Genomic DNA, 237,308 nt, shown 5'->3' on the forward strand with positions numbered 1-237,308 from the left:
TTTTGCTTGATCATTTGGGGGTTGGCTATATCCCCCACTCATTCTAATCTTGCCACCTGCTTCCCTGTACTAGGGTCCATGCTTCAAAGCTGTGTTGCCAATGAGCAATGCCCTGGGTCACGCCATGCCATGGAGAACCCACTCATTGAGGAAGTCTAGGCTGTGCCCTCCCTGTTGTCCTGACACACAAAGAGATCTTGTAGCACTTTTGAGACTGAGGGGTGGAAGAGATGGGCACAAAAGAGCAGCCTGAGTCCCAAGGTGGACCATGGACAAAGGGGCCAACCAGCACTCCTAGGAGTTTGACTATCCCGGTTCCTTTTTGCTGTGGTCCTAGGGACTGAAGTGCAGCTGCTTTTGAGCTATGTGTCATTTAATCAGCATGCCTCCAAAGCAGGCAGAAACCACTTCATTAGACCCTGAGAGAAAGGTCCAAAACACACTGCAGAAATAATCCAGTCTGAGACTGCTTTAACTGGCCTGGCTCAATGCTAGGGAATTCTGGGAACTAATTTTTGTGAGAAGGCATTTAGCCTTCTCTGTCAGAGAGCTCTGGTGCCACAATAAACTACAATTCCCAGGATTTCGTAGCATTGAGCCAAGGCAGTTAAAGCAGTCTCAAACTGGATTATTTTTGCAGTTTGTTTTGGACTTCTATCCCAAAAGTGCTACAAGATCTCTTTGTGTGACAGAAGGACAAAGAGCTTAGACTTCCTTAATGAGTGAGTTCTTCATGGCATGGCACAATCCAGGATGTTGCAACAGCATTCTTTTGCTCCCAGCAACAGATAGGCATGCTGCCTCTTGATACTAGAGGTGAATATAGCCATCCTGATTAGTATGCATTGATGGCCCCATCTTTCATGAATGAATCAATTCCTTTGCTAAAGTTACTGAACTGTTGCAGCAGTATATTCCACAGTTTAATAAGGTAGCATGTGAAGTGCAGCAGTTGTAAGGGTGGCAAGAAGTCAGCCAGTAGTGATGGGTCTTGTTCTGCTTTTGTGATGAATCTGCCACCTGAGACAAAGAAGCATGCCTGGAGGGTGACAGTGCATTCCTATGGAGAATCCGCCATGTGATACTAGTCTCGTGTTGCATGCTTGCCAGGACTTATATATGCTCATCCTAGTTTCTAATCAGAACTAGACTGATCATATGCAGAGATATCCATTTTCTTTTTATTTTCTTTTTTCCTTTTCTGTTTTAAAACTATTGGCTGGTGATTGCATTAGCCATGCAAAGATATACCTTTCCTGCAGTGCTCTGGATTTCTTTTGTATCACCAATGCCACTCCATAATAACCTCAGTGTGCAGACAAAGAACTTTGGACAATCTATTGTTTAGACAGTAAATTCCAGAAAGCTATCTTTGAGTTTGCAAAAAAAATTGTACCCACGTTGCAGTATTATTTCCTAGATTCATTGTTTGTGCCACAGCTACTTGAAATAAACTAGACTCAGATTTTATTGATAACCACACATTTCCATCCCATGTCCAAATTCAAAACTGTACAAAAAGGGCATACGTGCATAAATCTATCAATCAATGCCCTTTATTCTTTACCTGTCAGTCTTACCACCAAGTCTGCACTCTCACTGGATGCCTGTTGCATCCAATCTCCTCTCCAACTTTGTGCCACAGTGACTGATCTAAAGGATGGAACTTTTAATTTCTACCCATGGCATGCCAAGAAGGAAAGCAAGAAGGCCCAAACTCTGCTATTGTAACTGTTTGTGGTGCTTTCCCTACATGGTTCAAGGTGAATTTCTGAACTGAGGAGCCTTGTGTATCCAGAGATTCTCTCCATGTAATGTCAATGTTCAAAAAAATCCGAGTTCTACAGCACAGAAAAACTAACATAGGCAAAAGCATCCATTCCTGTATTTTGGAGGGAGTTAGTGAAGGCAGTTTGGAACAGGAAAACATTGTAGTAAGAAACAGTTGAAATGTGGATCCCCCTGCCCATGACCTACCAAAGTACACTGGCACTTTCCTCCTGCGCCCACACATGTATCCTTAACACATTGCATTTGAGCATTTTTTTAAAAAAAAATTCCAGAAAGTCCAATAATGAATTTTCTGTATTGTGTTTGGTTTAGCATTATATGGACAACAATAATTTAATTTGCATTTTAATTATTCTCAGCATGGAAAGCAAATTGATCAAGGCCTCAAAATAGTCTCAACAAGCTTATCCAACTAAAGCCAAGGATTTTAAGTATTAGTTTTGCCTTCCTGTTTGTTCACTAAAATGCTATCAGAGGAGGATCAGCTGCCCTGAGAAGCATGCAGATCCACAATCACAGGTATTTATGCAAGTCAGATTGCTGCACAAATCTTTATTGAAGGCGGGTGTTGATTGCTTCCACTTCTGGGCTGGATAGATGTTTGCATCAGTCTTAGCTAATCAGCATTCATTATAAATTGCATTTTTCCAAAGCACACAATGTCTCAGGTTGTCAAGATATCAATGTTTAGAGCTCACGAAACAACTGCTTATAAACCTGTGCCAGATGGACTGATTTGCTGTTGGCATTGCTTATCGCACATTCTTTTATGAAAGGCACCTTGCCTTAACATTATTGTTACTGTTTTTGCAAATTGCACACATCAGCTGCAATCCAAAGAGCTACTGCTTTTGCAAATCTAGGAAAACATCTTACTACTTCCTCTTTAAAAAAAAAAGTGAGTCATACCATTAGTGTTGTTGTGGCAACATGGGTGTAAGATACTTCAAAATTTCCCAAACTTTCCAGTATGGTGTACGGGACAAGAAATGGGAACACAGGGGCATAAAAATATCTATTGAAATGCATCTGAAATCAGTGGGAAGTTTCTGTGGTTTGGCTTTAAAGTTGTGGCTTTCAAACCACAGCTGGATCCTGAGCAGTCTAGGGTGCTTTCCTTCAAACATTTGCAAAGGACTGATGTTCTCAATCAGTGTATCAATCATCTACATATCAATGATTTAAAAGGATAGTCCCTACTCCCACCAGGCAAATAGCAGCTTCATACGGGGAGCGGGAGAGGTAGTAGAGATAAAATCAATTTTTATCCTTGTGCCAATTCTGGTCAGAGGATTGGAAGTTACTTTTTTAAAAAGTAGATTAGTAGTATGCCTCTTTATAAAGCCCCCTCCCAACCTTTTTGCTGTTCATGTTACATTGCAAACTAATGGTCCATTAAATCACTTATTTTGATTACTTTTAATTCCTTTGCTTTAAAAAAAATGGTAAGAACATGGCCTCCATTTTCTGTAAAAATGCTCCCAAGCATTTTAGCCCCACAAAACATAATTCAGAACAACTAATTGATAAATGTTATACAAAACATTGCCAGTCATTATATTATTTACAAAATTAACTCACAGCCCCAAACACAAGTGAATCATAGGTGATGTAATTGCTCTTAACATATTACTTCCAAGCTCTGAATTGCCAGTATTGACTCCAAAACTGCTACAGAAAGTACTGCTTTGCTTTGCTTTTGTGTTGACTGCCTTCCATGTCAGTTGGGTGGTGAATGTGCTCTAGGTTTTAGTCTTAACTTTCAAGGGAGCTACCCAAGGAGCCAGACCTCTTTGGGAGTTTAGGGTTCAGCACCTTGGACAGTTCCTTTCAAGCTTGGACTAAACCCCAGAGCAGATTCACAGCCTCACTGATATGGAAGCCAGCACTTGTCACTGTCCTACTTGCTACTGGCACCCTCACCTTTATTTCCAGAATAGCCCTCTTGGCTTAAGACAATGGAAGCCTAAAGTATGATAAATTGCTTTGGGGACACTTTTTAGTTTGAAACAATGTCCAGCAGACTGCTTCCAGTTTCTCACATCATTCCAAGCCGTTAAACAAATCTGGGGATGTGATAGATCTTGACCATGTGCCCTCTTAACGCAACTGTTTGCAATCTCTCCTGCTGTGTCTATTTATGTGTCTAAAATCAGAGAACGTTTTAGGGGGAGGGGGAGCAGAAAGGGCTAGAATGAAGGCTTAAATATTTAAATCATGGGCCCTGTCAACCACTCAGTTTGAAAGCAGGCCTTTTGAAATTGTTACTGTAAATCTTCCTTTTGCAAATGTGAACATTCTTTTCTCCAGCCAAGTGGAAATGACTCTCTTTCCCACTCCTCAGCATGGCCCCCTGAAGTGTTTTTGTGGATTATAATTTTAAAAATAACTCTCAGTTTGTACATAACAGGCACGGCTGGAAGCTTGACAAACATGTTTGGGATAATGCTCTCCTTCTGAACACACCACTGTACTTTGTGGAGCTAGGGCGGCACAGACATTTTAAGCCATACACTGTGGCCAGCTTAAAATGTTACACCCCAAATAGGCAGGTGGCTTCCTTACAGAGAGGGAAGGTGTTTGCCTCCTAATCTACAACTGCATATGTAGCTATTTTGATTTGCCATCTAAGCTTTTAAAAGAAATTATTAAGATAAGCAGAGATTGAGGCTGCAGGCATAACATTTTAATAGTGACGGAAGTGGCTTGATAATGATAGTGCTATCAATATCCTCCAGATACATTTCCTTGGGAGAAGCTGTGATGGCAACAGGGGCGGAGGGGAACCCACACAATTCTGTTTAAACTGAGGAAAAGAGAGCAGTATGTGTGCCTGCTTGCCAGTAATTATGGTCTCCCATCCCACCTTTCCAAACTCTGTCCCAACAATTTTGCATCCATTTTGAAAATGGTGGTGTAGTGTTATTTGGGGGGAGTAAGGAGACAGAGGAATGCATGTATCTATTATAGCCCCTGTGTAGAGTAGCAATTAGAGACTGAGATCAAATTGTTTGTTCTAACTACAGTGAATCCACTGAATCAATGGCACTTAGGTAAGTGTTGATTTACCACACTCCAGATGATTCAGTGGCTCTACCCTAATTGGGATGGGCAACTGATTTAGGCCAGAGTGTGGACTGGGAGCTGTAAAATCTAGGTTCAAGTCCTACCAGAGCCATAAAACTCACGAAGTAATCTCTGGACGCTGCTTTCTCTTGGTCTGACCTACCTGACACAGTTGTTGTAGTCGAAAGTGGACAGAAAGAGAACCAAACAGAATAGTTTTGGGTATAAATGTAGCTAACAAATAATAAGTAGAAGGTATGCCATTTTAAAGGAGTGTCACTTTTTTCTCATCCTAACCTGGACTGTCTTCATTAGCCAAGTATCTGGGTTGTTGTTTTTTTAAAAAAATACAGAAACATTTTATTAGAGGTCTTGATTAGCTATGAAGCCTGATCTAGCTATGTTAAACTGACAAGACCATGGTCAATGAGTTTATAACTTATATAGGACAAAAGTCACATTTTGGGAAATCACAGTGCACTTCCCATTTTTGAGTTGTAAGAGAAAAAATGTGCTAAAGTTAAAAGATTGTTCCTGAGTTCTTGTATCAACACAAAACCAGGCATCTCACTAAAACAAAGTGATGACCAAGACATTACTAAGAACTGAACCAGTAGACTAGAGGCACATGAATGGTTTTATTTGGATAAACAAAATATCATTTGAATTCTAGCATAATTATTTAGATTTTGCTATGTCAGGAGCTGTTTCAACAAGGAAGTTGCATGGCCCCAGTCAGCATTCTGGCCAAAGCATTTTGAACCCACTGACATTTCTGAACAGTTTAATGCTACTTCCAACATAAAGATATGTTAATCATTGCTGTTGTGTGCCTTCAAGTTGTTTCTGACTTATGGTGACCCTCAGGCAGACCTATCACAAACCTATTGCAGAGTCTTCTCTGAACAATTTTGCCAAGAAATCCCTGTGATAGATATGCCTATGCTGGCTACAGGTAATGGGAGAGTTGCAGTCCAACAACACTGGAAGAGCTACACATTCCTCACTTTATGGGGTACATAATGTCATTGCCTGGATATCATTATGAATCAGCAGTCTGGAGGTCTGAGAGCTGCAACCTCAGCTTTACACAGGTATGTGTATGCTTGCTGAGTTATTGCAAAACATAGCCATTTGAGTGAAACATCACATCTGCACCCCTTGGAATGGGGTGGGGGGATAAGGCTCAAGCCCCCCACCAGACTAGGCTGGAGGGCTAAGATGCCTCCTCCCAATTATCAGGCAAAATTGGACCACCAAGACTCATACATAATGAAACCTATTCAAGAATTATCAGTCAGAAATGTACTAAATGATCATTATTTTGATGTTGCTTTCATGGTATTCAGGTCATTACTGGCTTCAGTTTGAAGATGATGAGGAAGATTGTTTCAGTGTAACATGATTTGTTTTCAATGTTTTGTAGGGAAGTGAAAATTTCATGGTCAAATTAATAATGGCCTGTCAGCCAACATTATGCCCTCTCCCCTTTAAAAACATCCAGGGATGTGGCTACGGCGAGCAGAATAAAGGCACTGGCTCCCAATAAGAATTCCGCACCCAAAATTAAATTTTACTTCAGTGCTCAAATTTCTAGCACTGCAGTAACTTAAAATCCTACTCAAGCATTTGGAGATACAGTTTAGGCATCTCCAAAGGGGGCTTGCAAAGTTACTAAGAGCACATTCACATAAGCATTTTTGTACCGAGTAGATCCGGGGAGATTCAATGAAGCAATACCGAATCAAAGTTCCCACTACGTTTACCCCAACTGAATCTCTCCATGGCAATTTAACCCTGTTGATGTTCACGTTATCATTTGTATTGATTTAAAATAGAGCCACCATTTAGATTGATCTCAGGTTTTTTTTTTTAAACTGCCAGTCAAATGATGTGCATCTACGTCACACTGTTGGGGGAATTCCCTCCCCCCCATCAGCCTTGGAGGATGGCAAGAGCAAGCCCTTCAGAACAACCCTTGCCAAGAAACTCTGGGGGGAATCACACTCTGTCAGTCTCAGAGGATGGCGATCGCAATCCCCTCTGAAGAAACCTTGCCAACCTCCAACAACTTGGGAGCAGAGTCTGTTGTGGTTTCATTTCTGAGTAAACCATCACCCTCACTTATAGGGTTTTTTTAAAAAAAATATCAATCAAATCATGCACACCTTTGTCATACTGATGACACCAGTATTTAAAGGTACTGTCTACTGAGGCCATACAATAGCAAAGATGTGCATAAGCTGTCAATTTTTTTTAAAGTACAATGTCTAATGATGTTCCCAGGAGAACCCCTCCCTAGTTATGACTTTGGTTTTGGCTGGCAGGGAGAGAGCAAAGGGGTAGGCATGATCCACCCTCTTCACATTAACCCCTCCCTTCCTGTGCTCTGATTTGAATCAACAGTAAGTTCCCATGTGCAGCTGGTAAAAAAACACCAGTTCTTTTGTAAAGATGCGCTAAAATCCCCAGTTCCAAAAGAATTGGGTTAAGGGGGCCCCCAGAATTCATGTCAGGAAAAGCCGGCGCAAGTGTGAATGACCCCCTTTTAAACCAGTTTGCAAACCGATTTATAACGTAGTGTGAATGGGCCCTAAGTGAATGCAGAGTTGAGAAATAGAAGAGTTCTACGTGTGAATGATTTTCAATGTCCCATGTTCTATAATGCTAGAAATTTGAGAGCTGAAAGAAAGTATCATTGGGAGGTAGTATTCTTATTGGGGGACAATGCCCTCATTTCCCCCTGCAGCTACATCCCTGTCTGCAGCCCTACACTGGGCATTAACCACTCAGCAGCTGCATAGTGCTGAGCTAGCTGTCTGCCTTCCACTGCTGCCTTACAGTGCTCTGCAGTAAGTGTCTTCTTAGAACATGCTGTGCTCCCTTATCCCTTTCAGACAGGCAGACAGATTTGTATAAGAGATTTGAAGATGGAACAAGGGAATCTATGACCCAAGGTGAGCCCAGTCATTTCCATTCTCTAACTTTCAAATCTGAGCACATAAATTTGACTTATTGTAAGCACATTTTTGTTTTTTTAACAAACTGCAAATCCAGTATAATAGCAGAGTTTGGAAAGTTTCTCTGTATGTGCCTTCAGGTTTCTCATCAACTTATGGTGGCCCCATTAATTTCAATGGGTTTTCTTAAGTAAGAAATATTCAAAGGTGGTTTTGCCAGTTCTTTCCTCTGAAATATAGCCTTCAACATCTCGTCTTCCTCAGCAGTGTCCCGTCCAAGTACTAATCAGGGGTGACCTTGCTTAGCTTCCAAGATCAGACAGCCTTTAGGATATTTACTTTTTTAGAATACAGCTTCCAGAATCTCCCATCCAGGATGGCCAATAAATGGTGGGACATCTAGGAGCAATGACAACTGTCAGTCTACCCTTGTCTGAAAAAACTTCACTGTCTGCAGCCAAAAATAAAATGTGGGAGGCATGCCAGTGACTTCTATAGTGAAAACCTGTGTCCTTAAATAGCTTCATAGATTCAGAGTTCCTTTATTACATGCCTTTTCTTTTGTCCCATCAATTAAAATGCTCTCTCTCCCATCAATTCAGACACACTCGATGTAAAATGAAAAGCTGCAACATGGCTCATTAACAAAAGGCAGACTGTTAACTTTTCTCCTTCAGCCACAAAATCCATTAATAATCATTTAGAAGTGTGCTTTGTCCTCCAGGGAGGTTTGTATAATTTTAAGAGGAGCCGGGTTCTAAATTAATGCCCTTGCCAAAAGAAAGAAAGAGAAACTGCCAGTTAATTTCTTTGCTCCTCTTCAAGCTCCAAATAGTCACTGTTTTCTTGATTAGAGGCAGGAGACACTTTCTCAGCAGGTTTTCTTTGGGCTCTGGGAACATTTGTTTTGTAAGCGGTTCTGGAAGTTTTCCAGTCAAGTCAGAAAGCAGTTTCACACAACCATTCTTAAGGAGTGGGTCACGATTGTCTTGTGGGTGGGTTTCCCAACTGTTTGCAGCTCTAGTATCTTGTATTTGTTGTGATCTCAAAACTAACGAAACTTTGGAAACATTACTTTTTGAACTACAGCTCTTAGAATTCCCTGTGCCTGTTAGGGGAAAGTACAGGGTGTCAATGGGGGGCGGGGGTGGAGTTTTCCTAAATAAAGAATAAAGGCATGGGCTGATTTCATATATAGATATGGCCCATGTTTGTCAGTCCAAAATATTTGCTAGATTGCTTGCTTTCCCATCTAGATGGACTCCCAACAATATTCCAGAGACAAACTGCCCCTGGCTACTGGTCAACAGGGAAAGTGATAAGGAGCCACTCACCCACACGGCATTGCCCCAAATAATGGCTACAAGTAGCTCAGGAATAGTTGAAGCTACCAGTCATAGGCTGCCAACTGGCCAATTTGGAACAAACCAAGGACACCTGCTGTCCTTGGAACTAAGCCCATATGATAATCCTGGGGAGAAAGTACTGCAGAACCTGAAATGTTATTTAGGGTTGGTGGGGGTTTTCTAAATCCTCTACCTAGCATGGCCACCATAAATGTAACTTTCCAGACTTTGGTTCACTGTTATGTTAAGCTGCTCCCCAGGTTTACTAACATTAACTACATCTGCACTGCAGAAATAATGCAGTTGATATTGCTCTAACTGCCACGACTCAATGGTAAGGAATGCTGGGAATTGTACTTTATTGTGGCACCAGAACTGTCTCACAGAGAAGGCTAAATATTTCACAAAACAAACAAGAGACTAGGCAACAGCATATGATTACATGTGCCTGGCCAACATCAAAAAGACCTCCTTCTTCTAGTTTGGTAGATGGGTATGCAAGAAGGGTGTCTGGTGATAACCTGAAGAGTGTGAGTAGATTGCTAGGGTGCAGGGTAAAGACAGTCCTTCAGTTAACTTGGGTCCAATTGTTTTAAGGCTTTAAACTTAGAAGTATGCAAGGATGCTCCTTAAAGGCAAGGATAGGCAATGGGAAGCCCATAGATTACAAATGGTCCCTCAAGAACTCCAGAACAGTTTGCCAACCCCAACCCCACTTTTTTATTTAGATGTTATTTGTTTCGTATTTTAAAAATTGTTGGAAAAAACAATCAGATGTTGTTGGAAGCACTTCTGCCATGTTCCAGCAGCCCCCTTACCTATTTTAGGCTGGGGGTAAAGGATTCTTCCCAAAGCAGAAGTGATGGGGCTATAGCTGAAGTAATTACTTTCTTTAACAAGCAAGTGATCTGCTGCCAAAAATCACACTCAAGTAAAAGCTCCAGACTAAAGGGGAAGCAATTACTTTCAGAAACAGTCAATTTTATTGAATAATTACTGCCACAGAAGCAGTTGATCCTGCTGAGCCTTTGGCTTGCTTTAACAAGCCAGCTTTTGTTAAACAATGAAACAGTTAAAAAGTTTCCTGGTCTCTCATTTTTCTTGGCTACCTAATATCATTTACTTTTTTAAAAAATGTAATTCTCCCCCCACCAAAAAAAATTAAAAAGTGTGGGCCTCCAACAGCTGGTAAGTTGCCCTGCCCACATTTGCCCTTCCCTACTTTAAAGGTTAAAGCCAACATTTTAAATTAGCTGATGCACTTCCAGTGATTTCTGCCTTAAAGCATTATCACATTTCAAAACTAAGATGAGATGCAGTGAAACAGAAGCAGCTTTCTGCTTACCTCCCTGCATGACGTTGTAGCACTTCCATTCTCTCTCCATTTGCTTGACAGAGATGGAAAATGCTAGAAATAGGAGGGACAGAAAGAGAGATTTGTCTTTTTGGGCTCCGTTGGGTGGCATCTGTAAAGGTTATTTTTTTAATTAATATTTTTATTAGTTTTACACCATAACATAGACTGATAACCAACTGTAAAATAACACAACCTCATACAAACATTAACATACCAAATCACAAACCACTTTCCTACAAACAATAAAAGATAAATACTAACATAATTTGTTTTATTTTATTTATATACCACTATTCCAAAGATCATAGCGGTGAACAGCAAGTAAGCTAATTAGCAAGTTATATTCATATAACTTCCTTCTTTTGGTGAGTTGGTGTTTCTTGAATCTTTTCAAACATCATATCCCTATGTTTCTCGATTCTCTACCTCTAAATGTAAAAATTGTTCCCATCTAACTTCTTATACTTTTTCCCCTTGAAAGAAGCTTATACTTCCTTTTCTCTTAATTTACTCTCTATATTTTTCTCTTTCCTCCTGCTTCCTACCTTTTAGACATATAATTTCCATAAACTTCCATTCCAATAGTAATAATAACAATGAAATAATAATGAATCATTTTATAGATCAAGCAGTGTATACATCAAGTTAATTATACAAGCAAGCCATCGTGTAGAATTAACCACTAAAGCCTAAAGTGTATTCTCTATCCGATCTATGAGCTAAAGAATCGGTTAAAGGTTTCCATTCTTCAACAAATTCTAGTTGGCAGCCTTGTTTTATTAAACATGTCTGTTTATCTATCTCTGCTAATTCACAAAATGTATACAGCCAGTCTTCTTTTGGTGGTAAATTATCATCCTTCCACTTCTGGGCAAACAATAGTCTTGCCGCCATCACCATATGCAATATCAATTTTCTATGTTTTTCACCAAGATAATCACCTATCATATTGAACAGGTTTTAATTCAGGTTTTAATTGTAGTCTGACTCTCAAAATATCTGCCATTGCTTTATTTATTTGAGTCCAAAATATCCTTTTTTTTTTTTTTGCAAGGCCACCACACATGAAAGAATGTCCCTGTTTCCATGAGACATTTCCAGCATATATTAACATGGTCTTTATACATCTTTGAGAATCCGCCTGGAGTAATGTCCACATGATGCACACCCCGATTCCACCCCCAGGGCACCGTGACACCACACGCCGCTCCACACCGTGAACGGTGTCATAGCAGTCCTCTGGCGCTACATCCACACGATGCAGCACCATAAGAACACCTAAAAGCCACGGTACCTTGGCTATCTCACCCTTTCCAGGGCACAAAAAGGAGCTGCTTTTTGCGCCCTGGAAAGCCCAGATCCGGGACGTGACATGCAGTTGGCATGGCCCTGACCCAGTGCAGCTGAAGGCGGCTGCAGGCTGCCCCTTAGGGGCGGTCTGCACAGGCCCCGCCATGTCTCTATCTTAAACTTTTCTCTTCAAAATAATGCTTCCTCAGGGGAGTCCTATAAGGGTAGGGTTGCCATAACCCTCCTGGTGGCGGGACATTCCCGGTTTTTCACCACTAGGGGGCGTCCCTGCACGGTTTCCTCCTTGACTCCCGGCCTGTTGCCAATCTGGTGCCTTTCACACCAAAATGGGTCCTTTTCAGAGCCTTTGGTGTGATTTTGGTGGTTGGTTTTAATGGTAATTTTGAAAGTTGAAATAAGTTCCAATTATTTTTATTCAATTAGGGCTACGTTTTATTGCCATATTAACATTACAGGGACTTTTCAGGGATTTTGACTGAATATTTGGTGAGATATGGGGGGATTTGGTGAGTTTTGGCCAAATGTTTGGGGAATTATCTTCAAGGCTTGTTGGCAACAGGAGGTTGCCAGACTCAGGAAGAGGAGCTCCTCCTCTGTTTGGTCCCCAAGGCAGCAGGGGGGAGAGGGCCATTTCCTTTGGCACCGAGGAGAGGATGATGAGGAAGAGGAGGAGGAGGAGGTGGTGGTGCATGGCCATTTTCAATATTTATTTTGCCCCTGTGTATTTCTTCTAACTTTGACTGCCAGGGCTCAATGCTCTGGAATTCTGGTGTCTGTGAGGCATTTGGCCTTCTCTGTCAGAGAGCTCTGGGGCCACAATAAACTACAATTCCCAGCAATTCCCAGCACTAACCCAGGACAGTTAAGTCACTCTCGAACTGGATTCTTTCCTCAGTGTGGAACTCTGGGCATTTCAGTCCAGCTATGTTTTATTTCTGCAGTGTATTTTGGACCAGAGACAAGGTGACCAGACATCCTCCTCCTTTCCCAGGACATGTCCTCTTCTGTCAAATTTCAAAATGTCCTCCATTTTGATCACGCCTAAGAAACATGCATTTATATTAACATTTTAAAAAAAGCATCATTTTTTTCCGCATGTCCTCCATTTCTTAAAACTGTGTCCTACATTTCAAAATGTTGTCCTACATTTGTCCCGGTTTGGAGGTCCTGACTTATGGCAACCCTATATAAGGGGATTTTTTTTACACAGTCTAGGTTTATATTTTAACCATATTTTTAACAAGGCATGTCTTATATGATGGTTGTTAAAATACAAAATTAAAAAAAAATCTTCTTTGTTTGCTTTCACTTTGTTATAAATGAAATAGGCATGCCAACCAAAAATGACAAAGGGAAATGAGAGAGACATGGCCAGAGGGCATATTAGCAATGGGAGAATATGGCTGGTGACTGGGACCTTGGTTCTCATTCCTATCCTCAGCACATGAGGGCGTTTGTCTGAATGCCTCTGCTAAAATTGTTCCATTGGAGATAATAATCAGTCCTCCTTATCCACTGATTTTTTATCTAGGGATTCAAGCATCCGCGGCTTGAAAATACTTTAAATATATATAAATTCCAATAGACAAACCTTGATTTTGCCCATTTTACTCTTCCATTGTAAAATGGGGCTTGAGCATCCATGGATTTTGGCATCTACACAGAGTCCTGGAGCCAAACCTCAGTGGATACCAAGGCCCCACTGTAGCTATCTCCTGCACAGAGTGCAAAACAGCTTCTTCAGTTTACGTGGGGGAAATGGTTACACTTAAACTGATCAAAAGATACTGGATATGCTCGTGGTGTAATAGATAAGACTGATAAATTTCTACTTACACTTCTCCCATTCTCTGTAAAGTTGGCTGAGCCTGTAGGTTTCCTGGCACAGCAATTCCAGCTGTGAGACTCTCATAGCTGCCACAGGCCATTTGGCTTCAAACATCTTATCCAACAGCTTTTTATATTACTCTCTGAAGGGCAACCAGCTAGAGAGAACATGCACATATCATACAAATTGTTTCTCTTATTCCCTTCCTCTGCTCTCTTTTAGCTGTTCTCAGTCACATTACAGACTGAGTCTAGACAGAGTGTGGACATTACCAGAATCATTGTGCATAAGAATAACTTTATCTCAGAAATATTGAAAATAGGAAAACAATTGCTTTATTATGGCACTTCAAAAACATGAAACCAAGCTTTGTGAATCTAAAATTATACCTCTTGTCATTTATATAGCCACTTTGAATGTGACACATATCTACATTTTTATGTTTAATATGTCACATTTGATCTGCCACATTCTTCCTCATGAGGGCATCTCTTACATGCAGTCAGCTTGAATTTTTAGCATGAAACCATTGGCTACAATGCAGCACCCAGTTATTTCCACCTGTTCAATGAACATTAACTACTAGATTGTTTTGCTTTTACAGTCAGGCAGTTTATCAGGAGACCTGAGATTGGCAGTAGAAAGTGGTAAATTTTTTTAGTACAGTTTAATCCAACTTTCCTCCAAGGAACCTAGGGCAATGTACACTACTCTTCATTCTTATCTTCACAACAACCCTGCGAGGTAGATAAAGAACATTAAAAAAGTTCCACTGAATCAAACATACATTCTGCTCCCTTGAATTAACTTTTCCTTTAGTTCCCAAATGTCAAGCATTGAGGAATGTGAGACATTGAAAATCATTCACACTTAGAGCTCATATTTGCTGTGCTTATTCATTCCCTTGGCCCCTTTTCTTTGGATGCCTAAACTGTATTTCTAAATTCTCAACAGAAGTTTTAAATTACTGCCATGCTAGACATTTCAGGACTGAAGGAAATTTTAAGGGGGGGGGGCAGCAAAATTCTTATTTGAGTGGGATGCTTTCATTTCCCCCTTCTGAAGCTACACCCTTGACAGTATGCATCTACACTGTAAAAAAATGCAGTTTGACACCACTTTAAGGGCTGTAGTTCCATCTTATGGAATCCTGGGATCTGTAGTTTTACAAGGTCTTTAGCCTTCTCTGTGAAAGAGTGCTGGTGCCTCACCAAACTAAAAAGATCCCAGGATTCTAGGATGTGAGCCATGGCAGTTAAAGTGGTGTCAGACTGCATTATTCCTAAAGTGTAGATCACCCTAGAACTCTAGTGAGTCCCAAACATACAGAAACACTGCACTAGAATTCATGCACTGTCCAAAATAATGTGGCTCCAAGACATTCTATGCATTGCAATAAATATTTGGGCCTGGGCCTAGGCCTAGATACCAGATCTTAAGAGATGATCCTCTGAAACATTCATGAAGATGTGGAGATGATCCTGGAACAATAAATGTGTTGTTTTTTCAGACTTTTTATCCACTTCATCATACTGGTTCATAAATGCAGTGGAGTGTGATGAGTTGTAAACAAGTAAATTAAATGTTCTTTTCAACGAACTAGAAAATGTTACTCTAAAAAGGAACAGAGAACATTGCTTGTTACACTAATAAAATAACTTTGTTTTCATGCTACATTACTTTTGTAATTTTGCTCAGCTCTTGTTACCAGACAGGAAACTTCTTGCAGTTGACTAAATTCTTGGTAACTCATTCTTTCCGAGATCTGGGAGAGGGATGGCAGACACATGGAAGCTTGTGTTTCTGCTCACTGGGTAGCTAGAATGCCAAACACCCAGCAGATGCAAAGACAAGCAAGCAAAGGGGATGGCAGAAGAGGGAGAAACAAGGGATGGATGTTCCTCCCCCAGATAGAAAAGTTTCTTCACTCTGGCCTAGGGTCCATTCATGCTACACAAATATAGCATTCTGATGCCTTTTTAACTGCCATGGTTGCATCCTATGGAATCCTGGGAGATGTAGTTTGGTGAGACACGAGAATTCTTTAGCAGAGTATTTTACAGGTTGTTGTTGTTGATGTGTGTACCTTCAAGTTGTTTCTGACTTATGATGACCCTATCACAGAGTTTTCTTGGCAAGATTTATTCAGAAGTGATTTGCTTTTGTTCCTCTCAGACTGAAAGTGTCTGACATCCCAAAGGTCACCAAATAGGTTTACATAGCAAAGTGAATTTTCAAACCTTTGTTTCCAGAGTCATAGTCCAATGTTCAAACCACTACACCATGCTGTCTCCAGAATTCAAAAATCCCCTTCTGGCTTCTCTATACTAACAATCACAGGAATTGATAAGATATTGCTGTAACGGTAAAAGTGGATTCATTGTGGTGTAACTGTGCCTCATGTTTCATGTAAATTCAAGACAACTGATTGCTCATGCTGCTGGGATTGTATCAAGAAGTTATGGCAGGGATCTGTAGCAAGATCTGTTATCAAGATGGTGGTTAGAGATTTCATAGCAGAGTAATGAAATATTCCACTGAAGATATTGCAAGGAGACAAATCAAGATTTTTTTTAATATAAGATAGGCAGCATAAAAACAGTATCAGGATAGGTGGTTCAATACATCTGGGAATTAACATGGTCGTCCAAGGAGGCTAAGGACTGTACTGAGCTATTTGAAGGTGGTTTAGAAATAGGTTCAGGAATTATAGTATATCCCATGGTATGTGTGTGGCAGTATCGGTGAAATGTGGGAGAGAGAATAAAAAGATGTGGCAGTGCATTATAGGAAAATGGAGATACGTAGCTTAATATGGCAGAGGATTAGGAACATTATGTAGTGATATTATATGTACAAAAATATGGCACAGGTTGCATCGAAACATGAGGAGGAAGCTGTCAGACAAGCAGGATTTTTTTTTTCTCCAACAGAATCAGGACTGATTATTTCTATCTGCAAAGGAAACAGGTTAAAGAATAGCCTAGAAAGAAAAGCAGTGTAAGCAATGTGAACCAATACAGCCTTGGTTTAGGGATTGCCTCTCAGTTTAGGCTCTTTATGCTCCAAACATGCACTGACCTTAAATGGCCTGAGAAGAGAGCGTTGTTAGAAGCTACTGCCATCTATGGGTGGATCCAAGATTTGCTCACTTTCATGATGTGCGGTGCCTGAAGTATCAACTTTATTCAGTCATCACACCATAAAGTCACTAAATATCACGTGGACAACATGCTTGTTACAACCAATATTTTTTTTCAAGGGATTAAAAACCACACCAATGAGTAAACACCCTTTCTGAGGAAGGTGGGAAAATTTTGGGAGCTACCAAATGCTTATACAAGACAGCTCAGAGCTAAATCCCCCAGGATTTGTTCTATTCTTTTGTCCCTTCTGTTTAAAAAAGAATGAGCTTGGATTGCATCTGGTATATTTCCACTGCAAAAAAACAAAAAACCTTTGGTTCAGATTATTATATTTCTTAGCTGTGTAACATGGAGAAAATCTCTTTGGGAATGACTCCCTCCTCTTTAAGATATTATTCTTTCTTGCCGAAATGACCGTAGTCTGTGGGGAAAAAATCCATTGATGCAGCCTTCCCTAATTTTTCAGCTCTATAAAGCCAGTGTAGTGGCTTGAGTACTTCACTATCGACCCTGGAGAGGAGGGTTTGAGTCCCCACTTGGCCACAGAAACCTACTGGGTAAGTCACACCCTCTCAGCCTCAGATGATGGCAATGTCATGGCCAGCCAAGAGCAGGACGAGGAGGACGAGGAGGAGGCCGTGGCTCCTCAAGTGCAAGAGGAGATGGAGGCTATACCAGGTCCCAGTCCTGCCCTGCCAGACCCCGGCCCTGATCTCCCAGCCCCAGGGGTTGAGGCTCAGCCAGGTCCTAGCTCTGTGGGGTTCCCTCCTGAGGCTCAGCAGCCTAGTGTTGCCCCTGGGGAAGAACCAAGCATGGAGGTCCCTTCCTTTAGGCAGAGGAGAGCTGAGAGTTCTTGTGTGTGTCAATCCAAGAGGCTTGCAGAGAGGCAATCTGCAGATAAGCCACAGCTGGCACAAGGGAGGGCAGGGCGTCTCATTTAAGCAGCTGGAGAATGCCGACCCCTTTACCAGAGATTATTGCAGAATCCTTCATTGCGATTGCTGTCGGCACTGGTTCCTTGTTTCCTGAACCCTAGTGGCAGCAGCGTGTATAAAGGCGGCTTGGCCGCTCCCCTCCCTCGTCCCGCCCCCCATTTGCCAACAGGACTGCTGCTGTGCGGAGACTTTGTGCTGTGTTGTTTGCCGGGCGGCTCTCTGGGTCGGGTGTGAGAGTGCGCATCTGCGCACCGGCCCAGGAGTCGCCTTCGGACTGCAATTCCGGACTCCATCCCCAGCGCTTTTCCCCAGCCAGCGGACCGAGGACAAGCCAGGACACCTGGGGGAAGGCAGGGAGAGGGGCGCGCCGGTGGCAGCAGCGTGTATAAAGGCGGCTTGGCCGCTCCCCTCCCTCGTCCCGCCCCCCATTTGCCTCCAGGACTGCTGCTGTGCGGAGACTTTGTGCTACGTTGTTTGCCGGGCGGCTCTCTGGGTTGGGTGTGAGAGTGCGCATCTGCGCACCGGCCCAGGAGTCGCCTTCGGACTGCAATTCCGGACTCCATCTCCAGCGCTTTTCCCCAGCCAGCGGACCGAGGACAAGCTGGAACACCTGGGGGAAGGCGGGGAGAGGGGTTCGCTGGTGGCAGCAGCATGTATAAAGGCGGCTTGGCCGTTCCCCTCCCTCGTCCCGCCCCCCCCCCCCCATTTGCCTCCAGGACTGCTGCTGTGCGGAAACTTTGTGCTGTGTTGTTTGCCGGGCGGTTCTCTGAGTTGGGTGTGAGAGTGCGCATCTGCGCACCGGCCCAGAAGTCGCCTTTGGACTGCAATTCCGGACTCTATCGCTGCTGCGCAACTGCACACGTGCGCATTTCCTGTGTGGGTGAAGGGGTCAACCCCCCCTTCTAGCTACCAGCATCAGAGAATGAGTGGGGTATCTTCTCTCTGTTGCTTCTTTTGCACTTGGGGAGGGGGGAGGGGTCGTGGTTATGGAATGTACTGTGGCTGGGGAGGCAAAGGGTAATATTCTTGTCATGAGCGGGACTCCTATTGAGGTAGTGTGGGGCAGGGGGAGATATGGCGGTAGGAGAGTGGATTCACGTTACAGGGGAAGGCGAGATCGATGCTTAATATCTATCTCTCCTTCCAGCCACTCTCCTAACCGAAGAGATCTGAGGGTCAATCCAACCGTACCACAAACCCTGTCTCTGCTCCTGTGCAATGCCAGGTCCATTAAAAACAAGACCCACATCGTACACGACCTGCTGGAAGATAACAACTGCGACCTGGCTTGCATTACTGAGACCTGGCTTGGGCCTGAAGGGGAAGCTGTGTGGGCTCAGGCCCTCCTTGCCAGGTACTCAGTTAAGGACCAGTCCAGGTTAGGTGGGCGGGGGGGGGGTGTTGCCTTGATCCATAAGACCACCATTTCCTTAGCCAGGAACCATGTCCGGCAGACTACTTATATCGAGTGTATTTACCTGACCCTGAAGGCTAGAGACAGTCTCGGGATTCTGTTGGTTTATCGGCCACCCTGTGCGCTAACAGACTCCCTGGCCGAGCTGACACAGCTGGTCTCGGAGATGATATTGGAGTCCCCCAGGCTTCTGTCCTGGGGGAACTCAATGTCCCCTTCGCGACCAGCCAAAGTCCAACAGGTGCGGCTCGGGAGTTCATGGATACCATGGCTGCCTTGGGCCTGTCTCAATTAGTCACGGGGCCAACGCATTCTGCTGGTAATACGCTCGATATGGTTTTCTGCACGGACATGGAAAGTCCATGGGTGGAGGTTACTAATATCTCCGCCTTGTCATGGACGGACCATTTCCTGGTAAAGGCGAAGATCAAGGTATCTACCCAACTCCCCCCCGGGGGTGGCGGACCTATTAGAATGGTCCACCCTCGAAGGCTGATGGAACCCATAAGGTTCCAAGAAGCCCTAGAGGGGTATATGGTTGGATGTGACGGCGATTCTGTTGATGCCCTGACAAACACCTGGGACATTGATCTCTCCAGGGCTATACACAGTATCGCTCCCAAGCGTCCTCTCAGGCCTGCTTCCAAAAAGAAGCCCTGGTATACGGAAGATCTTCAGGCAAAGAAGCGGGTTCTGCGACGACTAGAGCGCAAATGGCGGAGACACCAGCGCTTAGCCGACAAGGCTCTCCTAGCTTCCCTTTTGGAGGACTATGGAGAGGCGATAGACGCAGCAAAGAACTCGTTCTATGCTGCGCGTATCGCGTCCACGGAGTCGCGTCCAGCAGAGCTGTTCAGGGTAGTGAGGGAACTTACGCAGCTTCCCTCCTCCCTGAACCCTATTTTGGAACCATCTAAGGCCTGCTGCGACCAATTTAACAACTTCTTTGCGGATAAAACCTCTCAGATAAGGGCTGATCTCGATGCCATTGTTGGGTTAGAAACCAGTGTAGAGGTCTCCAGAGCTTCCGTGGACTCAATTAGACTGGATCACTTTGAGTCTGTAAGTACCGAGGATGTGGACAAGATCCTTAGAAGTGTTAGGAAGACAACCTGCTCCCTCGATCCGTGTCCCTCATGGCTAGTGGCTCAGGGGGGATCGGTGGTAACTACCTTGTTACGCCGAATAATAAATACATCATTCAGGGATGGGCAATTTCCATCTAATTTGAAAACGGCTATTGTAAAACCATTGTTAAAGAAACCCTCCCTTGACCCCCTGATGCATAATAATTATTGGCCAGTATCACTATTGCCATTTCTAGGGAAGGTGATCGAGAGGGCGGTTGCCATCCAGCTTCAATCAATCTTGAATGAAACTGATTTTCTAGACCCATTTCAAACTGGCTTCCTGGCGGCCTACGGGTTTGAGACTGCCATGGTCGCCCTGGTCGATGATCTCCGTCTGGGCATGGACAGGGGTAGCGTGTCCCTGTTAGTGCTCTTAGACATCTCAGCGGCTTTCGATACCATTGACCATGGTATCCTTCTGGGACGCCTGAGAGAGTTGGGAATTGGTGGCACTGCACTCCAGTGGTTCCCTTCCTACCTCTCAGGTCGGTCCCAGATGGTGCAGCTGGGGGACATGTGCTCCGATATGAGGGCACTTACATTTGGTGTCCCTCAGGGAGCCATTCTGTCCCCCATGCTATTCAACATTTACATGAAACCGCTGGGTGAGATCATCCGGAGACATGGGGCGCGGTGTTATCAGTACACTGATGACACCCAGATAGTCTTCTCTGTGCCTCCGGCTGCTGCAGTGACCAGGGATGGCATCTCTCCTCTGGATGCCTGTCTGGAGTCAGTAATGGGCTGGATGAGGGAAAACAGACTCAGTTTGAATCCAGAGAAAACCGAAGTGCTCGCGATAGGTTCTCCTGGCCTGGGAATGGTTGTTTGTCCACCTGTCCTGAACGGGATCATGCTCCCTGTGAAGGACTCAGTTCGCAGTCTGGGGGTGCTTCTGGACTCGTCACTCCATCTTACATCTCAGGTGGATGCAACGGTCAGGAGCACTTGTTATCAGCTTAGGCTGATACGCCAGCTGCGACCCTACCTGGGCCGGGGGGACCTTGAAACGGTAGTACATGCTCTGGTAACCTCTCGTTTGGATTTCTGTAATGCGCTCTACATGGGGCAACCCTTGTACCATACTCGGAAGCTTCAGTTGGTTCAAAACATGGCAGCGAGACTGGTCACTGGCTCTTCCAGGACCAGTCACATAACACCAATTCTGAAAGATCTCCATTGGCTGCCTATTCGCTTCCGGGCACAATACAAGGTGTTGGTTATTACCTATAAAGCCCTATATGGCTTGGGCCCAGGGTACCGCCTCTCCCCATACATTCCGCCCCGCACACTCAGATCTGCTGGGAAGCAATTGTTACGTGTCCCAGAGGCAAGATATTCTACCACCACTCAGAGGGCCTTTTCTATCTCGGGCCCCATCCTCTGGAATTCGCTTCCGGACAAGCTCTGCTCGGCCACCTCCCTGGAACACTTCAAAAAGGGGCTTAAAAGTTTTTTGTTCCAGCAGGCTTACTCCTAACATTCCATGTTGCCCCCTTCTCTCTCCTCATTGTTTTTGCAATTTTGTGCTAGTTGGAAAACTTTTTAGCTGGATCTTACAACATGTTGTAAGATGTTGTAAGATTTTGTATTTTCTGTATTTTAATTTTGTTGTATATTGATTGTATTGTGTTTTTGGCTTTTGTGACCCGCCTTGATCCCAGGAAAGGCGGGCTAAAAATAAAGCTATTATTATTATTATTATTATTATTATTATTATTATTATTATTGTCTGTCTTGAACCTACGACTTTGGAACGAACTGGACTACTGTACCTTCTGGCTGCCCTGACCCTGGACCGAACTGACTTCCGTGACCTCTGGTATCCTGACCTTGGCTTTGTTTGTGGCTTGCTCCTCTCGGACTATAGAAAGGTCTGTAGCCTGTTTCCCAGCTGCCTAGCTAGCTTCCTTGCTGAGCCCCATATAATCCGCCCCGCACTCTCAGGTCAGGTGGGAGAAAACTCTTGAGAGTTCCTAAGATAAGATACGTTGTGACTGCGCAAAGGGCTTTCTCTGCTGTTGCCCCGCAGTCTTGGAACTCTCTCCCTGATGAGCTCCGCTCAGCCTCCTCCCTTGAGTCTTTCAAGAAAAACCTGAAGACTCACCTATTTCGCCAAGCCTTCCCCCACATGTCCTGACTGCCATTCTCTCCTGTACACTGTGTGTAGACTGTGTGATTGTATTTTGGATGGTTTATTGATTTTAATTGCTTTTAATTACTAGGAATGAACGATGGATTTTAATGATGTTTTGTATTGGGGATTTATGCGATGTATCTTGTATTTTATCATATGTTGTAAACTGCCGTGATCATAGGAACGGCGGTATAAAAATAAAGTTTCATTCATTCATTCATTCAGTGTTTGTTTGTGTGTGCTGGCTGCAGTCCAGGACAGACAATGACAATGAGCAAACTTTTCAAGAAAACCCCATGATGGGCTGGCCTTAGGCATGCTTTAGAGTTGTGATAAGCTGGAAAAGATTTGAAGTCACACAGCAGCAACAACAACAAGCCCTCCCTTCATCCACCATCTTGAGGGAGAGGGAGGCAGGCTAGCTCCACCAGGCCTGCCTGGAAGAAGACGAGCCCTCCCTCCGGTCCATCTGCCTTGGTCCAGGCCTCAGAGGGAGAGAAGAATGCTGGACCTGATCCTCTTCCCCCCCACCATTCCCTTCTCCTTTTGTGTTGTGTCTTTTTAGATTGTAAGCCTGAGGGCAGGGAACCGTCTATTATCCCCTCCGTTGTAAACCGCTCGGATTCCCAGTGATTGGGCGGTATATAAATAAATCCTATTATTATTATTATTATTATTATTAAAACAATAGAAGTATTCCCGGTCCTTGCATCGTTTGTTCTATTCTTTCTGGTCCTCTTTCTCTCTAGGTGTGTAGATACAGAGCTCAAAGATGCAGAAAGTGGCATCTGAGTGAAATATAAATCATTCAGGAGGATTTTTTGATACAAAAAAACCCAAAAACCTAGGACCAAGCTGTGTCATTTATTCTTTGCCCATAAATATTACTATATATACTCATGTATAATTCTAGAAATTTAAGTCAGAAAATTGACCCCAAAAACCTTAGTCGACCTATCCACAGGCCAATGTAAGTATTGTACCTTAACTCTTGTTTAAAAAGAGGAACTATCCCCTTGTGAAAGGCAAGAGTGTTATCTCTCCTGGAAGCACTGACCTCCCTCTGTTCTCTCATCCATCCAGCCTTTAGTATGAATACAAACAGTTACGTCTGCTGGAATTTTGTATGTTCATTGACATTATTTTCCTTTGCTTCATCCTTTGGATCTTTTCTTACATTCCCCTAAGTTTTACCCTCGACTTATCCATGGATCATATCAAAATCTGTAATTTTGCTCTTGATTTACACATGAGGTCGACTTATAGTCAAGTATATACAGTAAGCTATTTCAAATGCAAAATACCTACTCAACCCTGGCCAGTGTAGATGAGCTCTTGGTCACCAGAAGCAACAATTTTTTTTAACCTTTTCTCTTTCCTGTGCGAAAAGCAGAAATTGAACAAATAAAAGAGTTTCCCCCATCACTCTCTTCATCCTTGGAAAAGTTCAAACTGTTGCGAAGTTGCTTGCCATGCCTTGCCTGAGAAAAAGCTCCCAATCTTGGGTGCGTTACAGAACGCCGAGAAGTGGCGGTCTGGCGCCGGCGCCGGTTGCAGCGTCCGGGAACCGCAGCAGCCAAACGGCGCGGTTCCCAGACGCTGCCAAGGAGCGCGAAAATTGTGCTCCTTCTTGCGGCCCAGAAGAGACGCTGCGAGGCGCTAGTTGCGCACTCGTGGCGTCACTTCCGCTGCGCGACGTGCGGATGCACAGCATCCGCTACGTCAAAATGGTGGCGGCCATGTGGAATGGCCGCCGCCATTTGTTATGGACTCTGTCCATAATAGGAGTAGGGGCGTCTAGAAGAAACACCCCTTTTTCAAACTGGGACATCCTGAGGACATCCAAAATGGCGGTCTGTAACCTGCCTTGGTCTGGTGCTATAATTCATAATTTCTGGTATGCATTTTGCATACATTTTCTTTTCACAAATTGAAAGGCTGCGGAAAACATGCAAAAGACATGAAAGCACATGCTCCGGCCTTTGCAAACATTTGCTTTGGCAATAGTCATGATGATTTTTAACAGTAGGCTTTGAAGACTAAATATGAAAGGAAATCTAGTTACATCTAGTAAATGATTCAGGCTAAAAGGACAAGCGTCTGAAAACTCACACATATCAAAAGTTACTGTCATGGCTTAATTGTCTAAATGCACTTTAAGTGTTTTAATACACTGAGACCATGAGCTGGTTTTTCCTTCTCTTGCACTTGTGTGTATCTTTTTAACTTCGTGTACCACAAAGATAAATGATCTTTAAATTATCTCAGCAAATGTGTTATTAATTCCACTATGACTTGTGAGATATAGACTTTTCTAAGTACCGAAGTACCAAATCAAATGAATCAGCACAAAACAAGTGAAGCAGCAATTTCCAATTTATTAGTTACAATCTTGCAAGAAGGGGTGTCTCAGGCAAGTAGGCTTTACACCGTCTGAGGTTTTACACAGTATTTATAAGACATTTTCTGTTACAATATTTCTGCCTCATTTTCTTATTGGCCAGTTCTAGACATGTGATCAATTTTAAGACCACCTTTCCAAGTATGTAAAACTCCACCCTTAACATATCTCATCATACGTCTCATGACCATTTAAATTAGCCATTATAGATTCATAGGTGTGTTCTAATATTCATCACCCCCATTACGCATGGTCAAAAGGGGATATCTCTTGACTTTTAGTAACTCCACCAAAAAAATAGTGTTCTTGGCATTTAATGAGGATGGAGCTCTCTTATCAGTTGGCTCCAAAAACTGTTTTGCCTCCTTCTTTGCAAAGTTGTCCTTGACTTCCAGGTGCGGTCTTATTTATTTGTTTATTTATTAAATAGAACACTTAGCCATTCTGATAATCTTAACAGAGACAAAAATACTATTTAAAATAACTAAGTCCAGCATATTTTATAAGTGTATCTTATTTATTATCAAAGATATAACCCCCTTTTATTCTTATAAAACAATATATTTAATCTTTAATAAATAACAATGTCATAAAAAGCTTATCTAAAAACTCTATCTTTTACTAACCTATATATTTTTATAAAATTCCCTTTCGGTTAAAGGGCCTCAGCTGAGCTTTACTCAATCCTATTAGAATAGATATATTGATTATAATAGTATACATGTATATATGTGGTTCCATACTATTTATATATGTAATCTAATTATAGCATACGATTATATAATCCTTTCTACGCTAGTCGTGTGTTTCTAACTCTTATTAAATCTTATGTGTTTGATTCAAATCCATTTCTCTCATGGCTGTCAAAACTAAGGCTACCAACACTGAACCCAGAGAAGAGAGCTATAGTCTGCACAAAGGCCACCCAGATGCATTCAAAGGAGGGATGTGCAGCCCCACAAATATTGTTCAGTTACTATAAGGCTTAGTACAGCAAATAGGGAGGGATAAACAGTCCAAGAAAACCTGAGGGGTTATATATTCCCTCCTTGTTTTCAGGGTAAGGCTCATATAGACCTAAAGACTGCAACTCCCAGCATTCTGGAAACTGGTCATGGCTGCTGAAACTGTAATAACCACAGCTCCCATGGCGCATGCGCAGTGGCCGCGCCGAAGCGGAACCTTGTGTGCGCCGGAACCTTCAGCGCTTGGGTTGGAGGGAAGAGTCGGGCGCTGTAGCCATGGAACAACGAGAGAAGGAGGCCCTTTAGGTTCGACTCCGGCGGCGATGGCCAGAAGCCAGGCGGGCGCCGTGGGGCTGGTGCTGAGAGGGAGGAAAGGGTCCTCCCTGGTTCGGGGAGGCCCTGGCCTGGTCCTCCATATTCCCAGCGGCGCCGGGCGGTTGGGAGTCACACTCTTCCGGGTCCCCCTCCGTTGCCTAGGAGACGGGAGGCGCGCGGCGGGGTGCCTTGAGGCCCGCTGGGAGGCGGCGCGCGCCCAGGGGGCCCCTTGCTGCGCGCTCGCGGCCGGGAAACCCCGTTCCCTCAGCAGGAACGCGGCTCGATGGCGGGCCGCCGAAGAGAGAGGTGAGACTGAGCAGGCTGCCTCCGCACTGCATGCTGGGAGCTGTAGTTTTGTCAGGCATTTAGCCTCTGTCAGAAAGAGAGCGAGCGAGTGAGCTCTGGGGCCACCGTAAACTACAATGCCAGCATCCCTTAGCACTGAGCCAGGGCAGTTAAAGCGGTCTCAAACCGGGTTATTTCTGCAGTGTGTTTGGGACCTCAGTTACTTGTTACTTCAAGAACAGGAAGTTTAAGCGGTGTTTAATATGATATTTTTAATACAAACTTTTATATATAATATGATTTATATACATACACACACATATATATAATATATATGTAATTAACAATATATATATATATATACACACACACACACACACCGTATATATACGTTTTTAATATTTTTATATATACTTTTATATATATAGCTTACTTGCTAATTAGCTTACTTGCTATAATTAGCTTATGTGCTGTTCACTGCTATGATCTTTGGAATAGCGGTATATAAATAAAACAAATTATTATTTATTATTATATATATAATAATAAATGTGTATATATATATATATATATATATACACACACAGTATATATACGTTATATATATATATATATATATATATGAAATATACAGTTTTAATATGATTTTTTACATTATATATATTAAAAATCATATTAAAACTGTGTGTGTGTGTGTATGTTGTAAGCCGCCTTGGGTCCTAACTTGGGAGAAAGGTGGGATATAAATAAATAAATAAAACTGTTTGTTTTTTAAAAAAATATTGTTATTATTATTATTATTATACTTTATTTATATAGCGCTGTAGATTTACACAGAGCTGTCCGTACAAACAATAAAACCGACAAAAATGGACCCTGCCAATGGCACACATTCTCCAAAATACATATAACACAACAGATAATAATAGAAGATTATATAGATTTAAAAAAACAGACACCAAATTAAAAAGGTCAGATCTCTGATCTCAGGTAACAAAAAAGGTCTGGTTTTCCTTTAAACAGTGGTCAAATATTTGTTTGTTGTTTAATTATTTGTTTTGAATTATGTATTTGCGTGTTATCCCTTCCCCTCCTCTCCTCAAGTCTTCAGGCAAAGTACAGCACCTTAAAATGCAAAAGAAAAATGAAAAACATACAAAACCAAGAGTTAAAATGCAATACTATAAATAGAAGTAATGTTCTTTCTCTGATTTTTGTTTTTAGATCAGTCTTGCTTTACCATCTTTTTCCCCAGAAGGCAGCACACAAAAACTGTCATTAAGGTTTTGAAGTAACCTCCTGATATTCAAAGTGCAACTTTAGAGACAAAACTAATAACTAATGATAATAATAACTATGTAAAAATACTGAAATAATAATACATGATGTTCTGCTGCTATGGTCACAATACCTACAGCATCCATCTGCTGAGTGTTAAATATCAGGAAAGCAATTTAATCGAAGGGAGGAAATTTTGGGTTTCGTTGTTTTGTACTTTTTTTACATGATCTTTTCTTATCACCAAGTTAAAACTCAAGTGGATTTCCCCAAAAAAATGTTTCACTTTCTTTACATTGTACCCTTGCTGTTCAGAAGTAATGCATTTACAGATAACTCAGATTTGTTGTGTGCTCACTCTTCTGGCTGCGATGTATATGAAAAATGTTCTTGCATGTATTGTTTATTATTGTAATCCTTCCATTCTTTTTGCCTGGATTGGGAAATTACATGTTGGAAGTACTCCAGCAGAGATAAAAAAATAATGAATTTGGAAAGAATCCATCCTGTATAAATTTGGGATTTGTTGCACCATAAATTGTCCCCACTTAAATCAGAAGGGGAAAATGTAGTTGTACAGTGATGCAAGGCTGTAACTGTGGAAAGATTTGTTTATTCTAAGTACTGTATCCTGTTGCTTCTTTTGATGTGCTTTTCTTTCTTATTTAGATGTCACCATTTCTGCATCACCAGCACAGTCTGAAAACACCAAAGGTAGTTTTTCTCTATCTGGAAGCAGAAAGCTTTATTTTGACACTCATGCCCTGGTATGCCTCCTGGAAGCAAATGGTAATTTGATTTATTTGATTTATTGTTATATAGTAATACATGTTTTTTTTGTTTTGGTATAAGTAATTGGATTCTGTTCTTGTGTTATTACTTGCCTCTTCAAGGATAGCCCAGCGTGTGTACATGTACACATGCCCTAGGAGTTGCTTCTCTGTGGATTGTGTTGTAAATGAAGTTCATGGGAGCTTCAGGGAAGCTTTAGTGCTGCCTCAACACTTTATATGCTGTAATGTTTATTAATATGGACAAGATTAAGCTTTTCTAATGTGCAAGCTAACCTATAAATAATTGCCAGAGATAGCTTTTGTTTTGTGAATATTATATACTTCAGAGATCCTGTTTGGCTATGTCATATATGACTCACACATAATTAATATTTGCCAGATAACAGTGTTTTCATGTTGCAGGATTCACTACTCAGCAGTCTGAGATAATTGTTTCTGCTTTAATGAACATTATGAAGAGCAACACGGATGTGATATACAAGGACATGGTCACGAAAATACAACAGGTTATATAAATAGTTTGTTAATATATAAGTGAATTTTAAGAAATGTTTTAAATATATAAACATTGTTAAACATAGACTTAAATTAGACCTATTGCCATAAGTGCACAGTTTTGTTTGACTTTAAAAAGTAATTCCTTGTGCTATTTATATGATGTGTTTAGCTATATAAAGAGAGCATGTTTATGCTTAAGATTTGGCACATTTAGGCTTAATATTTCCAGGCCCAAACAAGATGCCTATGCGGAAAGTAGTCCTGGAGATTGGGGTTCAGTGCAGTCCTGTTCCTCCAGACATGGTGCCAGCGCACAAGACTGCCCTGACTCCATCCTCCTTCCCTGTCCTTTAAACATAGAATATGAATACAAGTTAAAAGGCATCTTGAGGAATTGAGTACAGTATCTGTGCGCACCAGCTATATGAATTTTTAAGACCTCAGAACTAGTTCAGTCTGGCTGCTGACAAACAGTTTTATACATAACTTGAATAAGTTGTTTGACATGTGACCTAGGTCCAAAAGACCCTGCAGAAATAATCCAGTTTGAGACCACTTTTAGTCTTCTCTGTCAGAGAGCTCTGGTGCCACAATACCCAGGATACCCTAGCACTGAGCCAGGGCAGTTAAAGTGATATCAAATTGGATTATTTTTGCAGTATGTTTTGGACCCTAGTCTAGTACAGAGAGGTTACTTTTAAGAAGAATATATACAACATTATCAGAGCAGTGTTAAGATAGTGTTATGAGTGTGTGGATTGTAGTATATGGGGCAGTACCGGTGTCCTCTATCTGTTCTCTGTCCATCTGTATCCCTAGTTGGGCAGAATGGGGGAGTGCTAGTGGGACTCCTATGCATGGAGGCATTGCACAGTGTTTGACTAAATGAAGTTCTTAGGCTTTTTTCAATTACTTAAATACTAGTTCACAAGAGTTGTCATTATGATGAATGTAGAGCAGATTATCATATTGACATTAATATTATTAAGTTAAAATACTTTTTTTTTCTTTCAAAGGAAATTGCTCTTCAGCAGATAATGTCTCATATTGGTGTTGTGAAAAAAGATATGATTATTTTAGAGAAGAGTGAATTTTCAGCACTCCGAGCAGAAAATGAGGTAAAAGCAGCTGTAAAAATTCCAAAACTATTTATCCACAGTACAGTAAAATTGTTATTCATTATATTAGCACAAAATGTGTCATGAGTCTTCCCAACCATAGTCCCTAATGTAGAAGTAAAGGAAAACATTAAGACTAGTTATGGGTTGTTGGTTGTTGGTGTGTGCCTTCAGGTAATTTTGGTTTTGCTATATGCTACATCTGGCATTTCAGTGTGGGTTTTTATATGTTTGAAAGAGGAAACATAACAGTAAAAACATCCATAGAAAGCAGTATGTGGGAATAGCATTTGAATTTAACAGGAACAGTACTTGTGGTACAAAGCAGAAAAGGTGAACTATGGTGAAGTTATTTTTATTTTAGTGAGATATCCTTTAGGAATATGACATACAAGTGAATTCAGTTATTTATGTTCTTCAGATACAGCTAGCACAGTCTGTTAAATACATTTGCAGCCCAGCTCCGGAGAATTTGAAGTACACATGGAATTTGTTTTTCTGAAAGGAAGGTATCTTTCCCCTGCATTACATAGCTTGCAAAAGTCATACATTACCTCTTGCTGTGTTGAAAGCTACAAAGCTGCTTAACATGTTTGAAACCAAGCCATTCCATATGAGCAGTTTATTTAATTTTTTGTGATTTTTATTGATACTTGAGACTCTCCTCTTATTCCCCCAGTGCAGGGTGGCCAGGTATCATAATTGAAAAGGAGGAAAAGGCACTAAAATGTAGGACATTACAAACTAAAGTCTAAAAATACTAATATAAATATAAATTCATTTCATGTGGTTTATTTACAGCTATATTACATATACTGTATTTTATTATATACTCAGCCATATTCGTTAAAACCTTCTCTTTTCTTCCCTCTTTCCATCTCCTTCTCTGGACCTCTCTCAGCCGCCAAACACCATTTCCCTCCAGTTCCTTCCTGTCTAATATTAAAAGCTCCCCCCCAATCCTTCTCCTTTTCTGGACCTCTCTCAGCCATCTAACACCACTTCTCTGGTACTGGAGGAGAAGGTTTTAACATCAGATTAAGACTGGAGGGAAGTGGTGTTATGTGGCTAGAGATGGTCCAGAGAGGGGAAGGACGATGAGGGGAGAAGGTTCAACATTGGAAATCAGAATGGAAGGAACTGGAGTTAAGTAGTGTTATGTGGCTGGGAGACATACTGGTGGACTGTAGACACATTTCTCAAAGAGGAACAGCAAACATGGCGTTATTCAGTGGCCTTCTTTCCTTTTTCCCTTGTGAGATACAAACACTCTGAGCTCTGGAAGCAAGTCTTGTCTGCTGCTGTGTCTAGGGGAAAAATAATTTTAGAAGGATCCCTCCTGTCATCCTATTTGCAGAAAATACAGCCTGCCATGTAGACACATTTGTTGAAGAGGAACAGCAATTGGTGCTAATCAATGGGTTTCTTGGTCATGCTCAAGATGGAGGATGTTTTGGAGTTCCTCCCAGACCCTTGCACAGATGGTTGAAAAGGAGGATGTCTGGTCACTCTGCCTCAGTGGCATCAAAGCAACTGAACTGATTATAGCTTGAAATCTGTGCTTGATGAATGCATTGCTACTTTGTATCTGTGCTTATGTTAATGTTAAGTCTTTTCTCTTTTTAATTGCAAAGAAAATAAAACTTGAACTTCAGCAGCTAAAGAAGCAAGTAACGGTAAGGAATTTTGCACTTGAATAGTACAACTCACTGAACATAAAATTCTAGTTAAGTACTTGCATGTCTGTGCTTTCTGTAAGATTTTTACAGGCTTCATTAACTTGGGAATAAGTCCCATTGGATTTGGCTGGTCTTTCTTCTGAGTAGATGTAGGATTGCATTATAAGACTAGGAGTGCTTCTGAGACCAAACAAATCAATAGAATTGTGAGAGGTGAGGGCATTGGGAATCCTGTCTGCTGATTCAGCAAAGAGCACTGCATATGCCCAACCCTAAAAACAAGGGTTTTCTCTTGTGCAGCAGTCACTTAGAGCATTATCGTAGAAGAGTGAGCCACACAAGTGAATCCTGTTGAATCAAAATGGCAGTAAAATCACACGTGCTGTTATGAGAGAAAGAACAGTACAATTGCACCTGGATGCAATGGGAGCTGGTTGAAATTAAATTTAGTGGAACTAGAATAAGGGTTTATGTGGAACTGCAGTGGTGGTATAACAAGCAATGGAGCAGTTTTAGCTTTATGAGCAGTAGAGGTTGCCAAAGGAAGAGGGCAGGAAGAATACTTTCAGAGTAGAAGTTTGTAAGAGAGGGGATGTGGTGCTAAAAGAACTAAGAAGAACTAAAAGAATAGCTCTGGGGCTGGTTAACTGACTCATCAGAGAAAAGGATAGCCAACCTTTAAGCCACCAATATGATGAGCTGCAGCTGGCTTCAAGACCAGACCTGGAATGGTTCTGTGCCCTGTCCTCTTCATGTAAAGTGGGAGGGATTGAGAATGCGCTGAGGTGTTGAATCTTGAGAGGAGCCCATCAATATAAAATATTCCTCAAATGCCTTTAGGGGGAAAGTGTAGCCCCTGGGCTACATATGGCTCTGGGACACTGTTTGTAAGTCCCCAGAGGGGCCCCCTCCCAAGTTTATTTGAGGGCAATTTTCCCCCCCACAGTGACCCTAAACTGTTCATAATGATTGCAAAACACAGTGGTTTTGACTCCCTAACCCCTCAAATGTCCCAATGATTCCAAAACATGTTTTAAAAAATTACCAGAAATGGTCAAATATGAAATTGTAAATATTGTGACAGTGCAGCTTGTGCGGATGGGAAATACCCCCCCCCCCCCCAAGTTGCTTACCCTTCTTTTAAGTGAAGGGAAACTGCAGTGGGCCCTCGCCTTACGCGAGGATCCGTTCCAGATCCCTCCACGTAAGGCGAATTCCGCCTATGCTCAAGCCCCATTGTAAACAATGGGGCTTGTGCACGGCGGGGCGCAACGGGCACGCGCGCCCATTCAATTGAATGGGACGCGCTGCCCCTTCTGCCCCGCGCGCGCCCCGTGTCTTGAGCGCGTATGCTCAAGCTGCATAAAGCGCGCCCACATATGACGCAGGCGTGCTGTATTGCTTTTTATTTAGGGTGGGGAAAATCCATTTTCCTCACACTCAGTTGGTACTTGTAGCAGAAATAAGTTAGAGAAATAGCTTTGTAGGTTTGGGAGAAAAATCTGATCTTGAATAAACAAATCTAAAGAAAAATGAAAGAAATTAAATACAGTATTGCTTTTCTTGTGAAATGATTAAATAATTTGAATAACAATACACAGTCATTCTATTTAGTGCTGTACAATTTTTCTCTAGGATGAGACTTCCAAAGTTCGCACAGACAGCAAGTTAGATTTCAATCTAGAAAAAAGCAGAGTGAAAGAATTGGTATGTATATTTTTATTTCATATATTGTTCAGAAACAGTGCCACAGATAATTGTTCAGAAACATTGCCAATGCCAGTCTAAAGGATTATGTAAATCCTCTGTAAAAATGGTGTAGGGCAGGGTGACAACTGCACAAAGCTACTGGATTTAAAATATGATTAGGAAGTAGAATGTCTGTCTTCTAGAAAACAAACTCTTGCAGCTTGACCTTCTGAATATTACTATACAGTGTGACACCTGAATCCACATGAGATACATTCCCAGACTTACTGCAGATCATGAAAATCACAAATAATGGTGAACCCTATATTTCCACCGGAGGTTGACCATAGTCGTGGTGGAAGACTTCCAGATACCTAGAGAGGTGGTCTTGCTAGGCATCCTAGACCTCCAGATGCCTAGAGGAACCTTTTTTCCCTGAGACATGGATAAGTAAAACTGGATACCAGTCCCACAGATATGGGGGTTAAATTGTACTTAAGAAACCTATTGCTTTGTCAGCCTAAAAAACCTTCTGAACTAGCGTAGGTTATTTTTAGAAAATCTGCTGAGTTTATTGAATGGCTTTTCAAGCTCAGTGTACATTTACTAGTACTATCTGTCCGCACCATAGGCGGTTGAGCCGTTCTGAATCCCCCTCCCCATAAAGCAAATTCAGCATATGATCAAGCCCCATAGAGATGAATAGGGTGTGTTCCTTTACGTGGCATGGCGCGTGTGAGCCACAGGCGCACATGCCATTATGTCCTCCCAGGCTTGCCATCCATGAGACCTCAAGTCCACGTATGGGAAGCCCACATATGGCGCAGGTGGACTGTGTTATATTCTTAATCTTGACTGATGGTATTTTTGACAACTCTTAATTCATGGTGTTAGCATGGTCATTACGTACAAGAGTAAAGAATACAGCAATTAAAGCCAGAAGCTGTTGCAGTGATGCTTGTGGACATTATAAATAACAAAACAATGTTAACAAAATATGCAAATGATTACCTTGTTTTAAAGCAGAAATTGATCCACTCCTTTTATTTTTAGTATTCACTTAATGACAGAAAACTATTGAAAATGAGAACAGAAATAGTGGAAATGGTAAGAACTGAACTGAAGGATCTGTCTCCTCTGTATTTCTCTGTGTGTGTGTGTGTGTGCGTGTGCGTGTGTGTATTAATTTTTAACATAAACTGTCTAATTCACAAACATAAATATTCATAATAAATATATAAAGATAGAAGGAAGACCAAAAAAGGCAAAGGAGGAAAAATACATGTGCATATATAATTAAAACTGATATAATACTAAAGCATGAAAACTCTAACAGTTTTAACAGTTCTTAAAACACTAAACACTAGCTAACTATGAGCTGAAACAAACAAACTGAGAAAGCCGAGTGGGGGGGCGGCGCGCTACAACCGCATGCCACAGCCCCAATCTGGCCAGCTTCCACCCCAAATAGGAGCATAAAAAAGTTCCCCCTTTGCTGCTGGAACCAGCTTTTTGCCAGCTGTGGGGCATGAATCTAAATGCCATGCCCCCAAGCTAGCTACAAGCCAGCTTACTGGGACATCTGTTTCGGCCCTAAGGCTGCATCTACACTGCGGAAATAATGCAGTTTGACACCTCTTTAACTGCCATGGCTCAATGCTATGGATTTCTAGATTTCTAATTTGTAGAGGCACCAGAGCTCTCTGACAGAAAAGGCTGAATATATTACAAAACTACAAATCCCAGATTTCCACAGCATTGAGTCATGCTAGTTAAACTGGTATCGAACTGCATTATTTCTGTAGTGCAGATACAGCCTAACACACAAAAAGGCTATAAGCCCTCCACAGTCCAGAATGCAGTGAAGGGGAAAAAAAGCAAGACAATATATATTGTTCCACCATTACAAGTTTCAGCTAATAATCCTACTACTAAAATTACTCATAGACAAAGTCATAAAGTATTGCTCCATTAGATTTCTTATTGCTTTAAAAAACCTATAAATGCTTTCCAGTCTTTTTTTTTAAAAAATCTTCAGTTGGTTTTTTCTTTAAAACCCATGTCAGTTTGGCAGTTTGGACTAACTCAGTAACCTTAGCAATCCATTCTTCAAAGATGTAGCCATGCTAGTCTGTAGAATCAGTATGTAGAGATCTTGTAGCACCTTTGAGACTAACTGAATGAAAGAAGTTGGCAGCTCTCGGAGACTTCAGTGTACTTCCACCAAAGCCAAGGAAACTGTTAGCCAAGCAAACTTTTGGTCCTAAACTATTACAGTCTGTCCTCAGTAATGGACTGGATGAGGGCAAGCAAATAGAACTTAATCCAGACAAAACAGATGTCTCCTGGTCAGTCTAACTCTAAGGCAAAGCAGGAAATGAGATTCACACTTTGCTGGATAGGGTTACACTCCTCCTGAAGATCCAGATATGCAGCTTAGGTGTACTCCTGGATTCAACTCTGAGCCTGGAAGCTCAGGTTTCAGCAGTGGCTAGGAGTGCATTTGCACAGTTAAAGCCTATGCACCAGCTGTGCCCATTCCTTGAGACATAAAATCTGGCCACAGTAACATGTTCCTTTGGAGAGTGTTTGGAAACTTCCACTGGTCCAAAGAGCTGCAGCCAGACTGCTAACGCCCCCTGGCTGTCCATCCATTTCCAGACACAATTCAAAATGTTAGTTTTTACCTATAAAGCCCTATATGGCTCAGGTCACGGTTATTTGAAGGACTGTGGTCAGAAATGACTTGAAGGTATACAACAACAACATTTTTTTCTTACAAACCAGTTCATGCTTTGAGATCTTCTGGGAAGGTCCTCCTATCTGTCCTCTCCACCCACCCACCCCAGTACATCTGGTGGGGACACAGGAGAAGGCCTTCTGGGAGGTTGTCCCAAGGCTCTGAAACTCTTTTCCCAAAGACGTTACACTGGAGTTCTCTACTTTTATCATAAACAAGTAAAGATAATTCTGTTCTGACAAGCATTTGATGAGTGACTATGTAAGGCCAATTTCATTTAACCAGTGTTCCAGATCTGGCTCATTGTTGTGCTTGTGTGTGTGTGTGTGTGTGTGTGTGCATGTACACATGAGTGTGTATTTCATAGTGTATGTTTTAATCTGGTTTTAATTTGCTTAATCTGGTTTTTGGTTGCTTAACCTTGGTTTAACTTTTGTATCTTGTGCATTTTTAATATATATTTTTTTAATTTTTTGTAAACCGCTCTGGGTCCCAAACTGGGCAAAGGACAGGATAGAATTATGTTTGTTTGTTTGTTTGTTCATTTGTTTACTGTCCAAAGTAAAGGCGAGGAGAGAGAAATTTCAAATGAACCCCTATGTATTATATTATTAAGCAAAACAATGGGTAGGATTTTACAAGGAAAAAATTGCATTGTTACCCAAAATGCAAGGGTCCAAAAATATTCAAATACTGTGACAATATTCAAATAGGGGAATTTTATTACCTCAAATGACAGCAGCCAAGAGGGCTCAGGCAACTAAAGCGGGTATCAAGCCTATGTCTGGTGGTTCCTAGAAACAGAACTCCCAAGAGCAGGTTCAACACAATTTTATTTGTGATCAAGGCAAAATCATTCAGACAAGACATCCACTCATGCATACACACTCAAGAACTAACAGCATAATGGTGGTAGCAGATAGCAACTTAAAGGGGTTTGCAGAGGGTGATACTGTATGAATTCCAGACGTGTAGCTTCAATCAGGGACTGTAGTGAAATGGAAAATGGCTCAGCAACTATTTGGGACCATGGCATGGCCAGCTCATGCTGAGGAGTCAGGTGTGATACATACAGAGTAGTCTGTATGAATTTCAAGTGAAACCAAATTGGGGGTGTTTTGGTAGGCATTTTATAGGACAAAACACATCCCAGGGCAGATTTCAGGACATGAAAGGATTTACAGAAGAGAAGAATGAGCAAGGAAGTTGAGAATTGCTGGACTGTAAGTGTAAATGTCCTTGGACAAAAGAATATTGCTCCTGAAAGGGAGTGCATTTGGATTTCTGTTCACATGTAAGCACCTGGTCTATTGCCCACCATCATTCCTATCAGTGCAGGGATTGTGCAGTTATCAATCTCAACCAATTTATCCTGTCTACGTGCTCTGGAGCTCCTCCATGCTGAGCTTACTGGATTTCCTTGTATGGCAAAGCGATTTCTCATACTCGGGCACCCTCATGGCTGCATTTTAAACATCCCATTGATATCAATTTGATATCTAAACAGAGGAGATGTTTGGGGGATAAACCTAGAGGTAACAGCATTGGTAGAAAATGTAAAGTATTATGTAAAACCTTACAGTATTACCTTTTAGAGATTTGAGTCTTTTTAATTGAAATATTTAAATATTGAAACACCACCTTTCATTTAAGCATGCACATCAAGATCGAGCTTTAACACAGACGGACAGAAAAATAGACACCGAAGTTGCAGGTCTGAAAACAATGCTTGAATCGCACAAACTTGACAACATTAAATATTTAGCAGGTAAGTAGATCTGTCCCAGTGCATATGTCTAGTTTCCTGTCTCAGTTGTCTGCTGTATATATCCCTGTGTTTGATATCTTTATATGAAAAGTTATGCTTGCCTGCCAAATGGTACAAACTGTTACGTGATGGTGGGTCCATCAATTTAGAACAAGGAGATCTCTGATTAGTATCAGAATTTTACCACCCTTTTCTAACGTAATATCTGCTCAAGCTTTGGTACATATCACAGTGTGTACAATTCCCTTGTTACTGCTTAGTAAGATAATAAAACTTTAATTTGTAACATGTTTCACCATAAAAAGCCAGCATTATACACTAGTATGTTTTCAAGAACGATACCATTTTGATATGTATACAGTGATTTCATGAACAATATTTCACTGTGTCTGGTATTAAGTCTCCTGGAACTGTGATATATAATCTTCCTTTCTTCTTTCTATCTCCTGCCCACCACCACCTTTGAAATTTGCCTTGTATTCTAGAAATGTAGATCATAGGCTGTGATTCTGTAAATGTGCAGATTGCCTTGATTTCCATATTGTCTAACAATGCATAGTTGCAGGCAGATTCAGGTTGAACTTTGAATTGTTCTAAGATTTCTGTGTTGTCAGGTTTATATTTTCAAAAGGATTAAATTTTGACAGTATATATACTTTTCCCCCTACCTCTGTTTTTTTACAGGTTCAGTATTTACATGTCTTACCGTTGCACTGGGATTTTATCGTTTATGGGTATAACAAAGCATCTATTCTGAAACAACATGTACTGTCTTGCCTTAGAAAAAGATAGGTTATCATCTAGCTGAAATAATGTAGCCTTTACTGCAAACAATCACTGCCATTTTATTTATTTGTTGAACTGAAGAATGTAACCAAAGAATGTGCCTGAAAACAAATGTAAGTATCAATACTGTATATCTATAGAAACATGGCCTGTCTCACAGGCCACCATATTTTATACTGCCTTGCCCAACCACATAATTTGTATGTGTTTCTAGGCTACTGTAATTCTACGATTATTTACCAGCAAACCAAATGTAACTATTAAATTATAGGAGAACCTAGATTTACACATTTCCTTTGTGTTGTTAAACCATTCTGTAAAAATTGTCTATGTGTTTTAACAGATGATTATACTTTGATTGTGATCTGCTGTGGTAAATTTCTATCCAGCTAATGTTTTATGAACAGGTAATGTACAAGTTCATATTGAAAAGTAAATGCCAAATGAATAGTAGAGTGAAAACCACATCCTAAGTGTCAACTTGATATTTTTTAAAAAAGGAAGAAAAATGATTCAGTGAGATGCATTACAGAAGGGAACTACCATGGGTTAAATTTCTGTATGTTGACTGCTCCTGTAGATTAAGAACAGCACAGTGTGAAGTAAGTGGGGAGCTGCATCAGCTCCTCCAGGATGTTGGAGGGCTATACTATCACTCTACCTCACTCAGTTCTTAGGAAATGTTAAAAAACTGGTCAGTCATATCCCCATAAGTATCAAGGAGGCACCAATGGCCATTTCAGGCTATTTTCAGTGGACCCAGGCCTGTAGTGATCTTTTCTGAAAACTTGAAGTAACTTCTGGTCACTTCAGATTTTGAACAAAAGTGTCTGAGCTAGAATGGCAGACTGGACTTTGCCCATCGCTGTTGTAGAGGACATAAGAGGCTGACCACACAGTCCTATATGGGTCAGCTCAAGAGCAAATAAATGACAAATAAAAGCAAACACAAATAAATTATTCTCAGTCAAATGGGTATAAGATTGCAGTGCCTATGGGTGTGTTTCATTAACTTGGGGCTGGTAGTAAAGTTCAACAATAAGCGAAATTCAAATGCAGCCCAGTAGTAAGAGATCTCCCTAAAATAGCACTTTTTTATGAAGTGAATTGAAATGTTTGGAATTATTTACCAATGATTACTTTATAGTAACACCAGTTCTGAGAAATATAAATGTATAAACTAATCACTGATGGAATTCTTTCTTTTTGAGAACCCTCCTAAAGGGTAAATTGGCAATAGGATGGTAGCTAGGATATCTTTCTGGGGCACAGTTCACAAATAAATTCCAAAAAGCCAGAACTTGACTGTAACTGCACTGATCCAAACAATCTTGTGCTGTCTCATTTAAATGAAGGAGATAGACCCTGTACATCTTCCATTCAAATGGTTTGTAAGAATTGTGCGATTGTGTTTCAGTAATTCTGCTATGGCAGAATATCTTATTCCACTCACAAGGCTGACCCTTCCATTAGTCCCAAGTAGCAGATTTTGGGTATCATGAAAATTTATACAGTATTTAATATGTCACCATGGAGGAATTTGTGGAATTTTTTTGTCTTGGGAAGTGAAATAACTTGGGTACTGTGCACCTTGACTAGTAAGGCTGTCAGAGGCAGTCTTCCCTGAAATTATTATAGTCTAGTTTTTTGTCTTCAGAAAGATTTTGAATGACGTATTTTGCTTATTTTAATATGCTCTTCCCACAATGAAGTTTGGCTGTTCTAGATTAACGTGGTTTTTTGCCACTACTACCATTTAACATTATGGATCACTACAAAGAAGTAGGTAACGCATTATTCAAATTTGCTGAATAATATGGAAGATGAGCATAGAAGTGAAGCTAGCACTAAATATTTTTACCTCTTTTTGTTGTTGTTAAGAATATGCTGCATAAATATTTTTAAATATTATGTAACTGCAGTTCCAAAGCCTCTTTGTATGTAAGCTGCTATAATTTAGCTGATGTGCTCGTACATCTATATATTTATGTATCTAATATAAACTTGTGGGGGAAAATATTTTCTAAAGAAATACCTTGTAAAGAAATATATGTAAGTTTCATTGAATTATTGGTTATTACAATTGGCCCTTGGTCTCCAGTAGGGTTTGGTTCCAGGCTCTCTGCATGGATACCAAAATCTGTGGATGCTTAAATCCCGTTATATACAGCAGTGTAGTAAAATGATGTCCCTTATATAAAATGCCAAAACAAGGTTTGCTTTTTGGAAGTTTTCGGGAGGAATATTTTCATGCTGTGGATGGTTGAATCCATGGATACAGAATCTGTGAATATGGAGGGCCAGCTGTAATTGGATTTAGGCCTGTTATCCTCCTTGTAGTGATTTAGAATCACATTACAGTGGCATGTGCTTACAGTTATATCCTAAAGCCCAAGGACGTTTTGTAATTCAGCTTGACTTGCTTAGAAGTCTTGTACTTAGGCGATGATACAGTCATCACTGGGCTTTCCTCCCTAAATTTACATATGAATAAATGTGTTCAAGATTGGTACCATACACAAGATTAATTCTGAAATGTCCACACAACTACTTGGAAATGAATTGGTAATCAAAATATTTTCCTAGTGGCTGTCACTCTGAATTTAGCCATTTGTGTGGATCCAAATGTAATCATACTTATATCCCATTAATTTTAGTCCATCTCTTTTAAATATGATTAACAGCTAGCATCCAGCGTGACCTCCGAATTAAATAGAATCATAGAGTTGGAAGAGACCACAAGGGCTATCCAGTCCTACCCCCCCTGCCATGCAGGAAATCTAAATCAAAGCATCCCCGACAGATGGCCATCTAGCCTGTGTTTAAAAACCTCCAAAGAAGGAGAAATAGTAGCTCTGCAATCATTTCTATGACTGCAGAAAGCATTGAAAGACATGTTTCCAACTTAAACTCAATTCTGCAGTAGTATCTATATTATCTACATTGGCAGTTGGCTCCTCCTTGTTTGTCTGGGTTCTAAAATAGCAAATACATTTATTTTAATCTTAAATTTGCATCCCTGTACTCACTTATCAGGTGCTAAGCTCCATTGATACTTTTTATAATGAGAAGGCATGTTAGACTGTACTGCAAGTAGTTCAGATTCCTGGCAGAGTTGAAAAATAACATTTTCAGCACTGTCAAATTATAATACATACTCACTTTGGAAGGTGAAGAGGATGAGTGGGGAGGCAAAAATATAACCTTTCATATCTGGACTGCCTTGTGTTTATTAGTGTCACATGTTGTCTTAGGCTGTAAACCTAAATAAGTATTGCTCTTCTGGGGTAAAAGGGATAGATTAAGGACCACATCTGAATGACCTTACTGGCATTTATTTAATGAGATCCTAATTGTTTCTCTCATCCATTCACCCCTTTCTTTACCTGGCCTTCAGTAGATGCTAAAGCACTATTCTTCCCCCACCACATTATCTTCTGTTCTCTAGTTAATGAATTTATGCAGCTGTTTTTTGTTTTAATTCTTGACCTACCTTTATTGTAATAAAGTTTCTAGATACCTAGCCCTGAATTACTCTTTTGTTTTCCACTGTGGTGTAAAAAGCTTAGCCATATGTTAGTAAAGCAACACTGGGATTGTATTACATATATGGCCGATGACCCTGGGTTTACTTAATATCAGAATTATTTCTATGGGAAATAAATTCTTCTACTCACAAATATATTATTCAGGATGTGATGGTCTTTTCTTATTTTTATGTGTTGCTGAGAACTGCAGAATTGGAATTTAGCTTTAATTTATATGCAGTTTGCCCTTTGGATCTGCAAATCTGATCATTTGCGGATTCTAACACCCATAATATTAAAAGGTGGCGATATGAATGTGGACACACTGAAGCATACACATTCACATTGCCATCATTTAATAAAATGAGACATGGTTATTTTCAATTTTTTGCATCCACATGGGTCCCAGAACCGAACCTCTATGGCCAACTGTATGTATGGGATTTGTGGTGGCACAGTGGTTAAATGCCTGCACTGCAGCCACTCACTCACAAGCCACAAGGTTGTGAGTTCAGTGCCAGCCAGGGGCTCTAGGTCAACTCAGCCTGGCATCCTTCTGAGGTTGCTAAAATGAGTACCCAGCTCATTGGAGGAAGTTAGCTTACACATTGTAGACCGTGTAGGGAGTGCTTCAGTATGTACTTGCTATTGCTATATAAAATCCCAAGGACCAAGTGTACATAAATCCACAGCAATTTGGGCACAGGAAGTATTTTTACCTGAATATTATAGGTCCATTTATTTATGGACTCTTTTATTCCAGCAGAGTAGAACTAAAGCATTACTTTTAAAAGAATAAGTTAAAATATAAGCATCAAAAAATTGGTTTCACTTCCAGCTCAACAAACTTGATAGGGAGAAGAACTCTACAGTGATCAGTAAGTAGATTTATTAAAAAAAACCCTTTGAATCTAAATTAGTCCCAAGACATTTTACAGTGCATTATACAATTCAGTACAAAGCTGTTAAATGATCTCTTTGATGGGTCACCCGAGAGAACTGCTCAGAGAAAATGTTATTAAAGCCTTTCTTGCTACTGTTCTTGCCAATGCTGTCCTTACAGTGCCTATAACAAGTCTAAGAAAAATAGCTTCCTTCCAGAAAATGGAGCTCGTCACTCCAAATGTATCTTCTTTTCCTCTGAAATAAGATCCTTTGGAAATTCTTACATCACTCATCCTCATTGCAGAAGTGCTAATGGAAGATAATTTGTGGTCTGCTTTAGATCACCAACTTCAATGAGGGATAGGAAGTTTTCATGAAAACCTAAAAATTTGAATTACTGTATAATAGGCAAAATGAAGGATCAGATTTGCAAAGAGAGTTAAAGTGATTTATCATAATTTATTATCAGAACCCCTTCATTTTGTCTAGTCACAATGTTTGCATAATAGAGAGGCTCTGTATAAATTATTTCTGGAATGGTAACTGGAGTGGTAATTTAACATGCATAAATGAATAGTACAAGCTTGTTTATGTATATAATTACTGCCTTGAGCCATTGACAACTTTTATAATGAGCAAGGGCTGCTCACAGTTCATAAACTTATGAAGTTACCTATTTGAGGAATGGATGTGCCTTTTTTTCTGATACTGATATGTTTGACTGTTTAAAAAATCACAAAAGTGCAATATGAAAATGTAAAATGCATAGCAGTTATAGTAAAACACAAGGAGCAGCAGCAGCACTAAAAATGACTGAATATTGTATTGTTATAAACCCAACAGCTAACACATGAACACAACAAAAGCCAAATGTAGAGTTGACTTCACCAGGTAGCTAAAAGAGGGTATGAGGCAGAATTCTGGTGCATTAGTTCCACAAGTAGAATGCCACCACAGAAAAAGCCTGTTTTCCATGGTCAACTCTGTTGGTTAGGCCCCAGTTTTAGTTCATATCCTAATGGCACCCTTGGTTTCAGCACAGGGATCTTTTAGGTACTTATAAAATGAAAACACATGGAAACAAAATAGGAGGTAGTCATAATTCTAAGATGGTAATAGTGAACCATCAGCATCTCAAGGAGAGAGTTCCAAAGTGTGGGGCCACCACTGAGCAAATTCTGTTTCTAGTACTTGCCAGGTCATTAATGGCTCTTGTTAGTGGGCCAGAGAGGAGGGCCTCTTAATACTGAACTGCTTGGGCAAACTCATGGTCCCCTCTTTAAAGGCCAAAGCCAGCACTTTGAATTAGGCCCAAAAAGCAATAGACAGCCAATGTACCTGATGATTTGAGTATATCACAATTCAGTCAGCTAGCTCCAAATGTACTAACTGTCCTATCTGCACCACTTGGTTCCCAAACCTCCAGCAGTTGCAGCCGTACAGAGCTATTGTAGGCTATTAACCATAAGCATGTTTTCTGGGGAAAGTACCCATTCTCTTCAAGGAGTCTTAACCCCTAGGTAGATCAGCACAGAAGCGCACCCTTATCAATAACCATATTCATGCTAATGGGGCACACCTCATTCTAACAGCCACATGAATTATTCTTGAACCACATTCAAAGTACTTTATCTCAGGGCTCTAAAGAGAGGAACTTGTTTTGGGGGGAGGAGGGAGCAGAGTTCAGGAAAACTGTCATTGGCTAGCCCCGGGAAAGATCTCAGTACAAATAGTAGTCAATACTACTCATGTCAACAGCCCAGAATTAAAGTCCACTGGGATGATTATAGGATGTCACAAGTAGGAGACAGATAAATGGCATGAGTTAGAATTTTGAATACAGATTATGACCGATTGAATCTGTTTAGAAAATGTGAAGGTAGCATTTTATTTCAGAATGGGAGAAGGAGACCTCTGAAATTACAGACTGACTGAACTTGATTTTTTTAAAACAGAAGATGACAGAAAATGAGAGGGAAAATCAAGATATAAGAACAAAGTGTTTTTAATTAATTTAATTGGCATGAATTTTCCCTTTTCACAGGCTTACTAACTTGTCTTCCAGAACTGAATTTTTGTGATAACATGAAAGAATGTGGTATATTGTTCTGGGCCAGGCTACTGATTAACTTTTAAGTGGGTATATGCCATCTTTATGGCTGATGAAAGAAAGGAAAAATGGATAATAATGCCAGGTATATGAAGGGCATGTATATTACATAAATTGATTTACAAATGAGCCCAATATTATAATCTCAGCTTGACCTGTAGAAAATGATCAATCTTAAATCAGCAAATGGAAAAGAATATAAAACTAACCATTTTCTCTATGGAAAATTAACATGTAATTCTGTTTCCATTGTTGTACTATGAAATCTGAAAATAAGATTATCTGCAGGTGATATTATGCTACTAGGCAGTCAAAGGCCTAAATATTATTGCTAGTCCTGATTAAAGTAGACCACTACATCAGGGATTTAACTGTGTGTTGACACACCATTGAACAATAACTTTAATAGGTATAACATGATGCCAGTAAAAAATTGTATTGTCAGCTCCCCATTACACACACACACACACATAGGTCTGTGATTTTAACTTCTGTACAGCTGTCAGAAATTCAAGCAGCTGATTCCATATTATGCCTTGCTGTGGTAAGAATAGTCTTGCACAAAAAGAAAACAGCAGTTCTTGAGGAAAGGAGGAGAGCAATTGTCCTTCAAAGAGACACAAAATGTTTGTTGAAATAGCAGTGAGTTGGTGAAATGGAAGAAATATCCTCATAGTGTGTTTCTTTATAAAGCAGTAAATAAACACTTGTGTGCATCCTTTACCAGTTTTTACCAACTAAAAAGCAAAAGTCCAAAGGTTCCTGTTCTACCTAGAAAATGATGGCTTGTGAGAAGGTTTACATAAATTGCTACTATTGATCAAAGCTGCCTTTTGTGAGATGGAGAGTGGAAAGGGAAGGACTTCAGTATTAGATGACACTGCCTGAGACATTATGGGTTAGACCCAGAATTAGTTCCCATTGGCGAATTGCGTCAAAAAGGCGCTGGGTTTTACCGGTACTTTTTGGGCTGAATCGATCAAATCCGCTGCCAGTGACAGGGAGATGACAGGGGCAGCTGGAATGGCCCCTGCCATCTCCCTGTCACCGGCCTCTCCTCCTCCCTCAGTCTTTCTCCCCACTACCACCCTTGGATCGCACGATCCAAGGGTGGCAGTGGCCCCAGAGGGACCCCATGGGTTCCTCTTACTCCCCCCCTTCCCTCCGCTGCCCTACCTGGCTGGGTGCTGGTGGTCCGGCAGCAGTAGCAGGCATCTCAGTACCATTAACTGTACAAATTTTGGAATAGCATGGAATCTTTACATAATGTACCTGGAGAAACAGTTTTACCTTTTCTTACAGGTGCATCAGTATAAACTTTAATGGCTTTTCCTTTATATCTGTCAACAATCACTTGGCTGTATGCCATGGTGCTATGTGCACACACTTATGCAGAGATTAATAAAATTACAGCTTTACCTGACTCTTCAGAACAAGGACCCATAAGGATGCATTCTGGAATAAAAAACAGCTATTGTACCTGAAATTGCTTGTTCCTTTTATCTCCGCCTAAGTTATGATTGCTGGCAGTCTAATAAAATAAACAGCTTGAGCAAATTGAGAAATGAAAGGTTAAGAGTTTGTGATTGCCTTTTGAAAACCTAGCCTCTCACTATTTCTTTGTTGTTGTTTTTTTAATAAGCTTCTCTATGTATTTACTATCCAATTCTTTAGTGCAAAGACGTTCAGAGCAGCTTACCTTTCAAACACAAAATAATAAATGATTTTTAAAAATTTGAACCATTAGCCATCTCATTATATATATCCTGCCATTATTTAAAGGCGCTCAAGATGACATCCTTGTTTGTTGTAATTTCCTCTTACATACTTTATTCTCACAACAAGCTTCTAAGGTACTTTAGACTATGGTGGTCATTGGGTCAAGTACATTCAGGAAGCTTGATTCTTGACTAGGTATTAAATCTGCTTGTCTCCACAGCTTTGTAGGATAAGATTAAGTGATAATTGTTGGGTTACATATACCCAGTGAGCTTGGCTCTTCAGTAGGGGTTTAAAGCTGTGTGTCCTTGGTCTTTGTCAAGAATTGTAACTACTACACCAACCTGACTCTCAAAATATAACTTCTGAGTGAATACAAAGTTTTCAGCTGATGACTGAAGGACAACAAGGTTGATGCCAGAAAAGTATCCCTTGGAACAGCATTCCACAGACAAGCCAACACAACAAAGAAGCCTTTATAATGTGGGAAAATGTGGTCTTTGCTATCATTGCAAATGTGTCCTGTTCCTTCAACTGACTCAATTACTATTGCTTTTTATTTGGTGATGAAAAGGTAACCACCATCATAGGCCAAGATTCAGGGTCAGCAGCATTTGGACTTTGCTCCTCTTGCCACTACACTCGTGCCAAAACAACAAAACCCTGCTCTAGAGAGCTTCTGCTACATGTCACAGTGTCGGAATCATTGATCCCATGCTCAATCCTATGTGGAGCTGTAGGAGTAATGAAGGCTGCTGATACTAGCTCATGCAGTGGGATATATTATCCAGTTCTATCCCTAAGATTTATTAGTGATTAAAGAATACCACCATAAATCACAAGTGGGAAGTGTAAGGCCCTTCAAGTATTGTTTGGATGGAGAAGCTGCAGTCTGAAAATGTCTGGTGGGCCACCTATTCCCTCACCTGCCATAAGTGATAAGCTTTAGTAGCATTCCCACAATTTTAGACTCGCTTTCTCAGAATGCTGTCAAGGAGCACAGCAAGCCAGTAAAAAATCATGGACTGCTGGCTTTGGATTCTAAGTTCAATATCTAGTTTCTTAGCTTCACAACTGCAGAATAATCTGGTCAGTTACCACTATATACTGTATTTGCTGATTGTGTACTTGAAACTTTAGCCAATGTCAGCTCCAGGTGTGAGAATCCTTGGGCAGTGTGCCACTGCCATGCAGCATTACTGTTCCAAGCAGTACTGCATGCCTTTGCGGGGGCTGCCAGTTTAATATCCTACAGAGTAATAATTTGCAAGGGTGCATTGTGGAGAAAGTAGGCCTAGACACCTGGTGCTGATAAGCTTTTACGTTGCCCAGGAATTTTGGTAGCTGACACCAGCCCTACCTTCACTAGAAGATGACAAATAGAAATGCTGGTGGTCTTTTCTTGGCATGAGGAACAGAAGGGAAGAGCTGTGGGTCGAATTTTTGTATGTTAGGCGGGCTGCTACAGATTAGGAACAGCATAACAAGTAGTGAGCGAGGAGCTAAGGTTTGTTCTGTATTGCACATCATAGAACTGTGGCCTACGGCCAGGAATCTGCTAGCCTTAGGATATTCTTTCAGAAATGCTGCTTCCTTCTGCAATGGTAGAATAGCGAGTACCAAACCATCATACAGTCTCACCTTGAAAACAGGACACAGTGACATAGCACAAATTATTGTCTCTGCAAGACCTGACTTGATTTCTAGCTCAGTCTAGTGTAAAGGTGTAGGGCTGGGTGGGAGTGAGGATAAGGAAATTGAGAATAAGCAGCATTGTTGCACTGACTTGCCATAAATCTGGCATTGTACTTGTGTAGTGAGGGGAGAATATCTTGCCTAATGTACTAAGTCATGTGATCTCCTGAAAGTGCTCCCATACAAAGAAAGAAATAACTCAAATTCAAACTTCAAAATGTAAAAGGACTGTAATGCAAATATGACTTGTGACTGGGAGAGGGAGGAGTGCGATTTACAGCTGTGCCACTCTAAGTTGGTTCCTTCCTTGTGATCAAGAGGCATCTGTTTGGAAAACTGTTTTCTGGCAGTTTGAAATAGTTTTCCTTACTGCCACCTCAAGAAGGTGCAGCACTTCCTCCCTTCCCCTTTTTTAAGTTTTAAGGCGAGGGCCACTCTCTTCTAGAGTGTTGGAAGTTAGGAACATTTAGTGCTTGATTTTCAGTCAACCAGAGGGCAAAGAGGGGTATTCTAACTTAAATGTCTTGAACACAAGACCAGGCACGTTCAACTGAAACAAAAGTAACTTGGCACTGTACAAAATGGTATGTATTTTCCCACAGAAGATTAATCATGTCCGAGCACCTGAAGCATTTTTCAGATGTCAAAAAGCTGAGAGCGAGAAACAGAAGTAAAGCTAGCAAAAACTCTTCTTCTTAAGACTTTTGGATAAAATTTATTCTACCTTGTATCCTTTGTGAAGATGAAGTGAGGTTTCTTTGAGAAGGCAAGGTCAATTTGTTCTCTGCATTGGACGTAACTGGTCACTGAGAGACTGTCACTTCCTTGGAAGCTGGCCACTACAAGAAGTCTTGCTTGGAGGACTTGACCTTTCCCTGTAGCATGTGGTTTTTGCAACTATCTTTCTACTCTAAATTATTCCTTGAAACATGCAGGCACATTTGACCTGGAACATCTTTTTCCATACCACTACTTGTATCTTTATCTCAGTCTAGGCAGCTATAATTTAATGTAGGTTAATATACTTAAGACTAGGTCAACTGTTTTCTGACCCAGTTTCAAAAAACAAATCAAGGCACTACTTTTTAGTTTATATGCCATTGGCAGGTTTTATTTTTATTGATTTGATCATTTGTATGTACAGCGCTATGTACATTTACAGCGCTTTAGAAATAAACTATAACAATAATGATAATGATACAACATCAGTATTCAAAATGGGGAAAGAACATCAGAAGCCTAAGACTGGGGAAAGGGAGGGTTACTAGACCACATCTACCTAATGGACCACCAACTAACATCTGCTTGTTTAAGTGGCTGGTGGTTGAATGGAACCCCCCCCCCCCTTTATGAGAAAATTTTGCCATAAAATACTATTGTTTCTTCCCAGTAATTTATCACCAAAAAGTATTTTGGAAGATTGATCTCAATGTATAGTTGTCAAATAATTTTCAGTCCTTGCTTCACATATTCAAAAGGAGGAAAACAGTTTAACTTGCCATATTGTGTTAACAAAAAGGCTAATTTTAAAGACACTAATCATAAAACACAATAGAATGGCTAAAGTCATGGTATATGATAGAACATCTCTATCTTCCCCTCTGGTCTTGTGGTCATGATTCATCAGTGTCCAACCAGAACTTACACAGGTAGGGATAAGGAAATGTTCCTGCCCACAAAAGCTCTGGATTTTGGAGCCCAAGATACCTCCTGAGATTACCAAAGTTGTTATCTTCTCGGCATCCGCACACCTTCCTGAAATGCTTGCTTTGCTGAAATCCTATTAAACTAGAAGCCCTACGCATTTTATTTTGAGCTAAAATCTGAACATTAGAGCCCATGGCTTTAGCCAGAGAACCTTGACAGATTATTTTTTTTTCAAAAGGCCCTGCAACCTTTATTTTCAGTCCTACTTTGAGATCCTTTGCTGAAATGTTTTTCTTGAGGTACTCTAGCTTACCTTTTGGAAATACCTTCCCTGCACGTTGGCAGCCCCCTCCTTTGATACTGTTTCCTTGTTGGGATGTATCTGCAACTAAGAAAGTTTATTTCCATTTTAAACTTCATTTTAGTCAGAATACTTAACCATTTGAAGCAGACCTTTCCTTTGTATCCCAATGGAAAGAATGTTGGTGATGCTTACTTAGGTTGCTTAATTTATAGCTTTTATTTTCTGACCCAGACCTGGCCCCACCCTTGTCTTGCCAAAGTCATTCAAAAGAGCTTGGCAGGACAATTAATGTCCAATACTGAATACTCATGGAAGACAGATACATTACTCATATTGCCATGTGGGAGATAACATGCTTAGAAGTAGCTTTTCCAGATTTGCATCTTGGAGAGTTTAAACCCAGTTCCTGCAAACGAAGAGAAATAAAGGGTTTTTTTGTTTTGTTTTGTTTTTTTGGTGGGGCCTTGCTTTCTGTAGTGAACATACAAAGTGGAGAAGCAGCCTTGACATCTTTCAATAAAATTCCTTGAGAACTGGCAGTCTTAAGTGCAATTTTTCTAGGACCAAATTGCCTGGATGTACCAAAGATCTCCAGCATATGTACATTGTCAGAATCTATACATATGTCTTGAATACAGAACCGGCAACCCCATCTACTCATTCGGTGCCTCATGGCAACTGCAATTTGGCTAGAAGAATTCAGGGTGGTTTGTGACAAGCAATGGCTGCACCATTACTTTGTTCAACATGATGCAATTCCATGATGCTAAGTAAAAGTGCACCACCTGCACACTGCAATTCACTGCCAGGCTCCTGGTGCCCCTGGCTTGGTGGTATACAGGTTTGGTGAAGCAAAGATACAGTGATGTGCAAGGGAACTCAAACTCCTCTGTATCAGTATGGCAGGAGGGAAATGCTCCTACCGGTCTGCTTTCATTGTGTTCAGTGCCATAATTGCTGAAGGAGGGAATAGCAGTTACCTGCTTGGATGGTGGGTGTAGATTAGATGGTACAGCTGGCCAGGAAAGTCTGAGTTTATCCTATAAAATGGCTCCTGTATTTAGCCTTTTTTTTCTTAGTCTGAGCAGTTGGTTGCTAGACAGAGCTGCCTTCTTATAGATGTGGTGGTGGCAATGGTAATGATGATGGCTATGGGACAAAACAAACTGGCAACCTTCCAAGTTTGTTTGTCGTTTGTTTGGTGCAATTGTCATCCCCACTTGTTTGCACCGCTTTAAAATGCAAGTCAACCATCTGTGCATCATAAATGACATAAGCGGCTCCCTCCCGGACCCCTGCCATGCCTGGATTGCCCCATCCAAGCGTGGCAGGGGACCCCCAGAGGTCCCTCCCACCTTTAGATCACCCAAAGTTTTTTTTAAAGAAAAAATTAAATTGATTGCATATTCAATTGATTGCTTTTGCAACTATTTGCCTTAGCAGGTAGTTGTAAAATCAAGTAGTTGCAAAATTGGTGTGGCCTCCAAAGTGACCCGAAGCAGCTTTATTTTGGGCTGCCTTGCCCTTTGTGTAACATGCAGCAGCTCCACTGCTGGCAGAAACATATAGGAACTATAATTCTGGTCTTATAGGAATTGCACTGGCCACCAGTATGCGTCTTATCCAAATGCTTGGTGTTGACGACAACATTTAGATGGCTCAGGACCATCTCTCTTTATGTATACACCTGATCAAGGGGATAGAGGCCTGCTGATGGGGGAATTACATTGAAGACATTCTGTTGTGGCACCCCAGTTGTGGAATCCACTTCGCTTAGAAGCCCAGTTGGCATCAAAACTGGTCATTCTGGCAACAAGTAAAACCAAGCCTTTCCACATGTCTCTGAAGCCTAACTGATTTCATCCAAACTGGCACATGTGCATGGTTTTCTCTTATACGATTCTAACTAATTATCAACTGTTTTGTTTTAATTTGTGAAATTAGACTCATAGAGTTGGAAGAGACCACAAGGGCCATTCAGCCCAACCCCCTGCCATGCAGGAACTCTCTATCAAAGCATCACCATCCAGCCTCTGTTTAAAGACCTCTAAGGAAGGAGACTCCACTACACTCTGAGGAAGGAGTGTGTTCCACTGTCAAACAGCCCTTATTGTCAGGAAGGTCCTCCTAATGTTGAGGTGGAATCTCTTTTCCTGGAGCTTGCATCCATTGTTCCAGGTCCTGTTCTCTGGAACAGCAGAAAATAAGCTTGATATGCTTTTAGTCTGTTTAAAATGTTCTTACTATTGTTATTATTCATAACTATTAAAATAATTCTCATTGTTTTAAACTGTTTGGATTGATTTTATTGCACACACTGCCTACAGATGCCTGGATATAGGGTGATATATAAATATTTAAACAAAACAAATTAATGTCATGGGGAAACAAGTATATTTAGTAAATGTACTAATTTGTATACCATCCTTTACAGGCGTAAACATTATGCCACACTGTTGTGTGAATGTGGAAAAGGATGTTCACAACACAATGATTATTCATGCTTCTTTGTTGTTGTTAAGAGCTTTGAAGTAATTTCTAACTTATTGTGACACTGAAATGAACCTCTCACAGGACTTTCTTGGCAAGATTTGTTCAGAGGTTTGCCTTTTCCTTTTTCTGAGGCTGAGAAAGTATGGGTTGACCAAAGTTACTTGGTGGATTTCCATGATTGAACAGGGATTTGAAACTTGGTATCCAGAGTCACTAGTGCAATGCTCAAACCACTACACCATGCTTGCTCTTCATGCTTCTACTGGGTTTAAGGTAATACTAACACTGATCAGATTTCTAACCTTGAGAAAACGAACTAACAAGGGTTGCTATGCTTTTGCAAATGAAACAAAAGCATTCTTATATACCCAGTGTCAGGTAAATAAAAACAAACCCAGTGTTAGGGAGTAAGACCGGCACTTGTGTAAATGAATAAACAAACACATCTGGGCAGACCCACTAAATCAAGTGGGACTTAGATAGATAGAGCCATTTATTATTCCAGTTATTCCAGCAAGCATAACTGTTTGTGCTCACCCTGAAGGCTCGATGGATGAGAGAGTAGATGGCGGGGAGGCAGTGCTTCCAGGGCAGATTACGCTCTGGCCTTTCACCAGAGCAGTGGTTCCCAACCTTTCTAATGCTGTGACCCTTTAATACAGTTCCTCATGTTGTGGTGACCCCCCACCATAAAATTATTTTATGGCTACTTCATAACTTTAATTTTGCTACTATTATGAATCGTATTTTCATTGTTACAAATTGAACATAAGTAAAGCATAGTTATTAATCACAAAAACAGCCTCAGAGGATGGCAATGGCAAATCTCCTCTGAAGAAACCTGACCAGAAAGCCCCAGGATAGGTTTGCCTTGAGCCTTGGGCAAGGAGCCACACTCTCTCAGCCTCAGAGGATGGCAATGGCAAAGCTCCTCTGGAGAAACCTGACCAGAAAGCCCCCTCATAGAAGGGCAGAGGGGTAGTGGTTCAAAGTGAAACTGAAACTCTTTGGCTGTGCTGTCTCTCTTCCTTTTTGCAGAGCTCTATGTTCCTGAGACAGGCAGGAAAGGGGGCTCTGTGGGCAGATGCTAAGCAACTGAGGAGGGGCCTGGAGGGCCTCTGAGGGGGGTCCTTGGCGACCCCTAGGAAATTGTAATTCGACCCCCAGGTTGGGAACCTCTGCACTAGAGGATGGCTCCCTTTTAAATACTGTAATGAGTTAAAAGTACAGTACTTACATTGACCCATGGATAAGTCGACTCAGGTTTTTCGGGTCAGTTTTTTGACTAAAATTTCCGGACTTACACATGAGTATATACAGTATGTATGTGTATGTGTATATATATATATATATATATATATAATGAAGTTTGGCTCCACCAATAGAAAACATGACTATGTATATATGATGTTTAACACAATCAATAATATGATTTTCTGCATTTGTGTATCAAAATAAACAGGACTCCAGTGCATGCGGTATTTGCCTTATCCGCCAAGGGCAGACTCTCTGTGTGTGTGCATGTGTGCATATATACATATGTATGTATGTATGTATGTATGTATAACTCCAAAAAACATGCCTTTCTTCATATATATATATATATAATTGAACTCAATCAATAAACTATGATTTTCTGCATCTGTGTGTGTGTGTGTATATATATATATATATATAATGTATAGCTCCAAAAGCATGCCTTTCTTCATGTATATGTTTAACTCAATCAATAAACGATGATTTTATGAATTCGTGTGTGTATATGTATATGTGTGTATATATACATATATATATATATATATATATACACACACACACACACAGATACGATGTATAACTCCCAAAAGCATACCTTTCTTCATTCATGTATAATTCATGTGTGTGTGTATATATACATACACACATATACATACATATATGATATTTAACTCCGTCAATAAGCAACATGTCTCTCTCTCTCTCTCTCTCTCTATATATATATATATATATATATATATATATATCCTTTCAGTACACTCTCCTTTACTCCGCCCTCCCTTAAAGGTGGGCCAAAAAAAGGCCCTCCTCCTCCATCCGGGTCCCTTGCTGTTGCCTTCCTTCTTGTCTCATTGCCTCCCTCAGTCCGCCATTTCCTGCCCCCTTTTCCCCTTCTGGCTCCGCCCCTTCATACTCTGACAAGCCCCGCCCCTTTCCCTGCTCAGCTGATTGTCGGAGGCGGTACAGCAGCAGCAGCAGCAGCAGCAACAGAGCCAGCCGCCACACACCTCCATCAATCACACAAAAAACCCCAACCCCTCCTCTCTACTTACGCGCAGGCGCATTACGAACAACAAACCTCAGCTCGGGTTCTAAGCGTGAGCGCAGGCGCGCATCCATGCGAGCGACGGGGCTGGCGACCTTCTTCCTGCTCCTTCCTCCTCTTTCGTCACTTCCATCCTTTTCTCGCGAGAGTTCCGTCTGGTTCCCCCCTCAGTCAGCCGAGGCTGCTGTCACTCCGGTTTAGGGCTGCCTTGTGTCAACACCTCTCTCCCTTTCCTCCTCGGAAAGAGCCCTTTCTCTCTCTCTCCCTCAGTCGACGAGGCCCGCAATGTCCGGGCAGCAGCAGCAACAGCAGCAGCAGCCGCTACCGGCGACGACGGCAGCGGTGGCGGCTCCTCCTCAAGCGTCCCCCTCCCCGGCCGCGCTCCTGCTTCACCCTCCGCCGCCTCCCCCTCCTCCTCCCCCTCCGCCGGCCTCCGCCGCCCCTCCGCCGCCTCCTCCTCCTCCGCCAGCCGTAGTGGCAGCAGCAGCGGCGGCGGCGGCGGCGGCGGCAACAACAGCAACCGCCTCTTCTTCCTCCTCCTCCGGCGGCTCTGGGCCGATGCCTGGCGGAAGCAGCAGCAGCAGCAGCGCCCCGTCTCCCTTCCCTCACAGCGGCGGCGGAGACCCGGCCCTGAACGAGCAAGAGAAGGAGCTCAAGCGCCGCCTGAAGCGCCTCTACCCGGCGGTGGACGAGCAGGAGACGCCGCTGCCCCGCTCCTGGAGCCCCAAGGACAAGTTCAGCTACATCGGCCTCTCGCAGAACAACCTCCGCGTCCACTACAAAGGTGGGCAGCCCCGGAGGAGGGAGAGACCACGACCCGGTTGGGATCCCGTTTCACTCTTTGTCTGGCTCTCTGCTATGGAATTCTGGGAGATGGAGTTTGTTTCGCTCCGCTCTGGGCCCCACAACAAACTCCAATTCCCAGAATTCCATAGCAGAGAGCCAGACAAAGAGTTAAAGCGGCGCCAAAGCAGAACAACAGGAAGTAGCGCTCATTGGGTCTCCTGCCCAATTTGGGAAACCCAAGTGGCGACAATAATCCGACGCCAGCCCTCCTCCTCCTCCTCCTCCTCCTCCCTCCTCTCGGGCTTGTTGTTATTCTCCGCAGCAGCCATGATCATTGGGCGATGATGATGATGATGGCTTGGCTTTGGGCGGAGGAGAGCTGGGTCCCTTCCCGCCGCCCTCCTCCTCCTCCTCCAGGGTCAGGGCAGGAGAGAGGCCGCCCTCCCGCCGTGTGACGTGTCCCATTAAAAATAACCGGCCAGGGCCAGGGATGCCTGTCTCTTGAGCAAGAGAGCAAAGGTCAGATGGAGGCGCAGAGGCCAATCTAAAGGGGGAAGGCGAGAGGATCGTGGTTTGTTGCCAAGGATTAATTACCCAGGGAATTCTGGGAACTGTAGTTTTGTGACACGTTGAGCCCTCTGCTGTCATACTGTTCTGGGGGCCGCAATAAACTACACTTCCCAGCGTTCCCTGGCACTGAGCCAGGGCAGTTACAGCAGCCTCAGACTGGTTTATTTCTGCAGTGTAGTTTATCTATATTTATCTATATCCTTATTTCTCTATGTTATCTATACGTTTACATTCTATATCTTAATATATCAAAATATCAGGCGTTAATGACAGAGAGAGTACATTTCATATGGAAACGTTTCTACTCTGCTGGAATTTCTTGGCCTCCTGTATATCTGGCAGAAATGACATGTAAAATAGAGTATTGTTAAAGAAAGAAAAATAAGAGGCATCGGCTGCTAAGTGTTTCTCCTGCAACTATGATATTAAGGCCCAAAGAATACAAATGAATGCAAACCTGGAAAACACTCATCTATTGTTATGGATCCAGATCCTCTGCTGGGTTGGTTATGAAAGGTGGGCTTTGGTAAGATTGTCAGATGAATACAGAAGAGGGTGGGAGACAGGGCCAGTGTGTTGTTGTTATAGTTGTTGTTGTTGTTGTCCAGAGTATAAAGTGTTGAAATTCAAGTCAGGTTTTGATAGGTATGAGGCCTTTGTTCAAAGTGTAGGTGAATGATAGCAGCATATTACAGTTGGCTTCTGTTAAAAGAGAAGAGTTCCTGGGCTCCAGCATCTGTTCAGTACAAAATATTAAATATCGATTTGGTGTAGACTCACAAAATCTGGGTGTGTGCTGCAGTACTGAGGTTCTAGGGGCCAATGCTGAAATAGAAAGTGTCAGCTCCCAGGGTGAGCACATACAATCTTGGATAACTAGGAAATTAACATGTTTGAAGGCCTGTTCTTCAAATGGAGATTTGAGATTTGTTTGTTTGTTTGTTTAAGTGCAGTGTATTGACTAGAAATGTTGTATGAAAGAACATGAATTGATGGGTCCACATGTAATGCTAAGCCTAGTGTTACGAGAGTGAGCCTCCCCTGGTCTCCCACAGGTTTGTGTGTCCCCTGTTCTTTCACAACTTCCATGGGAAGAGGTTCAGAAGTCTTTGCTTCCAATTAAAACTGGTCTTGTTGTCCAAACTCTGATTAATTTTAGCAGTGGTTACCGGTATCCGAACCAGAGTTCATGAAGCTGCCCTGGTTTTACTAACCATTGTTAAGATATTAACTGCAGTTTTAAGATTTGGACAGCATGCTGTACTGTGGTTGTTTTAAAATAGAACTGGAAGTCTCCAGTCTCCATCTTGTGGCTTGGCAGATGAGGAGAAGGAGAAGCAAGCAAGCCAAGAAGGAGACTGATCATTCCTGTAATGCCAAACCATAGTTTACAGTCTAAAAACTAACAGGAAGTCCACCTTAATGGCTGCTTTCAGATGTTTAGCATTACATCTGAATGCAGCCATTAACTTGAACTTTCAGGTTGGTTCTCTCTTTTGTTTTTGTTAACATGCTCATGGTTGAGGTACCTTTTTTTTAACTTCCTGAGGTATGTCATTAACTGTGGCTTATGCTTTGGCCATAATTTCCAGTTGTCTCATAATTTTCTCTTCTGTATTTTGTTTTGCTTTGTGTTCTGTTTTCTGTGATTTTTTTTTTGTTAACAAGTAAAAAATAGCATACTTGTGGCTTGGCATAATCTAAAAGTATATTTAGTGGGTTCTGTTTTTCCTTTCTGCTGCAATGTTCAAAAATAGCAGTGTTAAACTTCAGAGGACTTGCAGTGAGCTATGACCACACCTGTGGAAGGAAAAAGCTATGTGACTCCTTTCTCATAGACTGCATTGGCAATTGTTGTTGTTCAGAAAATACATTTAGTTAATAGAGAATATGGAGGGGAAAGGACAGAAGACTTGTTTAGGTAAGTTTCTTCTTCTGAAATGAATGCCAGTGAAGAAATGTATCTAAAGAGACATAGGGCTGGTACAGACCGGCACTAAAAGCCGCCTTCTGGGTGGCTGTGGGCAGCTTGAGGGTGTGGCAGGCACATGCCACACAGCCCCATGATGCCCTGAAGGTGCCCAGAGTGGCTTCCAGGTGTCTTGGGGCATTGCAGTTGCACTCTGCAAGCCCCCCACATGCCGGGAAGCCGCTCCAGGGTCTTGGAAGAGCCTCTAAAGGCTGAAAATGGAGTGGTTAAAAACCATTCCTTTTTTGGCTGGCGTCATGGGGTTTGGGGCTATGGCATACAGCTGCCACCACTCCACCTAGGCTGTCTTTCTGACTTTTTCTCCCTATAGTGATAATGAAGGGGATATTTTGGTGCATTTTACTCAGACTGAATAGGAAAAGGATATCTTTCTGTTTCTGCTGTGAGGGGTGGTCAAATTTCTGGGGGAAAGAGCAGAGAAGGGGTTTTTTTCCATGCAGGGCTTCCTTATTTAGGTAGTAGCATCACTGCGTAAGGTGCAACACTGTACAGTTCCAAATATCATTAAAAAGAAGAAGATAAAAGACACTTGGACACTTGGAAAATTGATAATCAGATCTAAAGGCTACAGAATTACAAAGTGAAAGAGAAGCTGGGGATGAGAATAAAGTTCTTTAATATACTGAAATTTCAGTATGTTTAGTGTTTGTTATTCTTTGGAAGCCAACTGTATCAACAGCTTAACAAATTTATTTATTTTGAAACAGTTTAAGGACAAATAGTCCTTGTTGAATCCATTCAAGCTCAGTATTTTCCCATAATGAGCCAACTAGATCATTATATGAATTAAGTTGTAATAAACCAGTAATATAATTTACTCTTCCTTGTTTATAAATCAGATGTACTATAGATATTTGTCTATAAGTTGACCCTATGTATAAGTCGGGGGGGGGGGTTAGGGCCAAAATTAAGGATTTTGATATGACTCTTGGATAAGTCAAGGGTAAAACTTAGAGGCATGTAACAAATTATGCAGCAGAGGAAAATGATATTGAAGAACTCACAAAATTCTGGCAAGCATAACTGCTAAAAGCTTGATGGATGGGAAGTGAACTATGGTGAATGGTTGCCCTGCGATTTGTGGGGAAAGTGACCAGCCACAGATGGGGCTAAGAAAATGTGCATATATCAAAAAGCATCTAAAGGCAAGAGTTAAGGTATAGTACTGTATTAACTCTTATCTTGGCTCTCCTCTGAGGGGAAGTGCCAAAGACCTGCTGCCATTTTTCTGACCAAGCATTCAAAAAGGCCAGAAGTGGCACCACAGGAGAGAGAGTAGAGGGAGTTGGTGCTTCTTTTCAGTTCTCCCAGGACAGACTGTTCTTACTTTTCACCACTGTACTCAGAGAAGGGAAAGGTTCATTTTTGATTAAAACAAAAATTAAGGTCCAGTACTTACATTGACCTGTGGATAGGTCAACCCAGGTTTTGGGGTTGATTTTTTGACAAAAATTCCTAGACTTACCCATGAGTATATACAGTAAATTGGCTTAGAAAACTGAATTGAAAAAACTTGCTTTTTCTTATAGTACTGGTGATAATTATTCCCTTTCCCCAGAATTGGGCATCAAGGCATCTTACTTATCAGATACAGTATAGATAATGTGTTCTGTTATTTGAAAATTTTAAGAAAGTACACCTGAGAACTTTCTCAAGGCCTGCTTTCTTTTGAAGGATCCTGCGTGAAAATCCATTTTGATACATTGACACCAGGTTAAGGGAGTTGAAAGGCATTCTGCTGATTTAGGTAGTTTGTCCCCCAAATTCCATTTGACCAGATTTTCAGTCTGACAAACATTCTATAGTAACTATTGGCATTGGCCCTTGGTTGTATAAACATATTTCAGATCCTGTTGATGTACCCAGCATGTAGCAACCTAACCAACTCCCTGACTGAGCTTGTGGCAACAACTCCAGTCTTTTGGTACTGATTCACATTAAGGCTGTTTTGTTAAAAATACTATTACCACCCCAACAAATTCGTAGGAATCACACTTTACATTTGGTTTGCTATTCTAAATGTATGAATTCATTGGGGCAAACGTGTACTTTCTCCTTTGTCATGGACAGATCCTGTCTGAGGAGTCTGGTTTTGTAGCCTTAGTAGGTGGTGGAGCATGTTAAATGGTTCATCTCCAGAATTTACTGGAATCTGCCTTTTGGGATTTTCTGACCGAATAGGAAGCTATTGTCAATTCTCTGCTTGATTTAAAAAAAAAAAAATAACAACATTGAACTGGCATTGGTGGTTGGTATGATCACTCCTGTATCGATAATTACTCCCCGACAGTAGTTATGAAGGCAGCTTATGGCTTTCAGAGGAGTTTCTGATGGTGAAAGTCTTGAGATAACAAAAGTATTGGTACCAGTAATCTTCCTTTCCCCTTGGCACTCCTCCTTCTTTTCTGTTTGTTTTAGCCTAAGGGCAGGGGCTGTTTCCACACAGAGTTAACAATTAAATTGCAAAATGTTTTGCTTGCATTAGCTTCTCCCCTTTTGTGTCTGGGAGGAGAAATAAATCAAGTTTCTTTCCTGCTTTAATTGATTCCTGGGTTGTTCACATGTGTGAACTAAGAAACTAAACCCTAGTTTGTTTACTGGTTCACCGGTAATAATTAATGTCTTTAACAATTTCATGATGTTTATTTTAAATCATGATTTGTCCCAAAAGCTGGCCAATGAAAAATATAATCATAATTGTCACCTTTTTCTTCTGAGATTTATTAAACTTAGTATTTGTTAATTTGTTGAGTCCTGATTAGAAAAATAAAATGAATTTTATAATATAGAAAGAGGATTGCATATTTTAACTGTCGTGTCTTTTGAAGTTTTTTGCAGTGGATTTGATCTTTATATCTAGTGTGGTGCCATTAATGCAATAAAATATGTTAAGTAATATTTATACTAAATATTGTATTCTGAACTATATTTTAATATATTTTTCAGGCCATGGAAAAACTCCTAAAGATGCTGCTTCTGTTCGAGCCACACATCCCATACCTGCTGCTTGTGGAATATACTATTTTGAAGTTAAAATTGTCAGTAAAGGAAGAGATGGGTAAGATTTTAGTGCATTTTTGTTTAAAATGTAGTTAAATTGATACAAACTTTCTACCAAAATAACTTCTGTGAAGTTCCCCTTCATAGTGAGATCCATATTCTAGAGTCCATAGTGTTTGATATACTATATGTTATACTATTTAAGCTTTATAGAAATAGAAAATAATAGAAAGAGGAGAGATTTAACTGCAAATCGAGTGTTCTCGATTTAAAGGTTTAGTCCAAATTATTAGATTGAAATCTGTAACTAACAGTGTATCTTTAATTCCTGGAGATTCCTGAGAACTCAAGCATTTTCTCTCACCAACCTGATTTCACTGCAAACAGTAATAGAATTCCCTGTGTTGCACATATAAAAAAGGATAGTTGAACCTCAGCTAGGTTTTCATAAATAAAAGCATATTTCCTGAACATTTTTTCGATAGTTCTCAGTTCAATAAGCTGAGTTTGCTATTCTTAGGTTTTGATTTTCTATAATATCTTTCTAGTAAATTCAAACGTTAGTGATCATTTTAGATGGTGCACTACATTCTATAATTTCCATATTATTATTTTTGTGATTAGAGTTGATGTGTATGAGTTTGCATTCCTGCTGCATACCTGACATGACAAATTATTGTTCAGGATACAAGTTGGCCATGACTTGCCCTGACTCCTAGTGGCCTGTTTTGGTACATTGGCCCTTTTTGAAGACTTCTCTGACAACTCTTTAAAAAGACCTACAGCAGTGTTTGGAAAGTATTATAACTCTATGCTGAACTTAAACTTTTTAAAATTCCTGTGTGGTCAAACATGAATTTTATGTAATAATTGTCTTTGGAAGATTCTCTGGACAAGATTAATCTTGTTAACTAAAAGGCTCTTACTTGCCTTGGCTGTAGTGTTCAATACCTAAATATTCTACTTTGTTAGAGGTGAAACTTCATCTATACATTTAAATTCTCACCAACAGTTGTCAGTAAAACTAGTCCTGATGAATCAACAAGTTATATAGACTGGACAGTGTAGTATGAATCAACTTTTCCATTTGAATTTTTAAGACCTGAGTTCCTATCTGGATCAAGTGACTCTAGTCCATATCTACCTGTCTGTAAAATGTGAATATATAGGATATGTCTCAGTATGTTTGTGGGGAAGAATAAGATTTGTAAAATACCATATAGATGAGCAATAACATGGTAAACACTTGTATAATTCACACTGTGTTCAGTGTGCAGAGGTAATGAACAATGCAAAAGACAGCATGGTATATAGACAATTTGTGATTTGGAACCAGCTTTAACTTTGTCTAGTCTGGAATTCACTGAGTTGACATTGTTCGTTTGTCATTCAGCTTGAGTCAGGTAGTGGTAAAACTGGAATATGTGATCTGTTATTTTGTTGTTAACTACCCTGGAGTTGATCTCGACTCATGGTGACCCTATGGATGAGACATCTCCAAGACCCTCTGTCCTCCAATGCACTGCTTAATTCCTGCAACCTCATACGCATGACCTCCTTAATAGAGGCCATCCATCTAGCATGTGGCCTTCCTACTTCCCTCCACCTTTCCCAGCATTGTTGTCTTTTCCAGTGAGTCCTTTCTTCTTATGTTGTGTCTGAAGTATGACAGCCTCAGTTTGAATGTCTTGGCTTCCAGGGAAGTTTCCGGCTTGATCTGTTCTAGGACCCATTTGTTTGTCCTTTTGGCTGTCCATGGGATCCTCAGCACTCTTCTCCAGCACCACATCACAAATGAATGGATTTTCTTCCTATCTTCTTTCTTAAACTGTCCAGCTCTCACATCCATACATAGTAATAGGGAATACAATGGTTTGTATGATTCTAACTTTTGTGCTCAGTTGTATATCTTTGCATTTTAGGTGCAGTACAGACCAGCAGTTTATGCCGGCCTGACCACATACTAGGGCTGGGCATCCACATGCCCCCAGCCCTAGTTCCACCGGCCTGCCACCATCATGGCACACACCCATCCACACTTTTCTTGTTCTTTCATTGCCACCCTCCCCATTCTTAATCTTCTTCTGATTTCTTGACTGCTGTCGCCATTTCTATCAATGTTTGATCCCAGGTTCGGTCCCATCTGTTCCTTGTAACTTGTTTTTTGCTATTTCTCTTATTGCAGTTTCCACCTGTGATTAAATTGTTTATTAGGAAGGTGAATGAGGTGAGGATGTAAATATTTAGACCAGTGGAATTGTTATTGAAATGAAATTAACTGTAGATTATGGCACTTTTCTGAAGGAAAGTGAACAATTAGATGTGGATTAGCTGTTGTTGTGTGCATTCAAGTTGTTTCTGAATTTGGCAAACCAAAGGCAAAATTATCACAGGGTTTTCTTGGCAAGATTTGAGTAGAGGGAGTTTGCTTTTGCCTCCCTCAGAGGCTGAGAGGGTATGATTTGCCCAAGGTCACCCAGTGGATTTCCATGGCCAAGTGGGGATTTGAACTGTGGTCTCCAGAGTCTTAACCTGTTTCATTTGTAAAAGCTTTTGTATCTATTATGGATTGAGACCTAGCAGTCTCTAGAAATAACTGCACTAATTTATATCCAGGCAGGGACATAGCCAGGATTTTGGGAAGGGGGGAGGGTCCAGACTAAGTGCCACCATTATAATGGGGCTTGGGTGCAGTGGCACGGCAGCGCACACCATTCATTTTATCTAATGGAAGGGGGAGTCCGGACCCCAAGGACCCCCCCCCCCGGCTACATCCCTGATCCAGGGGTTGTTGTGTTGGCCATGTTAGCAAAGTACAATGACATCAAAAATCCACAAAACAGTGATACCTTTATTAGGCAAACCAAAATGCACATTATACATGTTGCAAGCTTTCAAAGCTCCACTGGCTTCTTCATCAGGCAAAGGTGTTAAAATTATACAGGAGAATAAAAATTTATGACGATGTTAGTCACAAGCCTGCATTTTGTCAAAATATATCTGTTCTCAGTTTAGGTGGTATGGAGGGACATACAGGCAGGCAGGCACCTCCTTCTAGCCATGTGGGTACTCTTGGAAGTAAAATGTAAGTTCCATTAGCAAGACAACAAGAGATGCTCTTCTTGAGATCCAAGTTGCCTCTAACCTTTGTAAAGCTATAAACATGTCCAGTGGTAACCATGTTGGCTATGTAGCAAAGTACAGTAATGCCTGATGAAAAAGCCAGTGGAACTGTGAAGGCATTCAACATGTATTTTGTGCATTTTGGTTGGTCCAATAAAGGTATCACTGTTTTGTGGATTTTACAAGCTCCTTTGTTAGCCAGAGAGCACCGAATTTCTAAAGAAGTCCTCCACTACTCTTTACTATAGGTGATATATAGAAATCTTTACTGGGTTAACAGTGTAATCCTGTATATGTCCATTTTAAAGTGAGTCCCTCTGAATTCAATTGGTCTTACTCTAAGGAAAGTAGATACAGGATTGCAGCCTGAATAGTTAAGTTCTGGCTCCTCTTTTGCATTCTCCTTTTCGTTGCATTTCACAATGTCCCTATATTTCCAAGCAGTATTACATAACTTGTTTTTATGCTGAGATGTATTCCCTAGTTAGGGAGAAGCTTCCTCTTTCTGTCTTTCCTCCAAAGATTATTTGTTTTATGGGTCTTCAGCCTTCCTAGATAATCAAAATACTATAATTAAATATCTAATGTTTATCTTAGAATGATCATGTTCTGCATTTCAATTCTGGATTGATCTTGCCACATTTAAGCAAGTGCTTTAAGGAAAATGCAGAAAAATCAGGGGGAATCTCAGGGCCTGATGGATGATGATGTTGGGAAGTGGGGGACTCCATCTGAAGATCTCACCTTCTGTAGTAGATATTGAAAAATATATCAATTGGGTTACTGTAATACTTTCTCAACAATGAAATCTTCTCATACTTTGACTTTTGAATCTCACCAGCTATTCTTGAATCTAAGGTTCTTAGAATGTCTAGACTGATTGTTTACATGAGCATTAATACTTAAATATTTTTATATTTACCTTTCTGCTATATGCCTAAAATTGTACTTTCTTTTAACTCTCATTTAGCTGTGTTATGCTAATTGGGTATCTTTCCCCTAGATGTTTAGTTTTATCAGTAGGAATGTGACAGTTTTAGCTAAGAAGTCATTTTCTAGGGGATCAGGCTGCACATTGCAAAGGACATGCTTTTTCAACACGTTCATAACAGTTGGCCCTTCATATCCATGGATTCAACCATCCATGGCTTAAAATATGTATTTTTTAAATAAGCAAACCTTGATCTTGCCATTTTATAAAAGGGACACCATTTTACTATTCCATTGCATAGGGCAAGACTCCATGGATTTTGGTGTCCAGCAGGACAATGAGGACTGGAATCAAACCTCAGAGGATACGAAAGGCCCACTGTATCATAGTAAGACAGGGATCTGCAGGAAGCTTTGCTTAGCAAGGACACAGATAGTGCTGGTGGCTGGTGCCTGCTTGGTTCTGCTTGTGGAAGCAGCTTAAGAAACACAGAGCTTTATTTCTTGGCTTCTTTGTTATTATCCAAATGTGGGTGCTTTGTCTATTCTGGGTTGTTTCTCTTCCAGAAGACATAAAACCATGGATTCTCTCTTTGCTTTGTTGAGAGAGAATAAACCAAAGAGGAAGGTGCACTTGCATTTGGCCAGCTGTAGCTTTGCTTTGTGGGTCCCCCCCCCCCCCTACTTGAAATAGAATAGTTGGCCCAGAGCACTTGTTCACAGCCAATAAGCTAGGATCCCTGCAAAACATCTTTCTTCTTGTGAAGCAAGTGGAGCCAACCTAATGCACGTTGCCATTGTGCTGATTGTCAAACTGCTGCTTCAGTTTGATATGTGCCAAGATATTAGGTCCAAAATACACTGCAGAAATAATCCAGTTTGAGACCGCTTTAATTGCCTGGTTAAGTGCTAGGGAATCCTGGGAACTCTAGTTTATTGTGGCACCAGCTCTCTGATAGAGAAGGCTAAATGTCTCACAAAGCTACAGTTCCCAGAATTTCCAAGCATTGAGCTAGGGCAGTTAAAGCAGTCTTAAACTGGATGATTTCTGCAGTATGTTTTGGACTTTAATTAATGAAAGAACCACTAAAGATAGAGTTTGGTAAAATCCTGTTGAAAAATAAAAGTGTAATGATTGGCTGTTGTAAACATTTAACCCTGCATTCAAAACAAGCTGATTTTGGTGCCTGTAGAATAATTCTAGAGAACATAATACATACACAGCTATTAGACAGGTATAAAATCTTCTGCATATCTATTCAGAAATAAATTTCATTGAATTAATGGGGGGCTTGCTCTAAACTCAGTTTGCATAGATTTGTATGCTCATTTTCCTAAAAGGAACCCCACTGAATATGTGGAACATAAAGTACTAGCATCTAAGTTGTAGTAAGCCTATCATTTTGAAGCATCTTAATGCTGCTGCTGTTGTTGTTTTTGTTTCTGTTGTTGTGTGTGCTTTCAAGTTGTTTCAAACTTACGGTGAACCTATCATGGGGTTTTCTTGGCAAGATTCATTTGGAGGAGGTTTGCCATTGCCTTCTGCTGAGGCTGAGAGCATGTGACTTGCCCAAGATTACCCAGTGGGTTTCATGGTCGAGCTGGGAATCGAAACCTGATCTCAAGAGCCATAGTCCAACACTCAAATGAACTACACCATACTGACTTACATTTTAAAAAAAAGCCTAAATCCAGTGTCACACTGGCACTGTAGAACCCAAATGGCTGAACATTTATCCCCTTCCTTCCCCACTGCATCTCTTAGCACTGATAAAAAATTTGCTTGGGGGGGGGGTCCAGTCCTTCGGAGCAGTTTTTCAGGATGCATGGGAGGCTCTATTGCCTCCCCAAACATCTGCCTTTGGGCAGAAATGAGCTGTGGTGTTCACCTGCATCCCTTCAAAATACTGAAGAGATTGTGTGAAAGTGATGCAGCTCAGTGGGAGGAGAAAAGAAAGGCACCAGATTTTAAAATACATTTTTAGTTTTAAATTGTAAAAAAAGAAATTACAATTTTAACGTTTCTTTAAAAACATTACATCTTGTCAAATTTTCAATTTCACCACATAACACTATGAACATATAAATATGTACATTTAAGCTGTGCATGTGATACTGCAATTTAAAGGTATAATTTTAATATTGCTGATTGTTTATGTCACAACTATTGCCCTTATATTCAGTGATATATGGGAATTATAATTTATGTGTGTAACATTAGTACAGAAAACATTAGTCAGGATTCTGTATGGTATGATGTGGTATGGGAAGAGGTCATTGGGAGTGACACCAGCAGTTTACTGCATTGGATGATGGCAGCCCTAGTGACTCCACTGTGCAAACGTACTCTAAGCATTACAGAAAGGCTTTGTTTTGTTATTTGTAATTTCAACCAATACAAGAGGGAAGGGTCTCAGAGATAAAAATTCACTCCAAGCAAGACTCATAATAAATAAATAAACATGCCTCAGACAAATGATAAAAATAATATATACTGTTCCAACAATATTAATATCAATAGCCTATGTAGATAACAAGTAAACCAGGGGAATATAACCCTGAAAAGCAGGCCTGAACATTATTTATTTCTAGTATACTCGTCCCTCCCCATTTGTGGCTTTGACTTTTGTGGATTCGATTATTCATGGATTTTATTAATATGTTCTCTCTAGGAATCTCTAGGTCCTCCAGCACAGCTCTGTGGTCAACTTTAACCAAAAGTCACGTTGAAGGACCTAGAGATTTCTAGAGAAAACACTAGGCATTTGTACTCCTCCAAAGCAATTTTGTGGCCAATGTCTGGCAGATGTTGACCAAAGAGTTGCACTGGAGGACCTAGAGATTCTTATAGAGGTGTTCTCTCAGATAAAAAACATAGTGTTTTTGTTTTGGGGGGTTTTCCACATTTACAGGGGTCCTGTGCTCCTAACCCCAGGGAATGTGGAGGGACAAGTGTATTTCTATATCGTCTTCCAGCCCACAAGGGCTCCAGAGGATGAATAGATAAAACCCAATTAAAACAATATAGGAATAAAACATTTTAAACACATTAAAATGCTATTCAAAACCTAAAAGCAGTCTTAAAAACAATCTTAGAATCCAGTTTTAAGTAGTTAAAACAGCAATTTCAAACACTGAATGCTGTGAGGAACAGCACTGCTTTGGATGCTCATTAGGAGTATAAAAGAGCCTAACTTATTTGGGTAGGGAGTTCCTCAGTTGAGGTGTTGCTACAATAAAAGCCCTGTTACATATACGCATCCTCCGGATCCATGTCTGAACTGGCTGGAGTGGGCTTGATCCTGCCACAGGGGGTTTTGCCTGTGTTGTCTAAACTGGATGATGCCAGGCCGGGGGAAGCCAGGCCATTTGGCACATGCAGACAACCACCTGAGCAAACTATTTGAAATGCTTCTTTGTTAATATAAATTGTCATGCAAAATCAGTCATTTGTATTAGAAATTTTGTGGCTGAAATATTATATATATATTGAACCAGTAACCAGCTGTTTTGAATGCATCATAGAATCGTAGAGTTGGAAGAGACCACTAGGGCCATCCAGTCCAACCCCCTGCCATGCAGGAAATCCAAATCAAAGCATCCCTGACAGATGGCCATCCAGCCTCTGTTTAAAGACCTCCAAGGAAGGAGACTCTATCACCTTCCGAGGAAGTGCATTCCACTGTCGAACAGCCCTTACTGTCAGGAAGTTCCTCCTAATGTTCAGGTGGAATCTCTTTTCCTGTAGCTTGCATCCATTGTTCCGGGTCCTGTTCTCTGGGGCAGCAGAAAACAAGCTAGCTCCCTCCTCAATATGACATCCTTTCAAATATTTAAACAGGGCTATCATATCACCTCTTAACCTTCTTTTCTCCAGGCTAAACATCCCCAGCTCCCTAAGTCGTTCCTCATAGGGCATGGTTTCCAGACCCTTCACCATTTTTGTCGCCCTCCTTTGGACACGCTCCAGTTTCTCAATGTCCTTTCTGAATTGTGGCGCCCAGAACTGGACACAATATTCTAGGTGGGGCCTGACCAAAGCAGAATACAGTGGCACTATTACTTCTCTTGATCTAGACACTATACTTTTATTGATGCAGCCTAAAATAGCATTGGCCTTTTTAGCTGCCGCATCACACTGTTCACTCATGTTCAACTTGTGGTCTACTTGGACTCCTAGATCCCTTTCACACGTAGTTTCATTCAGCCAGGTGTCACCCATCCTATATCTGTGCATTTTATTTTTCCGCCCTAAGTGCAATACCTTACATTTCTCTGTGTTGAATTTCATTTTGTTAGCTTTGGCCCAGCTTTCTAGGCTATTCAGGTCATTTTGAATCTTGATCCTGTCCTCTGGAGTATTAGCTATTCCCCCTAATTTGGTGTCATCTGCAAATTTGATAAGTATGCTCCCAATTCTGTCATCCAGGTCATTGATAAAGATGTTGAATAGCACTGGGCCCAGGACAGAGCCCTGTGGGACCCCACTGGTCACTTCTCTCCAGGATGAAAAGGAGCCATTGTTGAGCACCCTTTGGGTTCGGCCGGTCAACCAATTACAGATCCATTTAACAGTTCCTTTGTCTAGCCCACATTTTACAAGCTTGTTTGCAAGAATGTCATGGGAAACCTTGTCAAAGGCCTTACTGAAATCAAGATATACTATATCCACAGCATTCCCTTCATCTACCAAGCTGGTAATTTTATCAAAGAAAGAGATTAGATTTGTCTGGCATGACTTGTTTCTCTGAAACCCATGTTGACTTTTTGTGATTATGGCATTGCCTTCTAGATGTTCACAGACTCTCTGTTTAATGATCTGCTCCAGAATCTTTCCTAGAACTGATGTCAGACTAACTGGACGATAATTGTTGGGATCCTCTTTTTTCCCCTTTTTGAAGATGGGGACAACGTTTGCCCTTCGCCAGTCTGCTGGGATCTCTCCTGTTCTCCAGGAGTTTTCAAATATGATTGCCAATGGCTCCGATATTACTTTTGCCAGTTCTTTTAATACCCTTGGATGGAGTTCATCTGGTCCCGGAGCCTTAAATTCATTTAGATTAACAAGGTGTTCCTCTACTATCTCTTTACTTATTCTGTGCTGAAATTCCCCTATTCTGTCCTCTGCTCCATTATCCTCAGGTTGAGCACCCTTTGCCTTTTCTGAGAAGACTGAGGCAAAGAAGGTGTTGAGTAATTCTGCCTTTTCTCTATCTCCTGTTAGCATTTTGCCATCTTCTCCACGCAGTGGTCCTACCGTTTCCTTCTTCTTCCTCTTGTTGAGGACATATCCAAAAAAGCCCTTTTTATTGTTCTTAACCTCTCTAGCAAGCCTGAGTTCATTCTGCGCTTTAGCTTTTCTGACTTTACCCCTACACATGCCTGCTATTTCTTTGAATTCCTTTTTCGTGATTTCCCCCTTTTTCCATTTCTTATACATGTTCCGTTTCAAACTTAGCTCGGTTGAAAGTTCCTTAGTCATCCATCCTGGTTTCTTGAGACACCTCCCGTTTTTCTTTCTCACTGGAACTGTTTGAAATTGTGCCTTCAGTATCTCCCTTTTGAGAAAGTCCCATCTGTCCTGAACTCCTTTATCTTTTAGTATTTCTGACCATGGAATCGCCCTCAATACTTCTCTAAGTTTACTGAAATCTGCTCTCCTAAAGTCTAGGATGCGTGTCTGACTCTGCCTGGCTTCTCCTTTCCACTGTATTACAAACTCCAGGAGAACATGGTCACTTCCACCTAATGATCCCACCACTTGCACCCCATTAACCAAGTCATCCTTGTTGGTTAGGATCAGATCTAAAATAGCTGACCCCCTTGTTGCCTCTTCCACCTTTTGGACCATGATATTGTCTTCCAGGCAAGTGAGGAATTTGCTAGACCTTGAGGATTTTGCTGAGTTTGACTTCCAGCAAATATCAGGATAGTTGAAGTCGCCCATCACTACTACATCTCTCTTTTCTGACTGTGTGGTCATCTGTTCTAGAAAGATATCATCCAATTCCTCAGTCTGACTTGGGGGTCTGTAGTAGACTCCCACCATAACATCCTTGTTGTTTCCCTCCCCTTTGATTCTTATCCAGATGCTCTCCACCTGGCTTCCATGATTGATGTCCAGGATCTCTTCACTGGTGTAAATATCTCTGACATATAGTGCTATTCCTCCTCCTTTCCTGTTTGGCCTATTTCTCTTAATAAGGTTATACCCCTCTATTTCCACATTCCAATCATGAGACTCATCCCACCAGGTTTCAGTGATGTCTATTATATCATATTTGCTTTGTTGTACTAGGAGTTCGAGTTCATCTTGCTTATTTCCCATGCTCTGTGCATTAGTGTAGAGACATCGCAGACCATGGTTCCCTTTTACTTGCTGCCTGTGCAAGTTTTTTTGCCTCCCACTGTTGGGTCCTTGCACTGTTTGCCTTGTTTCCTCTATGTCAGTTTGACTATTTTCGCCATCCCTTTCGCCTTCCTTAATATTGTCTCCCTTCCCCTCGGAACTCAGTTTAAAGCTCTCCTGATCAAGTTCTTGAGACTGTTGGCAAAAACATTTCTTCCAACTGGCGTGAGATGCAACCCGTCTGTTGCAAGAAGTCCCTCCTCATGGAACTGCAGCCCATGATCGAAGAATCCAAATCCTTCTCGGCGGCACCATCTGCGAAGCCAGTTGTTCACATCTGCTATTTTCCTCTCCCTTCCTGGACCGTGCCCTTCAACTGGCAGAAGAGACGAGATGACAACCTGTACATCCATTCCTTTCAGCTTCCTACCAAGCGCCTCGTAATCCCTTTTGATGTTCTGAGTGCTGTGTCTTGCAGTATCATTAGTTCCCACGTGGACCAAAAGGAAGGGGTATTGGTCAGTAGGCTTGACCAGTCTTGTCAGCCTCTCTGTCACATCCCGGATCTTTGCACCAGGAAGACAACACACCTCTCGAGACATCTTGTCAGGCCTACAAATCACTGCTTCTGTACCCCTCAGCAAGGAGTCCCCCACTACGACCACACGCCTCCTCCGAGGCTTAGCAGCGACTGTTCCCTCGGGTGGGACTCTCAGGCTCCCCTGCTCTGTCCCAGAAGTCTGTCCAGGCTGCTCTTCTTCATCCTCCTTGATAAGGGAAAGAGCTTCGAATCGATTCTCTAGCTGCAAGCTCCCCGAACAATTCCTTCTTGGCTTACTTCTCTTTGTGACATTCCTCCAGCTGTCTGCCTCCTCTGTTTGGCAAGTGACCTCTTCCACCCTAGCATCTTCCTCTGCGTGGTACTCATCCAAGATGGTTAGTTCTATTGTGTCCAGGAAATCCTCTTGTTCCCTAATATGCTGAAGTGTAGCTACTCTGGACTCCAGCTGCTGCACTTTCTCCTCCAAGAGTGCTACCAACTTGCACTTGGTGCATGTGAAGTTCTCCACTTCTGTAGGCAAGAAGAGAAACATCCCACAAGAGTTGCAGGTGACTGCGCAGATCCCTCGTTGTCCATACCGCAAAGTCTTTAGTAGTAAATATAACAGTCAATCTACTGGAAATACTTCTTGAAAGGTAAGTACTGGCTGCTATCTTACACTTAAAGGGAAGGTACTGTTTCAATATCTGATTCTAACCTGATGCCACTTGAGCAGAGTTGTTGAGTTAAAGAAAATGAAAATTCACGCGCCGTTAGGCGCGCGGCTCTGGAAGGTGGTATATAAAGCTAGTCTGCTAGCTCCGCCCCCTTGTGACTCACAGATGTGACTCACAGAAGCTCCGCCCCTTCACCAACAAGCACACGGTCTCAAGCACACGGTCTCAAAATGGCTGCCAAGCAGCTCCTCTCCTTCTCCTCTCTCTGGCCGGACTGTTCTGGAAGGCTCTGGAAGGTGGTATATAAAGCTAGTCTGCTAGCTCCGCCCCCTTGTGACTCACAGATGTGACTCACAGAAGCTCCGCCCCTTCAGCATACATAGTATCTTAGATTCTTTTGTTAATTGAGTGTATTACAAAAGTATTTTTTTTTCAGATGAACCTTTAAATTCCTTATTATAGGACTAGTCTGCAAGGACAACTAACTAAAAGTAGTTATCTGTTATATTAATATTTCAATTTTTTTCTCCAAGGCGTTCATGGTGGTGTCTGTGGCCTTCAATTTCACTTTAGTCCTAACCAATCATTTTGATTACAAGATGGACTTTTTTAAAAAGTGCTCATTAAATTTCCTGGCTCAGAATAAAACTACAGAGTTAAACATATCCATCAATACAGTCAGCCTTCTGTATTCATGGATTCAGCCATCCACATCTTTAAAATATACAGTATATTTTTAATCCAAAAAATAAACTTTGATTTTGTCATTCCCTATAAAGAATACAATTTTACTATACCACTATTTATAATGATACTTGAGTGCCCATGGATTTTGGTGTGGCGGGGGGTGGGGGACTAGAACCAAACCCCAGAGGATACTTTACAAAACAAATTGTTCAACTGTTTTTCTTTGTAAAAACGAATCAGAAATGTTATAAAAATATTTGAGGTAAGGTCACACTTTTTACATTGCACCAAAGGTCAGATGAGAACCCTGTGCCCAGCTAAATGATGCTTTGGTAGAACTTGCATCAGCCCTAGAAACCTTGACCCATTTCTAAAAATGACGTTGCAGTCAAGGCATATCTGGAGGTTTTGTGTTTCTCACTCCTTCGACGGGCTATTATGTAAGCCATATACAGTTGTCCCTCTACTTTTGCAGGAGTTGGGGTGGAAGACCAGTACAAAAGTGGAAAAACCATGAATAACTAAGGCCCCACCCACCTTCATCCCAGGCACAAACTACCGAATAATCACATTCACAAAAGTGAAAGCCATGAAAGCGGAGGGGCAACTGTAGTTTTAGCCAGGCAACCAAAGAGTGTGGGCATAACTTCTGTTTTGATTTTGTGCATTCTTACACATCGAGGAGTAGTGATTGTGAGTTCTCTTTCAAAGTTCCTGGCTAAGGTAGAATAGTAGCTCATAACTTGTAGTCATAGTTAAGCAAAACTGATATGTACTGTCATCCCAGAATAATTTCTTTTTGCCTTTCTGTATTTTCAAACAACATGCTATTAGAATTCTTTCCAACTTGTGGCACATAATAGTTCTATAGTAAATTTTGTGTTACTTTCAAAAGATAGGAGGCAAATTAGCAATGAAGTAATTATGAATTTATCAGTTAACTAAGCTGCAGAGTACTGAGAGTTAGACTGGAGTCCCAATTTGGAGCCTGGATGTGTAAAGCAGTATAGGAAATGTGTCCAGATTGAAACATCTAATCTTACATGATTTTTATGTTTATGTAAATAAACCCAGGAGGCTCATGTACAGAGTATGCACACAGAGAGAGAGAGCACGCAGTCCTAAGTAGGGTTGGGTTCTGGAGTAGTAAAGTGTCTGATCCTCTTATCACTTTCAAATTTTTGCTAGCTCACTCTTGCACTGCACTATTGTTGATAAGATTTACACCCATGGCACTTTCTGGGAGCCTTTTTTGGATGGAGTACATATAGTCTACCACCATGACACTCTTTACAAACCCCAAAAGGACACCCTCTGCCCTATTCTGGACACCTTTCAAGGGAAACAGTATTGTTCCTATACTTAGAATATACAGCGCACCCGCTCCATACGCAGGCATGCCATACGCTGCTTCCAATTTACGTGGAAGCTGTGCTGTAATACTTTCAGTGGTGCGCACAGCTGCTGGCACGTCGCACCACTGCATGCACAAACCCCATTCATTATAATGGGGCTCCATCATAGGCGGAATTCACCTTACGCGGGGGGGGGGGGTCCAGAATGGATCCCCCTCATAAGGCAAAGTTCCACTGTATTTGAATCTTTTAAAAGTGCATCCTACAGATTTTCAGGACAGATACATAAAGCTCTACACTCAAACAGGCTTGTATTGCAAAATGTGGGCCTCTGTCTTACTTAGTTTGGAAAACACTTGTTTACTTTTTTGTGTGTAATGTTTTGGTAAGTTTTGTTTGTTTGCTGGTAACATTCTGATGTTTCTGAATGCAGTGCAACATGATGCATGAGGCCCATGCCTCCTTCTCAGTAACTCGTATGATGTGGTCATGGTAGCCATTTTTAATAGACCTACTGAAAAGAGAAATGCTTTGCAGGAGTTTCACTGCTAAACATACATACACATGTTCAAATGCTTGCCTGGCTTTTATGTAAATACAGCTGCCTGATCTGCTGTAGGCCCAGATATATTTGTGGACTACATTTATGGGCAGTTTAATTATCCCTCCCCCCCCCCCCCCAATGTTTATACTGTGATTGGTTGGATGGCCATATTTTTTTTTCTTTAAAAAAAAAACTTTGGAAATAATGTAATGTGATTACTGCTTTTATGTATAAAATAAATGGAATGGAAGTAGCGGCTGTTACTCTTATGCATGTTAAACCCATGTCTGGGACTGTGGAACTATCCTAAATGGCTTAGCTGTACACTGTTGTAATGATGCCACTAAGCTTGTGATAAAAACAATATTCGGTGTTTGAATGTCTTGCATTCAGTATAAATGTAAGAGGTTAAACATACCGTAAGTCTAGAAATTCTGTAAATGTATTCTGAAGTTCTTTGTTGCTTTCCCAGAGTCTCCTACTAGGCAAGTTAGTGATTTGAAATCAATTTGTAGCAACTTTTAGATTTATGATTAATGTTACAAATGAATTGATGCTTCTTCTTGACAGTCTGAAGATCTAATTGGGGGCTAGAATTATGAGGGAATGAGAAAAAATACTGTCAGTTGAAGAATAGCAGCGCAGATTAGAGAAACTTTCTCTTCCCAAATTATGCAACCAGTTACTTCATATTTCAAATCCAGATCATACTTTTATGCTGTAGAAATGAATATAGCAATACAGTGGTGCCTCGGGTTACGAAATTAATTCGTTCCGCGGCCGCTTTCGTAACCCGAAAAGCCTTCGTAAGCCGAATTGCCATAGGCGCTAATGGGGAAAAGCTGCGATTCCGTGCGAAAAAGCCGAAAAAAGCACCAAAAGTTTTTTCGTAACCCGAAAAAACATTCGTAACCCGGAACAATAATTCCCTATGGGATTTTTTCGTATCCCGAAAATTTCGTAACCTGGGTATTTCATATCCCGAGGTACCACTGTATTATGATTACATTTATGCTGATGGCTTCAAGCAGTTTACAGTCTGAGGGAGCGGATCGAATGACTTATGAATTAATGTTATTGACAACATTCACAAGTCATGGAATGGTTTTGAGTGAGATAATCATAAGAAAACTCAGTGCATATGTCACCTTCTGAAATAGATCATAAAATATATGGCTTCATTACAGTATCATGACAAACCTTGGTTGCCTGCAGGCTGCAGCCCTAGTTGGAAACCAAAGTGGTGTTTGTGGTTTGAAACACTGTAGCACAGCTTAGTGACAGTCTGTAGTGTGTTGCCCTTCTGCCCTACCAGAGACCTATTTGCTACTACTTTCCTCAATATTTGACCAAGTGACATCTGCTGCTGTGTTACTGATTAACTACACCTAGTGAATGGGGTAGCTGAGAACCCCAGTCATGCCTCCAGGCAGTACCCAGATTTCTGGATAAATGGTTCATTCTTTTCAGGATACTATCTCCATACACTGCTGCGTTTTTCTTTTTTCTGTTCACTTGCTTTTCACTTGAAGTGTCAAAGTTCTGTTAATTCCAGCCTGCTTTGATAACTTACTTCTAAGTAAACATGAGATTGGGCTGTAATAACTATCCAGAAGCAAGCGATGGTAATTATTGAAAAAATAATGCTTCTTCATGAAATGGAAAGTGAATGTTGGTGCTGTTTACTTGATATCCATAAATACTAATGTTCATAATTTTTTTCTGTATTTATTTTTTAATTTAATGGAATGCCACAATCCCACAATTATTAAGAATAAAAATAAATACAGATCAGAATTCTGTATTTCCCACCCTAATCACTAAGAGTGGGTTAGGACAGGAAGGGGGGAAGGCTGGGATAGGAGCAGCGCCAGGGCGATTTGGAAAAGCTCTTATGATAATTACTGTCCCCACCCTTTACCCTAAACTAACATGATTAGGGCACCTTATGAGCCTAGTTTGATGAAGTCCTTAGTTTGCCAAGTCGTTTATGACTTATAACAACCCAATTACAGTTTTCTTGGTTAGATTTTTTTCAGTGGTGGTTTGCCTTTCTCCTTCTCAGGGGCTTAGAGAGCATGACATGCATGAGATCATCAAGTAGATTTCCATGGTTGAACAGGGATTTGAACCCTGCTCTCCCAGTGTCCTAGTCCAACACTCAAACCACTATACTGTACTAGGCTGGCTCAGTAATTACTAAGAATTACATTAAAGCCCAAAAATTAATTGAATAAAGTTGTTTGAATAAAGTTTAAAGTATTTCATTCTGTCAACAGAACAGGTTGCTTTACCATGATTTACCAGCCAATTTCTTATTTTAGTCATGATTATGAGATTGTTATTGGTCATATCTATGTTACCTTTCCTAGGCAAAGATTCTGTGCAACCACCAGGATTTCTCTTCCCCAAACCACTATTGCATATCTGTATAGTAGGGAGCATTTGTGACTTTTTATTTGTTTTCCTGTGTTTAACTTTCACCTACTTTTACCTGGAAGTGTCCAATAAATCCTTAACCTAATTAATTTGGAATTACAAAAGCCAAGACATTTCCATTTGAAGAGTCATTCACCCTTTGCTTCTGACTAAAATGATGTCACTTAAACTAACTTGTGATACTAATATTGGCTACATTACTCTCAAGCACATAAAGAAAAGAATGCAAAATAGAAATGTACAGCTAAAAGACCATTAATTATGTATAAATAACAATAGAAGAGAAACTGGCTCCTTAATACTTGGGAGAAAGAGCACAGACCTTTTCAGTTCATAGCAAAGATTCTGCCTAAATTAGATTGTCTTCTTGGATTCTTGTTAAACTGAAGTGCTTATGCTTCCATGCTTACAAGTCACCAATATTCTCAATAAATTGAAAGTGCAATAGAATAATTAAAGCTATACTGTATATGGAAATGTTTACCCTGGAACGTCAGTAGATCTTTAAAATTTTGGGATTGAATACAGGAATGGAACTGAACTGTGTGTTTATGCCATTTTGTCAAAAGAATATATCTGTGCCTTTTTTATTGTAGAGCTACCATGCCTTTAGTTATAAATAGCAGCTCATAGGTTTTCCATCAGCCTTGTCCTATTTTGAAGTGGTTATTTATGGAACACAAAAAGGTGAAACTTTTATTTCATTTTTACAGTTATATGGGAATTGGGCTCTCTGCTCAAGGTGTGAACATGAACAGATTACCAGGTATGATGTCCAGAAATTATTTCGGTTTTCCAGTCATCTGTTTGTTGTAGTGAGCTGTTAAACAGTTCATCTTCTATTTACCTAAATTTCTTCCAACTAAAAACAGTTTTTAGTGAAAACAATCATTGTAACATAATATAATCTGGGACAGAGAGAAGAAAGAGAGCACTGGGGTTTACATGTTGTTTATTCAGACCTTAGACAGCTCCTCACATCACATCAGAAGCTGTTCAGAATCTTAGGCCTCTTTGTCAAGGGTGGGCTGCACTGTGAAATGTTGTAGGGACACTGTAAGCATGAGGGATGGCAGCTAAAATTCATCTGTATTCATAGAAATAAGATAAGAAAAAGAATATATACCTTTGTGCCCAAGGCAGTGCTGTTATACTTGCTTCTTATACAAACTTCCGGTAAAATGAAGCACACACAATTTAGTGCAACAGATTTGGGAAAACTGTGCTCTGGAATAGTGCAACACAAAGTGGTGGTCCATGGATTGGTGCTGGTTTACAAGCTGTTAGCTGCTGGCCCCTGGCAAATTCCAGGTAAGAGAGAAGCAGTTGTAGCTAAATGAACACTGGGGAAAAATTGCTGGTTTCTCATATCAGATAGGTTGAGGATATCCATTAGATTGAAAGGTTGATATAATACATTTTTTAAAAGTGGTAATCCAGGATACAAATACTCCATCTGCTACTTATCTGTCCTGTTTTGCACTACCAATTTGAAGTCTTGATGCCCTTTCAGAAATAATTTTAGTGAAATTATTATCAAGGCTTTTGTACTCATTATGCTAGCTATATTACTGTATCCCCAACAAAAGCAATGTTTAGTAAGTCCTGAAACTACTTTTAAAAATTTAGTGGGGAAGTCACCACTGATTTCTAGTTCTAAATTTAATAAATATGCCAATTAGTGTTATATGCTGTTATAGGTATAACATGTTCTTTAAAAAGTAAAGTAAGTTTGCACTTGTATTACATCTCAGTTTTTCAGATGACTCAGTTCTTTCCCTATAAATAAATCCCTGCAGCCGATAAAACCGGAGTGGTTTTGCTTTTTTGTTTTTGCATGGCTTCAGGATTTCCTAAAATCTTGCAAATGAAGTAGTTTTTCCAAGTTCATGTCAATGTGTTCAATGTGACTTAAAATATCCGTGCTGAAATGAATGGAACATTAATTAAAGTCCAGTTATTTTAATAACTCTACTCTAAGCATGCCTGAACTTCAATCCAGTTCATCCTCTGTTCTGAGCCCTGTGGTAAATACTAAACATAATGTTTTTGCTTTTAGGTTGGGATAAACATTCATATGGTTACCATGGAGATGATGGACACTCATTTTGTTCTTCTGGAACTGGACAGCCATATGGCCCAACCTTTACAACTGGTGATGTCATTGGTTGCTGTGTAAATCTTATCAACAATACCTGCTTCTACACAAAGAATGGACATAGTTTGGGTATGAAGAAGTGGTGGTGGTGGTGATTTTACTTTGAATGCATGTAATAAAATTGTGATAATAGTATTTACAAATTTGACATAGTAAGAATTATGCACGCACAGCATCCACCTACAGTTCAGAGTTTCAGAAGCAAAGTTATATCTGCATTACCATTATGGATGCAGCTGTGCATTTTCAGCTGATTCTTATCTTTCTTCCCTTGCTGAAAAAGTTGAAAGAACCCCTTCATTTGTGCATTTGGTTGCATATTTGGTTACTGCAACAATGTCATTCAGCAGAAGAGTTGCAATCAATGAGTAATTCAGCATGCAGAAACCAATCCCGCTGTAGGATCTCAGTCTTCTTTTTTTAATGTTAAAAGTAAAAGTACTACATTGTATCAGATGAATGCTTTGTTTCTTCCAGTAGTGTTTTTGTTAGTACTTTTTGAAGTCTTTGATCAAATAACAAAAAAGTGGGATTATACATTCATAAATTAGTTTCATGTACTTAAGCTAAATGATTTGTTTTTGAGACAGTTTACTGTCTTGTTCTGTTTGGTTCAGTGTATAATTTCAATTGTTATATTTTAGTAAGAACAGTGAATCAAACTAAACATTTTGATTTAAGAAACAACTTACCACTAGTTATTTCCTGTTCTGGTGAGACTTGGGCTGCTTCCATGTGAGTACAAGGGCACTAACATAGGATCTGTATTTAATGTTTTTAATTATATTTAAACAATTATAAATATAAAAATTTATCTAATGTCTCTTGATTACAGGTATTGCTTTCACAGATTTGCCGGTAAGATAAAAGATTTTCAATGTTTTCAATTCCTATGTTTAAAACCCTTTCCACCTGCATGTATATTTATTTTTAGATCATTTATTTTAATTGTTGTAGCAAATTAGTAATTTTTAAATTAGTCCATTACTTAATAGAAACATTGCTTTTGTTACAAGTGAGATGTTAAAGGTTTGAAAGAAACTTTTAATTTTGGTAGAAATATTGGGAAGGCACTGTAAAAGCTGTCTCCTATTTGGTATGTTAGCAGTAAGTAAGTGTTTGTCTTTCAGGCTTCAGAAAATACTTTGGTTATGTATTAGGGTGATATACAGTATAAGAGCTGCAACCTTAGTGGCACAGGACATGTTTTGCTTGCAAAAGGTCCCAGATTCAATTCTTGGTATCTCCAGTGTGAAAAAAAGGCACAAATGATAGGAGAAACGTCTGCCGTGAGACTATGGAGAGACGTTGCTTGTTAAATTTAGACCTACTAATGTGTTAACACTCTTAGTCAATATAGACAGTGCTGAGAAATATGGGCCAGTGGTCTCACTTGGCATAAGACAGTTTCTTTTGTTCCTATGATGTTCTGCCACTATCTTTGAAAAGCTATCTTTGAAGCTATCACAAGCTGTCTTTGAAAAGCTATCAAAGTCTACCAGAATATCACCCTGTAATGTTTGTGTTTTTGTGGTCAACATCACAACAGAAATCAGAACAATCTCATAATATTTGGGGAATACTGATATTTAAGCAACTGCATGGGCACAGCAACAATCTGCTCCAAAAAGGAGCTGCGAAAACGCAGCTCCTTTCCGCACCGCTGCCAAGGCACCATTAGCACCCTGGAGCGGAGCGGTGACATCTCTTGTGTGCCATACCATTTGAACACGGCACACAAGGGACATCATTGGCGCATGTGCGCCCAAAATGGCACCGGGAGAATGCAGAGCGTGTGGACGCTCCGCTCTCCTGAGCCATAATTTCAGCCCCTGGCCGCTGCAAAATGGTGGTCTGTTCCAGGCCTATGTCTGTTACTTTGTTCCTTTGCTATAAAATAGTAACATTGATCATACATTATTTTACCACTGTTAGGTCTGCTATAGATAGGGTAGCAAAAACAGTGTTTTGCTGTCTTAGTTTAAGGCCCTCAGATAGTCCTGGAATCATAATTATCTGTCTGACTATGTATATTTTCTGTGTGGCTGCATATTTACTTAAAGCAGATTTTTCTGCCAGTTGGGTTTTCACAGGTTTTGTTGCTTTTACCAGTCAGTAAAAATAACACAATGGTTTAATGCTGATGTAAAATAAATATGCTTGAATTTTGAGAGATAAAAGTATGCATTGCAATACTCTCTTGCAGCCAAACCTGTATCCTACAGTTGGACTTCAAACACCAGGAGAAGTGGTGGATGCTAATTTTGGGCAGCATCCATTTGTGTTTGATATTGAAGACTATATGCGAGAATGGCGAACAAAAATTCAAGCTCAGATTGATAGATTCCCAATAGGAGACCGGGAAGGGGAATGGCAGACAATGATTCAAAAGTAAGGTTTTGAATATTGTAATGCGTGATTAAATTACTCATTTTTGAGAGCCTTGAGACTTATCTGTTCAAGCTTACAAATCCTGTTCTTCACACCTGTATCTGTATGCTTTTGTGTGAGTGGAAGTAGTGCCTGAGAAGGACAGGTTGCTTACCTGTAACGGTATTTCTTCGAGTGGTCATCTGCAAATTCATACAAATGGGTTTTACTGCGCCTGCGCAGTGCTGTTCGGAATCATCTAGAATCACTGGGCAAAGTACACTTTGCAACAATAAGAAACTTTTTGGCGGTAACCCCGCCCCTCCTCTATAAAGCCCCGGTTCCCGCTCTTTTCCCCAGTTCCGAATTTTTCCGCCAAGAAGGCGATAGTGAAGAAGCCAATGAGCAGGACACCGAGGGGAGGATGGGCGGGATTTGTATGAATTCGCAGATGACCACTCGAAGAAATACCGTTACAGGTAAGCAACCTGTCCTCCTTCTTCATGGTCTCTGCGAATTATACAAATGGGTTAGACTGGCAAGCTTAGGTAAACGGAGGAGGGAGTGTCCTGACAACCAAGCTATGACAATCAAAGGTCCATTTATTGAAACAATAAAGGAGTTTGCATAAAAAGAGTCAGCGTCTCAATCTGCATTATACATGACATCAGCCTGCAAAATTTTTCAAAGGGAAACTCAAGACCCTGAGAGTTTTAACCTCTCAAACCTGCATAACCACAACCATCAATATTGCAGCATTTGAGGAGGCAACATATGGACCTTAAACAGCAATTGCAATGTATAACATGACAACAGACAGAATGAAAACAGGTGGGTTATAATGCAACATCACCCATCAGAATCATTAATAGTGCCCATTAATGTAAACCCGACACCAAAACTGCCCTCCCGAAGGCTGCGTCTTGTCTGGATCTGGTGTCCAGCCGATAATGCTTAACAAAGGTTAGGGGCTGGGACCAAACCGCAGCCTTACACACATTATCCAGAGAAATTCCCGCAAGGAAGGCAGAAGATGCAGCTACCGCCCTGGTCGCATGCGACCGTACCCTGGCTGGCAAAGGCTTTCCTGCTAACTCATAGCAGAGATGGATGGTATTGGCCACCCACTTGGAGAGTCTCTGGGAAGATACCGGTAGTCCCTTTCTAGGCTCCGAGTAACACTGGAAAAGTCTGTCGGAGCGACTCGAATCCGCAGTCCTCTGCAAGTAGAACGCCAGGGCTGTGCGAACATCCAAAATATGCAGACCCCGCTCCTCAGTGGTGGTCGGATTCGACGCCAGGGTAGGCAAGACAATGTCCTGACACATATGAAAAAATGATACCACCTTCGGAAGGAACGTGATATCAGTTCGGAGCACCACCTTGTCCCTATGGAACCAAAGGAAGGGCTCATCCCTCCGTAAGGCACAAAGTTCCCCTGCCCTTCGGGCAGAAGTGATAGCCACTAGGAAGACAGTCTTCCAAGTCAATAACCTCAAGTCAGTAGTGGCTAAAGGTTCAAACGGCCTGGACTGAAGAGCAGATAGTACAACGTCCAAATTCCAAGCCGGGGTAGGCGCCGAAACTTGGGGATGCAGGTTATTGCACCCCTTTAAAAAGTTTTTGACTAGAGGGTCCCTGAAAAAGGAAGGTAAACCATTATATTGGAAATAGGAACAGATGGCCGAGAGATAACATTTAACGGACACAAGGCACAGCCCAGCATCCACCAACGACATGAGGAACTCCAGCACCACCGGCACCGTGACACGCTCCGGTGTCAGCTCCTTCTCCTCCAAGAATCGGAGAAACCTCCGCCACTTGGAAGCATAGGACCTCTGCGTAGCCGGTTTCTGTGCTGCCCGGATCACTCTCTGTACTGAGAGCAGAAGCGAAGTCAGTGGCGAAGCCTCCAAGCCACCATCAGTAGCGAGTTGATGTCCGGGTGCCGAATCCTCCCGTCCTGGAGAGTCAGAAGGTCCGGGCGTGGTTCCAACCGAAGAAAATCGTTCTCGGAGAGGTGAAGAAGAGACGGAAACCACGGTTGTCTCGGCCACCACGGGGTGATGAGGATCGCGTTGGCATGGTCCCTCGACATCTTGGAGATCACTCTGGTGAGGAGAGGAAACGGGGGAAAGGCATAGAGAGTCTCCCCGGACCACTCAAAAGCAAACGCGTCTCCGAGGGAATCCTCGTGTCGCATCCGAGAACAAAACCTTGGGCAATGTCTGTTGGAGGCCGTTGCAAAAAGGTCGATCCGCGGAGTTCCCCACCGGCGAAACAGGCCGCGGACCGTCGGCGGATGTAGTCTCCATTCGTGGCAAGTCGAGACTGTCCTGCTCAACTGATCCGCCAAGGTATTCTCGTCTCCTGGCAGGTGAATAGCCTGGAGACGGATCCCTCTCGGTATGCACCAATCCCAAATTCTCAGAGTTAAGTCCAGGAGCGTCGTCGACTTGGTGCCCCCCTGCTTGTTGATGTAGTACATTACAGTTGTATTGTCTGTTCTGAGGAGGACGACCTTGCCTGTGATGTTGGGTTCGAAGGCCTTCAGGGCCTTCTTGACGGCCAACATCTCCAATGCGTTGATGTGGAGACAGGATTCCTGCAGGGACCATCTGTCCCTTATACATAGGTCCAGCGATGCATCCGTCGTTAGAGTCACCTGTGGTTGAGGCTGAACAAAGGGCAATCCGACGCAAACGTTGTGGGAGTCTAGCCACCATGATAGGGAGGCGGCGACCGGTCTCGGTACGGTCAGCCACTTGCCTGGCGGATCCGTCATGGGGTCGAAGGCCGAGAGGAACCACGACTGAAGAGGTCGCATTCGCAACCGAGCCCACGGGGTCACAAACGTGGTGGAAGCCATATGTCCTAGGGCGACCTGGACGTCCCTGGCCCTTATCCTCCTGTGAGATTGGACGGCCCTCACCGCAAGCGAAAGGGCCGAAAAACGGTCTTGAGGAAGATATGCGATGCATTCTTCGGAGTCGAGGACGGAGCCGATGAAACGGACCTGCTTGGTTGGCGACAGGTGAGACTTTTCCAGGTTGACTATGAGTCCCAAACTTGACAGGAGGTCCAGTGCAAAGCGTCTTGTGCTCTGGTCTATGGCGTGTCGGAGAACGGGACCGAGCTGAAGGTCCAGCCGCGGCCTCTTCCTGGTACCGGAAACGGTCTGGTGGAAATTTAAGCATGGCCACGTCCCTAGGAACCGCCATGTAAAATCTGTCGGTCTCAGAATCATAAAAGTAGGCGTCATCATCAGGCTCGCGCACAGGTGACGGGGAGGGGGACCTCCTCAGGTCAGCCATAGGAGCTTTCTTGCAAGGTAGGAGTTCCCTCTCTTCAAGGTCAACGCGTGGAACCGTCACAGGGTCAGAAGGACCAGTCATCGCTGTCTGTCCAGTAGCGGAGTATGAGGTGTCCGCGGTGTCAAGCCGATCCCCAACGGAGCCATCACGGGGAGTACGGTGTCTGGAATGGAGAGCCTCGGAGGAGGTGCGGCGGCGCTCTTGAGATGGTGGGGAGCGCGAACGAGACCGAGAATGGTCCCGACCACCTTCCTTGGTGACCGTGGAAGTCGAACGTGACTTAGTCTTGGCCTTTTTTGTGGGTGGAGCTTCCGGGGTAGAGACATCGGTGGAGGGAAGTCTCTTCTTAGAAGATGACTCACGGGGTGTCTCCGGTGGAAAGAACGGAATCGGCACTTCCGAGACTCTCCTGGTCGACTTGTCCTTGGAAGAGGAGCCCGACTTGGAGACCGTAGTGTGATCCTTGGAGGTCTTGGTCTCTTAGAAGACTTCTTTCCAGACTTTACCTCCTTGGGGCCGGGATCGGGAGAAACTGCCCTGCGGGACTTATGGTCAGTGGCTGCCCGCTTCTCCTTCGACTTTGAACTTGTTGGGGTCGGTACGGGGATGGATTCCGCTTGTTCATGGGCAGACTTAGAAGCGGCACTGGGTTTCGAACCATGGGCCGCGGCAGGGGCCGGGCCCATCCGCCCGAGATCATGGGCCGCAGAGACCAAAGCCGGTGGAGCGCTGGCCGGGCTAGCATGGGCGGAGGTTGGAGGAGCCGCCAAAGACACCGAGGGGGCAGACGAGGGGCGAGGGTCCCCCTCCCGGATCTTCCCCTGAGCAATGGCAGAAGTTAGCCGGGATTCCCGTTTTTTTTTCGCTTGAGAAGACATGGACTTACACATCCCGCAAGCCTTTGCATCATGATCCCTTCCCAGGCAGAGAAGACACGACGAGTGGGGATCCTGAACGGGGACCTTTCCCCCGCAAACGTCGCATTTCTTAAACGGAGGCGACATCCTAACAAAATCGGAGGTGAACAGTCCAGTGGTCGAGAAACGAGGTCAACAGTCCAATGGTCAAGCCGGGGGGGAAGCAGAAAAAGGCAAATCCAGAAGACGGTCCGAGTCAAAAGCCAAAAACAGTGATTCAAGAACAAACTAGCGAGAGCAAAGTTCCAAACAGCAGCCAAGCGCGGCGGAAAAATGGAACTGGGGAAAAGAGCGGGAACCGGGGCTTTATAGAGGAGGGGCGGGGTTACCGCCAAAACGTTTCTTATTGTTGCAAAGTGTACTTTGCCCAGTGATTCTAGACGACTCCGAACAGCACTGCGCAGGCGCAGTAAAACCCATTTGTATGATTCGCAGAGACCACGAAGAAGAAAGATGGTTAGGCACAGTTGTATCAGGTAATTAAATTTAGTTGATGAATTGAGAACAAAACCCCTGGCTTATATTACCAAACTCAGGCATTAAAATGGGCATCCATTGCATCTAATTTTAAAGATCCAAATTAGTGCATTCCCCTTCAATATTTTAACATTTGAATTAGGTAATGTGGTAAACTGGTGCTAGCTTTTTAAGTATTTGGGTGTAATCCAACATTGTAGAACAGTAGAAGGTAGCAGAAGTTGAGTGTATGTGTATGTCCACCTTCACACTGCCTGTTGACTATCACCCAGCTTCAGTGGCTTCAGTAGCACGCCTCTATTTGTGGGGAGAGCCCCAGCAGGTAGAGGTGAAATGGTAGTGGTACATGGAGAGCCTTCCTGCTGCCTCATTAATCTGTGTTTGGCTCCCATGAGGATGGGATTGCAGCTGCCAATGGCCTCTTTCCCAACATCAGCCTTTGTCTTCCATAGGCAGAATTGGCTTTTGGCTTCTTGTGGGCTATATATATTTGTTCTGTGCCTTCAAGTAGTTTCCAATTTATGGCAATCCTAAGGCGAACCACAAGATTTTCTGGGGCCGAAAATGTGTGACTCGCCCAAGGTCACTCAGTAGGTTTCCAAGGCTGAGCAGGGAATCAAATCCTGACTTCCAGAGTCACAGTCCAACGCTCAAACTATCACACCATGCTAGCTCTTGAACTATATATGCTGTAGTATATATAGGGTTCAGTACTATCTGCAGTTTCAGGCATCCATGGGAGGAGGGGCTTGGAATGTTTTCCCCATGGATAGAGGGAGGGTCTTACTTTACTATTAATGCATGCTAGATTATGCAAGTTAAGCAGCAAGACCCTTTGTCAGTATCTTTTTTTGCTATATTAGTAATCATGTTGCCATGGAAACTTCAAAATAAAGATAGGATAGTTCAGAGTATTGTGGATTTTAATCTCTTATGTTGATTCTAAAACCTTGTCTGTGTGCTTATAATTAGAAAGCTGAACAAATTATTTTCCCTCTTTATTCTGTAGCTGGTACACATCAGTTCTGTCTTGCCTTTTGCTTCAGTCCAAAAAAGAGATCACCCTGTGTCTTTTTTCTTGTAAATACTAACTAGGCTATGTCATCTACCTACCAATTGTTGCTTTGGAATTAAAGCCACTTGTCAGTGAAAGTTATGCATCTGCACCAAGGCCATACTAGCAGGTTTTGATAAAGTGAGTGACAAGAAAGCCAAGATTGCTCAACCATTCTGGGTTTAGGTGAAGAATTGCTTTTAGTTGCAAAATTAGAGGATTTCCTAGGTAGGCACATTGCTGCATGTATATGGAACCTTGTTGCTGCTTTATATGCTTCATCTCATTTTTCACTAAATATTTGATATGGCAATAGGGCTAAATCACTCTTCTCTTTCTGGGACAACTACAGTAGTTGATCTTTTCTAGGATTTTTCTCAAATTAAATTTACCTAGGCCTTTAATCAAGGATTTTTATTTATTTATTGTTAATTGCTGGGAAACTGCCTCCATGCTATATTTTTACTTGTATGTGTTTTGACATCTTTTTACAGGATGGTTTCTTCTTACTTGGTACATCATGGATATTGTGCAACGGCAGAGGCCTTTGCCAGATCTACTGATCAGACTGTACTAGAAGAATTAGCTTCCATTAAAAATAGACAAAGTAAGTGAGAACAGTGCTGAATACCAAAAGATTTTACAAATGCAAAAATGCTTCCCATGAATCTCAGCCATGGAGTTTTATTGCTCACTGTTTTTCAAATCTGAACAATCAGCTGTTGCATGATGAATTTGTTTTACTTCAGATGGTCTACAATGGCAGAGAAAAATACTTTTCTCAGTGGGTTGGTCTAATACAGTACGTATTAACTGATCATTTAATTTACTGAAAGTAGATGAATGTACAGTGGGCCCTTCGCTTTTGTGGGGGATCTGTTCTGGACCCCTCCCCTGTGTAAGCGAAAAACACATGTTTGAGCCCCATTGAAAACAATGGGATGTGTGCATGTGGCACGGAACAGCTTTTTCCCTCAAGCTGAAAGCTGTGTATGGTGTGGGTGCACAGTATATATTTATCTGTTGAAAGGTTTAATGCATTATATGAAAATTACAGTATCAATGCACTTTTGAGACACTGAGAGATGTATAACTTGTAATTTACTCAATAAAACTGTTGTGCTAAGATGTCATTTTTAATATTTTATTTTACATTCATTCTTAATATATTAGTGCAACTGATTTTTAATTTATAATGTTTGGGCAGGGGGAGAAAAGCTGATAGACTACTGAGGCATGATATTGGACCTTTTCCATTATTGTAATGTGAGGCTAGGCATTTTCATCTAGGCATTTTGTTGTTGTTGCTGCTGCTGCTTTGCTTCCCCCCCCCCCCCCCTTCATCTGTGGCTTTAGTGAAGAATTTAAGTTAGTATTGTGATGTCTGCTGTACCTCAGTTTTTGAGAAGGCCTGCCCTGGCAATACAGTACCATTAAAATATGTGTGTATGTGTGAAGTTGGAAAGAATTTGAAATCCATCACTATCCTTAGGATTTTAAAGGATTCTGTTGGAGCCCAATAGCAAATGGCTGCTGTAAAAAAAAAGGTGTGTGAGAAGATTAACTCTTTCACATAAATCGCTAGAGCTTAGAATTGTTAAGATGTTGAAGTATACACCAATATGTATAGAGCTCAAACTGTTATTTTTTTTCTTTTTTTGAACAGGAATTCAGAAACTGGTTTTAGCAGGAAGAATGGGAGAAGCCATTGAAACAACACAACAACTGTATCCAAGTCTATTAGAAAGAAATCCTAATCTTCTATTTGCTTTGAAGTGAGTCATCAAGTAAAGTGTATCTGTGTATTGTGCTTTCAAGCTTCCATACTAAACAGTGGTTTAACTGACTTATCTGGGTGTAGGAATTGGGATATGCTTTCACAGTAGATAGCAAAACATGGTTTGAAATCTTATCTTATGTTCCACAGTCTTGAGAACCATTTTATATAATAACAGATTCCCGATTTTGATTGTTCTGTAGAAAAGCTTTAGAAAGTGAAAATAGTGTTTTGTGCCTTTGAATTTGTCAGTAACTTCATGTATCCTGATCTTGACCTTTACATTGCATGGCTACTGCCCACCAGCACAACTTTGGTTTTGTATATTTTAAGTTCTAATTGGAAAAAGAAAGTAGGTCATAAAGAGATCTGTTGTTTATTTATCTCATTCTAAGTTAGGCTGAGAAGAGTGATCATGTAGCACTTTAAAAAGAAAAGAAATAGTGCACTTGTGGTTGCTGGGAATGAGGTCCAGAAATTACCCCTTCTCCTACAACTCTCAAACTATTTTCCTGTGTTTCTCAATATGTTAAGATATGCACACATATTCACAAATGTTCATGTAATCATTTTAAAAAGAAGGGGAAAGGGAATAGTGCAAGGAAACTTTCTCCTACTGAACAATATTGGGGGGGGGGGGGGGAAATCTCAGCTTAATAAAAAAATCAGTGATATCTCTACTATATTCAGGAATGTTGTATGTTCTGTTTGCTACTTTTTTTATTTCCTTAAGGAATGAAAATGACATGCTCAGAACCTTTCCCCAGTATTTAGGCTACAGTTGATGTCTACTTACCTAGGTGTTAGCCACATGTAGCTTAGTGGAGTTTACGTCTGGGCAGACATATAAAGGATTGTATTGCTACCAGATTTCCCTACTGCATTGCCTTATTTGGGATATGAGGAAACAGCTGCAGTTAGGAACTCAGGAAAGGTTTTCTTGCTTCTGCAGCATGGCACTTTCTTTCTCTCTCTATTGTCTTTTCCACCTCCTCTTTTTGGTGCAGTTAACAGGTGGCTTGATTGTACACAGAGTGGGAATAAGGTGAACTCTTTCTGCAGTAGTGGTTATATATGTCACTGATGTTCATTTATGTAATAAACTGCAGCAAAACTACAACCATACAAATATTTAATAATACAGATAGTGCAATTAGATTTTTGAAATGTATTATCTTAGATATATAAAGTGATTCTTCTCTTATGTTTCCTAGGGTACGCCAATTCATAGAAATGGTCAATGGTACAGACAGTGAAGTGCGATGTCTAGGAGGTCACAGTCCAAAATCTCAAGATAGTTATCCTGTTAGTCCTCGATCATTCAGTAGTCCCAGTATGAGCCCCAGTCATGGAATGAATATTCACAGTCTAGCAACAAGCAAAGGAAGTAGCACGCATTGTTCTGGTGAGTTTAAGGCAGCTGCAGAAGGTTGCACTCAGAAATATTTCATTTCTAAATTCTGTCCATTAATTAGCATATGAATAATGTGTGTTGTGGTTAGTGTTCTACAATGCTGAATGGGTGGTTCTTCCTGATGAAAATAACAATTTAGGAGCTTATCTGTTCCTATGTACCTCCTTTTTTTATCCACAGTGAGGACAGTCATGTGAGTATTACCTCTGGTATGGTCCTATTTAACCTAAGATAGAAATATGGAATGTGGCGTGTGTGATTCTCACATTCTGTGACAGCATTAGTTTTCAACAGAAATTGATTACTTGAAGAGTTTTCATCTTCTCAGACCTTTTCAATAAAAGTGATGGGGAGTAAGTGGAACTTATATTACATTAACACCTGTTAACTGGTACTACTCCTCTCAGTTTGTTTGAGAAATCAATAAAAATCAGAGAAGAATCTTCTCCTCAGCCCAAGGGCTGTGCTCTCAGCATCACTTTCTAACAGGCAGAAGAAGGGACCAATTGTTTTTCATCCTGCATCAGTTCATCTACTGCTGTGGCCACTGCAGAGTGGAGAGTGTGCTTCTGCTTTGTGAGGGAGGGATGGCTATAGGAAGAGAGAGCTGCTTCTAGTTGCACCTGCCCATCAGGTAATAATAATAATCCTAAAATTTATATATATTTTCCCACCTCTCCCAGGTGGATCGAGGCAGGATTACAGCCCAACAGTAACAATAAAATACAAAAATAAAACATATAATTTCAAACATTAAAACAGTTAAAAACAGTACCCTGAGACTGGAACTGGATGCTTTGAGGTTAGCTTGCCCTTTACAATGCTTTGTACAAACAAGTTGTATGGAAGTATATATTAAGTGTAGGCTAGTGTAGCAGAGTTACTTTAAATACTATTCTGATTGTTTAAATTTTTACTTGCTTGGTTTTAGGTTTTGAAAGTAGTTGCAGTAATGGAGTGATATCAAACAAAGTACATCAGTCCTACTGTCACAGTAAACATCAGTCTACGAGTCTGAATGTACCAGAACTCAATAATATAAATGTAACACGATCACAGCAGGTTAATAGCTATTCCAGGTGAGTACATTAAATAACACATGATGCTACAGTTTTTCATGAAGTACTTTTAGTTTGCCCATTAGATAACCTAGTATTGTGCTGATTATTTTTGGGGGGAGGGTAAGGGCAGTTTATAAAAGTCTGTTATGATTGTTTCCTACCTTTAACCTAAGAAATACTAAAAGCTGATAAATGATCAGTCATATTTAAGCACATTGCAAAGAAAATCTGACAATGAGCTATTTGCAAAAGTAGCCAAGAACAACAGAGAATGCTGTTTCTATTTTCTGTGCCTTGGAGGAAGTAGACTCAAGTCTGTGAAAGTTCATGCTACCAACCTCTGCCTTACAATTACCGTAGTCTCAAAGGTGCTACAAGATCCCTTTGCATTCTGCTTTATATAACATTGTTTCACACTATTGTGAGGAGCCTTTTAAAATGAATTTTTAAAAATGGGCACATAGAAATAAGAGCCTTAAAAGGGCCATTTTAGCATTTGAAGTGGCTTGGAATCTGACACAGGACCACTGTCGGGATGTTCACCCTTATAGCAACAGTGAGCCCTGAATGACATTGCCATACTAATGTCTCCCTGCCAATAGTGGCAACCAGAAGGGACTCAGGCGGTGGCAGTTGGGCAGCACTGTTTATTTCAGGAGAGTGTATGTAAGGTAGCAGTGCCTGCCAGTTAGGTGTGAAGAGCTTAATTCAGTACTGTGGGCTGAACACCACTGGTAACCCTTAATGAGCACTCAGTGAACACTGGGAGTGGGTAATGAGTGAAATCTGTCCATGCCCACCCTCAAATCTGAAGCCAGCACTGTTTATATATCTTTACACTTTCATTTATCCAATGCTGCATAATTTTCTCAGTAATAATGTTATTAACACCACCATAAGACCTGAGAGAGCCAACAGAAGATGGGACTTTTCCCCAGGATGAGCTGTTTCAGTGTAAACTGTATCATCTGCCAATTGATCAGGATTCTTTCTTAAACCTTAAATCAGATTTTAGGTTATAGATGCAGAATATCCATACACAGCATGGATGTGTATCAAAATGAACGTTTATATTCCTCCATAGTTGTGGAACATGTGAAGGTGAAACTTTAAAAATGAGACCCAATTCCGAAGTCTTTATGCAGTTAATGATGCATTTTTCCTCTTCTCAGCAATGATGTAGACATGGAAACAGATCACTACTCCAATGGGGTTGCAGAGACGTCATCCAATGGCTTCCTAAATGGTAGTTCTAAACATGATCACGAAATGGAAGAATGTGACACAGAAATGGGTCTGCAGCAATATTTCTTCTATATTACTTATCACTTTTTATTTAATTTACTTGGAATTATGAAATGAAATTTAGAGCCACTCAGTTTTGCTTTCAGGAAGTTTACATTATTCTCAAATTCTTTATTTAAATTAAAATTCCAATTAAAATATTTTATGGAAGATCTTCCTATGTATCTGCCAAACATTTGAATAAGAACTGCTGTGTTCTCTGTATGTTTTCATTCTCTAGTTTGGCTGTAGAGTTCAATATACTAAGAAGACAGTTTAGAGTGGCCCTGTTTTTCTAGGATTCAAGGTGGTTTTGTGCTTGAAATGGCATTTTCTTGCCCAGCCATCATAAAACAATTTCATACTGAAATACCAGTTGAGGCTAGATGAGATGGGTCAATCAGATGTTGTGAAATGGCTTCTGTGTGATATGTTCTCTGCATCATAGCTGATAATGTGACCATTTTACACTGTGAATGCAGCATCCTATTTTCTTGGCAGAGGTTTGTCTGAAACCAGTTTAAATAAAAAGCTATGTTCTGCATTTTTCGAGTGCCACAGAATTATTAAATTATTTTTCCCAGGTCTTTGAATCTTCAAAGGAACTTAAACCCTTTCACACCCTCACAGTTATGTTCTTTTTTGTATTTGGTATATAGAGTGGGTAATGCCTGTGACTAGTAATATTGTTCTTTTATAGATCATATCTATAAACATTTTTGGAATTACTTAGTTTAAAAAAACAGAATTTTCTTGGTAGCCCTTTATAAACAGAAGAGTACAGTTTTTCTCTTAGCAAGTCATCTGCCTACCAGTACTGGATCAAGACTAATGTTTAATAGTGATTAGGAGGGAGTGAAAGATTGAGAAATGTTTAAAGAATCATGTGGTTTCTTCCTACAAATTTACAAAAATAACTTACTATTCTCAGGCTGTCTGAAGGAGAGTCCATGACAAGTGGAGCATCCCCTTATGCCAGCACATAAAGATAGGAGACTCAGATTCCAAATCCATTTTCAGACGTTTACTCTCAACTCCTCATCAGTTTTAATTTTCCTACTTGGCCAGCTGGTTAGCTTTTCACATTCTCACTCTCTTCATCTTTCTAAAAACTAGTTAAAATCTGTTCAAATTCTTTCTCTAAAGAAAATATAATTAAGGCTGCAGAATTGGCAAAGAAAAAGAGAAAAATACAAGACAAGGATGGTGAAAGGGAGGACTCCCGCTTGCCTTCCAAAAAAAAAGAGAAGAAAGAAAGAAATGACAAACAGAGGAGTAAGTGATTTTTAAAATCTACCCCGAGACCACAGGTATGCTGGTCAGTGAGGGTGAAGAAAAGGTACAGAGCTCAGGAAAAGGTTCAGTTAACCATTGAGAACTGAGGGGCTCGACAGATGGGCAGGAAGGGGCAGCGAGATGCCACTCCTTTCTGCCCCAGATCGTTGCCGGGCAACTGCACACCGCGGCAATGATCCAATCCCTCTTGGGAGCAAAAAGAAGCTGCTAAAAGCAGCTTCCTGGAAGGGGCACGATTATGGCACTCATGCGCCATGATGACGCCCCTTCTACGGAGCGCCGTTTGGGTGCTCCAATGCCCGTGCGTCGTCATGGCATGCCTCATGTGGACGAGTGTGCACCAACATGGCGCATAGGCTGCGAAGGTAGGGTTGGGTGCATGTGGACACGCAGCCCTATCCAGCCCTACTTTTCAGCCCCAGGCCAGCACAAAGTGCTGATCTGTTTAGGGCCTAAGTCTCTGAACACACAGCAGAAATGGTGCTAAAGAAAATATTTAATTCTTCTAGCAACACTGAGTTAGAACAGTGGCTTCACTAAGGGGATGAGGATCGCACCAGGTGATACCACTGCTCCTCAAACATCTGTATTTTTTCAGAAACAGGCAGTGGCATTTGTCTGTATTTCTTTATAATGCTGAAGAGATGGTCTGAGTGGGGTGAGGATTAGTGGGAGGAGAAAGGCGAGGCCCCAGGTAGTTTTTTTCAATTTAACATTTCAGATTTCAAAATTTAATTTTTAATTTTTTTTAAAAAAAATAAAAATTAAAAAAACATCACATTTTACCAAATTTTCACTTTAATCACATGAAACTATGTATATATAAACACATGTATTTTCTTCATATGATATTATAATTCAAAGATCATTTTAATTTTGCCGTTGTTGTTGTTCTTGTTTATATTACAACTATTACCATTAGATTCAGTGAAATATGGGAATTACGATTTATGAGTAAATAAGTACAAAAAGCTTTACTAAGGATTCCTTATGGGTTTAGTATGGGAGGAGGTCAATGGGAGGTGTGAAAGCAGGAGTGACAATTATTCCTTTTGAAGAGGAGGAAGGGGTTTTCATCTGCAGAGAGAATGTAGACTTCTTAGGTTACAATGGAATAAATCAAGATTCTAATTTAGGAGTCAAGGACAATAGCATGCAAGAGAGGAGCTGGTCACTCCAATAGGGTGGAAAAGCTCAGTTCTGACAGGAAGAAAATACTAGTGAAGAGTAGATGGCTTTTTAGTCATGTGTGGAAGTTAAGAGCAACAGACGAATAGATTCTCAAAGTGGTTTCAAAAGGCCACTTGCTTGTCATAAATTTCCATCTTGCTCTGTGCTAGAGATGTAAGGGAAAGGCTTTTTAAAGCTCGTTCTGAAACCTAAAATGAGGTCTACCATAGCACTAGGGTGGAATAGAAAAAGAGTACAGCTTTTATGTTCTAGATATATTGGATGACAGATCTATGCTCTGGCCAGAACCCTTTTGGGATGCTATGCTAGTGTAAGTGTGGTCTGTAATCCAACAGTTATTCTGCAAGTGCAAACCCAGCCTGCTCTCTCAGTGGGTGAGGAAGTATTCAGCACTTGTGCTCAACTGTATGATAAAAACATTAGTATATATTTACACTGCAAAAAAAGTGTATGGGATCTTGGTCTTCGCCTGCAACTCTGCCACAGTCATTGTTTCCTACACTATCAACTGCATGGCTGAAATTTACCTTACTGTATCTTCATTCAGTAGACTTAAACTAATTAAATCCATATAAACTTATTTTGAATAGAAGTGCTTATATACATAATCTGTTTCAGTTGAAAATTGTTCTGTGAGCCCAAAAATGCATTAGATTTGTCTCTTTTTGAGTACTGCTCTTCAGAATCACCTTAGCAGCTGCTGCTAAATTTTAAGAAAGTTTCAAAAACAGTTTATATTATGCTGGCAGAGTATTAGTCCGTTAAATATTAACATTTAGTCCCAGATGGTGGACCTTTCTGATTGCCAAAGTCTTAGAGTGCAGTCCTATATATGTTTGGAAATATAGTCGGCTCTCTTCTTACACTGGCTTGCCATATGCAGATTGGAGGATGAGCAGATGGCACCATCCCATTCTCCTCAATGGTGGTGTGTTCAAGTGGCTGTGCCACCATTGGAAACAGCGGGACTTGAGATCCTGCAGATTTTGCTGGCCACAGGGGTCTGTCTGTCAGGAACAGAATCCACATGGATATGAAGAGCTGACTGTATCTCCCTTTGTGTATCATGGGACATGTTCCTAGGGAATGTGCACAGGACTATAGAATTATTTAAATGCTTCTGTCTAGAATGCTATTTAATTTGTACCTATGAGGCATTATATTAGATACTTGCTTCCAAAAGAGGCAAGATGGTCTTCTACTAGTAATAGTACATTTTGGCATTGGAACTCTTCAAAGAAAGCTTGCCTGGTCAAATCATTGGTTCTTTCAGAAAAAAAATCGTTTTGTTACATTTTTGCACTGTTCATTATTTTTAGTGTGTTTTGTGGTGTTATGATATAACTAAACAGGTGATACAATGGTAAATTTTATTGTATGCTGCTTTTTAGTTCTCAGAACTGAAAAGTGGTATATAAGTTGGATTTATAAATAAATCCACATTCCTCCTACTACCATTTTTCTCTTGACTAATTAAATGAATCATTCACAAGCCAACACAGTGTTCTCATTGCTCTAGTACACTAGTAAAGGTGCCTTGTTGTTCTTACAGAGGTTGATTCCAGTCAGTTGAGACGCCAACTGTGTGGAGGCAGCCAAGCAGCAATTGAAAGAATGATTCACTTTGGCAGAGAATTGCAAGCCATGAGTGAACAGCTAAGAAGAGAGTGTGGCAAAAACACAGCAAATAAGAAGATGCTCAAAGTAAGTTTAAATACTCTGGCACTACAATATAAGTTTATGATGATGTTATCAGTCTCACAGGAAACACTGGTAATGTGTTGCCTGGAGAAGAGATGGTTAAGGGGTAATATGACAGCCCTGTTTAAATATGTGAAGGGATGCAATATTGAGGCTAGAACAAGCTTGTTTTCTGCTGCTCCAGAGAATAGGACCCAGACCAATGGATTCAAACTAGAGGAAGAGATTCCACCTGAACATTAGGAAGAACTTCCTGACAGTAAGAGCGGTTCAGCAGTAGAACATGTTCCCTTGGAGAGTTATGGAGTCTCTTTCTTTGGAGGTTTTTAGGCTGGATGGCCATCTGTTGAGGTTGCTTTGATTCTGTGTTCCTGCATGATAGGGGGTTGGACTGATGGACCTTGTGGTCTCTTACAACTCTGTGACCCTATGACATATCTAGATTGTGAGGCAATGAAAATTAGTGATCAGTAATAATGTTGTGTTTGACAGTGATGGGATTCTTTTTCAAGTAATAGTCCAAATAAATATATTTTAATACTAATAGAATGTATGCCCAAAACGTTGGTTTAGCAAAACACTGGTTTAGCAAATCCTAACTTCAAGCCAAAGGGGAATAATGTGTTCATCAGGCCATGAGTGCCCCTTGAGAGGGTGAGTCCAGTGACCATTGCAAAAGCCCACACACATTCACGTTTCAGACAAAAAGCTGTTTTTGTACCAAAACCACCTTTAAGGATAAAAAAAATCTCTTTTCATAGAATCATAGAGTTGGAAGAGACCGCAAGAGCCATCCAGTCCAACCCCCTGCCATGCAGGAAATCCAAATCAAAGCATCCCTGACAGATGGCCATCCAGCCTCTGTTTAAAGACCTCCAAGGAAGGAGACTCTATCACCTTCCGAGGAAGTGCATTCCACTGTCGAACAGCCCTCACTGTCAGGAAGTTCCTCCTAATGTTCAGGTGGAATCTCTTTACCTGTAGCTTGCATCCATTGTTCCGGGTCCTGTTCTCTGGAGCAGCAGAAAACAAGCTTGCTCCCTCTTCAACATGACATCCTTTCAAATACTTAAACAGGGCTATCATATCACCTCTTAACCTTCTTTTCTCCAGGCTAAACATCCCCAGCTCCCTAAGTCGTTCCTCATAGGGCATGGTTTCCAGACCCTTCACCATTTTTGTCGCCCTCCTTTGGACACGCTCCAGTTTCTCAATGTCCTTTCTGAATTGTGGCGCCCAGAACTGGACACAATATTCTAGGTGGGGCCTGACCAAAGCAGAATACAGTGGCACTATTACTTCTCTTGATCTAGACACTATACTTTTATTGATGCAGCCTAAAATTGCATTGGCCTTTTTAGCTGCCGCATCACACTGTTCACTCATGTTCAACTTGTGGTCTACTTGGACTCCTAGATCCCTTTCACATTACATGTTCTGGAAAGCTCCCTCCACAAAACACCTTGAAAGAGGACAAAAAGTGACTAATTTTCACTTCTGGTTGCCCAGAATGACATCCTTATGTCCTGCAGACCTCCAGAAGAGCCAGGAATTAGGCAGTATGGCCCCCAGGAGCATGGCCATTCCTGGCCTAGGGCTGTCTGGCTACTTGTGGAGCCACTTGTTCCATATGAACTTGACTAGTGTCACAAGAGCATGAGTGATCTTTTGAAAATATTGCTGCTTGCAGAAACCCCCTTGTTGGCATGTGGGAAAGGACTTTGTTCTGTATGACTCCTAAACTTGGAATGCACACTTGAGTTACAGTTCATTCCCATTTTTGTTCAAGAACAGGGTCAAGATGAATAATTTAAACTTGGCTTCAAAAGATTGTTTACATTTTAATGGGTCTATTTGAGTAGTATTGGGGGATTTAAACTGTTTTTTACCATTCTCAAATGGTGGCAAGCATGACACTTGGAGGCCCTGATCCCTCCTCATCTTCTTCCCAAACCTTTTCTCTCCTCGAGGGGAAGAGAAACACAAGGAGGGCATTTGGAGCAGTCACCTCTGACTGAAGAGGGGAGGAGGACAACAGGGAAACTCGCTGGACCACAGCCTTTGCTTTCTTCCACCACCCATCCCTTCATTGTCCCAGTTCTCAGGATGAGATGGTGCTGCATGAATATATTCCTGTATATTCCTGAATGTACAGAATGTGAACAAAAGTGTGCACACTAATATTTTTTTAAATTATTTACTATATCGGGGGGGGGGGGGGGAATGCAGCATTCACATTTGGGTGTAAAAGGGCTCACAAGGGTAAAAGGCTTGAGAATCACTGCTGTATATTATTTAATAAGCTCTTACTCTACAGAGTGGACATTTTATCATGATTTTAAAGACACTGAAAGAGGTATTTGGAGTGTTATGTTTTGGAAATTTGGTGCATAGGTAAGAATATAATTTTAGTTTTTATTTGAGCGAGATAAAAGCTTAAAATAGAAAGCATTTTTGTACTTCAATTGGATAGTTATAGCTAGACTTCTGTAAAATCTGGTAATAGGGAAGTAAGCACTGATTTTTCAACAGGATGCATTTAGTTTACTGGCATATTCGGATCCCTGGAGCAGTCCAGTGGGAAACCAGCTGGATCCCATTCAGAGAGAGCCTGTCTGTTCTGTTCTCAACAGTGCAATACTAGGTAAGTTTTACCAGTTATCCTCTTTGTAACTAATAATCATATCTTAAACTAAGAGCACTTCTGTGCCATGATAGTGCAAATCATAGTGGGTCTTAAAATTTTGTGGTATAGAAGGCAAGGCTGAAATTTTCAGTAAATGTGCAAATTGTTACTTCTATCAGTAACTGATTGGGATCATTCGCCCTAGCTTGTGTATAAACCCAAAACCAAGCCCATTGGCATAAATATTAATATTTTCTACTCAGTCTCTTAATTAAGAATCAGTGAATGTCAATATTGACCAGGTTTTGACCAAAATAAACACACACATGGTTTTATCCCATTTTAAATTAGTGTTTTAATATGATAATTTGTAATTGTTTTTAGCTGTATTCCATTTTATTCTGTGCTGTTCACCAGCTTGGATCCCATGCTGAGAGAAAGAAATATAAATTAAATAATGGAGGGCTGGATTTTTTGAAAACGTAATTGCAAAAGTGATTTTTCTACATTACAAATATTCATTGTTGGATGTTTTCAGAGACACACAATCTACCAAAGCAGCCTCCACTTGCACTTGCAATGGGACAAGCTTCACAATGTCTAGGATTGATGGCCCGATCAGGAATTGGATCCTGTGCTTTTGCCACAGTGGAAGATTATCTACATTAGCTATGCATATGAAGATGATGTCTGAGGTGTGTGATGTGGCATATATTCAACATGAAAGTAGACCAGCTCTGCCAACTGGGAGTTTGGATTTTTAAAATTATGTACTAAGGACAGGTCTGTTGCTTTACATTGCTTCCTAGTTTACAGCATGATGCAAATGATTTTCTAAACTACTGTTAGGAGAAATTTTCCATCTTTAACGAAAGTAAAATATCATCAGTAACATCAGATCAACAAATCCTTGAATCGTTCCAAACAAACCAAAAAGGCCCTACCTCCTGAAACATAGGGTCAAATAGATAATGTTGTGGATGTGTTAGTATGTGGGTGATGTAAACTTCAAGCAGGATAATTTGCCAACTTCCACCCCCATTATTACATAGATCAATCAGTGTAATTTGCAAAATGCATAAGTACCTGACAGTTTGGCTGTATAGTATTGATGGGAAGAAATATTTTTAATGTGTACTGTAAAACTTGAAATACTCAGGAGCTGAGTGAATATGTTTGTTGCTACTTAAAATCTCAACCTGTTTCCTAGTGGTTTTTGTTTTAACATGGTCTTTTCAACTCTGTTTCCTGTTTAATTGCAGACAACTTATGTTGTAGACTCACCTGTTTAACTGTTGTATTATAACAGTATTACATGTCAACACAGTGTGGTTATGGCCTATTTATATAAAAACCAAATATTTAGTCAATTTCAGTCTTAATTTAATCTTTGTACACCCTGCATTTTTAAAAGTGCTTAAATGAGTACTCTATTGCAATAAAATGTAGTGATATCATCATTAACCAGCCATTAAATACTTCTACTTATGGGAGGATGGCTACCTTACCTTTTTGCTTGTCTTACATTTTGGATCTGAGTAAGCAACTTCTAAATTTGCATTTAGATATGACTACTTTGAAGAAAGCACCATTTCTTGAGACATGGTCATGGTCCTATGTCTAGCTAGGACTGCATGTGTTAAATAGGTTTCTGTGTTTAGCTCTCTCTCATCTATTTTTCTGCTGGTAGTGGCATATTTTTTTCTCCTTCCCACTTAATCACTTTCCAAAAAACCTGCTGAAGAAGGCTTTCCCAACTGTCAACATACATGGGGAAAAGAGGCAAGAAGGGCAATATTCTCTGGATGGATGCCACTGCTGGCTAGTGCTCATTTACATACAGACATCAGTTTTGCCAATACAGTACCGAGAACCTCAATTGTTGGAAATCGGCTACAGCAAACTCATTTTTGTTACCTTTACACAGAGAATCCAGCACTGTATAAGGGAGGAAAGGTCATCACAGACGAGGCATAAAATGTTTAATGATAAATGTGAAAGATAACAAATCCAGTCTTTCAGTTAAGAATGGATAAATACTATCCACTTAAGAGGCCCATCTGTCAATCAGTCAGTCAAAAACTGAACTGGATAATATGTAAGGATTTAGAAGACATAGGATAAGGTTGAAACTTGAACATAACATTTGTACAAAGTTACAGAAATGAAAACAATGGAATAGTTTCACAAAACATAAATGTAACTAAAATCTATTTGCTCATTTTACAGTGAAGTTCTATAGGTCGGTTTTCATTTTTGAAGACATCCAGTGTTTTGTAAATTTCTTTGCCTTTTGCTTTTCCATTTCACCTAGGGGAAAAGCAAACATGTAGTTGTGACATCACTAATGCCAAGCTTAAGGATATTTAAATTACAAGCTATTATTATTATTATTATTATTATTAATAATATCCCGTCCCTCTACAAGATGCAATCCAGGCAGTTTACAAAGATTAAAAAGCATATATTTCAACAACCTCAATCATAAGAGAAACTCTGTCCCCTTCTGAAGCTGGCTCCTGCCATTTAAATCCTCTTCCCACACCTACTGCTGGCAGTCATTAAAATGTCAGATTCACTTACTGTGGAGGAGGTGACTATTTCCTTTTACTCCACAGTAACTGTGAAACAAAACTATAAAGTTCAAAACGTTACTGGGAACATTTGCTTAAACTATGTCAGTCCCACCAGTGGTTCGCATGTCAAGAACCACTGTGCCAAAGAAGAATATTCTAGGAACTTAAGTATATTCTCCCATTTTCTCATTCATACCGAGATGCCCTTTTGTGAAGGGTTTTTGCCCAAAAACATTTATGAAAATTTCATTGAGGCCCCCAAAAGTGAAAAACTTTTGGAAAGGTGCACATAAAGCTCCTTTAAAACCCTTACAGTGCTCTCGCAATACACAAGGTTCTCACTAATGGCGCTTGAATATCTGTGATACTTCAGATAGGCACCGGAGGGAGGGATGGATCCCCACAAACGGGCAATGACAAGTGTACTCTGAAAATCAGTAATTCACATTGTTTTACCCTAAAGTCAAATGGGTCTTAGTGCATTGAAGTTTTCATAGGATTCCTCTCCCTCAAAAAGTAGACAGTGTCACCTAAACCAGTGGTTCTCAACCTTCCTAAAGCTGTGACCCTTTAATACAGTTCCTCATGTTGTGGTGACCCCTAATCATTAAAATTATTTTCGTCTCGGTTCCTAAGACCATTGGAAATATGTGTTTTCCAATGGTCTTAGGCGAGCCCTGTGAAAAGGTTGTTCGACCCCCAAAGGGGTCACGACCTACAGGTTGAGAACTGCTGACCTAAACCATTATACATGTAATGGACTCTACCCACAAATAACACTTAGGGAATTTTGATAATGGAATAAAAGTTCTTTCCTAACAAACATTTATTTAGCTAAGTGTCTTCAACCTATAGGCCTCTGCTTGTTTCTTTCTGTCTTGAGGGTATTTGGTTGCCATATCCACTCTACCTCGAAGCTTTTATTCATACACTCGTCTCCGACGGATTCCTCTCAAGTTTAAACCAAGTCTAGACTTGACAAATTTTGGACAACGCATATAGACAATGCACGAAGACCACTTTAAATTGTTCCAACATGATGAACATTTTTGGATATCAACCTGCTGTGTGTACCAGGATAATCAACCTGAACCCAATGTACAACTGGAGGAACATAAAAACTCACCCCAGGAGTTATTCACAAACTGGACTGCAGCTTTTTTAACTTTACTTTTCTTGTTTTCAACAGAAAAATACTGGTTTGCTGAAAAGACAAATGGGTAATTTAATCAAGCTATGCAAACAGATGATTATATATTCTGCTGATGCATCAGGCAGAAGTCACAGTACCTGTAGTTCGGTTGGAACCTGCTCCATACAGCTGCCTTTGTATGAAGTCTTTCGCTGCTTGCTGTTGTCTGTTTGTTAAACTCTGATCTTTTAATCGGACAGCCATGTAACGTTCTTGGAGCCTAGTGATAAAGGAAAAGGTTAGACATTGTTATCCCTTGCTTTACTGGAGCCACTGCATTCAGAATGTTTTAGCCAAACAATTTTCAACTTCCTGAAATACACTGTTTTCTTATTAATATAACTAATGACGACATGATTTCCTATGTATTAAACAACTTTCACTTAGACTCAGAATCAAAATTAATCCCTTTACCACAAAGAATTAGCTCTTCATTGCCAAAAACTGATATCTTACTTGACCCCCACTGCACCATCTCAAATCTCTGGTTCACACATGGTACTTCCTCACAAGACAGTTGAGAAGGATGTGGGGCTTTCACAGCTACATGGAGATGCCCTTTGTGTTAAAGAGGACTAGACTACATGTGGTGCTCCAGATGTTGCTGAAGTGTACCTTTCATCAGCCATAGCCAATCATGGGAATATACAGTACACGTGGGATCACAAATTGCCTACCATAGGGGAAACGATGCCTCCATATGGATGGTACACATGTGGTCACTCCATTCTGGGACCACAACAAAGTACAATTCCCAGAACTACATAGCATGGAGCCAGGGCAGTTAAAATGGTGTCAAACTGGATTATTTCTGTAGTGTGGATCCAGCAAAGGTTGTGGCTCAGTTTCAACCCTACACCATCACAGAAATTACTTGATACAGAACTGTGAGTGTTGCCACCATATTTCCCATTTGTCTCATTATACAGGTGGTTTTTGGTATCCACTGGGGTTTGATTCCAGGACCCTCACTGGATATCAGAATCTGTGGTTGCTTAAGTCCCATTAAATACAGTGGCATAGCAAAATTGTGTCTCTTATATGAAATGGCAAAATCAAGGTTTGCCTTTGCAATTTATATATTTTAAAAATATTTTCAAGTTGTAGATGCTTGAATCCATGGATAAAAAAAATCTGTGGATATGGAAGGCAAAAACGTTTCAGAACGACTGTTTCAGAATGCAACACAAACCTGCAGTACATAATGCAGTCTCTCTACAGTGCTTTTTCTAGTTTCAACTGATATTTAGCCAATTAAATGGGTGTAAAGGAATTGGTATTATCAATCAAACATACTCAGAATGAATTAAGAGGGTTTTCTTACTTCAGTATGGCATACTAAGTAAGAACTGCTAAGCCATACCTAGTTTGCAGTATTTCATTTCCACTGTCTTCATTTGAATCTTCTTTATCATTTTCGGATTCATTTTCATTTTCAGATTCTTTTTCGACACTCTGATCTGTTACCAATTGATACACTGAAATTTATTTTATTCCTGTATGATGTCCCAACAGTAATTGCAAAGTGTGACCATCTTTAATTAAGTAATTGCAAGTTAATTTAAGGCATTAGATAACTTTTTAGAAGAAAAAGAAGTGATAAATACCAATTACCAAAAACGGTATTAAACAAAGCTAAAAATGTAATGCCTCTCTTACAGTAAGTATACTATTTCACTGGTGTTATCTGTCAGATCTAAATAAAAAACCCACAATAATAGTAATATAACTTGGAGCAGAATTTTATACATACCTTCCTGCGATTTATCAGGCAGCTGTTCTTCACTGAAGAAAAAAAAGCTGTATTTAGGAAGCCATTTATAAACCTGTAGCAATTATTACATACTTCTTGAATTACTGTATATATAAATATTTGTTCTGAGGACACAATACAAATCAGAAGACTAAGTAAGGAAGGCTTTTGCAGGTGCCCAAAAGCTATGCTGTCCACACATCTCACATATGAATACAGAGACAGTTCAAACAAGGAAAAAGTTAGGCTCTCTTTTGAACATGGGCAGAAACTAGCATATGCTCTATGGCATTAAGAGCAGTAGTTGACATGCAACAGGAAAACAAGTCAAGCAAATCACCATTTTTCTGAACTGCAGCCAAAGGCAGCATATAGTTAAACGGAAGTTGGAAAATCTGTTTCTGCCCTCGAACTTGTTCGGCTTACCTTTTCTGTGCTGATGACGCCAACTCTTCTAACACACTGGCAGGAAGCAGCTTTCTTTTCTAAAATGAATGATGATGATTCATTTATATCCCACCTTTCTCTCAATAATGAGACTGAAGGCTGCTAACAGCATATTTATACAGATTAAAACTGCAAAATGTTCAATAAAAGTTAAATATAAACGCTACTTTAAACATTTAATTGATAAAGGTAACAATAATAAATATTAAAACATTGGTTAAAAGACTAAATACAAAGTTTACTTGCTAATTAGCTTACTTGCTGTTCACCACTATGATCCTTGGAATAGCGGTATATAAATAAAACAAATTATTATTATTATTATTTAAAAATAGCACCCACAACATTAAAAGTTGTGATATTTGTAAGTGAAGACTGTTTCCAGATAATCATTATCAGCCCTTTAGTAACACAACACTAACTGCACACCGAGCCTTCAACTGAAAGTTTATATCCTTGTCAAAGTATGCTTAGGAGTTGACAGATTGGTATCTTGACCACGTTTCATCTTGTAATAAGAAAAATAATGTTAACGTGAAATTAATTCATTTGGTCTTCGCTCTTTTGTGGCTTTTAGTCTATGACCAAAATTGTTGCACAGGGTTCAAGATGACTAGATTAAATCCAAGAAAACCTTTCTCACAGGGAACGGCTGTGTTACTTTCAGTATTTTTAAAGACCTTTTTGAAATTGCACCCTAAACAAGCGATACATACATACAGAAAAGCAAGAAATATGAATTCAAGGATTTTGGTTCATGGTAACGTCCAAACTCATACAGTGCTAGAATCATATTTCTCTTTTAAATGTGATTTTGTTGTTTGGGGTTTTTTGTTTTTTAGATTTAGGACAACCAGAAAAAGGGGTCTGCAGAAACATTTGCATGTTACAAAGAATATAAATACCAAGGGCAGCACAAGAGTGTACAAAATTTTAGTGTACTGTTTCTAGAATATCCCAAAATGTAAGTACTCAGATGGAGATGGGCTACTCTGCCTGTCTAGTTACTTTGGAGGTCAGTGTAGCATTGGCCATGTGGGCCGGAGCATCTGGCCATTAGTCCAAAAGAGCTGAAGGGTAAGAATTTCCCCACTCCAGTTCCCTGCTAGAAAGCCTCCACAATGAATAAGGAGAGAAGATACGACGTTATTACCTTTTGTTCCTTGAATAGTTCTTCTCTGTGTCTTCTCTTTTCTTTTAAGAGAGCCTTGTCTCTGAGAAGAAAAGGGGATAATCATTATTTACTTGCTTCATGATACAAAGAGCTATCTACATACAAGTTTAAAGAATACAGCACCATTGCCTTTGCCTTCCAAAACTGGGCATAGCCAGAGCAGAGCATTTATGCTTGCTTTTAAGAAGTGGTCCAAAGGCCCCCGACTAAGGATTGCTTTGTTTTAATGGAAGGAAGGAGTCATGCAGCTATAAAACCAGTACAGCACACTATAAAACAAGCTCCCCCCTTCCAAAAGACCTAGTGCTTTACAAAATGAATATGTTCACATTCATCAAGATGAAGACAAGTTCATTCATGGTCCTCTGGCTCTCCAGGACGGGAGGAGATGAAGCACCTCTCTCTGCCTGTGCCTTTGAGTTGCCTTCCCCTCATGGCAGCCCCATGAACCCCAAAAGGCTTTCTTAGACAAGGAAGACACAAGAGGTGGCTTTGGCACTGGATACTCATTGGTGGTCTCCCATCCAAGTCCTAACCAGGCCTGACCCTGCTTACTTTCCAAGACCTGAAGGGATATGGGGCCTTTAAGGCTGCGGTTCCCAAGCTCTGATCCTCCCAGTGTTTTGTATTTCAGCCCCCAGGAGCCTCAGCCCCTCTCTGCCATGCAGGAACTCTCAATCGAAGCCTCAATGGCAGATGGCCACCCAGCCTCTGCTTAAAGACCTCCGAGGAAGGAAGCTGATCTTGGCCAACAGTCTGGGATTCTGGAATGGCTCTGCGGCCGTCGGTCCTTGTGCTAGATTGTGTATACAGTCAGGATGCAGCCAGGGGCCTTGCAGGGGCCTTAGGCTTCTTCCCACCTCCGCTCCCTCTCGGCCGCCGCCCGACGAGCCTCCGCCGCCGCCTCCCTCGCGCTCTCGAAGGGCACCTCCTCGGGCGCCTCCTCCTCCTCCGAGGAAGACGAGGAAGGAGCAAGCTCAGCAGCAGCGGCCGAGCGGGTCCTCCTTCGCGCCACCATCTTCCTCGCCCGGCTTCCGGTTGACCCGGAAGTGGAGAGCCTGAGCGGAAAAGGAAGTGACCAAACCGTGGGCGGGCTCCGCCTCCAAGCCAAACAACGCAACTTCCGGTTTGAGTGCTATTATTGGTGTGGCAAATGCTGTTCCAGGGCTGCATCCACACTGGGGAAATAACCCGGTTTGATAGCGCTTTAATTTTGTTGTCTCTCTCGTTTCTATGGAATTCTGGGAGTTGGAGTTTGTTGCGAGCTCCGCTCTGGGCCCACAACAAACTCCGACTCCCAGAATTCCATAGCAGACAGAAATCTGTCTTTTGTCCAAGTGCTAAGTTTGCCTTAGGAACACCACTTGAAGCCCCGTAAATGTCCACAACTCGCACTAATCACATTCTCCTGTCCAAGCTGCTTTTGAGAATATCAGAGCCCTGCATTTGTGTCTCAGAGCTAAAGCATGGCAGCTGCTTCAGAATACATTCCTCCTAGTTAGTGATTCACCCACTGAGGAAGAGGAGGGCATTCAAGAGGGTCTCTGCAAATCAGCTTTTCAGGAGGCCAGCCTGGTTTGAGTAGAGGACTAGGACTGGAGATCAGAGTTCAAGTCCTTGTTCGGCCGTGGGAACCCATTGGGTGGCTCTGGGCAAGTCACACTCTCTCAGCCACTGAAAATACCATCATAGGTTTGCCTTAGGGTTGCCGTAAGTCAGAAACGACTTGAAGGCACACAACAACAACAGTGGGATAAGGAAGATTCCCTCCCCACCTCTTTAAGCACAAGGGAGACTCTGGTAAACACTACTCTTTTTATATATATATATATATATATATATATATATAAAAATGGAAATTACAAAACTGCATTGCAATCAAAAAGATTACATTTCTATTCCACACTATGAAAATCCTGAGTTCACTTCCCATACTGAACTTCTATCAGTATTATCAATGTAGCAGCACTGATTTAATAGCGACCTAACAATACAGTCTCACGTTTTAAATAAGGAAAGCTATTTTGGAACAACAAAGACAAAAGCACCTTTTAAATTTATTTTTGTCCTTTTAAAATGACACCAGCAAATTAAAAGACTATAATAAGTAAGCCCAGAATTATATTCAAACAAGTCCAGAATTGAAAAGGAACAAGGCATCTATACTATGCAAGTAGATGCTATTCCATATAGGCATTTGATTACTCTTATACAATCAGAAATGAGATCCAGTATGATATAGTGGCTTGAGCACTGGATTATCACTTATTCAAATCCCTGCTCAGCCATGGAAACCCACTGGGTGACTTTGGGAAAGTCATATCATCTCAGCCTCAGGGCAAAGGCAAAGCCCCACTGAACAAATCTTGCCAAGAAAACCCTGTGATAGCTTCCCCTTAGAGTTGCCACAAGTTAGAAATGACTTGAAGTCACATAGCAGCAAGGATTAGAAATAAATGCAGTCTTAGACCTGAATATTTTAGTGTACATCATCTTGAGAAAAGCTGCTTTGTTTTATTAGTTTTCTGCAAAGATACTGGTGGGTAGACTTTATTAAATGCTGCCATTTGGCCATCTAGTTATTTACTCTTGCAATTCCCCCAGAATTTTACATTCAAAAAATCATTCTGTGAAGCGTACAGTTATGGTAAAGTCCCTTGACGTTTAAGATTGACTAAAGACATAATCTGATTCTCTGCAGCCCAAATATCTTGTTATTACGCTATTTGGATATGTAGTCCCTCTCTTTACATAAACTGTTTTAGTTCAACAAAAATGATGTCCATGATACTTTTTTTTCCTTTGCTCATTCTGGTAATCAGATGGAGAAGGATGATCTCTTTTGTTCAGTGAGATGTTCAGATACCACTGCTGAATAACAAGCAAGGTGTCTTCTACCAGTTCAAAGTCCTTCTAGTGTTTTCACACTGTTGAATTTAACAGTTCTGTTTGTTTCTTTGTGCTTCTGATAAATGCTCATGAGATGATCTCCGTTTCATGGCGAGCAAGTGCAGGGGGCAGCGTAGTGCCACAGGGGCCTGGGAAATGGAACCTGAAACATACGATTATTTAGGATTTAAACAGCATTTCATCAAATAATGCACAAATAGTATATAAATACATGTTGATTACTATCTTAAAACCCTAACCCAAACAAAGATATTGAGGGGAGGGGAGACAGGCTGTGGGCCAGTCCTGTAGCTCTTTTAAAAAGATAGTTAACTCTTATAGCTATTCTCCCATTTCTTGAACTAGTTCAACTATGACCTTTATTTCTTTTCCCACTGATTTCTATAGTATTAAACATACTTAGGCTCTAAATTGCTGCTGCCATACGTTTTAGATGATGGGCAGGTTACTCTTGTACGCATCATACTTGCTCCCTGCAGGACAAAGAGATGGAGGGCTTCTCTTAATTCTGCCCCTATGAGTGGCATGCCTGGTACCTCTGACATGGGCACCAGGCATGCCCCTTTTCAATGGCTGTTTCCAATTCTAATAGACTAGGCTGGCTTTCTGTTGTCTTCCATCAGCAAGTGAAGACATTTTATTGATTAGCAACATCTGGAGGATCACATGGAGGCTTACCCAGCGTCATCAGAGGCTGGCCTGAAGACAGAGTGCCCTCCCTCCATAACTGTCATCTTTCGGCCGTTGAGGGAGAGAACAGGCTGGCCCAGGGTCATCAGGGGCTGGCCTGAAGACAGAGTGCCCTCCCTCCATAACTGTCATCTTTCGGCCGTTGAGGGAGAGAACAGGCTGGCCCAGTGTCATCAGGGGCTAGCCTGAAGACTGAGTGCCCTCCCTCCATAACTCTCATCTTTCGGCCGTTGAGGGAGAGAACAGGCTGGCCCAGCGTCATCAGGGGCTGGCCTGAAGACAGAGTGCCCTCCCTCCATAACTCTCATCTTTCGGCCGTTGAGGGAGAGAACAGGCTGGCCCAGCGTCATCAGGGGCTAGCCTGAAGATACAGTGTATCTTAATTGTAGATTTTTCTTGTACTGTTTTTCTATTTTCTTGTACACCGCTATGATCTATTTGGAATAGCGGTTTATAAATAAAACATATTATTATTATTATTATTATTATGTTGGCCCTTGGTATGTAAGCTGGTACGTTGCGAAAAGCAATTTTAATTGTTGGTGCTGGCTCTATCTTTTATTACTATGTTTTTCATTGACTTTTAGGTTAGGTTTTAATTAAGACTTGGTTCTTATTCTGTAATTTAGCATTGATTGGCCTTTTTTGGTAGAAAAGTTAATGGAAATCAGTAAGTAGGTAATTAAATTTCCTCAATTAAAAAGGTATTAGGCTATTACCTGAAACGGTCTGTTGCTGGAGTGCTTTGCATGTTGAATTCTGCGACTGGTACTCCCCTAGCAGATACCTGAGGAGCAAACATAGCAGCAGGATATACTATAGAAGAAGTCCCAACCTGAAAAAACCAAGAATATATCTCATCAAGATCACTATCCCAACAACTACTGAACAAGCATTAACATTGCAGCCAACTACTTTAACCTGGTACAGAAACCAGGATTCCCAGCCTCTTAACCAAAGACTGTACCAACATCAACAGTAACCTTTAACCAGGTTTTTGTAAGCCACCTTTAAATATCTGTGAATACCATTTGAATTGATAGAGACACATTGCATTCTGCTATGGTTAACATGAAAAAGAATAAAAGGAAGAATTTATGTGGGACAGAGTGGAGAAGGAGATACATTGCCCCATGGGGCACACTACTGATCTGTAAACAAAATGTTATGTTTGCATGGTGAAAATCATAACTTCCTTCTACCTTTAAAAATCAACACTGATCTGATAACTAATTTAAGGTAACCTTTTTCCAATCACAGATTATTGGAGGGGGGGCAATGTAATAATACCGTACAATCTAAAAGTGATTATCACCTTGAAAACCTGCATATCCAGAACACAGTATTGTGGAGAATGTAAAATAATGTTTACATAGACCATTAAAAACCTTGAACAGTTTATCAGGACCTCGACAGTTTTATCTGAAATCAAGACAGCAGCATCAATGTAAAGACATTTTGTTTCAGTAACAAGCACATGTATCAAACCTGGCAGCTAAAATATCTTTGTTGTTTTAATTGAATTCATGCTATAGAAATATTTCACCATTATTTGATAAGATCTCAGCAATTAACTGCTCAGCTCAGGAAACTTAAAAATCTAGGATTGGCAGAGCAAGGAATTAACAAGAGGACCTAGTAATTGAAAATCCATAAGTTTATTTCCAATTGTCGACAAAGGAAAACATTGAACTCAGTGGAATTCAAGTTCCAAAAAGCTGAGACCCCGAACAAGACAAAATGGCTCTTTTTATATTATTCAAGACAAAGAAGCTTCTTCAATACACCTGATTGGCTAATTACAATTTAAACATACAGAATTCTTACAATCAGAACAGAAATACATGCATACATTAAAACTGCATCATCACTCCTTACCCCCTCCTGTAGGAATTTAGTAGCTTTCCTCCTAACCTTGCTTCTGAATGTCATTTATGTATCCTTATCTCAGTAGTTTATGTTATGTCTTTTTACTGGTGCCAGCTTCCATCCAGGTCAAGATGCACTCATTATTCCTTTGCTCTAGTTTTTTCTAAACTCCAAGCCTTTATTTCAAAAACCATCTCTCTGGCTGACACAAGGTGACTCCGTCTTTCTATAGCTTTTTATTTCAACAAGGAATTTCCACCACAATATCAATATAGAATGACCAAAGCTGCATTATTCGACATCCTTGCATGAAAACATGTAGTTGTAACTAGGCTAGTGTCCTTAAAGACAATACAATAATTCTTTTAAAAAATAATTTACCACCAAACAGAGGTCACAAATCTCAAGTTCTTTTTCAACCTCTGTCAGGATGTCAGAATCTAAAGTTTCTCCAAACCACACAACATGAGGACGCAAGAGGCCACTGCATTCTTCACACCTGCAAAAGAAGAATAGGATTTCTGGAGTAAAGCTATATCAAATGTTTAGTTAATTTAATCCACAGTATGCTGGAATTATACCAAGTTTACTGCAAATTTAGACAATTTATTTTAAACTATACTGTTTTAATCTGAAACAAAACCACAAGGAAAATCAATTTGATAATTTATTTAGCATCCAATAATTCTAAAATGCTTGAAAATGTCATCCAATCTTGAAATGGCAATTATGCAATAAATAGTGTGATTCAGCCTTTAAAAATTACATTATTATTGAGTTTAAAACAGGAAAAAACCAAATGCTTACATGTTCTACAGCTAAAACCAATGGAGCATATACATATTTAACTAGGTTGGATCATGACCAAATATCAAATTTACTTTGCTAAATAAAAGGCTATGTTGAGTATGAAGAAATTACTATCAAAATGTACTTCTATCTTGTAATAAATATTTTCTAACAATTGAGTGCATTGTATTTTATGATAAAGAAAAAATAGGATTAGTTTTGCTTTAATAAAATTGTATTTTTCCAAAACCTAAACACTGTACAATGAACAAAAGGAATGGCAGCTGAATTCTAAGCATCTTTACTTAAAATCCCACTGCACTTAACAAGACTTACTCTGTAGTAAGCATACACAGGATTTCAGAATGCAACATAGGATGGTATCAGACTAGTATCTCTCCACTGACAGAAGGCATCTCTCAGCAGAACAGGGAAAGGACAGTTTTCAGCAGTTCTCCCTCCTCCTTGCAGCCCCCTGTCCTCTAAAACACTCTTCTGGGGGGCTGAGGGGTCCTGACTCCTTACTGCAGATTTTGAGAGATGTAGGGGACTTACACTCCCCTGAAATCCCCCTTTGGATGAAGGCATGACCAAAACATGAATATGTTGAAAATGCTTGGATTACAATTAATGAGCATGGTGGAACTCTCACACAGCTCTGGTCTGTTGTTTGACAAAAAAGTTCTATAATCCATAAAGTCGTCAGCCCAAAATCTTTGTTTTAATGACTCAACACCCACCGAGGGAGCTCTTCCACTGGAATCCGGGTATCTTCTGCATCACGATCTGGAGCACTAGAATTGAGGACGGGGGAGGGAGAGTAAACTTTGAAATAAACAGTGATTCACAATATTTGTCAAAATCAGTATCACGTTCTCTCTCGTATCAAGGAAATTTCTCACATATCAATAATAGTAAGAATATTGATTCCAGTGATGTAATCAGTACTACAGGGACCACTTTGTCCTGAAAATTAGCTTGAGAGAAGTGAGAGCAATTTTCTTACAGCATAGTGGCAAATAATGACAAATGAAAATGTTTTTAAATTCCATGTAATGAAAATTGTCTCTCTGCTGTTTCATTATAAAAACATTTTAAAATGTCTTAGAAATTGTTTCTCCCAATAATGTTAATAGCTATATCAGACTACTCTTCAGTTTCTTATAGCATGGAAAGGAGATAAGAGTACAGTACAACCTGACTGACCAAAATTGTCTAAAGGACTGTTTTGATCACACTTTGCTTAAGGATGGAAGTTCCTGTGAAGACGCACCCCACAAGTTTGGGAAAATGCTCTTGGTGGATATTTCCATCCCTTTCCCTGTGTCTGAACAGAAGAGCTTTGTATTTACAGACATCTAGTATGTATGTGTGTGTGTGAATGACTGACTGACTGAATCTCATTTCTAATGTTCATTCAACTTTTCTTAGGAGAACTGTCCCTAGTAGAAGGCAACATTTCTATCACTCCCCACTGACTCAATCTGTAGATACTACAGCACAAATCAATTACCCCTTTCCAGCCAAAGCAGAACAAATTGGACTCTTGTGATTTGCTGTTACATTTCCACAACTGGTGCATCGCGTTTTGAATAAGCTTCCTGTGAAGTTAAAAACAAAAACAAATCCAGATTATATCTTTAAATTTTGCCTTCTTTTGGTGATGCAAAACTACTAACAAAGAAGTGCAGATCTGATACATGTTGCAGGAACTTAACAATTCTAACAAGGAACAAAATACTTGACTTGCAAGTGAAATTGGCTACCCACAGGAGATATGTTGAACCAATACATACAAAGCAGGTCAATGCCTCCCAATGACTGCAGATGTAGCACATACATGCTATATAAGTCTGTAAAATACTTGCAAACAGACTTTGTAAACCTACATTTCCAAAATTATAAAAAGTCTGCCTTCATATATAGTAAACTTGTAAAAATAAGTGAGTTAAATATATGATCAAGATATAAAGACTTTGGTCACATGCTGAAAACAGGGGTACCACCAATTTCCCTTTCCCACTGGAGCTCTTTGGATGATACCCAAGCCCTCAAGAACAGTGGAGGGGGCTGGTAAGGAGCTTCAGTAAGAAATGCTATCCACACCCCTGGGAATTCTGTTTTGTGCTTGCAATTTTTACTCTGTCACCTCAAATATAATTTCTAACCTCCCTTTCAGTCACAATTTGCACAATACACAGGAAAGCCATGGAGATTTCATCATGTTTTTTCTTTTTTATGAAAATGCAGCAATCAGAGCCATGGTACTGGAGCATGGCATATTTTCAATACTTTTTGCTACACTGTTTCCTCACTACTTCTTCCTGTGCTGTTTCCTTCCCAGCCCTATGTCATGGGTAGTGACCACCCAGACTGTTGCAGCTTTGCAAAGGAGCACAGTGTTCACGGCAAGAATACCAAATAAATCCACACACCCACCACTATTGTTACCAGCAAGCTAACTACCTGTCTCACCGTCCCACCAGGCCTTCAAATTACTGAGGCAGCCATGGGTGGAAGGTGCCCATAGTTGTGGGATAGAAAGAGAGATCAGCTTTGCAGGACCTAAAAAGTAGCAGGATGAACAGAGACTGGAGACAAGACATAAGCAATTCCAAGTGGCCCCACTTAATGGCAGGCTAAGAGGACAGCCCTGCACAATCCAAAGTTAGCTAAGCTACTGCTTCAGGGACATTTAAGACAGGGAAGGAGAGGGAAAATGTCCAGTCATAGTATATGGCCAGGTCTGTTACTAGTATATGCGTCGTTTATGCTGGGAAATACCCAAAGAAAAACCCATATAAAGGATAGCTATAGGAGGCAGCAGTAAGACATTGCTATGAATTCTCACCATGAATTTCCAAGAGGTGCTTTGTTCCTGCTTTTCTGTGGAGCTCATCAATATTCTGTGTGATGACCACAACACTCCTGCCTTGCTTGCTAAGCCTGGCCTCACACTCTGCTATAGCAATGTGTGCAGGGTTTGGATGTTTAGTAAACATAAGCTCTCTACGGTAATGATAGAACTCCCAAACCCTAGAAGGATTTCTTGCAAAAGCCTCTGGAGTAGCCAATTCCTGCCAGGGAAGAAATCAGAAATTAATTGAAACATGATTATGAAGCCTCATTTTCACTATGAGCAGTTATAAAAGCAGAAAAAGAGCTTGGCATTAATACAATGCACTGCAATATTCAGTATGCTTAATAATGAATAGGCAACAGTAAGAGGATAAAACAAAATAGAAATTTTATTGAACAATACAAAAAGTAGCTTGAAAATAAAACTTGAAAAGGCAAACTTAGGAGCCAATCAGTAACAGTATCATACAAAACAGAAGCCAGATCAGAGTCTCTGTAACAGTGAACTGCATTTGGCTTCACAAAATCTTCTCTGCTTTTCTCTGGACACATTATAAGTGACTTGCCCACTGCAGCAACACTTAAATGCTAAACCAATATTACTGTCATCCATATTGCAAATGGGGGTGGGGGACTGAATCTGAGTGACATTGGATTGATTAATTTAAGGCCATGTGGAGAATTTGTGATTAAGATGAGATCTGGACCAAAAACTTTATACCAAATTCCTTTAGTGGCTATGTTGCTCACATCCATTATTTTCTTCGGCTTTTGTTTAAATGATATGTCACATTGGGGGGAAATGAGCAAGGAGTGTAAACCATAAAGCCACCCTACACACTCCAAGTGAGTGGGGGGAAGAAGTACATGTATTAATGTTTTGTAAACAGATGATGTTGTTTGTGTGCGCATGCACGCATGCGCGCACACACACACACATGCAAGCCATATTTAATCAATATTGCTTAAATATAAAAAATAACAAGTATAAGGAAAGTATGACCCCCATATCCACAGGACTGGTAAGCAGTTTCATTTACCTGCCTCTCTAGGCATCTGGAGGTCCTCCAGCATGAGTCTATGGAAACTGACCACACAGTTACATTAGAGGACTTTGGTATGTCTAGAGAAACCACATCTACTGGCTTCTGGGGGTCATCTGGTGTGACTCTATGGTCAACCTCTGCTGTAAATACAGTATTTGTGGTTAACCAGTTTCACTTATCTGTGGTAACCATGGGAACACATCCTCCACAGATACTGGGGTCATATTGTACTGCAAACATCAAGTGGAAAATAGGAGAAAACAAGCTGTTTTGGTTTCGGATTGTTATACCCTTAGCTTTCCTCCTTATGTACTGATGGATATCATTGACCACTCTAACTAGCTTACATTTCCAGGTTTTAAGATTCTACTAGGTTCCTGAGTGCTACTAGCACTATCAAGTAACAATACTTAGCATTTTGGAAATGCAGATAAAGATTAGTACATACCTGAGCCTGCCATTTCCTCCAGTAGCCCCCAGCACCTCGGAAGGTTGGAACACCACTCTCTGCACTGACACCAGCCCCAGTAATAATAGCTATATGTTTTGCTTTAGCAAATACTTCTCGAAAATCAGCAACATCTTTAAAAAGAAAAGGAAGAAAAATCAATTTTCCCACAATGTAAAGTGACAGCACTTAAACAAATAGAAAACTATTTTCATAAGGAAGCGTATAACATAAGCTGAAATTTCCTGTTAGCTATAATGATGGCTGGATAGGAGGGCACAGGACAAATAATTTTCTTTTATTCTGAGCAACGTGGCCAGGGTTTTATATCTTAACATTTCTGGTCCCCTGTTGGCACTACAAATACTGAATTGTTTCAGTAAATATTAAAACTTAGTTCTAGGAATATTAGCAAACATGACTATTAATTGAATTCATCTGCTAAAAAGAGTATCCTAAATTTTTTACATGTTAGCCATTTCATGGGTCTGTTCCCACTTACCGGAAAATCCACTTCATGAACCGATTTCTGAAACCGGTTCTGAAAAACGTAGTTCCCACTATGTTTGTGCCAGTTTCAGGAATCGGTTCAGTAGCGGGGGGGGGGGGGGGTAGCTTGATGGTCCGGCCCATCTCTGGCCTCTCCTGGCCCTCAAATCCCCGGCCCAGCCTCCTTACCGTCTTCTTTGGCCACTGACCGAGTTCCCTGGGCCTTTTTTTAAATTTCTCACAGCCGAGGAGGCCTGAAAGAGGTCGCCGAGAAGCCGGGGGGGGTTGCTGGGAAGGAGGTCGCAAGGCTACCAGCATCTCTCCTTCTGGCCTCCCTGGCTGCGGTAAAAATTTTTAAAAGCCCAGGAAACCCGGTCAGCATCCAAAGAAGCCATGCCAGTTCCCCGCCCCCCCAGCTGGGCTGCCAGTGGGAACCAGGCCAGATTCAATTTTGATTTGAATCCGTCTGGTTCCCACTTGGGCTGAATCAATTTATTTCTAAATAAATCGATTAAGCTCCCAAAACACCCCATTTTCCCAGCGTCTTTTAGACGCAGGTTAAATGGGCAAAAAGCATGCCCCCCCTTTCTGAAGCAATTTCTGAAATCAGATTCAATGGGAACCATGCCCATTTAACCTTGAATAGGGCCAAAATTTGTAAGGTCTTGGTCTCCAGTTAAGGGATTTTGGGTAGCAGAGCTATAAAGTGCTGACAATCAAGGTGTGGTCTGCTGAAAAGTTTTGAATATATGAATGTTATGCTAAGCAAAATAGAAGATTATACAGTGGTCCCTTGCCTTACGCGGGGATCCATTCCGGACCCTGCTGCGTAAGGCAAGTTCCGCCTAGGCTCGAATCCCATTGAGGACAATGGGGCTTGTGCACATGGCGGTGCGAGTGCCGTGGGCGCAAGCACCATTCATTGAATGGTGCAGGGCTTCCAGTGTAAGCTGGAAGCCATGTAAAAGGTGCCCACATATGACACGGGCACACTCTATCATCATTACCCCACCTTTGTCTGAACCTGAGACTCGGGCCCTTTAAAAATTTAAAACCACTGCAATTAAAACACTTACAAAGACTTAAGTAAAAAATATAAAAAATACACAGTTATATAATTACATACATCAATTGTAGAATCATAGAGTTGGCAGGGTCCACAAGGGCCACCTAGTCCAACCCCCTGCCATACAGGAATACCCAACTAAAGCACTCCTGAAGAATGCCCATAAACTATCCACCAAATTGAAACCATTGAAAGAACCTTTTTAATAAGCAAAAAATAAAAATAAAAATTTGTGAATAGCTCAACAGATCCCACTGATTGCAGAAGCAATTGTCTCAACCAACAGTGGTCTCAGGGTCCAAGTGATTCAAAGGGAAGGCTCCAAATGTTCACGTCAAGGATCATTCACTTCCAAAAAAAAAGCAGTTTACAGACATCTTATCTTGCAGAAGGATGTGAAGAATCTAATCTTACTTGAACTGGGCCGCGTCATTTCAAAGCAGGTCCTTTGTTTCTTAGAAGAAGCAGGTTTAAGTCCACAATATACTTGGGAAACCAACCGTCTCGTAGCAGAGTGGAAAAGATTCATCAGGATCACCATATGGTACTAACTGCAGAAAAAGATTAAACAGAAAACTATGAACATATTTGCTTGACAAGCAAATAACAAAGCAGCTCTGCTGACACAATGGATATTTTCACTTGAAATTTAGGGTATAGCTTGTTGTGGTTAGTGACCTGCTTCTTCATTGGACTGGTTAAGGACTTCACGCTATGCTCAGAAAGAGTTTACTGTATCTCCTGACATGCTCTGGAGATACAGATGCAGTCTTAGGTGCACAAGAAATGAAATCTCAAGACGTCTTCCCATCACAGCATAAAAAACATCTACAGTACTGTAAGTGCTGCTATTCTGCTTCTCATCTTGACCTTTATGTGTTAGAATCTCTCAACAGTAAGATCCTGGTCTAAATCCTATTGTTTATTCTAATTAGAATAGACCCACTAAATCAAGTGAATTTACCTATGTGTTGACCTGCTATTTAACAATTGATTCAATGGGTCTTCTATAGCTGTGGTCAATCAATAAGATTCTGAACTGTGATGGTTAATTTTTGGGGTCTTTTATTTAAGCACTAGCCAAAATTGACCAGGAATTGCCTGTAACCAAATAACAAAGTAGAGAAGGGACATTAGGAGGAACTAAGTCAGAAACAACTTGAAGGCACACCACCACCACAGTAATAAACAAGTAGCATATCTAACAGGAAAACAGATTCATGTGTTTTGAACTAAATCCAATTCAATCCCAATTAGAAGCAATCAACTGCAGTCAATGAATTATGTGAATAGTGAATAACAAATCCCATTCATAACTGTAGGTCCAATCCAGCTGGGATTAAAACTGGATTCAGCTGTTTGAATATTTTCACTCACATGGATTTGGGTGTCCTAATCTCAATGCATTTGTAAGGTGCAGAGTTTTTTTAAACAGTAGGGCTTATCTCCCCCAAACAGTTTGTTTTGTGTTATGGGCTGCAGTGGCTGTTGTTGTTTAGTGCCTACAAGGCGTTTTCCACTTATGGTGACCCTAAGGCAACTCTATTATGGGGTTTTCTTTGAAAGTTTCTTCAGAGGGGGTTTGTGTTTGCCTTCCTCTCAGGTTGAGAGTTTGTGATTTGCCCAAGTCACCCAGTGGATTTCCATGCCTGAGTCGGGATTCAAACCCTAGTCTCCAGAGACATAGTCCAACACTCAAACCACTAGCCATGCTAGCTCTCATAGAGGACCCAAAAGGAAAGGAGGGGAAGGAGGACAAGGCACGATCTGGAGGTGCATAATATCCAATGCACCACTGCACTGAAGCCAAGGAGACCTGAAACTACACTCGTCCCGCCACATTCGCTGGGATTAAGGGAACAGGACCCCAGATATGGAAAAACTGCAATAACATACTATGCTTTTACCTGAGAGAACACCTCTCTAGGCATCTCTAGGTCCTCCAGCACAACTCTGTGGTCAACATCTGCCAGAAACTGACAAAAGAATTGCTCAGGAGGAGTTACAAATGCCTAGAGAAGTGTTCTCTCTAGGAATCTCTAGGCCCTTCAGTGTGACTTTTGGGTAAAGTTGACCAGAGAGTTGCACTGGAGGACCTACATACTCCTAGAGAGATCGTATTAATAAAACCATGAATAATCCAGGCTGCAAATGGGGAGGACCGAGTGTATTCACAGTTACTGGATGGAAACTGGAGCTTCTCAGGGAACAGACAAGATATAAATTAACAGTCAAGTTTTCCTTCCTTCCTTCCTTCCGAGAAGAAAATCACAACGCCTGGAAGAGTACACTGGCTGATTAGAATTGGAGCAGCTTTACTTTTAATTCCAGTTTTAAGGTTTGTACAGAGTTTTTAATACATTTTAATTTTTAATGTCATGCTTTTAACTTTTAAAAACCTTTAAAACGGTTTAATTGGTTTTTGAAAACTAGGTATCTACATTTTAATGCCTCTGTTTTGTTTTTAACCTACACTGTTTTAAATGTAGGGTTAGCCGCCTGGAGTCTCATTATTGGGAGAAAAGCAGTGCAATAATAATAATAATAATAATATTGCAATAATAATAATAATAATAATAATAATAGTAATATCCTGTGTTCCAACCTTTTGTCCAGGAGGAATTCCAGAATGCTCTCTATCTTGAGCATGATTAAGAAGCATGAATGTATATTTCTAGGGTGGGTTTTTTTAGCTTTTCCATGATCAGGTCCTGCTGGGTGTCCTCCATTTTGTGGTGCCTTGTCCTCCTTTGCAGTTGTGACATCTGGCCACAATGGCCATGGATCATGGAGGGAGCCTTTCCCTTCCTGGGGCCTTTCTTCCGAGGATTTAAAGGAAGGCAATAAGGACAGGGAAGACAACAACGCCGAAGGCATGACGACAACACATGCAGATACACACATGGGGAAAGGAGGAACCACAACACACACTGGGGGAAATAAGGAATACACACACACACTAAGGAACAACAAGAAGAAGAAGAAGAAGACAGACTGGGGGCGAGGGACCATCTGCCCTTCCCGCCAAGGAGGAGAGGGCGGGGGGGAATGGAGGGCGCCGGCCGAAGGAAAGCGGAAACACTGCCAGGAAATGCAAAGCCATGCTCTTAGTCCCAATCAAAATGGGGGCGCTTGGCAATCCCTGCCGGCGGTCCATGAGGCTGGGATGGGAAGGGAAGGGAAGGGAAGGGAAGGGGAAATAAGGAACAGCAGCAGCCACCAAGATGACAACGAGGCCCACATACCCGGGGCCAGCTCCTTCCTCCTTGGCGCCTGCCGCCCCAACCCAGGCCAGAGCCTGCCTCCTGGGAAGAAGGAAGGAAGGAAGGAAGGGCTGCCTGCTCCGGCTCCCTCAGCGCCAGGCCCAAGCCCTGCCACTGCCTCCTCCTCCTCCTCCGCCGCCGCCGCCTCAGCAGTGCCTCAGGCCCGGGCCTGCTGCCTCCCTCCTTCCTTCCTTCCCCGCCAGGCCGCGCTGCAGGGAGGGCAACCGTAGCCCCCACAAGCCCCAGGAGGAGGAGGAGGAGGAGGCGGAGGCGGAGGCGGGCCCTGGGAGGCCTCTGCGTGGAGGGCGGCACGTCGTCTCCCGCTCTCGCCCCAACCGAGGCCCCGGCTCCAACCACGGCCTCCTCCGCCGCCCTCCCTGGGGCTCCTCAGGGAGGGAAGAGCACATTTTGTGGGGTTCGGAAGGGAGGATGCCCGGCTGGCTCTTCTCTCTCCCTCCCCCTCACACCCCCGCCCCCCTTTCAGCTGCATCCGCATTGCAGAAACAATCCGGGTTGAGCCTACTTTTTTAACTGCCAGGGCTCCATGTTAGGTAACTCTGGGAGCTGCAGTTTGTTCTGGACAGAGTTCTCCCAAGATTGGAGCCCGAAGGCACTAAAACAAATGGCAGCGCTGGCCCATAGGGAATCATTGGGGGCTACTTGCCCATAGGGAAACATTGGCCACACATATATCTCATCCTATGGCTTCCTATGAACAAGTCTTCTGTTTCCCCGATGTTTCCCTAAAGGAAAATGTCCCCCAGTGTTCCCCATGTGTCCCCATGGGCACATACTATCCTCCTAGCTTCCCCTATGGGCAAGTATTGTCATTTGTTTTAGTAGGGAGCCATGGCAGTTAAAGGACCCAAACAGACAGGCCAAAATAAAGCTGCTTCGGGTCACTTTGGAGGTATGCTGTTTAAACAACACACACATCTTGAGTCCAGAAGCTGTGCCAAAGCCACACTCCAAACCTTAGGACTGGAGCATGGATTTGGCACGGCTTCTGGCCTTTTAGGACGCATGCAGCATTTAAGCAGCATACCTCCAAAGTGACCCAAAGCAGCTTTATTTTCGCCTGTCTGTTTGGGCCCTCCATGCTGTCAAACCAGATTATTTCTGCAGTGCGGATGCAACTCCAGGCCGCAGGTTTTCCCTGGGCAAAATTCAAAGCCCATTTTCTGATCTTGGAAGCCAAACAGGGTCAGCCCTAGTTAGTAGTTGCATGGGAGACCGCCGAGGAATACTGGGGGTGCTGTAGGCTGTATTTCAGAGGAAGGGACTGGGCAAATCCAGCTCCTATGTAAACTGTTAAAAACCGGTGCAGTTGGACTGCCATGACTCCATCATGCTACAGAATCCTAGGATTTGTGGTTTGGTTTGAGGCACTGCCTCTCTTTGGCACAGAAGGCTAAAGGCCTTGTAAAGCTACAGACCCCAGGGGAACTCTGGGAAATTCATGGCATGGCAGTAAGTTGACAGATGACTTGAGGACAGGTACATATACAATCTCAAAAGTTTATTGTGTTTGTGTGAAAGGGGGAATATGTGTGTGTGTGTGTGTGAACTCACACTGATTTTTCTAATATCTATTTTATATAGTATGTTAAAAAAAACTGACACGCAAAACATAGAATCGTAGAGTTGGAAGAGACCACAAGGGTCATCCATGTTATTTCAATGTTGTGTTCAAATAAATCTGATGTTTCTTGGGATGGGAAAGACTGCATCCGCACTGCAGAAATAATAAAGTCTAGAATACACATCTGACTATGCCTGGCTTCTCCTTTCCACTGTATAACAAACTCCAGGAGAACATGGTCACTTCCACCTAATGATCCCACCACTTGCACTCCATTAACTAGGTCATTCCTGTTGGTTAGGATCAGATCCAAAATAGCTGACCCCCTTGTTGCCTCTTCCACCTTTTGGACCATGAAATTGTCTCCAAGGCAAGTGAGGAATTTGCTAGGCCTTGAGGATTTGGCTGAGTTTGACTTCCAGCAAATATCAGGATAGTTGAAGTCACCCATCACTACTACATCTCTCCTTTCTGAGTGTGTGGTCATCTGTTCTAGAAAGACATCATCCAATTCCTCAGTCTGACTTGGGGGTCTGTAGTAGACTCCCACCATAACATCCTTGTTGTTTCCCTCCCCTTTAATTTTTATCCAGATGCTCTCTACCTGGCTTCCAGGATTGATGTCCTGGATCTCTTCACTGGTGTAAATGTCCCTGACATATAGAGCTATTCCTCCTCCTTTCTTTTTTGGCCTGTTTCTCTTAAAAAGGTTATAGCCTTCTATTTCTACGTTCCAATTATGAGACTCATCCCACCAGGTTTCAGTGAGGCCTATTATATCACATTTGCTTCGTTGTACTAGGACAGTGATGGCGAACCTATGGCACACATGCCAGAGGTGGCACTCAGAGCCCTCTCTGCGGGCACATGTGCCATCATCCCAGCACAGAGTTTGCCAGAGTTTGTTACTAGAAAGCCAGAGGGACATGGCACTTTGCAATAAGTAAGTGGGTTTTGGGTTGCAGTTTGGGCACTCGGCCTCAAAAAGGTTCACCATCACTGTACTAGGAGTTAGAGTTCATCTTGCTTATTTCCCATGCTCTGTGCATTAGTGTAGAGACATCTTAAACCATGGGTCCCCTTGACTTGCTGCCTGAGCAAGTTCCTTTGCCTTCCACTTTTGGGTCCTTGCACTGTTTTCTTGTTCCCTCTATGACAGTTTTACTATTTTCTCCAGCCCTTTTGCCTTCCAGAATACTGTCCACCTCCCCCACATAACTCAGTTTAAAGCCCTCCTGACCAATTGGCGTGAGATGCAACCCATCCATTGCAAGAAGTCCCTCCTCATGGAACCTCAGACCATGATCCAAAAATCCAAATCGCTCTTGGTGGCACCATCTGCAGAGACAGTTATTCACTTCTGCTATTTTCCTCTCCCTTCCTGGACCATGCCCTTCAACTGGGAGAAGAGATGAGACGATAACCTGTGCATCCATCTCTTTCAACCTCCTACCCAAAGTCTCATAATCCCTTATGATATTCTGAAGGCTGTGCCTTGCAGTATCATTGGTTCCCACATGAACCAAAAGGTAATGGTCAGTAGGCTTGACAGGTCTTGTCAGTCTCTCCTTCACATCATGGATCCTTGCCCCAGGGAGACAGTACGCCTCCCGAGACATCTTGTCAGGCCCACAAACCACTGGTTCAGTACCTCTCAGCAAGGAGTCCCCCACAACCACCACATGCCTCCTCTGAGGCTTAGTAGCAGCTGTTCCCTTTGGTGGTACTTTCAGGCCCCCCTGCTCTGTCCCTGAAGTCTGTCCCTGCCACTGTTGCTCATCATCCTTGATAATAGAGAGGTTCAAATCGATTAGAACGTTCCCTGGTTTCCCTATTTCTGTGTGTGACATTCTTCCAACTATGTACTTCTGTTGTATGTGAAGTGACCTCCTCCACCCCAGCAACTTCCTCTGTGTGTTTCCCGTCTAGGACCGTCTGGTCCGTTCTGGTCAGGAAAACCTCTTGCTTTCTAAGATGCTGAAGTGTAGCTACCTGGGCCTCTGGCTGCTGTACTTTCTTTTCTAAGAGGGCTACCAACTTACACTTGGTGCAGATGAAGTTCCCCACATCTGTGGGCAAGAAAACAAACATCCCACAAGTGTTGCAGGTGACTGTAGCAGGTCCCTCAGTGTCCATACTGAAAAGTCTTAAGGAGGCACTGAACAAGACTGTGGGCTTCCCCTGCTAAATACTGGTGTAAAGAACCCCTGTGGGCCTGGCCTTTGTCCCCAAACTCTGTTAGCGAGCTCAATCAACTGGGACTCTAGTTAGGTACAGAGCTCCTGGCTTCTAGCTAGTTCCAGAGGCAAGTCTCTGACTCACTTCCTCTGAGCAGGTCCCCACGAGTCCCTTAAGGGAGTTGTGAACAGAAAAGTGTAAAATTGAAGGAGATGTCCTCCAACAATGTGCCCAGGTGACCTTTTCCTCTGTACTCCAAACCCTCCTTGACTATAAAAATAAAAATGACTGTGAAAAGAAAAATCCGCGCACCATTAGGTGCACACCTCTACCATCAGTTCTGTAGAATGAGGCTTCTAGCTGCTCCTCCTCCCAGTGACCAAAAGAAATGGCTCACACTTGAAAATTTTAAGCTCTTACCCAGCAAAGTGGACACAGAAAAAGAGGCTTCCCTTTTGCAAGGTATGTCCCAGAAGAGCATCCTTACTCAGTGTGACCAGATATCCTCACCGCAAAGGAGGACAAGGCACCGCAAAATGGAGGACATTCAAGAAAAATGGAGGGCAGTACCAAAGAATAGCTAAAAATATTCATATAAATTCATGCTTCTTAGTCATGCTCAAAATGGGGACATTCTGGAATTCTTCCTGGACAGGATGAACTGGAGGACAATGTCCTGGAAAAGAAGAACATCTGGTCATCCCGATCCCCACCACATAATGAAGATGACACAAGGCTTCACTGTAAAGATGGTGTTATTAGGACTTAACAATTGGGGTATTGTGTGTGTGTTTGTGTGTGTATTATGGTTAGTGCTTATACACAACTTCATAATGGGCTCCTTTTGATAGCATCTTGATCTTTATCATGCTATTTGTTTAGCTATGCTTGAAAAGAAACTCAGGGGCCTTCCTGGAATAGGTGTTTTAAATCTGAGAATGAATACATAGCAACTAACAAGTACCAGATTGCTTTTCTTTACTTAACTTTGGGGCCACAGTAAAAACATTATGTGCACCTTCCAGTGTTGAGTATCTTTTGTACACCAAGTGGTAACAATGTCAATAAAATCTATTTCAGTTTCAAGTTGTAACACAAAGTGGGGGTAAATATTTTATCCAGGCACAGTAAATGCATAACCAAACACCCACACTAGAGAAACATATGGTGACTTATTAACAATATTTGAGATATCAACACATATAGTCAGTCATCCATATCTTTATCCATGGATCCAACTGTCCATGGCTTGAAAATACTCCAAAAATATACAAATTCCAAAAAGCAAACCTTGATTTTGCTATTTTATGTAAAGGACACTTATTTTACTATGCTATTGCATTTAATAGGACTTTGAGCATCCAGATTTTGGTATCCATAGGAAGTTCTGGAACCAAACCCCGGCCCAGAGGATACCAAGGCCCACTAATACATTAGATATGACTTTTTACTTCTGCTTATGGTTTCAGCTTTGCAGAGGTTTGCTGCTATTTCATTTCAAAATAATCATGTTTTGCTGTCATACTTACCTTGTTTGCACTTCATTGTACTTGAGATAAATACATATACATTTGATTCAAGTTGATCACTTTCAACTTGAAATGTAGGCTATAATGTATCGGATGCCAGACCCCACATCTGCCAACGCTTCCAATTATTTAAAACAGAGGTCTGGTAGCTGCAATGAGCCAGCGTTAGTATCAACTGTTACAAATTGGTTCTAAAGTCTTCGACTTCACATTGATTCAAAAGTCTTCATAAAAGTTAATAAATAAATAAATAAATAAATATTGAGAAGTGTTCCTGTTACTTAAGAATGTATTTTCAAAAATCCCCAAAACTGGGAAACATGAGGGAGGGTACTGAATATCAGAACTCAGTAACAGCTATACAGTATTTAATATAAATCCAGATTATACAGCCTCTTCTCCAGCACCAGAAGTACTCTGGTGTACATAACTCCTGCTCCAACCCAACAATCTTTGGCGACCCTCCCATTGCCCATGTAGTAATGCACTTCGCTATACAATTCAATTCACTCTAGAACTCAAGACTATATCAAATAGAATAATATGCAAAAGTATATAATTGTTAATTATCCAGGTAGACATATAAATGTCAGAATACAACTCCCAGGATTTTGTTCCCCTTGGCTATGCAGGCTAGGGCTGCTGGATGTTGCAGTCCAATGACATCCGGAGGGCCACACAAATCCCAATGCTACTGTAGTGGAATACTGCCACCTCCAGTTCTTTTTCTAGTAGCGTAATGATGGGCACAACCCTTGGATATTAAGTTATTGCTAACATATTCTTTCACTGGTTTAGATCACTTCAACATATCTTTAGAACAATTTAAATTTATTTTATAATAAATTTAATGTTTTATGACTATTTGTAGCATTTTCTGTGAGCAACTAATCTTTTAGGATCATAAAAAGTTGCTTTATAGTATCACATTTTGTGTTTTACTATGGTACACTTACACTTTTAAAAACTGCAGTTTACCATTAAAAATCTGCATCATAGTAGGTACAGTCACACTGAAGCAAATGGTATTATTATGTTAAACTAGCTGCTAAAGAAGAGAAGTACTGGAGAAAGTATAGTACTGTGTTGAAATAATTAATAAACACTTGAGAAACTGAAAGTCTCCTAGTGGCAAGTACCATATTTATCTCATAAACTATGTGGAGAGGGAAGCAATCACTGTTTTTGCAGCAATATATTTCACCTTTTTTATCAGCAATATATTTCACCTCTTTTAATAATTCATCATTTTGGTTTCAAGATGTAAATGCAACTTATGCCAAGCTATCAAGTGGTAACTAAGCACTGTATCTCATAAAAGTTTTATGTTACGGAAAATTAAGTCAAATAGGCACAGACGTTTTGTAAAATAGGAATCATCTGTATTCTAACACACAAACATTCTGTACCAATTAAATACAGTGTAGCAGAAAAAGAATATAAATTACAATTCTTTACAGTAATTGCAAAATACTAGGAGTTAGCTTACTATACATATAAATCAAAGAGCAGCAGCAGCTTGCTTTAGGGTCCCATTATCTCATACTTTCTAAAAAATAAAGAATACAGCAGGCCATTCATGACTGTCTTTTTTACCGTTTGCTACTTTACAAATATCCAGCACAGTATCTGTACATGGAATAGCTCCCCAGTAACAAAAAAGCATAATACAAATCCACAATATAAAATGAAATTTACAGATCAAATCATTTGAGACCTTTATCTGACCTTGGTCACAGCCAGCAACAAAACAGTACACCTTCAGTAAGATGTACTATTGGTGCTGCTTTGTTTCCTGTCCATTTTCAAAAAAGAAGCCATTTGTTGAAAATGTTGTCCACCTTTTTTTCCTCTGCAGTTAATACTGTTTCTGCATAGAGATTGCCTGATCGGCCCGTGTTGGCACATGAACCACGCCAAACATACACGCTTTAGGCATTGTAAATATTTTCAATAAATGTCAAGTCAGCACAGTAGCAGGCCCCCAATAAGACAAAAAATAAAAATAAAAATGAAAGCCGTTCTCTTCAGTGTGCTTATTAAACAGGATATAAGGCAGCATTGTGCCTGGTGTTAATCTTTAGAAAAATGGCACCAAGCTATCAGTTAAAACAAAGATATACAATAAAAACCAGGGTATAAACAGCAAGTATATCAGCCTAACGTAAGTTCTTTGGTAATTAACAGCATATGGTAGGTTTTCTCCTCAAATACATATTCACATCCCACTGACTTCCCACACCACAAAATATTTAACGCAGTGGTTCTCAATCTTCCTAATGCCGCGACCCTTTAATACAGTTCCTCATGTTGTGGTGACTCCCAACAATAAAATGATTTTCGCCTCAGTTCCCAAGACCATTGGAAATATGTGTTTTCCGATGGTCTTAGGCAACCCCTGCGAAAGGGCCATTTGACCCCCAAAGGGGTTGCAACCCACAGGTTGAAAACTGCTGGTTTTACATATAGTGTAATTTGTTGAGCAACAAAATCAAGTACCTCACAGTTCTAGCTACAAAGAGCACAATCTTATGCATACCTATTCAGGTGTAAATTCCACTGAGTTCAATGGGGCTTACTCCCAAATGTGTATAGGGTTACAGTTTAACAATTTAGTGTGCAGATGTGTTGGCCTGCAGGCAGGCAAGTGATACAGTTTCTCTCTCTCTCTCTCTCTCTCTCTCCATATATATATATTATTTATTTATTTATTTTAAAAAAGAACTAGAGAATTGTGTACATAATTCAAACATTTAGTTATAATAGACTAAAACTATACAATTTCTTTGAAAAAAGTCCCACACTGTGATGTGTGCAGCAAGTGCAAAAACAAGAACAAAACTGCAGCTTCAGTTAATCCAAGATTTCCTGATCTCCTGTTTTCTAGAAAAAGCAGAAGCTGCTGCATCTCCTGATTGACAGAGGCTTCCTGTCCCTGTTTTGAAAGAGGGCGACCCTTGAAGAACTGAACTCTTCCATTTCTCCATGTTTGATGATACCTGAGATTGTGAAGTGCTACTGAATGTCTTTGTGGGAGTTGGTGCTTTCGTGAGGCATTCAGGACGAACAAACACCCCATGTTGTGGCTTGCAGCGGAAGTACTCTCTACCTTTTACAGTTCCATCATGTGTCCCTTAAAACAAACATACAAAGAGTTAAATGATCATCTTGATATTGTGAGACTCACTGGCCTGTTACAGACTGCCAAAATAAAGCTGCTTCGGGTCTCTTTGGAGGTATGCTATTTAAATGATGCATGCATCCTAAAAATCCGGAAGCTGCACCAAAGCTGCACTCCAGTGCTTACGAATGGAGTGTGGCTTTGGCGCGACCTCCAGACTCTTAGGACCCATGCATCATTTAAATAGCATACCTCCAAAGAGACCCAAAGCAGCTTTATTTTGGCAGTCTGTAACAGGCCACTGTATTCCAATTAAGAGTTACACTGAAGATTTAGAAGCCTCTGAGCCATCACTGGACTTCAAATCACAGGAACTGTTTGGAAATTTTCAATGTTTTCAAGAAATGTAATGGGATATATTCACTGTTTTTGACTGAGCTGATGAACTCATGGTTTTTTAAAAATATATTTTATAGTATCCACAACGGGTTCATGGCATTCTAAATGCAACCGTAAATTGATGCAGATCTAAATACTGGTATAGTTAATTGCAGCATAACTATAGAAACTAGGGAGGAAATTGCTGTTTTCAGTTATCAAAATCTTCATCCATCACTTCTGTTCATAAATATTGTCTAGTTGCAGAGGTATGCTGGGAATATATTGTATCGATACCAGTATCATTTTAATATGTACTGATTTTTTCCAAAATAGATGGCCTCTCACATTATCTGATACCTGAATGAAGCACAGTGAACAGCACTGCAAATAGGGATGAGGAGCCTACAAGGTCTATCACTTACCACTAGCCTAACACCCAAATGAACCATCCCTCTGACTGGCTTAACTGTTTGATTATTTTTAATTTTAATTCTTTTGAATTCTAGTGATTGTTTAATTGCTATTTTGTGGTAGTAGGAGAGGGAATTAATGGGAAGTATTTTAACTGTATGCTGTATTTTATACTGTGTTTTAATTGATGTTGTAAGCTGCCTCGATCCTGTGGGAGAGGAGGCATATAAATAAAATTTATTATTATTATTATCCATGTTGGCTAAGGCTGATGGACTATGGAATTTGACACAATTGGAGAAGCAGGGGTGTTAAAGCTGAATCAGAAATAGCATTGAATACATTATGCACTAAATACATTGAGTCATTTGTTGTTGTTGCTTGCCTTCAAGTCATTTTACACCTATGGAGACACTAAGGCAAACCTATCATAGGATCTTCTGGGCAGGATTTTGTTCAGAGGGGGTTTGCCATTGTGTTTCTCTGAGGCTGGGAGAATGTGTCTTGTTCAAGATCACCCAGTGGGTTTCCATGGCCAATTGAGGATTTCAATCCTGATCTCCCAGAGTCCTAGTCCAACACTCAAACCATTGTACCATATTGGCTCTAACCTATTTATTTGCTAACCAGGAATTATCCTCCTAGGTGCAAGACATTCACATCTGACAGTAACATATCAAGTTCCAACTCTAAAATTCAAATGATAAACTCTGAATTCTACTCAAACCCATTCATAATAAAAAATCAAATTTAATAAGAATGCTAAACTGTACTGAAAAGTATTTTAAGGTTTGTGAAGATAAAATTCCACTCAAACCAGTTCACAATTAAAAATCAAATTCAGTAAGAATGCTAAACTGTACTGAAAAGTATTTTAAGGTTTGTGAAGATAAAATTCCACTCAAACCAGTTCACAATTAAAAATCAAATTCAGTAAGAATGCTAAACTGTACTGGGGAAAACCCCCAGGTTTCATAAATGGTGGAAGAATCATAAGCTTACTATTGAAGATCTCTTCATTCTCAATTTCAACTCTGATTTTTCCTCAACCATAAGCTACATATACACTGACTCTCAACTCAGCTCCGTTTTCCCATCGTCCAGCTATAACACACAGGATAGTCAAATTGATTGCTGAGTTCTAAAATATGGGCTTCATATCCCCCCCATCAGATAGCCTTGACTACAACACAAGTCTTTTTATTATTATTAGCCCTGGGTGGGGATGGGGATAATAATCTTTCTTGGGGTGTGGGAGTGTGTGGAGACTATATGTAAGCCTTGACTTTCAATTTTGGAAAAAAAACCTTAGAATATTAGAATATGAATAAATACAAAGTTCAACATGTGTCCCCAATTTCACAGGTTCATGTTTTCTTGTCCTCAGATACAGGACACAAAAGTATTATTAAACAACTTTGTGGCACAAAATTCGTCATATATTCTGAAAATGAAAATGTCTTACCCGCTGGGAAATGTAATTCAACGCCAACCCAGGTACTAGTTGAAAAATCCACAGGCCCAACATATCTTACTATGCCAGTCTTATCACTACCAATATACACTTCTTCCCCCACTGCCACCAAATTAGAGGTCTCTTCAGATGTAATATTTTCATGAGAGGCATCTGCAAGACTTTTTCTTGTGAAGTTCTCTGCTATTAAAGAATCTGCATATGTCTGGCAAAATGAAGCCTCTTTTATTCTGACTGCCAATAAAGGGTCTTCAATACTGTTTGACAGCTGGTATCCTACTGGTAGGCATTCCAAATGCCTCACAGGACTGTCCTGGTTGTGGGCATTTTTAGGGAGATCTGATGCATAGTTCACTCCAGCTGTTGAGAGTTTTGTTCTTCTGCTAGCACCACCACTGGAAGAGAATTGTGGATGAATTGAATATTCAAGTTCCTTTCCATCATCAACACCCATGAATTCTGTAAATGCATGATCTTCAAAAACATTTGAAGTGTGTTCCACGGTTGCTTCTCGAGATGGAAATTCAATCCCCCGTCGTCTCTTTTTATTAGCCGATGACTCCAAAGATGAATAATGTAACTTTGCAGCATCTGTACCAGCACTTTCAGAAACTGGAATCTCTATAGCTAAGGCACCATTTCCTTTTACTGGTGACATGGATTTTGAGTATTTGGCCAAGTCCTTTTCTGGCTCTGAAGTTTCCTTGTTTGAAGATTTCAAGTCATAGGTTAGGTGGACTACAGAATGGTCATTCAAGTCCAAATCCCTTATCTGATTAGCTAATTGATCTGTGCTGTCACTACAAGGAACAAGCATATCAGATAAAGTTGCATTAGAGGCACTGTGGGAAAAGTAGCCACTAGTAATACTGCTTGTGGTGGGGCTACGAGATACTTCTTTTTCAAGAACACGAGAGTTTACAAAATCTCCTTTAGAGGACAACCATTCCCTGTTTTCCAGGCTGGCATTGTAAACACTGAAGTCAGCAAACTCTTCGGGCACGTAAGGTTTCTTGTTAATGGCCTCCAGCTCATCATCTTCCTCAGAGTCCTGCTAAAATTGTAAAAATTAACAGTTAGTACTGCTGCATTTAAACAGTACATGGCACATTGTCAATGAAGAATGTACATAGTAAATACCTAGTTGAAGAATGAATGTAGTAAAATACCTAGTAATGAGATACTAAAAAGTACTAAGAATGTTGCTTAGTCAACAGTTTTTAATGTAAAGATGCTAGCAATCATGCAATTTCAAAATGAGCCCTATCCATATGGCAGAAAAACCATCATTTTTATTTAAACATTTTACTCACTCACAATGTTCTAGTCTTTCTATCTTTTTTGTTGCAAACAGATGCACTGAAAAGTTGCAACATACAGCCATTTCCAAACATTTGCATTCACCACAAAGTACATAGTTTTCTCACAGGGATGTATACCAGATGATATTATTTATTTATTTAGGATTTTAAACAGGACAGCTTTGGTTATCAAGGATTCTGAAAGAATCATTATTTTAGAAAGTTTTATCTGCAGCCAGTTCCTGTAAAGAACAATGGTGTATACCACTTGTCCTTTAATAAAACCGATTGTGTGTATGAATGGCTACTTGTATATAAGAGATCAATCAACGTCTTCTTTTTTTCCTGAGGCACTGAACAAGACTATGAGCCTGCATTTAATTTCAACTTGATTTCAACTGAATTTGCTCTGTAGCAGGGTTGTTGTTTTTTAAAGAGCATCTGCTATTCACATTATTCTCAAGAGTTTGATTCTTGTGGTAATAATATTCCCATTATCTCAGAAGCTTTACGGCTGGGATCCAAATTGCTGCTTGATGTTAATCCAGAGAGTTGTAAATCTGGTAGAATGTTTGATTTTTCTTTCATCATCCATGCGACATCACAGATACCTCCCCTAATTTATAATAGTTTGCTATGATGGATGGGGTTCTATGTGGTATGAGAAAAACAAATGTGAAACCATTTTGGCTTCATGGTATTGGTTGTACCATTCTCTGGATCCTGAGGGAGTACACTTCCTAGGTTCTAGTTTCAGATCGTATACATCTTTTGCCTTTTACTAAAAATTTCAATACCCATCTTCTTAGACAGTTAAGACACTGCATCACTTCTTGCTGCTATTTCAGTCAATACACAGGTTTTAAAAGAGTTATAGGGGCATTCTTAGAGAGGTTTTACATGGTTTTGGCTGATAATTTCCCAAAAATCATGCAGAAAAATTGGGGGAGGTGTTTGAGGACTGCAAAAATGGTTTTTGGGGGATGTTTGTGGGCTGCACTTTCTCCATCCCTGACATAAGCAAAAGCATGTTATGATAACAACTGTGGTGAAGACTGCACTGGAAAAAAAATTATGCAGCGGTCCACTCTTGTTCATATACAGTAGACTCTATTTAGAGTCTGAATGAAAAACAGTTTTTCAAGCCCTCTGCAAGTCTGGTGACATGAAGTAGTATTGCCAGATCACTTTATGTCATCAGTTCCAGGGAGCTGGCTTCATATGTCCCACATTCTTCTTAATAGAATACTGAACAAAGCACCAGATGTAAAAACAATCTTGCAACTGTATCATGGAGGCTTTGTCACCCCATCAAGGATGGGGCAGAGCTTTGAGGAAGGGCCTTCTTCTCATGACTATAAGCAGGCTGAACAGGGAAATGCCCCTGATTTATATCCAAGTATCAAAAAAATAAACATGAATATTAAATCTTTTGCCTAGCAAGAGAATGGAGTTGAGAATCAGTAATATATTCAAGAAACTATTCAGTGGACAATGTGCTCCTGCCATTGTTAAAGAGCAGGCATGAATGTACTCCTTCCCATATCTTTTTTGAGTGTCATGTAAACCTGGGGAATATCTTGCTACTGATATATGGTAAATTGCTCTGGGCAATGGTGTCACTCAGTGTGTGTGTGTGTGGGGGGGGGGGAGGCTGCTGGGAGAGGCCAAAAGGGTCCGTTGGGCCCTCTCCTTTGCTGTGGTGGAAGAGGTATGCTCACGAGGAAGCCTCTGCCCCCACAGCAAGCTGGGAGAGGGTCGCTCAGTCTGTTGCTTTGCTGCGGCAGTAGAAGTCTACTCGTAAGGATGCCTCTACCACTGCAGCAAGCCAGGAGAGATGCTCTCTGCCTTCTCCTTTGTTGTGGCAGCAGAGATCTCCGCTGTCATGGTAAGCCGAAAGGTGTGCAGTGAGAGGAGAGCCCAAACAGGTGTCACCCCTCTTCTGTGATGTTACTCGGTGTGGGCTGCATCCCCCTAGTGACACCACTGCCTCTGAGAACCTTTATGGTGAAAGTATGACTTTAAATAAAAGCTACTAACATAGCCTGAAACTATGGATGTTGACAGGTGTACCAGGCACTAGGAAACTTATTTTCTCATGGAATTATTGATTCGTAATGTCTCACCATGGAGGTACAGGATGACTCCCTTTATGATGAATTCAATTTGTATATAGCCTTATCTGACAATATGCAGTGTCATATATAGTGTCCTCTGACCTTTAGTTCTCTCAGAATACAGAACAGATGACATTCTACCAATGAATTTGTTGCTTTTACTCTTTTTGCAAGTTTCTAGTACAACTTGTATTGTGTTAACCTACTTAAATTGCAATCTCAGTTTGTATTTGAATTAATTATCCTGGTGCTTCTTAAACTATCTAATGTGGTGGATTTGCAGGAGTTCCCCCATCAACATTTCCATCCACTGGCTACAATTGTTTTTTATTTATTTATTTCCCTGGAAACAATGCAGACCAGCATCCAATAGCTCACAGACCAGCACTGGTTTATAGACTTCCACTTAGTAGCACCAACCTAGCCTATTCTTTCCAAATCAGTCTCTGTGTAGTTTCTTCCACCTCCTTCAGTGGCTAATTATTCACTTAAACATATACCCACTTTAAAGCAAGTCAACAAGTTTGTAGTAACAGTAATAAACAAGGTGGACTGCACATGTATAAACCAGGCAGACTTTTTAGAAGTTCCCTATATTTTAAATAAGCTATTTGTAATACATCATCATCATTGCAAGCAGATAAATACTGACACATAATCTAAATTACTTTCATAGTAATAATAATGAGGCAATTACACAAAGGCAATCCATGGCTTGAATCTAAGGCATATGTTAACACAAAGTACTTCCATTCACCAAAGGATGAGTGATATCCAGTTTCTGGTGATTCTCTCTTCTATTGTCCCAGAAACCATGCCCCTCAGGATCAATTTTTTTTTTGGGGGGGGGGGACAGCAGTGGAAAAGCTCCATTCTGTGGGGGGCGGGCTTAATTCTATGTCTTGGTGTATATGTAGTAGAGCAGCAGGAACCATACAGTCCACAGGCTGCATGAAATCTAGGGGTGGGAGTCCCATATGGCCCTTGTCCCATGGATAACCACAAACCTTCCCAAGCCTGAATGTATTTATTTTTTAAAATGGGCTGAAAAAAACTTTTCTGGCCAAAAGTGTCCACTAGGGAATCAGGGTTCTGCCCCTCAATGCTGTCTTGCTCTCCCCAACTGTCAAATATTACTTCTAAGTGACCAGAAATTACTACCTGTCACTTGTTGGGTTCCCTATGAAGGCAAACAGCTTTTGACGATCTTGAGGGTTACCTGTCTTTTAAAAGGATTGATTCATTTAGTAATTTAAACTGTATTTAAGCCTACAATACCATCCTCAGTCACTAGGTGATAGCCTTTCCTAACAATAAAAGGGGAAGCTGTACTCAAGCCTGGCATAATCATTTTTTGCAGAAGGGCTCTATAGAACCCCATGTGGACCAGAGGTATGAAGTGAAAGCAACACATGTGTGTGACTTCTGTTTCCTTCTCCAGGGCCTTCAAACTCTTATAGGAAAAAAAAAACCTCTTACAAAAAGTGTAGGGGGGAGGAGAGGATCCTGGTGCCCAATAAAGTGGGAGGAAGGTACTGAATGTGCACTAGAATGGCAAGAAATATCTCTAGAATTGAGGGAGAACTGGAAAAAAAGAGAATGAGCAGAAAATAAGAGAAAAAGAAAACTATCACCAGGGTGGGAAATGAAAAAGATAGTCTGAGGCTGAGGGATCAGAAAAAGTACCTGAAGAGACATCTGTGAGAGAAAAAGAACAGCAGGTTCATAGTTAAGAGCAGCCAATCTGGATCAGCAGATGAGGAAAGAGAAAGAAAGACAGTACTGAGGACTAGGGTGAGGAGAGGAGGCCTGTAACTGAGGTAAACCTGGATACTTCTGCCAGTATTAATCTAAATTTATATAAAAGCATTTAAACTGTCATTTTGTCAGATAGCTAAGCCATACAGTATGGGTCCAGCAAGAAGTCCTGTTTTGGGAGGAAAATGGTAAGTATTGAAGAGCAATTAGAGGTCGTCTGGTTAGAACTTCTATGTGCTCATACCTGTTAGAATTGATTTCTGTGACTTAAAGCCAAAAATCTGTAATGTGGGCTCACCATCAGAATTAACCCTTTCCTACTCTGAAGGACCCTTTTGGAGAAAATATAAAAGCTAAAGAAAAAATAATTTTGGGCAACATCAGAAGTACAGAACAATAAGAACTTGTACCTGACTCCACAGTCCACACATTTTCTATACCTTAAAATAGCTCTTTCTAAGATCTACAAAGAACATAATCTATATAGTGATATCACCCAATTTCTTTTTCAATTCCTAAAGTCCATGAGCAAAGTATAGAAACTTTTCAATATTTTCTCTGCACATATTTTTTATAACAGTGAAATATGTATTAGCATATAGTCATGCAGAATGTATTGCTGTTACTATGTCTATTTCTAGAGACCTTGCAAAATACGTACAAAAAAATGTCCATAAACTCACTATACCATATGCTCACAGCTGTTCCTGGAGGTTTTAAGTGAGGTCACGAGCAAACAAAATGAATCATGCAGGATGTATCTGTGAAGAAGGTTCTCACTGTGTAGCTTCACTGAAAATTTACAAGCACCTAGCACATGGTTTCTTTTTACTGAAGAGTAAAGGACTTGCCAGTACTCTTTCTTCTTAAGACCATGCCTAATATGGTCTTTTGCTTTAGTAAATTCAGTATTATTACTGTGATAGCAAAACTTCTTCTGTTCATATCCTTTGTCATACCAGATTTCACTGGATTTACCAGAATAAAGAAAGGACTGTAAGTATCAGCAGACAACTTAAACTAGTATTAGAGTCTAGAAATTATTCAGATATATTTGGATTTCCTGCTGAAGCTCAGAAATCACAGGGACAGGCTTACACAAGCCTAGTACACCACTAATTTTAAGAAGAACTTCCCTGATAAAGAGTTGTTCCTGTTTTTAAGCAATAAGACTTAAATTTGCTACATTTACAGCAATTCTAGCTCCTGTGTTTTATTCATTCATTCATTCATTCATTCATTCATTCATTCTCTGACTGAGAAGCAATAATGTCAGCTGCCTCTCAGAAACAAACATGGATCTCATCACAAGGTGATATCAAGACTATTGCTACACTGCCGAACAGGACATGTTACTAACATACACAACTGGTGAGTAGAAAAATGCTATTAATTATTATAAGATATTAGTTCAGTGAAAAGAATGGTGTTAACAGCACAAGATTACCAGTGAAAAATTTCAAATAGTTCTTGATTCCAACCACCTGTAGGAAATTACAATTGTATGCTATGGATTAGAGCAGGAGTGGGAAAATGGGCATGGAAGAAAATTTTGTGATGTTTTTACTCTCCCACATCCCAGTTGTTTTAAGGTCAGAAGATGACTCTTCTCAACCAGGAAGTCAACTATACGTTGAGTTTTATATCATGGCTGAAAAAAGGCCTTTCCTAGACATAAAACAAGGTAGAGAGGATCAAAACACAGTGAAGTTACTCTCATGACTCCTAAAAGATGTGTGTGTGTGGGGGGGGGGGGGGGTATTTTGTGGATTTCATATCTTAAAAAACTTTTTTTTAAAAAAAAATCCAGGGACACAATGGGGAAGGTCCCACTGGTCCCATAGGAAGCCAGTGCAGTACCCCAACCTACTAACAGCCTAATCCTGGTCTAGAAGAACCAAGTTCAATTCAAATAAGGCTGCATTTTTTTGGCTGGTGTTGTGATGAAAAACCTGTGTTGAAACACAATTAGTAATGCAGAAAAGTTTGATTCACAGTTTTGCTCATGGGATTCTCCCATTTTAAGAAATATGAGGGCAGCTCTTGCCCTCTCTACAACACCCCAGTGTTACTCTGGTGTGCTGGAGAACCCTTCAGTACAACATGGTAGGTGACATGGTAGTGCTGTTGGTGGAATTAGTGGAACCTTCCTGAATCTCAATCCTCTTTACAAATAAAAGAGATTCTCCTTTAAAGCAAGGCAGGCAAATCTACCCACTATATTTTATTAAGTTGATTGCCCAGGCAAGGAAACCAAGGGAGGCAGATGTTTCAAATAAAAGAGAACAACATATCCATTCTGGTTCATGCTTTAAACATTTTTTTTCCAATTCTCAGATGGAAAACAAATGTTTAAAGAGTGCAACAGAATGGATACGTTGTTCTCTTCTCCTTTTTTTAAACATCTGAAAATTGAAGCATTACCATTCACTACTTTTCCAGAACTTTTTCAAATGTAATCTAAAATGTTCTTAGCTTGACTCAGCTAAAAACGATCCAGATTACAAATGAAGAAGTGCTGTAAAACTAGTGAATGCTAACACTTCAATTTTTGACCGGGGGAAAAATTTAATGCTTGCTAGTGAATATGATCCAACTTTCCCCCTCAAAATTACATAAATGATTTTAAAATATGCATTTTGTGACATGCATAAAAGCCAGTATGTAGTAAGGCACACTGTATGCACATGTTTTCCCCACCACAGTTTAGCATAAAAGCATGAAAGGGCCTAAACCACCACCAGGCATTACAATAGAAACAGGTGCAACACTTACAATCTTCTCCTCATGCATGCTATTGGGTTCTACTGGCATGCTACAGACATTACTTCCTGAGGGCACAACACAACCAGTGTTATGTACATGAGATGATGGCATGCTCTGCAAAGGTTAAGACACACAAGACATCACACAAAGAAGATACTGACATCAAACTCATACAAGTTAGTAAGTCAGGTGGTTATCTTATTAAAACAACTGAGGCAAGGAAGGTGAACTGCCCACCTTAACTAAAGAAATCCATTTTTCAAGGTTTAAAACATCATCTTTGGTGTCTTTAAAAAATTTGTGGAAAATATGAAACATTTTCCAAATTTAATAGAAATTGACAAGTTAGGACAGATGTTTCACAGACACACATTTAAGCAAAAACAAACTCCACAGATAAATGTTTACCAAAAGAGGAAAAAACTGGTATTGTACATCATTCCAATAGAGACCAAGAAGTTGGACAACTGTAATTCAGGATTTCAAATGCTCCATGTCTATGAAAACGGCAAGACAAAGGTCAGAAATGTATCCAGATTCAGAAAATATAATATTGTTTTATTACAATTACCTACCTCTTTGCTAAGCAGAGGCCGAGTTTCAAGAGAGGTCTTTTTGTTTTCTTCTTTTACTGGCATTAAGGGTTTGAAAAACTTGGGTGGCTGTGGAGAAAATGCTTTAAATGGGCTGACGGTTGAGGGATGTGGATTCTCCGACACATAACCTTTGGAGAATAAAAATATACACAAACACATACGTATACACACACATACAAGATTAGCTATTCTAACATAAGATTGCAAAAATAAAACATCAATTATAAAATTAAAAAAAAAAGATAAATCATAACAGGATAATAATCACATTTGTTCCTTATGTGCCATGCAATTGGATCATTTGTGGTAATTTTGTTCGTACCTCTAAGATAAGATGTTGCTGTTATGCTCAGAAATAGCAGTTGAGGTTGGGATGACACAAATTATGCAAATCCAGTAACTCATGGTTTTGCCATGACCCAAGCTATTACATAAACTAATTTCAGGCCTGATTTATTGCACAGGAAATGTACTTTGTAACAGGGAAACTATCTGCAAATGTTAAGATAACCTCCAACCTACTCCTTTTGTATTTAAATTTTCCCATATTTTTGATCTGAATCTATGTGCATTCATCATAGACAGCTAAAAGGAACAAACATTGTGTCTCAGAATTGTTAACCAATTGTTAGTCTTGTTACTTGCACCAACACATGGACTACATTTCTGTTGCAGCGTAATATAACCAAGAAAGAATACTGGTCTATTGTGATAGCCTACAAAACTACCATTAATTTAAATAACTAATCATAAGTAATCTGGGCATTAAAAATGGACTACAATGTGTTAAAGTCAGTTTGCCAATCAATTATCATGTGTTGACTAAATTGCCACTAATTTTTACTACTACTCCTCCTCCACATCATTATTAATAATAATACCTAATGCCCACTCTATATTGTAAGAATTCTGCAATTTACAATAAAACCAGTTTAATTTCATATAAAAAACTGTAAAAATGACTGAAACCTTCTAAGAACCTATTAAACAGATTTTAAAAGTTAAAAGACATTCTAAACTATGTATATGTAAAGATAATTATGAAATCATTAGTCCAAGAGTATGTAATAAGAAATTATGCTTTAACTTGGCACCAGAATGACCTAGCACTGCTGCCAATGAGGCCTCTATGGGGAAGGCATTCCACAACTGGTTCCAGAGTGGAGAAATTATTCAGGTCTGTTGTCATGAATATGTATTTGTATATATTATTATTCCCAGTTTTCCAGTCTTGTTCCTTGTAACCTCTTCAGAGAAATTATCATTTTTCAGTTTAACCTATTATGCTAAGTGCCAAGTCCACTGATGGAATAATATATTTTTTAAATAGTTTGATCAACCTACTTGCAACCAAAAGCAGCCAAATTTCTATACTAAGAATTTGAATCTTAAAACTAGACTTATTAATTTAAAGATTTGGCCAATTTGGAACTGCTGGTATTTTCTCATTAAAGGGGGGGGGGGATCCACCTGGGAAGCCAGAAATATCTGTGAAGTAGCCAGTTCTAATAAGAATGTATGCACATGTAACTTTCTTTGCATTATCCATCCCACAGGAGATAGTTTATGGAACCAAGGAAGCAGCCCTCTATTAACTTGTTCACCTAGCTCAGTATTGCTTTCTAGCACTGGAAGTGGCTTTCTAAGGTATCAAAAAGTGGCCTTCTAAGGTATCAAAAAGAAAGGAATGTCTCTGTTTGTGTCTGTGAAAGAAACAACTCCAGCAGATTGTTTTAAAACCCTGTATGGTTTTTTAAAAACACAGGCTGAGTATTTTACACATGCACAAATGCACCAAGAGTCTAAAGACAGTAAATCTATAGGTAAATTTCATTTATACCATTGATCCTGTTTTCACTATTTCAAAAATGTTTAGTGACCTACTTAAAACAGAATAAAATCTTACCGCCAACATCCTTATTTCTGCGTGGTGATTCCCTCGGTAAAGTACCATAACATGATACATCTTGGTAACTTGAAGAACATTCTAATACATCTAGATGACCTTCTGACCAGCCCTAAAGTCATAACCCAAATAAAAACATGTTAAGCCACAAACTAAGACAGTATTTTGTTTTCTAAGAATCAATTCTCTCTTTCCTTTTATAGTATCATGAATGCTTTGCAGTGCAATATTTTGCTTGTTTACCGAAAAGTATGTTTCACAAGGCACCTTGGGTAGAGCTTGCTCCATAGCAAATGTGTTTAGGACTGCAGTCTTATTTTGTCAATCTCTGTTACAAAACTATCAAGTACTCTCTATGGGTGTACAAATTTGTTTCTCCTTGTAAATAGCAATTGTACAGAATTTGTACAGAAAAAGTCACTTCTTATCCACTATTGGCTTACTTTTTTTGTTTTCTTTTTGAGCCAGCAGATAGATCCATTTAATTTCATGCATCAGAATACTGCCTGATCAGAGTGTATGTAGCATAAACATGCATGCAATAATGCATGTGTAATTCATCCATCTATATAAATAAATCTGCATATATGTGTGATTTTTAAAAGGTTATTTGAAGGACAGTATCTTCCCATTAGAGCACTGAGATCATCAGGAGAGGACCTTCTCTCTGTCCTACCACCCTTTCAGTCTTGTTTGGCTGGAACAAGAGAGAGGGTTTTCTTGGTGGCCGATCCCAGGCTCAGGAACTCCCTTCCTAGAGCATCCCTGCTCTCCTTTTGGTGGCAGATAAAAACATTTTTGTGACAGCAAGCTTTTTCAGACTAACAAAGGTTGGGCTTTAAATGCTATCCAAGGTTTGTATAGCGTTTGTATAGAGTTTTAAATATATTTTAAATTTCAATGTGTAATGTTTTTAACTTTTTGAATTTTTTTTAAACTTTGTACCTACATTTTAATGTTTTGTATTGCTTTTTAACTTATACTGTTTTAAATTGTTAGACACCTTGAGTTCCTATACCAGTAGAAAGGCAGGATACAAACAACAACAACAACAACAATTTTAGAGTGCTCCTTTCTTGGTAGTATAGCAAACTTTTCACATTTCCATACCATCACTCTCCACTTCTTAAAGATAAACACAGTGGGAAGTGACTAACTCTAATTTTTGGTTTGGGGCAGGAGGTGTTATTGGCCAATGTATATGTTCAGTTTCCACCACATGATTTTGTATGGTTACCCACCCAACAGCATCTCCAATTGAACAGAAGTGCTGTGACCTGCCCAGACTGCTATTTTTCCAGACCCAAAAAGTGACAGAAGAGTTTGTATGAAAATCTTTTTAGAGCCATTCCTTCTTATTTCAGTTCTATAATTTTCATTCTAGCATAACCTCTCTTCCTCTACTGTTCCACCTCTTGTGTGTCAAATGTACAGTATGTTGTCTTTAACTGTTTTTTTTAAAATCTCTTTCTGAATCTTCTCTCACATCTCCCTATAACGTAAGTATAACAGGAATGTTATTTCCAGTATTTAAGGATCAAACACCTTGAAACTTGGGTTGCTCCTCCCTCTTCACTCATAGCAGTCAGGATAAGATTGAAGAGAGTCCTCCCACATTTCCACATGAGGACGCCCCCCCCCCCCCCGGTCTTCAGTCACTTATAAAGACCCAACATTAGGGGAAATGGCGCACAGGCAAGGCAAAGTAAGTAAAAGTTAACAGGAGAAATTAGCCAACCTATGGTGGGGATCTGGAATGGAGGTGAATACCCCTTGGCCATGCCACCCCTTGGTAGGTTGCTTGCATCATCTCTCACTTCATGATTTTGGCTTTGGTCCCTGAGAGAATCCTCTTGTACCGCCAGCATTTCAGGGGTGGTTAGGATGTTTGGTCTAGTATCTACTAGAAATTAATGTGTCATACATAGGATCTGATGTTCCTTTTCCCAGTAGATATAATGGAAAATTCTGAAATGTAGGACTTGCCAGAGCCACCCCAACAGGGAGGGTATGCTGGCAGGGAAGACAATTTGAGGCTTGGAACGCTTGCTAAAGGACCCTTTAGCAAGCGTTCCAAGGTGGGGTCCAGGCATAGCACCAAAAAGTCTGGCCTTATTGTGAACAGGTCACTTCTGATTAACAGGGCTCCCAACTCCATGACCTTGAGTGCTAAGGTGATGGCCATCATTAATAACACCTTCCAGATAAGGCGTTTCAAGGATGCCTCCAATAATGGTTCAAAGAGGGGCACTATCAGTGTCTTTAGCACTATGTGCAGATCCCAGGAGGGGAACTGGTGCACTGTTGGTGGGGACAAATTGGATATGCCCTTCATGAAGATATGACCATATGGCTGTGATATCACCTTTGCTGCTTGGTTATGTGGCAGAATGGATGCAATAGCTGTGACTTGCCTTTTGTTGGTGTTCAGTCTGAGCCCATGATTGATCCCTTCTTATAAGAACTCAAGCAGTGATGCCACTCAGAAGTGCCGATAGTCTACATGTTTTCACATGCACCATCGATAGATCACTCTGAATTTCTATTCTTATACCCTGATGGTGGATGGTCTTCTTGCCACTAGCATCACTAGCAAGGGAACAGCCCTTGTTGCTCAGAATGCTGTGATCAATCTCCAGATGTGTAGGGGTAGCCATGCAGGATCACGGTGATGTACCTGTCCCTGTGCTAGGAGATCCAGACATATGAGTCAGAGTGTCCCAGGGTTAGATTGATGACATCGGAAAACCACACCCTCTTGGTCATGCTGGTGCCACCCAGATGACTATAGTTTTTTTCTCGGCTGACCTTTGCTGTTTGATGTCCATCTGGCTCAGCCAGTCCACTCTCGAGTTGAGGGAGTCTTGTAAATGTTCCACCTCCAGGGACAACAAGTTTTCCTCTGCACAGGACAGAAGCATCTGGGCCTCTGCCATTAGGGAATGTGAGCATGAGCCCCCCCCCCCCTCATGATTTGTATGGACCTCTGTTGTGGTGTTGTCTGTCTGATCATAACCGCCTTCTCTCAGCCCATGTGTATGAATGCTAGCAGCGCCAGCCTAGTTGCTCTGAGTTCTAACTAGCTGATCCTGTAAGACTGCTTCTCCTTGTTCCATTTCCAGTGGGCACCCCAGCCCCTGAGGCTGGCATCTGTTGTTATTTGGATCCTCTTTGGTTTCCAGATGGGGCAGCCTCTGCTCACTGCTGGGAAAGGCTACCAACCCAGGGTTCTGTCTACTGTGTAAGCTGAAGCCTTTAACAATTTGTTTATCTGACCCTGGTTTCAATGAGGGGCACCTCTCTCGGTAATTCTCTGGTCCAGTGCAACGATTGAGACTGATGCCATTGCCCTGATGGCACAGGCCAGTGCTTTGTGTGACCTCTTTAGGGCAGTTTCATCCCTTCTATTTTCAGGGATTTTTAACATGTCTTCTCCATCCCTGCAAAAAAATTGCTAAGAACACCAGTGCTAATACAGGAGTGGCCATTAAGGAACCCTGCAACTTGTCCTCTTGACTGCATAATGTAGACTGTACAATTTATTGACTGTGCCTGGGGAAGGGCTTTTTGCTGACTGCCTGCCTGTTCCTCCCTCACCACCTACATCCTATTAGTGTGGAGTGGCATTTCCACTGGTGTTGTGTCTATCATGGGGAAGAGCTGTCTGCTTAGCATGACAGTTTCCTGCTCTCTCTCCTTGGCTTCCTGATGGACAAAGGCTTTCCTGGATGTTCACACTCCCACTGGGTGACAGGGAATCAGGCCGGGTGAGAGAGGAGGAGGATAAGGCTAAGGATGAAGGGGCAGGCTGTATAGGTGGAGATATATATACTGGCAGAAAAGATAATTGATGAAAACAGGGCTCCATGATAGTTTTTTGTCCTTCATGAGCAGTAGGTGGGAAAAGACTGAAGACAAAGGGGGGCTGCTCTCAAATGTGGATATGGGGGAAGGACCCTCCTCAATCTTGTCCTGCCTGCTATGAGCAAATGGGGAGGACCAACCCAAGTTTCAGATGATCTATCCTTTTCTACTGGGAAATTTCTTCTCCTTCCCACCAAGTTGAAGATGCTTGGGGATATGTACCAATGCAGTACCTATACTCCTGAAATAAAAGCATGTGTAACATTCTGACAAGGCAGGAAATCTGTGATTTTGTGAATGGTCCTGGGGGGAATGAACACATTCACTAAACCTGTTTCATCAATTATGTCTTTTAACAAAAGTATTCATTCAGTAGATAGTAGGTATCACACATCAGTAATCCCAACTATTTTTTCAGTAAAATGAAGAAACTGTTAGGAATTTTTGCAATTCATGAATTTCATATAAGTATCCTGGCAAACCTAATTTATCTTTCCTTCTGCCAACCAAAAATAATAATTGAAAAGATTTCATATACAGAATTAAAACAACCTTGCTGAACAGAAGTTACTTGGTATTTTCCTGTTAGTAATGCCGAAACAAATTCTACATTGCTATACTAAACAATATTAAGTAATATATGGCTAGAGACAAAAAATAATCTTTCTTATACCAGTGATTAAGGAAAAGGCATTTATATTGTACTACAGCTTCAAATACTTTATAAGATTACAGTTGTTCCCAATTAAGTTTTCTGAATTTCCATACCTTATCTTCATCAAAGCCAGAAACATCTAATCGACTAGAAGAAACCTAAAATACAACAATGAATAGGTGTAAGCCAAACTGATCCTATCTGGATATAACCAACTGTTTTGGCTGCATGTGAAAACCACAGTCTTGTTCAGTTTCAGCATATAAGGAGAAACATGGTAACAAACACTCAAGACCTTAACATTCACAGATGATCTTCATTTTGGAAAGTATACAACTCAGTTACACCTGGCAAATGGTTACTGAATATATTAAAAATTCAACCAATATCCAACAATCTCATTTATTTTATTCATTTATTTATTAAATAAATATATACAGTGGACCCTTGTTATACGCTGGGGTTTGGTTCCAAGATCCCCCGAGGATAACAAAATCCGTGAATGCTTAAGTCCTATTAAATATAATGATATAGCAAAATGGTGTCTCTTATAAAAAATGGAAAATCAAGGTTTGATATTTGAAATTTATACTTTTTTTGAACATTTTCAAACCATGGATGCTTGAATCCGTGTATAAAAAATTCTGTGTAATAAATAAATAATAATAAAAAATTTATTTCTATCCCACATTTTGCCAGGCAATCAAAGCGGCATACAACAAGTTAAAATACATGCATATATACATAGTGCCCCTCTTAAAACAAGATATAAGAAGGGCTGACTGTATATCCCATTATATTCTGTAAGCAGCTGAGAAAGCAACTTAATCTGCTAAAAGAAATTCCTTTCTAATTTTTAACTTAAACTATTCTTCCAGTTCATGCCTTTACTGTTGATTGCAACAAATGGAAAATAGGAATCTAATACTGATTTCATCACTGCACCTGGTCACTTATTTTAAAAATGCCTCTCCATGTATTTATCTATAAGCATGAAAGACCACCTTACATTGTGAACATTTGGTGTGCTAATACTCCTCTGTATGTGTCGAGTCTTTGTAGAAAGAGCTTCTTTGATGGTGACTGCCTGTTTTAAGACAGAAAAAGGTAATACACACAGAGGGACACATTTCCCGTGACAGAAGCAGGCAACTATGAGGTGCAATTCTATTCATTCCTACTCAAAAACAAGCCCCACTGAGTTCAGTGAGACTTGCTCTAAGGATAGATCACCGTAGGAAGAGCATCCACATATTACAGTGGGCCCTTGATATCTGCGAGGTAAAAAAAAGAAAGAAATTAAATGTTTCATAACTTCAGTCTGCAGATGCTAAAATCCGCTGATACCAAATCCTTGGTTAGTAAGGGCCCCCTGTACATTTATTTATAGAGTACAGTAGGCCCTTGACATTTGCGGCTTTGACATTCATGGTTTCAATTATTTGCAAGGTCTTTGCTGTGTGCACGCACACTCCTCCTCCCTGCTGGGCTTTTCCCCTCAGGAGAAAAAGCCTAGGAGGGAGTGAGCAGCCAGGAAGGGTGTGCGTGCATTAACCCCACCCCTTCACCGGTGCGATAGCCAGCTTCCCACAGCCCAATAGTGCCCCCGTGCCTTCCCTGGTGGGATAGCAGGCTTCCCACAGCCACCTATCCCACTGGAGAAAGGAAATGAGGAGTGATTGCACCACCACCCCCGCACATTCCCCAGTGGGATAGCAGGCTATAGGAAGCTAGCTATCACATCAGGAAAGGCATGGAGGGGCGTGATCGGTCCTCTCACTTCCCCTGCTTATTCACAGTTTTTCCACTTTGGCTGGGGTCTTGAACCCCAAACCCCCGCAAAAATGGAAGGCCGAGTGTACTCTCTTTTGAATTTCTTTTTTACATAACCAGGTTTTAGGCAATATTACAACAATGGACAGAACATTATAACAAAACCTCGTCGTAAAACCAAGTACACATTAATTCTGTCTACTACATCTAAGACTAAAAGCAGATAAAAAGAAGAGACAGCTCTAAAAGCTACAGTTGTACTACAACTAAACAAAACAGGCTGGAGCTTTGTTTTACTCACCTGCCTTAGTCGTTCAAGACTCAAAATATTTTCCACCTGTAACACGCCACGTGTATACTTCTCAATATAAGTTTCACCATCAGATGTACCCTCATTTTCATTCTTAGCTGCCATTAGAGCCAGAGTCTCTCGATCTTCAATTTCTTCTGTGGCCTAAAAAAAAGTTATCTGGATAAAACTGATATACAGCCACAACACTACTCAATTTCTCAAGTAATAGTTTGAGCAAGCAGTTTGCGAGTTTTTCTCAATTTTCCCATTCCCATTTATGGCATCTCTTAATCGAAATGAAGTAAAATTTACCTTTGGTATATTTGACACAATTTCATAGGTCACGCCACAGGCATACCATACATTCTTCATGGATATTCTTCGTTTGAGACTCTGGGTAAAACTCTAGGAAAAATGACATTTATCAGCACATAGTAAACAGCATGCCTATGTTTGCATCTAAAAATGCTAGGAAAAATATATATTTATGAAATGCCTTATCACATACAGTGTATGTGAGGCTGAAAGCACACCTAAATTACACGACTATGCCCAATACCTGTTTATTGTAAATATTAGCAGCGATCCTTTTACGTAACATGAGTTCCATTGCAGCTGGATGGCTGAGCTGTACTATAATCTTCACGATCAAGTAGATTCTCTCATTTTGAGGTGTTACCCTATTCAAGTGCACTGAATCATGCACAGAAGAGTCCCAGGCAGCGGTGGCTGAAACCTAAGAGCACAATTCAGTTAAATATGAAAAAGAAAACTAATCTAAATTGCTCAAGTACAGATCTGAAATACAGAAATGGCTAAACAATTTCCACTTTCATTAACATATTTCAAACGAAAGAAAAGCAGCAGCTACACTGAAAATTCTGTAGCATTTTTTAAAATTGGGGGTTGGTTATAGTGAGCCAAGTCCAGAAGAAGAATTCAGCAGTACTCATCTTTACTTTACCAAATATACACCTACACAACAATGCACCTGAGATTATTTAAACTTGACAGTAGGATTATTCTTCATCCAATACACACAACAAGAGGTAGCTATCCACGCATTGAAAACCATTAAATTGAAACTGCCCCGAGGGCATTGCCAGATGATATGTGGTATATAAACATTTTATATCATCTTTGATCACTTCCTTTCCCCCTTCCCCTTCCTCCTCTTTCTCATTTCCATTGGATTTAATTTGGATAATGGGCTAGTTTCAGACATAATCACACTTGTAGTTAACCCAATTAATTCAGGGAGAATTAAGTTACTTATGTCTAACAGTGACAGAGGTACAGCAGAAGAACAGAGTATAAGCAACTGAGCAAACTACTTAAATCAGACTTTCAAGTATAAACTTTTATACATGTAATGAATATTTCATTTTTACTTTAGGAAAATATGTTAACTAACATGAATTAGAGCAAATCAATGGCCACTTTGTTAAGTGGGAAAAGAAGAGAATTTACACACTGTTCCATAAAAATAAAGGAGAGAATAAACATCTGAAGCCTGAAACTTGAACTAGTATTAAATGTATTCAATATGAATACAAATTATATACTTGTATGATAGGATGCAATAACCATAAATGCTGTGTGGAATAGCTATTGGTAATTTACCTCATCCTTACTGTGTTTTATAATCGGCAGATAAAAGAATTGACTTCCATGCTCCTTTGGTAGTATTGAATTAACACCTGATGCATTTGGACCTATAAGGTGTTCATTGGCACTGAGGTCATCAGCTAACAAAAAGAAAATTGAAGTTACAAGACAGCAAGTTCTAGCATTAAAGAATTCTATCTGCCATAGAGTTCAGCAAAAATATCTACAGGTAAAACAAATTATGAAGATTTCAAAACCTTGCATAATTATTTTATGACCCTCAAATTGGCCCAATAAAGGTATTATTTATAATTTAATAAATATTTTTATTTATTTATGGCCCTTTGCTTTATGTAAGGATTAGTTTGTCATGTTTGGACTTTACTTTGGAATGTTCCATTCTACATTAGGAAAGAACTCTATAACTCAATCAATAAGTGTTACTCAACATATTTAGTAAGCAAAACCTGAATTTTCAAGCAGTCACTTCAAATTTAGGGGCCTAACACTTTTTTAAAAACTGCAGTGCAAATTCAACCTTGCGCTCACTCCAACTTACCATTCAAATCAAGGAAAAGTACAGGGACATGTGTTTCCATTCCAGATGGTGGGATCCTAACAATAAGGAAGCATCCCAATCAATATAATGAATCACATATATGTACAGCTATTTTACTGGAAAATGCAATCCAATAAAAGAGTTATTTAACCTTGCATCAATACAGGAGATTAACAAATGGGATCTGCTGCAATGTTTAGCGTTTCTTCTGCAGTCTCACCATAGAGTATAGGGAGTGGAGATTTTTTTTAAAAGTCATAAAATAGTTTTATCTGCCTCAAATATAAAATGCTATATGCATCTGCTTCATTATAACATTAGTTACACGTTGTAAGTTTCAACATAATTTGTTGATGTTGATAAAATGACTTAGCAGCTTTGATAAGGACTATGCAAACAGTACTTTCAAAAGAAACCCAAGCTAAATTAATTTAACCAGATTTTGCTAATTTTTTTACAATCTTCCATACAGAATATTGTCCATCTGTATTATGTGGAGTCACTGAACAGAAAATATTAAGGAATTTGTAAGTATACTAATACACAAAGGACACTGAATGCTTCAATTATAACAAGATGGTATAATACACAATCAAAAATCAAATCAGATTATTCTATATTGCTAATTCTCTTCACAGCACTATGGTGATGTGGTTTGAAAAACTTCAACATATATGAAAGCATACATGGACCTTTTGGTATTTACTACTTTGCTAAATAGTTACAATATTCACTTGAAATTGTTATGTAGGCTGATTCCGCAATTCAATGCATTTTTCTTCACTCACCAATTTGCAGGTGCACCTGGGATCCCACTATCCGGTGCTGGAACCAGGACAGCATTTCTTTCTTCTGTTAAGCCCACCCATTGTTCTACAAGCCTTGCTTCTCTTTCTATATCATCTTCTAATTTTTCTATGACATAAAAAGGAAAAATACAGCATACAGTCTGCTTTAGATCACCACAAATGTAAATCAGCTTTAATAGATTCAGTATGAATTTTCCTGCAATGATGGATATCCAGTTTTCACTTTCTAATGAGCTAAATATCAGAACAGTTATCTCATTAAATGTTTCTTTCAAGATTAGTTCAGGGATAGTTTTTTTTAACTATTCCAGAAGTTATTAAAAATGTTTAATATCCCAGCACAATACTATGCATTTTAACAGCAAAATTCTTCCAAATGATACAAAACTACAAAGGTCACCAACCTTGTTTACTGCTGATTTTTTTAATCTGTTCATCCAAGTATTCTCTCCGTTTTATTAGTGCTTCAGACCACCTCTCTCTCAAACAGTTTAAGTCTTCCTCCTATTGAAGAGAGAGATTTTTTTTCTAAACATACAAAATTCTTTCCATCATAATATATGTATTTAATTTAACACAATTTTGGCTTTCATTGGGAGAAGGTAAGTGAATAGTTTTATGGCTGACATACAGAAGTGTTTAATTTACATTAAATAGTTTATCACCCAGAGAGGTAAGCTTGCCCAACTTGCAAACAGCAAAAAGAAAGAAAAGGTAGTATTGCATCAGCTGCTCCATAGTTAGGTCAATGACATCCATTGTATATTTGTGATTTACAAGCTGATCTAAGCAAAAGAATAAAGCAGTGGCCAACAAACCATTTAGTAGCATATGGAAACAAAAACGATTATAGAGCTATCAACACAGTACCCTCCAACCAGTGTAAATTCCATCATAAGTAAATGCTACCAGAAAACTAAATCATTCTCATGCAAGCAAAAACCCATCATGCAATCATGCTCCCTGACACTATAAGAAATATTTAATTCATTTTCTATAACACATTATCAGGAAGCAATATGAATAGCTGGAAGCAAATTAGTTACTAATTTAGCCTCAATCTACTTTTAACAGTAACAGAACTGTGTATTTAAACCTAGATCTGCCATAATCATATCGAAATGTGTGCAGGCCAGCTTCTTGGCAAGTAAATAAAAATCCTTCCCACCTTTCTGCTATTTATCAGCCATGGTGGGTCCCCTGAAGCCACATTTCCCTCACTCAAGCTTCATACTGGAACGATACTTCTAAATGAGAGCCCCCATAGTGGAGGAGTGCTGGCTAAGAAAGGCTGCAGAATTGCAGTCAGTGTACAAAAGTGATTCCTCTCTACTCATCCACAAACCACTTAAACACTCTCCTATTCATTATTGGACCAGATATGAATTTAAAGATACACCACAATCAACACATGTAGACTAAAGTGCTTATCACACAAAGGGGAAGCACTTCTTCTTCTTCTTCTTCTTCTTCTTCTTCTTCTTCTTCTTCTTCTTCTTTTTAATCCATTAATGGCCTCCCATGCTATTGTTGAGCTACTATTTCTCGTGCAAATGTCTTATGATTCGTTTCAATATTGGGTGGTTGTCTGGAGCTCTGCCACATGGTGTGGGCATGATTTGTTCCCCTTCCCCAGGATTCACTTGCATGGCAACCTCAGTGTTCTTCTGTTAAATGAACAATGGGTACACTAGCTGGAGTCACTGCTGGAGAGGGTTCACAAGAAAACAGCTCTGATCTTTCCTTTCCTTTCAGAATGCTGCAATACTGTAATTGCAGCACAGCAAAACTACAGATAAATAAAAATAAAATAATCAGGAACTCATTCAAAATTGGAGAACTGAGAAAAGAACATGTGTGTGTTTTCTTTTCAAAAACAAGAAAAACATACATGGCCTAATGTTCAAACAGGAGCACTTCTGAGACATAATGTGTGTGCAATTGCAGCTTTTGGTTTTTTGCTTTTTTAAAAGGCTGTATGAAGTTCATCAGTCACTGCCAATTATGAAAAATAAGGTGAGATAAAGGCTACCTTCAGTGCCAGAGTGCAAAAATACAAACATGAGACCTAATGCTATTGATCCAGCATTCCACTGATGATGCAAAAAGTAGGCATGTACTCCCACTATCTTTCCACGTAGTAGGAAAACACTTTTCATACACATCTAAGTTTGATCTTCTGGAATAATTTTGCTAAGTTATTTGGAGTGATGTCTGCATTGAATAGTTCTGCAGTTTCTTAAAAGTTTTAATCCCCTTCAAAATGTGATGCTTTACTGTGAAATTGCAAATATGTATTAAGGCTGTTCTCATTAGTGAACCAAAGTTAACAGGCCAGTCTTTTCAAATTAGCTGTTTAACAATACAAGTAAATATTTAGCATACTTGTATCTACAGATAGCACACTGTGATTTAAAGAAATTTCGAACAAATTCTGGATGATAAGTACATAAAAATATTTACTAATTTCATGCAGGGCTGAAAACTTATATTCATATATGAAAATAAAATCTTTTTTGTTCCGTAAAAACCTTTCTGCCAGGTCAGTCATGTCCCTCACATTGCATAAGTTTCTGAGTATGTTGGTCTCTGCTGTTGCAACCAAGGTAAGGAAGGTCCTTCCTAGGACTCTCTTCCACTAATAAGACATGGAAACCACTTTTTCTGGCCAGCATTCCATCTGTTAGGTTGCCAACAGTTTTTAATTCTTTTAATTTCTGAAATTTTATCTACTGTCCATCTTTTGTATTAGCTTTATTATTATATTTTATTGGGCCATTTTAATGGAAAGAGAGGTAAAATATTTTCTGTTCTTTAATCAATTCAGCTACCCACAACATACCAACAGAATGGGACGCCATATGAAAGAACACAACATACTGTAACATTTAATTGAAATGGCTCATTCTGTAAATTAGGAGACCTAGACCTTTTAAAGCAGAGGCATCTCAAAAGCTATTTTTCCATGTAGTACTGCTCTTTTGGAGGCCCTCTGGAGTTGATGACAATTAGCATTAGCTGTGCCCCATGCCATGTGATTTGATAGCAACAGCAGCAATACCTGATAACTATCCATATCACCATCATCATCATCTCCTCCTCCTCTCTGGTAGAAAAAAATACACTTTATAAACACACAGAACATGCATTTTTTTTCTTACTAACACATCCCAAATAAGAACATACACAAATCTACAACTTAGATTTTAAAAAAAAAAAAAAAACATCCACCAAATCTAGCCTTAGTGGCTCACCATCAAAGCCTCTCTTCTCTATCGCACATTAGAGAAGATGCACATACGAAGGCCCCTATGACAATGCCTTGTCAACCTGTGGCCTCGTTTGGACTAATGCACTCTCTTATTTAAATGAGTAATTTAAAATTGAGTTTTTTTGCTATTTGGCATTACCAGGAAGTCCTAAGAATATAGTCAGCCTTCCTCTGTTGGTGCTTATTTACAACAGTAACATGCTGTGATTACATACTCTGGGTGATGGGGAGACTACGATTGGTTCTTTCTTAGCAGGTAAATCTGGACTGTCAAAATGCTGTGCAATCATTTGTTAGGAAACATGTATATGAAATTATGCACGCAAACCAAGAGGCTAGACATGGATGGATGTTTTTTTTAATTTGTGCACAATAATGCTTGCATTAAGCAAAGCAATCTACAGCTGGGCTATCATTGTCAAACCAGATAGTGCTTGCTTCATGTGGTTGGACCTACTTAACATTAGCTTGACCAAAATGTTTGAAGATAAATAAAATATTTAATTTTAGCAATTTAAAAAAATTTATTTAGCTGAGCTTTGTCCATACCCAATATCCCCAGCAGTTTGTGTGCCTAACTTTTCTTGCTCTCTCACCATTTTTACCTCTAGAAATCTTAGCAGTAGTACTTCGGAGAGATTTCTCCCATTTTCCTGCCATTATTTTAGCCTCAGAAATGATAATTTTAATACTTTAGTGCTTTCTAGTCACTTACTTTTTCCCTTCTGCATCAGAAATTTTAACAGAAGTGCCCCAGAGATTTTCTCTAGCCCTTTAAAAATTATTCCCTGCTGGTAGCCTCTTCCCCCTTGCTTCTAGGAAGCCCTGTTTGGAACTTCAACTTAAACTGACCAATGCAACAACAAAAAACACTGTCAAATTTAATTATGTGTTATCCCCCCCCCCCCCGCCCTCATGAGCTCAAAGTTGGAATTTTGGTTTCAAACTTGGCACTGCAACTTGGACAATGAACAAAACAACACCATCAAATTTTAAGGCACATTGGATGATATCTTGATTAGTTATGATGAAATATTATTTTACTATTAAATAATACTATCTCCAAATGCAGCATAAACAACAAAGCAAATCAACCTTTTATTTCAATGTAGCTTTCTGTCCAAATTATTTTTTTTAAAGCCTAGGAAATACAGCAACATTACGATACAAAACAATATGCTCATAAGTAAATTAGAGAAAGATGAGCTAGGTACTGAGATAAGTGTGGAACCAGTGGAAAGGCAGAACATTGATATCCTACTTTTCTTCTAAGAAGTTCAAAATGAAATTCATGGCTATCCTCTCACTTATTTTATTTTCACTAATACAAAGGTAATGATGGCTTGATCCTGTTTTAACTATTTTGGTTAAAGCAAACCACAGTTTTCAGAGTTTGGCCATAATGTAGAACACTAGTTTACTGCAATCTAAAACATGGCCTTGATTGAGGTAAGGGACCTGCAACCTTCCAGGTGTGCCTGGACTGCATCTCTAATCATGCCTGATTATGTGGGCCAGGGCTATTGGGAGCTAGAATCTAGCATCTGAAGGCTACAGGCTCTTGACCCATAGTTTAAATGATCAGCTCAACCAGACCACTGGGGGGCTGTACAGACAGCTCCAAAGGAGCGGCCTCCAGCCATCCCTTTTACAGCAAGATCGGGGCCACGGCAACCGCATGCTGTGGCCCCGATCTGGCCTTTCCAGGGCACAAAAAAGAGCCACAAAAAGCGTCTTCTTTTTGCGTCCTGGAAAGGGCATGATAGCTGCGGCTTTATGGCGCTCCTTCAGAACTTCGTAGTGCGGACTCAGCACCAGAGGAGCACCGTGACACTGCACGCCATGTGGTTTGCACAGTCCCTGGTTAAGATGCATCTATCTTATTCCAGTGGATCAGAATTAAGACACTGCTACCCAGAGTAGTGTCTTTTGTTGCCAGTCCCTGATAAGTCCCTAGAAAAGAAATAACTGTAGCAAATGAATACAAATTTGGTACTAGTTTCTGGCATATTGATCCAAAACAAACTGCAGAAATAAACCAGTTTGAGACAGTTTAACTTGGGAACTGTAGTTTTGTGAGACATTTAGCCTTCTCTGTCAAAGAGCTCTGGTGCCACAATTCTCAGGACTTCCTAGGACTGATCCAAGGCAGTTAAAGCAGTCTCAAACTGCATGATTTCTGCAGTGTGTTTTGGACCACTGATAAAAGAATTTTGCATGTTCCTACTGAATAGCTTAAAATGCACAGAATTAAGGTGACGGAGAATGCTGCCAACAAGCATCATGGCACTATTTAAATACCATGCTTTCTCTTTCTCACAAAAGCCACTCAGATGTGTCTGGAAGGTCAACAAAAATAGCATGAGGAAAGTAGTGACTATCTGTTTGTCTATGGCATCTGAAATTCTTTTTTTAAAATTTTTTTAAAAATTTTATTGAAAAAATACAAGTAAGCATACAAACATACATACAAATCTACATATGTACAAATATCTAAATCTTATAAATATACAAATAATTCTGTAACCATAGCAAACTTTACCAACCTTATATCTTATTCCCATCACCTTTATACAACTTTACCTTTTCATTACATATCTGTTTTATTTCCCCTTTCCCTTCTTTCCACCTCCCTCTTTTTCTTTCTTTTCTTAGTTCTCTCTACCTTTCTCTTCTGTCTCCTTTCCTATCTCCTCCTTAAACCTCTTCTTCTACTCTCTTTCTTCAACTCTTTCTAGTTTCAGCTCCTTCTCTTTTTTTCTTTAACAACCTTCCCTTCGTTCCCTTCATGTTTATCCTTACAACTTGATATTCAACATGATATTGACTTTAGCTCTGATATTATATGGATAACTTACAGTGAACATACAGATTCCAGGCAAGGTATTTTTAGAAATCACATTTCTATACTACACTGCAATAATTCAGTTATTCAAAGTAAAGTTCATACCTGGTAACTGTCCAAGCCTCTTTGCAGCTTGGTTGATCTGGCAGTTACACAGCCAATGGAGACAGACAGAATGGCTTCCACCATAAGTGGCAATGTTCCTGAATGTTGGACCGGTTTAACCACCACCTGAACTCTACGAGAATGGCCCTGGTTATATACGCAGAGGAGAAAACATAAATTATTGTAAACATTTACTAGCATGGTAGTATCGTGTCACCCCCACCCAAGAACAGAAAAACCCACTGTACCTGTCTAAGCTGGAAAACCCCTCCTGTGTTTACATCCTTTGCTGGGTGGAGCTCCACGGCCATATAGTCCCCCATTTCATTCAGTTCTTGAATTGAAACCCACATTTCTATTCTGCGCATTACTTCATTCCATCTAAACACAATCCAAAAATAAAATTAACAGGAATGTTCTTCTCAGCACCTCAGTGGAAAATTTCTAGAAGCATTTCTTTTACTCAGTTCAATTGACTGGTGGGAAAGTTCTAATGTACACAAAACTCTCACTGCCCCATATCAACCGATCAGCAGACCATACAAAGGATACCTTATTTCAATTCTTTTCCCACTCCCCCCACCATCTCCTGGCCTTTTCTCTGCCTCTCTTATATTTCAGACTCCTACAAACACACATTTTCTATCTCTCAACTCCCCACTCACACACCTACACCATCCTACCCAATGAACTGGCTGCTTGTAATGAGATTTCACAAGACTGCAATACCACAAGAATGAAATTATGGTCCAAAACACACTGAAGAAATAATCAAGTTTGTGACTGCTTTAACTGCCCTGGTTCAGTGCTAGAGAATCCTGGGAATTGTAGTTTATTGTGGCACCAGAGTTCTTAGGCAGAGAAAGCTAAATGTCTCACAAAACTACAGCTCCCAGAATTCCCTAGCACTGAGACAGGGCAGTTTTAAAGTGGTCTCAAACTGGATTATTTCTGCAGTGTGTTTATACTGAGTATACCTATACTGAGTTACCTGTCTCTCAAGGTCCTGGTTTTTGCATGAAGAGTATCCACCTCCCACACAGAACTGCCATTTCCAGCACACCTGTGACCCCAAACCTCAATGGCAAGTGCTCCATCTGCAATGAACTCCAGAAATTCTTCTGTTACATTCACCACATAATCCTACAAAGCAAGACAACAACTCTTATTTTATTAGTTCTGTGGTAAAGACCAAACCACTAGATGCTTAAGATATTTGTGTTAATATACCTTCCTGAGTTATAAAAGGTCCCAGTGAAGAGAGGTAATACTACAAATCAGTTCATATTAATTATCATGCAGTGCCATGAAGATTTCAAGCAATGTTGCCCAGATTTCTTTTTTTAATTGTTTTTCCATAAAATTTAAAAACAAACAAGAATGAATTTACCAGAATGATATACTTACTATACTCACATTACATTACACAACATACATTACATTACAAAACAAGACAAAACCTAAAAGAACATGGTAGTCTTCCTGGTCTCTTCATTTATCCTGTTATTTTATTGCTTATCTTACTTCATAATTTGTTATCTGACTCCATGTTTATATCCAGTACTTTTTGTTTTTACTAATTCTTTTGTCATTATTTATATCATTTAATATATTTCATTCCAAACCAATCACAGAATCTGTGTCCCATTCTTTTCTTAAATAAACTATCAATGGGTGCCATTCCTTCTTAAATCTGCTTAGTGATTTTTTTTAACTAAATGTCTGACAACTATAAAAAAGAACTAAGCTCAGTTTTTAAGGACAAGAAATGTTGTGCAGATAGCCATTTCTAAATTATGTGTGTGTTAATATTGAATGTCTTTTTGCTGCTTTTAACTGTAATATGTTTTTAACTGGCTTGAGATCCTGCTGTAGTTATATATTGATGTTATATATTGTTATATATTGATGTTATCATACTAAACTATAACAGCTTTGAGAAAACCTTTGTTAAATACTGCTTTTCCACTTCCTCCACCAGAGGAACACTCTTATCTGCTGCTTACTAGAAGGAATTTAATCCCATCTTTACCATCATGTGGGACTGGTCCCTCCTCCTCCAGTTTTCAAACATTTAATTCTGCTCTTGCTGTTTCCACCATCCACAGATGAGGAAATGATGCTGCTTGCTGATTACCATCTAGGCCAGAAATTGTTTCACCTTGTTCCTATTAACCAGGGGTAGGCAACCCTTTTGAGCCGGGGGCCGGGTTGCTGTCCCTCAGACAACTGGGGGGGCCGAAGCCAAATAAATAAATAAATAAATAAATAAAATTTTAAAAATTAAATAAATAAATAAACCAGGACAAATATAGGACAAAATTTTCAAATGGAGGGCACTTTTTAAATAAAAAATGGAGGACACGCGAAAAAATTTGCTGATTTTTAAAAAAATGTTAAGATAAATGCATGTTTCTGAGGCTTCTATAGACAATTGCCCCACCATGCCCCTCGCGTGAGACGCCAACGGCCCCGGCAGCAATCAGCGGCAGGACCAGGCTGGGGCCAGTCCCAAGGCCTCGCCGGGCCGCATCCGGCCCGCGGGCCGCAGGTTGCCTACCCCTGCTATTAACCATCTGAGAATGACACAACTAGCCTTGCCTCTCTGACACTCCTTAAAAAACCACGTACAAAATATCAAGGACCATGAGTGTTTTATATTTTTTAAGTAGGTAAGAAACTGGCAAAACCAGTTGATGGCATACATGTACACACAAGAATTAGCATTTTGATACCGTTTTGTTACATATTTGTTATAAAATGGTATTGAATTAAATATGAATAGGATTGTACTATGTTTTTTTCACTAAGCCATTCTGAACCACTTTCAGCATCTACAGTATATATGGAAAACTGGTATGCAAATAAAGTAATGGATTGATGTTTACTTTCCCTAAAGGTGAAGGTAATCACTGGTGTATTACAAACAGGCAAAAAGTACGTGCCACACACATACTAGGGTTAGAAAGGGGCGTCCTTTCCGGACGCCCTCTAACCCTAGTACACGCTCAGCGCGTACAAAATGGCAGCGCCCCTTCTACACAGGCGCTGCCATCTTGACCTGGCAGACGCCTAGCGTCCATATGTCACGTGGCGGAAATGACGGCGCCAGTGTGCCATTGGCGCTTTGGGGCGCAATTTCCGTGGCGCAAAAAGAAGCCGCTTTTTGGCTTCTTTTTGTTGTGTCCAGGAATCGCGCGGTTTGGCCGCTGCGGTTCCCGGACACAGCAACCATTGCGCCACTCACTCTTTTCTCTGACCAGATCTTTATTACTAGTGGCAAGTTACATAATTCCAGTATACGAGTATAAGACACTGATGGGCCTATTGCACATGGTGGTACAATTGTTGAACTGAAGAGGTTTTAGACTAAAGCGCTTGTAATACGGTTTTGACAATGATGGCACTTTCAGCTATATGTTCTTCCTTCAAGCAAAACAAGCAACAAGAATGAAGGTTACTACCCCACCCACCCTTCCTGTCTTCTGCCTCTGAATGGAAGAGAGAATCCCCACTTTGAGGCTATTAGCCTGGGTTATTGCCACCACCAACTTAAGTCTGTGGCAGGGCTGGATGTTGCCCAGGAGTCTGCCTTTGTCCTTCAACTCTGGATTTTTCCTTCTTTTACCTGCCATGAGAAATAGCAGAAAAGCTTACTAGTGTACTGAGCAGGTAGAAAACAAAGAGGGATGGAAATGAGGCATTCATAAGAGGAAAATTTGAATTCTAAATCGCTACCTATAGTGGTAGCTATTGGGCTATGACTCTGAAGATCAGGTTTGATTCCCAGCTCAGCCACAAAACCCACTGTGTGACCTTATGAGAGGCACATGCTCTCAGCCTCAGGGGAAGGCAATGCCAAAACGCCTCTGAACAAATCTTCCCAAGAAAACCCCATGATAGGGTCTTAGTCTCGCCATAAGTTGGAAATGACTTGAAGACACGCACCACACACACATACAGATCTATATAAAATGTGAATGTATTATACACACACAGGCACCATCTGCCCAGAATATAACAAGAAGTTGCAGAACTGCAAAATCACAAAACTACCAAAAAATAACAAACCAAAACCCTCTTAGGTCATGTGTAAATAAAACAGAAGATCTTAACACAGCTCTCTACATATGGTCTCTATTCTACTTACACTGAAGCTGCTGAACTGGCCCTTGATGTCCATGCTAGAAAATTGAGAGTCTGGTCTTTACTGTCCAGATTCAGCTACACTTCCCTAGAGTCTGGCAGAGGCAGTGAAAGCTACTTGCCTCTCCACCAATTTTTTGAGGTTTACACATTTATCTCAATGCACTGTCCTTTAAAAACCTTAACTCCATAAGATCCAGAAGTGTTCACAATATCAACCTGGTACATGTCTTTTTGAATGAGTTTTATCACTCACAGTGCTCAGAATTTCTTATGTCCTGCTGCTCCCTTAGTCCTAATATCAATCCTATGATTACCTGTAAGTAAAATTACACCCACACATTGGTGTTGTACTCAGTCAAACAAGACAGTGGGATGACTATTATTATAAACACCATTTACTCTCATAGTCAACACACTTCTTGAAAATGGTTCTCAAATCCATGAACCTGAAGGCTCAGTAAAGTATGAAAAAAACAATTCAGAGAAGAAATGGGAAGCAAATACAGTGGCATGTTAAGAAATGACTAAAGTAGAAAGAAAAACATGGGAAAAAAGGGACTCAAGCAACTGTCTCACAAACAGCAGCTACAAACACAGAAACATTCTAAACATGCTGCTACAGCTACATTGACTGAAAAGGAACAAAGAGCAGGAATAGACCAGCATGTTAAGCCACCTTCCAGGCGGCTTGAGAGTGCAGCATTTACATGCTGCATGCTCCTAAACTGCCCAGAAACCACTCAGCTGTTTACAAAGGGATGGCTTCATGACGCTCCAGCGGCGCAGCATTTATGCGCTGCACGCTGCTGTAGCATCATGAAGTTGGCTTCTAGTTGTAGCATGGGTGCAAAGCCAGCTTTTTGCTGGCCAAAAAAGGAGCAGCTTTTTGGCACTCCTTTTTCGGGCAGCTTAAAGGAGAATTGGGTCCGCAGCATGCGATTGCTGGAGACCCAATCTGCCTTCAGGAGAGGCAGATTCAAGCTGCCCCTTCCACTGGTCTATTTCATCCCTAAGAGAAGAAGCAGAAATTCTGCTTCGATAGGCATGGTGTGGTTATCTGTCTCTCAAGGTCTTGATTTTTGCATGAAAAGTATTCACTTTAGCATCCTAACATCCAACCTCTAACCTCAAACATCCAACTGGTGATCCCAGAAATAGTGCTGGCTTGTTCAGGTAAGGACATACATCATGTGAATTGAATATAAGAAGGTGGGGGGAAAGCACATGTAACCAACTCCTAGAACCATACTATTTCCCCATCAAATCCACCAGACTGCAATGAAGAACTAAAGCAGACAGAGGTTTTAGATTTTAAAAAGTAAATTGGACAGGAGCTTTTGAACTCTCTGGTGTCTACAAAAAAAGGAGAGACAAGAGCTGCTCAGGTTATAGGTAGTCTGTAAACACTGAGGGGAAGCTTCTTGGATACTTTCATCTTGCATAAGAACCTATTTTAGTCCTGTTTCACAGTTCATTTAAACACATCTTAATGGAGATTAGCCTACATAAACTTTTGATTATTAAATATAAGCCTTTTTCCTTGGAAGAGGATCAGACAAGGGAACTCAAGCTGGCATACACAGAGCTTTTAGGCAATTCTTCTTCAGAGTTTCTGAATGTCTAGGGCTCATGTTTTGTCAATGTTCAATATTAAAAAACAGTGTGTAGAAGAGAGACAGTGAATAGGCTTAGAAAGTCTTGATTCATTTGAAAATACACTTTGGGATGACTGTATTTCCTGTTCATTAAGGACAACTGAAACTATTGTATTTCATCTCTCTGTACACCATGATGAAATTAAATGTATAAACTGCAATGCAAGTATGTGTCCAGATGTGGATATGTATGCTCAAATATGTGCCCATGGTACTCTAAAAACAAACAAAATAATTACCTTGCAATGAGAAAATGTCACTGTAAACTGTGCATCCCTGCTTACAGGTGAAGGCACATCAGGATCAACAACTGGTGCAGCAACAGTTGACTCACATTGATCCCAAAAGGTGTATTGACAGAAAACAAAGTTTGAAAGATTCAGTGGCAGTCCTGTTGCTTCTTTAATAATTACCTGGATAAAAGTAAAACTGAAATTCAGTATACTGTCATACTTATAATAATATATTTTCCTGAATAGAGTATTGAGATACAAAGTACAGGAGTAAATGGGGAAAATTTTAGGTCACAAGGCTTATAAATTTAAAAAAGCACTTTTAACATAAGTATTGTAAAATCTGCAGCTAATCCAGCTCTGAATTCTTATATCTCTTAAAGGAAAGTTAATTTTGTTGACTCTACCTGCCAAACAGAAGCTTTTTCTACAACAGTTACTAAAGATGACTATAAACAGAGAGGTTCTTTAAGGACAACATATCTTAATGGAAACACAGAAGGAAAATAGATCAGTTACAGAATCACTTACTATTAATGTAAAATAATGCACAGAATATGACATTAATAATACTGTCTGTCGGGGATTATCTGTCGGGGATTATCTGTCGGGGATGCTTTGATTGTGATTTCCTGCATCGCAGGGGGTTGAACTGGATGGCCCTTGCGGTCTCTTCCAACTCTATGATTCTATGATTCTATACATCTGATACTTTTATAATATTATTAAATATAGTATTGCCCTTACCCTGCAAGTGAATTTTTTTGGCCTGTGAATAATTTCTCCATTGTTGTCCATGATTTCTAAACTTCCACTTTCACTGGAGTTTTCAGAAGAGTCATCTCCCTCCACCACACGTTCTGGGACAATACCAGTGACACGCATAACTTCAACATGTAGGCGCCCTGCAACCTGCATCACAGAAACATTAAGATTTAAGACCTTGAGGCAGTGCATGCCACCAGTTTACCCAACAAACATGTACATACAACTTGTACCTTCAGCAAAAAAATGAAAGAAACATGTGCACAGAAAAATTGCAAGCCATTCTCAGAACCACTCAATTTACATGTAAGAAATTCCAATGTGTTTACTAAACTGTCACTAACATTTACATATCTAGAAATAAAACAAAACAAAGACAATCCTTCTAAATAATACTCCATAACCTTTTCCTTTTTATCTAGCTCTATATTAAGTATACTTAAGCACTAGTTGGAAAATGAAGTAAAACTGAACTACTTCATTAGAGTCAACAGCTTCAGCTGTCAGTATCATTCTTTCTCTAAAATAATTGTTTTGCATTTCCTCTACCTGCAGCTGATGCAATCAGCAGCATTGAAAATAATGAAGGTAAACAGCAATTCCCCAGTTTACCACAAATCCTTGAACCATTAACACTTGCATGTTCATGGGGCGAGGTGTTATCAGTACGTTGATGACACCCAAATATATTTCTCCATGTTTTGGTCATCGGCGACGACGACAGATGGCATTTCTCCCCTCAAAGAGTGTCTTGAGGCAATAATGGACTGGATGAGGGAAAACAAGCTCAAACTGAATCCAGACAAAATGGAGGTACTCACAGTAGGGGCCCTTAAAACAGGCATCAGGTTGCAACCTCCAGTCCTATTGGGGTTCACGCTCTCCTCAAAGGACTGTGTCCGCAGTTTGGGGGGTGCTTCTTGATCTGTCGCTTCACATGAGAAATCTGGTGAATGTGACAGTCAAGAGCGCCTGTTATCAGCTTTGGCTGATACGCCAGCTGTGCCCTTTCCTGGAACTGGGAGACCTCGAAACTGTAGTACACACTGGTAACCTCAAGACTTGATTTTTGCAATGTGCTCTACATGGGACTATTCTTGTGCCTAGTCCAGAAACTCCAACTGGTACAGAACATGGCAGCCAGGTTGATAACCGGAACAACTAGGAGTGACCGCATAACACCAATATTAAAGTCACTCCACTGGCTGCCTATTAGTTTCCGGGCACAGTACAAGGTGTTGGTTATCACCTTTAGAGCCCTACATGACTTGGGTCCAACTTATCTAAGGGATCGCCTTCTTCCATATAATCCGCCTCGTGCCCTCAGGTCCTCTGGGAGGAATTTATTGCAGCCCTTAAAGACCTGACTGACTGCGACCTCCCAGAGGACATTCTCTGCAACCACTCCCAGCCTGTGGAATGGCCTGCGAGATCCATCAAATTACCAACTTAGACAGCTTCAAGAAAGCTGTCAAGATGGATCTCTTCTGGCAGGCCTTCCCGGAATAGTACTTGGCCAAAATGATCTCACCCACATATGCTATGATTTTGCCCACTGTCTTTGATTTTAATGATTTTAATGTTTATGTAATTTTAATCCTTAACTGTTTAATTCTTTTTTAAGGGGGGGGGGATATTGTGTATCTATTGTTGTACTATTTTAATGATGTACGCCACTTTGATTGTCTTAACAAAAAGCAGGATATAAATAAAAGTTTTATTTATTTATTTATTTCCATTACTTAAACTAAACAGGACAGGTATCAGATACCTATAACCTTACCTCCCCCTGCTGACTAATAATTGGCACTGCATACTGAAGTTTAACATCACAGAAAAGGCACTCCAAAAAGACATTTGCTACACCAATTAAGTTGTGATTTTCTTGTGCTTCATAGAAAGGGTCACCTCTTTTTCCAGTGAGTCGTTTCATCTATTTTTTAAAAGACAAATTTTATTTCAAAAACATAAATGATACAACGTGCATATGCACTACACTGAATATTATAAAATACATCCTGTAATGTCATATGTAGGTACTTAACCTATACAAAGCAAGTGAAATAAAGGCAAAAGGTACCAATAGTGTATGTAAAGTATTACATCTGGAATTTATGAGATGAGAAAAACCTTCTAAACAACCCATCTTTATATGCTAACTAGCTATCACGAGGAGCAAAAGCTTACTCCACTTTAAAATAAGAAGCATAAAGACTTGCAAAAATTCCTGTTCTATTCAGTACCTCATGGACATCCTCCTTCCATTCTTGATAGAGATCTCTCATGTCAATTAATTTGTTCTCTAGCTTTTCAATGGTCCACACTTGAGTACCTTTTCTTTTTCTTCTTACTTGAATAGCAGGTTCACTTACTATTGCACCTCTCTGAATAAAGAAAGGAAAACTAACTTAAAACTCATTTTTTTTTAAAAAAAATCATTTTTTCAAACCTAAGGTCTATAGAGTATTATGTGACATATATGCTTATTAGTCTTTCCGTATTTCATCCACCACTGAATATCAGCACCAGGGACACTATTTATCCAGTCCAATAGCAGCTACAACACTACAGACAGTTTATCAGTGATGCTACACATTACTCTTGTTTCTTTGTTGTCAAACGAATACTCAAACTATCTTCAGTCCCACTGTAGTGGCAATGCCCTGAGTCGGTGGAAAACATGGGTCAAAATGGCCACTGGCGATAGAAGGATGAAAATGGCTGCTAGGAAAGAATTAGAAAGTGGCCACAAGGTCAAGAGGAAGCGAAAGATGGCTGTTAAAGAAAAGCATAGGAAGACAAGTGGGTGTTTGCAAAGCATTTTGATGAAAAGGAAAGAAGCACACTTGCAATCAACACTAGCAATGCTAGAGACAAAGCTGATGCTGGATCTTGCCACAGACAAGGCAAGTGGGAAGAAGAACGAGATGTGGAACAGCACCAACTTCTAAAGCTCCCTCTCCAAACTTCTTCCCTAAACTGGTCTCTGTTATCCTCCCCCTCTTTTGTAATAAAAGGTAAAGGTATTCCCCGTTGACAAAGTTGTCAAGTTGTGTCTGACCATAGGGGACGGTGCTCATCTCCGTTACTAAGCCAAAGAGTCAGCATTGTCAGAGTCTACTCTGTGATCATGTGTCCAGCATGATTGCACAGAACGCTGTTTTCCTTCCCAACAGAGTGGTACCTATTTATCTACTTGCATTTGCATGCTTTCGAACTGCTAGGTTGGCAGAAGCTGGGACTAGTCGTGGGAGCTCACCCCATCATGTGGCACTCGGGCCTCGAACTGCCAACCTGCCGATCTTGCAATCAACAGAGTCAGTGTCTTAACCACTTGAGCCACTGCATCTTTTGTAATGCCTCCCAGTAAATCATTCTTGGGTCTCACAGAGCTGCCAGAATGGAGTAGGACAGAAACCAAGAGATGGATGTCTTTGGAAGCACCTGGAGCTCAGCTTCAGAAATTGGCATAGCAGTCCCAGCAATGGAATTGTCAGAAGTGGTGTGCGTGTGTGTGCGTGCACGCGCACACTCATGTGTGTTGGAGCAGGGACGTAGCCAAGGGGGGGTTCTTGGGGTCCGGACCCCCCCTTCCGTTAGAAAAATGAATAGTGCATGCTGCTGCACTGCTGCACCCAAGCCCCAATATAATGGTGGCACTTAGTCTGGACCCCCCCCCTTCCTAAAATCCTGGCTACGTCCCTGGTTGGAGCCATGCAGATCCAAACAGCTCCTTTAAGAAACAGTAAGGAATGATTTGTTCCTCTTCACCATGTGAATGTTGCAGACAGGGGACTTTTTTTTTTGCCACAGCCAAAAAGGATCTGGAGGACTATGCTGAGGGTCACCCTATAATAGCCAAAAAGTACGGAGAGAAGAAAAAAGAGGATCAAGAATGGAAGAGGACAGAGGAAAGAGCAATAAAAGTAAAAGAATTGGAAGGATTAAGGAAGATTTAGAAAAAGAGATCTAATTAGGTTGGATACAGAGAACAGCAAAAGATAAACTTAACTCAGGCCAAGGGAATTGAAAGAACTGGGAAAGAAGCTAGGTGCTAAGCATATACTATTTTTTCTTGTCATGCAACTCTTGTCTAGTCTGCTAGACTCTTGTCTAGTCTGGTTATAGTGAGAACCCAGCCCTAGGTGTTCCCTTACTGCATGAAGAGAATAAAGTGATCCAAAAACACAGGGATGCATGTCTTCTTTGAAATGGAGCATTCCTTGTGTGATCATGTCAAGAGTTCCTTGCATATGAAAAGAGCTATCAGTAGAAAAAAACTGTAGCTAGTATGCTGGCTTTCTGTTTTCTGTAAAATGAAAGTGTCCATGGTTCACACACTTAATATCCCAGATACAATCAAAGACAGTATGCCTGTGAAAGATGCACCATGTCACCGCACTGTGTGTATCAATTAGACATCAGTCATATAAAATTAAAACTAACATTATATTGATTAAAACAATCAATTCTTAAATCAGCAGAAAACTAAATTACATCTGTCTCTGCCCTGTCTCTATTGTATGTGTACAAACAAACATTCAGAATCATAGACTCATAGAGTTGGAAGAGACCACCAGGGCCATCCAGTCCAACCCCCTGCCATGTAGGAAATCTCAATCAAAGCATACCCAACACATGGCCATCCAGCCTCTGTTTAAAGACCTCCAAGGAGGGAGACTCCACCACTCTCCAAGGGAGTGTGTTCCACTGTCGAACAGCCCTTAACTGTACAAGCTAACTGAGACAGAAACATCAGAGAAGGTACATTTATTTTTAGACTGCTTTTAGGACTTTTTAAAGAACATTTTAATGTGATTTTGAAATGCTTTTATCTCTATATTGTTTTAATTGGTTTTTATTTGCTCATTACCTCAGCAGCCCTTGTGGGCTAGGAGGCAATGCAAAAATACTTTAAATAAATAAAATGAATTCTGTGATTTCAACTCTTTTATGTGCCCTGTTCCTGAACCTTTCCTTAAAATCTGTTTCTGAATCCAAATGACTCTTCTTCTTTTAAGAGATTATACAAAATAGCAGCAGTTAACAGTTTTCTTACCTTCCTATTGGCACTCAGGTTAGCAGCAGGAATCTGCAGCGTAACTTGATAATCTGTTAGTTTGCCCATCTCTTCAGCCAAGAAGTTTGCTTCCCTTACTAGTGTATTGGCTTTAACTATTTGTTCTCTTAGTTTTGCCAGGCTCTGGCGGAATAACTCATCCCTGCAGAGGCAAAATATATATGGGAGATTGTAAGGGGGAAGGACCCTGTAGTATTATAGAGTATTATTGAGAAGATTTGTCCATGTCTTTTTCAAAAGCATGTTCACAGTAAAAGAGTTTTGATTTTCAAAATTTAGAATAACTATGTCCAGTATTTTCAATGAAAGATAACTCCAGACTTAACAATGTCTATGAATCCTTTATTACAACATCAACTCACTCTTATCTATGAGCGGCATCTTTTTTCATCTCTGTTAACATCTGTTTTGCTGTTGACACAGCAAAAACACTGGATGCTGCTCTATAAAAATATACACCATAAAGAGTAAAACAAATCACATCTAAAAAGAACTGCATACATGCTGTGATTCTGAAGTTTGTTTGTTTATTTAAGTTACGGTGTATGCTGCTCATTATAACATTCAGTTTCGTGAAGACTACTCCTCTCTGATTTTTTTTAAATGAAATCAACTCTAGCTCTCATAAATTGCAAAAGGGTACATGGTGGAATGTCAAATCTAGAACAAAAGTTTTATTAGCAAAGTGAAGATTTTCAATGTTCTGTCTTATCACAAACAGAAGTCTGAGTAAGTTGTATAAAACTGCATACATTTGATAATACAAAATTCATACAGCCTTTAATTATCTCAATATTTGGGTTACCTTTTGACTTTTTTTAAAAGCACAGAATGGATAAAAACCTGCCTAAAACACAACTGTAATTTTTTTAAAATCAACCACTCATCTGTTCATAACTTTACAATCTGTCTTCTACTTCATGCCAAACAACCCTTCCAAACATCTCAAAGTCTATTTAAACCTCAAGTACCTGTTCAGGCCTCTTATTTCTGGCTAACCCCTTAAGCCAGCATTTCACATTTCCACTAACTGCAATTTTTTCCATTTTAACTGCCCTGGATCAATGCTAGCTAGGGAATTCTGGTAACCAGTTTTGTGAGACATTTAGCCTTCTCTGTCAGAGTTTTGCTGCCACTATAAACTACAATTCCCAGGATTCCCTAGCTAGGGCAGTTAAAGGCCCTGGTGGCGCAGTGGTTAAATGCCTGTACTGCAGCCATTTACTCAAAACCACAAGGTTGCGAGTTCAAGACCAGCAAAAGGGCCCAAGCTCGACTCAGGCTTGCATCCTTCCGAGGTCGCTAAAATGAGTACCCAGACTGTTGGGGGCAAATTAGCTTACTTGCTAATTAGCTTACTTGCTGTTCACCGCTATGATCTTTGGAATAGCAGTATATAAATAAACAAAACAAAACAAAACAAAAGCAAGGAGTCTCAAACTGGATTATTTCTGCAATGTGTTTTGGACCAAACTAAAAAAGCTGTTAAATCCAACTGTAAGCTTCCAGAGAGGGATCAATACAGGGCATAATTAGGTCCACTTTCCTCCGCTTGGCAGACATGGTTAGTAAAATGAATAGCAGTTGCATTAGGTCATCAAAACAGAACTTCTGTACAGTTACTGAAACTGTTTCCAGTTTGTCTCCTCTGCAACAGCAATATAACAACACTATGCTCTACACCAATTCTGCAACATAGTTATATTGTAAGGAACTGGACCATATGTTTTATGTCTAAATTGGTGCTTGTATTTATAAATTGGTATTTGTTTACAAGGTCTGCTGTCTCAGCCCAGGATTTCCTCTGCCCCATCCCAGATTCGCCCCTTTTCACTTGCTGCCCCTCACTCCTGGAACCTTCTTCCCCCACAAGCAAGAGCCATCACTTCTTTAACCAGCTTCAAAACGGAGTTGAAAACCATCCTGTTCAGAGAAGCCTTCCCAGGCATTGCATAATTGTCGCTTACTATTTGATGTTCTTTTGGTGCCTGTTTATCAAACCATTTCCTGTACTGCTATGTACTGTGTATGCATTATCCTACTTGAGAGTATGTATTTTCCCTGGAAAATGATTAACCATCCATTATGAAGCCAAGCCCTCCCTCCAGTCCATCTGCCTTGGTCCAGGCCTTGGAGGTAGAGAGGAACTGCTGGACCTCTTACCCTTTCCCTCCACCACTCCCTTCTCCTTCTGTGTCATGTCTTTTTAGATTGTAAGCCCGAGGGCAGGGAACCGTCTAACTAAAAAGATTACATGTACAGCGCTGTGTAAATTTACAGCACTTCATAAATAAAGGTTAATAATAATAATAATAATAATAATAATAATAATTTGCATAACTGATGAACATAATTTAGTCTGTGCAACTGGTATTTTATAATGAATGAGACTATGCTTTCAGCTTTTTATAGTGAACTTAAGTAGCTACCTTGTTAAGATTTAATCTGTGGCATTTGTTCTATTCTTTCCAGCCAATTAAGCCTTCTAAACATATCCTTGGACTCGAATATATCTCTAGAACTAAACTGCAGAGTTATTTAAGATCTTTATAACCATGATGGTAAGAACATGAGGATTCTATCAATGCAGGAATATTCACTTGATAGATCTAAGTTATACAGTAGTTACAGTGGGAATGTTCAAAAACACTCCATCCATTAGAGACTCCTGTGTCCTGAATTTTAGAAAACCATCACCAATTATATTTTTTTCCATTATTCAACTTCTATTCCAATCACCTATGGTTTAAATTGTTCTCACCTCTCTTCTGACCAGAGATTCACTTTTTGTTGAGCAGTCTGGACAGTATCTGACAGTCTGTCACTGCAATGCTGATACCTCCTTTCTGGAGAGAGTTGCTGCCTGAGTTGCTCTAGTTCACGCTCATACATCATCCTCTGCTCCTCCAAAGCACTGCGCTTCTCTTCCAAGTATTGTTTTTCCAAGATCTGGACCATATTTTGTACTGGATCTAGGTAGAAAGGAAGCCTCCATACCTTATAATTTATTATCTTTATTGTTAATATGTTGCTGATATAGTAGCATACTTTGGTTGTGTTGTTTCTTAAAACACAAAAGAACACAATCCCACTTTCTATCTCTTTTCCAATATCTAATGTATCAATTTTCACACAAGTGAAAGAAAAAAGAGGGAAAGGGAAACTGAAAGTGGGAGATTTAAGAAGTTTAAAGATTTACAGAGTGGAGTACTCTCCCCTTCTCAACATGGCTACAGAAGTAACAAGATTAAGACTTCAATCCAAAGCCTACTTAATGGGAGATAAACTACACAGAATTCTGAGACTTACTTCTAAGATCCCCTGTGGATAACAAAATCCGTGGATGCTCAAGTCTCATTACATATAATGACATAGCAAAATGGTGTCCCTTATTAAAAAATGGAAAATCAATACTTGATATTTGAAATTTATACTTTTTTTGAACATTTTCAAATCGTGGATGCTTGAATCCATGTATAAAAAATCTGTGTATAAGAAGGGCCGATTGTATATCAGTCTATCAGAATGAAAACAACCCTGGGTAAACAATATAATTTCCCCACATTCTTCTACCGCTAAGACAAACAGATTAAACAACCAATCAGCGGGGTGTAAATAATTTCTGTGTAGTTGTTGAGCATTTTCAGTAGCTTTGAACCATCATTTTCTTACCATTACTATTCAGTGTTTTCATTATAACTTCCATCTGTGCAAACTCATAGTTGTAGTCTGGTTCTGAAGAAGCTTCACTAGCTGCATCTAGATCATGTTCTGCTAATAGCATCTCTTTTTCTGGGTCTTTCAACCAATCTCGCCGCTTTCTCTTAGGTAGATTAATTCTATTAAAAAATGTATAAAGATCCTTATTAAAGATCTTGGTAAATGTACAAAAGCACTGGGTGGAACAAGGACAACTTTTGATACTGCTGATAAGAATTTTATACATTGAAGGAGTCTGGAGAAGAGAGGAAAGGAATGAAAACTTGTCTTGAATAAAAGAAGTTGGAGGAAACATGCTAAAGATGCAATTAGTTTTTGATCATTATACAAGTTATTAAGACAAGATTTGTCCAATATAGGGCACTTCACTTACTTAGAAATAAACTTTTTATTTTAAATTTAAGGCCTCACTGAACTGCAAGCTGCTATAAGGAAACAGGGATGAGGAAGGAACAGTGAGCTAGGGCAAACTAAGGTGGTGTTCTTCCTCACAGGAACAAGAAGATAATTTGACAAAAATGAAACAATCAGAATTAAGTTTTTCTGTTTTACGATACCGTGTTTTATTTGCTCTACTGAATGACTGATTTGACTACATCTTGCTTTTCTTCCTGTTCACAGTGCTATACACACTGCTCCATATTTACTCTTAAACTCTGCACAAGTGGTCATACCAAGATTTAGACTAGAGCAACTGATAAAGTGTGCTCACAGTTCCAGGCTGTTCCCAACATAGTTACCATGTTAAAGGAAAAGGTTATTTCAGAATATATTCCATGGACTTCTTTAAAGCCTAGGCAGGCTTGACACAGCATGCACTTACTCATCTTATGTCTAGGAAATCTGACTTTTCAAAATTCTGAACTGTCACATGCATGAATGTCTTAGTTAAAGCTATTTAGACATTCCCATGGAAACACGATTATTAACTATTAATATGGCTCTGTAAGTAAGATGGTGAAAGATCTGTAAAAACAATACCTAAAAAAGTGGTTGTTTCCCCATAAGATTCTATCTCCATGCCAAAGTTGTGTTACAGAATACACCAATGTGCCATTCACACAGGATCTAAAAACAAAACAAAATAGTATAAAAAGTTAGATCATCTTTTAGTTTTCAAGTTCCTAAATGGTAGCATGACAAATTTTTCTAACTAAAATCTAATTGGCCACAAAATATTATCCATTGCAGATCACAGCATTTGTTTCTAAAGACAGAAATGCAGAGGTAGTTCAGTTCCTTCCTTCCCACTGGTTAAAATTGCCCTTGGGTCTGGTGGGAGGGTATGTATGTGTTATCAATTTGACTCCCTGGAATTATGTTAGAGAAAAAAATCTTCTTACTATAATGCACAATAGCACAATTTTGTATTCTGTTCCACAGCCCATCCAAGGCACATAAAATATTTCAGTGTGCAGAGTAAACCATTCTGCAACACTATCAAATGTGATATATTCACTGGGCCTATCTCTTAAATCTTCTAGTTGAACATATGTACAGAAGCATGAGAGACTCTGAGAACAGAAACAAACCCTCTTCTTACGATTTTCTATTCCAGTTTGATTATGTAACTTGATGCTTGTTTGTATCTTCATGAAGTCCTACAATTACAGTTATTGTTGCATCAGAAGTGCCCAGGAGAGGCTGTCATATTTCCTGTCACTTTTGTTTACTAATTTCCTTTTGGATGTTACAGTATGTTGCTGAACAACTATGAAGACATGCTTTTTCTTTGTTTAAACTTACCTGTTTCCAGCTTTGGCATAAATGGCTGAGTTATCTGTTAACTTAATTTGGAGATTTTTTTTAAAATCCAGCAATTTTTAAAAATTGAGCAGTGGAAAGACTTACTAAGGGAAAAACATGCATGACATAAAAACAAAAAACATAGAAGTCTTTATTAACTCATGAAGGCTGTAAGCAACAAGAGGCTGATTCCTACTGACAAACAATTATTGCTGCTGTAGTTCCTCCTTGCTGTAAACAAGGGAGACATGCCTTTTATTTTAATAATGCAACATGCAGCACATACATTTAAGGAATTGGGTCACAGGCTGTTCAACCTAGTCTGCACAAACCTACTTAAAACCTTCTTAATGAAGCACTTAATGTGTCACTTCCTCAGTTATACACCAGAATTAAATTACTTTATGTGAAGAAGTACATTCCACATATTAGCCCCAGTTTTAAAAAAGTTATTACACTTTGAGATAAATCTGTTTTGGGGAGGGGGACCTTTTTCTGTTCCTAAAAAACACATGAAAATAATGAAATACATCTTGGGCATCTAATCTTCTCAGAAATACCATTTTAAATAGTTGTTGTGTTCGTTCCCCACTGCCCACAAAAAATCCAGGTGTGGTAAATAGCCCCATGAAAAAAACAGTTTAACTCATTTCCATATCACAATTTACTTTAGCTCACTATCTGATTTAGCAATGAAATGAGTCAGTTTGTTGTCAGTTGTAACTCTGGTAACAAGGTTTGTGCCTATTTAGGAATTTTGGATGTAGCACAAGGAAAACAAAGCCTAGTTATAAGTTTTTTCCAGTGGCATGCTTTTTTGTTCTTGCCAGTCAAAAATGACTAACTCCAAATAATGTCATTTTATCACCTCAACAGTGAAAACTATCTGTTTGTAATTCTGTACTCTTTTAAGTTTACAGCATTTCAGTACAGTATACTATGGTATAGCTTACAGAAAGAAGCAAAAAAAATATGGAAGAAACAGAACTAATTTCTAAAAATTTGTTAAACTGCCAGTTCCCAAAACTGAGACCAAGGTAAGTAACTTAAAGAAAAAAAATCTCTTTGAGTAGTACTCCCAACTATGTTTCTGGCTCCAAAATAATTTCTGAAGTATGGTAAAAAAAATATAACGAAAGGAAAGCAAATGTTAAATGACCATACGAACTACAATTTTGTTAGCTGAAAGAGTATCCAGAAGTGATTGGTTCAAGTATTAGCATCATGTTAACTGAAACTGATTTTTTGTATTCAACATTTCATGCACCATTAAGCACAATAATTAAGCTTGTGGAGGATGTCAATGCACTTAAGAATTTCTCAATAGAAGCAGCTAGGGAAAAATCTCCCAGAAACACAGAAATAAAATATAGTTGGCAAATGAGAAGAATTTGTCCCTGTGTGTATCAAGAAAACTGCAAGCAGGACTTATCACTAGGAGCTGAAACCAATGGTCTAAAACAGGGGTAGGCAACCCTTTTCAGCCGGGGGCCAGGTTGCTGTCCCTCAGACAACTGGGGGGCCGAAGCCAAAAAATAAATAATTAATTTTTATTTTTTTAAAAAAAATTGAAATAAATAAATAAACCGGGACAAATGTAGGACAACATTTTCAAATGGAGGGCACTTTTTAAATAAAAAATGGAGGACACGCAAAAAAAATTTGCTGATTTTTTAAAAAAATGTTAAGATAAATGCATGTTTCTGAGGCTTCTATAGACAATTGCCCCACCATGCTCCTCGCGCGAGACGCCAAAGGCCCCAGCGGCAATCGGCAGCAGGACCGGGCTGGGGCCGGTCCCAAGGCCTCGCCGGGCCGCATCCGGCCCGCGGGCCACAGGTTGCCTACCCCTGGTCTAAAAGAAGCAGCTTCCAGCATGGCATTCAGATGACGCACACCCCCAAAGCAGCCAGAAGCCGCTCCAAGATCGGCAAGGACACCCAAAAGCCCCTAGAAAAAGGAGTGGAGAAAATCAGCTCCTGGTGGTGGCCCACTTAGGGCCGATTTGAGAGGGGTCCATGCAATTACCATGATCCTGGGCCAACTGCAGCCCGATCATGGCTTTACTGCCCATCTGCTTGGGGCCTATGACTATATCACAGCTTAGTGTGGGGAAACATTTGATTATGAGGAGCCCTTTTGCTTAAATTACAAACAGAGGCCACAATCCTGTATGGTTCAGTACACTATAGGAGGTCCTCCTATGGTCCTATACTAGGATGAGCCAAATGCCTCTCCCCCAATTTACTGAACAGCCTTTGAAGCTCCATACTGTGTTTTGTGGAGAGTAGACAGGATCACAGCAATCCCTGGTTTTGTCCATGCAGCCAGACACAAAATGATTACAGCAGTGCTGAGACCTCTGAAGGAATCCAGCAGATCTCAGTGCTAATGTCATAATTTTTCATCTGGCTAAGGATGCAGCTAGATGGTTCTGGGATCTTGCTCACAGAACACGGAATGGTGATGTGGCTGTTCAGAGGCTGTTTAGTAAACCAGGGGAGCTCTGAGCACTGCTGAGGGAAAGCCTTCTCCAAAGGACCCCTGCAATGCTCCCAAAAGCACATAGGCACATGTAAGAAAATCTATACAGTCACATGTCCCTCACAGAATGCCAGCCAGTGTTTCCTCTTGTAGGTCAAAATTAGTTTTACAGTTGTCCTTACCTTGCATTTTCTTTTGGAGAAAGAGTAACTTCTCCGTCTGGTGCAATGTCTATCTCACAATGCTCTGGTTGGATCCCTATTCCGAACAGCTGTATGTCCTGTGAGGTGTCAGCACCAACCCTAGTGTGATCCTGGTTGAGACAGAACACAAACAAAATCTGCTTCTTTTACAAACACAAACACCCACTTATTGATCACAAAGTATGATCCTCTCTGAAATCCTAGGCTCATATTCACTACACAGGAAAAATACAGCTCTCCTAAGCAAAGGTAATGGATTGCTGTCCAAAACAGTTCTCTTTCAAACTGATTTTTAAGCAAAAAGATATAGTATTAATGTTCTGTAACAATATTACAAAGACACAGTGGTGCAAACAGAACTTCCAATCACATTTGCAAGACACAGTATTTTATGGCTTAACTGTTTATAATATGAAGAATTACAGTGAGCCCTCCTTATCTGCAGACTTGCCATCCACAGATTTGAGTACCCACGGATGGCAAGCCCACATTGTCCCCAATGGCAGTGCGCACACGACCGTACCGCCATTGGGGACAATTGGACAAAAGTCCCTCGTCCCCCACCTCCTTCACCCCTCCCTCCCTCCTCTCCAGCTCTGAGGATTCTGCCCCGCCTTGGCTTTGGGGGCGGGTCTGGCGCCCAGTCAGTGGGGGCTGGGACCTGGGTCGGGGCCAAGGCTTGAGTCTCGGAGCCTCTGTCCCCAGGCCCAGCATCCAGGAAGGAACCTCTGGGCTCCAAGAATGAGGTTCTGTCATGGGTGCTGGGCTCAAGCCCTGGCCAACTGGGCACCAGACTCTGCCCCCATAGCCAAGCCAGGGCAGAAGCCTTAGAAGCGGAGAGAGGAAGAAAGGAAGGAAGGAAAGAAGGAAGGAGGTAAGGAAGGGGGAGAGGGGTGGTACTTCAGTCCCATTCTCCCTAATGGCGGTGCAGCCATGCGGCCATGCTGCCATTAAGGACAATAGGACTTGAGCATCCATGAATTTTGGTATCCGCACCGGGGGGGGGGGGGGGCGGAATGGATCCTCTGTGAATTCTGAGGGCCCACTGTACAAGAGATGGGTAACATTGCACAGTAGTTGGTAAGAATATGTTTGCTCAAGTTTTGAAAAACTGATCAGGAGGGCTTTAAATTGCATTACATGAGGATGGGAGATGGTATTCCAGAGGGCAAAAGGCAACAAATACTGGGGACAATAGTTTGAATGATACAGGGAGAACTGAACCAATAGTACAAAAATCCAAGAGTGGGCAGAAAAACAACAATAAAGAATCAGCTGGACAGAATAGCCCATGCTCTTCTATGACTCTATACTAACACATTGAACATGGGAAATAAAGATGATGAACTTGAACTCCCAACACAGGAAAGTAAGTATGATTGAACAAGCATCACTGAAACCTGGTGGGATGATTCTAATAATAGAAAAGTATAATACATTTCAAACAGGAAAGCAGTAGCAGGAGCACTGTATGTCAAGTATGTATACAAGTATGTATGTCAAGTATGTGTACTGGGAGGAGATCTATGACTCAGAGCATGGAAAACCGGTTGTGTAAAAATTAAAGGTGAGAGAAACAGCACCACTCAGTGTCTGCTATAGGTCTCCAAGTCATTTAGATGATGTGAAGTTGAAGGCTTTCACATTTAGATGATGTTTCCTAAAACAAATGACCAAACACTGAAAGAGGGAGATACAATAGTAACGGAAGACTTCAACAACCTTCATATTTGTTGGATGTCAAACTTTGCCAAGAATGTAAGGTCCACCCAATTTTCCACTAGACTTGAAGACAATTTTATTGTACTGAAGGTGGAGGAAGCCACAGGGGGATTCAACTATTTTGGATTTGATTCTAACCAAGAGAGATGGTTAGATGTGATTAAGGTCAATGTGATTAAGGTAGTAGGATTCTTAGGTGAGAGTGACTATGTCCCCTCAGGATTTGCTATACATAGGAAAGGGGAAGCCAGCTGTAGACAGACATGCACTCCAGACTTCAAGAAAGTTGAATTCAATAGGCTTAGTAAAATAGTGGGTAAGATATAGTCAGAAATGCTCAAGGTAATCATGATGCATGGGCATTTCTTAAAGGTGAGATATTAAAGGCACAAATCCAAAACAATTCCAATGGGGAAGAAAAATGGAACATTGTGGAGAGACACTGGCAGAATGAAATTTTCCCCACAGCCAATCACAAGCTGGCTGCAAAGGTGGGGGCCTGCCTGATGAATGACTATAAAAGGGGAGAAGCTGGTGAAAGGAGGAGGAGTGTGTCATGTACTGTTAGAAGTGAAGAAGTTTCAGTAAACCTTAATAGAATTCAGACTTCTGTGCAAGGAACAAAGAGCTAAGATGAAATAAGAAGTTTAGTGAGATATAAGAGAATGTCATTTGACAATTGAAGAGCTAGTTCAGAGTGGCTCATACCTGACAGAATGTTAATTGAGCCAGACTTTCACAGGATTCATAGTCCTGGTAAAGGGGCATTATTAGAACTTGTGTTTAGAGAAATAAAGCACAGGTTCAGGTGGAAACAAAGTCAGTGAGGGTACTGACACAAAGACAGTTTGTAACAAGTGAAGTGCTGTACACAATGTAATCACATGATTTGAGAACCAACTGTAAAAAGATACTAACTTAAGTTCTGACTGTAAATAAAGTTTATATTCCTAATTGTTTACAGAGAAGTGATTTGAGGTAATTTATAACTAAAAACATCAAAAACACACTACCAAAATATTAAAACACTTACTAGATAAGGATATTGGGAGCCCATCTCTGAATCACTTATTAAGTGAGTGGACTAGAAAAGGAATTGGGGCCAGTAATAGGACGAAGGTTAAAGGGATATTTCTGAGGAAAGATATTTTAAGGACAGAAGAACTCTTTGGGTCTAGAGGTCACAGACATGTCTAAAGAAACAGGGTGGATGTACCAAGAAGTTTCAGATAAACTGAGATTTAAAAGACAAACATCCATGCATCATGAACTTTCTTCAATTTGGCCATTTCTGATCATGGGATCTCACCCATTATTTTCCTAAGCCTACAGAAATAAGTACAGTCGGTCCTTGGTATACGCGGGGGATCCATTCCAGACCCCCCTGCGTATACCAAAATCCGCGTATGCTCAAGTCCCGCACGCGCGCTGCCATTGGGGACAACTTCCCTCCCCTCTCCTCCCCCCAACTCTTTCCTTCCCTCCCTCCCTCCCTCCCTCCCTCCTTACTTACCTTTTCTCCCCGGTGCCGCGTCACTGCTGCTGCCGCCGCCGCCGCCTCAGCCGCCTCAGCCATAACAGGGGGAAGGCCGGGTGGGGGTTTTGGAGGCAAAGAAGCCTCCAGCTTGCCACCCAGCCCTTCTGCGGTGGCGGCGGCGGCAGCGGAGGACCAGCTCCAGAGGCCTCTTCGGCCTCCTCTCCGCCGCCGCCAGCACCTCTGTGCAAGGGCCGGGTGGCGGGCTGGAGGCCGAAGAGGCCCCAGGCACTCGTCCTCCTCCTCCTCCTCCTCCTCTCCGCCACCATTGTCGGGGGAAAGGCCGGGTGCTGCTCCTGGAGGCCTCCAGGAGCAGCACTCGGCCTTTCCCCTGAATGTAGCTGCGGAGAGGAGGCCTCTGGCGCTGGAGGACCAGCGCCAGAGGCCTCCTCTCCGCCGCCACCGCCGGGGGAAAGGCCGAGTGCTGCTCCTGGAGGCCTCCAGGAGCAGCACCCGGCCTTTCCCCCGGCAATGGCGGCGGAGAGGAGGAGGAGGAGGACGAGCGCCTGGGGCCTCTTTGGCCTCCTCTCCGCCACCGGTGCCAGCACCTCGATGCAGGGGGCGAGTGGCGGACTGGAGGCCAAGAGGCCTCCAGCCCGCCACCCGGCCCTTGCGCAGAGGTGCTGGCGGCGGCGGCGGAGAGGAGGCCGAAGAGGCCTCTGGCACTGGTCCTCCGCTGCCGCCGCCGCCACCACAGAAGGGCCGGGTGGCAAGCTGGAGGCTTCTTTGCCTCCAAAACCCCCACCCAGCCTTCCCCCTGCTACGGCTGAGGCGGCAGTGGCGGCAGCAGCAGCGATGCGGCACCGGGGAGAAAAGGTAAGTAAGGAGGGAGGGAGGAAGGGAGGGAAGGAAAGAGTTGGGGGGAGGAGAGGGGAAGGAGGGAAGTTGTTCCTAATGGCGGCGCACGTGCACGTGCGCCGCCATTGGGGACAAAATCCCCGGATTTGCCATGCACGTATGCTCAAATCCACGCATGGCAAATCCGCGTATAAGGAGGGCCGACTGTATTCTTCAAATCCAGAGTGCATATCTATCATCATTTGGCTTCCTCTTTCCTCTAACAAATCCCACAAAGACATGGTCACTATTATAAAGAATTAAGCAAAGAAGCGCTTTATAGAACAACATTTCAAACATCTATTATTGAGAGCAAACACAACAAATGCCAGCCACAGATGCTGGCGAAACGTCAGGAAGAAAATTTTCTAGAACATGGCCACATAGCCCAAAAAACCCACAAAAAAAAACCAACAACAAATTCCAATGACAAAGAATTGTAGGTCAACTTTATAAAAGGTTTCAGCAAACAAGGCTCCCAGCTTACCCATGCCCCATTTGCACTCTGCAGAGGTCTGGAGCAAAGGCAGAACGATCCCATGCTGTCTGATGTAATTTTATTTTATTAAGCCAATGGAACTGCTGGCATCACCATCAACTTACTATGTGGTCAGATCTTATGGTGGGATTCCCAGATTGGACTGGGGAAGAGCGGTTCTCTTTCTCATCCAACTTGGGAGTACTCCCCACCATGCCACTCAGCCTCTTTCTTCTCATAATATTTCCCAATCCTTCTTTCCATTTGTATTTTATTCACTGTGGGTTTGGCATTACTATTTTTCTTCTTATTTTGTCATGTCTTTATTAAATCATATTATTTGCTGCAAATTTATTTGAAGTGATTAGGAGACTGAAGTAGATCGTGTTTGTGAGGCAGGCAGAGCCAGCATGTCTACTCCCTTATATTTTGGAAATCCCCTTCAGGGATCGTAGTGATGAAGGCTGTCTGGTACATGCCAAGTCAGGGAACATAGGACCAGCTTCAATCCTATGTGATTGAGGAACCATGCACACTTGTACCCACATCAATTCCTTCACATTGACATACTTCAGTTTTCACTCAGTCATAGGGCTGGGGGTGGAGGCCCATCAACTGGCAGGAAAGTGGGCTGATGTCTGGATCCATGCCCTATGCACTTCAACTGTAACTAATAAAATTGTGGGCATTTGCATTTCTCTTTTCTTCCCTGCTCAATGTACCCCTCTTTACCATTAGGACCAGAAGCACTAACAAATAAGGTTCTCAGTTGTTTTTTAAACTGCCCCAATTAATACCTACACTCTTAGAATCAATTAAAATGAAACACAATACAAATATTAGGCCTGCTATATTTTCAAGATCCAGTTGCACACACCAGAGTTTCATGCAGTATTTTTTAATGAAGTTAAACTGATTATAACTGATTTAATAATCTTTTTACCTTTAAATAATAAACTAATAATTCATTTAGCGCAGGATCTGCATTTAGATTCACCAGATAACACTTGTCTTCCCCAACTTTGATGCCAGAAGATTCAAGGGAAATACCCATACTCTCTAGCTGCCTTTGTCTTTCCTGTAAAATACACAGAAAATGTGAAATTAATGAGATGTATTTAGTTTAGTAGCAACAAACTAAATGTTATGGGCTGTATCCAAAGAATCATGAGCGGAAGAAAAACAGCTGCTAGCACTCTTGTGTAAATGTTTACATAAGAGTTCCCACAGTACCATAAGAGACAGGTTCTATATCAGTTTCCATGCTCCTACTGTTTCAAAAGATACAACAAGCAGAATAACATCTTTGGCTTTAGATGCACTTGTTTTGGACACTGCTTTAATGTGAAGTATAAAAATAACCTTTTTATAAAAAAATAGAAGCAGTGTTCCTCATGCTGAAGGGAACCCAAAGAAACAAAAACAGAGTTAACAGTAATGCTCACCAACCTAAAAGAACAGGACCAGGACAGATATGTTATACTAATATGGGAAAGACTAGAGCAGGACTGGAACAAGTAATTTATGCTAATATGGAAAAGACTATCTTAAGTAAGCCTATCTAGTTCTTTACATCTACTGTACCAGTTAATCAGTCTTTGAAACCAAGAATAATGAAGTCATGCACACAGTCATACAGCTTTGTCTTCAATAATGAAAAACAACATTTTGCAGTTCGAATCCAAGGGTGTAGTTACACTGACAGAAGCCTCAACAACAGATATAGGAAGAGGTAATTTCCCTCCCCATGCAGTGCTCCCAAGAAAACCTTCTTTCTCCACTCCCAATCCCCATTTTTCCATACCACCTTAAACTGTGCTCTGGGGCAGTTCTGAGCTCTCTAGAACAGATAAGGAAGGCACATGGAGGCTGCAAATGTGTACATGGAAAACTGACACTTTGCAGATTCACTTTACATCAGTGTAAGTACACACCTAAATGCTGACCTTGGAATATAAACCCATCCCCCCAATCTTCATTATTTTTCAAGTTCCTTCACAATAATTACAAGTACCGTGGGCCTTTTTTATCAGCTGGGGTTTGGTTCCAGGACCCTCATGGATACCAAAATCCATGCATGCCCAAGTCCCATTAAATACAATAATGTAGCAAAATGGTGTCCCTTACATAAAATGGCAAAATCAAGGTTTGCTTATTGGAATTTATATATATTTAAAATATTTTCAAGCTGTCGAGGGTTGAATCCGTGATTTAAAAATCCAGGGATTCAGAGGGCTGACTGTATTTAAATACAACAGAAATACTAACAAATAGTTAATGGATGCTAACAACTGCAAAGGTGTAAAATTAGTTGACTTTATTTGCAATACATTCCCTTGCAAATTTTGGAAACAAAACATCAAAGATGACACTCAACTTCCAACTGTGAAATTCTTCAGCTTTGTTGGAAATAAGCATACCTGATGTTCAGAGGCAGTGGCATTCCAGTCTGCGGTATCACTCAATGTGTGTGGGGGGAGGGCCTTTGGAAGGCTCCAGGGGATGGGCCCAGAAGGCCCTGCCCTCTTCCTCCCTGCCCACCACTGCTTTATTTGTGAGTAAAACGGCACCAGGCAAGGACGTGGGGAGTGCTGTGTCCTCTTCCTCCCTGCCCTGTGCCACTTTACGTGTAAGTAAAACGGAGCATGGCAGGGAGGTGGGGAAGCAGCTCGGCCGGATGTCACCCCTCTTCTGGGGTGTCACTTGGTGTGATCCTCACCACCTCAGCCTCTCAGTGATGCCATTGCCCAGGTGCTCATTTTAATACAGTGATGATTTTTAGGTGTTGCTGGCCCGAAACAGACGGGCCAAATAAAGAGCCTTCTTGGAGCTTTGGGGGCACGGCGTTCAAACAATGCACACCCTCAAACCACCCAGAAGCTGTTCTGAGGCCAACCAAGGCAGTCCAAACCCAGCTGCAAAAGGAGCAGCAAAAAGCCACTCTTGCCAGTGGCCCATTGGAGACAGTGGCAGCAGCCAGCCCCGGGACCATGTGTTCAGTCACCAAGGTTCCACAGCAATCAGAGCAGGAGCAGCCTTTGACCACTGGTTTTGCCCCGTCTGCTTCACTCCGCTGTTATATACTATCATGGGACATATTTTGACTTCTACATATTGTAGTCATCTATACTATGTGAAGCTTTTTATTTAAGTCTTCAATAAAGCCTAGGCAAACACAGTCAATAATCTAGCACTGTGTGCTACAAACCGGGATATGTAGTAGAAATAAGACACTAAAATTAAAAGCCAATAGAAGAATCTGATCCACAATGAAAAAACTGTGGGAAGCACTTTCTCAGTCATATAATCTTTGGAAATATAAGGTGAGTTAAGAGATGCAAAGTCACTGTGTGTGTGTGTGTGTTATTTAATATAAAGAGTACAGAAAATATTTAAATACCTGTGCAATTTCTTCCGTTTTTCGTAACTTCTCCTCCCAGGTGACAGTAAGTTCTTTTATTAACTTTTCAGATTCCTCCAATTTTTCCTTTAGCTCTGGAGCCTTCATAGCCTTAAAATCCAAGATATGACAATGACACCCTTCTTAAAATTCTCAGCCCTTTTCTGCTGATCCATTCATTACCAAAATATTAAGCAAATAAATTATAATGGAAAAACATGATGGCCGTGAATAGTGTCATCTCCTTGGATGTACATACTAAAAAAAACTACCCACACTGCCCTTCTATTTCTTTTTGCATGCCACGTCTTTCTTCTCCTTCTGATATGCAGCACATCAATTTAGCTTGAAGTAAATCTATTGTGATGCAAGTTGCATAGTAGATGTGAAATCACTAAGCATATTCTAGATGTATATTCTAGCAGACTTAATAACATCTTCCTAAATGTTTGGATGAGCCCTGGAGGTGCAGTGGTTAAATGGCTGTACGGCAGCTACTCACAAACCACAAGGTTGTGAGTTGAATACCAGCAAAGGGCTCTGAATCAACTCAGCCTGGCATCCTTCCATAGGTTGCTAAAATGAGTACCCAGATCGTTGGGGGCAATTAGCTTTATAAACCACTTAGTAGATTGGTAAGCAGTATAGAAATGTACTTGCTATTGCTATCATTCCTGTGCACACATTTCATAAAACTGCAGGTAAATGTAATGTTTTAGCAGCTTTACCTCTGCCTGAGAAAGCTGTTCTTTCAGTTTCTCTACTTCTTCACGTAGTTCTCTGATGACCCTGGCATTTGGATCTTCATTTACTACAGCATGATTAACTATCCTTTTAGCTCTGTCAGCATATCTCAGGGTAGAGAGTGTTTCTTCATAATTATCAGCTGCTGGACTGATTGTAGCTATCATAGCTGTTTGGCTGTTTCCTCCTAAGTTGTCCTATTAATGCAAAATAGATTGAACATATACCCCTACTTTACATGCACTGTCTCCTTAAATTTAGCATACAAAATTAAAAATTAAAGTATATAGCAGGGGTAGGCAACCTTTTTGAGCCGGGGGCCGGGTTGCTGTCCCTCAGACAACTGGGGGGCCGAAGCCAAAAAAATAAATAATTAAATAATTTTTAAATAAATAAATAAACCAGGACAAATGTAGGACAAAAATTTCAAATGGAGGACACTTTTTTAATAAAAAAAAAATATGGAGGACACGCTAAAAAATTTGCTGATTTTTTAAAAAATGTTAATATAAATCCATGTTTCGGAGGCTTCTATAGACAATTGCCCCCCTTGCCCGCCACTTGCTCCCTTTGCCTGCCCCTTGCCCGCCTCCTCCTGATAGGCCAAAGGCTCCGGCGGCAATCAGCGGCAGGACCGGGCTGGGGCCGGTCCCAAGGCCTTGCTGGGCCGCATCCGGACCGCGGGCCGCAGGTTGCCTACCCCTGGTATATAGTCTTCAGCTGCATCTGACATAAACTGCACTGAATATTTTTAGTTCTCAGATTAGAAATGATTGTGCAAAAAGCAAACTAGAAAATAAGTAATCTTGTGAAAATATTAGGAAAGGAAGGAAAAAGCATGTCATATTAAGAATAAGCTGCAGCTGCGATTTTTTTTTCTCAGCTCACTCAAAACCAAACACAGGTACATTAATATGTGCAAGAAAGCATGATAATATCAGCCCTATCCCTATCCTATTTATTTATTTATTTGATTTACATCCCACCTTTCTCCCAAAATGAAATTCAAGGTCACAATTTACCTTGAGAAGCCAGGTGAGCACAGAATCTCTGTAAGGCACAAACTTGTTTTTTCCCTTTCCTGCTGCTTGGTCTGCAAGTGATGAGATAACCAAACCTAGTGTTGAGAGTGACCTGGAAGAGCAGCAAATTGTTATTAGCGTGAACATGAAACATGTGATTTGACATAACATTAAAAAGAGGCAACCTTGCAAGAAAAAGTGGGGTTTGCAATACATAATGAACTAAAAAAACTTTAACATGTGAAAAGAACTTGAACAATAATTAGAATGTGAAGAAGGATAAAACAGCATTGTAAAGCCTATGGGTTGCAGGTCACAATGAACATCAACAATAAGCTACATGGGAGTGCTCTGAAATACTACACATAGTTGAATAAAATTCAGTCCAAGAAAAAGACCACCCAGGAACAGGGTAGATACAAAAGAGAAAGAAGCAGGAAAGGGGTAGAATTTCACAAGGAATTTAGTCTTAAGGATATAATAAAAGCATATCAAATCAAAATGGCTGTTCAAGAGAAGAATTTATCCAGGAGAACAATGGGTCATAAAACCATAATACAGTGGACCCTTGTTATACGCTGGGGTTTGGTTCCAAGATCGCCCGTGTATAACAAAATCCGTGTATGCTCAAGTCCCATTAAATATAATGACATAGCAAAATGGTGTCCCTTATCAAAAATGAAAAATCAAGGTAAATTTATACTTTTTTGGAACATTTTCAAACCGTGTATGCTTGAATCCGTGTATAAAAAATCCGTGTATAAGAAGGGCCAACTGTAAGAGAAGTAAATCTTTAGATTTACTTGGATTTTAAAAGCAGTCAGGATATGCAACTTTATATATATAAATAACAAATATCTAGTTGAGTTCTAAAATACCACTATCTATAAAGGTTTTATATATATATATATATATATATATATATATATGGACTGCTGAAACAGAGAGGGCTTCCCTTTTGAATTACTAATGCTATTTACAACATTTTAAAAATGCTATGTGTAACCTACAACAAGATATTGATAAATTCTTGACTCAAAGGGAAATAGAGGAAGTTTTGAACAGAATGGAGCATAAGACACCATATGCTCAAATATATACAATTTTAATATACCGTATATACTTGTCTATAAGTCAGCCTCGTGTATAAGTCGAGGTCAACTTTTGGGGCCAAAAATGTGGATTTTTATATGACCCGTGGATACGTTGAGGGTCAGACTTAAGGGAGCAGCCCAGCTGGGGAGAGGCTGCTGGGTGATTGCTCGCCCTTTCCAGTCTGTCCCCAGCTGGGCTTTCCCCTGTGGAGGAAGACCAGTTGAGAGACTCCAGGGCAAGTGCTCACCCTTCTCCAACTGTGTCCAGTGTCTCCCCAGCTGTGCTGTCCCTTGCAGAGGAAGCCCGGCTGGGGAGAGGCTTGGTCGAAGGATCTATTGCCCCGTGGATAAGTCTATCCAGCATTTTAGAGGTCATTTGGGGGCAAAAAACTTATAGTCGAGTATATACAGTAAGTTGTTCACAAATGATTAAGCAATACTAAAAATGACCATATGTACTCATTAATTTGTCCTGTGTAGCTGTATCTCTTCCTGTTTTAATATGTAAAGGAGCAGGCATTCTAAACAACTAATGCTTCCAACACATTCTAGTATACCATTAAACAAGATTTAATTTAACATTTGGTTCATTTTCAAGCATAACACTAATGCAATAATGAAATTAAAAGCTTATTAACGAATGTAAGAACGTTTGTACAAAGCATCAGTGCAAAAGCTTTAACAATAATGGCTGAACTGAACCTACTCTAGGTTGGGTCAAAGTATAACCAGACATAAAAAATATTCTATCTCCCTGCCACATCTTGCATCCTGTTAAATTCAACCTAAGATTACAGGTTAAACCAAGATGCAAAAATTCAATTTGGATGGACTCAAAACCCAAGTAATCATGACCTTCTTGGGTACACGCTAGTATGGAGAAACTCAGGCTATATAACCTTACACAAATGTATCTGGGAGAAAGCTACACTGGACACAGTAAAGTGTACCTTTGAGTAGATACACATAAACTTGCACTATCAGTGTTTTTGATAAATACAGCTGCAGCATTTTGATTTTGATATAGCTGGCAGCATTTTCTAAGGTAGCTGGAATACATGTCCCTCTGGTTGCAGAAGTTGCTGAAAGCCAGCTTTGGCCTTTGGTTAAAAAGCTACTCTGGATAAAATTTTAACCAAGCTTGTTACTGGAACAGAGAAAATAAGGGATGTATTCATACAAACTAGAAGAGAGAATAAAACATGAGATGAACTCTGATGGTTGAGAAGCTGCTGTGTTAATATACTTTACAAAAAATAGACCAAAAATACATTCTTCTTAAATGGATTAACAGAGAGAGGAACTGGTACATATGGATAACAAACCATAAAATATGCTAATAAGAGTTGATTACTGCTTTATTTACTGTCTACACTCAATAGTTTACTAACTGTTTGCACTCAATAGCTTTAAAAGTTCTTATATAATAAAAACTGTGTAGTTTTTTTTTCTTGAAAATATCTGTAATTAAAGCAGAGGTTTCTTCATTTTACTTGTTTTCTGTGAGAATACATTCACTATTGTCTGTAACTCCACTGCTGAAGTTATGGGCAGCCCAGACAGCTTTAAAAGCTACATGCTATTAAACTGTAGCCTGTTAGCGGTTAATTATTTTTGCTTCAATAATGGATACAACAAATCTAAGAATTGCTGCAGTTACTAAAAATGTAAACTTTTTAGTGGTTGCCACTTGATGCAATATCTGTTGATACCTCTAGGGAAATGGGTGTATAAAAATTGTAATGTATGAGCTGCTGCTATCACTCCAGGTTAAAGATCTCACATTAGTCATACAGTTGGCGCATTAGCAAGAAAAAACTACTTTTAAGTTAGATTAGCATAAGACTCAGAAAGCAAAGATGTTACTTGCATGCACAACCAGTTAGTCTTTCTTCTTTTCCTTCCTATCTGGAGCAAGTGGGAGGAGGATAACCCAAACTACAGGATGTTGGGATCTTATCTACTGGGAAAGGTGTTATTTGCATGTAGCCAGTTGATCAGAAACTTGATTTGATGAATGGGGTTACAGTGAATGTCTTTAGACAAATTAATTTCACTAGTGTACTTACTTGTTTATATTGCTGCCTTCCTTGAGACGTTCTCCTGCTGCTCCTGTTTTAGATACCCTTTCACTACCAGCCAAATCTACCAAGCTGACTTTGCTCACTTTCTCTCCAGAATTCTAAGAAACACAAAGAAATATTAAACATAAACACCAAGAGTTCAACATGAATAGCCCTTTTACAACTTTACAAATGGAAAAAATAAGACTAATGCTGGGCAGATAAGAAAGCTTTTAAAACAGCAAAATACTGGGGTTTTAACACTTCTTTTAAGCCTCTCATACACTATTGCAAAGACCTCATTCTAATTCAACAGCTGCAAATACTTAAAGATATCCGTAATTTCTTTTCATCCAAATTAAATGTATGTACTGATTTCCCTTCAATGAGGATTATAAATAGTAAAAATAATAAATATACCCAATTTTCATTTGATTATAACATCATTTTGGCATCAAAAGTGCTAAAAAGGTTTGCCCAGAGGCAAAAATGAACAATATCTAGATAGTTACAATTAATTATATGAGCAATATTTCCATTCCCTTTCCACCATAGGTGCACCAGTGAAACAGAGGTCAACTTATTTGCAGGGTTTACTCTATGAATATTGAGACAAAATGAACATATAGGCATGGTATAGCTTACAAAACTCTTTTGTGGGTTCAGAATATAGCAGCTCCATTACTCTACTGAGGTTTATCTTATATGCCCTGTCTAAGTCATGACCTCTCTTTGTTATATTAGCTTTTCTCATATGCACAAATTTCCATGGAGGCATTTTTAAACAAGTGATCAGCATGTGAATACAAAGAATTGTTCTGAAAGATATCTGTTACATACTCCCTTGAACATCTGAGTCAGCCACAGCCCTTCAACAATGGATCTTTCCACTAATCTGTCAATATAATTTAGCTGAACATAATTGGCTTACATATTTAAACCGCTTAGAGAGAGTTAGTTCACTGATAAACGGTATAGAAATGTACTAGCTATTGCTACTGCCAACTGTCTGCCATGCTAAAACCAATTTCAAATATTTAGGCTGGGCAACAGACAAGAGATCTCTGGTATAATTTTTCATTCCAATGTCTTTCAAGTTTTCTGTTCTACTTTTTGCACTGATCTCTTGGAATGCACAAAGTAGAACTACCTGGTAAGTGCTGAACTGTATGTTTTTACAAAACTGCTTCCATAAAGTTTCTGGCAGCTGACATACAGCTGCCCATTCTCAGTAGTGACTAAAAAGAGGCCAGAATGAAGAAACATTAGATTATTATTGTTAGTTTGTAATTCCTTTATTCTTTAGAATAAAACAACACACTAAACACCTTGCTGGATCAAAAACATTTAGAATATATTACATAATCTGTAATAGCAAAATAAAATATGCTATCTCATAGGAATGTGTGTCCTTGGCAAAACCCGGGTTTCATGGCAATGTAGGTTTAAAGTTATCAGGGCAGGTTGCACATTATCCCTTTAGGTTTTTGGCCCACATTAAAGAGCATTTGCCTTATGTTATATATTCTGAGTCTTAACTTTTTAAAACTACATTTCCATTAATATTCCGTGCATGTCTTAAAAAATCAAAATACCTGTTCTAGGAATGAGTGTCACTGAAATCAACAGGTGGGAATTATAAGTGCATGTTTTAAGTAACATTATCAATAATTCTATTGTCAAAAAACAAAACAAAACAAAAGACACCTTAGGCTCAATTCACTTACACCAGACTGAAGATCATAAAGTGTCTGAGTTATTATAATATTAAATACAGCATGGGAGCGGCTACTTTCCTCATTCATATTGGTTGCTGCAACTGTTCGGGACTTGTTTCCCTCTGACATCAGTGACTCAATATCCTGAAGCACAATGTAGAACAATGAATATAACAGTGAACTTATTCTTTCCATTTGCAACATTCTCATGCTAACCACCATATTAAACTAGCACATTACAAAAAGTGAAACATGGTATTAATCAAATAATGAGTATAAGCTAAGTCATTACATGTGAACTTAGTTCTCTCTTTCCTTATTTAAATTCCTTTCACAACATACTGATCACACCCAAGTCTAAGTACATTCCAGAAGGACTGCTGAGACCTAGTTTCTTGGGCTGACCTTCAGGATTAATCCAGTAGTTCAAAGAAATGTAATTGATTTTTAAAACTAATTTTATTATGTCTTGTTTTGGTGGAAAGAGACATTAGTTGCCAGCCTGGGGCATTCAGAAAGAGATATGTTCAAGTTTAGTTTTAATACATTCTATTCTCTGTAAGTTAACCCACAAATCCTTGCAAAGTTCATATTTTAAAACATTATTTAATGACTAAACAGGCCGACATAAATCCATTTGGGCAGACTGATTGATTAGCTGGATGATGTATACATGCCCTGCTTTTCTCTTACTAAAGGACTCAAAATGGCTTACAATAATGTAAAACAAAGTACAGCTAAAATATTATTACAGAGAAGTTAAAAAAGCAATTAAACAAACAATTGTAAGAAAAAAAGCACATAGTAAAAACATTTACAATACATTGAAAACATGACTAAAATAATATAAAGATAAAAGCTCATCACATCACATTTAAAACATTCTTCTGCCATATAATTTAAGCACCAAAGGTAGATCTTTGTCTACCAGCAGAAAGAGAACAGAGAGTGCCTACTGAAATGCCACAGCCTGGGACAGCCACTGAGAAGGATCTCACCTATGTCCTCACCAAATGTGCCAAGTGAAAGCCCTCCCTCGAAGATCTTAAAACTTGGGCTGGAGTTACACAATATTTCATCCCATTGCCACTAATACTATCTTTCCTTAACTGGACCAAGGAGAATTTTTTATTGTAGAATCACTAATTTTTGTATAAGTATAAAACCCAGGAATAAAACCCAAGGATTGCTCACCTTTAATAAGATTAATATTGAAACTTCACTTTTCTTCCAACCCCAAAACAAAAAATTGTTTAGGAAATACAAGAAGACTAAATTAATTTACATTCTGCTAAGTGAAATACCTTCATTGGTATCAGAAAGTTTATATTACATAGGTATTAGATACTTGCTATGCATTTAAATTGTCTATTTTTTCTTTAAAATTTTAAAAAATTTCTACATGCATTTAAATGGATTAAATTTTGAGGACAAATTACTTTCCCCATATTAGATATGTATGCTTCTCTGCTCAGAGTATAAGTTTGCATATTTCACGCACTCCTCTATTTACCCAGCCTGGTACAGGCCAGTGTGCTGTGGCTTCCATATAGGTTTTCCCTGATTCCACCACTGGCAATACCTTAACTTCATTAGATACTTCTTCTTTAGGTGAAGGTAAGGTAGTCATTTGACATGAATATCTAGTCGTAACTGACTGTAGGGGACAGTGCTCATCTCCGTTACTAAGCTGAAGGGCCAGCATTGTCCGACGACTACTCTGGTAGTCATGTGGCCAACGTGACTGCACCAAACGCTGTTACCTTCCCATCAAAGTGGTACTTTTCTATGTACTTGCATTTGCATGCTTTCGAACTACTAGGTTGGCAGAAGCTGGGACTAGTGACAGGAGCTCACATCATCATGCAGTACTTGGACCGCGAACTGCCAAACTTCCGATCATCAGAATTGGCATCTTGACCACTAAGCCCCCCACATCCCTTCTTCTTTACTTACCTCAAAGCTAGTAACTGCTAGCTGAGACAAACCATCCACATATGGACCCAAAACTTTGTGCTCACGAACTTTCAGTGACTGTCGACTCCTTTGAAACAAAAAATTGTCTTAATCTAAAGTTTAATGATAAACATCAATGAAGACATAAACTTTTACTTTACAGGGAAATACTATTTATTAGAAATATAAGTGCTAATTGAAAATATTTTAATAAAATATAATTTCTCATAGCACACACATTGTCACTTCTACCTTCACCTTACTTTCACAGCCACAATGCAAAAGGGAATATGAAGAAGACTGCTGCAACAATACTTAAAACATCTCCCACAAGAGCCTGATTCTCTACTTTGTCCTCTACTGCTACTGTACAGACATCAGGCTCCCATAGAAAGATAGAAAGAAGTTACTCACCCTTTAGGGTCCAGTAGATCTCTGACCTTCTCATTATAGATTTCCATATAGGACACTTCAACTTTGAAGGTGTGTGAATCATTTTCTTCTGAAGTTATTCTCTGAAATAAAGCACAGCAGAGACGTGGGATCAGACCCAGCTGCTCTGCATTGCCCATCATTGAGAACGATTTTCCTGAGCCTGAAAGAAAATGAATAAACAAAAGTAACCTATTCTAAAAATTATTTGGATTTTGGAATAAATTCCTATGCTACCCACAATCATTATGTTTGGGCTCTTCTACAATCATCATGTTTAACAAACATCCCTGTAAAACTGGCCAGTATTATCCCATCTCTGCAAACAGAGGGAGGAGGCTGTGATATAATAGTTTGCTTTAAACTGCATTCAATGTACAGTTGAAATCTGACATAGGATATCTGTTTTCATCGCATTTTTCTGTCTTCTTTATACTATTGGCTGGACAAGCTGAGCCTGAACTTTGTGTTACAAAGAAATACCCAAGAATATACATAGGAGTCAATCCACCTTCTGAAAATGTAAGGAATGCACATTTCAATATGGCTCCATTAACAAATCCTTCTTCAATTTCATAGATTTATCTGAAGATAACATACATCGGGCTTCACACTAGAAGTACTGAATTATTCACTAGCAAACACTGGGTCTGAATTGGATCCATTTATTCTCCTAAAGTAGTATAGGTATACCACCACTAAACTCCATCAAAGGGTATAATTTAAAGCATAAAAACAGCAATTACAAATGGATATTCTGCTCCAAAGGGAAGCATTTGCTCTGCCTTGTGGATTCTAATTACTTTTACTGTTTTGTAAAAATAATCATAATGTGGTTTCTTCTTATTGTATTTATACCTTGTCTTTTACCCAGTTTGGCTTACAACAAATACAGATAAAAATCCACAATATATTAAAGTTAAAAAGCAACCAAATGATCAAATTATTTAAAACAATTTAAAAACGTACACTATTAAAAAACAAAAACTTTTTTTTTTAAAAAAAGAAACATATTCTCAAAGTCCTGCCAGAATAAAAATGTCTTCACTTGGGTGTATTAAGACAGCAAAGAGGCTGCCAATCTAACCTCTCAGCAGAGAGAATTCCAGAACCAGGGAGTAGCCATGGAGAAGTCCTTCTGTGTTCCCATCAGGTATACCTGTGAGCTACCATTTCTAATTGCCCAGTGAAAAGAAATTATTTTCCTTGTTTTCATCATTATCTCTGGTTTAAAAACACTATTCTTTAACCCTTTAACAAAGGGCCAAAACAGATGGCCTGGTAAAACTGACTTCCAGCTGGCTTGGGGGCATGGCATTTAGACATGACACGCCCCCAGACTGCCTGGAAGCCATGCTGGCAATTACATGCCGGCTGGCTTCCAGGTGACTTGGGGGCATGACACCCCTAGATGTGAAGGGGTGGCTTTTTTCCACCCCAAATAGGAGCTGACTTTTTCCACTCCTGTTTGGGGTGGAAGCTGGCCAAATTGGGGCTGCAGTGTGGGTTGCCACAGCCCCAATCCGTCTCTCTCAGGGGTAGCATTATGCTTCGGGGCCATCTGTTTCACCACTAAGACAATTAAAAGCAAACATATAGTTCATTCAGCAGAACCTAAAAAGTGTCTCAACTAAGGAGTTTATCACATGGCTTAAAACCCCGACTTACCCCTACCCCAGATATTATCACACGCAAAATGCTGCCAATGCCACTGCCAAGCTGAATCCTGGCTAACTTACGGCTAGAAGCCGTGCTCAGCCATATGGCTTATAGCCAAAATGTGACTTCTAGCCAGAAATTAGCCAGGATTCAGCCAGGTGGTGACATCGGCAGCATTTTGTCTGTGATAATATCCGACTTTATCCTGAAAGAGACTTCAACACGGCAGGGGTAATTCAGGTTTTTAAGATATGGGATAAACTCCTAAGGTTTTTCTTCTTGTTGTTACTAGCATTTTAAAATACTGGCAATTGTAACATGTTGCTATACTTCAATAAAATTACAAACTATCCCTGGGAATAAGGGGATACCAGAATTCAGAAAGTAATTACTGAAGAACAAAGGAAGTGGCCTGATATGGCTGAAAGTGAGAAATCTAGAATGATGAGAATGCACCAGGAATGTGTGTTTATTTATATAAACACAGCCATAGCAAGAAATAAAATGTTTAAGGTAGAGAGATGTGAAGAAAGCAAAGCAGCTAAGGATAAGTTCATGCTGAGGAACAAGACTTTAGTGAGCGATTCCCTAGTCCCTGGGACAATGAAACATTCCCACTTGCAAGATAGCACCCTCTCACCTGTTTGTCCATAGGCAAAAATGCAAGCATTATATCCCTGAAAGGCCTTCTCAAGAATTCCTTCTCCAAGGCACTTGAACACTACTTGTTGACCTATAACATTTAATACACAGAACAGAAACAAAAGTATTAAATATTAAGTATGACCATCAGAAGAAAAATAAATCTTCAACTGTATCAAATCTAGCAACACAGTAACTTTGTAAACTGAAGTACACCTGCAGTGCAATTTGATTTTGTATAAAACATTACCTCTATCACATTTAGGGAGTCATACAGAACAAGTAATGGATGCAGATGAATCCTATAGTTAGTTACCTGCTTGAACAAGCATGTCATTATTTTTGCTAATCAACCAATTTCTCAAATCATCCAAGTGTCTTCTCTTTCCATTCTACTGTTATGGAAATGTAAAAACATGATCTGAATGGTTTCTATAGCTGTTTCTTTCTCCTCTTAAATCATAATGAATTAAATGAGGAAAAAGAGAGATTAATGTAATTAGAAAACTAAGACAGCTACAAGCAAAGAGAGTGTGTCTAAGTGCAAGAAGGCATAGATAGGCACTAAACTACATGCATTTCTTATGAAATTCTCTGCAGGAACATCATGCCTATCATGATACAATACACTGTACATACTTGACTATACATCAACCTCATGTATAAGTTTAGGGAAGGCTTGGGGGCCAAAATTATGGATTTTGATAAGTCAAGTATAAAATTTAGGGGCATATAACAAAAGATGTAAAGGACGAAGCAAAGGAAAATGATGCCAAAGAACTAATGTATAGTACTTACACTGATGATGGATAAGTCAACCCAGGTTTTTTGGGTGAATTTGATGACTAAAATTTCTAGACTTATACATAGGTATATACATTAAGTGACAGAGAGCATCAGGTGGCAGAATCTGGGGAAAGGAGCTGCTAGAAGTGCATATCCCACACTTCTACCACCATTTCACCATCTGACTACTCCTCAGTCATTTGTCTGTCTACTAGCTCAGCCAAGCATACAAGTAATAAAAAAATATACCTGCATATTTTGCAGTGTTTGATTCATCCATTGACCAAAAGCAGTAATCGAAGGCAAACACCTACATTAAAAAAATTAATTAATTAAAAGAAGAACTTTTAAATTCCCTATTCACACCAATTTGATTAGCAAGATTATACCCGCTGGTCTGGAAAAAAAACACAATTTCAATATTTTACTATTCAGATTTCTTAGTATGTATTACAACTATTTGATTGCTAATGTGTTGAAGGTGAAAATGTTCAGATGTGGCAATGGATGCCGAAGCCTAAATTGGCTTCAGCTGGAGTCCAGAGCAGCAGCCGGATGTTCAAGGTCAACCGAGCAGGACTAAATGTAAATATGCTATGTCTTCAGTCTGAAGATGGATTGGTGTCTGTGGTGCATAGCAACTTGTATAGGAAGAGGCTGGGCTTAGTGGTTGCCTCATGGTAATTCTGTATATAAGTAAAAACGCTGTGCTGTGGGAGTTTGGAGATAGTGTGGTGTGACAGTAAGAGTTTTTTTGTATAGTAGTGACTAGCTCGTGTTTATTTGAAACAAAGTAATAAAGCCCCCTAAGGAGTGAACTGCTAGAGAATGATTCTTTGATTCAGCAGCTATTTCTCCAGGCATTGTTCCAAGCAAGCCGAAAGCCTGTTTTGGAGTTTCGCTCTGTTCCTATGTTGGAGAGATAACTGGCATCTTCATCCATTTGGCACCGGACAGGAATCACGGGAAAGGTTCATCTCCCAAAATATCAACATTGATTTCTTATCTAGACTACTGTACCAAAACCTTTCTATACAGTACCAAAGTCTTAGAAATTGACCATCAATAAACATCTAAACTGGCCTTCAGTTATTCATAATCTAGTATACACATCTACATCTATTAAAACAGACCCGCTGAACATGCCTTTCAGTCATATTTGACTGTCAGCAAATCCAGCTATCATGTGATTAATCATACAACACAGATAGATCATTTTATTCCTTTCTAGCTTTTATCTATCCAATACCCAACCTTTTCTCTGCACTCTTATAACCTGCTGCAGAAAAATAATATAGGAAATAGCCCTAAATGACATTATTAATCAGAACAAAGTAGAAAAAGATTCTAAAAACTCAGGTATGTGTCATATAACATCGTGAGCACAGCAAATTCTGACAGAACAAAAAGCAGAACAAGGAAGATAAGAAGATCACTTACTTTTGGTTGTTTTCTTCAGAATGGAAATTCAATAGTAGCAGAAGAGGATAGCCAATATATCATCCACATAAATAGAAAGCATAAAAAAGGTAACAGTTAGTGCCTGAAACAATAGTGTACTCTATGTACAGGTGGAAAAATTATTCTGGTGGGTTTGGGTCTAATCTTTATTGACTTAGAAAAATCATTTTTTTCTCCTCCAAAATAAAAATTCATCATGTTTTTTCAATCTGCTTTTCATAGACAGAAGGACTGCATTAACGGAAGGTGCCTCCACTTGATTTGCAGGAATGCCTTCTCCCCTCATGGCGTGATAGCACACCCTAGACAGCAGTGTTCATCTTGGTGAAGAGAAGACTGAGTGGACATGACTGCACTTTTAAAATACCTCAAGGGCTGTGACAGAGAGGAGGGGGCAGGCCCATTCTTTATGGCCCCAGAAAGTAGGAGCACGTATAATGGCTTGAATTTATAGTAGAGTAAATTTCTATTGAACATCAGAAGGAACTTATTGACAGTAAGAGCAGTTTGGCAATGGAAGCAATTGCCTTGAGAGGTTATGGTGTCTCCTTCTCCAGACATCTTTCAAATCGAGGCTGGTTAACTACATGCTGTGGATGCTTTAGCTGGAGATCCTGTATTGTACAAGGAGTAGCCCATGAGGTTCCTTCCAACTCTGTTATTCCATAACTATGTGTCCAACAAACCCCACCTCCCTCTGGTAACAGGGGAATTTGCTTTCACTAGTCCAGTTGTAGAATTCAAAGAAATAGCTGTGTTAGTCTGGAATATCGGTATGCATATGGATCTTTGAGACTAACTGTGCAACAGAAGTTGTAGTATAAACTTTCGTAGACCTGGTCCACTTCATGCTTCTGAGGAAGTAGCCCATGTCTATGAAAGCTTATGCTACATCTTCTGTCACACAATTAATCTCAAAGGCTATTCAAAATCCCTTTGCATAGTAATAGTCCAAGTGTATATGTCAAATTCTGAGATCAACAATTTTTAAATATATTTAAATTTATTAAAGTTATACAAAAAAAGGAAAAAAAGAAGATGGCTAAAATCCCACAAAATATTACAGTTATAAAAATTCAAAAGTGCCACACATATATAGTCCTATACAGATTGGATTGTTTGGAAAACATCAGACCATGGTGACAACTGGCAAGTGGTGGGTGGACAGTTATATAGTTTGTGTTAACAAAATTAAGAACATGAAGCCATTTTTCATAAAAAGATACTTGGTTTTGTTGTACTAAATTAAATTTCATGAAATTCTGATAGCTTCTCCATTAGCTATTGGTCTCAGACACTTATCCACCAATTACCTAGGGGCACAAGTCCTGTTTTCCAGGTTTTGGTCACTTCTAGTCGACACATTTTTGTATGCAGCAATTTAGGTCCAACACACACTGAAGAAATAATCCAGTTTGAGATTGTTTTAACTGCCCTGGATCAATGCTATGGAATGCTGGGATCTGTAGTTTTGTAAGACATTTAGCCTTCTCTGTTAGATAGCTCTGGTGCCACATTAAACTACAACTCCCAGGATTCCCGAACACTGAGCCAGGGTAGTTAAAGTGATCTCAAACAGGATTATTTCTGCAGTGTGTTTTGGATCTAAGACAACATAATTAGATGACAAGGAAGAAGAAGCAGAAGAATTTTAATTTATAAACATGCTTGCATCAAAATATTTTTTTTACTTAACAAACGGTTTGATCCTTGTGAAAAGAACAGAATACCATCTCTCTTGCACAACATCTCTTGCACTTGCCAATTCTCTCCATTGTTTTCTGGGTTTTGTGGGGAGAGTTTAGTGAGATCTTTTTATTAGGCAAACTACAGTCCAGTTAACATTAGTCTGATTGTAGAATTACAGTTATCTATAATTATTCATAGTTATCACAAACATTCCTCTTCAAATCAGATTGGAAATCACTATTTGATCTCCTATGGGAGGAAGAATTGATTTCCTATAGATGGATGAGTAAATGCATAACCAAGATGGTTTAACAAAATGATGGTTTGGCATTCCCAGACTTGTTTTCTGCATGATTCTCTCAGTTAAAAGTAACTTTTAACTCAACTTCTTTGCAGGATAATCTTGACTCAGTTGTCTGTCATATCAGTATTAAAATCTACTTCTTTTTAAACTGAACTGTATTCTGTTTAAGAAGAGATAATTTCATAACTTATTTTTTAAATATTAAGAGATCAATTCTTCAGAAGTCATTGTTTTTTCAGACAATACTTTATCCTAATTGCCTAGCAGGTAGCTCAGAAAGTAAAAGGGTTCTAGTGGAAAATGACGCTTTATGTTGGGTTCCATTCCTAGGGAAATGTGATGTTTCATACAACGCTTCCACTATGATATAAATTATGGTGAAACCATCTTTGTAATATCATAAATAGTTCTGATGACCCTCCCAGACTACTTTTGGACTATTAAGAAAAAGCTTGATTTATCATTATTTCTGGAATTTAAAAAATTACTTCCTAAGGTAGGTTATGAATAATTGCTACCAATTTCTTGTTCAACACTTCATTAAAATTTAGCTTAAATTTTTATAAAATATTTCTATCCTGCCTTTGTCCCTGTACACTTGGCTCTCCATATTCATTGATTCTGCATCTACAGACTGAACCATCCATGGCTTGAAAATATTCAAAAAATAAAATTCTAAATGTGTGTGTGTGGGGGGGGGGAGTTCTGGAACAAAACCCCAGTGGATACTATGGGCCCAGAGTACTGGGACTAAAGGTGGCTGAAAACACAATCCCCATTTTTATGATATTAAAACACAAATGATAATATTAAAATATAATGGAAATTGAATCAAATTAAAAATGCATCAATAAAGAACCCACTTATTAAAATAAAAGTTCCTTCCTCAGTGGCCAGACTTTCCAAATAATATTGAAAGTAGATCATTCGTTGATAAGTGACATATACAAACAATGACAAAATAAAATGACAAGATACAAAGGCATCTCTTCAGAAGAAAAATACAAAACAAATTTTCAGAGTCGTAATCCAATGCTCAAACCATCAGGCTGGCTTATGGTATACTACCTCTATTTGTCTGTTTTATTTGTTGTTGTTGTGTCCCTTCAAGTTGTTTCTGACTAAAGGCAACCTTAAGGCAATCCTATGATGGAGTTTTTTTGACAAGTTTCTTCAGAAGTGGTCTGCCACTGCCATCCTCTGAGATTGAGAGAGTGTGATTTGCCCAAGATCACTCAGTAGGATACATAGGTTGAGCCAAGATTTGAACCCTGTTCTCCAGAGTCACAGTCCAATGCTCAAACCACTACACCATTCTGGCTCCCCATGCAAACTACTTAAATGAAGACTATTCTTATAAGTATTAAATACTTTTGCAGGAACTATGTGGCAATGCAGTATCATTATAAAGAAGAAATGTAGAATCCAGCCTCTCGCATGCATAAAATCCAAGGTTCTAGTAGAAAGATCTCAGGTAAATAGGTAAAAAGAAGGAAGACCTTTAAGGTCTGCTAGGAAGAGCAGGTAACAAAGAATTAAAAAAACTCACAGCCTGAGACAGATTATGGAACACATGTATGTTTCACCTAAATAACACCCTCCACCTTCTGAAAAACAACAATTTTAATACAGTATTTGGAATCAAAGACCCAGTTCTTCTACCCTAAAGACACTGCTACTGCCCTTCTGTTACCACAAAGCTGAAAATACTTTCCACAGGAACTATGTAAATACAGAAAGCATGTCTTCCTGCTATATTAGCAGCTTCCTATGTGACTCTGGATAAATCAAGGATAGGTTAATAGAGGTCAGCCAGTCCACACATTATTCTGCCTCATTACTTCAGAGACTCTGCTCTTTTTTTTTTCTTTTCTTTTTTTTTAACCGATACTCATTTTGGAAATGCAGTGTGAGTATATCAGACAGGAGAAGGCTTGAAAAGTGTCTGCACATGTGACAATGCCTGCACAAGATTTAAGATAGCTATTCTACTGTTCCTGCCAAAGCTTTCTCTACTCTGACTCACTCCCAACCTCCCATTTTGGAGTATAGGACAAACAGACAGCTGTATGAGGGAAAAGGAATATGCCTTCACATGCTTGAACCCACCAGCTGATGCAGCTTTTAGCTGAAGTAGCATCAAAAATTACTCTCTCATAGGGAAGAAGTTTAGGAGCTCTAGGTACCCAAGCATGAAAGAACAGGCAGAAAGAACAGGGTGTGCATAACAGCCCACTTTCTAAGCCCAATGGTGGGTGGCTCAACAGGTGGTGGCACGTTCCATGTGCATGACTTCTGCTTCACATGTGTTCTGTCGTCTATCCTTCCTTTGTACTCATGCCACTCTTGATTCCATGCCTTTGCGTCTTGCTGCTTTTATGTACCTGCTGTTGTATGTCTCTGAAGTTAGCCTTTAACTCTGTCCTTTGATAGCATGTTAAGGCCTGCATCCTGCATGTTTGGGAGGAGCATTCACATCTCAGTATCCCTCTTCCACTTTCAACTGCATGCCGGCAACATTCACAAGAATTGTGTTTCAGAGTATCACTTGTAAAACACAAATACTCTGCTCAAGACTGGCAGTACAGAAAATTGAAATAACAGAGGAGAGGAAAGATTATGGATAAACCTATGGTAAAGACAGATATTGAGAAGGCCACAAACCATTTAATCCATGGGTCGGCAACCTACGGCCCGCGGGCCGGATGCGGCCCGCGAGCACTGTAGGACCGGCCCCTGGCCGACCCTGCCGCCGATTGCCGCCGCCCCAGGGGGCGGGGGCAAGCGCTGGGGCCGCCGGAGCGCTCCGTTTCCCCGCCCCCTGGGATGGCCTCTGGCCTCCCAGGGGGCGGGGGCAAGCGCTGGGGCCGCCGAGCGCTCCTTCCCCCCGCCCCCTGGGATGGCCTCTGGCCTCCCAGGGGGCGGGGGCAAGCGCTGGGGCCGCCGGAGCGCTCCGTTTCCCCGCCCCCTGGGATGGCCTCTGGGCTCCCAGGGGGCGGGGGCAAGCGCTGGGGAAGAAGGAGGAATGGAGGAGGAGGAGGGAGGAAGGGAAGAGGAAGGATGAAGAAGAGGAGGAAGAAGGAGGAAGGAAGGAAGGAGCAGCAGGAGGAGGGAGGGAGGGAGGGAGGATGAAGAAGAGGAGGAAGGAGGAGGAAGGAAGGAGAGAAGGAGCAAGAGGAGGAGGGAGGGAGGATGAAGAAGAGGAGGAAGAAGGAGGAAGGAAGGAAGGAGCAGGAGGAGGAGGGAGGGAGGGAGGAGGAAGATGAAGACATGCAGTCTTTCTGAAGGTGAGACAGTGTGACTTTCCAAAGTGCATTTCTGTGTATTTTCAGTGCTTTCAATGCTGAAAGGTGTGCTTTTACAAGGAGAGTGGTAGTGATGGTGATATGTCAGTTTGTGGGACATGCAGTCTTTCTGAAGGTGAGACAGTGTGACTTTCCAAAGTGCATTTCTATGTATTTTCAGTGCTTTCAATGCTGAAAGGTGTGCTTTTACAAGGAGAGTGGTAGTGATGGTGATATGTCAGTTTGTGGGACATGCAGTCTTTCTGAAGGTGAGACAGTGTGACTTTCCAAAGTGCATTTCTATGTATTTTCAGTGCTTTCAATGCTGAAAGGTGTGCTTTTACAAGGAGAGTGGTAGTGATGGTGATATGTCAGCTTGTGAGACATGCAGTCTTTCTGAAGGTGAGACAGTGTGACTTTCCAAAGTGCATTTCTATGTATTTTCAGTGCTTTCAATGCTGAAAGGTGTGCTTTTACAAGGAGAGTGGTAGTGATGGTGATATGTCAGTTTGTGGGACATGCACTCTTTCTGAAGGTGAGACAGTGTGACTTTCCAAAGTGCATTTCTGTGTATTTTCAGTGCTTTCAATGCTAAAAGGTCTGCTTTAACAGTGAGAGTGGTTTCGGCCTTCCCCTTCGGCTGAAAGGGCCCCTTGGAGCCCTTTCGGCTGAAAGAAGGGGCGAAGGAGGAGAGGGCAGGCACACGCCTCCTCCTCCCCGCGGGGCTTTGGCAGCCCTGAGGTGTCTTTCGGAGGACACCTCAGGCCTGGCAAAGCCCCGAGGACAGGAGCTGGGGCCGCGCGCCTGTTGCTCCTGCCTCTCACGGGCCCTTACTGCTTCTCTGAGAGGCAGCTGGGGTCCACGGAAGGGCAGGAGGAGCAGGCGCGCGCCTGTCACCCCCTCTCCCAATCCCCCCTTCTAGCTGTCTCTCAGACAGCGGGAGGTTGGGAAAGGGAGCAGAGAAAGCCCTGCCCCCAGAGGGTGGAAGCTCCGCCCCTGGCACGCAGCCCCACCCCCAGAGGGTGGAAGCTCCACCCCTGGCACACAGTCCCGCCCTGGAGGGTGGAAGCTCCGCCCCAGCATGCGGTCCCGCCCCCGGAGGGTGGAAGCTCCACCCCCGGCACGTGGCCCCGCCCCCAGAGGGTGGAAGCTTCCCCCCCCTTTTCGGCCCCCCAGTTGTCTCAGGGACAGCAACCCGGCCCCCGGCTCAAAAAGGTTGCCTACCCCTGATTTAATCATTATGACAGAAAAATTACAGCATGTTTTTTCCTCATGTGTCAATATTTGTTTGTAATGGCACTGGGCTGCTGTCAGCAGTGTCCTATAAACAGAGAGGTTCCTTAGAAATGACAGGCCCCAAATCAATTCTTGCAACCTTTATCTTGTCTATGAAAGGTGCATTAAAATAAGAAAATTCAACTTAGGTCATTCTTACAAGTTGCACACCAGTTTATCAGTATCAAGATATTATGAAGACTGCAGCTATGGGAAGCTTACTTATAGGATCAATGTACAAACTGTTTTAAACTACTAGTTTTCAAACCTCTATTTTGTCTTTGTACTGTTGGGTATTTTCTGGAAGAAATGTATATCCCATGTGACTGACCTAGGAATGTAGACATGTTATTTATTTGGCTACAAATTCAAATAGAATTATACATATCAGCCATCAGATGCAACAAAGCTCTCCCAGTTTGAACATGGTTTCAGGAAGAATAAATTCCTTCACGTACAACGCAGTGAAGGGGCAACAATCATGCTGATGTCCAAATAGTAAGATGATACAACACCACATGGGTTTAATTAATTAATTAATCACATTATGTTTTTATTATCAAGCATATAACTAGAAAGCCAGTATGCTGTAGTGGCTTTAGGAGACCAGGGCTCCAGAGAGTTTAGGACTCCAGGACACCAGGGTTTGAATCCTCACAGCCATGGAAACCCACTTGGTTATCTTGGGCAAGTCATGTTCTCTCAGCCTCAGAGGAAAGCAAAGGCAACTCCTCTCTGAACAAATCTTGTCAAGAAAACCTTGTGATAGGTTCGCCTTATGGTCAGAAACAATTTGAAGGCACATAACAACATTATATACCAGGGATGGGCAACCAGCCACCGAAGGATCATAAATTATGCTCCACTTAATATCATCAGGTGGCAAAGAAGGGGGAAAAGAGGGAAAGGAGGATAGTAGCAAAAGAGTGCAAGGAATACTTCAACTATTTACTGCTATAATGTGGACCATGAAAAATTACTCCTGTGAGAACACAGCCTCCAACAGAAAGAAAGTTCCTTTTGAAATAAGTAAACAATCAAGTATTACCTGCATTCAGCATTCAGACAGAAATAAAATATACTTAAAATTAGATAACTGAATTAAAATGTAATTTTTTACAAAGTAACAGAAATTATTTCTACAACTACACAAAGATTCTTAACTTTTTAAAAAATCACAGGTAATACAGCTGCCACCAAGAAATCATTATGAAATAGTTTCCATTCCAGCACAATAAGGGCAAGCTTTTTGTGCACCCAGAAGAATGCTCTGGGGTCAGAATGTAGTCATGCAAATGATCAGCTCAGCCAGGAGTCATCGTTAATATGGAAAGCAATTAACATGGAATGAAACATTTTCAGAGATCACTTTGTTTAATGAGTTCTCACGCTGTTACCTTCTTAACTATAGGTTTGAGGATTATAATCTTAAAGCAACTTAAAGCAATTTAACATTATAATCTTAAATAAATCTGGCCTATTCAAATACTTGATATTGTTAAATGATGTATACAGAATTTCCATAAAGTATTTATTGATTCTAATGAACATGTCAAGAAGTAAGCATATCCAGGAGTACTTCAGAAGTAAAATCAGGTCTGTTTTGTCTCACACAAACTTGGTACACATCACAATAACTCTCCTAGGCATATAGCAGTATGGAAATGTAGGCAAAAGTGTGCAAGCAATGTGGAAATTTAAGCAAAAGCATAAAACACTATTTATGATGCAAAAACCTAAAAAGCTGGAGTAATATTAAAACACTAAGTCACTCTGTGAGGTTGATGAGGCTGAAAGGTAACTGGTGCAATGTCAACCAGTGAGATTTATGGCTGAATGGGCAAACTTAGATTTCCGTCACCCAATACTTCAATGATTACCGTACCTCACCTAACCAACTGTTAACAATTTAATTTTAAAGCAACTACCAAAAATAGCCCATAGCGTAAAGACCAATACATCTTTGAAAAGTATATTATGAAGAAAAGAAACAGAGAGAGCCAGTGGGGTATAGTGGTTTGAAAATTAGACTATCCACATTACCGCACTACACTCTTAAAGTGCTGCTATTCCAGTTGTACTGCTCTGGCTGCCTCCTGTTGCATTCTGAGGCTTGTAGTTCATTGAGGCCTAAGAGCTCCTTGGCTGAGAATTCTAAATGCCTGTCTTTAAACTGCAAAGCCCAGAATGCAACAGGAGGCAGCCAGAGCGGCTAAAGTGGAATAGCAGCACTATAAGAGTGTGGTGCGGTAATCTAGTATGACTCTGGAGACCAGAGTTCTCAGACACACACACGCGCAGCCAGGGAAACCCACTAGGTGGCTTTTAGCAAGTCACACTCTCTCACCCTCAGAGGAAGACAAAGGCAAAGTCCCTGAACATATCTTGATGAAAAAACCCATGATATGTTCCCAGAAGCTGGAAACAGCTTGAAGGCACACAACAATAGAAACAGAGATTTATTTATTTTTAAGTACTTTATTTCAAGTGAAACAATAAATTGATAGCCATTTTTTAAAAATGCTAAATGCTAAACTCACTTTCTACAAAGAAATTATACTTAATTTAAGCACTATGATGTATTGTAGGTAAACACATGAAAAACTTATCAACAAGAGCAATCATTTCCTTATTGGCATGGTCAACTAAAAGTATGGAAATATAATCTCCACTAAGGGGGCAAACAAATATTTGTGCAAATATGACAAAATCAAGTGAAACTATAGCGTACTACTACCACTACTACTATTACTACTACTACTACTACTACCAACAAGACTGAAGATGATTTGCCAAGTTCAGTATTTCCTCTATCAAAATGTGAAGAACCCATTTTTGTTATTATTGCCAGAAGGATTAAAATGTAGCTATCACAATTCTACAATTAACATAAAGCAATGACCTTGAAAACATTAGCATAAACGTTCATTTCACTAGTATAATTGTTCATATGTTGCTGTGGAACTTTCAGAATCCAGCATAAGAAATACTGATATTTGATCTTTAAAGGACAGAAAAGAACAGATCTTTATAATATGTTATACACGACTTAACTTGAAAGGAATTACTTTAGTAGAAGCAGTGCTTGAAAGCAAAAGGAATATAACTTGAAAAATGACTATTCAGTAGCATAATAAAATATGAGAATTATAATGAAAAACGTGTTTATTTATATTGCTGAAAAAACTTTTTGATGGGGTCATGATAAAATGTAAACATATTCCTAAAATATTTTTTACAAACCTGCTTTGCTTTCTATACATAACTTAGTGGAGTGGAATTAGAATGTAGAAGCTAAGAAACTAGCAATTTCTCTTTCAACAAAGCTAATGACTTCTGATGCATTCAAAGCTTTACACCTCCATATCTTATATTTGTTCAGAGGTTGTTTTAATTGCTTGAAATTATTTTCAAGAACACAATATAAGGATCACATCATTGGGGGAGAGGGGAAGACACCTATGGGCACTCTTTAAATTCTGTTGCTAACCAATTTTTAGCCCAGCAACAGCAAAAAGGAATTAAGTGCTTGATGAAACAAGATTTGTTTCCCTACAACAGCCTTCTTCACCTTACTTTGATACATTCTAGAGCTTTCTGTACTGTGCTATTTCAGAATGGAAGACAGGTAACTTGTCACTCCTTTTCCAGCCAGTAAAAAGCCAGATTTTCCCTCCGTGCTGCAATTTTACAGTGCTCATGCGGTGTGTAAACCCCACGCTGCCAAAGCGCTGTGAAACCGGTCCAATTGTGGGCAGCCTAGCAGTTTCAGGGCAGCGTCGGGATGTGCGTCATGTGTATGCCACACCCCCAAGCCACTGGGAAGCTGGCATTTTGAGGTGAAGCAGCTTTGATTTACCTAAACCATGTTTGAAGGCCATGCAAGAGCACTTGAGATTACTCCTGAATTAAAAACCACCTTGGTAACCATGTTACTTCATATGTGTTTTTACTAGGATGCAGCATCAGCGTAATGATTTGAAATCGGAGGTAAATAATAATAATAATAATAATAATAATAAAATTTATTTTTATCCTGCCCCTCTACGCAATGCAATTGGGGCATCTTAAAATATTAAAATATACAGTCCATATCCCCCAGTCCTACCCCCCATTAAAATACAATTAAACAATTTACAGTATAAAACATAACTAAAAAGAATAAACAACAAACAGTGACTGCAGCAAAAAACCATGGTCTAACAGTTAGGTTTTCTTTTTGATGGCCGGGTATCTATTCAGGAAAAGCCTGTCGTAAGAGATCCATTTTAACAGCTTTTTAAAAGATGTTTAAGGTGGTTATGTGACGGATCTCATCCGGCAGACCGTTCCATAATCTGGGAACGGTTGCCAAAAAGGTCCTCTGGGCAGTTGCAGAAAATCTAGCTTTCATAGGTTGCAACAAATTCCTCCCAGAGGACCAGAGTGTGGGGCTGGATTGTATGGAAGGAGGAGGTCTCGAAGACAGGTTGGACCCAAGCCATTTAGGGCTTTAAAGGTGATAACCAACACCTTGTACTGGGCCAGGAAACTAATGGACAGCCAGTGAAGTGATCTTAAGATTGGTGTTATATGGTCTCGTCTAGTTGTCCCTAAAACCAATCTGGCTGCCATATTCTGTACTAATTGAAGTTTCTGAAACAAGCACAAGGGTAGCCCTATGTAGAGCGCATTGCAGAAATCAAGATGGGAGATTACCAGCACATGTACCACATTTTCAAGATCCCTAACTTCCAGGAAAGGGTGCAGCTGGCGTATCAGCTGGAGCTGATAACAGGCACTCCTGACTGTCACATTAACCTGATTCATCATCTGGAGCGACGGATCCAGGAGCACCCCCAGACTGCGAACACAGTCCTTTAGGAGAGTGTGAACCCCATCCAGAACTGGAGGTTGTCTTAGGTTCAGAGCTGCTACTGTGAGTACCTCCATTTTGTCTGGCTTCAGTTTTAATTTGTTTTCCCTCATCCAGTCCATTATTGCTTTTTTAGGTATATATGTACAATATCTCACATCATTGCAATTCAAGATATTGGTTTCCTTTTCTCAATCATTTTTATGAGAATGAGTGCTTTATGTCTGTGTGGTACTAGGGAGGACTAATGGAGAAAAACAGTTGTAGTTGCTTTACTAATCTTGATGGTTTCTTCTGTTTTTACTGTGTTTTTTGCTTGATTCTCATAAACTGACAAAACAAAAGGGCCTTATACTTCAGGACCTGATAGCTCCTTTTCTAACAACAAAATTTTAAAAATGTAAATTCATTTACTAAATTTTTGAAATGAATTTTAATATATCAAACATGTTTTTATGACAACCCCGCTTACACATTTTATATTCCTAAAGTAACATAATTACTTTCAATTAGAAATGGATATTAATATTGCAATTTCCCACTTTTCGGGGAAAATCTGGTTTTTCCAGAAAAATTGGAACAATTGGTATTTTCTATGGCTTCAAAATTAAATATGTATATACATATTACATCTCTAACTCCTATTGGAACAATCCACAGTTTTACATGATATATTCAGTATAAAATGTTGCTGTAATCTATTAGCACATGAGGATTTTCTCTTGAATTTTTTTTGTATGCTCCATTAACCACCGGTTGGTAGCCAACATGTTTCCCTGAGACACTGATTCTTAGCATGTCAGCCATCACAATATTCCTGAATCAAGCATTAAATACAAAAAACAGGGCAAACAAATGCCATGTGTGAATTTTATTTTCAATGTTCCTTTTCTATGGTAATGTTTTAAAATTTAAATTGTTATCTGAAATTTTAGCACAGAGACGTACTGTAACACCACATCTTAGATTCTGTCCAATGCCAATATTGTGAATTAGCAACATATCAGTTCTGCAATTAAGACTTACAGTGCATGTCTGTCCACTCCCACTAAAAGTAATAAGGGTTACTCTAAGGTAAGGATGCAATGGACTACAGGAACAGTTCTCATTTTCTGAACCATTAAGATTAGTGCAAAATTATAAGCAACTATATTTTAACAGAAACAATATTTCAAATGCACATTATGACTATGAACACTGCACCATGACTGGTTTGAAAATACAGCATTGAACTATATGTCTACTGGAACCCCAGGCCCTTTTAATATCAGCTGGTTTTTACTCTGACAGGAAATCTGAATCCTAATAGTAGCTCTATTTCCTCAAAACCAAGACCACAAGTATTCATAAAAACCATTTGTACAACTTCATTCAATGAGAATGCTCTTCGCCAATGCTCCTAGTACACTACATGTTTACAAATCAGGAAAACAAATAGCACATGGACTGTTATCACTTTCAACAGAAGAAAATAGCCACAATCATTTTTTTGATAGTCAACATATTAATCTGGGATAGCATAAATTTGGGATGCCATAATTGTTTCTGATAAAATTACTACGTAGTTCTGTTTCTAGCACCACACTATAGTGCACATTTTGTTGTTGTTAACTGCCCTCGAGTTGATCTCGAACCACGGCGACCCTGCTGATGAGACATCTCCAAGACCCTCTGTCCTCCACTGCTCTGCTCAATCTTGCAAACTCATACTCATGATCTCTTTAATAGATTCCATCCATCTTGCATGCAGCCTTCCTCTCTTTCTACTTCCCTCTACCTTTCCTAACATTACTGTTTTTTTTTTAATGATTCATGCCTTCTCATGATGTGTCCAATGTATGACAACCTGAGTTTTGTCATCTTGGCTTCTAGGGAAATTTCTGGCTAGATCTGCTCTAGGACCCATTTGTTGGTCTTTTTGGCTGTCCATGGAATCCTTAGCACTCTTCTCCAGCACCACATTTCAAATGAGTTGATTTTCCTCCTATCCTCCTTCTTAACTGTCCGGCTCTCAGATCCATACATGGCAATAGGGAACACAATGACTTGTACGATTCTAACTTTTCTGCTCAGTTGTATATCCTTGCATTTTAGGATCTTCTCTTCTACTTCTTTCATAGCTGTCCTTCCCATTCTTAGTCTTCTTTTCCATTTCTATCAATGTTTGATCCCAGGTATGAGAATTCTTCTACTACCTGTATTTCTATTTCTTTGTTGTCTAATTCAAATTTGTTTAGGTTCACTGTGGTCATTATTTTTGTTTTCTTTATGTTCAACAATAGTCCTGCCTTTGCACTTTCTTCCTTGATCTTTCTTAGTATTTTTTCCAGGTCTTTGAGGTTTTCTGCTAGTATTATGGTGTTATCTGCGTTATCTCAGATTGTTGATATTCTTTCCTCCTATTTTCACTCCTCCTTCTTCTGTGTCCAAGCCTGCTTTTCTTCCAATATGTTCTGCATATAAGTTGAACAAGTAGGTATGATATGCAGCCTTGTCTGACTCCTTTGCCAATTGGGAACCATTCTTTTTCTCCATGTTCTGTTCTGATAGTAGCCTCTCGTTATGAGTACAGATTCCTCATCAGACTTATCAGATGTGTTGGCACTACCATGTCTTTAAGGTCGTTCCATAGCCTTTCATGATTTATGCAGTTAAAGACTTTGCTATAGTCTATAAAGCACTGTGCTTAAAAAAAAAACCCTGCTACAACAGATATTCTGCTCTTGAGGTTGAAAAGACTGCACAAGATATCTAGTAGTAAATATTCTATCCACACACCCTTCAACCTATGGCAAGTTACCTAGTAATAAAGACTCTATACACACATCCTTCAAGTTATTGCAAGTTACTTAAGAGTAAAAACTCTGCACACACCCTTCAACTTACTGAACACGTGGAAGCCTATCTGGCAGGAAGTGTAATATCTAAAACTTTTGGATATGCACAGAATTCCTGGAAACTAGTAGATGAATGTATTTTCCTCTAATTTTTAGCCATGTGGTACATTCAATTAAACTTCAAAGAGGGATCATTACTGGCCAGGTATTTTCTTAGCATCTTACCTTTTTCCTAATCCTATACTTGAGGATAACTGATTTCAAGTGCCAACATGTAAAAGGATAAAATATACCTCAAGTATTCATTTTGTTTTTTGTAGCTACTGCTAGATTGCTCAATGCAAGACAATGGACAAAATGTTTGGCCCTGAATGGTCATATGCAGTGTCAGTGGCATCCTGACCCCCAGTGTCACCCAGTGTGGGGGATGCTGCTGCCAGGAGCATGCCCAAAAAGCTGTGTTCACCCCTTTTCCTTCACTGCTGCCGCTGTGGCCTCCTGATGAAGAGACTGCTGCAGGGAAGCAGGGCCACATGCATTCAGCCTTGTCCTTTGCTCCTTGTGAGGAGGCTGCTGTTGCCACCGCAGGCAAGCAAGGCTAGGAATATTTGGCTTTGTCCTTCCTCACAGCAACAGTGGCCTCCTCCTGAAGAGGCTGCCGCCACAAAGCACGGCCAGGCAAGCTCAGCCTTGTCTTTCCTTGTGGAGGCAGTGGCCTCCTCTTGAGGAGACCATCGCTGCCACAGTGAAGCAGGGCCAGCAGCTCTCACCCCTCCGCTGGTGGGATGACAACTCCATAGGGTGTCACCCAGTGCAAGTTGCACCACCACACCCTCCTAATGATACCACTGTGCAGCGTCACATTGGTGCTTATAGTACTCTCTGCTATTTGTTTTCCTTCTTTAAAAATAATCACAGCATAGCTTTCTCACAAGCAAAATGACAGCTTTAAGATCGCTGCTCTCCCATTCATCAATACTATAAGTATCTCAAACTGTTAAACTACTCCAAGTATGCAGGATCAACAGTTCAAGGCAGCTTTTCAGATTATTTAGGTACTGGGGAGCTGAAATAAGTGAAACAGCCACTCAATAGGTGCTAAGAGCTCAAAACCAGAGTGGATAAACTAGAGAAGAATTCAATGGAAGATGTTTTTTTTAACAATTTCAAGCTGAACTCCAGGAAAATTGGACTAAAGCACCACAATCCATAGACATCAAATTATATAGGGAGTAGAATTCACTATCCCTGAGAAAAATATCTAGTGACACACTGGAACATGGTTTAGCCCAGGAACAAAAACTACAAACGTTATGTACTCTTCTAATTGGCTTCTAATTTGCTAGATAAGGTTGAAATCTAGAGAAATGAAGGTGCAGGTTGATCCTAAAATTATTGGACTGAAGAGAAGGTAAGGAGGGAAGTGATTCAATCATCTCCTTATCTGATGGCTAAATGAAATCTGTCCAGATCTCCACATAATTGAAAACATTGAGGTAAAATTCAAAGGCATAACTGTCTGAATCAGTATGCAAAGGGATGTTCTAGAACTAGAAGCTTTGAGACAGAGATAAAAAAGTTGACAACATAAGCTTTTATAGACTTAAATGTACTTCCTCAGATGCATGTGGTCTCTATGAAAACCCATGAGAACTTGCACTACTTTTTTTCTCTCAGTCTCAAAGATGCTACAAGATCCCTTTGCATGCAAAAACTGAATTAAAGAAAGGCATTTGGCCCAAGATCACATTGTTCCATAGGAGCCAGAAACATTCTCACATGGTTTGCTCCATATTCAAAGGAATGCCATGTTCTGCAAGCAATCAGCAATACCAAACTATGGAATATAAAAGTTCTAAAACCTATGAAAATCTCTCTGCAGAAATATAAATACAGAACCTTCAGGTTTTTTACTACCATTGTCGGGAAGAAAGAAATTCAGTACACTTTTGTCTTTCCCTTCAAAGTAAGAGTGTTCCACATAAAGGATGAAACTTTAGAGTCTCTACCAATACTCAGGCAGCAGCCGTGTGTGAAGCACTGGATATTCCAATCTCAAAGGAAGCAAAGATCTCAGAAGAAGAAAGTAATGTAGAAGCACCTGAACTGGCTAGACACCAAACAGAATGGACCCCACATCCCAACAAATAAATAAACAAACAAATAAATAAAATAAAATAAAGAAACTTATCAAGAGGCATTATTTGAGGTAGCTTAAAATGGCAATACCAAACAGGGTGAAATTGAAACATCAGTGTCTGTTACTTGCCTCTTTTCCAATTCCTGTATTTGTTAGGAACAAGCAATTACTAAAAACAGTTTGAGGATAGCTTCTAAGATCCCCCACCCAACACAAAACTAGTGAGCAGGAGGGGAAAACCAAGCTGGAATAACCTAAAACTCACTATAGTCAGTCCCTCTTTGGAGCTGGGCAATTATACTCTTGGCAGTGCATGCACATTGTAGAGCTGCTACTCTGGAAGCCAGTTACAATTCTATTTGTTTCTTTCATTCTAGGGTTGTTGTTGTTGTTGTTGTTTTGTTCAGTTCCATGTGTATGAGCATGGTGGCTTGGGCATGTTTTGTGGTTTGAAGCCATGGGAGGAAAAACCCTAACACAATAAGGGAAAGCATCAAAGTAAAATACTATTAAAACTGTGAACAGGCTTAAAATTGTATCATAAAATTATAAAAAAAATGGCTAGGGATCTGTTATGAAACACCACAAAATTCTGAAAATAAAGAACACAAGCCTGACATTCTCTGCCTTCACAAATTTTATTGGGGCAAACATATAAAGAAAGTATTATCCCACCCTTCATCAGCACATCAATTTTAGTAGATGAAACTTCTAAAGCAAGCAGGATTGCTCTCACAATAAAGAAAAAATCCTGTCTCATGGTAGGGAACACCCTACAATACCCAGAGGAACTAAATGTATCCTTTTTAAGAAAAAGAAAAAAGAAAAAAGATAGCTCACAAACAGTTCTTTCTAGGCTTCAAACTGGCATTAAGGCCAATTTAACCAGTCATGCTACAGTATCTCCAATCTTTTAGAGCGGGTGCACTTCTTTTAACAGGGCAGAAATGTTATCGTGGATTACAAAATGGATACAAGAGCACATTAACTCCACTTGCACAAACAAAAAGCTCTCTCACAGACACTTGGCAGGCTATCTGCTCTTCATTATGTGATCATGTATTTTATGCATCTTAGCATAAGTCATACTTTAAAATCCTGCCCCACACCAGACACTTATTTTTCTTTTTTCCTTTTTATTTTTCTCCCATTCCAACCCTCTGCTAGCAAAAAATAATGGCTGTTATGACTGGCACCATGACAATATCTGACTGTGCACTTCTAAACCTGGAACTGAAGCTAGCTCTGCTTGATTAAACAACACTGATCTGGATAGTAAATCCCACCCTTCCTACTAAAACACAAGATTAAAGAAAGTATCAGCAAGGAAACACTCAATGTAGATGTGGCTCCACACTTACTTTGGGACACACTGCAAGCTGTATTCTGAAGATGTTGTATGCAAGAAGGTTCCCATGTAAAAAGTCAAAGGGAACAAACAAGGTAACGTTTGTTGTAAGAAGCAGGAATTTTCTTGGAACAAGCCGGGGGGGGGGGGGGGGATATGCCAAACTTGGAAGCAGATTTGCTAATGACTGGAGTGGGCAGCTGCAGCAGGTCCAGGGGTCATGGTCTACCTTTTGGGGTTCATGTAGACTGTCAAAATGCAGTCTACATTGTACATGTGCTACATGTAGTGCAGAACATCAAAACCTAGCTTCAGCTAACAGCATTCTTACTAATTAGCTTCAAGTTTACTTTTTCCCTTTAAAAATTGATAATACAGTAAATTCTATTATCTGGACCTTTGAGAAATGATTTCAGTACTTGCTCCCAAACACCAGTACTATCAGGGCACAATATGTAAGTAAGAACTAAATTGTATAGCAATTTCAGAACATAGGTTATAAAGCCTATAACCTAATTCTGGCCAGAGTATAATGTTGTCATGTTGCTACCTCACAGTAGGCTGAGAGTGTCTCACATGGTGGAGAGGTCCAACTGGCTGGCAGTGAACATTGTACTGGAACTGGTTCCTTGTGTTATTTTTAATCTTCCAGGTAACCTATATACTTTAAATTGCAAGTAATAAATAAGGAAACTTGTATTTTACGATATTTTGTAGGATACACATAGCTGAAGGCATGTGCCTTCAGTTTGCCTATCAACTTATGGTGACCCCATGAATTTCAAAGGATTTTCCTAGGCAAGGAATATTCAGTGGTAGTTTTGCCATATCCTTCCCCAAAAGTAGGTTACTGAAACTCCCCACTAACAATTCCAAAAGGAATTAACTTTGAAAAGATAATGAAATGAATTGTCTCAGACTCAGGTAACAAAGCTAAAGTAGATAAATATACTATGTCTCCAGAATTACCTCCATGTTAAAAAAAATGTGATGCTGTTGTCAGTCCACCCCTTAGCAATACCAGATACTAAGTTGTTTATGCAGTGTGAGACTCTTTAGCAACCACACATTGGCAGGCAAACTAAGCTGCAATCATGCAGGAGATGGGAAGATGTCCTAGAACTATAGCATATACTAGATGTTCTCATCTTAAGGTGGAGAGAAAAGTGGGCCTCCCTGAGGAGGCAATCTGATCCCAGAAGCACTCTTTACCTGCAACAAAAATCTCTATGGTCAACTCCCTTCCACTGCTGGAGAGAGGGGAAGCATGCCAGTGGATATGTCTGGTAAGGCTGTGAGTCTCCTAAGTTGCCTTGAGTCCTTCTTTTGGGGAAAAAGAGGGATACAAATAAAATTATTAGTTCCCAACCATGCAACTGGATGATCCAGATCAGATCTCTCCCCTTAGACTCAAGGAGAAGGAAATCATGAAAAAGAAAGTGTCTAACAAGGACAAAAACAGCAAAAACTCTGCATGGCTTATCTCACTATGATATTGGATTTTTTTCATGATCTATTTCACACTGCACAATTAAACCACTCTGATACCACTTCAACTGACATGGCTGCATCCTATCAAATCCTGGGATTTATAGCCTGGTGAGTCATGAGAGCTCTCTGGTAAAAGACTGTAAATACCTTGTGAAAATACAAATCCCAGTAAAGGATGGAGCATGGCAGTTAAAGTGGCTCAAGTGCTCTGTGTGAAGTTAGAGACAGAAGACTTCAGTGATGAAGCATTCCACAACTCCTACAGAATTACCAAAGACTAAAGGTAATCTACATGAAAAGAATAGGACCTGTGCCATTTTGAGACAGTTATAGATAAAGTTGCCTCTTTGTTTCCAGGACTAAATCAAAGCACTGGTATACAAAGCCTTGAACAATGTGGAAGTCAAGTGTTTGAAGAAACACCTGTTCCTGTATCAGCCTGCTCATGTTTTTAATTCAGAAGGCAGACGAAAGCCTATCATTGTCTCACCACTAAGTGAGATGACACAAGTTTGGTGCCCAACTTTGGAAAGTGATGTAACAGGATTTTCCCTTGCAATTTTGATATTGCACTGCCAGTTAAAATTCATTTGTTTACCCAGTCATTTATGAGCAGTTAGTTGTTGCTGTAATTAATCTGATTCAACCTGTTATTGTTGTTCTGCCTTCAAGTCCTTCTGACCTAAAGCAATTCTAAGGCAAAGCAATCACAGAGGTTCCTTGAAAAGCTTTTTGACAAGTTGTCCAGGTTTTAAGATCTCCAGGTGAGGGCTTTCTCTTGGTCCTACTCCTGTACCATTTCAGATACATTTGGTAAGGACCTGGAATTCAGCCTTCTCGATGACTATTTACAGATGATGGAACCTTCTGCCAAAGGAAGCTCAGCTCTCTCCCTGCTCTTTTCAAGAGCAGGCAAAGACCTTCTTATTTAAACAGGCCTCCAGCTAGTAACTGGTTGGAGAAGTGCAACAGGTGGGCTGTTTAAGAGGCCTTAATGTCCTTTTAACTGTTTTAAATTAATGTTTTAAGTGGATTTTGTTTAATGTTTTATTTTTTGTATTTCAGGGTGGTTTGGCTGTATTATTTAACATATGGTATAAGTCACTCTGGGTCCCATAAGAGAGAAAAGTGGAACATAAAATAATTAAATAAACAGTAAGATTTGATCCAAGGGGCTCTGCCATTGCCTTTCTCAGTCAATGTGACTTGCCCAAGACCACCCAATAGATTTCCATGGCCACGCAGAGATTCAAATCCTGATTCCCTACATTCCTGGTCCAATTTTGGAACAACAACTTCACTCTGACCCCAAACTGACCTCCTAGAGGAGCTGCTGTTCCCCCAAAAGCAAGGAGGACACATAGTCACCTTGCATAGGAGGAGGCAGGAGCCCTAGAAATAACAGAACTGGAAAATCCCCATAGGAAGTTTGGGAGTTGCTAGACAAGAAGAGCCACTACTTCCAAAAGCTAGACACTACTTGGGCCTTAAAGCTAATGGACCGGTGATCAGCTTAATGACTCACCCATTGATCTGTGTGTCCACCCAATTGTGTCCAGACCTATTCGCATTGTTGCAACATATCCTCTCCTTGGCTTAACAATAGCCCAGGTAAACAAATCCTTTATCTAAAACTTTATCTTCTGCCACAGGCTAGATTCAGCCTATAAAAACCTTGGGTTTAGACCACCCGACGTGCTATAACCAGATTGCAGCCTGGCCCACACCAGTCTGGACTCTGAACTTAGCTCCCTCAGCCATCTTTCCCCATGCTTCGGCAGCCGTGAATCTTCACTCATCCAAACCTGCATCGGACTTCCCGGAGAAGACTTCAAAGGTAACGTATCTCCCGTAGTGGCGCCTCTCTCTAAACCTATCTCCTAAATTCACCCCTTTGCTTTCCACAAGTACTGAATGTGTGTGTGAGTGTGAGTGGCGCTTTGTTGTATGTGTGTGTTTCTACTTTAATAAACTCTAGACATTTAATTGGAAATAGTCTTTATCTGCGTCATCTCTCAAGGGATTCTTTGGCAACCTTTTGTATACACCTTGGGACACGGTCTTGCAAGGGCTTTGTTAGGACCCTCCCTCTACGCAATTTGACCTAATTAAAAATTCCCCTAATTACAGACTTCCTAACAGAGGTATACTGCGGGAGAGCTCCCCATTGAAATTACGGAGGTCGATTTGCCCATGCGCAGAGAAAGTGTGGATTTTTGAAATCCACAACCAGAGAGAAACAGCTGCTGATGGGTGACCGCCATAGTCACCCAGATGTTGGCAGTGGTAGTCACTTCATTAATTATGCATCGCCAAAGGGCACTACTACCGGCCTGGTGCCCAGCCATCATTTTTTAAGCAGTTCAGACACACAGCTCGAGAAAGTGATGAGCTGGTCAAACTCTGTCTCTTCTGGTTAGTCTGGCTGAGATGAAAATTCAACGAGGAACACACAGAGCCAGATTTCAACTCCATTTCAACTTCAAATTATGAACATAATCCTACAAAAATCACATCACATCCTCCCCCAAAATGCACTATCAGACTCCAACCACTGGACCGTACTCCTAACATTGTAACAAGAGAAGATAATGTTCTACCAGTGTCAAATAAGATCAGACTCCAACCACTGGACTATACTCCTGACATTGTGATGAGAGATGAAAATTTTCCACCAGTGATGGTCTCAAATAAGGCAAGACGTTCAACGTACAAAATAAATAATTTAATTATCACTAAAAAGGTCACTGTCTTTCAAGGATCTGATAATGTCATTCAAGAATCTGCACCAGAAACACCCTCTTCTACGAATTCAGAATAATAATTTTGACTTTTCTGTTTAATTTTTTTTTATGTTTTAATTTTTTTTTAAAAAATTAAATTACGGAGGTCGCCCCTCCGTGAATATTGAAAACCGTGGACCTCAAGTCCACAAGAAAGGTGGGGCAACTGTAGTTTATTGTTGCACCAGAGCTCTGACAAAGCAGGCTAAATGTCTCACAAAACTACAGTTCCCAGAATTCCCTAGCATTGAGCCAGGGCACTTAAAGCAGTCTCAAACTGGATTATTTCTGCAGTGTACTTTGGACCATGATTAAGTTCAGGTTTACTCTTCCACTTTGGCTATCACCTGGTAAAATAACACCACCCAGATTAGGAGGCTAAAAGGATATATCAGAGTGTTTTTGATTTCAAATGTATAATTAACAATTTAGTGAAATTTTATATTCAACTGTGCATGAAATTTCATGTCATCCTGGAAGTTGGGACAAATCTAAATGCACTAACACATGACTAAATCATTGTATTCACACAAAGACTACAAATTCAAATCCTTGATATAAATAAATAAAATGTACACTTGCACATGTGAGTGGGCGCACTCCCATCCACTTCACTTTCACTATAGTTATGTATAGGGTGGGGCAACTAGCGGCATTCTAGATGAAGCTGGAGTGCAACTCCCATCAGCCCTAGATTGTACAATCATTGGTGAGAGATCATAGGAGCTGTAGGCTAACAACATCCGGATGGCCACTAACTCTGCACCCCTGAAGGTTTTTTGATGAAAATTACACAACACTCCACAACCCAATAAGAAGGATGGGCCACTATAGAGACTAGGGGGCTATGCAGACTATAGACTACAGAGACTAGGGAGCCGGCATGGGGACGAAGTTGAAGTCTGGCGTCCACATGACGCATGGCCCATGGCAGCATGCCGCCGCATGCCGCACCACATGGTGCACAGTGTCATGGCACTCCTCTGGCGCTGCATCCACATGATGCAGTGCCAAAGGAGTGCCATAAAGCACAAAAAGGAACCACTTTTCCCAGCTCCTTTTTGCGCCATGGGAAGGCCAGATTGGACCGCATCGTGCGGTTGCCATGACCCCGATTTGGCGAAGATGGAGGCGGTTGTAGGCCACCCCTTCAGGGGCGGTCTGCACAGCCCCATATATACTCTAGATTGTTCTCTTATGCTTGGAAGAAAGGTGGGGAACGCACATCGTTTTTTTAAAAATCACAAGAATATTACAGTCCTCTTTGTATACCAATAGCACTATAATCAAATGTATGAAGTTTATTGCATGGGGCTTCAACCGTTCCCCAGCACGTTCTAACGGGGGCGCGCAGGGGCGTGCACGGAACGCGATGGGCACCGGATGGGGCCCAGAACGCGACTTTATCGCACGGGGGGCCGCCGACGCCGCCGACACGCATTCCCATCGCGTCCCAATTCGGTTCCAGAGGGCGCCATTTCTGGGAACTGTTTCAAAGCGTCCCCAGAAATGGCACCCTCTGGAACCGAATTGGGACGCGATGGGAACACGAGGTGGCGGCGTCCCCACGTGCGATAAAGTCGCGTTCTGGGCCCCATCCGGTGCCCATCGCATTCTGTGCACGCCCCTGCGCGCCCCCTTTAGAACGCGCTGGGGAATGGTTGAAGCCCCATGCGATAAACTTATATATCTCAGTATGCTATAGTTTATTGTATTACATTGTTATATAGTTTATATTAATTGTGGCATGAGAGGCAATTTCCATGCTGCTTATTTATTGTATTTATATCAACCACCCAGGAACACAATTCTCTGGCCAGTTCACAAAAATACCATTTACTGTACCAAACACATTCAAGGTAATGCTACATTTAACATTGCTACACATCTCTAATGACCTCTTTGAGCTGGAAGGATAACAGTTATGTGAAAACATAATGATCGCTCCAGTACCCACATAAGTCAATTATATGTAAGACTTTCTAATCTCTTACAAACTACGATACATTAAATACTACATGTGTTGTAAAGTATATTTTTGACTAGTCAAAACTATGACATTTTTGGTATTTTTCCTATCTCAGAAGTTTGAAAAATTAAGGTAGTTCATTCAACATGTATATTTTCAGTTATACAGAATTCATCAGAAAAAGTACTGGGCAACTCATGCTTGTAAAGCCTTTAACAACAGCTAGTCTAACTTTTAAACAGCCTTACCTAAGCCAATATTTTTCATTCAAAAACAGAACTGAAAATCTTTAATCAGAAATCTGCTTTGATATTTCTATTATTTGAATAAGGACTGTGTTTAGTCTCTCTATACTGAAAAAGGAAACTCTGAAACTGATACCTGCAAACACATGAAAAAGAAGTATGAAGTGCTGTCAACAAGAACCAATACCAGCTGCTTCCACTTTGATTTCATATACATCAGAAACAACACTGTCACATATGTGTCATCTGAACCATGGGGTTTCAATAATGCACAGTTTGAGAGTGGTACTTCACCAGAATAGTAACTAGGTCACTGTCTAGAATGTGATTAGTGAAATCGCTAAAGCAGCTCATAAATGCTTGTTTCTCTATTCAATTTTTTTTTAAAAACTGTACCTAAATCACTTTGCATCCTGATAAGTTTTAACAGGGACAGCAATTTAAGAGAGGTCAAGATCAGATAGTTTTGCTGTTTCCTATAAACAAAGGCAAAGACTGTTGTCAGCTGTTATTCAATCTTCTACCTCAAGCAGGTGATATTAAGAGCGCCTGTATAGCAGCTTCTTTCTAGCTGATAATTCCTCTGGATACAAAGACAGTTGGTAGCTGTCTCATTTCACTTGACACTCCATTCAGATAAGTTTCAGCTGAGGCTTTTGCAACAAAACACCAACTCCCCAGAGCTGGAACCTTTCCTTCCTAACTTTCTTTAAGCCTGAAGCAATGTTAAATAAAAGGACAAACTTTATCAGCCCCCACAAATAACTCTATTGTCTATCATGGTTTTCTTTAAAAATATATATAAGGTAGTTCATTCAACATGTATTAAAAAAGGAAAAAAATTAATTGTTAAAAGTATGGAAATTAGGCAGTTTTTTTAAAACTCCAATAAATAAAACAGCATACAAAGAAGGAATACGATGAACTAGCTTTGTCACTGCAAATATTATTTTCCCTTTTAGCTAGAAAACTGAAAAAAACAAGGCAGACTTTCATCCTTAAGATGTATGACCCAAAGGTGCCCAGTAAATCTCACTACTGTAGGGGTGGCAAATCCACACTTGATTTTACTACTGCTCCTCCAAGACCTGCTCCACACTGCTTAGTACCTCTGCTGGTGCTGAACCTCCAGCACCAGGAGAGCTCCTGTTCAACACACAGCAGCTGCAGAGAAAAAGCAGCAGTAAAATCTAGAGCAGAGTCACCATCGCTGTGATGGCAGATCCACCAGCCACTCTTCATGTGAAGTGTGACGCTACAGTGGGACTATTCTGGGCCAGGCAACTCCATCTTACTAACACCTTGATTTTATCCTTAAGCCCATTACCTTCAAGCTACAAGTAATTCTGCACACGAATTCTGTGTCAGCTGCTTTTTCATGAAGCTAATATTACACAACCAGGTAATTTAGCAGAGGTACACATCTTTCAGTAGTATCAAGTTTCCAGTCTAAGAACACTTCCTGATCCATTATTGCTCTTGAAGAGTCATATGGCCAGAGGGGCTTGCCTTCACCAACAGCAAGTGTTCCCATAAGAGGCAGATCTGGCTACATGCTCTGGTTATATCACTGCTGGATTATTGTCAAGCACTCTACACAGGTTTTCCATTTTGACAGCACTTTAACTGCCATGGCTCTATGCTATTGAATTCTGTTAATTGTAGTTTTGTGAGACATTTCACTTTCTCTCTCAGAGAGCTCTGGTGCCTCAACAAATTATAATTCCCAGAATTCTATAGCACTGTGCAGTGCAGCTGGCAGCTAAAGTGATGTCAAGCAGAATCATTTCTGCAGTGCAGATGCCATCCTTGAAGAATTTTTGGAGAGTGTAGCATGTACAGCAAGGGCAGGAAAACTGCAACGCATTCGGCCCCAATCCCTCAACCCCTCCCCTATTTAAAAAAAATGGTAAAAAGCATCCTCAAATGACCCAAAACACTGCCACCATGCCCCCAAACACAACAGTTTCCTTTTAATATTCTCAATCCACCAAAAACTATACAAATAACAGGATGGTCAATGCAGAAGTTGATTTTTGGTCACATCTGGATTGTACTTTTGGTGATTTTCAGCTGAAAATTGCACAAGCAGCCTGGCATATAGGTATGGAAACTGGCTCCCACTGCAGTTGGCCACTTCATGGAGTATCAGAGACTCTTTATTCAGAGTACATTACACTTGTCCAATCCTCATTGGGGCCCAATAAATTTCCTTTTCAAGCCCTAATTACTTGGATTCAGCAATGTGCTGCTCAGAACAGAATATATGGCACTTCCTTAAACCAAGGTCTTACTTCTGCAAGGAAGGAAAATTAGACCAGAAAGAATAAGCAATGATTTTCAAATGCACACACAAATGCATAAATACAACAGGACACCAATACCTTACAGTTGCAGGTGCTTTTAACTTAGTCCAAGTTCAATGCCACAGACTGCACTAATGTTATCAGCCTTAGCAATTTATGCTGACTACTTTGTGCTGTTGATTAATGCACATGACTGAGCTTTTACTGATCAAAGTTCATAAGAGAAGAAATTTAAGTAAGAAGTTTCAGACACCTCTCCATCTTTCAGACAAATACTTCCCTTTACTTCCCTCCTAATAGTGCAATTCAGATGCAAATATCAAAAATACTAGAATCTGAGCAGCACAAGAGAAGCCCTATAAATACACACTTCACTAACGGCACGAAACTCTGCTATCTTCCTTTCTTTCCTGGTTATTAGTTCTGTTTCTCAAGAAAGATATTTTGAGACAACTTTTACATCCCTAGTTCTCCCTCAATGGAATTCTGTGTAAATAAAAACTTTGAGGACATAATCTTACCTAATCTTGCCCTCAGTATAAAGCCAAATAGTCATAACAATCAACTGATAACAATAACTGAATACTAATGTAACTTGTGTCCATGTGTCCTTTGCACAACCTCCCTTCCTGACCTCTCAAAAATAATAAAAGAAAAAATATCTATTTTTACATACTTGCACATTGGTATTTCGGACTGTTTCCAACTGTTCCTTCTGTTCAAGATTTTACAAATAAATGCAAGCTACATAAATTATTTTAGCACTTTCTCCTCATTAAAACAAACCGTAAAGAACAACGAAACCAGCAGATAATCCAGCCATGTGTACATATGTTGGAAGCTAATAAACAACCCCAACGATTTCTTTTTCTGCCTAAGAATCTAAATTAATACTTTGCTCCCAAATCAACTCTGGATGGTATATGCCTCAGTAACAGTGAAATTCAGTTACAAGGCTAACACTAACAACTTTCTATACACACATCTCAACACTCAAGTGTTGTAGTTTAATTAATCTTGTTCCTTGTTTATGTCACTAACAAAAAATAACATGCCAGGACTACATTTCCTGAATAGAGGTGCTGAAATAGTTGATGTTTCCTCAGAAAGTTCATACATGGAAATCATTACTTTACTTGAAAATATAGAGTTAGATGTGTTCCTTTTTTACCTGTTTTCTCCTTGTTTGTTGTTTGAAGGTGGAGGATGCAAGACAGTTTGATTCCCTTCCATCTCCACAATGCACTTGGTACTCAGCTCCATTTCTGGAACGTAACACAACAGAGGAGTTCAGAACATTCCCTGACAGAATGATACACACTCCATCCCCAGCCAGCAGAGCTTTTCCTGTTTCTTTCTTCTGCTGTCTAGAAAACAACACCCACTTGCTGCTATGAGTATAGGAAATGACAGGGGCGTTGTTCTCATCCCCCCCTAAAAAAAGCCTGGAGCAAGAATTTGGGAGGCCTACAGAGCCACAGGGGCTGTCCACTACTGTGGGCTATGTTCATTTCTGAACCACAGGATGGCTGGCACCTTTCTGGAAGTGCTGCCAATTTCTTTCTCTCAGTGAGTCTCAAAGGTGCTACAAGACCTTTCCATGTACTGATTCTACAGACTAACACAGCTATATCTTTGAATACTACCACTATGAAAAGCACCAAATTTAGCCAAATGGAGTGGAAATCCATCAGCCTCTTCAAGAAACCTGCCCAGATACAGACAGATATATGCCTTCGCCTAGCTTCCACTCCACCAAATACATCTGAGGAAGTAGACTCAAGTCTACCAAAGCTCATGCATGCTGCCAATCTTTCTTCCAGTCAGTCTCAAAGGTGCGACAAGAACTCTCCAGATCTTTCTGAAGAGTAAGTTTTCAAAGAGGTAGCAGTGATAGTTTGGACTACCTAAATCAGTTTGTCTTAAAGGTGTATGTAGAGAGATCTTGTAGCACCTTTGACACCGACTGAAAGAAAGAAGCTGGCAGCATGAGCTTTTGGAGACTTGAGTCTGCTTCCTCAGGCGCATTTGTGAACAGGGGATCAAATGTATCTGAGGAAGTAGACTCAAGGCTAGGAAAGCTCATGCTGCCAACAACCTCTGTCGTTGGCTTAGTCTCAGAGGTGCCACAAGATCTCTCTACCTTCAAGAAAACAAAAGCTGTAAAAACACTCATGTCGATGTAAATCCGTGCTTCTTGGTCCTGCTCAAAATGGAGGACCTTTTGGAATTTCTCCTGGGCAGAAGCTTGAGACGTAGGACACGTCCTGGAAAAGGAGGACCGCTTTAACTCGTTGTCTGGCTCTCTGCTATGGAATTCTGGGAGTTGGAGTTTGCTGTGGGCCCAGAGCGGAGCTCCAACTCCCAGAATTCCATAGCAGAGAGCCAGAAAGTGTTACAGAGGTGCTAAACCGGGTTATTTCTCCACTGTGGATGCAGCCAAGCTCCTCCTCCTCCTCCGAGGAAGTCATGCAGGGACGAGGATAAAGGCGAATATCCCTCTCTTTTGTTGCCGTCGTTGTCGCTCTTCCTCCTGTTCCGCCTCCATCATTATTACCTCTCCTGTTCAAGGGCCGGACTCTGACGGCCACTTTCACCTTGGTGTCCGACATCTTCGTGCCAGGAGCAGGAGCAGGAGGGGGGCCCCGGCGACCCTCTCCAGCCTCGGCGGCGCTTCCCTCCCTCGATCCGTCCGTCTCTCAGGGCAGGCACCCGCCGCCGGGAGGAGTCTCCCGCCGCAGCCCCGCCGCCATCGCTGGGGCGGAGGAGGGGCCAGGAGGAGGAGGAGGAGGACGCAGGCGCCGCCAAGCTCCTTCTTCGCCTCGAGCCTCTCAGTCAGAACCCGCAAAGCTCCCTCAGTCGCCTCGCCTCAAGCCGCCTGAAGCGTTCTTATTGGCCTCAAGTTCCACAACTCTTCGCCTCAGTCAGGCCATTCTTCTTGGCCTCAGGCACTCTTCTTCTCCCGCTCAGCCTCGGCTGCCCTGCGAGAAGCCCTGCTGCCCTGGCCCCCATCCCGACTCTCCCTCCTCCTCCTCCTCCTCCTCCCCATCCCCATCCCAACCGCCATCTTCGCCTCCCTCCCTCCCTCCCGCTCTGCCTTCGGGTGAGATTCCAGGACCAGGCAGACGGGAGGGGAGGAGAGAGGTCGGAAAGTGACGGAGATTGCCGAACGTCTTCGGAAGAGAGGGAGGGAGAGAGGAGGGAAAACGTTTATAGGGAGAGCTTCGGGAGGCGCTGTCCGGCCTGTGGAGCAACGGCCGCCTCTACGCATGCGCAGAAGGAAAAGAATGCCAAGAGCTACTTTGACACCGCTGTACTTGCCATGGCTCCTTACTATGGAATTCTGGGAATTGTAGTTCGTTGTGGCACCAGAGCTCTCTGAGAGAAAAGGCTAAATGTCTCACGGAACTACAATTCCCAGGATTCCCTAGCATTGAGCAATGGCAGTTAAAGCGGCGTCAAACTGCATCAGTTTCTGTAATGTGGATGATTCAGCCCAGGTCTTTTTGGAAAGCTTTTGCTGCTACGACATCTTTTGCTCGTTTTAGTCTCAAAGGCGTTACAAAATCCCTTGGCATAGCGATATTCCGGGCTAAGGTCCAAAACACATTACGGGAATAATTCCAGTTTGAGGCTCCTTCAACTGCCTCAGTGCTGGGGAATCCTGGGAACTGTAGTTTATTGTGGCAGCAGAGCTCTCTGACAGAGAAGGCTAAATGTCTCACAAACACTACACTTCCCAGAATTCCCTAGCATTGAGCCAGGGAAGTTAAAGCGGTTTCAAACTAGATTATTTCTGCAGTGTGTTTTTGGACCTAACATGGCTATGGCCTAAAACACACTGCAGAAATAATCCAGTTGGAGGCCGTTTTAACCGCCTTGGGAATCTTGGGAATTGTAGTTTATTGTCCTGACAAGGAAGGCTAAATGTCTCACAGAACTACAGTCCCCAGAACTCGCTAGCATTGAGCCAGTGCAGTTAAAGTGGTCTCAAACTGGATTATTTCTGCAGTGTGTAATTGGATCTATGCCTCTGAATTATACCCTTACCTGGGTATCTAATGGTGTAAAATGTATGGTGTGTGTGTGTATTCTTTTAAAATTACAATCAGGCTGCCAGTGTGTGACTGTGACCCAGTTGTGGTTTTCAGCTCAGCTCCTGCAGTCTGGTTACTCAGATTATTCCAAGTGCTTCGCATACATTGATCTCTGTAATCCATGCAAGGATTGCAAATCAGTGCCATTATCTGGATATTACTGATGGAGAGGCTGAGGAGCAGTGCTTTGCCTGGCATCTTATCTTGTGAGGGACTGCAGAACTGAAAAGAGGCATCATCTGGGTTCAGCCATAGCCCAAGGTCTTAACAGCTGATGGGTTGTGTGTGTATCTTCAGGACACGGAGGCCCATCTCTCCAAATCAAAATATTGCTGGGATTAGCTAACTTCAAGAATTTGCTTGGTTTCCTCCCCATTCCTTTCTGCTTTAGTATTGATTCTATTGGATTATGAAGCCTGTCTTGTATTTTCACTTCTGTATAGCACTGACAAAATCGTAGATGCTGTATAAAAGACAGATAATAAAAATGGGGTCAGGTTGCTGAACATTACTGTTAAAGCCATTTTCCCTTTAACCTGAGAACATTATAGATTGCTTAGGGCAATGTTTCTCAAACACTGGGGCAAGACCCCCCCCCCCATGGGAACACGAGTTGCTCAAGGGTTCATTGGATTATTGGAAGCAAGACTTGGAGGCAGCCCTGATCCCTCCACTTCCTCCTTTTCCCAAACTTTTTAATGTGTAAAATGTACACATGTGCCGAGTTAAATATTGAATTTACGTAAATAAAATTGTTCTAATGTGAATGATGTTAATTCCTTATAAAATGTTAAAATATACATATACAGTGGGACCTTGTTATCCCCTGGGGTTTGGTCCCAGGATCCCCCGTGGATAACAAAATCCATGGATGCTCAAGTCCCATTAAGTATAATGGCAGAGCACAACGATGCCCCTTATATAAAATGGAAAATCAAGGGTTGCCATTTGGAATTTATACTTTTTTGGAATATTTTCAAGCTGTGTATGCTTGAATTCGTGGATAAGGAGGGCCGATTGTACAAGAATGTGTGAATGAAAATACACACACTAAATAAAGCATTTTTATTTTTATTAATTTACTACATCAAGTGGAGGTGGCGTGCAAGGTCTGCATGTAGATGTAAAGGGGGGTCCCAAGGGCAAAAAGTTTGAATACTACCAGATTAGGACCAGAATAGATCCATGTCTGTACAATGTACAGCCAGCCCTCCACATTGGTGGCTTTGACTTTTCCAGATTTAATTAGTATGGTCTCTCTAGGAATCTCAGGGTCTTCCAGCACAACTCTGCCAGATGTTGACCGTAGGTAGAGTCACACTGGAGGACATAGAGATCCTAGAGAAAACACTTCTCTAGGCATTTGTAAGTCCTCCAGCGCAATTCTGTGGTCAACATCTGGCATATATTGGCCATAGAGTTGTAGTGGAGGATCTAGAGTTTTCTGGAGAGATGTTATCTCAGGTTAAAAAAATAATGTGTTTTTTTTTATTTGCGTTTTTGCCTCTTTCATGGTGGCCCTGTATCCCTAACCACAGCAAATGTGGAAGACCCAATATTTAACACAATATGTTGACACCCTGAAGAGAAAATCAAAGGAATTATCTAACACTCCAGGTATGCCGCAGTTAAGGAAGTAGATGTGTTCCTGGACATGACTTTTTTATAGAAAATTTAGTACCAGAGACAGAAATGACATGGAAAGAATAGGGATAGGTTCTTCCCCCACAAAAGAAGAAGCGCAGTTCAACATGTTTCAGCAATTTTCTATTCAAAATCAATACTGTGCATGTCTGAAAGGAAGCAACCAGATCAGATTAGCCTTGCATAAGTAAACAAGAACAATTTGAACCTTCTAGAGACCACCTGAAAGCTTCTAACAAAATGCATTAAAGGAGAACTCTTTCTTTCACCAGGCTCAACTTTTTTTATGATTGTCATTTGGGTGGCCAGACTTACAGATCCATGTTCCTTTTGAACATGCTGGGCAGATGAGGCAGGTTTATCAGCTCTCCCCTTTTCTCTCTGTTTTTCTGCTCATGTCTGCTCAGTAATTGATCCTGGAGACTGCTATTCTTGTGCCTTGCTTATTGTAGGCAGGCAGACACCGCTACAGTAGGGCTGACTAGAGAACCCCATTCTTTTCAGGCTCAAATTCTATTGCCTTGTTTAATGCTGACATGCTGCTGCAACTTAACACCAGAAGAAGTTCTGTATCTTTTTTCTCAACCCTCCTTTACCGTTCTCCCAATGCTGGTGCTGCTAAAAATCTTCCAGCTAGACAGGGGATAAGGAAGAAAATTAAGGCTGGGAACATCTGTAAAAACGTTTTGTAGAAAGGAGGTTTACTTTGTTAACTGAGGAATGCTTGTATTTTATCCTAAATACAGTGTGTGAGGCAATGTGACAGGCACTATAGACCTGTGTAGGCATTATGTCTATCTAAGGAGATAGCTGAACCTCCCAAGCTGGAATGGGTCATGCCATGTAGCTCTACTCCCTGTGTTTTGTGTGACATGGAGTCCTATCCCCAAACAATCCTTATTTAACAGTGCAGAAATGGATAGGGGGAGATCCTGTACTTTCAAGATCTCAAGTTGTATGGAAGCCTCTATATATACAGTTGTTCATGCAAAGGCCTCCCCCTGCAGACATCCACATGTTTTGAGGCTCAGCTACATGGCACAAGTTTGTTCAGCTCCCTACTGAGGCAAAACACTGGCACAACTTACATATCTCCTGGAGATGGAAGTATTATATCACAAACCAGGTAGAGAAGGCAACGTTTTGGGATTGGAGGCAGGGAACTGACCTTGCAATCCTAAACATGCACACTTTAAGCCAGCCCTACTGAGATCAGTGGATTCACAGGTAAGCATATGTAGGAATACACCTTAAAGTTTAGACCTCTGCTTAGACTTTCAGATCATTGACTAACTCTGGAAAGCTTGTTACAACTGATCCTGGGCAGAGAAAAACACATAGATAAGCAAAAAAATAATTGTAAATATTCAGCTTCTGTTCCATACCATCATTAGTTTGTTGTTTGAACATTAGTCCTTTTTATTTTGAGATATAAAATTATCAGTCTGTAGTGCTGCTTCGTTGATATTCCCAGTTCCCAGATAGCCTATTTGGATGTAATATGATTATGGAGTTAGAAAGTATCTGTTTTTCATAATATTGTTCAGTACTGCTCCTTCACCATGCAGCAAAACATTCTGGCAGCAAGGTTTCAAGTGTCTATTTCCTTTGGCTAAAAGATCATTGGAGAGTTATGCTGTGTTGGCAACACTTATTTAATAATAATAATAATAATAAATAGCAACAAGATTTATAACACCATTTCCACCAAATATATACAGTCAAATACAGAGATGGTAAAATGTAATTCTATAAATATATATAACCTCCTCCACAACATCCTACCAGTCCTTACCCATCTCAGCAGCCTTAGGCACAACTCAGCAGCTTAATCTAGTGAATCAAAGAGGCAGGTCTTCAATCCCTTACAAAAAATGTATGGGATCCTCCTCCAGCTGGAGATCCAGAGGAAGATTGTTCCACAGATGTGGATCCAGATTTTGAAAGGCTTGCAGCCTTGAGAAAGCTGCGCACATCAATGGAACAGAAAATAATCCTTTGCCTATAAAATTTAAATTCCTAGATGATGCCTACCATGCTAGCTGAACTGCCATGTACTAAGGGAGATTAGCACACAAAGCCCTAAATACAAGAACCAAAAATTTAAAACAGGCCCTGGCCTGAGCTGGTAGCTAGTGAAGGGATCTATGATGGGAAGAAACATGTGAATGTCTGGGGAGATTTAAGACAAACCAGATGACACTGATTTGAATTAAAGCCAGAGGAGTTATAAATGCACAAGGCCCTACATTGGTGCTTCTGCATTAGGTGGTGAATCCAGTACACTCCCGGAAAAGATTCAGAAAGAGAGAGCAAAGTGGCTTTTAGGCATTTTCCCCACTTCCCACGGATGGCATTGTGCAGGCCATAATCACTGTTCCTAAAAACAAGAATAGCCACCCAAAAATAATATTCTGGAAAAGTTCTCCAAATAGTCACAAATAATATGGGGCAAAAGTCTTTTCCAGAAAGTTCTGGAGTATAATGCAACTTCTTCCAAGTGACACTCTTCTATTTCAGGATAAATGAGCATATATATTTATATTACATTTATTAAAATATGTATATCTTGCCCTTTATCTGAAGATCTCAGGGTATAAAGTCGAAGGCTTTCATGGCCGGCATCCATAGTTTTTTGTGGGTTTTTCGGGCTATGTGGCCATGTTCTAGCAGAGTTTCTTTCTGACGTTCTCTGAAGATGCCAGCCACAGATGCTGGCAAAACGTCAGAAAGAAACTCTGCTAGAACATGGCCACATAGCCCGAAAAACCCACAAAAACTACAATCTCAGGGTGGTTTACAATAAAATCAATTTAAAACAATAAATGATTACAAGAATTTTAAACGTTTAAAAATATCATACTGTATACACGTGTGTATAAGTATAGAAAAATTATTTTAAAAATTGATCCAAAAACCCTGAGTTATCCATGTGT

At 40.4% G+C, this 237,308-nt stretch overlaps 5 protein-coding genes across 14 annotated transcripts; 2 read left to right on the plus strand and 3 right to left on the minus strand.

The window, feature by feature from the left end:
* Positions 1-26,003: 26,003 nt before the first annotated feature.
* Positions 26,004-52,827, plus strand: MCUR1 (mitochondrial calcium uniporter regulator 1). 2 transcript variants are annotated; one of them, XR_016280570.1, is made up of 10 exons: positions 26,004-26,408; positions 28,335-28,454; positions 28,862-28,965; positions 29,974-30,075; positions 31,710-31,751; positions 33,390-33,461; positions 34,497-34,550; positions 37,837-37,951; positions 38,636-38,850; positions 52,569-52,827. XR_016280570.1 is itself a non-coding variant. In XM_089516797.1 (9 exons), exons 1-9 carry the CDS (start codon positions 26,111-26,113, stop codon positions 38,689-38,691), a joined length of 963 nt encoding a protein of 320 aa, XP_089372923.1. In that variant the 5' UTR covers positions 26,004-26,110; the 3' UTR covers positions 38,692-43,681. The 2 variants fall into 2 exon arrangements, 1 of the variants encoding a protein (XP_089372923.1); XM_089516797.1 differs by lacking the exon at positions 52,569-52,827 and having other exon boundaries at positions 38,636-43,681.
* A 2,628-nt stretch (positions 52,828-55,455) lies between these two features.
* On the plus strand, positions 55,456-105,206 carry RANBP9 (RAN binding protein 9). 4 transcript variants are annotated; one of them, XM_089516792.1, is made up of 15 exons: positions 55,456-56,203; positions 61,712-61,823; positions 79,124-79,176; positions 80,470-80,637; positions 81,404-81,426; positions 82,775-82,959; positions 89,195-89,307; positions 90,367-90,475; positions 91,692-91,882; positions 92,823-92,970; positions 94,125-94,246; positions 95,383-95,511; positions 98,276-98,427; positions 100,957-101,068; positions 101,589-105,206. In XM_089516792.1, exons 1-15 carry the CDS (start codon positions 55,705-55,707, stop codon positions 101,717-101,719), a joined length of 2,247 nt encoding a protein of 748 aa, XP_089372918.1. In that variant the 5' UTR covers positions 55,456-55,704; the 3' UTR covers positions 101,720-105,206. The 4 variants fall into 4 exon arrangements, with proteins under 4 accessions (XP_089372918.1, XP_089372919.1, XP_089372921.1 ...); XM_089516793.1 differs by having other exon boundaries at positions 94,125-94,198; XM_089516795.1 differs by lacking the exon at positions 95,383-95,511 and having other exon boundaries at positions 94,125-94,198.
* On the minus strand, positions 103,016-109,229 carry NOL7 (nucleolar protein 7). Its single transcript, XM_089516798.1, has 8 exons — positions 109,053-109,229; positions 108,172-108,232; positions 106,998-107,056; positions 106,572-106,603; positions 106,182-106,278; positions 104,917-105,038; positions 104,753-104,830; positions 103,016-103,360 (listed from the first exon to the last, which is right to left on the minus strand). The coding sequence occupies exons 1-8, from the start codon at positions 109,208-109,210 to the stop codon at positions 103,287-103,289; spliced, it is 681 nt and encodes a 226-aa protein (XP_089372924.1). The 5' UTR covers positions 109,211-109,229; the 3' UTR covers positions 103,016-103,286.
* Positions 109,230-110,219: 990 nt separating this feature from the next.
* On the minus strand, positions 110,220-123,716 carry SIRT5 (sirtuin 5). Of its 4 annotated transcripts, none has more exons than XM_089516801.1 (10): positions 123,604-123,716; positions 122,964-123,173; positions 120,773-120,909; positions 118,804-118,937; positions 117,302-117,527; positions 115,964-116,051; positions 115,191-115,244; positions 114,043-114,160; positions 112,512-112,627; positions 110,220-111,244 (listed from the first exon to the last, which is right to left on the minus strand). In XM_089516801.1, exons 3-10 carry the CDS (start codon positions 120,897-120,899, stop codon positions 111,169-111,171), a joined length of 939 nt encoding a protein of 312 aa, XP_089372927.1. In that variant the 5' UTR covers positions 120,900-120,909; positions 122,964-123,173; positions 123,604-123,716; the 3' UTR covers positions 110,220-111,168. The 4 variants fall into 4 exon arrangements, with proteins under 4 accessions (XP_089372927.1, XP_089372928.1, XP_089372926.1 ...); XM_089516802.1 differs by having other exon boundaries at positions 122,964-123,177; XM_089516800.1 differs by lacking the exon at positions 123,604-123,716 and having other exon boundaries at positions 122,964-123,362.
* Positions 123,717-130,281: 6,565 nt separating this feature from the next.
* On the minus strand, positions 130,282-231,407 carry LOC149317077 (kinesin-like protein KIF13A). Of its 3 annotated transcripts, XM_089516803.1 has the most exons (40): positions 231,189-231,407; positions 229,803-229,896; positions 202,085-202,097; positions 200,894-200,954; positions 199,857-199,949; positions 197,540-197,720; positions 197,126-197,213; positions 195,179-195,313; positions 193,458-193,570; positions 190,295-190,406; positions 189,257-189,469; positions 188,529-188,639; positions 186,072-186,206; positions 180,537-180,667; positions 177,106-177,192; positions 176,077-176,243; positions 175,166-175,376; positions 172,384-172,546; positions 169,568-169,708; positions 169,108-169,257; positions 167,307-167,471; positions 166,566-166,739; positions 161,514-161,665; positions 160,771-160,903; positions 160,523-160,669; positions 157,363-157,407; positions 154,706-154,805; positions 154,281-154,407; positions 153,493-153,548; positions 152,949-153,073; positions 151,885-152,061; positions 151,638-151,730; positions 151,335-151,487; positions 150,270-150,347; positions 149,374-149,418; positions 144,742-144,853; positions 142,815-142,963; positions 142,249-142,353; positions 134,289-135,351; positions 130,282-132,043 (listed from the first exon to the last, which is right to left on the minus strand). In XM_089516803.1, the coding sequence occupies exons 1-40, from the start codon at positions 231,241-231,243 to the stop codon at positions 131,760-131,762; spliced, it is 5,937 nt and encodes a 1,978-aa protein (XP_089372929.1). In that variant the 5' UTR covers positions 231,244-231,407; the 3' UTR covers positions 130,282-131,759. The 3 variants fall into 3 exon arrangements, with proteins under 3 accessions (XP_089372929.1, XP_089372930.1, XP_089372932.1); XM_089516804.1 differs by lacking the exon at positions 157,363-157,407; XM_089516806.1 differs by lacking the exons at positions 142,249-142,353; positions 157,363-157,407.
* Between the last annotated feature and the right edge of the window lie 5,901 nt (positions 231,408-237,308).

The sequence above is a fragment of the Sceloporus occidentalis genome, unplaced genomic scaffold (genome assembly GCF_023333645.1).
Source record: "Sceloporus occidentalis isolate IW3139 unplaced genomic scaffold, rSceOcc1.0.p SCAF_3, whole genome shotgun sequence".
NCBI lineage: Eukaryota > Metazoa > Chordata > Lepidosauria > Squamata > Phrynosomatidae > Sceloporus > Sceloporus occidentalis.

What these genes read in the sequence shown, in the direction of transcription:
- MCUR1 (XM_089516797.1), top strand. Translation starts at nt 26,111, where the DNA reads ATGGCCAGAAGCCAGGCGGGCGCCGTGGGGCTGGTGCTGAGAGGGAGG. An exon ending in GCGGGCCGCCGAAGAGAGAG is followed by an intron (nt 26,409 to 28,334) that starts GTGAGACTGAGC and finishes TTTCTTATTTAG; the next exon opens with ATGTCACCATTTCTGCATCA. An exon ending in GAACAGAAATAGTGGAAATG is followed by an intron (nt 34,551 to 37,836) that starts GTAAGAACTGAA and finishes CTTTCATTTAAG; the next exon opens with CATGCACATCAAGATCGAGC.
- RANBP9 (XM_089516792.1), top strand. Translation starts at nt 55,705, where the DNA reads ATGTCCGGGCAGCAGCAGCAACAGCAGCAGCAGCCGCTACCGGCGACG. An exon ending in AGAATGTGACACAGAAATGG is followed by an intron (nt 94,247 to 95,382) that starts GTCTGCAGCAAT and finishes CTTTCTCTAAAG; the next exon opens with AAAATATAATTAAGGCTGCA. An exon ending in CAAATAAGAAGATGCTCAAA is followed by an intron (nt 98,428 to 100,956) that starts GTAAGTTTAAAT and finishes ATTTTTCAACAG; the next exon opens with GATGCATTTAGTTTACTGGC.
- NOL7 (XM_089516798.1), bottom strand. Translation starts at nt 109,210, where the DNA reads ATGGTGGCGCGAAGGAGGACCCGCTCGGCCGCTGCTGCTGAGCTTGCT. An exon ending in GCCTGATAAATCGCAGGAAG is followed by an intron (nt 106,279 to 106,571) that starts GTATGTATAAAA and finishes AATTGGTAACAG; the next exon opens with ATCAGAGTGTCGAAAAAGAA. An exon ending in AGGTTCCAACCGAACTACAG is followed by an intron (nt 104,831 to 104,916) that starts GTACTGTGACTT and finishes TTGTCTTTTCAG; the next exon opens with CAAACCAGTATTTTTCTGTT.
- SIRT5 (XM_089516801.1), bottom strand. Translation starts at nt 120,899, where the DNA reads ATGGTGATCCTGATGAATCTTTTCCACTCTGCTACGAGACGGTTGGTT. An exon ending in AATGACGCGGCCCAGTTCAA is followed by an intron (nt 118,938 to 120,772) that starts GTAAGATTAGAT and finishes TTCTTTTTAAAG; the next exon opens with ATGTTGCTGATTTTCGAGAA. An exon ending in CCAGTGGAAGAGCTCCCTCG is followed by an intron (nt 114,161 to 115,190) that starts GTGGGTGTTGAG and finishes CTTCTTTTGCAG; the next exon opens with GTGTGAAGAATGCAGTGGCC.
- LOC149317077 (XM_089516803.1), bottom strand. Translation starts at nt 231,243, where the DNA reads ATGTCGGACACCAAGGTGAAAGTGGCCGTCAGAGTCCGGCCCTTGAAC. An exon ending in CCGGCCCTTGAACAGGAGAG is followed by an intron (nt 229,897 to 231,188) that starts GTAATAATGATG and finishes GTTACGTTCCAG; the next exon opens with AAATGGAGCTGAGTACCAAG. An exon ending in CTGGCTTTGATGAAGATAAG is followed by an intron (nt 144,854 to 149,373) that starts GTATGGAAATTC and finishes TTATGACTTTAG; the next exon opens with GGCTGGTCAGAAGGTCATCT.